We start from the raw sequence: 243,287 nt of genomic DNA, 5'->3' as shown, positions 1-243,287 counted from the left end.
CCTTCCTTCCTTCCTTCCTTCCTTCCTTCCTTCCTTCCTTCCTTCCTTCCCTCCCTCCCTCCCTCCCTCCCTCCCTCCCTCCCTCCCTCCCTCCCTCCCTCCCTCTCTCCCTCTCCCCCTCGCTCCATCCCTCCCTCTCTCTTTCTACCGTTGGAATTCGGTTAGTTTCCAGTACATCTACATGGTTCAATCAGAAAACACTTCATTACTACAATGTTTTCTCTCATTAGAAACTTTCTAGAGGTAAAGGTAACTTGGACGTTTGGGATATTTTAATAAACCATGCCAAATATATGGAGGATATTTTCAAATGCACTTATAAAGGTCAGTAAGTTATTAGTGCACGGTTGTGGTGCATCGTGGGACCTGCTCTTCTGTGCCTGGGACCTATGCTGCCAAGGAACATTGCAGCTCGGTAGGCTGATGTGCAGCAGGACCCTGTGTACTGCTATGTCGTTGGGACACGTTTCATCTGCAATACAAATGCTGCTACAAGAAACCATTTTTATGGATAAAAATAAAGTTATACAAATATTAATGTATTCTTTATTAACATTCAGTAATTATTTAAACTTATAAAAATTAAATATTTTTATGATCCTGAAAATATGTATATAAGTTCATATGTGTATAGGTTTTAGAATGAGGGGAGGGGTTGACTGTAGAATCCCATCTATTTTTTAAAACTGTAGTATGAAGCCGGGCGTGGTGGCGCACGCCTTTAATCCCAGCACTCGGGAGGCAGAGGTAGGAGGATCGCCATGAGTTCAAGGCCACCCTGAGATGACAGAGTTAATTCCAGGTCAGCCTGGACCAGAGTGAGACCCTACCTCGAAAACCCAAAAAAAAAAAAAAAAAAAAAAAAACTGTAGTATGTCATGAGGCCAAAATTATTAGCTTAAAATATCTCTTTCAGGGAAAGTACATTTAAGCTAAAGAAGTCACGTGAATAAACCCTTCAGAAGCATTCGAGTAGAAGCAGCAGGCCTTCCTGTTTTGATTTATAGACGCTCACAGCCCTGTGAAAAGTCATAGTTCAAGTTGGCGCCCTCCACCTCCTTAAGGGATCAAGTAACTAGATTTCTGCACTAGTGACGTAATAGTAAAACATGCCTTACCTACTCTGTGCATTTCTGTAGTCTTTGATGCTTTAAGTATTTATTTGTAGTAATACTCAGATTGCCTGCATTTGTTTTTAAAGAAATAAGTCATCTTGCCAACATACTACAGGTTATGAATTTTTAAAAATTAACTTATTTTGGGTAAATATATCTATAGGACAGATATGGCAATCACAGCAGTGTTGTAAAATGGAAATTAAAATTAAATAATTACAATGTATTTTTTTAACTTTTATACCTACAGAATGTATAATTTTTAAGATAATTAAAACTTGAATTACCGAGTTCAAAGTATAGCAAACAACCATTCAAAAACTGGTTTCTTAATGTTTTTCTAAAATTAAAGTATTTAACCATTTTTATGCCATACATATTGGTAAACAGAACAGCTAGTTATGTGATTTGAAAGCCCACTGATAAAAAAGATGAATAACTATTTTCATATGAAACTTAAATGTTTTTAAAGCTTTGTATAACAATTTAGAAACCGAAAGAGTATGCAACAAGTTTATGCCATGAGTAAACAGTCTTTCTGTTTGCTATGTCACATATATTGTATAAATTGAGTACACTGTTCCAGAAATGTAAATGTTTTATTAAAGGATTATAATATGAGTGCCATGCTATTATCATGATTGATTACGTTAATATTCTTGAATATATTTTCCATAAATATAATGTTTAATTCTTTAAAAATTGAGTTTTCTAGAGTCCGAAATACTTGAAAGACCTTACTTTATTTTGGATGGAAGTAGCTTTTTTGCAGGGGAAGTGGTTGTATGTATGTGTACGTGTGTGTGTTTACAGACATGCACACATGCAGAGGCCAGAGGAGAACATCAGATATCTTCCTCTCATGTGTCTTGTTTCTTTGCCACAGTCTCTCACTAAACCGGAGCTGCTGCTTCTCAATGACCCAGTGGTTGTCCTGGCTCCGCCTCCCTCAGCACTGGGCTTGCAGGCACGTACGGCCATACCTGGCCTTTTAGCCAAGTGCTGTGGATCCAAGCCTGGGGACCTCGTGCTTCTGTAGCGGATACGCTTAACTGCCAAGCCATCACCCATCACTGAGAATAGATTGAGTCTCCACCGTCTGGATGGGAGAAGTGTGCGTGTGTGTGGTGCGGTGTGTGGTATATGCGGTATATGTGTGGTACGTGTATGTGTGTGTGTGTGTGCACATGGCACATCTCTTGTGGATGTCTGTGGAGGCCAGAGGAGAACGTCAGGTGCCCTCCTCATCCTGGAGCTGCTAGCCATCAACGTACTCCAGGAATTCTGCAGTCTGTGCCCCTCCTCAGGCTGGGATTACAGACATGCGCAGCCACACCCAGATTTCTTTTTTTCTTGACATGAGTTCTAGGCAGTTGAATTTAGGGGTCTTTGGCCAAAGAGGCTCTTGTGCTTACGTGGATGAACCATCTCCCTTGTGTCTTTTAAGTGGAGAATTGTCTAAATGATTGTCAAAATTATAGCCGTGTGTGTGTGTGTGTGTGTGTGTGTGTGTGTGTGTGTGTAAGCTATGACAGCACCATGCATGCTTTCACAGCTGCTGATGAACAGTGGCCCCTTGTTCATGACATTTGCTTGTGAAACGAGGTGTAGGTCGCCAGCCTGTCATGTCTTTTCTTGCCAAACTTCTCCCCCCACCCCATAGTCATTGTCAAACCCACTCTAACCTAAGAGCAAGTTTGAATGGTTAGGTAAGTGAAGACTGCTTGTCAGAACTGGCAAATAAGAGATGTCAGCACATAGACTTGTCTTTCCAAGGTTAGGAAGCTACATTGGATCTTGGGTGATTTTTTATTTTCTCCCTGGGGAGACATGAACAAATGTCTGTTTGCCTAAGATACGGCACCCGTGGCAGAACAGAAATACAATTGCAGACACGCACAACTTAATGAGCCAGTAAGCTTATTGAGGGCACTCACAGGAGCGTAGGGGACTCGAAGGCAGCTGTATCACCAAGAAGCCATCCCGAGATGGGTGACGGTTCATGAAAGCTGCATCCCTGGAGCTCAGTTTGCAGGCAGCTCCACTGAAGAGTTTCTTCTTGCCCAGCAGTTGTTTACTGCTTATATAACTAACCCTCAGTGTCGGGTTCTGTGAATCTACCTGTCCAAGCTTCCTGGGGTTAGATTGTAGCTTCTTGAGTCTTATGAGCCTCCCTCCTCCACCCAGGGGGGAGGTTTCTCTAATCCCAACACTCAGGAGGGAGAGGTAAGAGAGTCACTGTGAGTTCAAAGCCAGTCTGAGAGTGAGTTCCAGGTCAACCTGGACTACTTCAAAACAAAGAGTGGGAAAACTGACACAACAAATATGTATTCTCCATCAACTGTCACCTGCAAAGCCAAGCAAACTCTACATAGTTGGGCATGGTGGCTCACATCTTTAATCCCAACACTCAGGAGGCAGGATCATTGTGAAGTCAAGGCCAGCCTGAGACTACATAGTGAACTCTAGGTCAGCCTGAGCTAGAGCGAGACCTTACCTTGAAAAACCAAAAAGGAAAAATAAATAAGAGGGCTGGATAAGGGAGATGGCTCAGTAGTTGCTTGCTTGCAAAAAGTTTGATGGCCTGGGTTCAATTCCCCAAAACCCACATAAAGGCAGATGCACAAAGTGGTGCATGAATCTGGAATTTGTAGTAGCTGGAGGCCATGGTGTGCCTGTTCTCTCTCTGTCTCTCTCTCAAAACTTTCTAAAGAAGCTGTGTTATCATTTGAAAAAAATATTTGTTATTATTTGCAAGAAGAGAGAGAATGGGCATGTACCACTTTGTGCATGTGGCCTTATATGGGTCTCAGGGAATCGAACCTGGGCCCTTAGGCTTTGAAAACAAGCACCTTTAACTGATGAGCCATCTCTCTGGCCCTGTGTTAGCATTTCCCCCTCAACATTTTACTGTTGTTGACACTTTCAAATACAACCTTGGACGCTGTCCAGGGATACCCTTCCCCTACCACCTACAGGAGTGAACATTTTCCTGCATTGGCTTCATCATAGGCCAGTCGTGTGTGTACACATGTGTACATGCAAGTGTACGTATATCAATGCACGTGTGCATGTGGACTCCCCATGTCGACATCAAGCAGCTTCCTCAGTTGCTTGTGGCAGGGTCTCTCAGTCAACCAAGAGCTCAGTGGTTTGTCTAGACTGGCTGGCCAACAAGTGCCAGGATTCCTCCTGCCTCCCTTCCCCAACACTAGGATCACAAACAGGGGCTGCCTGGCATTTTATGCGGGCAATAAGGATTAAATCCAGTTCTTTTTTCTTGTAAGGCAAGCATGTATCCAACTGAGTATCTCCCTCTTAACTCTTGTACCAATCTGTCTTTCCCTCGACACCTCTACTTGTAACATAGGACGTTAGGAGACCAGTTATGGACCTACTTTTCTTTTCTAAACTTAGAAACAGGATGTAGGAGATGGCATCTGAAAAAAAATATATCAAATTTTATACTGATAAAGGTAAACTAGAATATGGTATAGATCATAGCCAGATGGGCCTCTTCATATTCTCCCTGTGATCTGATCATTCACGTTTTCATCATCATCATCATCATTATTATTATTATTATTATTTTGAGAGAAAGAAAGAAGCTGGGGGTGGCGTGCAGAATGGGTGTGCCAGGGCTTCTGGCCACTGCAAAGCAATTCCAGACACATGCACCACCTTGAACATCTGGCTTTTGTGGGTACTGGGCAATCGAACCCGGCTGTTTAGACTTTGCAGACAAGTGCCTTAACTGCTAAGCCATCTCTCCAGCTGCGTCTCACACTTTTCAATGGCAGGGCCTGTCAGTGCTATTAAAAACAATTCACAACTCCAGTAGGCTGACTGGTGAGCTAGTACGGAAGGCACCTGGCCAACTCCAACCCCTCCATTCGCTACCACATGAGTCATTCTTTGTGACTCTGGGTGCACAAAATGAGGGGGACACAGAGAAATCGGAAGCAATCATTTCATACACTTCCTCTTGAGAGGTTATGAATGCTGTCCTTCTAACGGACACAGGAAAAGGACAGGAAGCTGTCTCCTAACAATGGATTTTATTGTTTCCCCCAAGAGTGACTAAGTATTGTAAGATGAACTTCTGTACATGGAGCCAGAAATGGAAGTGATGAGCCAATCCGGCAGCGGGGAACATCACGTGATGACTTTCTACGTATTCGCAGATGTGAAGGACCCCGATTGACTTGCCAAACATGGGGCCATATTCTCACTTCTTGACAACTCTTTCCTTCCCATAGTCCTGTGGTCACATGCCAGCCGTAGCCACTTTGAGCTCAGATAGATCCCTTGACAGTTTATTATTAGGAGCACTTTCAGATAGAAAGTTGAATGCTAAAGTCCAGCGAATACCCTTTATCTACCTCCTCTAAGCGTGAACGTTTTCTTATATTTGCTGATTATATGCCAAGCTATTATCTTAATTTTTGAAGGATTTTTTTTGCATGTGTTGGTACTCACATGTGCATGAGGATGCATGTCCATGCGTGCATGTGTGCATATGGAGACCACGGCTCAACATCAGGGGTCTCTCACTCACCCCAGAGCTCAGCACTCTGGCCAGCAAGCCCCAGGAACCCGCCAGTCTCTACTTCTTCATGTAATCTTTCCTTGCCGTCCTGTGCCCAAGAGCACTGGTCTTCCCACTATCTACTCTGCCTCCAGGGAAAGCTCACCTTTCACTGGATTCTGCAGTCTGGTCTGGAAGAACGTGGCCTTGTTTCCTGATTGAAATCCTAGGGTGTTAATGATGGATAGGGGTTAACACACTTTGCTTAAAAGTTATTGTGAAAGTTCTACCCATTTTTTAAAAATTTTATTTATTTATTTATTTGAGAGCGACAGACACAGAGAAAGACAGATAGAGGGAGAGAGAGAGAGAATGGGCGCGCCAGGGCTTCCAGCCTCTGCAAACGAACTCCAGACGCGTGCGCCCCCTTGTGCATCTGGCTAACGTGGGACCTGGGGAACCGAGCCTCGAACTGGGGTCCTTAGCTTCACAGGCAAGCGCTTAACCGCTAAGTCATCTCTCCAGCCCAAGTTCTACCCATTTTTAAATGTAAAACTTTATTTATGTTTGTGTATGCACATGTGTGTGTGTGAATGCCTGGACATGCATGTGCCATAGAACGCTTGTGGAGATCAGAAGACAATGTCAAGGTGTCTGTGATCTTCCACCTTCTTTGAGACAGGGTTTCTTGTAGATGCCAGTGTCAGACTAGCTGGGCCTGTGAGCGTCTGATTCTCCTGGCTCTGCCTCTCACTGTTGCACGTACGTTGGGATCAGGTACCATGTTGAACATCTGGCTTTATGTGGGTACTTTGATAACTGAACCTGGGCCCTCAGGCTTTGTACGCAAGTGCCTTTAACCACCGAGCCATCTCCCCAGGCCTTTTTACTTTTTAAAAATATTTTTTATGTATGTACTTGCAAGCAGAGAGAAGAATGAGAATGGGTGCTCCAGGGCCCAGTGCCACTGCAAACAAACTCCAGACACATGTGCCACTTTGTGCATTTGTTTTTACAGGGATACTGGGGAACTGAACCCAGGCCTTCAAATTTTCAAGGGCCTTTAACTGCTGAGCCATCTTTCCAGTCCCCATTTTAATTTCTTATTGACAACCCCCATCCTTATACACACTATAACGTGGTCATATTCCCCTCTCGTTACCCTCCCTTTGCCCCCTGCCTTGTCACCTCTCCACTGAATCCCTTTTTCTAACTGGTGCCTGTTCGATTTTGGTGTTATTATTTGCCCGTCCTATTACACAGGTCTTGTGTAGGTAGCATCAGCTATGTGAGGTCTTGAATGCCATGGCCATTTTGTGTCTGGAAGACATCATTGTAAGCACGCCTCCCCTTTCTTTGGCTCTTACATTTTTGCCATCACCTCTTCTGCAATGGCCCCTGAGCCTTAGAGAGTGTGATAGAGATGGGTCATTTAGTGCTGAGCACTCCATGTCACTTCTTCTCAGCACTATACTGAGTTTGGAGTTTCTCCAGTGGTCAATGCCATCTAAAAAAAAGAAGTTTCTCTAACCAAAAGAGAGAGTAACATTAATATGTGGGCATAAATATTTAGAGGGCAGTTTGGTGGGCATAATATATCCATTTAGCCAGACAACAGTAGTGGTTTCCTCCCTAGGGCTTATGTCCACACCAGTCATAGGCTTTTGAAAAATTAGTTGGGAACTTTACTGTAGCACATATGCATATTGATCATATTCCCAGACACAAGACTCTAATCCCTGTCTGGCTTCACCTGGCCTTTTCCCTCCTTCAGTCAAATCTCCTTCTGCCTCCTCATAATTATCTGGATAACCTAGGAAAATCTTTCCAAGTCCTCGATTTTATCTGTTAAATCCTTTAATTCTATATTAAGTAACATTCACAGGCTCCGGGGATTAAAGCATGGCTATCTTTAGGAGCATTGTTCAGCCTACCGCAAACTCCTAAAAATGATTCCAAAGTTAGAGGGAAATGACAGCAAAGACTTTACATATTATGTTTCGTACTTTATCTATATGGAAAAAAAGGATAAGCCAAGGAGTCATAGAAGATGTCTTCCTCCGTAGAAATAGGAGGCATGGCTTAGAAAACAATAAGGAAACAAAATGTTTATTTGTTTAAGACAGGGTCTTACCAGAGGTTGGTCTGGAACTTAACTGTGTAGCCAAGGCAATCTGTTGGCAATCTTCCTGCTTCGGCCTCTCAAGTGTTGGGATTACATATGTGAGCACAACGCCTGGCTGGGGAAAAAAACTTCTTGTATTTGTGGATTGAAGAGTATGCATTGCTCTTCAGAGCAGTGACAGAAGCAGTGCATGGGATGTGTCCAGGGAGGGGCTGAAAAGACTGAAAAGTGTTGACTTCTGATGCTAAAGAGTATGCGTGGGTGCAAAGTCACGTGGAAGGAATCAGCATGGCCGTCCATGGAAAGTATGTTCTGTTTATCGAGAAAGGGACTGTTCGCTCGTATGCTGAGTGGCTCATCCTCACAGGAAAGGAAGGCCATGAATCCTCAAGGGACAGCTCCAGCTCTGTGACCTTGTGTGTCCCATGAGCCCAGTACAAAAGTGTGTGTTCATGTCCGGCGTCAGGCATTCCCATTTCTCTGCAGAGGAGTGTGGAAGAGTCGTCATCGAAAGGCAAGGTAGCAGACTTTCATGCACGAACTAGCACCAATGCTTCTCAAACTTTTCCACAAAATAGAAAAGGAAGGAATACTACTGAACTCCTTCTATGCAGCCAGCATTGTCCTGATACCAAAACTAGACAAAGAAGAGCAACAACAAAAAAGTTACAGACCAATCTCCCTCATGAACATAGAGGCAAAAATTCTCAACAAGATATTGGTGAACAGAATATACAAATATATCAGAAAGATCATTCACCCCAACCAAGTAGGTTTTATTACAGAGATGCAGGGATGGTTCAACATACACAAATTGATAAATGTAATATACCATATAAATGGATTGACAGACAAAAATCACACGATCATCTCAATAGATGCAGAAAAGGCATTTGACAAAAATCCAACATCCCTTCATGACAAAAGCCCTACAGAAACTTGTAAATAGAAGGAACATATCTCACCTTAATAAAGACTATTTATGACAAACCTACAGCCAACATAATACTAATTGGAGAAAACTTGAAGCTTTTCCACTAAAATCAGGAACAAGACAAGGGTGTCCACTGTCTCCACTTTAATTTAATATAGTACTAGAAGTCTTAGCTATAGCAATAAGGCAAGAGACACACATAAAAGGGATACATATTGGAAAGGAAGAGATCAAATTATCATTATTTGCAGATGATATGACTCTATAAATAAAGGACCCTAAATACTTTACCAGCAAACTGTTAGAGCTGATAAACACTTTAGCAACATAGCAGGATACAAAATAAACACACAGAAATGAAAAGCCTTCCTATAGACTAGTAACAAACATGCAGAGGATGAAATCAAGAGAATTATTCCCATTCACAATTGCCTCAAAAAAATAAAGTGCCTTGGAATAAACCTGACTAAGGAAGTGAAGGATCTCTACAATAAAAACTTTAAAACACTTAAGCAAGAAATTGCAGAAGACACTAGGAAATGGAAAGACATCCCTTGCTCTTGGATCGGAAGAATCAATATTGTGAAGATGGCAATCTTGCCAAAAGCAATCTACACACTACATGCAATCCCCATCAAAATGCCAATGACATTCTACACGGAAATAGAAAATATAATCCTAAAATTTGTTTGGAAGTACAAAAAACCTGGAATAGCAAAAACAATTTTGAGCGACAAAAATGAGCCTGGCAGTATCACCATACCTGATTTTAACCTATAATACGGAGCAATAGAAACAAGAACAGCATGGAGTGGCACAAAAACAGACACACAGCTCAATGGAACAGAGTAGAGGACCCGGATGTAAGTCCAGGCAGTTATAGCCACCTGATTCTTGACAAAAATGCCAAAAATACTTACTGGAGAAAAGACAGCCTTTTCAACAAATAGTGCTAGGAAAATGGATATCTATATATAGAAGGATGAAAATAGATCTTTAGCCAGGCATGGTGGTGCACTCCTTTAATCCCAGCACTTGGGAGGCAGAGGTAGGAGGATCACTGTGAGTTTGAGGCCACCCTGAGACTTAATTCCAGGTTAACTGAGACTAGAGTGAAACCCTACTTTGAAAAACCAATACATAAATAAGAAAGAAAATAGATTATTTTCTCCATGTACAAGAATCAAGTCCAACTTGATCAAAGACCTTAATATTAGACCCGAAACCTTGAAAATGCTATAGTAAAAAGTAGAGGAGACCCTTCAACATATTGGCATAGGCAATGACTTTCTGAATATAACTCCAGTTGCTCAGGAAATAAAACCACTAATCAACCACTGGGACCTTATGAAATTACAAAGTTTTTGTACAACAATGGCCACTATGAATAGAGCAAAGAGGCAACCTGCAGAATTGGAGAAAATCTTTGCCAGCTATACATCTGACAGAGGATTAATATCCAGGATACACAAAGAACTCAAGAAACTAAACAATAAGAAATCAAACAACCCAATTAAAAATGGGCTATGGAACTAAATAGAAAGTTCTCAAAAGAAGAAATACAGATAGCATATAAATATCTAAAAAAATATTCTACATCCTTAGCCATCAGGGAAATGCAAAGTAAAACTACTTGAGATTCCATCTCACTCCTGTCAGAATGGCTATCAACAAGAAAACAAATGACAGTAAATGCTGGCGAGGATGTGGAAAAATGGGAACCCTTCTACACTTGGTGGGAATGTAATCTGGAACAGCCATTGTGGAAATCAGTGTGGAGGTTCCTGAGACAGCTGAAAATAGATCTACCGTATGACCCAGCTATAGCACTCCTAGGCATATCTCCTAAGGACTCGTCTCCCTACCTTAGAGATACTTGCTCATCCATGTTTATTGCTACTCTATTCACAATAGCTAGGAAATGGAACCAGCCTATATGTCCCTCAACTGATGAGTGGGTAATGAAGATGTGGCACATTGATACAATGGAGTTCTATTTAGTGGTAAAGAAAAATGAAATTATGAAATTTTCAGAGAGATGGATGGATCTGGAAAGGATTATACTTAGTGAGGTAACCCAGGCCCAGAAAGCCAAGCGCAGCATGTTCTCTCTCATATGTGGATCCTAGCTCCAGATGTTTGGACTTGTATGTGAGTTGGAATAAAACTAAGCAGCAGAGGCCAATAAGCTAAAAGAGGATACAAGGGAGGGAGGACTTAAGGGGATGGCATTGTATATATGTAAGCAGATAAACAGACAACTGGGGGGTGAAAAGGCCTAAGTGAGGTCAGGGGAAGAGATTGAGTAAAGGAAGGGTGGGGGAGGATTAATCAAAATCAAAGAGGGTATGAGTAAGCCATATAGAAACCTACATTTTTGGACAATGGAACACTCAGTGCCAGGGATGAGATACCTTCCAGTGAGTTGTTGGCCAGGGAGGTTCCTGATGCCCCCAAACATTACAGGCCATTGCCGAGGCCCTTGGTTTCCCACCAGGAATAGATAGTAAGACCCTATTGCTGAAGACCCCACATACTTGGGCTGCAAGGTCACTGAGAAGTCCTGCTGGAGCTGAGCTGAAAACCTCCTCCCTATAGACCAGCTGACAGAAATCTGGAAAGAGCTATACTGCATGCAGTTTTCTCAGACAGAGAGAAGTCAACAGTGGAGATAAACATTAATGGACATTGCAAGTCTTAAGTTTGGCCAGCCAGGCCAAAATGAGGCAACAGGTGGGCACAAGATGGCACATGCATCTGGATTTGATGGCAGTGGCTGGAGGCCCTGGTGTGTTGGGCCTTGAGAGGCCCAGGCATGAGGCCTGGTGGAACTTCCTGAGCCTAGCTCAAGTTTGGCGACCTGTCTCTGACCAACTATGACTCAGCAGGATCCCTAATGGCCTCTGATTGCTACTTCCGCGTAGCAGTTAGACTTCCCGCGTGTGCATGCTCAGAACCAATCATCTCAAAAGTTGAGATATGCTATGGGCCCTTACACCTCATCCCCTCCTGAGATCCCCGCCTTCGTCCTCCATACCATATAAACACCTGCCTGTTACAATAAAGCGAGATCCTGCTTTGACGAGACTCCCGGCTCAGTGTGTTCCTGGCCGTTGACACCCACCCTCCTCCTCATCCCCTTGGGAGGAACCAGCGGCCTGGTCCTTCCTCAGGACTACCCACCGGGGGAGCTGACACCAGTGCGCCAGTTTTCTCTTGCTCTCAGTCTCATAAAAAAATAATAAGGTAGGTTAGTCAGCATTGAATTCTGGCTCACCTCCCATTGTCCTAGGCACATTTGGATCACAGATGCATGTACCACTTCACATCCATTTTTATTTTTTAAATATTTTATTTATTTATTTATTTGAAAGAAAGAGAGAGGTAGGTAGATATAGACACACACACACACACACACACACAGAGAGAGAGAGAGAGAGAGAGAGAGAGAGAGAGAGAGAGAGAGAGAGAGAGGGAGAATGGGTGCACCAGAGCCTGTAGCCACTGCAAACAAACTCCAGATGCATGTGCCACCTTGTGCATCTGGCTTACATGGGTACTGAGGATTCGAACTTGGGTTTGTAGACCTCATAGGAAAGCACCTTAACTGTTAAGCCATTTCTCCAGCCCTTTTTCAACTTAACAAAATAATTTTATGTATTTATTGGTAGGCAGAGGGAGATAGAAAAGAGACAGAGAGACAGAGAGTGGGTGTACCAGGGCCTCCAGCCCCTGCAGACAGACTCCAGATGCATGGGCCACTTTGTATACATCTGGCTCTATGTGGGTACTGGGGAACCAAACTTGAGTCATTAGGCTCTGCAGGCTAGTGCCTTAACTGATGATCCATCTCTCCAACCCTTTACAACCTTTGTATTGACAAGTTTTATATATGTACATACTATTACTTTGATCATATATATATATTAACATTTTATTTATTTATTTATTTGAGAGAGAAAAAGGGAGAGAGAGAGAATAGGCATGCCAGGTCCTCCAGACCTGCAAATGAACTCTAAATGCATATACCCCCTTGTGCATCTGGCTCACATGAGTCCTGGAGAATCGAACCCAGGTCCTTAGGCTTTTTAGGCAAATGCCTTAACCACAAAGCCATCTCTCCAGCCCTTGATCATATATATATTTATGTATTTATTTATTCTGCTGCGCTCTCAGCAGCCTCTGATTTTCAGCTTTGATGAGTTTTGAGTCTCTTCAGTGTCTGCCACCATCTCCCTGCAGGGAGTTCTCAAGCTAGTAATGAGAGCAGCACTGATATTTATTTTTAAAATATTTACTTGAAAGACACACACAGAGGAGAGAGAGAGAGAGAGAAAGGGACTTTTGCCACTGCAAATGAACTAAAGATGCATGCACTTTATGCATCTGGCTTTACATGGATACTGAGGCATTGAACCCAGACTAGCCAGGCAGGCCTGCAGCCTTTGCAAGCAAACACCGTCAACAGCTGAGCCATCTCTCCAACCCAGATTTCTGATTTTAATTAATAGTAATGTACATCATTGTGTGTGTGTGTGTGTGTGTGTGTGTGTGCTGTTGAGTGCTTAGGTAGTATACGTAGTATACTGTGTGTACATACATGTGTTTGTGCACAGATGATTGTATCCGTGGAGGGCAGAGGAGAACATGGGTGTTCTGTATTGTCCAGATGCCTGTTTGCTGGAAACAGAATCTCTCGCTCAACCTAAAGCTGCGGTTTTAGGTTAGCAAGTTCCAGTGATGCTCTGGTCTCCACCCCTTGGACTTTGGGGTTTTCAACCTACATGCACCAGGGCATCCATCCAGCTTATGTGGGTGGATTGAGAATTGAACCCGGCCTCGCAGTCTTTCCAAACAAGTGCCTTTAACTGCCGAGCCATCTTGCCAGCCCCCTGCACACAGTCCAACAAGATAAGGCATTCCCGAGTCCCCCGAGTGTATCAGGGTGGGCTTAGCTATGACATCACAAATAGGTAAGTCTTGATAGGTTTATCATAATAAAGAGTAATTCTCTGGTTGTGAAAAGTCTGATACAAGTTGAGAAACTTCTCTCTGTTTTATAAATTATGGCACCTGGAGCACACAGAGAAGTCCAAGTTGGAGGAGGCCATGAGATGAGAGAAAGCCAGGCCTGGAGTGAGCCCTGTCACTTCCACCCACATCCTGTTGGCTAGAATTCCGTCCCAAGGTTCCAGTAAAACTGGAGCTGGCAAGTGCAGAGCACACATGGGTATTGGCACGTACGACTCACTTCTAGCACTTTCCTCCCTGCCCAGGTTTTCTGATCCCCAATGAGTTATAATTCAGATTCTCTGGATGAACTGATGGAGTTTTTGCATTTCAGACTCTCTCCGTGTGTCACCTCGGAGGATTAGGCTAGTCACCAGGGTCCCTCCTTTGGAGCCTAGGCTGCTTTCTACAGTTTGCTTTCTCCTGGTGTTGTGCTAAAACGGCCTGTTGGAGGAATGTCAGAGGAAAAATTCTAATCATCTCAGAATGTGAAATGCAATTGAGTGACGGTTACGTGGGCTCCCTGTTGACGTCCACAGAGGCTGGAGGGATAATCAAAATGTTTTCTTACCTATTGTTGATGATACTGGTATGTGTGTGTGTGTGCACATGCGTGTGCATGTGGGCATGTGTGTGACAACACAGGCATGTAGAAATAAAGAAAACTTTGGAGTGTCTGTCCCCATCACCCACCTTGAGACAAGGTCTCTCTTGTTTGCTGCTGCGGACGCCAGACTAGCTGGCTGAGAGCTTTGGGGCTCTACCAACCCTGCCTCCCATTACAGCTTGTGCGCCACCGGGGATCCGAACAAACTCGTCACGAGCTCTGGTCTTACTTAGGCTTGCATAGCAAGTGCCTTTAACCACTGCACCGTCTCCCCAAACCCTCTTTCTGCCTTTAAACAGGGGGCTGTCTGCTCTATAAGGTAAAGTTTAATTTACCCCCTTTTGTTATTTCAGATTTTAGGACCTATGTGCTTATTACTTTAGACCACATTAGTTGCTTATTAATATCAGTAAATCATTGATGTCCAGTGAAGTATGAGATAGCACATCTTCGTAAGTTGGATATTAAAACCATCAGGAATTGCACTCTGTTAAAAAATATACTAGGGGGCTGGAGAGATGGCTTAGTGGTTAAGCGCTTTCCTGTGAAGCCTAAGGACACCGGTTCGAGGCTCAGTTCCCCAGGTCCCACGTTAGCCAGATGCACAAGGGGGCGCACGCGTCTGGAGTTCATTTGCAGTGGCTGGAAGCCCTGGCGCGCCCATTCTCTCTCTCTCCCTCTATCTGTCTTTCCCTCTATGTCTGTCGCTCTCAAATAAATAAATAAAAAATGAACAAAAAAATTTTTTTTAAAAATATACTAGGTCTGGAGAGATTGCTTAGTGGTTAAGGTGGTTGCCAGCAAAACCAAAGTACCCAGGTTCGATTGCTCAGTACCCATGTTACGACAGATGCACAAGGTGATGCATAGGTCTGGAGTTTGTTTGCAGTGGCTGGAGGCCCTGGCATGCCCATTCTGTCTGCCTGTCTCTCTTCTAGCACTCCCTGCTTGCAAGGAAATAAAAGTATTTGAAAAGTAAAAAGAAAAAGAAATACTAGAAGGCTGGGGAGATGGCTCAGTGGGGAAAGGCTCTTGCTTGGAAAGCCTGCTGGACTGGGTTTGATTGCCCAGTATCACGCAGAGTCAGATGCACGATGTGGTTCATGCATAATGAGTGTGGTGGCTTGATTCAGGTGTCCTCCATAAACTTAGGTGTTCTGGATGCTAGGTTCCCAGCTGATGGAGATTTGGGAATTAAAGCCTCCTGGAGGCAGTGTATTGTTGGGGGTAGGCTTATGGGTGTTATAGCCAGTTTCCCCATGCCATTGTTTGGCAAACTCCCCTGTTGCTATGGTCCACCTGATGTTGGCCAGGGGGTGATGTCCACCTCTGCTCATGCCATCATTTTCCCTGCCATCATAGAGCTTCCCCCTCAGGCCTGTAAGCCAAAATAAAACTCTTTCTTTCCCACAAGCTGCTCTTGGTTCATTGATTTCTACCAGTAATGCAAACCTGACTGCAACAGTAAAGTGGTACTGAGAGTGGGGTTGCTGCTGGACACCTGACTGTGTGGCTTTGGCCTTTTTGGAGCTGATTTTCAAGAGGAATGTGGAAGGATTTGAAACCTCAGCCTAAGCGATGCCTTGCAGTGCTGTAAGTACGGCTTGATGGACTATTCTGGTCAGAGTTGAAATACATGAATGCAGTAAGAACTACAGACTGTGCGGTTTGACTTGTGAGGGTGAGAAAGAGCTTTGCTTGGACGGGGCTTTTGTGTGAGAGGCTTGCTGTTATGCCTGTGTCCTGAGAACTTGTACAGAAATGGATTGGTGTGAGCAGAGTGATATGGCCCAGAAAAAGAAATCTTTGGGCCTAGACTGCTGCCTATTCACCAGCAATTGTTTAGAGATTAAAACCTTTGAGATTGGGCCAGCTGACCTGCATTGGGGCAACAGAAAGAATGTAGACTCTTTTGAAAGGGCCTGAATGCTCCAGAAGTGTCCTGTTCTTAAAAGTCTGCTTTATTCCCCACTAGTTCAAAAAATTGGCACCCTACTTGGTATTATAGAGTATAAGAAATGCAGGAAAGAGAGGGTCATTGAGTTTGCAACATGGTCTTGTGTTTTGGAAATGGCCATGGGCAGTGTTAAGTAGGTTTGCTGGATGCCTGCATGGTGACCACATGGGGCCATGAGATTGAACCATGGATTGCAGCAGAGACACAGTGGAGATGTCGAGACCATGAGATGGTTGCTGAGGACAGCTGCCAGCCCTGGATGAAGTTTTCCAGGACTGTGAGTAGCTCAGCTGGAGGGGTGGAATTGGAACTCCAGAAAATTGTTGTTGGTTAGAATTATTGGACTTGGAGACTTGTCACTGGCTAGAGTTGTTGGACTTAGAGCTACAGAGTTTGGTGTTTGCCCTGTTTAAATTATGTATTTCTTGAGTATTTCTTTGCTATGCCCAATGCCATCATTTGCAGTATGAATGTTTATTCTGTGCCATTATGGTCTTTTTTAGGGATTTTTGGTATTATGGCTCAGTTGAAAGATCTTGGACTATGGGGATGTATGAACATCATTGGACTTGATAAAAACTATGGGGACTTTTAAAGTTGGATGAATGCATTGCATTTTACCTCATGGATGGTTATCAGTTTATGGGTGCCAGGGGCGGAATGTGGTGGTTTGATTCAGGTGTCCCCCATAAACTTAGGAGTTCTGGATGCTAGGTTCCCAGCTGATGGAGATTTGGGAATTAACATCTCCTGGAGGCAGTGCATTGTTGGGGGTATGCTTAAGGGTGTTATAGCCAGTTTCCCCATGCCAGTGTTTGGCACACTCTCCTGTTGCTATGGTCCACCTTATGTTGGCTAGGGGTGATGTCCACCCTCTGCTCATGCCATCATTTTCCTGCCATCGTGGAGCTTCCCCTCAAGCCAAATTAAATCTCTTTTTCCACAAGCTGCTCATGGTTGGGTGATTTCTATCAGCAATGTGAACCATTTCATTGGTGAGTCAGACCACCTCAGAAGTCAAAGTGGTTCCATATTTATCATATTTTTCATATTCTTTATTTGATTTTCATAATTCCATGCAGTGGGAATTGTTATTTCCACTTGCCAGATGAAGGCATTCTTGATCAGAATGGTTACCTGTCAAACACTGTGAGGCTTGAACTCCATTTGGCTGTCTCTCCATTGAGGAAATGCACGTGCGTTGACATGGGAGAATGTGTGAAGCCTTCTGGTTTACACCTTCCTTCTCTCTCTCCTCCTCAAGAGGAAAGAATATGGGGCTGGAGAGATGGCTCGGTGGTTAAAGGCACTTGCTTGCAAAGCTTGATGCCCTAGGTTCAATTCATCAGTGCCCACGTAAAGCCAGATACATAAAGTGCCACATGTGTATGGAATTCAGGTGCCCTGGCAAGAGGATCTGGCACACCCATACTCACTCTGTCTCTCTCTCTCTTTTTTTTTTTTTTTTTTTTTTGGTTTTTCGAGGTAGGGTCTCACTCTGGTCCAGGCTGACCTGGAATTAACTCTGTCATCTCAGGGTGGCCTGGAACTCATGGCAATCCTCCTACCTCTGCCTTCCGAGTGCTGGGATTAAAGGCATGCGCCACCACGCCTGGCTTCACTCTGTCTCTCTCAAATAAACAATACACACACACACACACACACACACACAGACAAGAAAGAATAAAAACATGGACTGACATAAACACAAGTAAAGACATTTGCCTTTCTATCTTTCCGCCTTTGGAACATTAGCTTCATTGCAGGGAAATATGAATAAACTGTATTACTTTTTACTCACTGTGTAGATTTCTTTCTTTCTTTCTTTCTTTTTCTTTTTCTTTTTTTTTTTTTTTTTTGAGGTAGGGTCTCACTCTAGCTCAGGCTGACCTGGAATTCACTATGTAATCTTAGGGTGGCCTCGAACTCACGGCGATCCACCTACCTCTGCCTCCCAAGTGCTGGGATTAAAGGCGTGAGCCACCATGCCCGGTTGTGTAGATTCTTTTTAAAGTCATAGTTGTTAATGAGAAGACATTGGGAAAAAATGACGTGTGATTTTCACCATCTCTTCCTCAATAAACTTTCCAAGTTGCTTTAGTTGGTGTGTGTGTGTGTGTGTGTGTGTGTGTGTGTGTGTGTGTGTGTCTGTTGCTACTCTGACAGTGTGTGGCTGTTTCACATGAGTCTGTGACCCTCAAAGAGCTCCGGAGCCATGCAAAGACTGAATTTATCAGACAGGGTTTAATCTACCCTTTGCAGAGGGACTCAATTTCCTGGGAGAGATCTAGTTGTTATATAGTATCTGCCCTGACAATGGCAGCCTAGCAACAAGGTAGAATGTCACCCACCCTGAGCCACACTCTGGGGTGAGAGGGTGCGGGAGATGTTAATTATTTACAGTAGAGGGTGAGTGAAGACTCCGAGGAGGGCATGGCCACTGCCCTCTGGAGCTGACCGCCTTTTCCCCTCGAGCACACAGGCAATGTGCTTATCTGAGAATCTGAAAACATGCTAGGTTCATGACACATTTATTTTTATCTTTTTGAAGCATAATCTCATTCTAGCCCAGGCTGACCTGGAACTCACTCTGCAGCCCAGGCTGGCTGGTTCCAACTTGCACGATCCTCCCACCTCAGCCTCCAAGAGCAAGGATTAAAGATGTGGACCACTGCAGCCAGCTTGATTACACATTTCTTGGTGAGCAAAAAAGCAAGCTGTAAAGCTCAATGATAATTACACTTAATCTAAATAATCAAATAGTATTCAAATGATTAATTTTTGAGTAGCATGTTAAAGTTCTGCAAAAAAAGAAAAGGAAATTTGTACAACTTTGATATACTATGTCCAACATTTATAATTTCATTTCAGAAGGACCAAAGTCCTCATTTTAGGGCAACGTGTAAGTTGCATTTAAGTCACTGTCCCCTATGGGGATGGTTCCGCTTGCCCAAGGTGACGAACCCTTTGGACTCAGGTCTTGTAGAATCCAAAGCTTCCTTTCTTTTCACTCCACTATAAACCAGTCGAAAGGGCAGAGAAGAAAGCTAGAACTGTCCTATGTTAGGGCTGGGGACAGGGCTGTGGGAATTGGTGGGAGGCACAACAGTTAAGCACGTGCCTGTGAAACCTAAGGACCCCAGTTTGAAGCTCGTTTCCCCAGGACCCACGTTAGACGGATGCACAAGGGGGCGCATGCATCTGAAATTCGTTTGCTGTGGCTGGTGGCCTTGGCGCGCCCATTCTCTCTCTCTGCCTCTTTCTGTCTGTCGCTCTCAAATAAACAAAAATAAACAAAATTAATATTTATTTATTTATTTGAGAGCGACAGACAGACAGAGAGAATGGGTGTGCCATGGCCTCTTGCTGCTGGTAATGAACTCCAGATGCACGCAGCACTTGGTGCATCTGACTTCATGTAGGTACAAGGGACTCAAACCTAGTTCATCAGACTTTGCAAGCAAGTACTTGAATCATCTCTCCAGCCCCGTGTATGGTTTAATGAAGAGAACTATGTCTCACAGAACTCGGGCATGTGTCTAAAAGCATGAAGGTGGGTAAGTGCTCATTTCTGACTTCAAAGCCTTCTTTCCTCCACCAACAGAACCTATAAAGTGTGGCACCATGCTTCGACTCTTCCCTATTTAATTAGCTTTTTATTTCTATTTTCACAGGGAGTTGCACATGCAGGACATTCTAATCTTTCACCTGGAGCCATCACCAAGGCCTTCTAATAGGATTTCCTACCAGGAGACCCTCCCCACTCTAATCCATTCCTTATCATCCCATAAATAATGCTGATTGTGTAACCTTCCGGCTCAGCCGTCTAGTAATTCCCCACAGCAGTGGCGCGTCCTTAGAGAGGATTATGAGAGCCAGCCTTCACAGCGTGGCTCCACGCTGCCGCAGCTCAGGTTCCGACGTCGCCCTGGTGAACCCCAGTATAGGACTGGCTAGAACACATGGCCCTCAGCTTGGGCTCTTGTTCCGCATCTGAGAGAAAAGCATTTTCCTTTCCACCATCAGGCACCATCTTTGGTGCAGGACTATTTAGTTACCCTTCGTCAGATCAAGGAAGTCCTTTCTGGAGTCATTTACTAAGAACTGGCGTTGTCATGAAGTCTTGGATGCTGGATTTCGTTAAATGTTTTTCTCGATCTACCAATTGTCATGCTTTCTCTAGTCAGTAAATCACCAGTTGATTTTTCTACGGTTTTTTTTTTTTTTTTTTTTTTGGTTTTTCGAGGTAGGGTCTCACTCTAGCCCAGGCTGACCTGGAATTCACTATGGAATCTCAGGGTGGCCTCACTCATGGCAATCTTCCTACCTCTGCCTCCCAAGTGCTGGGATTAAAGGCATGCGCCACCACGCCCGGCTTGATTTTTCTACTTTTAAAGGATATTTGTATTTTATTTATTTGCAAGGAGACGGGCGGGGGGGGGGGGGAGGAAGAAGTGGGGGATGGGCATGCCAGGGCCTTTTGCCACTGCAGATGAATTTCAGATTCATGTGCCACTTTGTGCATCTGACTTTACGTGGGTACTAGGGAATTGAATCTGGCCCATCAGACTTTGTAAGCAGTGCCTTTAACCACTGAGAAATCTTTCCAGCCCCAATCATTTTCTATTTTTAATTTTGCTTTCTGGGATAAATTCACTCTCGTCTTCATGCATTCTCCTTTTAAAAATGTATTTCTGGCTGGAGAGATAGCTTAGTGGTTAAGGCACTTACCTAAAAAGCCTAAGGAGCCAGGTTCAATTCTCCAGGTCTCACATAAGCCAGATGTAATGGTGGCACATGTGTCTGGAGCTTGTTTGCAGTGGCTAGAGGCCCTGGAGCACCCATTCTCTCTCTCTCTCTCACACACTCTTTCTCTTCCTCTGTCTCTAATAAATAAATAAAAAGAAAATAAATTTTAAAATATATTTCTGTATTCACTTTGTAAATGTTTTTTCACCAAATTTTTTTATTTATTTATTTGTGAGACAGAGAAAGAGGGGGAGGAAGAGAGTGTGAGAGTGAGTATGGGCAGGCCAGGACCTCTCTCCACTGTCATTGAACTCCAGACACATGTGCCACTGTGTGCATCTGGCTGTATGTGGGTCCTGGAAAAATTGAGTCCAGGTCCTCAGGCTTTGCAATCAAGTGCCTTTAACCACTGAGCCCTAATATTTTGTTTAGAACTACAACTTGGGCCGAGGCTGGGTGGCGGGGGATGGGTGGGGGTAAGCACTTTTAGGAGAGGTGACCAAAAGCAATTACCTGTTGGCTTTCTACTGTCTGCGGTTAGGGCCTTTGCAAAAAGGGCAAAGGCAGGGATATGCAAGGGATATCTGGGGTTCTGGATGACTGTGGAAAAATGAGAATTTTCTCGTTCAAAACCTTTATATCCTGTACAAAATTCATTATATACTCAGCACAAAGTGGAAACAAATCAGACTGTCACAATTCAAATGTTTAATAGCTATGAAATACAAATTTGTCAATAGATCTAGAGATGACAAGTCCTCCTACTTCGGCTTACATGAAACATATGAGTAAAGAGAGCCCAGCAGAGTCCCCCAGTGACAAGCTTTCCTGCTTTACCTTACAGGAAACATAATGAATTACAGAGAAGGACCAGCAGGGGCCCCAAGCCCTCCTTGAGAATTCTTCCCTACAACACATCCATGTATGAAGTCTTCTCGGAGACTTTGCCTAGGCCCAGGCTGTAGAGGACAGACTTTTCTAGTTCCAGGTAATTCTCATACTCCATCCTCAGTTCAGCCTCCATTTGCTCTTTTGTCTTAATATATACTTTCTAGAGAGGAAAAAAGACCAAGATTAACTTGTAGCAGTGGAAAGCAATGAAGATTTCATTTGCTGGTGGTTTTATTTTTTTTTTTTTTGAAGTTTTAATATTTTATTTTTATTCATGTATTTGAGAGAGGGAAAGAGGTGGGGGGAGAGAGAGAGAGAGAGAGAGAGAGAGAGAGAGAGAGAGAGAGAGAGAGAAAGAGAAAGAATGGGCACATCAGGGCTTCCAGCCACTTCAAACAAACTCCAGATGCATGTGCCACCTTGTGCATCTGACTTACATGGTGTGATGGTTTCATTCAGGTGTCCCCCACAAACTTAGGAGTTATGAATGCTAGGTTCCCAGCTGATGGAGATTTGGGAATTAACACCTCCTGGAGGGACCATATTGTTGGGGGCGGACTTATGGGTATTATAGCCAGTTTCCCCAAGCCAATGTTTGGCACACTCTCCTGTTGCTGTGGTCCACCATATTATGTTGGCTAGGGGGTGATGTCCACCCTCTGCTCATGCCATCATTTTCCCCTGCTATTGTGGAGCTTCCCCTTGAGCCTGCAAGTCAAAGTAAACCTCTTTTTCCCAGAAGCTTTTCTTGGTTGGGTTATTTCTACCAGCAGTGAGAACCTGACTGCCACACATGGGTACTGGGGAATCAAACCAAGGTCCTTTGGCTTTGTAGGCAAGCGCCTTAACCAATAAGCCATCTCTCTAGCCCCCACTGGTGCTTTTAATGGAGATCTGGGGTCTCACCTGAATAATTGTATTGGAAGATGTCATGCATTTGGTTGGAAGGAGACCACAGGTGAGATCAATTGTGAAATTATTGTGTCAAAAAGGCACAGAAGGAAATGAGTAAAAGTAAGAATGTAAACAATGGGGCTGGAGAGATGGCTTAGCAGTTAAGGTGCTTGCCTGTGAAGCCTAAGAACTCATGTTTTAATCTCGAGATCCCTCATAGCGAAATACACAGTGATGCAAGCGCACGACGTCGCACGTGTGCGTAAGAGGGGCACGCGTCTGGAGTTTGTTCACAGTGTTAGGCCCTGGAGCACCCATTCTCTCTCTCTCTCTGTCTCTCAAAATAAATAATAAAAAAATAATAAAGCAAAATAATGTAGTGATTTTGAGTGAGAAAGAGAACTGAGTCCACAAATTCTAGTGGGCAAATAAAGCGCAATGGAGGCCTAGAACTCACAGCACACAGAGAAGGGTGGGAAAGGGGATCCTGGGGGAGTTCAGAGCTTCAGGTTTCTTCGTGGTTGAGTTTAAGATGACTGTATCCCAAGGTTCCTGGCGCCAGTGAATTGGATTATAATAAGCACACCTCTGTCATCTATCCATCTATCATCTGTCACGTATGTATCAAACATGCATCTTTTTTTCTTTCTTTCTATCTATCTATCTATCTATCTATCTATCTATCTATCTATCTATATCTATCACCTATCTGTCTACATTTCTATCTATCTTCTATTTAATCTATCATTATAGTTATAACGGCTCCCATTTGATGACAGCAGATTGGCAGAATTTAACTGATTGCCTTACAGCAATCATCAAAGGTAGTTATTGATATTCCCATCTTCCAGATCAGACAACCAAAGCTCGGTGAAGATAACAGCATGGCTCTGATCATGTCCTGATTTCCACACTGAGGTCTTTTTGTACAGCCTGTTCCAATGCCTCACTCATCAGATAAAATTCCACATGACAAAAGCATACAAATTTGGAACCGCTGTAACTAGGCTAAAGGACTTTGAAAACACAAGGAATTACCAAAACTTGAACTGGATAGAATCTTTTTAAGTATCCAGTTGGTAGTTCTCACAGCGAACTAGAAAATCAAAGACATGCTCTCCCGACTCTCATGAGAACAGGGGAAGACTGCCTGTGGAAAGCAAAGCTCTCTGTGGAAGCGAGGTATAAGCCCGGCACACGGGTTTCCACGGGAGGGAGGGGAAAGCCACTTTCCTTCCTGAAGTTCAACTTACAGCTTTTTTCCTCTCCAGCTCACGTTCCATTTCTTTCTTTTCCTGATCACGGATAATTCTGCGCTGCTGCACGTACTCCAGATGCTTGACCTCTCTTTCAAAGTAGTAGTGCACACTTGAGAGCTGTTAGAAACAGGGATCATGATGGGGTGACCCACAGGGCCTTCACAAGGCTCTTACAATTCCTTGATTTTTCTGGCTCATTTCCCTGATCCATCCGATCATAACCTAGTGATCACCTTCCTAATCACGGGGTAGATGAGCCACTTTGGGAACTTCTGATCCTTGAGGTGACAATAACTTGCAATTCTGTGGCAGAAATATTCGGGAATTACTTTGTCCCTTTTTCTTCCTTCTCGCATCTGAGGCTGAGCCAACTCAGTTGAGGATACTAACTAATGGGGACCCTAAAGGGACAAAGCAGAGCTAAGTTCCTGGTCCTCTGGAAGGCTTACCATATAGGCATAAGGGAAGTCAGTAGAGACCTTGGGGAATATACATCCTGTGGAGGGAAAACTTACTTCCTGTCGCTAAGTGGACTAATAGGAATCTATACATTCACTGTTGGAGATATATATATGCACACACACACACACACACACACACACACACACACACACAGATCTCTTCACTGTTGGCATTGCTTGAGACACTTGGGTGGCAGGCATGGGGCTGGGGGATGGGTGGGCAGAGGCAGAGACTTGTCTGCAGTATACTGAGGTAGGGAAGGATGAGGGTGAGATACATGAAAAACCCAAGCGAGCCCTCAGGGAAGGAGATCAGTGAGATGACAGAGCTGAAATTCAATTATGACCTGAGGTAACATTTTATATGTACGGCTGCACAAGTGGGTCAAGTCTTCTCTTAGAGCCCAGGCTTTATTCTTTGGCCTTCTGCCCAGCTCATGATTGACTTTTCACCCCCAGCTTCGAATTATCCAATTCATATACTGCAAACATACACTTTTTTTCTTCTTTTTTTAAAAAAACCTTTTATTGGCAGCTTCTATAAATATAGATAATATGCCATGATCATAACCATCTCCCACCACGCCCCTTTTCCCCGCCCAAACCCCTCCACTGAATCTTTTCTTTTTTTCCAACTAGTGTCTCTTCTATTTTGACGTCACCATTTTTTCCCCTCTTGTTATGCAAGTCTTGTGTAAAAAGTGTCAGCCTCTGTGAGGCCATAAATATCAAGGCCATTTTGTGTCTGGAAGCCAGCATTGTAAGCAGTCCTCCCCCCACCTTTGACTCTTAAATTTTCTATCTTTTTTTCTTTTTTAATACATAAGCCCTTTATTCTCTTCTATGGCAAAAATGCCGGCTGCCATTTGAAACACACAGTTAAGATCTGCGTTAGCATTATCTGGTTCTCAGAAATCTCTGAAGCCAGAAGTTACCGACCTCATTCAGGGAAGGGTGACTCAGTGTCCAAGGAATCTCTAATATATGCAGTGTTCCATAGTAATCAGCTATGGCTATAAACTGCTGCTTAGCTGAAAGAGGAAAAACACAGGGGAAACATTCAACACACAGCAGCCATCTTCAGAGGTTAAACGCGAAACGTGTTTTGTTTTGTGGTTTCCCGGAGGACCTGCTGGGGTTCAGTGCCCCTGGCAACTTCATCAGCTGTTCATGACTGGAGCGTAGAAACACGTACAAGTCATTTTTTCCAGCGCTGAGCCTTTGTCAACCTCCCTGCTGTTTTCCTGGTGGCCATATAAGGAGAGTGGCTGAGGGCCTGGCTCTCTGTGGCTTGGGCTGGCTGGTCAGCCTTAGGAAAGCAGGGCAGATTCTCAGAAAGAAATTAAAAAAAAAAAAAAAAAAAAAAAAGCTGTGTGGAACATTTTCATCCAACACAGAACACAGTAAGAGCTAAGGATTCCAACATCCACAAGGGTTTTAGAGACACAGCCAGATCGGAGGGTTTCCTAAAGCAGATCGTTTACTCCGAAGCATTTAAGATGGGTTAGATAAAGTGTTTGGGAAGTCCAATTCTCTGTCACATCATAGAAAATGATGCTTTTCTCATCCCATTCTCAGACAGTCTGGTTCCAAGCAGCTGGGTCCTGGACTCATCCCTGGAGGTACAAGTTGGTGTTTTGTACCAAAGATGGGAAAGTGTACTTGAGTGACATATGGCTGAGTTAGTCACCAGACTGAGATATTCTAGAGATTACCAAGCCTGAGATTCCAAGTCTAACATTTCTGAGAGAGAAACAGAAAAATTATTATGTCTGTGCACTTTCGGAAACGAAGAAAACACTGGATTTGCACAAGGCAGAATAGAAAAAAAAAATGGGACGAAAGAAACAAATTACTGTTCCATAGACACATCCTTGACTATATGTTTCTGTATATTGCTTTTTAAAGCCTAAACCACTTGATTTCATGAAGAGAACTGCTTTATATGGCCCATGGGAGAATCACAAATGTGTGGAATATTGGAAAATGTGACTTACTGTGAAAAGCTACAGACATAGAACTTACTCTACCTGGAAAAGAAATAGCAAAAAAAAGCAGCAAAGATTTAGAATTGACCTGATGGAGAGATGATGTTTTCCATCGTGGGTTCAAGATCAGCCTCTGTCTGACCCATGAAAGGTCTCAGAAACCATTGCTGATGAGTCAAAACAGTGAGAGAACCTCAAGAGTAATCCACAAGTGGGACAGTAGGAGAGAAGGGGAAAGAAAAATTTTAAAGAGAAGGAAAGAGAGCTGGAGAAATGGCTTAGCTGTTAAGGTACTTGCCTGCAAAGCCAAAAGACCCAGGTTTGATTCCCCAGGACCCAGGTGAAACCAGACGCATAAAGTAGCACATGTGTCTGGAATTTGCTTGCAGCAGCTACAGGCTTTGGCACTCCCAAGGTCTTTCCCTCCATCTGCTTCTTTCTATCTCTCCAATAAACAAATTAAATTAAATTAAAAAAAATTTTTAAAGAGAAGGAGAGAGAGTGAGTGTGGAAAGGGAAGAAAGGACCAGGGAAAGAGAAAAAGCAAGAAGGGGAGAATGGAAAGAAGGAAGGAAAGAAAACGAAGAGGAAGGATGAGAGTGAGAAGAAAAACAAAAACCTGAAAAAAACAAACAAACAAACCCAACAACAACCATTAGAGCTTTTCCAGATGATGTCCCCAGGTTATCCCAAATGAGGCAGCTCATACGATTAGACTGAACACACGAGAAGAGGTCCAGCTCACATGATTAGAATGAACATACGGGAATAGGTCCAGGGCTTGATGTAGGTAATCATGGTGATGCAAATGTTCTGTGACTGGGCTGGCTCGTGGGTTTTCTCCAGAAGGTCCCAGATATCGATGTATCCATCTTCTCGACCAATATAGAAAACGCCAGGTCTTGTCAGGGACCAGTGCCCTGAGGTATACCTTTTCGGTGCACAGCATGTCTGAAGGAGTGGTCCAGTCTTTAAACAAAATTTGAGAAAGACAAATTGAAAGCTTTTGCTTTGATCTGAGAGAAACTCACAATGACTTTCTTTTAAATGTAGCTCAGCTGGTCATGATTACTTACTAGCAAATTAATCCCACCAGAAAGTCCTTTTGTTGCATGCTTACACACACACACACACAGAGAGAGAGAGAAAGAGAGAGAGAGAGAGAGAGAACACTTTTTCTTTCCTATTTATTTTCATAAACCATTTTATTTTGTTTTGGTTTATTGTTTGAGAAAAGTTCAAATCTTCCCATTCATTGAGCTTGTGCTGTTCCTAACCACCCAATTGCTTCTGAGTGGACTGTGAGGATCTGTGGACATTAGCTAAGTGAGGATCATAAGGAAATTGTGTTTATTCCTTTATTTTGCTATCGGAGATCTGTTTCCCATGGAAACAGCTCTGGTATCCATTAAGAGCAAGTGGGATGTCTGTTATTATGGTTTGAATATGAAATGCCTCCCGCGGGCTCCTGTGCTGAATGCTTGGTCCCCGGCTGGGGGCACTATTCTGGGAGGGGGCAGCCTTTTCTAAATCTGCTACCACAAAGCTCTGCCTCACCATGGACCACAGGGAATGGGCCCAAGCAAGCACAGGCCGGTGAGCCAAGGTGCAGCTTTCCTCGCTTGCTTACTCTCCAGGTGTTCTCACCACGGCTGTGCTCAGGAAACGAATGGTTTATGTTCCGGCTGTGCGCTGCATGCTGCAACCCCACAGTGGGGCTGGCAAACGCTCAATCAATAACTGCAGATGGGGGCTGGAGAGATGGCTTAGCGGTTAAGCGCTTGCCTGGGAAGCCTAAGGACCTCGGTTTGAGGCTCGGTTCCCCACGTCCCACGTTAGCCAGATGCACAAGGGGGCGCACGCGTCTGGAGTTCGTTTGCAGAGGCTGGAAGCCCTGGCATGCCCATTCTCTCTCTCTCCCTCTATCTGTCTTTTTCTCTGTGTCTGTCGCTCTCAAATAAATAAATAAAAACAAAAAAAAAATTAAAAAAAAAAGAATAACTGCAGATGGCTTATAAACATGTTTGGAAGAGATTTCAGGCCACCAAAGTGTCACGAAGCCATCTCCTCTTTTTTCTAGCATGGGATAATTTACTAACTTTGGGAGGTTTTCAGAGAAAGGAGATTGGAATATGTGTTGTTAGATGTCAGGCTAGGTGGCATCAGGCCATGCCTACCTGCAGCAGCAGAGCTCCCCCCTGCCCCCCCCCCCCCGTTTCTCTCTCTCTCTCTCTCCAGAGATAGCAAACACCTGCTGTGACAGTGGCCTGAACTCCTTTCCCTTCTCCCTGCCACCAGGGAAATCAGATGACCTGATTGCAAGCACATACTACAGGCTACTTAAAAAAAATATTTTTATTTATTAGAGACAGGGACAGAGAGAGAGACAGGGAGGGAGAGAATGGGCACACCAGGGCCTCTAGCCATTGCAAACGAATTCCAGATGCAGGTACCCCCATGGGCATCTGGCTTACACGGGACCTGGAGAATCAAACCTGGGTCCTTAGGCTTCACAGGCATGTGCCTTAACCGCTAAGCCACCTCTCCAGCCCCTATAGGCTACTTTTAACGATAGCCAGACTTCTCATGAGAAAGGAGGTCCCTTCTCTCAGAACCTTATAAAGGGGGAACCCTGCTTTGTCTGGTGGGGCTGAAAGCTCTCTTCAGAATCTCATCACACTGCCTGTGATGTTGACATTGGTAAGTCTCATGAATAAGCCCTCTGGCCTCAAGGCACAGTTAGCCTCAGTGTCTTCTCTCGAACCTGACTGTACACTTTCTACACATTGCCACGTGCCATCCACCTATCCACCAGGTGTGTTCGAGGGCTCATGTATGTTTTGGATAAGAAGTACTTGCTCCCCAGCTGGTGGCAACTTGGAGCCTTGCTGGAGGAGGTGTGTCACTAGGGAGTGGACCTTGAGGCTCATCAGCGCCCCCCCCCCCCCCGGCTTGCCAGTGCTAGCCAGCTCACTCTTTAGCTCGGCCAGCCCTTCCTGCCATCATGGAGCTTCCCCTCAAGACTGTGAGCCAAGATAAACCCTTGCCTCCCCTCAGCAACGTGAAGGTGAAGGTCACCACACATACCTGCAGGGAATCAACTAAGCCTCACAGCAGCCGGCCACTCACCAGCCCGTCCTAGGAAACTTACCCGGGAGGAAGGAGAGCAACCAATTCCTGACCCCCCACAGGTGACCCTTACAGCCAGTGCCTGCCCATTTCTCCCAGCTTCCTCAGTTTCTATGGGCAACTGGGTTCCTGGCTCCTGCATAGTCATTTGACACTTTTGCCTGAGATTTCCTTTACTTTTTTTATACTGCAACATGTATTGATTGCAGAAAAATGCACGTGCGCACGCGCGCACACACACACACACAAACATAAAGTAAAAGTCTGTCTGTCCATGGACATTTAAGCAGATTCTCATTTTTTTAGTGACAATTTTGCACAAATGTTCACATACAGATTTTTTTCGGGGGGGGGGGGAAGGTAGGCTCTCACTCTAGCCTAGGCTGACCTGGAATTCACTATGTCGTCTCAGGCTGGCCTCCAACTCACAGTGATCTTCCTCTCTTGGCCTCCCTAGTGCTGGATTAAAGGCGTGTGACACCACGCCCAGCCACACTGTGTCGCTGCATGTTTGTGCGCGTGCCTGTCCCGTGTGTGACAGTGCAGGCGTGCTCATGCTGTAGGGCAGGGTCCGTCCTTGCCTTTCCACCTCATATGCTTTGTGGCTCTTGCTGAGGGCTTCTGGGAAATTCTCCTTCCTTCACCTCTCATTGTGCCAAAGCATTCTGGGATTACAGAAGCTGCCAGAGTTTCTGGCTTTTTATGTTTGAGGAGGATAGAATTTGGGTACTCAGGCCTGAGTAGCAAGTTCTCTATATACTGAGCCATATCCCCAGCTCCTCACACAAATTTTAAAAAGCTATTTGTATAAATTAGAGATCCAGAGAGGAGCCATTAGAGAATATGTATATGCCAGATGTGACATACACACACACAGACACATTTAGCTGTTTTGGGGTTTTCTAATTTTTGGTTTTGAGAGGTAGAGTTTCGCTCTAGCCCAGGCTGATCTGGAATTCACCATGTAGTCTCAGGTGGCTTCAAATTCTCAGCGATCCTCCTACCTCTGCCTCCCAAGTGCTGGGATTAAAGGCACGCGCCACCACGCCCAGCACACATTTAGTTTTTGATATCTCCAATTTCTCTTCAAAGGGAAATAACAATTTAGGCTGCCACAAAACATGCTGATTTTAAGCCAGACGTGGTGGTGCACACCTTTAGCCTCAGCACTCCGGAGGCAGAGGTAAGAGAATTACCATGAATTCTAAGCCAGTTTGGGGCTACAGAGTGAGTTTTAGGTCAGCCTGGGCTAGAATGAGACCTTGCCTTGGAACAAACAAACACAAGTCCTAATTTCCCATTCTCTTTCATTACTGAATTTAAATATTTTTTTTTTAAAAGTAGGGTCATACTTTATCCCAGGCTGACCTGGAATTCATTATGTAGTCTCAGGGTGGTCTTGAACTCATGGCGATCTTCCTACCTCTGCCCCCCGAGTGCTGGGATTAAAGACGTACACCACCACGCCTGGCTTTAAACATTATTTCTATGGGTTCTTTGGTGTGGTTGTGTGTGGGCGATGTCTGTGTAGCATGTAGGTGTAGGTGAACGTGTGTCAGGTTGCTCGTGGGGAGGTCAGAGGACAGTGTTCCCTGTCAGTCCTCGCCTTCCTCCTTGTTGGAAGCAGAGCTGATTGGCATTGCTCACCGCTGCTTTTTGCCAGCCTGTAAACTTCTAGAAGATTCTCCTGTCTCTGCTTCCATTCTGGTGTTAGGATTGCAGATGCCTGCTACCACATCAACCTTTACATAGTCTCTGGCTGGCTCCTCACTTTCTCATGGCAAGTGCTTTGTCCACTGAGCCACCCCCCACCTACCGCTGCGTCGTCTTTTCAGATGGTCACGTTTCACTTCCTGTCCTAGGTTTTGGCCTGTCTGTCTGTATTTTGTCCCTCCTCTAATCTCTTTTTACTCTCTCTTTTTACTCTGTACTGACAACTTCCATAAATATACACAATATACATAATCATCTCCCACCACTCTTCTCTTCTTCCCTCCCAATCCCCCCTCCACTGAATTCCCTCTTTTTTTCAGCTGTCTCTTCTATTTTGATGTCATCATTTTTCCCCTCCTATTATGCAGGTCATAGGTAGGTGGCATCAGCACTGGGAGGTCATGAATATCAAGGCTGCTTTGTGTCTGGAAGACAGCATTGTAAGCGCTCCTTCCCTTCTTTTGGCTCTCACATTCTTTCTGCCTCCTCTTCCACAATGTGTTTTCTAACCTTGACCACTCTTTTCTTTTGGTTTTTCGAAGTAGGGTTTCACTCTAGCCAGGCTGACCTGGAATTCACTATGGAGTCTCAGGGTGGCCTCGAACTCACAGTGATCCTCCTACCTCTGCCTCTCAAGTGCTGGGATTAAAGGTGTGCGCCACCACGCCCAGCTTTGACCACTCTTATCTGTGCCTCTCTTTGGTTGATGCATGTGTCTGGGTAGGCTGTGGTCAGCACCCTATGGGCCCTCAGCCTATGGACTCTCACTTTCTGCACTTGTTCTCATGTTCCCAGTACAGGAAAGAAAAAAAAAAAAACAAAAAAAACCCCAGCACGTCTCCTTAGCCCTTGTGGTAATTTGAATGAATGTTCCCCAGTAGATCAACCGGTTTGTTAAAGCTTGTAACCTAGAGCTCAAGCTACCTGGCTGGAGGTGTCACTGGGGGCAGATCCTAGAGTCCAGCCCTAAGGTGTGTTTGGGGGTGGGTCCAGTTTAAGATATGCAGAGCGCTTGAGCTCTGCTGGGGCTCCTGGGGTGCTTGTGGTGCGGATGGTGGTCTTCCTCTCTGTGTGGCCAGTGAAAGGAGGCCGCTTCCTCCGCCATCATGGAACTTCTCCTGGATCTGTCAGCTTTAAATAAATCCCTTCTTTCTCCCATAACTGTGCCTGGTTTGGAAGTTCATCCCAGCAGCATGAAGCTGACTGCAATAGACCTCATCTACTCATCAAAATCCTATCTTAGGGCTGGAGAGATGGCTTAGTGGTTGAGGCACTTGCCTTCGAAGCTTAAGGACTCATGTTCAACTCTCCATGTCCCACATAAGCCAGATGCGCAGTGATGTACGTGCACAAGGTTGCACGTGGGCACAAGGGGGTGTGCGCATCGGGAGTTCCAGTGTAGTGGCTGGAGGCCCTGGCTCACCACTTCTCTCCCTGTCTCTCTCTCTCATAGAAAGATCCCATCTTACATATTTTAAAGGAAGGGAAAATATAAGGTCAACTGTCTACAATATGTATTTCCCAGAAAAAGACTTTTGGGTTTCAAAGAACAGAGGCCTTGCTCTGTTGCTTACTGCCCTCAGGAGAGAAGCAAACCACTGTATTTTCAAAAGGTTTCCAGTGGTTCTGCTGACAAGCTGGAGCCGAGACCATCTGTTCCAGTTTCTCTAAAAAAAAAAATACCCCAAAGGCACCGCTGTGCTGGAACAGGCCATTGTTCCTATTGTCTTTCTTAATAACAAAGAACCACACACCCGATGCTCTATTTTGCAGGCAACTTACCATCACATCTTCCTTCCAGATGGCCACATTCCAACCCCCAATGGTGAGGACGATGTCCTTGTAGAAAGGTGACCTCTGGACAGTGTGGATGGCTCCGTCGTGGACAGTGTAGAGATTCACTGGCTTCTTGGCTATTGGAGTGGAGAAGTGAGGCTGTCATGGCATGGTGGGTCCTGTTTGTGTGGAAGGTCCAGGGGACTTTCCATCAAGGCCATTGTTTTCAGGATCAGAGGAATCAATGCTATGTTCTCATTCAGTAGTTCATTGATTACTAAGTATCTGTGGGTTATCTATATGTGCCAAGGTCTGTGGGTAAACATTGGCTAGTAAACCGACAGGAATCTGCCCTTGTGGAGCTGACAGCCTAGTGGGAAGGAAAGATACTCAGCAAACAAGTCAACAAGTGTATAATCAAAGCAGTGTAAAGAGTGTTGTGTAAGAAAAACTATGACAAGAAAGAGTAACAAGAGACATCATAATGTAGACTGGTCAGAAAATTTCTTGGGAGATGAGTCGTTCAGGTTGGAGTGCCCTTGGTCTTGGGAAGACTAGAGTGGAGGGGCAGTGAGACACAGGAACACACACACACACACACACACACACACACACACGCACACACACACACACACTCCAAAGTCCCGAGGCTGGTGCTTGTGTACACTTGCCCAAGGCAGTGGGGCCAGAGTCTGACCTGAGACAAATGAGGTCTGAGAGGGTGCAGACTATGCAGGCCCTGCAGAAGGAATCCAGACTGTGGTCCAAATGTACTGTGTTCATGAGTCATTTAGGCCTAAAAGGGAGATAATCCAGAAGTTCTCTGACTGCTATGGAGAGAACGGGTCACAGGCCGCTGGAAGCAGAGAGGGGTCCCCAGAGGAGACTGTTGTGGAGGTTCAGGTGTGAGAAGGTGGTGGCTTAGATTAATGGACAGTGGAGGAATGGATAATAGGGAATTATTGTGAGCCAGGAGTTGGGGACGTCTTGGCTAGGTAGAGTAGGAGAGATGAGGAGGTGAGAATGACAGCCAGGTTTCTAAGAAGAGCAACTGGTTTGATGCAATTCCTATTTATTGAAACTGGGAAGACTGAAGTTCAGATGCTTCCCCCCAAGAAAGGATCCCAGGTCCCTTTAGTCTTTGCCCCAGGCCCCAGGGTGTTCCTGCTGCTCTGTTTTTGTTTTTTGTTTTTTACCAGGAGCACAAAAGGCATTGGCATAGCTTCCTGTCTCCAGCTCTGGTGGCAGACAGATGCTCCTCTTTTTTTCTCTGCTCTTCCTAACCTCAAACTCAAGGTATAGTCCTAAAAACACCTCCATCAAAACCAAGTCACAATGTCTAGCTGCTTTATACTAAGACCACAAATCTGTCCTGGATATCATAATATCAATGCTATGTGAGCATTGAACTTCCCTCCCCCCAACACTGATGGGACAGTAAGCAGAAAAAGACTGACATTTTGTAAGAAGATTATAAAGTGGGGTTTTGAAGAGATATTTGCACACCCATACTCATAGCAGCAATATTTTCAATAGTAAAAAGGTGTGGGCTGGAGGGATGGCTTAGCCATTAAAGCATTTGCCTGCAAAGCCAATGTACCCAGGCTCGATTTCCAAGGAGCCATGTTAGCCAGATGTACAAGGGGCACAAGGGTCTGGAGTTTGTTTGCAGTGGCTGGAGGCCCAGGTGCACTCATTCTCTCTCTCACTCTCTTTCTCTCCCTCTCTCTGTTAAAAAAAAAAAAAATGTGTGTAAGGGGCTGGAGAGATGGCTTAGCAGTTAAGGCACTTGCATGTGAAGCCGAAGGATGCATGTTTGACTCTCCAGATCCCACGTAAGCCAGATGCACAAAGGTGGGGCAAGCACAAGGTCACACATGCCCACTAGGTGGTGCCAGCATTAGTGGTTTGATTGCAGTAGCTGGGGCCCTGGCATGCCAATTCTCCCTCCCCCCCAAATAAAAAAGGGTATAAGTGATCCAAGTGTTCATTGGAAGAATGAACAGATAAGCAAAATGTGGTATGGATATGCAACGTGTTATTACTCAGCCTTAAAAAGGAGATTCTAGTTTTAGAGGTGGCATGCAAGCATGCACCTCGGCCCTGATCAGCTGCTGCAGGGCGCATGCAGCCGGTCAGGCAGGTGGGCTGCAGGGCTCATGGAGACGGTCAGGCAGGTGGGCTGCAGGGCGCATGGAGCGGGTCAGGCAGGTGGGCTGCAGGCACACGCGCAGGTCCTTCTGCCAGAAGTTCCGGGACGCGGCCTCCGCGCCTGCCTCAGCTCCTCAGAATCACGTCGTGCAGCCCACGCACACGGAGGAAAATCGGCCTGTGCTCTTCACCGTTGGCCCATCAGAAGTTTACCTCATCAGTCCTGACACCGGCAAAGCAGCACGGGAGAAGAATTTCAAGGAGATGTCCTTTTGCTCCCGGGGCATCCGACCCGCGGACCACTTTGGGTTCATCTGCCTGGAGTCTGGGGCGGCGGCGGTGGTGGCCGCTTGTGGTTGATCTGCCACGTGCTCCAGGGCATCAGGGAGGCTGGGGTGGATGAGATCACGGTGACTCTGGAGCAGGCGCGCTCGGTGGCCGCGGTGCCGCAGACGACCCAGGCCCAGCGGTGTGAGGGCCGCCCAGGGGCTAGACGGTGAGCTGCGCTGCGCCTGGCTGGAGGGAGACCTGTATGAATAATCCCAGCTGCGGAAGTGCTGCTGCTCTGGAAGCATCGTCACACTAGGCTGGCATACCTATTCCGGTGTGCTGCCTATGGAAAATCGTCGGCTGCTTGGTCCTGGAAGCATGCACAAATGTGCAGGCCATGGCATACTTAGCCATGTTTTCAGAATAATCCAAACGGGCCAAAAGAATGTAAATGTTCCCTGAATGGGTGAGTGGGCTTCTTGAGGATTCAAGCTCTTTGCTCTGAGCATGTGGGCACACGGGTAGTGCTGGGTCACCAGGGAAAGGCTGCAGTCGCTGGAGGCCTGTGCATTCGGATGGTTGTCATGCTTCTATGAAAAGTAAAGCTGCCTTGAACGGGCTGGGTAGCCAGAGCGACTTGACCTTCTGAGCCTCTTGCCTCCAACACGCGAGTGGTGGACTCTGAATGTGAGCTGCCACCCCAGGGTTTCTGTTTGGTCATTCATGCTTGGCAAGCACAATACCACCTGACCTACATCGTCAAACTTCAAAGGAATACTTTTACCCAACGTCTAAAAAGGAATGAAGAGTACTAGCGTGCGGGAAGAAATGTTGGACTGCAATATTCAGTCAAATCAGAGCCCCATGACTTCGCGTAGACTCCAGAAAGTACAGGGTAGCCAGTGCCCCTACAGTGGTCCCTGCAAAGGTGGCTCGCTGCAAGACTACACAGACTCGGGAGAGGCCCCTGGAGGGCCGAGTTGCCTGGGCCCTGGGCTCTGAACATGCTGTGCCCTGGCAGGGATCAGGAGCATTACTGGGCATGACTGTGATCCCCACCCTCTACACAGCGGACCTTCTAGTTTCAACACCCGCGGAAGCATCTGAAAGTCAAGAAGCTCTAAAGCACAATGGGCTTCTTTCTCCCTTGTTCACGGGGAGTCACCTCCTTACCCCTCCCCCACCCCCCTTGTGCTCATCACCCACTTCCTGCTCTATCCTTCCCCCCAAGAACACCCTATTGGTCACAGTCCCAGCATGATGTCACAAAGGCCAACTGGTTATAAGAGGCCCTCATGAGCCTCAGTACTTCTCTGGAGACACAGGGTAGAGAAGCCTGAGACTCACTGCTGCAGATCATTGCTCGCTGCAAAACTTAGTATGGGGGCTGGGTTTAGTGGTTAAGCGCTTGCCTGTGAAGCCTAGGGACCCAGGTTTGATTCCCCAGAACCCACACTTTCTCTGTCTCTCATAAATAAATAAAATAAAATATTTGTATTGGGCTGGAGAGATGGCTTAGCGGTTAAGCGCTTGCCTAAGGATCCCGGTTCGAGGCTCGGTTCCCCAGGTCCCACGTTAGCCAGTTGCACAAGGGGGCGCACGCGTCTGGAGTTCGTTTGCAGAGGCTGGAAGCCCTGGCGTGCCCATTCCCTCTCTCTCCGTCTATCTGTCTTTCTCTCTGTGTCTGTCGCTCTCAAATAAATAAATAAAAAATTAAAAAAAAAAAACTTAGTATTGACAGCTTTCTGAGGCGGCGGGTCCATCCACCCTGCCACCAGCCCTCCCTGGATCGTCCCCGTCCAAGTCCCCTGGCTCGTGAGTCTGCCCTGCCTGGAACACATAGCCCAGGGACTCCTGGCAGGGTCAAGCTGGATCGTCACCCTCCGAGTCCCCTTGGTGGTCAGCCCACCCTGCCTGCCGCACACAGCCCTGGTACTCCTGCCAAGGGCAAGCTGGATTGTTCCCCTCCAAGACCCTTGGCTGATCAGGCCAAGCTGCCAGTGTCCAGGCCCGATTTCCATCTTGCACTTCTGCAGCGCATCCTTGACAGTGCCCCCATGATGCCAGCGCAATTCTCAGGGAAGCCAAGGTCAAAACTTGTCATAACCACTAACAGCTCCTCCTTGCACCACAGAAGTGTGTGCATCTGCCCTTCTGTGCAGGACACTTTGTCACCTCCTCTGACAGTGCGCCTGAGACAAGGGGCTGAGGATCCTGTGACAGCGGGACACGGCCCAATCCTTGGGGAGAAGGACACAGAGGCAAGAGCCAGAGGGGCTCCAAATAAAGACGGGAGAAGAGAGGTACATCTGGAAAAGAAGAAGGAAGTAGTGGGGGTAGAAGAAAAGGAGGAGCAAGATAGGAGGAGGAGGATGAACTAAAGGAGGCAGGGAAAGTGGAGGAGGAGAAGGAGGAGGAGTTGTCGTACCAGGTACAAGTGGCAGGTGTCCCAGATAGGAAGAAAAGGGACCTTGGTGCTTTAGTGACATGCAGGCCACAGATTGCCAAGGCAGAACTTGTTTCTGTTAGAGGGTGCGCTGGGCACAGCCCCGCTGGGGCTGTCCAGACTCCTGGGCATTCTGGTGCTCGTGCCCTGGAGCATCCCAACCCAGCGCCACCCTGCCCTTCAGTCCGCGAGGCAGTGGCCAGGGCAGCGCCTCAGCCCGTTCCACAGGCAGGTGGTGAGGTTCCTCATGGGTCATCAAAGGACATTAAAGGCGGGGAATGTCACAGTCGAGCACCAGCGAGGCGTGCTGCACCCACAGACCCCATTCAGAGAACCAGCAAGAGAAAGTGACGCCCTCCAGCAACACCACTGCCGCCGCAGCTGCTCTGGGGTCAAGGGGAGCTGCCGGGGCCACCCCAGCTTCCGTGTTTGGACCTCAGGCAGTACCGGCTCACCTTGCCTAAGAATTCAAGCCAGCCCCAGTGAGATGAGGAAGGCGAAATTATGGGCGATGAGAAAAAAGAAGAAAGAGCGGTTCGGGGCAGCTCTCACTGCCCCTCGGTCAGCCTGGCCTGTCCCCTCTGCTGCTCCCTTTCTGTCCTCCTCCACTGCCACGCTGTCCACCCCAGCTTCCCCTGCTGCACCCCCCATCCTGTCCATCCCTTCCCATTGTGCCAGTTCTGTCCCGCCTCCCGTTTCCCACCTCCCCATCCCCTCTTAACCTTGCCCTTTGCTCTTGGACCTCCCCCCCCCAAACCAATGTCCCAGTCCATGCAAATAGATCCCAATCCTCCTGTTTCCTTTTCCTTTCCCACCTCTCCTCTGGCCTCTTCCCATAGCAACCATAGAAACAGGAGGGCAAGGTGGCCCCCTTACCACTGGAATGTGCCATAAAGACATGCCTGTAGGCACTAGAGCCCTATAAAATGGTTTACCCACTGCCTTCCATGGCCTGATGGCCAGCAAGTTTGTGTCAACGATGAAGGCAGTGGGCTGTACCAAAATAATGTCAAAAGACAATGAATGAACTGAATGGACTACTGCACCCTAATAATAACTCCACGTGTGAGCGATACAAAAAGGATCTAAGTACTTACTGATCATTAGCAATATAAAGAATCAACAAGGACTCCCTTTAATGGCAGGGAGAAATGGGAGGGGATGACTTCCATGGATTCAGTACCATAACAATTATTTTGTATAGTTCAACAAATCTACATTTTTCTTGTTTGTGTAGTTGGTATCACTGTTCTCTTTCTCTCTCTTACTCCATGTATGTATGTATGTATGTATGTATGTATCTCTCTCTCTCTCTCTCTCTCTCTCTTTCTAATGGAAGAAAAAAATTGCAGTGGACTTGCCAGTCTAAAAGCTGTGAGGATGGGGGCAGAGGAGGGATTTTCACCTTAGACACAAATAAGGACCATTTGTTGATTGTATGCTGGGCAGTCACTAGTGCCCTGTCTGCCTGAGCTGAATATTCATGAAAGGAGAAGTCCTTGCGCCAGCCTGTGGGGAAGAGCTATAATGTGGAAAAACACCAAGAAAGACATAAGAAATCCAGCAACTTCACACCTGCCAAGTCATCCTCCATTGGAGGTTAGATAGACATCTCAGACAAAATGTATTTTGGGAAGTAAGGTATTTATAAAGAGAATACACCTACTACAACTTTAGTGGCATTCTGGGTATTATCAATTATAAATGTATGTTAATATATATTGTTTTATATTAGTAAAACAATCTCTTATGGTCTTTTAAAAAATGGTGAAGATGGTAAATTTCAGAAGTGAGGGTGGCCTGGCTGTGACATCTGTCACCCCATTGATCGCCAGGGTGATGCGGCTGATGTGGCTGGCCAGCTTGGTCGAAGCGGACAACCTTCCGTCTTGATCACGGGCACCTGAGCAGCTGTGCTCCTTTGCTAGAACCTCCAAACAAGCTCTCAAGATGGTAAGTTTCATGTGTCTTCTACAATTTAAAACTTTAAAAATCTTAGCTTTTCTGGATTAAGAAAAAGAGAGGTCAGGCTGGAGAGATGGCTTGGTGCTTAAGGCGCTTGCCTGCCGAGTCTAAGGACCCAGGTTCAACTCCCCAGAGCCCACATAAGCCTGATGGACAAAGTGATGCACACACACCAGGAGGCACATGCATCTGTAGTTTGATTTCAGTGGCTGGAGGCCCTGGCACACCAATTCTTTCTCTCTGTTTCTTGCTTTCTCATAAATTTTAAAAATAAAAAGTCAATTTTACTGTGGGCATGTGCAGCATTGCACACTTGCGTCACTTGCATCTGGCTCTATGTGGGACCTGGAGGATTTGAGCAGTAGTTCTTAGGCTTCACAGATAAGCGCCTTAACCGCTAAGTCATCTCTCCAGCCCTACAATGCTCCATCTTGAAAAGATCACAGATTTCATACTTCTTAAGCTTTCTTGAGTGACCTAGAAGATTCCTGGTAAGGCGAAAGACCCTCAGAAGCCATTCCTGTTCCTCAGTGTTGCCTGCCCTTGGGATTAGCAGTTTCTCTAGACATCACCGCCTTGAGCGAGCAGGGCTTTCCTGGGGGTTGGATGTGCTAATAAGCGATAACATTACAAGCGGAAGGCTTGTTTGTTCTTTACAATAACATCCCATAATTTTGTCTTCCTTTTGTCCTTCGGAAGGCCTGCATGTTATTCAGCAATGAATGGAGCCTCCCCGAAGTTATTACACAGAGTGCCAGAGCCTCCAGGCCAGGCTGTTATGAGGAAATTACAATAAACAACAAAACAAAAAAAGCAATTTTCCATTGTCATTATCTGGTACACAGACTGGCGGCAGACTGCCTGGGTTCAAAGGCTGGCAGTGCCACCCACGTAAGCTACCCCGTAGGGCTGCTATGAGGCTATGAGATCACCCACAGAAGACACGTGGAACAGTGCTGGGAGTGCTGGGTTGACCGTTTTAGAGCACAGCACATGAAGGAATTACGCCAACTGTCGTCATTTGAAATCGGCATTTCTTGCCTTGCCTCTGAAATCATACGGAAACATTTGATGTGGCCTTCTTTACCACATACAACTCGGTGTGCATATTCCATCTTCCAGACGTTTCTCCCAAGAAGAAGGAATTCTCCTTCCTGGCTAGCTGTATATTTGAGATAAACAGACCAGGAGGGCCAGGTTGTAGTCATAGCCTCATCTTCACTAAGCTCCTCCGTGTTATGAAAGACCCTGGGTGAGAGCTCCAAAGGAGAATGTCTTCATTCAGACTTCAGAGCATCTGCATACCACATCTATCCGTACCAGCATAATTCAATGGGAATAATGGCGGGGGAGGTCATAAGCCCCAAGGGAGTAACAACTACTATTGTCTGGCTACATATATGGATATGTGTGTGTGTGTGTGTGTGTGTGTGTGTGTGTGTGTGTATGTGTATATATATATATATATGGAGAGAGAATGGGAGAGAAGGGAGACAGAGAGAATGGGTGCATGGGGGCCTCCAACTGCTGCAAACAAATTCCAGATGAATGCACCACTTTGTGCATCTGGCTTCATGTGGGCACTCAGGATTTGAACCCTAAATCTCTTCAGCCCAATAATAATCTTTTTTTTTTATTGAGGTAGGGTCTCGCTCTATCCCAAACTGACCTGGAATTTACTACGTAGTCTCAGGCTGGCCTCAAAGTCACAGTGATCCTCCTACCTCGGCCTTTTAAGTGCTGGGATTAAAGGTGTATGCCACCATGCCCAGCATACATCCATGTTTTTTGTTTTTTGAGTTCAACTTTAAATCATAGACATGGGAAAGCATGGAAAGTAGAAAATCGGTGTGCACTTGAGCCTCCTTGGGCTACATCTAGTCCTCTTTTGATGCCATACTTCTTGGACTCTGACAGGAGATTATAAAAGAAAATCATAAGAGTCTTTGCTTCAAGACTAAAATGGATCCCCTGGAGGTATGACTGGCAAAGAAAGCTTTCCCAGGTGGACCCTGGTCCAGATTTGGTAGGACTGAATGGGACAGGGGTGATGTCTGACATCAACATGCCATCCCTGACAGCTTGTCCCCGGGAGGCTGTGCTCTGACCGCTGACCCTTCAATCACCTGCTGTGCTGACCAGATCCCCCTGAAAACCAATCCAGCCTGCTCCTGCACCACCTTCTGGTACTTTCTGCTGCCTGTCTGCCTGGCATCCTATGAACTACCTCATCCCTTATTTACTTATTCCAAGCTCTGAGTACATTCAAATACATTTTCATACCATAATAAAAATCAAAGCTTTAAAATAAGTGTTTATAGTTATGAAATTCAAGGTTCTGAGCCTATTAAACAGAGAGAGCTTTGCTTTTTAGGGTCCCTGTCCTTCTGGGTAAGACCCAACTACCTTTGCAACTTCTATAAGTATAGATAATGGCTGGGTGTAGCGGCACACACCTTTAATCCCAGCACTTGGGAGGCAGAGGTAGGAGGATCACTGTAAGTTCGAGACCAGTCTGAGGCTATATAGTGAATTCCAGGTCAGCCTGGGCTAGAGAGAAACCCTATCTCGAAAAACCAAAGAAAAATAATTAAACAATCTATCACAATCATAATCCTCTCCCACAACTCCCCTCTTTCTCCTTCCACTCCCCTTTTGCCAAATCTCTTCTATCCAACTAGTTTCTTTTCTATTTTGTTTTTATTTATTTATTTACTGGGGAGAGCGAGAAAGAGAAAAAGAGTGGGGGGGGCAGACAGAGACAGAGAATGGGCATGCTAGGGCCTCTTGCCACTACAAACAAACTCCAGACACATGTGCCACCTTGTGCTTACTTGTGTACTGGGTAATTGAACCTGGGTCCTTAGGCTTCACAGGCAAGCATCTTAACTGCTAAGCCACCTTTCCAGCCCCTCTTTTCTATCTTGATGTCATTGTTTTATGCAGTTTTTTTGTACAGTAGCATCAGCCACTGGGAGGCCGTGAGTATCAAAGTCACTTTGTGTCTGGAAAACAGTATTGTCACACTCCTCCCCTTCTTTGGCTCTTACATTCGTACTGCCGCTTCTTCTGCGGTGGTCCCTGAGCCTTGTCAGGTGTGAAAAAGATATCTTGTCTAGTGCTGAACACTGGGAGGCATTTTTAAATAAATGGTACAAAAATACCTGTGATGTAAGCAGCATTCAAGTCAGGGCTCCTCAAGTTTAGCTATGACGACGCATCACCTGGAAAATCTTATAAAAACCCAGATTCAAGTTCAATAGGCCTGGGTGGCACCCAAGATTTTTTTCTCTCAAGACAAGCTTTCACAAAGTAGCCCTAGCTGACCTTGAACTTGTGGTGATCCTACTGCCTCTGCCTCCCTAGTGCTAGGATTACAGATGTGCACCACTATCCTTGCAAGGATCCAAGATTTCTATCTGTATCTCAAGCAATCTCAGGTAATAATGTCATTTAGTCAAGTCCATCACTTTTAAACAGCATTCATCAGAACTGGCCCTCAACCAGGACAAAGACTTCCCAGAATTCCTTTGCATTGTTAAAAGTAAAAGGGAGATGTTATTTATTTATCATTATTTGAGAGAGAAATAGGCAAGAGTGACAGAGAGAGAGAGAATAGGCATGCCAGGGCCTGTAGCCATTGCAAATGAACTCCAGATGCATGCACCACCTTGTATGTCTGGCTTTATGTGGGTGCTGGGAATCAAACCTGGGTCTTTTGGCTTTGCAAGCAAGCACCTTGTGGTAGTTTGAATAGATGGCCCCCAATATACTCAGTGTTTTATGAGTTTGTAGTTTGCATCTGCAGCCACCTGGCTGGAGGTGGTGTCACTGGGTGGATCTTAAGGTGTGGTGATAAGTTTGAGATTTCTATCTAAAGATAAGCAAAGTGTGCCTAGCTGGAGTTCCTGAAGTGTGCTGTGCTGTGTGGCTTTAGGCTTTTTGGCTTGTGCTTCTCTCTCTCTGAGTTTTGTCCTGTTAAAGCTGGCCAGCTTTTTCTGCCATTATGGAACTTCCCTTGGATCTGTAAGCTTCAGTAAATCCCTTCCTCCATAACTGTGCTGGTCTGGACATTCATCTCAGCGAATGTGAAGCAGCTGTCTGCCACACACCTTAACCACTAAGCCCCAAAGGAAGATCTTATTAATAAAAGTAACCCGTAAGACTTACACACAAACCGGCCAGTCTCAGGATCTCTCTCCATCTTCCAATCTGTGTATATCACTTCACCTTCCTAGAATAATTATGGGTTCAAGGTAAATGTTCCTGTGCTAACATTGATGGTCCCAAGACAAATAAGAAACAGTAACTCAGTTTAATCACATGATAATTCAATATAGTGGAAAGGGGGAGAAAAATCTCAAAATTGTTACTGTACTTGATTTTATATTGAACTAAAAATGAGATTGCTTTTTAAAAATATATTTATTTATTTAAGAGAGGATGGGAGAGGAGAGAGAGAGACAGAATGGGCATGCCAGGACCTCCAGCCAGTGCAAATGAACTCCAGACACATGTGCCCCCTTGTGCATCTGGCTTATGTGAGTCCTGGAGAATTGAACTGGAGTCCTTTGGCTTTGCAGGCAAGTGCCTTAACCACTAAGTCATCTCTCCATCCTGAGATTGCTTTTATAGAGAGGGACAAAGAGAGAATTGGCATGCCAGGGCCTTAGCCATTGCAATTGAACTCCTGATGTGTATACCACCTTGTGTGCATGCACGACTTTGAACATGTGTCACCATGTGTGTCTGGCTTATGTGGGATCTAGGGACTTGAACATGGATCCTTAGGCTTTTTAGGCAAGTGCCTTAAACACTAAGCCATCTCTCAACCTGAGATTGCTTTTATCTATACATGATGTTGCGGAGAACATGGGCAGCTATGGAGATATGTTACCGGGAAGGATTACAACTGCTGGCTTTCCAAAATTTTTGAGGATGAATGAGAGGAGGGATCAAATTTGTCTTATTTAGTGATTTGGCCTCAGCATGGAACAAAGTGAGGACTTAATGAAGACTTGTGGAATCAAAGAGAAAGAGGGAAGGTGCCTGTGTAACATGGTAGTAATTTGAAGCTGAGAACAGGAAATATGAAACTCATTTCAAATAGATAACGAGCAGTCTACATTTCAGTTCCAACTGGTGAGCATTGTAAGGAGAGGGGAAGGCAGAAGGCTCTGAGGGGACATAAAGACGGAAATAGAAGGAAGGAGACAGAACCAGTGAAGGACACAAGGCTAGACAGAGGTAGTGGCCCCACACTGTGTCTTAGAGATTGTGAGCAGCGGGGCTCAGTGGCTGTGTCCAGGTCATCCAGATGTGCTTTTCTAGCTCAACAACCTCCAACTGGCTGACAAGAGGGACGCACGGAGCAGGGTGTATACAAAGAGGAGTCACGAAGAGCGGGCGGGTTAGGGTGTGTAGGCAAGGGACGGGGGATGAGAAAACACTTGTTTATGCCATGGGAAGAGATGGTACCAGGAGATGGGGAAAAGAGCCGAGGCAAACTGGCTGCTTTGTAAGTGCGCAGACCAGTTTGGAATAACGAAACCTAGTTGCATAATAAGAATATACTGAATACTGCTGAACAGTTACAATAGCTACAGTGAACAATTTTGTGTTAGGCATATTTGGCTGTGGCTTAAAACAATTCAAAGATCTTAAAATAAGATAGGCATGGTGAGCCGGGCGTGGTGGCGCATGCCTTTAATCCCAGCACTCGGGAGGCAGAGGTAGGAGGATCGCCATGAGTTCGAGGCCACCCTGAGACTACATAGTGAATTTCAGGTCAGCCTGAGCCAGAGTGAGACCCCACCTCAAAAAACCAAAAAAAAAAAAAAAAAAAAAAAAAAGGCATGGTGGCACATGTCTTTAATTGCAGCACTCAGGAAGCAGAGGTAGGAGGAGCACTGTGAGTTCAAGGCCAGCCTGGGACTACAGAGTGAGTCCCAGGGCAGTCTTGAAACCTTGCTGTGCTATAAAGCACACCTATATTGTAGTGAAATTCTAAATGAATTCTAAATGAAATTCTAGCTACCTAAGATGGCAGAAAAATCCCTTTGGCATTGGCCTTCAACACAGCAAACAGATGCTTCCACTATCCCCAGGCAAACCTTGGATTCCATAAGTCTACAATTCTCTTCAGGCCATGACTTCTGCTTAGAACTGTACTTGAAGGTCTCCTCAACTGAGAATCCAGTGAGCTCATGCGTTACCTTCCCCGACCTTCCCATTTCTGTACTGACGGTCTCTAGACGGATTCCATTTGTCATCCAGTCGCTGTGTCTGCTCCTTAACTGGGCTGGAAGGGCCTTGAGGGCAGAAGGACCATGCCCCTCACCTCTGATGCCACGATCCAATGCTGTACCTGGCAGGTGCAACGCTGTCTAGAGCTTGTGGCTCAGATTCACCTCCAAGTAGCAAAGGGCGGGTGCACAGTGCACTGGTGAGGTCCCGACGGCATCTTCCTGCTGCCCAAGGAGTCATGAAGGACAACGTCTGCCCTATCACTGACTGGGGACAAGTTTCTCAGCCTCCCTTCCTCATGTGTAAAGTGGAAATAACTCTATCAACTTTACAGGATGACTGAGACTAAATGAGATATAATTTTGGAAGATAACCTGGCACAGATTTTGATGCACTGTAGTGCCCAATAACTATGAGCTTGCTCTGGTATTATCATACTTGGCGCTAAAAATGACAGTCATTGCCAAAATTATATCCAATTGTTACTTCTCTTTTGAGTTAGTGAGCTTTTTTTATTTCAATTTTTAAAATTATTGATTTATTTATTTGCAAGGAGAGAGAGTATTGGTGTGCCAAAGCCCTGTGCCACTTCAAATGAACTCTGTGCATGTGCCACTTTGTGCTTCTGGTTTTACACGGGTACTGGGGAATCGAATAGGCCAGAAGGCCTTGCAAACAACTGCCTTTCGCTAGCGAGCTTTATCTCCCGCCCATGAACTAATGAATTTTTCCTACTGGTTTGTATTTGCCTAACAAAACAAGGCATTTTATTACTTACTCTCTAATGCTAAGCGTGTTTCCTTCCCTACAGTGAAGGTGCTTGATGAATAATTGCCCAGTAAATCATTAGGAGACAGGGTCCGTAATTCTATGTGGCTTTCCATATTTGTGAAGGAACTTTTTCATTCATTTATTTATTTATTTGCAAGGGAAGAGATAGAGAGACAGAAAAGAGAGGCAGAGAGGAGAATGAGCATGCCAGAGCTTCCTGCTGCTGCAAACGAACTCCAGATGTGTGTGCCACTGTGCATCTGGCTTTATGTGGTTACTGGGGAATCAAACCTGAGTGATTAGATTTTGCAGGCAAGCACCTTAACTGCTGAGCAATCTCTCCAGTCATTTTTTTAAAAAAAAATATTTTTATTTATTTAAGAGAGAGGGAGAGGGAGGGAGGGAGGAAGAGAGAGAGAGACTGAGAATGGGCACGCCAGGGCCTTCAGCCTCTGTAAACAAACTCCAGATGCATGTGTCACCTTGTGCATCTGGCTTACGTGGGTCCTGGGGAATTGAACCTGAGTCCTTTGGCTTTTCAGGCAAGCGCCTTAACCACTAAGCCATCTCTCCAGCCCTCCCCCACTTTTATTTTCTTTTTTGAGACAGGATCTCATGTAGCTCAAACTGGCCGTGAACTTGCTATGTAGCTAAGGATGACCTTGAACAGCTGATCTTCCTGCCTCCACCACCCTAGTGCTGAGATTACAGGCCTGCTGGGGATGGAACCTAGGGCTCTGTGTGCAATAGGCAAGCTCTCTACCAGCAGAGCCATAGCTGTAGAGCTGTCAAAGAGCTTAGTGTGCATCTATGAAGCAACAGGGTTAAAAATCTTTAATTGGAGCCGGCCGTGGTGGCGCACGCCTTTAATCCCAGCACTCGGGAGGCAGAGGTAGGAGGATTGCCATGAGTTCAAGGCCACCCTGAGATGACAGAGTTAATTCCAGGTCAGCTTGGACCACAGTGAGACCCTACCTCAAAAAACAAACAAACAAAAAATCATTAAAAAAAAAATCTTTAATTGGGACTGGAGAGATAGTTAAGGTACTTGCCTGTGAATCCCAAGGACTCAGGCAACTCCCCAGTACCCATGTAAGCCAGATGTACAAGATGGCACATGCTTCTGGAGTTTGTTTGCAGTGGCTGGAGGACCTGGCGTGCTCATTCTCTCTATCTGCTCTTTCTTTTTCATAAATAAGTACCTTAAAAAAGCTTTAAAAGAAATGAGCACACTAAAACATGAAAATACAAAAGAAAAACATGACTATATTTGATTATAAGCAAACGTGTAATAGATTAATATCATACATTTCAGTGTACTTAAATGCTAATTTCAAAAGCAGATAATTTCAGTTTACCTCTGTTCCCACGAAGAACTTTGTGCAGAAGTCATCTATTGGCTTAAGGATATTGGACATCCCCGCTTCCAGATCGTGGTATGGATTTGTTTCTGTGCTCTTCACTGCCTTGTCCTGGCCTAACATTTTGTCTTTCAGAAGAATATGAAACAAAGAAACATATGTACAGTGAAAGAGATTTTAAAACACACACTATATTTTCTGTGATATGCCACATGCATCTGTCTCCTTCATTCCTTTTCCAATGTGGTAGACCTACCTTAACTGCTAAGGCCTCTCTCTAGCCCTCCAAATTGTTTCTTAATTTTTTTCTTTCTCATTCCTTATCAGTAAATGTTTTATTTGTATACCTATTTTTTTTTTTTTTATGCCTGTGCCTCTAGGATTGTGTAGAAATTTCTTGGGTGAAAAGGACAGAGTACAAGATGAAAAAGTTAAAAGCATCCTACCCTAATGGATACTGATGAGACTGTCTCTCCAGGTACATGAGGTCTAGAGCTTCTTACAGTAAATGCAGAATACTTCCCTAGACTACCAAGTCTAGTCCTAAGTGTCACGTGAAGCACATTCCCTGATTGCAATGGAAATAAATTAAGTATAAATAACATAAAGGTCTCTGGAAAATCTCCAAAGATTTAGAAATTGAATTATGCATTTAAAAACATAAATTTTGTTTATTTTTGTGTGTGTGTGCATTGCAACAGTGTGTCTTGTCAGTGCACATGCAGGCTATACGCATGTACCACTTTCCATCCCTCTGGTTTTATGTGGGTGCTGGGGAATTGAACCTAGGCCAGTAGGCTTTGCTGAACCATCTCTCCAACCCTAAACTATATTTATTTATTTGCAAGCAGAGAGAAATAGAGCAGAGACAGAGAGAGAATTGGCAGGCCAGGGCCTCTTGCCACTGCAAACAAACTCCAGACACGTGGTGCCACTTTGTGCATCTGGCTTTATGTGGCTACTAGAGAACTGAAGTCAGGGCATTGGGTTTTGCAGGCAACTGCCTTAACTGCCAAGCCATCTCTCTAGCCCCACTCCTCATTCTCAAATAATCCATTGCAAAAGAAGAAGCCACAAGAGAACATACAAAGAATTTTGAACTGAGCAGAAATGAAAATGCAACGTACAAAATGCGACAAAGCTGTACGGAGGAGGCAAAATGAGAATATGACGCTTCTCTACTTGAGAAGAAATGTTTCCTCAGTGGCTTCGGTTTTTGCCTTCAGAAACCAGAAAAAGGAAAGCAAATTGAGTCCTACTGGGTGAGACCCTGACTCAAGAAAAAGACACCAGGATATCTGATGCGAGTTACTCTTCACAAGTGACACTAACCTTTGGCTTTGCCAGCAAGTGCCTCAACCACTAGCCAGTCTCTCTAGCCCAGTTTAATGTTTTGTATTTCTGAATTAGACTATTGTAGGAAGTAACATGCTTTAGGCCTCATCAAACATGAATGCTCATGGTGTTAGATGACCTTTCAATGGTCAAAAGCAGTCAGTTACCTTGTGTTTTGAAAATAACGTGTTCTTCATTCAGGCTTAGCTTGGTTGGGCAGTGGTCTAAGCTTGTTTCGCCCTTAGACAGCCTTATCTTTGGGAAGAACAGAAAAGAAAGAAGTATCTTTAAATATCCTCAGGAGATTTATTTTTTTCTGTTTCTTCTGCCCCCAGGTAGTGGGAAGCCTCCCTTCTTCCTGTTCTTCCAATTGCCTAAGTCATGTGTATACAACCTTGCTTCCAACAGGAGTTTGTCTGAGGGCTCGGTTCCTAATCTCAAAGTCCACTGAGCTTTGTTCTTTTCATAAATGTGTTCTGTTCTATTCCAAAACACACCCTTGGGCCAGGGAGATGGCTCAGTGGTTACTTGCTTGCAGGCCTGGGTGCAATTCCCCAGTGCCCACAGAAAGGCAGATGCAGAAAGTGATGTGTGCATCTGGAGTTCATCCACAGCAGCAAGATGATCTGGCATGCCCATTCTTACTCATTTTCTTTGTCTGTCTCTTTCTGTGCTTGTAAATAAAAAAAGTGAAGATAAAAAAACCCAAAATACAGCCTTATTTTTTAAAATATATTATTCCATTGTTTCCTAAATCTCTCGGTGAGATGAAGCTCCAGAAAGTTCTGGAAGGATCTGGTATCCACATGGCTGCTTTAAGGTCCCCTTAGGAACACAAATAGACCTGAATGATAGGTGTGGTCCTGGGCCTATGCCACACTTTGATGGTTGGAATGTCGAAATGTCATTGGTTTTCTTTAAAAAAAAAAAAAATATATATATATATATATATATACATATACATATATACATGTACATATATACATATGAGAGAGAAGGCAGCAGATAAAGAGAATGAAGGCTTCCAGCCACTGCAAACAAACTCTAGACACACGTGCCACCAGTGAATCTGCCTTTACGTGGGTACTGGAGAATCAAACTTGGGTCCTTAGGTTTTGTAGGCAAGCACCTTAACGGCTGAGCCATCTCTTCAGCCTTGTCATTGTTTTCCTTCTGTGACTCTTTTCCACTTTTTTCCTTCCAGGAGATTTTTTACTTGCTGTAAAATTATTCTTGTTTTGCATAGTTATATTCACAAATCAGTAAATCCTACTCCAGGAAACTTCTAATATCCTTTTCATAATCTCCTAGTTACATCAGGAACATTCTCATCCTTCCATGATCTTTCTCTCCCTGAGAGCAAACCCTTAATAATGTTGCTCCTGTGATACTTATAAATCAAAAGAAATAGAAAAATACTAGGCTTGGAATTAAAATAACTAATTTATAAGTGATTTGTTAAGCCTGACAACTGTACCAATGTTGGGGTCACCAGCCCAAGCGTGTGGACACTGATGACCTGGGCAATCTGAAGTGTCCGAATGACCACTGAGAGGCCAAGAATCCACTCTCCATGCCCAGCATGGTTGCTGACGGGTGGCTTGTCCAGAACTATCAGGACCCATATGAAGAAGGGGAATTGGGGACTGGAGAGATGGCTCAGATGCTTGCTAGAAGGGGAGGTTTTGCAAAGCCAACAAGCTCTGCACAAGCTTTGCAGAGAGAGAGAGGCTGTGTGTGTGTGTGTGTGTGTGTGTGTGTGTGTGTGTGTGTGATGAGAATCCCAAGAAGGAAGCTCTATACACATGGCATCTAAGGAAAGATGGAAAAGGTAAGAACAGGATGCCTGTGGAACCCAAATGTGAGCCTGAAACTGAGTCCTTAAATATGCGGACCTGTTCTTCCAGAAAAGAGCTCACCGGACCAGGGCTTCTGCCAGGACCACTTACTCCTTCCAAGCCGTAGGGAACAGTTCCTCGCAGGTAAGGAAAGAAGGAAGCGCCTCGTGCTGAGGAGAGAGCTGGCAAAGACTAGCTTAAAGGCCCTGTGACCACTTCCTGGTGCCAAGAGTGGTAGGAAACCCCAGTCAGGTCTCCTCTGGAGAAGACAGGTGGCTTCTTTGAAAGAAGGCCCAGGAAGGTTTTATTTTTAAATTTTTAAAAATATTTAAAAAACTATTAACACCCTGTATGCATATAGACAATATACCATGATAACAATCCTCTCCCTACACCTTCCCTTCCCCCTTCCTGAATCCCCTTCACCGAATTCATTCTTCCTTCCAACTATTCTCTCTTCTATTTTGATGTCACCATTTACCCTCCTATTGTATGATAGTAGGAAGTATTTCCTGTTATTAAATTGGTTCTCTTATTTAAAAAATATTTATTTATTTCCTAGGAGACAGAAAGGGAGGAAGGAAAGGAGAGAGGGAGAAATACAGAGAGATTGGGTACACCCGGGCTTCTCGCCCCTGCAAAAGAACTCCAGACACATGCGCAAAGCATTTGGTTTTACGTGGGTGCTGGAGGATTGAACCCAAGCTGTTACACGTGCCTCTAACTGCTGAGCCATCTCTCTAGCCTCAGGAAGTATTTCTTAATTCCCACCGACAAGAAGAAGGTACCTTTCCCCCCGCCAGCCCCCGCCAGCAGCTTGTGATGTCTTTGCCTGTTAAAGCGGGGTAGGCGCCCCTCTGCAGGTGTGCAGACAAGGGCGACTGCGCTCCACAAGCTGTCTGACTGTCCTCATGCGTCCCTGAGCAGAGTGACCGCAACTGGACAAGTCACAGTGTATCCTGGGTCTGCTGAGTGGGCTTTCTTCCCCTCCTGCCTAATTTTGAGGCTATTTCTCACAAATAATTAACTTTACCAATACAGTGTATTTTTCCTTACCAAAATATGTTTTAGTTATCTTGAAGTTTTTGACATGAATCACCATATATTTAAATTTTTTATTTAATTTTAATTAAGTTATTTAAGAGACAGAGAAAGAGGGGGAGAGAGAGGGGAAAAAAAAAAGGGCATATCAGGGCCTTTGGCCGCTGCAAACAAACTCTAGATGCATATGCCACCTTGTTCATCAGGCTTATGTGGGTCCTGAGGAATCGAACCTGGGTTCTTTGGCCTTGCAGGCAAGTGCCCTAACAACTAAGCCATGTAACAGGCCTCACCAGATATTTTAGGGTACATGTTATTGCTAAACTTTTTTTCATATGAAAGAAATTAAGCTACTGCAAATTTCGCCTTTATTCTTTTCTCTGTGTTAAGGTATGTGGTGAGTTCTCTGACAAGGAGTCTATTGGGGGAATACTTTCAGGGCAGTCACAGCTTCAGCTCTCCTACAGACCTCCGGGCTTTAAAGAGCCACAGGCTGACCCAGAGCAAAGGGAAAGATGTGTAAGAAATGCAGTGTACTTGGACCACTCACTGTCCTAGGGGTCACTGGTGCATCCTGTGTGAACCGAAGCTGAGCTTGACCCCCGGCGCTCTTAACTAGGGGTAAAGTCAATGTCCCGTCCCTCGGGCACAGGGTCCTTGTCCCGTCGGAAGTATAATGCAGTGTCACCTCGGCGAATGTCCTATTTAATGCTGTGCCTTGAGGCAGTTATTGAAACTTCACAAACTCCTGATATCTTTAGGCATAATGTCCATGTTTTAGGAAGTTTCTCTGTAGAGGACAGAGTAGGATTTATAATGCTGTCGAGTTCACCAGAACAAGATCTTAGCTAGTTTCCAGGCTTGGAAACTATTAAACCTCTTAACTGCCTGTGTTACTGGAAATACCCCTGGGCAAACGTCATGGTCCTACACTGTCACTGACATGCCGCTTCACTAGACCATTTTGAACCACACTGGAAAAGACAGTCTTCTTAGGCTCCCATCCCCCAACGCCAGAGAGGAGGACTATAAAAGAGTGGAGGGCAAAAGCTTTACGGAGACTTTCCAACATGTTAGGGTTGCAGAAAAGTTTGCACTTTCTTTTTTTTGAGGTCTAACAGATTGTATTTTACATGATCATTAAAATATTTACACGCCTTTAATCTCAGCCCTTGGGAGGCAGAGGTAGGAGGATCGCAGTGACTTTGTGGCCACCCTGAGATTTAGTCAATTCCAGGTCAGTCCGGGCCAGAGTGAGAGCCTACCTTGAAAAAACAAAACAAAATATAATTTATATTAGTCACGATGCTAATATTCTATAAAACATCCTCCTGCAGTGATGTGTTTTATACCTTCATTAAACACACAATGAACACAAACAAGTAACAATACACATTCTAAAGAAAAGGCCTGAGGATAGAGAAATGGCTCAATGGTTAAAGGGTTTGGGTTGCAAAGCCTCAAGGCCTGAGTTCGATCCCTCAGTACCCACATAAAGCCAGATGCAAACTGGTGCACACACCTGGAGTCCATTCGCAGTGGCAGAAGGCCCTGTGGCGCCCATCCTCACTCTGTCTCTGCCTAACTCACTCTCACTGTCTCTCTCTTTCTCAAATAAATAAAAACTATTTAAAGAAAAGAGAGGGCTGGAGAGATGGCTTAGTGGTTAAGCGTTCGCCTGTGAAGCCTAAGAACCCTGGTTTGAGGCTTGGTTCCCCAGGTCCCACGTTAGCCAGATGCACAAGGGGGCGCACGCGTCTGGAGTTCGTTTGCAGTGGCTGGAAGCCCTGGCGCGCCCATTGTCTCTCTCTCCCTCTATCTGTCTTTCTCTCTGTGTCTGTCGCTCTCAAATAAATAAATAAAAAAAAAATGAACAAAAAAAATATTTAAAAAAAAAAAGAGAAAGACAAGGGCTGGAGAGATTGCTTAGTGGTCAAGACACATGCCTACAAAGCCTAAGGACCCAGGTTCAATTCCCCAGTAGCCATGTACGCCAGATGCATAAGGTGCACGTGCATCTGGAGTTCATTTGCAGTGACCAGAGGCCCTGGAGTGCCCATTCTCTCTCTATTGGCCCCTCTCTTTCTAATAAATAAATAAATAAACTTTTTTTTTTTTTTTTAAAAGACAAGTTGGGCATGGTGGTGCATGCCCTTAATCTCAGCACTTAGCAAGCAGAGGTAGAGAGATCACTGTGAGTTTGAGGCCAGCTTGGGACTACAGAGTGAGTCCTGGGTCAGCCTGGGCTATAGTGAGACAAAATATACATTGAAAATACCCCTCCCAAATACCCATTCTCTTTCCTTACCTATCCCATTATTAACTATACTGTTCTCAGAAAAACTGTTTTTCTTCAAGCTCTAGGTTTCAAGATAAATACAAATCACTTTGGCTGGGGGAATGCCACAGAAGGTCAGGAGTTTGCTTTCGAAGCCTGCCAGCCTGTGCTGGGCCCCAGTAGCTATACAAAGCCATATGCACAAAATGGCACGTGTGTATGGGGTTGTTTGTAGTAGCAAGAATGTCCATTCTCTTTCTTTCTTCCTCCCCTTTGCATGTGCAAATAAATTAAAATTTAAAAAATATAAGTAACTTCTTATTCAATTACTATTTAGTTGAAGACAATATCATTTCCTATGACCAATATGGAAAATGCACAGAATTTTTGCTATCCAATGGGAAAAAAAATCAACTTTTCTGTGCCAACCTGAGAACTTATCTGTTTTCAAGAGACTGATATTGATTTGAAGAGTTGTTATTCAAACAGTTAGTCAATTGTGGCTGGTTTACCATAAAATATCAATCCCAAGTTCACAATAATTTGGATTTCTAGGTTGGTCTGGGCAAGTATCCAAAATCACCCCAGGGCTGGGAAAATGGTTTAGCTATTAAAGGAACTTGCTTGCAAAGCCTGACAGCCTGGGTCTGATTCCCCACTAACCATGTAAAGCCACATGAACAAAGTGGCACATGCATCTGGAATTTATTTGCAATGGCAGGAGGCCCTGCTACATCTGTTCTTTTTTAAAAAAATTAATTAATCTATTTCTTTATTTATTTATTTGACAGAGAAACAGGGGGAGAGAGTGAGAGAATGGACACTCCATGGCCTCCAGCCACTGCAAACGAATTCCAGACGTGTGCATCTGGCTAACGTGGGTCCTGGAAAATTGAACCTGGGTCCTTTTGTCTTGCTGGCAAACGCCTTAACCGCTAAGCCACCCCTCCAGTCCGTATCTGTTCTTTTTAAAAAAATATATTTTTATTTATTTTCAAACAGGGAGAGGTAGAAAATGGGCATGCGAGGGCCTCCAGCTGCTACAGACTCCAGATGTATGCAACACTTTATGCATCTGGTTTTATGTGGGTACTTGGGAATCAAAGTCAGGGCATTCATTAGGCTTTGCAGGCAAGCACCTGAACCATTGAGCCATCTCTCTAGCTCAGCATCTTTATTTCTCTCTCTCTCTCTCTCTTAAATAAATATTTAAAAAATTACCCTAAATCAAGGAATTTATTGGTTGAATGAATTCATGAATTTTAAGGTTGTATGTTCATTTGAGTCCCTCTACATTTAGAGGGTGTATATATATGTGTATCTCTGTGTGTGTGTGTGTGTGTGTGTGTCTTAATGCAAAACATACAGTGTAAAGGATGGTGCTAATTCCATGTTCCCTACCTTGGAGAGAGGTTTCCAGGAGAGATCTAGATGCAAAAAAGTAGGTGGTACATCAAAAGGAATTTCAATAGTTTCTTCTTTCTTTTTCTCTGTTGGCTGGGTTATTGCAGTTTTCTGTGGTCTAATGTCCCAGAAACATATTGTGCTAAAAGAAAGTTTGTATTGTTTCTTTAAATTAAAAACAAACAAGAGGTGAGACCCCAGCACCATCCCTGGCCACCCTGAGACTACATAGTGATTTCCAGGTCAGCCTGGACATGAACTTGGCTACATTCCAATGTTTCTGAAACTAAGCTTTTATGAATAGGACCATTCTACCTTTTTATTTTAAAGAATCACACCATTTATAAGGTTGTTTAATGACTTGAGATTCATATTACCATGCATGAGAATCCAGTTTGAAAATTGATGAAGTTTTTAATATATATGGAGCTTTGTTAGGTAGGCTAAAATTCGCACCAAAAAGTTCATTTGCTTCGAATCTGTAATTCAGTGGATTGATCGGGTTTCTTGGTTGCACTTGCGCCCTCTCCTGCCGTCCCATATCTGTCGCTGCTGGGCCTCCAGAGCTGAAGGTGCCAGCGTTTGAACTGGGGTCAAAGATTTTGTTTTTGAGACAGAGTCTTACTACATAGCCCACACTGCACTTGAACCAACAATCTTCCAGCCTCAGCATTCTGGGGTTACAGGCAGGATCTACAAAGTTATGCTTTCTCAAAAATATTTATTTATTTATGAGAGGTGGAGACAGAGTGGGTATGGGCTTCCTCCTCCTGCAAACGAACTCCAGACGCATGCTCCACTTTGTGCCTTTGGCTTTTTGTGGGTGCTGGGGATTCAAACCAAAACCATCAGGCTTTGCAAGTAAGTGAGCTGTCTCTCCAGCTGCCAAAGCCATTCTTAATAGTCAAGTTTGTCTAGTATGCGGAGGCTAGAAAACCAATATTACTTTTCTTGTTTCCTACATTGTAATGAATTCCGAGCTCTATAAAATGGGTGATATAAATTTTATTTAAAGAAATAGCCTCCACCAAATTGCTTATAAAAAAAAATGCTGCTGGGGCCTGGAGGGATGGCTTAGCGGGTAAGGTGTTTGCTCGCAAAGTCAAAGGACCCAGGTTCAATTCCCCAGGACCCATGTTAGCCACATGCACAAGGGGGCATACGCATCTGGAGCATTTGCAGTGGCTGGAGGCCCTGGTGCACCCATTCTCTCTCTGTGTCTCTCTTTCTCCCTCTTTCTCTGTTAAACAAATAAAATAAATAAAAATATTTTTTTAAAAAGCTGCCAGGCGTTGTGGCACATGCCTTTAATCCCAGCACTTGGGAGGCAGAAGGATTCCTGTGAGTTTGAGGCCAGCCCAAGACTACATAGTGAGTTCTAGGTCAGCCTGGGCTAGAGTGAGACCCTATCTCGTAAAAACAAGCAAATGCTCTGTGCGGGGCTGGGAAGGTGGCTCCGCGGCTGGTGACTGTGCAAGCGTGAGTATCTAATTCAGATTCCCAGGACCCAAGTGAAAGCTGCACACTGTCACGGGTTTCTGTAGTCACAGAAGGAAATATATGCCAGCAACCTGCAGGCCAGCTAGCCTGGCACAGAGAGTGGTGACCTACGAGACCTGCCTCAAGTGACGTGGAAGGGGAGGAAAGTTGTCTTCCGAACCACGCTCACACTCATGACACAAACATGCACACAGTCCCACATGCGCACATACACACACGGAGACACACATACGCTCTTTCAAAATACACAATCCGAATGTAAAACATCTACCACTTAAAAGACGCCTTCCTCACTAAATGGTACAATCTTCATAATTGTAAGCAAATAAAAAAAATTTTGTTACCATGGGATATATTTTATAATCATGGAAAATGTTAATAAAAATTAAAAAAAAACATTTTGTAAGTTACAAATATGAGGACATAGAAAAGCAGATATGGATAGTGCCATACAGCAGCAGCAGCTATAAAGCCTAGTTAATTATTTGGCTTTTGTTTTTAAAAGTTATCTATAGAATTTTTATACTATCAACAGTCTATCAGCAGTAACCCATAATAGTCTCCTTTACTTGTATTAATTCAATCACAGTAATAAAGATTACTTAAGGCCTAGAGAGATAGCTTAGCAGTTAAGGCACTTGTTTGCAAAGCCAAAGGACCTAGGTTCAGTTCTCCAGAACCCACAAAAGGCATATGTACAAGATGGTGCATGTGTCTGGAGTCTGTTTGCAGCGGCTGGATGCCCTGGTGCACCCATTCTCTCTCTCTCTCTCTGCCTCTTTGTTTCTCTCAGATCAATAGATAAAAATAAAATGTTAAAAAAATTACTTAAGGAGCTCAAGGGGCACTGGTTTTAGGAACATCCAGGAGAAAAAGAACACAGTGTATTTTCTCTGTGTGTGTGTCACAGCACCCCATATGTTTGCCTGTGGTTTTGATTACAGGAGCCCCAGAATAACACCAAGGGCTGAACTCCATTGCTCTCCCACTTGATATTTGTTTCAGCCTGAGTCTCTTTACTAATCCCAGAGTTTGTGGGGCTCCAACATTCTCAGCTCTCTGCTCCCTGCAGGACTGGAATTACGGGGAAGTGGGGCCACACTCAGCTGTTTATTTGGGATCTGGAGATTTGAACTCTGGAACTTTGGGGGTCTTAGGACCCCTCAGGCCTTCATGCTTGCACGTAACCACTGAGCCATCTCTCCAGCCCCACAAGGTATTTTCATACAGACATTTTATTTTATTGTTTTAGAGAGAGAGAGGGAGAAAAGGAGAGAGAGAAAGAGAATTGGCATGCCAGGGTCTCCACCACTGCAATCGAACCCCAGACGCTTCCGCCACCTAGTGGGCATGTGAGACCTTGCGCTTGCCTCACCTTTGTGCATCTGGCTAATGTGGGATCTGGAGAGTAGAATATGGGTCCTTAGGCTTTGCAAGCAAGGGCCTTAACTGCTAAGCCATCTCGTCAGCCCTCATACAGACATTTTAAAGGTATTTTAAATAAGACATACCAGTCTGCTGAGCACGTCACAAGCTGACAGCATATTCCATTCCGGTTCTCAAAGACAGAGCCCATCCGGTTAATCTATTTTCAGAAATTTAAGAAAAGTAATTTTTTTCTCATAGTTGCAGCCATTGTTTTCAAGTTTTAAAAAATTTATTTTATTTATTTGAGAGAAAGAGAGAGAGCAAAATAGGCAGGGAGAGAGAGAGAGAGAGAGAGAAAGAGAGAGACAGAGAGACAGAGAGAGAGAGAGAGAGAGAGAGAGAATGGGCAAGCCAGGGCCTCCAGCCACTGCAAACGAACTCCAGATGTATGCGCCCCCTTGTGTATCTGGCTTACGTGCGTCCTGGGGAATCGAGCCTGGGACCTTTGGCTTTGCAGGCAAGTGTCTTAACCACTAAATCTCTCCATTCCAGCTGTTAGCCTTTTTAATTTTCTTCTTCTCTACGTTAAACATTAATTTTAAAAGCAGAACACTAATACAGAAGTTTGGAACATCGGCCCAAATCAATATAATTCAGCTATGTGTTCTTGTCCAGACTTTTGTCATGGGAACATTTTTATTACATATTTTCAGTTAGAATGCATGTAAATGTTTTTCTGAGTTTTTTTTTTTTTTTTTTGCATCATGCAATTTGGACTTCACCTGAAAATTTATACATTTCTTAGTAGCTTTGTAATAGATGGTATGCCATTCTCTCATTGACACCCTTGATGGAAATGCTCTTTCTCTTTTTATGACCAACAGGTCAGGCAAACCTTGGACATTTTTATGAAATTATTAGGAAGGTAATCTCAACAAAAAAGATGCTTGATCACCTGTGATTCCAGAACTCCTCAAGAAGTTGAGGCAGGAAGATCAGGAATTCAAGGTCATCTTTGGCTACATAGTGAGTTCAAGAACAACGTCAGACATGTGAGATCCTATCTCAAAGGAAATAAATAAATCCATAAATACATATGTCCTTTATTTTGTTTTTCAATTATTCTCTTTAAATTTGTGTGTCTGTATGTGTGTCTGTGTATGTCTGTATGTGTATGTGTGTGTGTGTCTGTGTGTGTGTCTGTGTGTGTGTGTGTGTGTCTGTATGTGTGTCTGTGTGTGTCTGTGTGTGTGTGTGTGTGTCTGTATGTGTGTCTGTGTATGTGTCTGTGCATATGTGTCTCTCTCTGTGTATGTGTTTGCCACCATGAGCGTACACAGGTCAACCTCAGGTGTCGGTCCTCACCTTCCAACTTATTTGAGGCAGGGCCTCTTGCTTTTCACTGCTGTGTGCAGCAGGCCAGTTGGCCCAGACACTTTCAGGAATTCTCCATCTCTTCCTTCTATCTGGCCATAGGAACCCTGGGATGTAGACGTGGGCCACTACACCTGGCTTCACGTGGATCCTGGGGATCTGAACTCAGGTCATCCCATCTGCACAGCAAGTGATTTTCCCACTGAGCCACCTCTCCTACCCCTACCAATCCTTCTTCACAAAGCTTGTGGTTTTTAAAATTGTACATATGTATTTTTACCTTGAGATTTAAATGGTACCATTGCTTAAGTAAGAATGTCCCAAGCTGGAATGACTGGTCAAAGTTTGGAAGACTTAAGCATCACCATGCTTACGCTCCTGCATCCTGGCGGTTTTACAGGGCACTGCGTGATGTGATCTCTGCCACGCCCACCCCCTTTAACACAGCACTTGCAATTTTCACTTAAGAATTAAGTAAGACCCACATGGTCCAAGATTACTGGTTACTAATTGGCTTGATATTAAGAAGGATGGATGACTTTTATGCTGATTTACTGTTTTGTTTAGCATAAAGCTTTGCTTATTTATTTGAAATTTGTATATTTACAACATATTTGGCATAAATACTTTCCTCTGTTTTCTTACTTGTTCATTACTTATTTATGTATTTTATTGAGGTAGGGTCTTGCTCTAGTCCAGACTAACATGGAATTCACTATGTAGTCTCAGGGTGGCCTTGAACTCACAGTGATCCTCCTACCCCTGCCTCCTGAGTGCTGGGGTGAAGGTGTGTGCCATCATGCCTGGATTCATTATTTTTATTATTTTGTGTATTTTAAGAATTAGGGCTTTTTTTTTTTTTTTTCAAGGTAGGGTCTTGCTCTAGCCCAGGCTGACCTGGAATTCACTATGTAGTCTCAGGGTGGCCTCAAACTCATGGTGATCCTTCCTACCTCTGCTTCCTGAGTGCTGGGATTAAAGGTGTGCACCACCACGCCCGGCAAGAATTATTTTTTTTTTAAAAAATTTTATTTATTTGCAACTAGAAAGAGACGTGTGTGTTGTGTGTGTGTGTATATACACCAAGGCCTCATGTCACTGCAAATGAACTCCAGACACATGCACCACTTTGTGCATCTGGCTTTACATGGGTACTGGGGAATCAAACCCAGAGCTGTAGACTTTGGAAGCAAATGCCTCTAATCACTGAGCTGTCTTTCCAGCCCTTGTTTAAATTTATAATAACCTGACATTTTTTTTGTGTGTTTTCTTAAGCTGTATTTTCCATGGTTATATGATACATTTTTATATTTAACATATACTACTTATTTTGGTCCATTATAACTTCTTAAAAGATTTTTTTTTTTGTTTCACAAAATCCATTTGAGGGACTGGAGAGATGGCTTAGTGGTTAAGGCATTTGCCTGTAAAGCCAAAGGACCTTGGTTCGATAACCCAGAACCTACCTAAGCCAGATGCACACGGTGGCACATGCATCTGGAGTTCTGGAGTTTGTTTGCAGTACCTAGAGGCCCTGGAATGCCCATTCACTCTCTCTCTCTGAACTAACTAAATAAATTAATTACATATATTTTTTAAAAAATTCCATCTTAATATCTGATTATCAACTCTCCTAAGTACTTCCTCAAAATGGTTGATACTTGTGCCTATTAGTTCTTTGAAGCACATGGTGAGCCTTCGTGGGGAGCTTGCAGTTTCAAACCTATATGACCATGCTCTGTGAGGACAGAGTCAGGCACAGGACCACTGTGAACCCAGCTGGGCTCAGGACCTCACAGCTCATTTTTAACCCAGCAGATTCTTGGCACACTAAGTTCAAAACTGCAGACAATACTGTCACAGACACTTAGGGATAACTTCTCCTACACAGCTGAGATCTTAAGTTTCAGATCCACAAATGTCAAGGGAGTTAATTAAATACTTGCAGTTCATTTTTGCATATCAAACCATCTTCACTGATATATTAAGTCAGTGCTGACATCCCTACAGTTTCTAGTAGTTATCCTAGTTGAAAGGTTGCCGTATTCTTTGTGTGTTGGGGGTGGGGAGGGTTGAGACAAAGTCTTATTCTATAGCTCGAGCTAACCCTTAACTCACAATCCTCAAATTCCCAAGTGCTGGGACTACAGGTGTGCACATCCACATTTCGTTGAATTATTCCCAGTTCACCACTTTTTAAAAAAATATTTTACTTTATTTATTTATTTGAGAGTGACAGACAGAGAGAGAAAGAGGGAGAGTGAGAGAGAGAGAGAGAATGGGTGCGCCAGGGCCTCCAGCCACTGCAAACGAACTCCAGACGCGTGCGCCCCCTTGTGCATCTGGCTAACGTGGGTCCTGGGGAATCAAGCCTCGAACCAGGGTCCTTAGGCTTCACAGGCAAGTGCTCAACGGCTAAGCCATCTCTTTAGCCCTCACCACTTTTTAAAAATACTTTATTTTTATTTATTTATTTGACAGAGAACAAGGGAGAGGGGGAGGGAAAGAGAGAGAGATAGAGAGAGAGAGAGAGAGAATGGGCATGCCAGGGCCTCCAGCCACTGCAAAAGAACTCCAGATGCATGTGCCCCCTTGTGCATATGGCTAACGTGGGTCCTGGGGAATTGAACCTGGGTTCGTTGGCTTTGCAGGCAAATGCCTTAACTGCTAAGCCATCCCTCCAGCCCCCAGGTCACCACTTTTTAAAAAATATTTTTTTATTTACTGGAGAGAGGAGGAAGAGGCAGATAGAACTAGCCTGCCGGACCTCCAGCCACCGCAAATGAACTCCAGACACATGTGCCACCTTATGCATCGGGCTTACGTGAGTACTGGGGAATCGAATCTGGGTCCTTAGGCTTCGCAGACAAGTGCCTTAACCACTAAGCCATCTCTTCTGCCCCAGTTCATCACTTTTACCCCCAGCGTTGGGGATCAAACCCAGGAACCTGCAGCCTCACACACTGAGCTACACCCCCAGCCTTGGCTCATTCTTATCTGATATTGATCTCAACAGTGACCTGGGATTTTGGTGATACTCACTTCCTGCCTGTCACGATTTAAATATGAATGAGTTATTGACTTGAAACACCTTAGATGAAATCTGAAAATCAATAGCCTAGCACGAGAAAGGCCCAAAGTCTTAGAAACTCACCTCAAAAGTGTCAGATAGCCAGTGAATGTCCGTGATTACTTTCTTATGTCCACTTTCTATTGAAGAAACTGCACAATGTCTGATATACATTGCTTCTTTATTACTCTCTGGTTCAAGGAGAAACATAGGCTGAAAAAATGTTCAAAGACATTTTAAGAGAGCTGCTGAATGAATTCATTAGTTCAAAGAAAATTATTAGTGCTTCTACATACCATGTACTAAGGCAATAAGATTAGCAAACTTCTCTTTCAATTTAGTCCAAGTTTTTTTGTTTTGTTTTGTTTTGAGGCAAGGTCTCACTCTAGCCAGGCTGACCTGAGCTCACTCAGTAGTTCAAGTTGGCTGGAACTAATTGGGCACCTCCTGCCCGAGTTGTGGGATTAAAGGCATGTGCCACCATGCCTTGTTTAATGCATTTTGTTTGTTTGTTTGTTTTGAGGCAGGGTCTCACTCTAGCCCAAACTGACCTGAGCTTACTCCATAGCTCAGGCTCACCTGGAAGTCACAGCAATCCTCCTGTCCCATCCTCTCAAATGCTGTGACTAAAGGTATGAGCCGCCACACTTGTCTCAGAATTTTATCCCTTAATCTCTAAATTTCATAAGTCTTACTGGCCTAGTCGCTGAAGAGTCAGCCACCGTGGCATCACACTGTTGAAGAAGCTCTCCTGTGGGCATACAGAAGTGCATAGAGGACAGCTCCTTGGGGAACAAGGCTGGATAGCTGGGGCTGGAAGATGTGTGATGTGGTAGGTAAGTGGTGAGCCAGAGTGGAGGAATCATTGTCAAGTACTTTTCATGGAATCCACAGCCTCAGAAAATTATAGCATATTTTTCATGAGAAAGATCTTCACACCTTCATTTTGTATGTGGGAATGGTTCCTGATGAGGTGAGACAGAGGTCTAAAATCAGCCTCGTCCTTCTGCTCTCGGTTCCTTCAACCCTACCATTTCTCATGAGTTACTTGGTTCCTTGACTTTATTTAGCAATCATGACAGCTACAAAGCAACTTCTAACATCTTGGACAGAGGCTGAAGCTTGTTTTGTTGTTTCCCATGAATGCCTCACAAAAAAGTGATTCAGGAATGTGTCTACAAGCAGATGAGAGGGAGTGGAAAGTAACCATTGTTTCATTGTTTCTTTTCTAAATACCAAAGTCATCTTTAAAAATTGTTGAATCTGTCATATATGTTTTGATAAGCCCCTCAATGGAAAACAAAAATCTCTGGAGGTAAAAAGCTATTGATAGCCAACCTTGAGAGTGGCCTTTTTACTTCGACCACCACCTGCCTTAATGTTTTCTATGCGGTCTGCATGTGCAGTGATATCCCACAGGACAATCTGAAACAGAAATCAATGTTAGGATAATATTTTCAGGCAACAGTTAAATAGATATTAATTATTTTGTTTTTGTTTGTTTGTTTTAGAAAGCAAATGCTGGTGAAATGGCTTAGTGGTTAAGGCCTAAGGAACTGAGGAACTGAGTATCACCAAAAACTCAGGTCACTGTTGAGATCAATTCAGATAAGAATGAGCCAAGGCTGGGGATGTAGCTCAGTGTTTGAGCACTTGTTGTATGTGTGTGAAGCTCTAGGTTCCTGGGTTTGATCCTGATGAACTGGGGCAGAAGTGATAGCTTAGTGGTTAAGGCACTTGCCTGTGAAGACTAAGGACCCCGGTTTGGTTCCCCAGGACCCACATAAGCCAGATGCACAAGGGGGAGCATGCGTCTGGAGTTCGTTACGGAGGCTAAAAGCCCTGGCGCACCCATTCTCTCTTTCTCTCTATCTGCCTCTCTCTCTCAAATAAACAAATAAATATTAAAAAAAAAAAAAAAAGAAAGAGAATGCTTTGTGACCTGGTAAAGCAATACCTGAGCATGTAATCCTGATTATGTTCTTACAGCGCAAGTAACTGGCAACTTTGAGAGCCAGTAGTATAAAGGCTATTTTGAAGCATTTTTATAAGACTTAATTAAAATTTTACTGGAACTTGTTCTAAGCTTAATGAAAGTTGAAAAGTTAACAAATTGCATGTAATTTTATTTGAAAAAAAAAGAGACAATATTTTCTTCTTTATAAAAGTCCCTCCTGTATTTTGGTTTCTATACTTTTGCTAGTAAGTGCTAGTACTATTTTTTTAAAAAAATTAAAGATATTTTTGTTTATTTGCTAGAGAGAGAGAGAGAGAGAGAGAGAGAAGAAGAAGAAGAAGGAGGAGGAGGAGGAGGAGGAGGATGGCTGTATCGGGGCCTCTTGTCCCATCTGGTTTTACTTGGATACGGGGAATTGAACCCTGGCTCACGGGATTTGCAAGCAAGTAGCTTTAAGCACTGAGCAGTGTTCCAGCTGAAGTGCTAGCATTTTGTATTATTATTATTATTATGTTTTTTTGAGTTAGCGTCTTGCTGTAGTCCAGGCTGACCTGGAATTAAGTCTCAGGCTGGCCTCAAACTCACAGTGATCCTCCTACCTCAGCTTCCTGAGTGCTGGGATTAAAGGTGTGCACTACCATGACTGGCTAAGTGCTAGTATTTTTTTTAAATAGTTTATGTATTTTTTTGCAACCAGAAAGAGAAAGAAAGAGGGAGAGAGAAAATGGGCGTGCCCCGGCCTCTAGCCATTACAAACCCCAGATGCATGTGCCACCCTGTGCACCTGACTTACCTGGGTCCTGGGGAGTCAAACCTAGGTCCTTAGGCTTTGCAGGCAAGTGGCTTAACTGCTCAGCCACCTCTCCAGCCCTAAGTGCTAGCATTTTTAAAATGTCGAGACAAATCATGTGCATTTTCTATACTTTGGGAAGATATATTTCTCTGACCTGAGGCATGTGCTGTGATTGCATGTGTATCTGCTTCAGACCCAGGAGAATTCTCTAGAATTAAGTACAAATACCAAATTATAGGTGGAAGGGGTGGGAAAGGTTGGCTGGTGACATCAATGGACGATCACAGCCAACTCTGAATTGGTATATACCTGGGCAGTCATTCGTTTAAAATCAGAACTGGAGAGCACATTATACCAGGTTAATTTCCAATTAGTGAACAAAGTGCCAAAGTTGCACAATTTTGAGTGGTTTCACTTTCATCATGTGCTTTTAAAAATATCCTCAAACAAAGCCATATTGCTTTTGTCATGCACAAAGCAGCACTTGAGGACTTGCAGTGCTTGCAGAATGAGCCCGCATCATCATTAGGACTCAGTTATTGTTGAACAAAACTGGGGAGAAATTTGTGTCCCTGATTGTGTTTCTGTTGTTGTTTTTCTGAGGTTTAAATTTTAACCACAAAGAAATTTTTTCTAGTCACACACAGAAAGATCACCCCTTCTTCATTCACCAAGTATATTGGATCGAAATGAATTTAACCTTAGCTCATATAACAGCTTTTAGGCTTCTGATTTGCTTCTCTATTTAAGCCATGTTGGACAATAGGATCTGAATTTCAAAAACGTAGATTAAAATGAAAAAAGTATAGTGGCATATACATATATCTTCAAATGTATATACATGACAATGAATTTCGATTCCGATTCCATGTCGTCTCCTAACTCCTAATTGCAGAGAAATCTCGGCAAAGCTCTCCTTTCTAAAAGGTGGTAATGATTGTAGCCTGTATTCTTCCATGTAGTCTCATACAATATGTGGTTCTCAAATAGCTTTAACTGAGTTTTGTCATAGCCAAGTTACCTTGTGGGTACTTCAAGTGGCAGCACCATGTCTAACACATCTCGGTACCCAAGTTCCTGGCAGGGTGACTGGCACACGGTCAGCACCCCTTGCTCATGCCAAACAGTGATCTTCAGTTCAAAGAACCACGCATCCAAACTCCATACCGCATTCTACTGAAATTAATACATGTCTAAGAAGCTTCATAAGTGCCCATTTATAGTCCCCTGACATTAACACATGACTAAAGCAATTAATATATACCTGTCCATTTATACAGCCTCCAGCAATGATATTGGGGTCACTCGGACAGAACGCGAAGCAGAAGATATCATCAGGGCTCTCCAGCATCAACTAAAGAAGGGTGAGAGAAAGTCTACTGAGAGCATGACTACAGGAGAATATCAATATGAGAGAAGTCTATTTAAAAAGTTTAAATTTTTTATTTATTTATTATTTTTATTTATCTGACAGAGACAGAGGGGGAGAGAGAGAGAGAGAAAATGGGCACACCAGGGCTTCCAGCCACTGCAGACGAACTCCAGAGGTGTGCGCCCCCTTGTGCATCAGCTAATGTGGGTCCTGGGGAATCCAGTCTGGGTCATTTGGCTTTGCAGGCAAATGCCATAACTGCTAAGCAATTCCTCCGGCCCCTATTTATTTATTAGAGAGAGAGAGAGAGAGAGAGAGAGGCAGATAAAGAGAGAGAATGGGCACACCAGGGCCTCTAGACACTGTCAACAAACTCCAGATGCGTGCGCTGCTTTGTGCTTCCAGTTTTACCTGGGTACTGGGGAATCGAACCTGGGTCCTTTGGCTTTACTGGAAAGCACCTTCACCACTAAGCCATCTCTCCAACCTGAGAAGTCTAATTCTGCAGCTATCTGTAGCAATGCATACTTGAGTCCACTTCTGGATTGAAGAGCACTTTTTTTTAATATATATATATATATATATATATTTTAATATCTGAGAGCGACAGACACAGAAAGACAGATAGAGGAAGAGGGAGAGAATGGGTGTGCCAGGGCTTCCAGCCTCTGCAAACGAACTCCAGACGCGTGCGCCCCCTTGTGCATCTGGCTAACGTGGGACCTGGGGAACCGAGCCTCGAACCGGGGTCCTTAGGCTTCACAGGCAAGCGCTTAACTGCTAAGCCATCTCTCCAGCCCTGAAGGGCACTTTTGTTACATTGCATTGGCCATGCCTATGAGAACGATCATGTTTTCCCGGGATCCAATTCCCATCCACCACCTAACCAAAGGGTATTATGATGCAATGAGTGTTCCTACAAAGTATGGCAAGTAAGCTTTGTGAGGACAGGGTTGGTGTCATTCTTCCCTGCCTTACGCCTAGACTGGAATAATAAATGTGGCGGTTTAAATGTGAAGTGTCTCCCATTGCCTCATGTGTTTGTGATTAAGCTCCATATTCAGTCCCCAGCTGCTGGAACCTTGGGGAGGTGGAGCCTTGCTGGAGGAGGTGTGTCACTGGGGGTGGACCTTGAGGTTTCTTGGTCAAACCCACTGTTCAGAACTTGCTCACTCTTGCTGCTGCTTGCAGCTTACATGATGAGATGTGATGCCCAGTCTCTGCTCTGGGATGCTTTCCCTGCCATGACAAGACTGTAGGTTGAAATAAACCCTTTCCTCCCATCAGGTACTTTTGCCAAGTGTTTTGTTCCAGTCATGAGAAGGCAACTGCTATGGTGGACATTCAAGAATAAAATTTGGACTGGCTCTTTCAGCAGTTGAAGGCACTTGCTTGCAAAACCTGACGGCCCAGGCTTGATTCCCTAGTACCCATGTAAGGTGGTGCGTGCATCTGGAGTTTATTTGCAGTGGCTCAAGGCCCTGGCACATCCATTCTCTCTCTCTCTCTCTCTTGCTCTCTATCTGTTGGCCCAGGCTTGATTCCCCAGTACCCAAGTAAAGCCAGGTGCATGAAATGGCTCATGTGTCTGGAGTTTGTTTGCAGTATTAAGAGGCCCTGGTGTATCCATACTCTGTCTCTTAACCAAATAAATAAAAATATATTTTAAAAAAGAACAAAATACCAACACTTGAGAGGCAGAAGTAAGAGGGTCACTGTGAGTTCAAGGCCCACCTAGGACTATAGAATGAGTGCTAGGTCAGTCAGGGCTAGCATGAGACCCTACCTTAAAAAAAGTAAAATCAAATAAAGACCAAAATTCTCTGAAAGAGATAAGGTGTTCATGCTGGTGAATATTCCCAGTTTCAAAATAATACAGAATCTCAATGTGAAAAACGTGTGTGAAGAGTGGCTTCGCTGACAACCATGCTACTATCTCACCGCCCAGCAAAGCACTTCCATGGCCACTGGTTTTCAACCACAGCAAGCAAGAAATAGCAGCCCCTTCCCCGTGAAATGTTTCTAATGGAATTTGGGGGTAAATTATCTTGGTCTATCACACTTTGTGGATTGTATAGAAACTTCTAGTTTTGAAAATAAAAATGATTAATGCTCTCATAGTTTTTTTAAAAGTATTTTATTTTTATTTATTTGACAGAGAACGAGGGAGAGATAGTGAGAGAATGGGCGCTCCAGGGCCTCCAGCCACTGCAAATGAACTCCAGGCACATGCGCCCACTTGTGCATCTGGCTAACATGAGTCCTGGGGAATCGAACCTGAGTCCTTTGGCCTTGCAGGAAATGCCTTAACCACTAAGCCATCCCTCCAGCTCCGTTTGATCAAAGAAAAAATAAATCACTTGTATGGTTTCTTGAACATAATCTGCCTGTCTTTTGAGAACTTTTCTTTAAAAGAGAGGAGAGGGAAATCTTTTTCTTCCCCTCCTGTCTGGAAGTCCATCCACTTTCATGGCAGAGTAGAGAGAGGATAGCTTGGTTGGGAACATCAGAGAGCTCTCATTGGAGAGAGGCACTATGTTTGTGATAAGCAGGCAAAGAGCTAGAGATCTTCCATTTTAATCTGTGATGAAATATTTACAGCCTATTATCAGAAAACTGTTCTAGATGAACTGAGGAGGAGGACGGCGCTATAGCTTATTAGGGAAAGTCTTATGATGCAGTATTTAAGAATCTTAAAGGAACAAAATGCTTATGAAATAACTTAACACTCTAGACCCCTAGCTAAGCAGAACTCTCACTGAGTGCAGAGCGAGACAAGAACCCGACGCGCATCAGATCCAGCCTTCAGCCTCGGTTTTTGTGGGTTGTTAGGCACTTTGGCTTAGTTTAAATGGGTTAGTGTATGTGGGTATGTGTTGGTTTGGGTTAAGTCAAACTGTTTAAAACTTGGAGATTTCATACAAAATTCAAATTTTCTTATTCTGATGATAGGTCTCCATCATAGCACAAGAGCTGAAGAGTGGCTGTCCCCACAATTCCCACCAATTTTCACCGGTTTCCCACTTAGTTATCTTTACTCACTTTTGCCATCTACTGGCGACCTGAGGACTTGAGGAAATTGTTGTAAATCTAAAATTTATTTGCATTTGAGTATTTAGTGTATAAATAAAGCCCATTAAATAGTTTGCTTTAAAAAGTAGGTTAAAGGCTGGAGAGATGGCTTAGCGGTTAAGTGCTTGTCTGTGAAGCTTAAGAACCCTGGTTCGAGGCTTGATTCCCCAGGACCCATGTTAGCCAGATGCACAAGGGGGCTCACACATCTGGAGTTCGATTGCAGTGGATGGAGACCCTGGCACACCCATTCTATCTATCTATCTATCTATCTATCTATCTATCTATCTATCTATCTATCCATCCATCTATCTATCTATCTATCTGCCTCTTTCTCTGTTTGTCTCTGTCAAACAAATAAATAAAACTGAACAAAAAAGTTTTTAAAAAAGGAAAATGTCTCTAAAAAGTAGGTTAAGGGGCTGAAGAGATGGCTTAGCAGTTAAAACATTTGCCTGCGAAGCCTAAGGACTCAGGTTTAATTCCCTGGTACCCATGTAAGGTAGTACGTGCAGCTGGAGCTTGTTGGCAGTGGCTCGAGGTCCTGGCATGCCCATATTCTCTCTCTCTCTTCTGGCCCAGGCTTGATTCCCCAGTACCCATGTGAAGTCAGGTGCACAAAACTGGCTCATACATCTGGAGTTTGCCCTGGTATATCCATATACATATATCCATATATCATACATCTGGAGAGGCCCTGGTATATCCATACTCTGTCTCTTAACCGAATAAATAAAAATATATTTTAGAAAAGAACAAAATTCCAACACGTGAGAGGCAGAAGTAAGAGGATCGCTATGAGTGCGAGGCGTGCTTGGGGCTACAGGATGAGTGCCAGGCCAGCCAGGACCGGTGGGAGGCCCTGCCTCAAAAATATAAACAAACAAACAAGCAAGTAAAATATTTTTAAAAAAAATACATGAAAAGTAGGCTAATCCTTCTGCCTACTATCTTTTTTTTTTTTTTTTTTGGTTTTTTTGAGGTACAGTCTTGCTCTAGACCAGGCTGACCTGGAATTCACTGTGTAGTCTCAGGATGACCTCAGATTCACAGCCATCCTCCTGCCCTTGTCTCCCGAGTGTGAATGCTGGATTAAAGGTGTGCACCACCACACTCAGCCCGCCTATTATCTATCTTTTTTTTGGTTTTTTGAGGCAGGGTCTCACTCTAGCTCAGGCTGACCTGGAATTCACTATGGAGTCTCAGGGTGGCCTCGAACTCACGGAAATCCTCCTACCTCTGCCTCCCGAGTGCTGGGATTAAAGGCGTGTGCCACCGCCTATTATCTTTTTTAAAGTGGTGCTGACTTGTCACCTGTGCTTTTAATCAACTAAGTGTAAACTTTAGTTTGCGTCAAGTTGAATTGACAACCACCCGTATGGAAGATAGCGTGACTTCAGAAGGGTTCACCATATTGACTATAAAGTACTTTGTCGTTCAATAAACTTCTAAAGACATATGACAAGCAGTCTTAGAAAAATTTAAATTATGCAGGTAAAATTTTGACAGTCACCTGAGGATGTATGGGATCCGCGAAACTCCAGAAAAGAATCAGTGATGGTTGTAGCAATAATTTACCAGAAAAATGAACTCTCTCTTCATAGGAGAGACGTACAGCCACCGACACGATTATCAGTCCTGGTTGAAACAAGAAGAAATTAAACCCGGTATCTGCTTTTCTGCATAGGGTTAACGTGGCAGACATGAGTCACGTGATTCTTAGTATTGGAAATGTGCTGGTCCAAACTGAGATGTGCTGTTAATATAAACACTGGGCCTAAAATATTTAGTAAGGAAAAAAATTATATGTGTAAAAGTCCAGGGCTGGAGAGATAGCAGCTCAGCAGTTAGGGGTGCTTACTTGCAAAACCTCATGGCTGTGGGGGTTCAATTCCCCAGTACCCATGTAAAGCCAGATGCACAAGGTGTGCATGCATCTGACATATTCACTTTCTGTGTCTTCCCCACTCTCTCAGATAAAATAAATAAAAGCATTTTTTTTTTTTTGTTTTCGAGGTGGGGTCTCACTCTAGCCCAGGCTGACATGGAGCTCACTCTATTGTCCCAGGCTGGCTTTGAACTCACAGCGATCTTCCCACCTCTGCCTCCTGAGTGCTGGGATTAAAAGCATGTGCCACCACGCCTATCTAAATAAAAGTACTTTTAAAAAGAAAAAACCAAAGCCGGGCATGGTGGCGCACGCCTTTAATCCTAGCACTTGGGAGGCAGAGGTAGGAGGACTGTCATGAGTTCAAGGCCACCCTGAGACTCCACAGTGAATTCCAGGTCAGCCTGGGCTAGAGTGAGACCCTACCTTGAAAACTCCCCCCGCCCAAAAAAAAGAAAAAGAAAAGACAAGACCAGTCAGGCATGGTGGTGCATGCCTTTAATCCCAGCACTCGGGAGGCAGAGGTAGGAGGATTGCTGTGAGTTCGAGACCACCCTGAGACTACATAGTGAATTCTAGGTCAGCCTGGGGTAGAGTGAGACCCTACTTCTAAAAGAAAAATAAAGAAAAAAAAGAAGAAGAAAAGACCAGAAGGGAGAAAGAAAGAAGGAAGGGACCTCTTGTTTCATACTTTGGCCTCTATCTCATTTCTGTCACTTAAGCTGCTGAGCTCTTAAACATGTCTACCCAGAGAGCTAGCGGGAGTTAACTTAGCTTAAGGAGTCCAGCAGTCCCCAGGAAAGCACAGATTCTACACTCGCTGCACCAGCAGGATGACCGCAGCACATCCCTTCCCCAGGCTGGGGCTTGATCCTCTCCTGGTACAAACAATCATCTGTATGCCCACGTGCCACAGGCTTGCCGGGGCACCTGACGCTGAACGTGCGCAGCATGCTTGTTGGGTGTCGGGCACTCAGCAGGTGTAACTGATCTGACTTTCAACTTTCGATATAAAGTTGACTGCTGTCTGACTGTATGAGCAAGACTGTTTTAAAGTCAACATGAACGGGGAGCCCTGGCGTTTGCTCCTTACCGTAGATCGTGGGATGCCACGCAATGCAGGTGATCATTTTCTCCATGGGGGAATGGAGGTCGGTAAATGACTGGTACTCTTTCAAGTGGGTGTCACTCTTGTCCCCAAAAGTGCCTTCTTCTTCTGCCAGGCCCTTCCAGTCATCCACAAACGTGTTCATGATTTCATTTTGCTGCAGGGCTATTTCGACGCTATATCATAGAAAGAGAGAAAGGGAGACAGAAAGAAAGGAAGAAAGAAAGGAAGAAGGAAAGAAGGAAAGAAAGAAGGAAGGAAAGAAAGAAAGAGAGTGTAAAAGGAAGGAAGAAAGAAGGAAGGAAAGAGAAATAAAGAGGGATAGAGAGAGGAAGGAAGGAAGGAAGGAAGAGAGAGAGAGGGAAAGAAAATAAGAGAAAGGAAAGAAAACAAAAGTAAAAGAAATTGGTTCAGTGAGTAAAGATGAGTGTATGCAAACTTGCTAGCCTGGGTTCAGTTCCCCAGTACCCTGTAAAGCCAGACAAAGTGGTGCAAGCATCTGGTTTTGTTTACAGTGGCAAGAGGCTCTGGCATTCCCATACTCACCCTCTCTCCGAAATAAATAATAAAAATATCAACATGAAGCAATTAAGATGTTGGCTTTTAGTATTCACTGATAAAACCCTTTCAGAAGGTCCTCCATTTGTATTGACCAACAATAACGACTTTTAGGTTGGAGAGACGGCTCAGTGGTTAAAGGGGCTTGCTTGCAGAGTCTGATGACCCAGGTTTAATTGGCCAGCACCCACATAAAGAACAGATGCACAAGGTGGGACATGCATCTGGAGTTCATCTGCAGTGGCAAGAGGCCCTGGTATGCCCATTCCTTGCAAACAAATAAAAAATATTTAAAAAACATAATGACTTTCAATGATATTTGGCAATAATGCTTAGTCCTCAGGCGAAAGAAGTGACTTAGGAGAAAAAAAAAAAATCCACAGCAGCGTGCTACCCAGAATTCCTTTCAAGACCTTGCTACTTAGCTGTCAAGACAGCTGCCTGTAGAGCTCCGCCGGCAAGGCCTCCATCACATCGCAGAGCTGGGCCAGGGCTGGGCAGCGCCGAGGACGAGAGGCCAGGGCCTGGCCGGCCTCCGCCATCCTGCTTCGCCCTGCAGATCCTGTTGGGGTGCCTGAAGTATGGAGGAAGCCCTGTGGTCCCAAGCCCACCACTTCCTCCTCTTTTTTTTCCTCATGATGTAATTCTCAGGAACCCTCTACTGCTAACTTGCTCCCAGATGCTTCCGGGAAAACATAATCTGACATAAGAGGCAGTTTTCTGTCATATTCGGCACTAACTGCTCATTTATACTGAGGATGGCCCCAAACGACATGTTAGAGTCTCAACAAGGGGCAGTTGTGAATTATTAAAGTGTGTGTGCACGTACACTCACACACTCTTGTTCACTCTTGGTACTAGTTAATCACTAGTACCAGGGAGTTCGTAGCACACCAAGCTTCGAGCTAGTCTGCCTGTAGGGAGTGAGTTCTCACATCTGGGGATTCGACTCCATTTCAAGCAGGCAGCAGGTTTCCAGTTGTATTTCCTGCTCCTTCTTCTCCATGAGAAAGGCAGTCTCTTCTCTTGCTCTGCTTCTGAGGGAGGTTTTTTTTTTAATTACTTATTTACTTATTTATTTGAGAGAAAGAGAGGGAGAAGAGAGAGAATGAGTGGATGCACCAGGGCCTCCAGCCACTGCAAACAAACTCCAGATGCGTGCACCACCTTGTGCATCTGCCTTATGTGGATCCTGAGGAATCAAACCTGGGTCCTTTGGCTTTGCAGGCAAGCGCATCAACTGCTGAGCCATCTCTTCAGCCCCTCGAGGCAGGTTTTTGCCTCTCAGCCTGAATGTGAAAGTCATCCACAAGGGACAAAGTGGGGAAGTGGAAACAAGACGCCCTCTGGGCTCTTCCTGAGAGGAATGAACTGGAGGCGGGAAAATCTGTTGTCTCAGCAAGCATGTGAATCGTGCCAGCCTGCAGCACCAAGATCGAAACGGGCCTCAAAGGAGGGAGTGGGAATGAACCTGAGACGAGAGCACAAGGAATGGAGCCAAGACAAGATCTGATCAAGGCTCGGCTTTATTTGGGCAGACATCACTTATATATAGAAGGTAGAACTTTTTTGACAATGCTTATATGCCTAAAGTCAGTGTCACCAGGGTTAATCCAGGTTAATCCCTCTATCAGGCGCCCACTCCGCCTAGGCTGTATGCTGAACAATGCTTAGGATCAGGCACGTACTCTATCTAGGCTGTATACTAAACAACGGTTAGGATTAGGAGATTAGGGATCACCCCTAGCTCTCAAGGTCAAAAGAGCAGCTGCGGCTCCCAACAGTGAATAATATTGCTTTTAAAGAAAACCTTCTGTGTGTGCGAATGTAGATGATGTGTATGCGGGCTTGATGTACGCGCGTGTGTTATCGCCTGTGTCACAGCGGGCGTGTGGCGATGCAGGTCAACTTCTGGTGCGGGTCCTCATCTGACGCCTGACTTGAGACAGGGCATCTCCACCTGACAGTGTTCACCACGGCAGATACCAAGCTAGTTGACCCACGAGCTTCTGCGGTTCTCTTGTCTTCTCCCACAGGATTCCAGATGTCTGCTACTGTGTCTGACTTTACGTGGGTTCTGGAGACCCAAACTCTGGTTGTCATGCTTGCAAAGCAGACACTTTTGTCCACTGAGCTATCTCCCCAGACTGCCATGACTTTTCTAACTGCAGACTGTTGCAGCAAAAGTCCCTTTGAAGTGTCTCTTTTGTTCTCATCCTTCTTTGGCAAATAATGCTCTTGTTAGGTTTCCTTTAGATAAAATTCCATTTCTAAAGGGGCTTTCTGGAGCTGGAGAGACGGATGGCTCAGCAGGTAAGGCACTTGCCTGCAAAGCCTAATGACCTGGGTTCTATTCCCCAGTATTGACATATAGCCAGAGGCACAAAGTGGTGCATGCTTCTGGAGTTCATTTGCAGTGGCTAGATGCCCTGATGTGTCCATTTTCTCACCCGCTCTTTCTCTCTCTGTCTTTCTTCTGTCTCTCTCTTATTGCAAATAAATAAAATAAAATAAAATAAAATAAAATAAAATAAAATAAAATAAAATAAAATAAAATAAAATAAAATAAAATAAAATAAAATAAAGGGGCTTTCTTCCAGAACAAACTAAACTTGCAAGAAAAGCAGTGATCTAAATGTGAGTTGCTTATTCATTCTGACCAGAGTCATTGAAACTCCTATGCAGCATTCTTCTTGCTTGTGGGTCTTACTTCTCCCTACACATCAGAGAGGCAATTAAGAAACCTGCCTGTGGGGCTGAAGATGGATTAGTGGCCAAGGCATTTGCCTGTGAAGCCTAAGGACCCTGGTTCAATTCCCCAGTACCCACGTAAGCCAGATGCACAAAGGGGTGCATGCATCTAGAGTTTGTTTCCAGTAGCTAGAGACACTGGCATACCCATTCTCTCTCTCTCAAAATAAATAAATAAATAATAATTTTGTAAAAGGATTTAAAAAATAAAAACCTGCCTGGGCTTGCTTGCCCTTTCTCCTTCCTTTCTTCCTTCCCACTTTCTTGTTTTCCTTTTTATTTTGTTTCATCAATTCACATCTTGTTTTGTTTTGTTTGAGATAGGTTCTCATGGAGCCCAGGCTGGCCTCCAACTTTCTCCGTAGCCTAGGAGGGCCTCCTGCCTCCACCTCCCAAGCGCTGGGATTCCAGGTGAGTGCCCGCTACTACTTCCTCTCTAGGCACGGCGACGATGGAAAGGGAAGAACACAGTCCTGGTCTCCACATAGGACGCAGTGCTGGTCACTGAGACCGGACTTCAGGCCATTCATTTTGAACTGAATGAACAAGGTCCCACTTTCTGCAGAAATTGATCATATGAAAAGAAAAATTGAAGTGACTAATCTTAATATGAAGTGCCGTGATGTGTGTTCTGCTGGGTTGCAATTCTTCCAAAATCAAGTGAATTACAATGACGATGTGTTTTCTTACCGCACAGGCTGTGGCTGAGCCAAGAGTGACCCCTGTGAACCCGTAACCACAGGAACCTGTGGGCACCTTTGACACACGTCTTGCTGTAATTCCACCTGGGGACTGGCAGACTGAAGCTCCGCCTGAGACAAAAGTCCTCTGCTTGATTGTCGCCAACTTGGTGACAGCCCTATGTGGTGGGCGTCACCTTGAAACCTGTGGCTTGTCATTAGTACTCTACTGGAGTTGGTTCCTTTGACCCATTTAGCCTTACATTGTCACTAGTTCCCTTTTCATAACCTTGTTTATTCTGCTGCTGTGTCCACGCGGTTAACAGAGTGACTTGGAAACTGTCTTTGTTTCACTTGACTGGAGACTTAGGAGCCTGCCCCGCTTACAGGAATTCTGATTCTTGAGACTGAAATCGTTATCCAGGTATTGGAGAACCAGGGCACCCTTCTCACTTGCATGTGACAAATTTTCTTTTTGTTTTTTTTTTTTTGGTTTTTCAAGGTAGGGTCTCATTCTGGTCCAGGCTGACCTAGAATTAACTCTGTAGTCTCAGGGTGGCCTCAAACTCATGGCGATCCTCCTACCTCGGCCCCCCGAGTGCTGGGGTTAAAGGCGTGCGCCACCGCGCCCGGCTCAAATTTTCTTTTTTCTCTTTTCATTGCAATGTGCTTCCAGTGAGCGCGTAATAGCTGATTCACTCTCTGAAACATTAATCTTTGAACCACATTTTCTCTAGGCACAGGAAAGAACTTTTGAGAACTGTTGGAATTGTCAGGACATTTACTTTAGTCTGAAAGAATGCCTTTTTTAAAAAAAAAAACAAAACGATTTACTTATTTATTTTCACTTTTTGGTGGACTGGATGCGCCTGCAGGTGGCACGGCGTACGTTGGGGGTTAGGCAACCACAAGTCTCCGGGGAGCCTCCCGTCTCTCCTCCCGTCTTGCCACTGGCATGCTGGGATTTCAAAAGCCCACCAGGGCTCCTGGCTTTTGCATGGGGTCTGGGGATCAAACTCCAGCTTGAGCAGGAAGTGGTTTATCCACTGAGCCATCGCTCCGGCTTTAGAATGGATATTTCCTTAAAGATCAAAATCGAAAAGTTTAACCTGGGCCGCTTAAGCACCACATTTTTAATTTTGAGAAGAAATGGAAACTAACTTGTTCCTTCCTCCTCCTCCTGTTCTTTTTCTTTTACTTAAGACATTGTACTTTGAGATCCAGAAACAGTAGCAACACAGGAATTAGTGATACCAATGACATCCAAAGTATATCAGGCTGAATTCAGGTTCCCATTCACAAAGATGATCTCAGTGTTTTTATCACGAGAGTGACCAGCAGCCACAGCATTCTCACTAGCCTATAAAAGCTGATTTAGCCGGGCGTGGTGGCGCACGCCTTTAATCCCAGCACTCGGGAGGCAGAGGTAGGAGGATCGCCAAGAGTTCGAGGCCACCCTGAGATTACATAGTAAATTCCAGGTCAGCCTGAGCCAGAGTGAGACCCTACCTCGAAAAACCAAAAAAAAAAAAAAAAAAAAAAAAAAAAAGCTGATTTAGCAAAGAGGGAAAAGGAGCAAGTGGAAAAGCAGCTTTAAACAAAAGAAACCATAATAAATTCAAATACAGGTTCAACATTCCTAATCCAAAAATTTAAAACCTCAAGTGCATCAAACTAACTTATTTTGAGTATGGGTCACAAATTTTAAAAAATAAATCACATTACAGGGCTGGGAAATGGCTTAGCGGTTAAGGCGTTTGCCTGTGAAGGCTAAGGACCATGGTTGGATTCCCCAGAACTCATGTAAACCAGATGCACAATGGGGAGCATGCATCTGGAGTTGGTTTCCAGGGGCTGGAGGCCCTGGCATGCCCATTCTCTCTTTCTCTCTATCTGCCAATCTCTCCCTCTCTCAGATAAATAAAAAACATACATTAAAAAATCACATTACATAAAATCTTGTTTCATGTACAAGATTACTATAAGCATTATAAAGTTAGGCATGATGACACACACCTCTAATCCCAACACTCGGGAGGTTAAGGCAAGAGTTCAAGGCCAGCCACACATTGAGCGGTCTTGTCTTAAAACAAACAAGAATTGTATGAAACTACCTGTGGCCTCTGTGTGTAAAGTGTATATGAAACATAAATTCACCCTGTGTGTAGATTTGGGTCCCGAGACACATCACATACATGTAAATACTCTATGGAAAGAATCTGACATCTGAGACAATTCTGGCCTCATGTTAATTTTCTTTTTTTTTTTAAGGGTACATTTTATTTATTTATTTAATTTTCTTTTTACAATTTTTATTAACATTTTCCATGATTATAAAAAATATCCCATGGTAATACCCTCCCTCCCCCACCCCACCTCATGTTAATTTTCAACGAGAAAAATAAACTTCACATGCTCAGTTGTTCGCACTGCGTTTGGTCTTGTTTGGCAATCGAAGACCAAGAAATCTGAGACCCGCACACTCTGCCTCTCTGACCACTGTCCTCATACTTCCTGCCTAAGTGCTGCATACAGATGGACTATGAAGACCTCCTAATATGCACGTTCTACCTTCATCTCTGAAACTTAATATACAATTTCTCACCTTGTGGAAACACTGTTGAGAAAGTCAGCCAACTCCTTTGATTGTGCCAGCTTTCCTTTCTCCTTTTCTGAGAATTCTCTTGGATAATATTGTGTGGAAGCATTTTTAGGAAATGCCCTAATATAAAAAGAAAATTGAATACCAAATATCAGACCAAAGAAAAGCAAGCATAGGTTATAACAGGTTTAAAGTTTGTTTCACTGGTTGGGGACATGGCTCAGTAGTTAAAAGTGTTTACTTGCAACATCTGCTGGACTAGGTTCGATTTCTAGTACCTACAATCCATGTAAAGCTAGATGCACAAAGTGGCACATGCATCTGGAGGTGGTTTGTGCAGGTAATCGTCCCTGGTATGTCCATTCTCTCTCTCTCAAATAAAAATACTAAAGAAGCCAGGCATGGTGGCGCACGCCTTTGATCCCAGCATGTGAGAGGCAAAGGTAGGAGGATTGCCATGAGTTCGAGGCCACCCTGAGACTCCATAGTGAATTCCAGGTCAGCCTGGGCTAGAGTGAGACCCTACCTCGAAAACGACAACAACAAAAAAGTATTAAAGAAAAGTTTGCTTCTGTGGCAATAGTACCAGGATATTTTATTCCTTTATTTGTGTGTGGGGGGGGGGGCGGTGAGAGAGAGAGAGAATGGGCATGCCAGGGACTCCAGTCACTGCAAATGAACTCCCGACACATGCACCACCTTGTACATCTGCCTTCACGTGGGTACTTGGGAATCAAACTCAGGTCCTTAAATTTTGCAGGCCAATGCCTTAACTACTGAGCCATTATCTCCAGCCCATACCAGGATACTTATAGTTAATTTCTACACCTTGAGAACTTTCATTATCATAGAAAAGTGAGATTGATTACCAAGTCTAAATATACTTCTCTCCGACATAATAAAAACAGTCTTGGGAATGAGTACAAAAAAAACGTCATGGGAAAAATGCATTATGTACTTACATGAAAATGTCCATATGAAGCCCAGTACTACGTACAATAAAGATATGTCAACCGGGCTGGAGAGATGGCTTAGCGGTTAAGCGCTTGCCTGTGAAGCCTAAGGACCCCGGTTCGAGGCTCGGTTCCCCAGGTCCCACGTTAGCCAGATGCACAAGGGGGCGCACGCGTCTGGAGTTCGTTTGCAGTGGCTGGAGGCCCTGGCGCGCCCATTCTCTCTCTCTCCCTCTATCTGTCTTTCTCTCTGTGTCTGTCGCTCTCAAATAAATAAATAAATAAAAATAAAAAAAAAAAAGATATGTCAACTAAACTAGAAACTGAAGTTAATAAAAAGTCTTACTGGATTGGGAGGTATCACAGTTGGTAAAGTACTTGCTGTGCAAGCCTGAAGACCTAATCCACAGGCCCCTACAAAAAATGCTGAGCGTTGGGCTGGAGAGATGGCTTAGCGGTTAAGCACTTGCCCATGAAGGCTAAGGACCCCAGTTCGAGGCTCAACTCCCCAGGACCCATGTTAGCCAGATGCACAAGGGGGTGCACGCATCTGGAGTTCTGGGGTTCATTTGCAATGGCTAGAAACCCTGGCGCGCCCATTCTCTCTCTATTTCTATCTTTCTCTCTCTCTCTCTCTCTCTCTCTCTCTCTCTCTCTCTCTACGTCACTCTCAAATAAATAAAATTTTAAAAAAGAGCTCTCTCTCTCTCTCTCTCTCTGCCTCTTTCTCTCTCTCTCTTAAAGAAATAGAAATTTAAAAAAAAATGTTGAGCAATGCCAGGCGTGATGGCGTACGCCTTTAATCCCAGCAACTCAGGAGGCAGAGGTAGGAGGATCATGGTGAGTTTGAGGCCACCCTGAGACTACATCGTGAATTCCGGGTCAGCCTGAACCACAGTGAGACCGTACCTCAAAAAACAAAAACAACCCCCCCACAAAAAAACCAATGTTGAGCACAGTGGTGTGGCACCCCTCAGGAGTGGAGTCAAGGGGACACGTGCGGGCTTCCTAGCCTAACTGCTGAGCTCTGGGGCAGTGAGAGACTGTGTCTCAAAACAAGAAGGACAGTGCCTGAGGGTAGTGCCTGGCTACCCTCTGCCCTGCACATGAGCATGCACTTACATGTACACGGCCCCTGAACAGACACATGCACCCCCCACGCTTACCTGAAATGACCCTGTTTTTATAAGGTTTCTCGTTAGATATCACTTAGAAGCACAGAGAAGCCGGGAGGGGCTGTCACTCTTCTGAGGCCCCTGCACATTCTCCGTCCAGGTTCCACGGTTAATATTTGTGAGGTCGTTCTCTCTCATGGTGTGCTTTTACTCTAGATCATGCTCTTACTAAATTACTATTTTCCTTCCTTTCTCCCCTTTCTTTCTTTCTTTCTTTTTTTTGATGGGGGGAGGGAGGTTTGAGGTAGGGTCTCTCTTTTAGACCAGGCTGATCTGAACAAACTCTGTAGCTCCAGGCTGGCCTCTGTCCACCTCTCTGCTTCTTGAGTGTTGGGATTAAAGACATGTGCCGCCACGCCCAACATAAATTAATGTTTCTTAGCAAGCACAAGCCACCCCATTCCCTGAAGGAATATTGGGAAATGTCTGGAAACAGTTTTGGATGTCACAACTGGGCAATGTCATGGGAATCTAGTGGGTAGAGCCCAGAGGGGCTAATAAAGCACCCTACATAGCCCAGCAAGACCCTACCGCTGCAAAGAATCGCCCAACTCCCAACCTCAGGTGTGTGGAGGTGAGGAACGCCGCTCTAAGTGCACGAGGTTAGGGTCACTTACATTTTGGTAGCAAGGCCAGCACGATCTCTGGGAGAAATCCGTTCTATCCAGTCCCCTCCCAGGGCTTGTCCTAACTGTGAACCAGTCACACTGGACCTCTGCCTTCATTGTTGGTCTCACACACTAGACTGGGGGAACCTTGGCTCCTAGGTGGTGGCACTGAGAGCTAGCTGGCAGATGGCACAGTCATTGTCAGTGTAAAATGAGGACAGAGTGCCTGGCTCAGAAGCCCGATCCTGCCACCGACTACCCATGTGATCCTGAACTAATTACTTAACATCCTTGAGACTGCTTTGTCCTCTCTAAATGAAATCCTTAAAGCACCATTGGGCTATTGTAAGGATACAATGTGTTAATAACACATGTAAAGCTTTCCAAAAAATACCCGGCACATTTGAAGTCTCAGCAAACTATTAGGCATTTAATCCATGCTTGTTAAGCAGACACCAGTGAATTGTCTCTATGAGTGGCAAATATATTAAATGGAGATCAATCAGGCAGGGAAGTAAGAGCAGTTTGATTATATTTAATAGAGTAGCTTTTTCCCCTTGCCTTTATTGGTATCCATAGCAGAGGCAGAATGGTGCTAAGAAAGGATATTGGAACCTGAGAGACCAGGGTTCCAATCTTATTTTCACTGTTTAATTGCCACCCTCCAGTCAGGAAGAAGAAATTTATGAGGCTTCTGGCTATGAAAGTCCCCTGTTGTCACTGGTTTACTGTCTTCTGAGCGTGGACTGGTGGATTTAGTTGTTATTTATTTGTTAGTTATTTTATTTCTTTGCAACAGAGAGAGAAAGGGGCAGATAGAGAGAATGGGTGTACCAGAGCCTTCAACAGCTGCAAACAAACTCCTGGTGCATGCGCCACCTTGTGCATCTGGGTGAATCAACCCTGGGTCCTTGGGCTTTGCAGGCAAGTGACTTCACTGCTAAACCATTACTACAGCCCGATTTAGTCTTTTTTTTAAAAAAAATATTTATTTGTTTGCAAGAAGAGAGAGAAAGAGAGAGAGAAGGAGAGAATGGTCACACCAGGGCCTTCAGTCACCGCAAACGAACTCCAGATGCATGCACGACCATATGCATCTTTACATGGGTATAAGGAATCAAACCCAGGTCGTTAGGCTGTGTATGCAAACACCTTAACAACCAAGCCATCTTTCCAGCATGGATTTAGTCTTAAGGATTATCTGCATCCAGGCAGTCTAGACTTAGATATCACCTCTCTCCTTGGCTTGCTCTGACTTTTACGTGTTCCTGTGTCTGCAACCCTTATTCTGTCTATAATTTGATTAGAAGTCCTTGCCTTTCTCCTTTCCTCCTATGGTCTTAGCCTGTCAGCTTACCCACCAGTCTGGTTTTCCATCATTTTTTGGCCTTACCGTTAGCGTCTGAGTACTTGTACCCAGACATTAACATCAAGCTTCCGTGGTCTCAGCCTTGTTGCTTTGCAGACTTGCAGCACTTTCCGCTCAGTATGGACCTTACGCTCCTGGCCTCAGCTAGATCGGGTTGTGCGCTCCCTCCCCGTGAAGCTCATGCTGTTCACTGAACCTGAGTGCACCACCACACTGCACATTCCTCCTCCTTCTCTTTTTTTTTTTTTTTGTTTTTTCAAGGTAGAGTCTCACTCAGCTCAGGCTGACCTGGAATTCACTATGGAGTCTCAGGGTGGCCTCGAACTCATGGCGATCCTCCTACCTCTGCCTCCCGAGTGCTGGGATTAAAGGCGTGCGCCACCACGACTGGCTGTGCACATTCGTCCTTAACTCCCTGCCTCTTCTTGTACATGCCTGACAAAATTACTACAAGCTCCCTCTTGACCAGCCTTCTCAACTCCAGGCTTTCTCTTGCTGTACTCCAGTGAATCCTGCGTGGATAATCTTATCTTTTACTCATTCATTCATTCATTCATTTGAGAGATGGGGGAGAGAGTGTGTGTTTGGGTGTGCTGGGGCTTCTGCCACTGCAAATGAAGTCCAGATACATGCATCACTTTGTGCATCTGGCTTTATGTGGGTACTGGGCGATCAAACCCTGTCAGTCAGGCTTTGCAAGTAAGTGCCTTTAACCACTGAGCAATCTCTGTAGCCTCGGTCACAATATCTTAACAGCCTCTCCTTTGCTTCAGAACTTGCTGCCATTTCCCACTATCTACCATGTCGTGAGGAAAGAAGACTTTAGATGCATCTCAAGGGCTCTGGTTTGCAAGCAACAACGAACCAAATATGAAACCCAGAAGCAAGACAATCTGATTTGAGGTGTAAAAATGGTCACTTAGAGCTGGTGTGGTGGTGTGTAACTATAATCCCAACACTCAGGAAGCGAAGGCAGGAGAAGCGCTACAAGTTAAGGCCAGCCTGGGCAAGACAGCAATTTCCAGTCCAGCCTAGGGTAAATAGTGAGACCTTCAAACAAACAAATGAAGTCACTTAGGTCGTAGAATACAAGCCATTAGGAGGTAATGGTCATATTCCAGCTGAGAGGCGACCAGCACTGTAACTATTAATAGCATTTCTCATTTCCCTACTTCACAGCCTGTAAGTATATAATGGTAAATCAGTTTTCTATGGTGTTTTTTTTTTTTTTTTTTTTTGAGGTAGGGTCTCACTCTAGCCCAGGCTGACCTAGAAAATCCACCATGTTTTCTCAGGGTGGCCTTGAACTCACAGCATTCCTCCTATCTCTGCCCCTAGAGTGCTGGGACTAAAGCCATGAACCACCACACTCAGGTTTACTAAGATTTTCAAAGGGCACTATTGAGCAAAATTAGATCTATCCAAATTGAATTCTCTGTGGAGATCCATGTCATCATTATACACCCATTTGTATTTTTTACAAAGATCTCTTCAAATTACCCTGGAAGTTGCTAGATTTTATAGCAATGGTCTGAAAAAAGAAGAAGAAGAAGAAGAAACGCAGCTCGCACCCACCATTTTGTCTGAGTGCTTACGCCCTTGATTTCAGGGATAACTTGTGTGCCAACGTCTTGCTCAAGCTGCGTCAGGGTGAAGTTTTTATCGGGGTAGGATGTGCATTCGATGTAGGAGTCCCTTACACTGGAAGCATTCCGGTCACTGAATAGAATTGGTGCGCCAAATTTACTTCGCTTCCGAGAAATCATGTAGGTCACCTGCAAGCACAACGTGAGCAGCGAAGGGACTGGCATGAGGTCCCTGGGGAAAAGTGGGTGCGCAGTGCACAGTGCTGGCATCCCCGAGCCCGCTCAGACCCCTCTGGGCATGGGCTGTCCCCCTCTTGGCCCGTGGGTCTTGAGTTCTGCTGTGGAGGACTCTCTAGTGCACCTGAGATCCCTTTGCCTACAGGCGCAAAGGACAGGAAGTGACAAGTCGCTTCTATCTTCGCTGGCCGGGGACTAGTCCATGGTACCTGCATGGCTTGTTTGGCACAAAACCCCCTGGGGAGTAAGTCCCACTCCTGAGCTCCTCTGTGATGGCTGGAGGAGGTGCCACTGGGCGGGTGCTAGGGTCCAGCCCTAGGTGTGAGGGGGGTTTGGAAGGCCAGGCTGAAGAGATGCACACTGCTTGAGCTCTGCCTGCACTTAAGTGTGCCTGCTTACGGTGTGGGTGTCCTGTCATGTCCTGGTGGTGGCCTTAGGCATTTGCTCTCTTGGCATGGGCCTGCGAAAGTGGGCTGGCTTCTTCTACCATTGTGGAACCTCCACTCTGTCTGTGAGCTTCAATAAATCCCCTTCCTCCATAACTGTGCCTGGTTCGGAAGCTCCTCCCAGCAACTGGGGCTGCCTGCTACGTCCTCTTTGGATTGGACGACCTCCTTCTGGGGACTTTGGCCTGAGAAGGCCCCTGCACAGCTTTCTTCACACCTGCCATCCTCCCGCTGCCCGAAGCCACCATCCTCCTCTCAGCGTCAGAGGGACATCAGTACATTCGTTTCCTGGAGCTGCCATAGCCAAGGACCACAACCTGGGTGGCTTAAGGGAATGTATTCTCTCACAATGGTGATGGCTAAAAGTCTGAAATCGGGCTGGAAAGATGGCTTAGCAGTTAAGGCGTTTGCCTGCAAAGCCAAAGGACCCAGGTTCGATTTCCCAAGACCCACGTTAGCCAGATGCACAAGGGAACACACGTGTCCGGAGTTTGTTAGCAGTGGCTGGAGGCCCTGGCACACCCATTTTCTCTCTCTCTCTCTGCCAAATAAATAAATAAAAATAAATCTCAAAGTCTGAAATCAAGGTGCTGGTGGGGTTGCTGAGGGCTGCGAACCTATTCTCGCTTCTTTTCCCATTTTCAGGGTCAGCCAGCCATGCAGGTTTTTTGCAGATACTCCCTTCAGCTCCTCCCTGCCTCCTTTGTGTAGATACTAGGTCTTTCTCATTGCTGGGGCAAAATAGCTGATGAGAAGCAACTTCAGGGAGGGAGGGGGTTATTCTGGCTTACCGTTTCAAGGGGAAGTTTCATGGTGGGGAAGGCATGACCAGCTTGCCATGTTTGAGCCAGGAATGTGCAGCTGGCCTCCCTCCTCCCTCCTCCACAAGGCTCCACCTCCAACCATCTCATGCAGTGCTTGCCAGCTGGGGACCAAGGGCTCAAACTCATGAACCTACTGGGGACATTCACACTCTAACCGTAACAGTCTGCACGTGCGCGTGGGAGCAGAGGCTGCGGGATTGAACTCGGGGCCTCTGGCCTGTGAGGCAAATGCTTTACGACTGAGTCACACGCCAGCCTCCGGCTTTCTTCCCTACACACAGCATTTTATGACTGTATGTGGTGATCTTCTGAAAAGGACACCAGTCAAGTTGGCTTAAGGACTTAACCTATTCTAGTGTGACCTCATGGTAACTTATTTTATCTGCAACAGCCCTGCTTCCAAATAGGGTTACATTCTGAGTACTGGCGTAGAACTGTGACATATCTTTATGGGAAACAGATTCAATGCATAACACCTACTAAAGAAAGGGACCGTTCTATTTTTTCTCAACCACACCTCATAGCACAGACAGCATATTTCAGGACTCTCTTGGGAACAGATGTTTAGACGTAAGGAGGGAAGGACTGGGGATCATGTCCAAGCCCCTGACCTGCTTTGTAGACTGTTTAACGGATTCTTCTTCAATCTCCTTCTCACTGCCCAGAGAAACCCACGGCTTAGAGACGGGAGGCTTGTAAGTGTACATGTCCTCAGAGACAGCTTCTTTGGCCTCCTCCTGCTCCTCCTGGGCTTCGGGAGGCTACGAGGAAACAGACAGCATGACAGGGACATACGAAATGCAGGCTGATAGGCACGTACGTGTATTTTACAATAGACCTGACTTACGGAAGTTTGTGAACCTCTTGGTTTTATCAGTTTATGCTTTTGAATTTTAAGAAGTCAACTGGGCAAAAATAAACAAACAAACAAATAAATAAATAAATAAATACAAGGGAAGAATGATGAAGAAAGTGACATCAAGGATACAGGAAGAAAATAGGAGAGAAAGCATTTACTGTACATCTTTATGAAAACAGATTGTTAAACTAGGTGAAAATATAAAACTCATTTGCGATGAATTTATGAAAGGCTCTTTGATAAGAGTAATATAAGCCAGACAAGGTGGCCCATGCCTTTAATTCCAGCACCCGGGAGGCAGAGGCAGGAGGATCGCTGTGAGTCTGAGGCCAGCCTGTGAATTCCAGGTCAGCCTGCCTCAACAAAACAAAACAAACAAAACAAAAATAAGTAAAGGAGAGAGGAAAGGAAGAAAGAAGTTTTGAGGGAAATATGATAACATGTTCATTTGGTTGGTAACTGTGTGAGAAGTTGCTGTATTAGTCTTTGTTCCTTTTTTTTTTTTTTTTTTTTTTGAGGTAGGGTCTCACTCTAGCTCAGGCCCACCTGGAATTCACTATGTAGTCCAGGGAGGCCTGGAACTCACTGCGATCCTCCTACCTCTGCCATCCCAGTGCTGGGACTAAAGGCGTGCACCACCACACCTGGCCTTTGTGCCTTTTTAAAATAAAGATTAAAATTTTTTTTTGTTGTTTACTTTTATCTATTTGAGAGCGACAGACAGAGAGAGAAAGAGGCAGAGAGAGAATGGTGCACCAGGGTCTCCAACCACTGCAGATGAATTGCAGATGCATGCACCACACTGTGTATCTGGTTTACATGGGTACTGGGGAATCGAGCCTTGAACCAGGGTGCTTAGGTTTCGCAGGCAAGCACTTAACCACTAAACCATCTCTCCTGTGGGTTGAAGAGATGGCTTAGTGGTTAAATGCTTGATCGTGAAGCTTAAGGACCCTGGTTCAAGGCTTGATTCCCCAGGACCCACGTTAGCCAGAAGCACAAGGGGGCACAAGCGTCTGGAGTTCATTTGCAGTGGCTGGAGGCCCTGGCGTGCCATCTCTATCTGCCATTCTCTCTCTGTCACTCTCAAACAAATAAATAAAAATGAACAAAAAGCATGGGCTGGAGAGATGGCACTTGCCTGCAAAGCCAAAGGACCCAGGTTTGATTCCCCAGAACCCACATAAGCCATAAGGTGGTGCACACATCTGGAGTTCGTTTGAAATGGCTGGATGCCCTGGCATGCCCATTCTCTCTATACCTCTCTCTGTCTCTTAAATAAATAAATAATAAAACTATTTAAAAAATTAAAAGCATAAAATCGATGTTAAGTCAAAATGAGAGATAAACTTTTAGTTAGAAACTGTTGGCTATTTTTAAACTCTATGGTTTTCTCTTATTTTCTATGGTTTTTCTAGTATGTCTTTCATTTGTTCTTGCTTATTGGACAGTTGTGCAAACTTCTCAGCTTCCCTCAAATGAGTTAATTATACCCCCCAAAGTGTTTCCACCCATTCACCATGTGGGGTTCCCAGATCAGCAGGCTAGTGGCCAGGGGTGGCCAGTGGCTCACACTCGTAATTCTAGCACTTTCAAGGCTGACGTGGAGGAGTGTCATTGAGCCCAGGCTAGCCTGGGCTACGGAGCAAGACCCTGTCTCAAAAAAAAAAGAAAGAAAGAAAGAAAGAAAGAAAGAAAGAAAGAAAGGAAGGAAGGAAGGAAGGAAGGAAGGAAGGAAGGAAGGAAGGAAGGAAGGAAGGAAGAAAGAAAGAAAGAAAGAAAGAAAGAAAGAAAGAAAGAAAGAAAGAAAGAAAGAAAACCTAGAGGCCGGTGTGGTAGCGCATGCCTTTAATCCCAGCAGAGGCAGAGGAAGGAGGATGACTATGTGTGAGTTCAAGGACACTTTGAGACTACATAGTGAATTCCAAGTCAGCCTGGACTAGAGTGTAACCTTACCTTGAAACACAAAACAAAACAATAAAAAAAAAAAAACTAAAACAAACAAAGGGAAGAGATTGACATGTGGCATGTGAGTCTTATTACATGTGTCACCCCTCTTGCTCACTTTGACTACGTCCGGTTAGTCTTCATGTTGGTCACTGGTGCCACTGGTTAACAGTGACTGCCCACCTCTCCCCGGTTTGGACCTGAGCTGGGCCCAGCAATGGAGCCGAGCAGGACATCTCATACGGTGCACAGGGGGTTCCCCACAAGGCACTGCTTCCTTTCAACAATCAAATTGCAAAGGCTTGGGACTGGCTTACATTTAAGTAGTTTTCCTTGCCCTCTTCAGTTCCAATAATATAAAAGTTGAGTCCATATTTGAAATCTTTGTCATATACGAGCAGAATCTCATCTCCTGGATACTCCTATGGGAATACAGCCAAAAGAGAATGTTAATGTTCAGCACTAGTTCACTTGATTCAGATACAGACATAAAATTGACTTTTATCAAAAGATAATCATACTAATGATCTGGGGCCACTACCCTAATTCACACACACACACACACACACACACACACACACACACACACAATTGAATTTACAAAGCTCTTAAAAGCTCCATGGTGAGTGGGGAGATAGCTCAGTGGTGCTTGCTTGCAAAGCCTGATGGCCCAGGTTTGATTATTCATGTACCCCCAAAAGCCAGATGTACAAAGTGGCACGTGCATCCGGGGTTCGTTTGCAAAATGCCCTGACATGTCCATATCCACATTCTCTCTCTCTCATAAATAATATTAAAAAAATCTCCATATATCCAAGGGACTATACCACATAATTTTAATTCCTACAGAAAGAAAGAAGCAAGAATTTTATTTGATGGTATACTCTACAACATGTTGGGAGATAAACCAGGGCTAAAAAATATAAGCAAAATAGTATGAGAAAATAAGGCAAATTTTTTTTTTTCTTTTTCTTTTTGAGGCAGGGCCTTGCTCTGTAGCTGAGGCTGAGCTGGAAGCTGTTATGTATCCCCGGCTGGTCTTGGACTTGCAAGGTCTTCCTGCCTCAGTTTCTCAAGTGCTGAGATTACAGGTATGTGCCACCACGCCCAGCTAGATTCCTATTTGAATTAAAAGGGTTAGTGGAGCTGGGGAGATGGATTAGTGGTTAAGGTGCTTGCCTGGGAAACCTAGGAACCAAGGTTCAAGTCCTCAGAACCCACATAAGGCAGATGCACATGGTGGTGCATGTGCCTGGAGTTCATTTGCAGTGGCTAGAGGCCCTGGCATGCCCATTCCCTTTCTCTCTTCCTCTCCTTCTCTCATAAATAAATAAAAATACAACATTGAACCAGGAGTGGCGACTCAAGCCTTTAATCCTAGCACTAGGGAGATGGAGGTAGGAGGATAACCATGAGTTCGAGGCTACCCTGACACTACATAGTTAATTCCAGGTCAGCCTGGACCAGAGTGATACCTTACCTCAAAAAAAAAAAAGACACAACATTGAGAAGGTGTGTGCTGACGCACTCCTTTAGTTCCAGCTCTGGGGAGGCCATGGGAGGATTGCTTTGATTGGAGGCCAGCCTGGAGCTACAGAGCGAGTTCAAGGTTGGCCTGAGCTAGAGTGAAACCTTGCTTCCAAAAAGAGAAGTGTGTTGGGGAGGGGGTGGTAAGGATGAGGCTTTCTGGAGTTCAGGGATTATTAACATTTGCTCAAAGAGACATGAATGCCAGATGTGAGTTCAGTAACCGTTGAAGCCTGTGCTGTATTCCAGGAACTTCTCCAGGAGGGACCACAAAGAAAGAGCAATATTACCCACCCGGACAAGTTTTTTGACTGGGTAGAAATCAGATACTGCAGCTCTGTTTCTGAAGTCCTCCAAAATATCTTCCTTTTTAATAAGCTTATAGCACTGTTCTTCTGTGACATCTTCATCAATTCGGCAGTTGAATATTTCCTGGGTCTTGGTAGTTAATACTAGTGGATAAATTTCTGGGTGACCTGTGAAAAATAAAGTGTCATTTGGACATTAAATATAACCATTTAAAGTATTGGCAATAGGAAATATGATATAGTTTTCTTTTCTCCCTTTCTTTTTTGTTTTGTTTTTGCTTTTCGAGGTAGGGTCTCACTCTAGCTCAGGATAGCCTGGAATTCACTATGTAGTCTCAGGTTGGCCTCAAACTCATGGCGATCCTCCTACTTCTGCCTCCCAAGTGCTGGAAACGCATGCTCCACCATGCCTGGCTTTGGTTTTCTTTTTCTTTTTTCTTTTTAAACATATTTTATTTATTTATTTATTTATTTATTTGAAAGAGAGAGAGAAAGACAGAAAGAATGGGTGTGCCAGGGTCTCCAGCCACTGCAAACGAACTCCAGATGCACGTGCCCCCTTGTGCATCTGGCTTATGCGGGTCCTGGAGAATCAAACCAGGATCCTTTGGCTTTGTGGGCAAAGCACCTTAACCACTAAGTCATATCTCCAACCTGGTACGGTTTTCTTTTAATAATACACTTGATTAAAATTCTGAGACTTAAAATTTATTATTCTTATGTTTAAGGTAATTATAGACATTATAAAAATCCTGAACAAAATTGAAGATAAAAATAATAATGGTCCATTAATACCCTTTAACAAAGAAGTTGTATAAATATTTTGCTCTGTTTTCTTTTAGTTGTCTCATATAGACCTTATAATAAATTCTAATCCTGCTTTTAAACAATATTATGTTACTGTATTTTTTTTTACTATGAATTAAGTAATTTTTCTTGATTTTATTTATTTGTGAGGAGTGTGGGAGAATGGATGTGCCAGGTCTTCCTGCCACTGTATACAAAATCCAGACACATGCATCACCTCATGTGCCTGGCTTTCCATGCTGGGGAATTGAACCCTGGCCAGCAGGCTGTGCAAGAAATCACCTTTAACCTTCTAGCACATCATTTCCACTTATTTCTGCAGTGTAATTCCTAGACATTGTCTTATTGGAAAATGTTACAATTTTGTTTCCAGTTATTGCAAATAGTACCACAAAAGGGAAATAGCTTAGATGTTTTTTTACCATATTTCAAATTATGTTCTTGGGATCGCTTTTAAGAGTGAAATTAGGGCTGGAGAGATGGCTTAGTGGTTAAGCGCTTGCCTGTGAAGCCTGAGGACCCGGGTTCGAGGCTCGGTTCCCCAGGGCCCACGTTAGCCAGATGCACAAGGGGGCGCATGCATCTGGAGTTCGTTTGCAGAGGCTGGAAGCCCTGGCGCGCCCATTCTCTCTCTCTCCCTCTATCTGTCTTGCTCTCTGTGTCTGTCACTCTCAAATAAATAAATAAAAAATTAAAAAAAATATATTTAAAAGAAGAGTGAAATTAGTGGTCTAAAAATATAATGTTCTTTCTGGGTTCTTCAGACCTCCATTGTTTCCCCCAAACACCTGCGATCTCCCCACACCTGCTCCCTCCCACTGGTCTATAAAATCTGCTCTCCAGCAGTCAACACGGCTGTCCCTGCACCCAGCTTGCCTGCACTCTCACGCCTTCTCCGACCCAGCCCCTCATCAACCACTCTTTTGCCTTCAACTTCTTCTATTTCGGTGCTGTTAGCCCGCAGTATACTATTGTACTCAATGACCTCCCATTTCCGTCTTGTTTGTCCACTTGGAGAGAGAAAGTGAGTGACAGAGAGACAGAAAACGGTCGTGCCAGGGCCTCCAGCCACTGCAAACAAATGCCAGACCCATGCAACCCGTTACGTGGGTACTGGGGGGAATTAAACTTTGATCCTTAGCCATCTCTCCAGCCCTGACCTCCCATTTTAAAGAAACCTTCCCTTGACAGGTTGGATCCAGAACTCCACTTTGTCAGGCTCTCTCTCTTTACCGCCAAGCCTGTATTCAATTCTTCATATTTTTCAATTACTGATCCCTCAATTTGGTTACTTGGACAAGCAAAGAAGGGGACAGGGAACCTCTTTCTCTTGGGCTCAACTAGCCCCAGGATTATTCTCAGTAGCAAAAGAAGGACAGGTTCTAGAAGCTTCTATCCCCGATCTTCCTCCCAGTCCTTAGCAGTGGCATATCCTGGGTCAGAAGTGCAAGAAAACAACAGCATTTTGCCTGCTGCCATCCTTTGGCTCAAACTTTCCTCCAGTTTCTTATCCTCCTCCTACTCCTCCGCTTCTGCCAAGCCAGTCTCAGATCTCTCTGCTCCTAGGATGTTCTCTCCCATCTTCCCATTGACCCTTCCCATCTTCTCCAGCGTCCACACTCCTCCATTTGGGATCATCTCTCTCCACCTCGCAAGAGAGTAACCAGCCAGGGCAGGAGGCGTGTGGACTCATAGTAGAGTTCATAGCTTCTTTTCCTGTAGAGCGATCCTCCTGGCTCCACCCCAGTGGCTGTATGGCACAATTATTTAGGTGTTTTGGGGGGAGATATGAATGATTACCTTGGTAACCCTAACTATGTATGGAAATATATTCTAAATTGAAATCAGCTGGTGTAGCAAGCATTTGAAATTCAAATGAATCATAAACTCAGGGCAAACCAGTTTCATCTCCCCGAGAAACGCTAACCATAAAGGTTTCAGCTACTGACTTCTTGGTTAGTCAAGATACAAAATGAACGAACAGACCCTAGGCAGATGGTTATTTTACACAGGGAAATAGTGAAGGCTCTGCTAATTTGCTTTAGGAAACCGCTAGGTGGCGCTGTTTATTTTTGAGACAGAGTTCCACGCTGTGACAGCCAAAACCATCTTGGAATTCACTGTGCAGAACAGGCTGCCTTCGAACTTGCGGTGATCCTCCTACCTGGAGATTATGTGCTATATAACCTACATGAAAAACACACTTTAGAATCTTGAGCTTAATTCTTTTCACAAAAATGACTCATTTACCCTAATTGAGCATCTTAGTATTTATTTATTTATTTATTTATTTATTTATTTATTTATTTATTTTTTGTGTGTGTGTCTGCGCACACTGCAAACAAACCCTCGACGCTGTGCCACACGTGGGTGGCTTGGGAATTGAACCTGGGGCTGGCAAGCTTTGTGGAGAAAATATGCATTAGATAAGGTTCCTGCAGCCAAGAGTCACAGGGCTATTGGTCATGAGCCCAGTGAAAAATGAACTGGCAACATTTATTACATAAGGAATCTTTAGACAGAAACACAGGTAAAACAGGTTATGTATTTGGTGGTTAGTAAAAATGTGAACAGAAGCTTGAAGGAAACTAATCCTATATTTTGGATAGGAACAACAGCTTGGAATCCAGTAGTTCAGTATTGAAGCAACTTTCTACAGCCTTCCTGAATAATGAGAATGAACTTATTATTATTATTATTATTATTTTCTTTGAGAGACAGAGAGAGATAATGGGCATGCCAGGGCCTCCAGTCACTGCAAATGAACTCCAGGCGCATGCACCCTCTTGTGCATCTGGTTTATGTGGGCCCTGGGGAATCGAACCCCGGGTCCTTTGGCTTTGCAGATGGTTTTTTTGAGATAGGGTTTCACTCTAGCTCAGGCTCACCTAGAATTCACTATGTAGTCTCAGGCTGGCCTCCTACCTCTGCCTCCCAAGTGCTGGGATTAATAATGTTGTGTACCACCACACCCGGCTTTTTTTTTTTTTAAATGAGAGAGAGAGAAAGAGTGTGTGTGTGTGTGTGTGTGTGTGTGTGAGAGAGAGAGAGAGAGAGAGAGAGAGAGAGAGAGAGAGAGAGAGAGAGAAGGAGCGAGAATTGGCATGCCAGGGCCTCTAGCCACTGCAACTGAACTCCAGACACAAGTGCCACCATATGCGAATGCCTGACCCTGTACACGCATGTCATCTTGTGCATCTGGTTTATGTGGGTTTTGGGGAGTCGAACGTGGATCCTCAGGTTTGGCAGGCAAGCGCCTTAACCACTAAGCCATCTCGACCCTTATTATGACTAGTTGGCATCTCCATTTCTTATAAGTTTGGGAGCCATCCTGGGGTGCTATTGGAAGGTGGTGGGACCTTTAAGAGGTCTAGAGGGAGGAGGTCAGGTCATTGGGGGCATTAGAGACCTAGGCCAACTACCTTTTCTCTCTTCCACTTCACCCCTTTCCCTCTTTCTTCAGGCGAGACGCGTGGTTTTATTCCACTGCACACACCTGCCATGCTGTCCCAGACACAGAGCAGCAACGCTAACCAGCGATGGCTGCAGCCTTTAAAACCGTGAGGCCAAGTAAGCCTTCATCTGTATAAATTATCTCTGCTTTGTGTCACAGTGTCAGATAGCCAATGAACATACCACTGTACATAAGCTTCAGAACTGCAAGTGCTATGAGAAAGGAAGGCTTCTTCACATGGGAATGGGGCTGGAGAGATGGCTTAGCAGTTAAGGCACATGCCTGCAAAGCCTAAGGACCCTGGTTCGATTCTCCAGGTCCCGTGTAAGCCAGATGCACATGGTGGCACATGTGTCTGGAGTTCATTTGCAGTGGTTAGAGGCCCTGGCATGCTCATTCTCACTCTCTCTCTTCTCTCTCTCTCTCCCTCTCTCTGTCTCCAATTAAAAAAAAAAAAACAAGCTGGGCATGGTGGTGCATGCCTTTAATCCCAGCACTCAGGAGGCAGAGGTAGGAGGATAACCTTGAATTCAAGGTGACTACATAGCGAGACTACAGAGTGAATTCCAGGCCAGCCTGGGGCAGAGTGAGACCCTACCTCAAAAAAACAAACAAACAAAAAAATCTTTGACATGGGAATGGAGTCTAGATTCCATGGTAAAGGGAGAGATGCATAAAGATATGAGAGCCATTCCAATCTGATATAACAAAAGCTTGAATCTTCAACTAAGTGAACTTGGGGGAAGAGAGAGAGGGGGAGAGAGAGAGAGAGAGAGAGAGAGAGAGACAGAGAGAGAGAGAACGCAAATGAGAGAAAGTGCTGTTCCTTCCTTTCCCTAAAAAGATTCCTGTCTGTTAGAATAAGATTATTTAGGCTTAAAGAAAGAATATAAGCTTGGCTGTCCCCTTTTCATTTTATTTTCTTGAAAATCAACCCATTTCCTTCAAATACTGGAATTTGACCAGGAGCACACATAAATTCAGGCTATGAACCAGAGCTTGAAATATACTATTGTAATAAAACTAATAACTTTCAAAAATCTCAGAATAGAGGTTTTTTAAAAAATATTTTTGTTCATTTTTTTATTTATTTGAGAGTGACAGACAGAGAGAAAGATACACACACACACACACACACACACACACACACACACACACACACACACAGAATGGGCGCGCCAGGGCCTCCAGCCACTGCGCCCCCTTGTGCATCTGGCTAACATGGGTCCTAGGGAATTGAGCCTTGAACGGGGGTCCTTAGGCTTCACAGGCAAGCACTTAACCGCTAAGCCATCTCTCCAGCCCATCAGAATAGAGTTTTGTAAAAAAAAAAATTTAAATTTGTGTGTGAGACAGTTTGCCAGGGCCTCTTGCCACTGTAAATGAACTCCATATGCATGTGCCATTTTGGGCATCTGGCATTTTGTGGGCACTGCAGAGTTGAACCTGGGCTAGCAGACTTTGCAAACAAGTACTTTTAATCACTGAGAATTCTCAACTCCCATGATAGATTTTTACAACTATTTTAATCTTTTTATTTTATTTATTTGAGAGAGGAAGAGACACAGAGGAAGAGAGAATGGGCGCACCAGAGCCTCCAGCCACTGCAAATGAACTCCGGACGAACGCGCCCCCTCGTGCATCTGGCTTATGTGGGTCCTGGGGAATCGAACTGGGATCCTTAGACTTCACAGGCAAATGCCTTAAACACTAAGCCATTTCCCCAGCCCTTGTTTTTGTTTTCTGAGGTAGGGTCTCACTCTAGTTCAGGCTGACCTGGAATTCACTCTGTAGTCTCAGGGTGGCCTTGAACTCTCAGCAATCCTCCTACATCTGCCTCTCGAGTGCTGGGATTAAAGGCGTGCGCCACCACAGCAGACCCATGATAGATTTTTAAGAGACTGTTTCATTCAAGTCTATTTCTCAGCTCAAAATTTATTTTCCATTTGTATTTTTTAATCTTTTATTTCAAAAATTTCAGGTCAGGTATGTTGAGGTATACCAGTAGCTACATAGTGAGATATTGTTTCAAGATAATTAAATTTATTTTCTTTCTTTTTTTTTTTTTTAAGACGGGAGCCTTTTAAAATATTTTATATTTTTGGGCTGGAGGAATGGCTTAGCAGTTAAGGTGTTTGCCTGCAAGGCCAAAGGACCCTGGTTCGATTCTCCAGGACCCACATTAGCCAGATGCACAAGGGGGCATATGCTTCTGGAGTTCATTTGCAGTGGCTGGAGGCCCTGGCACACCCATTCGCTCTCTCTTTCTCTGTCAACTAAATAAATAAACAAATAATAAAAATATATTTTAAAATATTTTATATTTTTTACTTGAGAGAGGCAGAGAGGGAGAGAGAGAATATGGGCATGCTGGGGCCTCTAGCTACTGCAAACGAACTCCAGACACATGCACCGCCTTGTCCATCTGGCTTGTATGGGTTCTGGGGAGATAAACCAGGGTCCTTAGGCTTTGCAGGCAAGTGTCTTAACCATTACGCCCTCGTTTTACTTTCTAAATCACATGGTAGAATTGCAGTCCTCGTACATACTGACAGATCCCTTGGGCTTGTCGCTTGCTGATTACAGATTGAAATATAAACCTGGGAACCAACTTCTAAACAATCTTTCCACTCACCCATACTCTCCATATTCACTGGCTCCTCCTCTTCAGCAACTAAAATGCAATAAAATGATGTTAAATTTGTAGTTTTGAAGCAAATTATCTCAGTTTATTACAATCTTTTATCAAACCTCAACATATAAACAAGTGAAAATATACCCTGAAGGCTAAGATGATTTGAAAAGCTGTCTTTCTCGCAGTTTTCTCAGTAATATGTTTGCCATGGCATTTAATTGACATTGTGGTGAAACCAATTGAAAAGTTAACCTCTGTACATTCAGCACTGCATATGTTTGGCTTTATGATAGCAAAACTATTTCATTGTACTCAGTACATAAATCCACCATCATTTAGGCTGCTAACATATGTCTAAGAGATAAATCCACAAAAATCCCCAATAAATAAAACACTATCCTACCAGGAATAACTTGTTTTTGTCTTTTTTTGCCTCGTGCTTTTTTCTGGCCACCCGCCGCCTTTGCTGGGGATTTTTCAGCCATGTTTCCGGCTTAGTCTGTATAAAGAGATAACCTTGTTAATAAATTCTGGTTTACAATGTCAGATACTTAGCATTCACATCTAGTGAGCATATTGTGTTTTCTAGGGGTTTTGCCTTAGACTAAATCAGCATGCAGTTTTCAATAGAGATATGTGCTTGGTGACCAAAGGTTTAATGCGATGACATAATTGATAAAATCGCGTTCCAGTGGAATCATTCAGCTGAAGCATAAGATGGTGACCTGCCAAATGTCAAGGTCTCAGGATCGTCCCTACCCTGGAAACATAGCTGAGGGTGCTGCGCCCCTCCCCCCACTGCTGGTCCCATTCCAGGGGTTGCTCTGGGCTGCCCTGTGGTTAATGTCCTCACACGTCCCTCAACTGTGGAGAAGAGCTTAAAATCCACTGGGAAGACAGGTGCACATATGCGCGTGCGCACACACACACACACACACGCACACACACACACACACACACCTTTATCTGATCCTAATTCAAGTCTGCTTTTGTCTTAGCCCATGAGCACACAACCACCAAGGCCTTATTTGTACCTCTGAAAGTTTGCTCGTCGATTTTGACAGGTTGTTACACTGATAAGGTCATCGTTGTGACATCAAGCCACTGCCATTTTGAAGATACCCACTTCAATCCCATCCTGTTCAATGGTTCAAAGTGTCATTTCAGAGCCAGGCACAGTGGCTCACGCCTCTAATCCCAGGGTTTGGGAGACCGAGGCAAGAGGAGGGCTATGAGACGGAGGCCAGTGAGCTACAGAGGGAGAGACGGGAGGCCAGCAGTCTGGCCCGTAGAGTGCAAAGCCCGTTTGTGGCCCTCCGAGATGACTCCGGGGACAGAAAGCCTGCAGCACAAGCTGGAGGACCGGAGTTGGATGCCCCAGGACACGCGCAGTAGGTGTGATGGCCCGTGTGCAATGCCAGCGTTTGGGAGGTGGACGTGAGTGACCCCTGGGCACGGAGGCTAGCTAGACTGGCAGAATCGGCGATTTCTGGGTTCAAGTGAGAGAACTTGCCTCAGTAAAGTGGAGAGTGATGGAAGAAATCACCCAGTATTAACCTCTGGCCCCCACAGTCACATGTACACACACATATACACATCCGTGTGCACACATGCCCATACTCATGCACACGTGCGTGAACATGCAAAAGTAATAAATAAGATAAAACCAGTCTCTGATTTTCAGCTGTATTGCCTCGGTCAAATTATGACCTTCTCTCCATGTCAGTTTATTCATCTGTTTAGTGGGAATAATAAAGTCTACTTCACAAGGTGGCTGTGCAGACAGGAACATTAATAAGCATTTCATCATTACTAATTCAGCGATCTCAGACTGGTTTGCCTCGCTGTGACAAATCAACACAGATTCAGTATTGCTTCATAGCTCATGACTGAAATACCACCAGTTTTATTTTATTTTTATCTATTCTCTTGATTACAAAATCTCAACCAAGCACAGTGTGTGTTTGCCTATGATTAGTTTTCTTTTCAACTTCTTCCACATTTGTCCCTTAGGTGCTAATCATTATAGCTTACAGTTGTGAGGTGCTTACTACATGCCAGGAACAGTTTGACACACTTTGTGCTCATGAAAAATCATTTATTTATGTGTATGTGTGTGCATGTATGTGTGGGTGTGCCAGGGTCTCTTGCTGCTAAAAATGAATGCCTGTCTGGCTTGACATGCATGGCCTGGCAATTGAACCCAGGGTAGCTGTTTTGCAAACAAGTGACTTTAACTGCTGAACCATTTCCCGAGCCTTGCTCATTTTAAAATTAATTATTATTCAGTGGGTGTGGAGGGGGGAGAGAGCATCCCTCCATGAAGTCCAGGCTGAAGTTGAACTCAAGATCTCCTGCCATAGACTTTCAGTGAACTTAGCATGTTATTACTACTATTAACCTCACCCCTATGTTTTGAAGAGAAAACAGAGCCCCCAGGGAGGTGAGATCACTGTTGAGGGGACACAGAGAGCAGGGATGGGGAGCCAGCTGTTTGCTGTGTTTTATCACACATGAAACTATCTAATTGTGGTCTTCACAGACGCACAATTTATAATTTAATCCACATTTATGATTCTGACATTTTAGAAATTTCTACTCTTTAAGTAGTCTACAATAAATGACTCGGTTTCATTTTTTGTATATGTGTGTGATTGTTTTTTTTTTTTTTTGCATGTGTGGAGGTGTACAAAAATGTACGCGAGTGTGAAAGAGGGTCTGATGAGGGATATCTTCCTCTCGCACTCCTCACTCTGCTGACTGAGGCAGGGTCTCGCACTTGAACCCAGAGCTCACTGATAATGCTGCTCTAGCCGGCCAGCGTGCTCCAGGGACCCTCTACTGCTGCCTCCCTCCCCGACAGCTGGCATTGCAGGTGGGCTGCCATGCCCACTGGGCATCTAATGTGTGCTGGGGACCAGAACTGCAGTCCTCAAGCTTGGGTGGCAGATACTTAACGCACTGAGCTATCTCTCTACCCGTCCACGTCTCACATTAAGCGTCCTCCACTTCATGTCCCACGCTTGGCATGATTCCAAACCCTGGACCTTGCTTACTTTTAAATGATTTCTTATCAATGTGTCACGCTCCATTCCTGTTTCATTTGGCTTAAACTACTTAACAACATAGTGAACACTATCTAGCTTCACCCAGCACATGTATGCATGTTCTTGTGTGTGTGCCTGAGCTAGAGCGAGTCCTTACCTTGGAACCCCCCCAAATATATTGCTTTAAATTCCAGAAGTGTTAACTGAAAAATTATCATAATATGTATTGAATATTTTATACACCAAATATGCCATATTCCTCACATTTTATTTTTTTGCCATTAAATGGGGGTATTAAAAGGCCTAAAATGCAAAAATTTGCATTTTACGAAATTGAAAAAAGTGCAAAACATGTAATTTTCTTATACATAGACTTAAAAAATTTTGTTGGGAACTTTGATATATGAACATATGGCACATTGGTCATATTCCCACTGAGTTATACTCTACATCCCTCTGCCCAGTCCCCGTTTCACTGAGGCCCTCCTCAGTGGGGTTATCAGCAATCGCTGTGGGGTCATGAATGCACCAGTGAGTCCCTGAGGGGGGTCCGTAGAGTACGCCTTCCCGCAAATTTTATGTTATTTCCTATTCCAGCATTCTTTCAGATGTTTCCCGAACCCCTTCTAATTCTGAACTTTGGATTTAGCATTCTATTTTTCTTAAATATATATTTTTTTAATTTACTTGCAATGAGAGAGAGAGAGAAAAGGGAGACAGACAGAGAATGGGGTTTCCAGTCACTGCAGACTCCAGATGCATGAGCCACCTTGTGCATCTGGCTTGACGTGGGTACTGGGGAATCAAATTCTGGTTGCAGACAAGCACTTTGACCACTGAGCCATCTCTCCCCTGTGATCTTGCATTTTAAAAAGCATTAGAAGGGAATCTTGCACTGGTGGTCTGTTGACACCAAAACAAGACAGTCTTAAGCTTGCACAACAGTCTGCCCCATGGCACACGCCTTTCCAGCTGTAGTCCAGCCTCACAAGACCACCACCCATTCTCTATGACAACCTTCTCTTTGAAGCACCTCTCGACTTCTCTGAATCAGCCTTGTTCTCTGGACATATTCCAATGGCACTGTGGGTAGCTAATGATGCCAAGCCCCTGGGAAAGGCAGAGAGCCTCACAGTCACATGAGTCCCTACAGCATCACTATATACTTGGTAATCACTAGAGGAATTAATACAAGGTTCCCACTTTCAAAGACTTCATGCGTCTCTTCTCCCCCCAACTTTGTCTTCCTGTTTCTTTTACAGTAGCCCTGAAGTGGCCTAATGGCCCCAGCCCACATTAACCACTCCATTGACTCCCCTGTGAGGATGCACGGACAGACTCGGGTCACTCACGTGCACTTGCATGCATGATTTAACGAAGCCTACTGTGTGCCAGCCAGTGAAACGGAAGACGTGCCACCCGAGAGCAGCACAGTATCCGCTCTTCCATCTCAAAGTTCTTGTCGTTAACCGCCCGCTCTTTCGTCTTTCTATCTCCCTGGCTTGAATTGAATTGGAAGGTATTTTCTTTCCCTCCCTCCCTCTCTCCCTCCCTCTTCCTTCTTTCTTTCTTTCTTCCTTCCTTCCTTCCTTCCTTCCTTCCTTCCTTCCTTCCTTCCTTCCTTCCTTCCTTCCTTCCTTCCTTCCTTCCTTCCTTCCTTCCTTCCTTCCCTCCCTCCCTCCCTCCCTCCCTCCCTCCCTCCCTCCCTCCCTCCCTCCCTCCCTCCCTCCCGCCCTCTCCCCCCCCCCTCTTTCTTTCTTTCTTTCATTTCGAGGTAGTGTCTCACTCTAGCCCAGGCTGACCTGGAATTCACTATGGAGTCTCAGGGTGGCCTCGAACTCACGGCGATCCTCCTACCTCTGCCTCCTGAGTGCTGGGATTAAAGGCCGTGCGCCACCACGCCCGGCATTTTTTTTGAGCGCAGTGAGAATTTTGTTTATTAATGTATAGATTTCACTGCAATTATCCCAATTCAGCGACGGTTCCGAACTGCCTGGAAGGAAACCATGAAGTATCCCATTTCCCCACGCCTCCCTTCCCATCCCGACCAGCCCTTACCCGACGCTGCAATGGGGAGGGAGCGCAGACTGGGCGGTACCCGGAGGAAGGCTCCTTGAAGCGCTGGGCACCCTCTCTCCCCTCCGCGGAAACCCTTCCAAGCGAGCACGCACCTGGCGCTCAGGCGCGGCGTTGCTAGGACGCTTCCGTTGCTAAGAGAAAAGAGGCGAGTCCTCTGCGGAGATTGACAAGCGCCGTCACCAATGGAGCGTCGGCGTCCCTCACCGGCTCATTTCAGCAGACTCGTCATTGGCTGCCATGACGTGACGTCACCTCGTTAACAGTTTCCCAGTAGCAGGAAAGTGCCCTGCGGTGTGGGACAGCTAATGGCAGTGTTCCTAGGCCCTCTGTGGGACTGAGTGAAGCTCGTCTGTCTGGAACCTTCCCTCGTTTCTTTCTTTTTTTTCTTTTTCTTTTTCTTTCTTTTTTTTTTTTTTTGAGGTAGGGTCTCACTCTGGCCCAGGCTGACCTGGAATTCACTATGTAGTCTCAGGGTGGCCTCGAACTAACGGCGATCCATCTACCTCTGCCTCCCTAGTGCTGGGATTAAAGGCATGCGCCACCACACTTGGCTCCTCATTTCTTTTTTTTTTTTTTAAGACATATTTTTTAAATTTTTTATTTATTTATTTGAGAGCGACAGACACAGAGAGCAAGACAGATAGAGGGAGAGAGAATGGGCGCGCCAGGGCTTCCAGCCTCTGCAGACGAACTCCAGACGCGTGCGCCCCCTTGTGCATCTGGCTAACGTGGGACCTGGGGAACCGAGCCTCGAACCAGGGTCCTTAGGCTTCACAGGCAAGCGCTTAACCGCTAAGCCATCTCTCCAGCCCTCCTCATTTCTTTTAATTTTTAATTTTTAATTTTGTTTTTTCGAGGTAGGGTCTCACTCTGGCCCAGGCTGACCTGGAATTCACTATATAGTTTCAGGCTGGCTTCGAACTCACGGCGATCCTCCTACCTCTGCCTCCCAAGTGCTGGGATTAAAGGCGTGCACCACCACGCCCGGCTCCTCGTTTCTTTTCAAACAGTGATTATAACTTCTGTCATGCAAAACGCACAGCTCTCACGTCAAAAAGAATAAAAGATTGCCCACAACCCACGTAAACTAAGATGCACAAGGTGGCACATGCATCTGGAGTTCGTTTGCAGTGGCTGGAGGCCCTGGCACGCCCATTCTCTCTCCCTCTTTCTTTCTCGTTCTCTCAAATAAATTTAAGAAAATAGAATAAAGAAAGGGAGGGCTGGAGAGATGGATCAGCGGTTAAGGCACTTGTTGGCAAAGCCAAGGGACTCTGAATTGATTCCCCAGTACCCAAGTAAAGACACATGGAAAAATTGGTGCATGCATCTGGAATTCATTTGCAGAGGCTGAAGCCCTGACACCCATTTTTTCTGAATCTCTTCTCTCTCTCTATTTCTCTGCTTGCAAATAAATACATATTTTTTTTTAAAAAAAGAATAAGAGATAGTTTATTCTGGAGTAAAAAAAGAATAAGAGTTTATTCTGGAGCCAAATTGAGTGACCATGGGCCCGGAACACAGATTTAGGTTACCCTAAATATCACATTCCCATGTTAACAATTTTTAAAAATATATTTTATGTATTTGTTTATGAGAAGGAGAGAGAGAGAATATGGGCCCACCAGAGCCTTCATCCACTGCAAACGAACTACCGACATGTGCGCCCCCTTGTGCATTTGGCTTACGTGGGTCCTGGAGAATGGAACCGGAATCCTTTAGCTTTGCAGGCAAACGCCTTAACCGCTAAGCCATCTCTCCATCCCCCACGTCAACAATTTTATGTGTTGGGCAAACGCCTTAACCGCTAAGCCATCTCTCCATCCCCCACGTCAACAATTTTATGTGTTTATCGTTAAAGAACAACAACCAAAAAAGTCATAAACCAAGGCATTTTTCAAATACATTGGTAGAAACATCAGGTAGGAGGGTTACAGCAAAACAGGGAAATGTCTGCTACAGGATTCAGATGCTATCTGCTGACATTCTTAGCCTTTGGGTAGGTGGAAGCTGGCGGTCTGTTGTTACATTCCGAAAAGGTTTCACCTGATAGACACAGGATGTTGGGTCAGACACAATGGTGGGCACTAGATGGATACGTAGGGGCTAAAGATACTTCAGACAATCTATCTCTGAATGTGCAGCATTCCATCTCTGCACCAGCCCAGATGTTCTGTGTGTCAGCCTTGTGGGGTGCTGGAGACAGGTGCAACTGCTTTTGGGGAGTTTTAGTTTGCATAGCTTAACTTGTGAGTTGGCAGAATTTAGTAAAGCAATGCTGCTCATTGCTGTAATTGGTCTAAAAGAAGTACACCCAACTTAAATGAAATGCTTGAGACTTACAAAGTATTTTTTTAACGCAGGTATAAGACTTAATCCTAAGTGGAGATGACACCTTACATAGTCTATAGGTGATCAGGCAAGGTGGTTGACACTTGTAATTCTAGCGCTCTGGAGATGGACTCCACAGGATCAGGAGTTCAAGATCAGCCAGGCTATATGTGACTATCTATCTATCTATCTATGCATACACATTATTTATTTGTTTGGCAGAGAGAGAATGGGCATGCCAGGACATCTAGCCACTGCAAATGAAATCCAGATGCGTGTGCCACCTTGTGCATCTGGCTTACATGGGTATTGAGGAATCAAACCTGGGTCCTTTGGCTTTGCAGACAAGTGCCTTAACCGCTAAGCCATTTCTCCAGTCCAACCCTGTCTTAATAAAGCAAAAAACAAAAACAAAATGAATCAAACAAACAAAAAACCCCAAAACACCATAATAGATAATGCTGACTCAAATTCTTAAGATATTTTTTTGTTTGTTTGCAAAATCCAAATAAGTTTTATTGGAAGAAGAACCCAGGAAGAAGTCTTATCTAAACATGTGGCAAAGTTTCCTAGGAGTTTCCACTTCTTGCTGTAAACTAGTTTCCCCTAGCTCAGTCCCAAGGCCCCTACACCCATCCTTTCCCAGGGGCATGACATCTGCCCCCTTAGCAGCAGCAGCCCCTCCTTTAAACATCAGTGGCCTGCATTTTTAAATTCTCAGCCTAATGCATCTCTTAAATACCAGATTTGAATTTCCACTAACTACTAGATACTCCTAAATACTTCAACTACCTGCTGGGTTTCTGGTTGAGTAGTTACAATGCTGAGTAAAGGAATGAATGAATGAATGAATGTGCCACAGACATCACAACCTAGCAGAATGAAAGTCAACTCATCATGTTTCAGATGTCTTGGAGAAATCTTTTTTCCTTCTTTATTTCCTGTCTGTCTTTGGGTAATAGTATTACTGACCCTGAGTTGGCAAAACTAGAAATCTGAGTTGACTGTCCAATAGCCAATATATTACTAAGGCCTGTCATCCATTTATCTATCTACCTACCTACCTACCTATCAACCTGCCTATCATCTCTCTATCATCTTCCTTCCTTCCTCTCCTTTTCTCCTCCTCCTCCTTCTTTTCTTTTCTTTCTTTCTTTCTTTCTTTCCTTCTTTCTTTTTTGGTAGGGTTGCACTCTAGCCCAGGCTGACCTGGAATTCACTATGTAGTCTCAGGGTGGCCTCAAACTCAGGCAATTCTCCTACCTTTGCCTCCCAAGTGCTGGGATTAAGGAATGCACCATCTCGCCTGGAACTCTTGTCATTTTTCCCCTAGGTCTCTGACAATCCATCGCCTCTAAGCCACAGTCTACCTTGCTCCACTTCAGATATGCCATCTCTCTCATGTAGAAAGTAGCAATGATGTCTCGACTTATTCTATCTTCTTTCCTCTAATTTATTTACCAAGTTGCTGTGGGGTTTTCTAAACCAGGGATTCAGTCCTGAAATTGTCCTGTTTAAAGCCTTTCCTGTGGTACCTGAAACCTTCATCAGATCTCTGAAAGAGGGCTGGCAGGTAGTGAGTGCTCCCTACCCCACTTCCTGCATCTTCCAGCACAAACCAGGTTTAGTCCAGTCCTGCTCAACTGCCAATCTCTAAGATTCTAGAAATACTAAACCTCAGAGGTCCTTGGCTGGTCACAGTCTAAAGGTAAGGAAAGTTATAGCTTAGAATGTTGACTTCTGCAATTGAGATGAATTTGTTTCACACAAAGAATCTGACATATTTAGATTTCTGTCCCACAATGTATTATTCATGTGTATTTTAAAATATGGCTGGGCCTAGAGAGATGGCTCAGAGATGGCACTTGTTTGCAAAACCTAATGGCCTGGGATTGATCCCCAGTACACACACGAAGCCAGGTGAATCAAGTAATATATTCATCTGGAGTTGATTTGCGGTGGCAAGGGGCCGTGATGTGCCCGCTCTTTCTTTTCCCCCTCTCTGCTTGCAAATAAATAATAAATTCTAAAAAATTCTTTTTCAAAAGATAAATTAAAAATATGGCTACATGTGGTGCCTCACATCTGTAAGCCCAGCCCTTGGAAGATGGAGGTAAGAGGATCACGTGAGTTGGAGCATAGTCTAGGCTACAGTGTAAATTCCAAGATAGCCTTGGCCTACCTCAAAAGGAAATGTGTGAACTCACTCTTGATTGAAATTGACACAAAACTGAATAAGCACAAAGAGGCATCAAGCAGCTGTGACATGCTCATCTTATGTTTTTCCACTGCCCCAACATCCCACCACACAGCTCAGGACGTCCCTTGCTGAGAGGGTGCTCTGGTTCCATAAGGCTCCTAATGGCTGGTCTCACAATGAGTGTCTGCTTATCCTGTCACCTCTACCTCTACCTGTAATGCCTTTCTTCACCTTCATTACTTCCTAATCGCTCAGGTCACCATTAAAAAGAATATTTTATCTCTTTGCAAGCAGAAATAGGGAAACATACACAGAGAGAGAGAGAGAGAGAATGAGAATGGGTGCACCAGGGCCTCTAGCCACTGCAAATCAACTCCAGATGCATGCACCACTTTGTGCACCTGGCTTTACATGGATACTGGGGAATTGAACCCAGACCATTAGGTTTTTGCAGGTAAGTGCCTTAACTGCTTAGCCATCTCTCCAGCTCCACATGTCACCTTCTTGGTAAAGCCACACAAGCACCTGGTAGAATTTGTCATTTTCCCTCATTTTTCTTCCATTAGAGTGAGACATCATGTAGCAATGGTACTTTACATGCAGTCTCCCCTCTTCATTGTAGAGCTGGAATACTGCCTCATTACTTCAAACCTCCACTGTCTAACACAGCCCCTGACATGTTTAAGAAAGTATGTAAACTGGGCATGGTAGCACACGACTTTAATCCCAGCACTTGGGAGGCAGAGGTAGGAGGATTGCTGTGAGTTCGAGGCCACCCTGTATAGTGAATTCAAGGTCAGTCTGGGCTAGAGTGAGACCCTACCTCAAAAAAAAAAAAAAAAAAAAAAAAAAAAAAAGAAAAAGAAAAAACAAAAAGAAAGTATGAATTCAGTTGTTGTGGTGGTTTGATTTGATGTCCCCCATAAACTTAGGTGTTCTGAATGGTAAGGTCCCAGCTGATGGAGATTTGGGAATTGTTGTTGGGTGCTGGCTTATGGGTGTTATAGCCAGTGTGCCCTTGCCAGTGTTTGGCCCACTTTCCCGTTGCTACTTATGTTGGCTTGGCCAGGGAGTGACGTCCACCCTCTGCTCATGCCATCATTTTCCCCTGCCATCATGGAGCTTTCCCTCAAGCCTGTAAACCAAAATAAACCTCTTCTCCCACAAGCTGCTCTTAGTTGGGTGATTTCTACCAGCAATGTCAACCGGACTGCAACAGTTGTCTAATTGACTCTTCTTGGGGAGAGAGCTCAGTTGCTAAAGTGCTCAGCATGCAAACATGCGGACCCAAGATCCATGCCCAGAACCAAGTAAAGTGCTGGGCACATGGTGAGGGCCTACAATTCCAGCTTTGCGAGGGTGACAAGAGAATCTCTGTGGCTTGCTGGCTAGCTTGTGTAATCTATTTGGTGAACTTTGGGCCAAAGAGAGAGCTTGTCTCCAAAGAGACGGGCGGTGTTCCTGAGGATGCACCGGAAGCTGTCTTCTTTCTTCCACATGCTCACACACACGTGCACCCACACACATATGAACATGCATGCAGGCATACCATAGACACACACAAATGCAAACAACAAGGCAAATGTCTAACAACAATCACTTCTCTGTATTCTTCCATAGCATTTGCATTTAAAAAGTTTTTTAAAAAAATTTTGGTTAGAGAATCTTCTCTTTTCAGATGGCAGTGACCTTGGGATGACTCAGAAGGCATCATGGTGCTGAGAAGAAGTGACAGAGGAGTGCTCAGCACTGCATTATCTCTATCACACCTTCCAAGGCTCAGGGTTTATTGTGGAAGAGGTGGTGGAAAGAATGTAAGAGCCAAAGGAAGGGTAGGACTCCTTACAATGTGCTCCCTCCAGACACAAAATGGCCTGGATATCCATGACCTCACAGTGCCTGATACTACCTACACAAGACCATCATAATAGGAGGAAAAGATCATGGCATCAAAATAAAAGAGAGACTGATTGAGAGGGGGAGGAGATATGATGGAGATTGGAGTTGCAAAGGGGAAAGTGAGGGGAAGGAGGGCATTACCATGGGATAGTTTTTATAATCATGGAAGTTGTTAATAAAAAAATTGAACTTCTGTAATCCTCTGCAGTCAGATTTAAGGAAGTAAAGATTTTAACCTTGTGATTTGGATGAAACACGGGCTCTGCTGTCATCTTTTCTTAACTTCCCCAAGGGCATGCATGTTTGCAGAAATGAATCATAATTGCAAGAATGTTAGAAATTAAATGGGAAATGTTCAGTGATTTCTTTATGTCATGAATTCATGATTGGCTGGCATTTTGGGTCTTTTTTGGGGGGAGAGAGGTTAGAAGTGAAGAGAAACAGTGCCAGGGTAACTAGTGAACACCAATGTGCTCTTTCAGGGGACACAGGATTAAATTCTGAAACTGGAAGATTTTAACATTAGTTTGAATTTTAAAAAAATTATAATTTGCATGTGGGTGTGTGTAGCACACCTGGATCTGGCCACAGAAAATGAGCCCCAGATGCATTTGCCACTTTATGTCCAACTTTTATGTGGATGAGCTAGCATCTCCACTCCCTCCTCCCAGAAATGTCTGGAGATGGACGGTCTCTGTGTGATGGTGATATCCCTGTACTACCCACAGCCACCAAGAGCCAGGGGTCACGCAGTAGATCCATGTGCCTGTTTGTTTGTTTTTTTTTGTGACTAAGGTACTTCAAATATTTTCAAAGTCATAATATTATATCTAAAGAACATTGGGCTGGAGAGATATGTCAGTTGGCAAAGTGCTTGCTTCACAAGCATGAGGACCTGAGTTTAATTCCAAGAACCCACATTAAAAACAACAAAAAAGCTGGGTGTGGTGGAGTTAGCTTGTAATCGCAGCACTGGGGAGGCAGAGAAAGAATCCCGAGGCTCCCTGGCTTACTCTATCCAGGCCAATGAATCCCTGTCTCAAAAAGAAGCAGATGAGGTACCTAAGGATGATATATGAGGTTGTCCTCTGTCCTCCAAGAGCAAGCATACAAGTGTGCAGGTACACCTGTACACATGTGTGCCTGTACACATATGAACACACACACATACACACACCATGTCAGAAACTTGTCACTCCTTAAATAAGTGGCACCAGATCAACTGTTAAACTCTCCAAAGCTCAGTGTGGCTGTGATAATGCTTTCTTCCCAGCAAGGCAGGTAAAGGAGCATGGCTGTTATAGAGTTTTATTCAAAAGGAAGACTTTCGTGTAGTGTGTGTGCGTGTGTGTGTGTGTGCATGTGTGTGTGCATGTGTCAGAGAGAGAGAACCTATGAACTGACTCTCCTTCCAGCCAATAACACAGCTTCAGATTTAAAATGAAGTCTTTGTTGAACATTTTTGTCATGTGAGGGTTCCAGTCATGAGGTCCAATCAAAAGACAATACTCCCATCCCTGAGGCTAGCCAGCTTTCATATTCCAACTTTGAGCAGTTCAGTGTGCTTCCCCCAAAGTTGTCTAGGTTGGAAAATTTTCAATGCAAAGAATAAGCAAGCATATCTGTCAGTGGAAATCAGTTTCTCCCTTTCCAATTAGATATGCAGTAAACAAGAAGAGATGCTGAGCTATTCACTTTTCCAGATCACTGATAGGTCTTAGTGTGTCCCTTCTTACATGACATGGCCACTGACTGGCCTCGTGACACATAGCAGTGCATCTGAATCCATAACAATGCCATAGAACGGTCAGCACAATGACTCAAATCTGGAATATACTCAATGGATAGCTCTTCAATCAGAATCTTTTTAAAAATTTTAAAAATATTATATATTCTTATTTACTTGAGCAAGAGAGAGAGAGAGAGGTAGAGGAAAAGAGAGGGAGGGAGGGAGGGAGAGAATGGGCACGCCAGGGCCTCTAGCCACTGCAAATGAATTCCAGACACATGTGCCACCTGTGCATCTGGCTTACATGGGCACTAGTGAATCAAACTTGGGTCCTTAAATTTTGCAGGCAAGTGCCTTAAACACTCAGCCATCTCTCCAGCCCTTAAACTTTTTAATTGACAACTTCCATACATATAAACAACATGCCATAATCATAACCCCCCCCCGTCACTCTTCTTTTCCCCTCCCAAATCCCCCTCCACTGAATCTTTTCCTCTTTTCAACTCGTCTGTCTTCTGTTTTTGATGTCATCATTTCCCCCTCCTATTACGTAGGTGGCATCAGCCATTGGGAGGTTATGAATATCAAGATATCTGTGTCTGGAAGACAGTATTGTAAGCACTCCTTCCCTTCTTTGGGACCTTGTATTCTTTCTGCCTCCTCTTCCACAGTGCTTTTTCTCACCTTGACCACGCTTGCCTATACTTCTCCTTGGTTCATGCATGCATCGGGACAGACTGTGGTCAGCCTACAATGGACCCTCAGCCTATGGACTCTCACGTTCTGAACCTACTCTCGTGTTCCTGGTACAGAAAAAAAAAATGCGGACTTGGCACAACTCCTTAGACCTTGAAAGTAGTGACAGTCATTAAGAGAAAACCTTAGCCCTGTGGGGAGCAGAGGCTGGAGAATTGCTGGGGCTCATAAAATCGATGGCTCTGCATTCAGAGAGCCTGATCTTGGGGACATACACTGGTGAGAAGGACATTAATGTTCTCTTCTGACCTCCATATGCCTAAACATCCATGTGCATGTTCAACACACACACACACACACACACACACACACACACACTACATGTGGTAGCTTGAATGTGGCAGTGTGAATGTATGGCCCCATAGGCTCGGGTGTTTTTATGAAAATTAAATTGTAGGTTGGGTCTCCAGCCACCTGGTTGGAGGAGGTGTCACTTGGGGCGGACCCTGGAGTCCAGCCCTGAGGTGGGCTTGGGGGTGGATCTGGATTTCAGCCCAAGGGTGTGGCAGAGAAGTTTCAGTTCTGGAGCGTTCCTGCTTGCTGGCTGCTGGTATTTGCTTGGTGCAGCTTCTCTCTGCTTGGATGTATCTTCTTCCACCATTGAGGGAATTTCCTCTGCATTTGTAAGCTTAAAATAAACCTGCTCCTCCCATAAACTGTGTCTGGTTGGATATTCATCCCAGCCACATGGAATTGACTACAACACTACCCATACTAAAATAAAAAATAATATATATATATATATATATAGGAATGGGAGAGTAAATTTATGTTTGAAACAACTGAGGTTTGTACTCCAAATGCCTTTAATCCAGTTTCCTAGCAGTCTCTGTCTATAATACTTTATAGAATAATCGTCCTGTGAAAGAAATGAGAACACACCAACGCCAGCTAGCCCTCTAGCAGATTGCCTGAGAAACACCTTCTAGACACTTCCAACACACTCGTGGAGCGCTCCTCATCCACCTGCTTATCCTGCCGTTCTCAGCTCAGTGGAAGGCGATTTTATCTCCTCTACCGTGCAGCAGGAACGCCATGCCCATTTATTTATTTATTTATTTATTTATTTATTTATTTATTTATTTATTTATTTATTTATTTATTTGAGAGCGACAGACACAGAGAGAAAGACAGATAGAGGGAGAGAGAGAGAATGGGCGCGCCAGGGCTTCCAGCCTCTGCAAACGAACTCCAGACACGTGCACCCCCTTGTGCATCTGGCTAACGTGGGACCTGGGGAACTGAGCCTCGAACCGGGGTCCTTAGGCTTCACAGGCAAGCGCTTAACCGCTAAGCCATCTCTCCAGCCCACGCCATGCCTCTTTTGCCATTCTCCACATTTGGGGGGTACACTTTCAACTGCACGCTGCTGTCATCTGCATTTGTGTACACACTTCACCGCGTTGTGAGGCCACTTCTGGCTGCGAAGCCCAGGACGGGCCGCGGTGTCTGGGGACCGGCGGGTGTGTGCCACCGCGTCCAGCCCTTGCACGGCTGCTAGGTGCTCTCAGGGCTGCTTCTCGTCCCCTTAGATCCATCCACGCAGCCACACAGACATGTCTCGGAAAGTCAGCTCTTCCAGCACTTTTGTTGAATTCAGTCACAGCAGCAACCAGAGCGTGCGCATTTGCAGAGGCCCCTTGAGCTCAGGATGTCACCAAGGAACACGAGGCCCATCAGAGAGCCTGGTTCCTGAGGGTTCAGCCCTCACGGCGGCAGGGAGGGCGCGAGGGAGCCGAGCAGCTCGTATCAGGCAGGCCAGAAAGCCGAGGTGCAGTAGTCATTTAATTTTGTTTATCTGAGAGAGAGGAATGGAGGGGGAGAGAGAATGGGTGGCTCCACCCGGGCCTCTTGCCACTGCAAACGAACTGCATACGCATGTGCCACTTTGTGCATCTGGCTTTACAGGAGCGCTGGGGACTCCAACCCTGGCCAGCAGGTTTAACAAGCAAGTGCCTTAGCCGCTGAGTCCACTTTCCCAGCCTGAGATGCATCAGCCACTGTGAGGTCATGAATTTCAAGGCTCATTTGTGTCTGGAAGACAGTATTGTAAGCGCTCCTCCCCTTCTTTGGCTCTTACAGTCTTTCTGTCACCTCTTCTGAAATGGTCCCTGTGCTTTGGAGGACATGTGTGATACACATGTCTCACTTGAGCATATTTATTTACTTACTTTGAGGTAGGGTCTCACGCTCAGGCTGACCTGGAAACCACTCTGTAGTCTCAGGCTGGCCTTGAACTCATAGTGATCTTCCTACCTCTGCTTCCTGAGTACTGGGATTAAAGGTGTGGGCTACTATGCCTGGCTTTTTATTTTTATTTTATTTTATTTTTTTTTTTACTTTTTAAAAAATTTATTAGAGAGAAAGAGAATGGACGCTCCAGGGCCTTCAGCTGCTGCAAGCGAACTCCAGACATGTGCTCTCTCTTGTGGGCATGTGTGACATTGTGTGCTTGCGTCACTATGGGCCTGGGTTATGAGCGACCTGGAGGTTCAAACATGTGTTCTTAGGCTTTGCAGGCAATTGCCTTAACTGCTAAGCCATCATTCCAGCTCGTTAAAAACATTTTAACGAACTAATTAATTTGCCAGGAGAGAGAGAGAATGGGTGTGCATCAGGGTCTCTAGTTGGTGCAAACAAACTCCAGATACATGCACTACTTTGTGTATCTGGCTTTCCCTGGGTACTGGGGAATCAAACTTGGGTGGTTAGGCTTTGCAGCAAGCACCTAAATGGCTGAGCCATCTCTCTAGCACTTCTCTTACCATCGTGATAACTTCAATGAGGCAGTGAGAAAGAAGCCAGTATTAGGCTGCATGGTGACATAGGCATCAGAGACTAAATTATATTTTCCAAATTGCTCCTGAGAATTGAGTATGCCAATTATACCCTTTGGGTATCCCTCCTGTCCAGAACACTTGGGATTCATGTTAATGAATAGTATAAATTTTTTGTCCCTCATTGTGAAAAAAAAAAGAGATAACTCTATTTATAAATTGTCTTTGCAAACTGATCTAGAAGTTGAAAAACAAAACTTTAAAAGCTCTGACAGATTTTGATGGGACTTGTGGAATACCTTGTAAGGGGAATTTACTCTTACAAGTTTACTTGTGCCTCCGAGAAAATACAAATAAAACAATAAATTGAAACAAGTTCAAAGTAATTATAATTAGCTAAATTCCTGACCTATTCCTGATAAGAGGTAGAGGAAGGCTTAATTTTTTTTTTTTTTAAGAGGAACTCGCGAAGAAAAGGTTTGCAGGGTCAAAGTCTGCCCAGGGTTCTTCATGTGCTTATGCCCACGGTGGGTGAAGAACAGCCGAGTCTACCGTCAGCTCTTTGGCCAGCTACTGTCTGACTCGAGATGGGGAGGGTCCAAGGCTCAGGATCTGTGCCTTCCACTTCCTGCGGTCACCTTATCTTGCCAACCTGTCAGGTGAGCTTTCATGGTGGAGGTGGGTGGGGGCGGTGGGGGGAGATAAGTCCAATGCCACCTTCAGATAGGGCAGGCATAGGGGCGCCCTGGGCCCCCTGGAAACCCTTAGCAGTGGTGGCAGCTCACCAGGCGGTGGCAGCTGCCTTGCAAAGAGAGAAACCAGGGGAGGACGACGTTGCTGGTGGGGGTAGAAGCCCTAGAAGGCGGGGCGTGTCCTCCTCCCGGCTCCGCTCCACCTGTCCCCTCCCTGAAGGCGGCCCCAGACAGGGCGGGGCAGGGAACCCGAGCCCGGGGGCCGGGGAGGGTCACGCGGTGGGGACCTCGAGGAGGAAGGATGGCCGGCGCCCTGCGGAGCCGAGATGAGCTCCGGGGGCCGAGGACCCTGCGCTGACATGCCGCGTCCCTGGGCCCGGGACCAGACCTGAGGTTCCCCCCGGTCCCCGCGCCCCAGTCCGCTGCCTCCTCCGCGCGCCCGGGGGCCGCAGGTGAGCCTCGCCGGGCGCCGCCCGGGCATCAGGTGTCGTGGGAACGGCGCCCGCGGCGCTGGGGTAGTGACCGCGCTGTCGTGAGCCGTCGGTGACACCGAGCGAGCGGGAGGGTCTGAGCCCAGGGCGTCAGCGCCATGCAGGGCACAGGGAGGGAAGCGGGGTGCGAGATGCGTGGGTTTGGCACAGCGCAGGCTGCCCAGGTCGCCAAAGGTCAGTAGGGCTGCCAGGGGGTGTGTGTTGGGGGCGGGGGGCTCCCTGGGGATCCGGCGCCCCAGCCTGGCTCAGCCGCGGCAGTGGGGTCCGCTGCCTTGGCCCTTGTGAGAGCTGGAGAGATCCAGAGGCGGTCATCACCCGCTGCCCAGGGTGTCTGCCCTGGGCAGCCTGGGAAGCGGGCCGATCGCTGGATGCCAGGCCAGGGCGCAGACACCAGGTCCTGAAGTGGCCCTGTTTCCTGCTCTAAGCTCTGTCCTCCCCTTCCTTGGAGACCTGTGGGGGAGTGGTGGGGACCGGGACAACAGCCAGGGTCCCTGCCCTGGGGGAAGCACCCCCAGAGGCCCAAAGAACCCAGGGAGCAGTGCCTGGGGTGGCAGCAAGCCAGCAAGACAGAACTGCCGAGGTTGTCCCATGTCTTGGAAGAAGAAAGAAGGAAGAGAGAGAAGAAAGGGAGGGGTAAAGAGGGAGGAGGGGGAGCGAAGGAGGGAGGGAGGGAGGAAGAGAGGAATTAAATTTTGTGTCTGGTGAGGTGAGGATATGCTAAAGAAACAAGTCACCTAGCTAAGTGTGACACACCCACATTCCGTGTCTGTCAGTAGTTCAATCCAGTTGGATCTCTGATCACTGTGAATTAGTTAAAGTCTGTGTTGTCAGTTCTAAGACCAACACCCTGATACCTCAAAGACTCCTGCGGGACCCCTGGACACATCTTGCCCTAGACTGCCTCTTCCTGAGTATGAAAAGCAGCTGTCACCTGCTGTGGGTTTCCACGGATGGCACAGTGCTTTTTCAGAAGGGCTTAGGAGACAGTAATGTTTGGTGACTGTAGGGTAAGAATAATGTTTGCAGCATGTTCAGTGGTGATCCCCCAATGAAATGCCGGCTTCCAGAACAATTAGGTTCCGTGTGCTGAATAAATTAATGGCGGTTGGCTCATTTTTCTCGTTGAAGTTTCTGCAGGTTACTGTTACATGGTGTGTGTCTAGTCTGTTTAAAGTTTCATTTTCTCTGTATAATAATGGAAAGGGCTTGATGTGACTCAAAATATTGTAGTTCAGAAGCACGTTATGATCAATAACTACAATTACAGCTATTTATATGCAATTATCAACTGAAGTTGTTTTTTTTAAAGGGTTCTTGGCTCAAGGAAGTATGTGAGCCCACCCTTGCTGCTTCTTTTTTCGTTGTTGTTTGTTTGTTTGTTTTTATTTATTTATTTGAGAGCAACAGACAAAGAGGCAGAGAGAGAGGGAGAGAGCGAATGGGCGCGCCAGGGCCTCCAGCCACTGCAAACGAACTCCAGACGAGTGCGTCCCCTTGTGCATCTGGCTCATGTGGGTCCTGGGGAATAGAGCCTCGAACCGAGGTCCTTAGGCTTCACAGGCAAGCGCTCTGCTCAGCCATCTCTCCAGCCCCCTCAACAGAAATTGTTTTAAGTCTCACAGACAAAAGTCTCTTTAAATACTGGCTAAAATATTCTACTCTCTTTTGGTTTTGTTATGCTGGACATTGAAAGCAGGACCTTGCGCATGGAAGGCAAGCCCTCTACCACTGAGCTATACTCCTCACTTAGTATTCAACTTTGTTTTGCTTGTGCATGTGAGTAGTGTGTGTGGTGTGTGCGTGTGTGTATGTAGTCCTTGCACATACATGCGGAGGGCATTGGAGGACATGGGCTGCTCCTGTACCTCCATCACACAGCCACCTGTTTCTTTGAGGCAGGGTCTCTGCTTCCAGAGTTTGCTGTTTGTCAGGAACCCCATTGTTTCTCTAATCTCTGCTCCCCAGCCAACTGGGGCTACTGACATGCATGGCCACACCCAGCTCTTTTTGTGGGTGTTCGGTGGGGGGGGGATTCAAATTCAGGTAGTTTTGGTTCTTTTGGGCCCTAATGTTTGTTTGGAAAGTGCTTTTCCCTGTTGAACCAACTCTTCAGCCCCAATATTATGTTATTTTATTTTTAAACTTTTTGATTTGTTTTGTTTTGTTTTGAGGTAGGTCTTGCTTTAGCCCAGGCTGACTTGGAATTCAGTAGGTAGTCTCAGGCTGGCCTCTCTCCTTCATGCCTTTACCCAAGACTCAGAGTACGTACCTGGGCATGCATTTTAACACTGAAACAGAGCCACACGTTAATGATTCTGTCATAATTGTTTCATGTTGAAAGTATAGCATGTGCCATCTGGCAAAGATGCTGTCGACACTATTCACTGAGCAACTGCCTTATTAATCTTTTCACTAATCAAGAGTCTAAAACTTTACCCATGGTTAGTTTTTATAGCCCAAATCTACATTTTAGGAATGTTGAATTTGCTAGGAATGTTAGGATCTAAACTAAACATCAAATGTGGGTTTCTAGATATGAAGGCCATGTGGAAAAGCAGTTAATGTATCAGATATTGTATAAATGTAAGTTAAAATTTTTTTTTTTCCTGACTGAGTATAAGTTATTCTAAAGATATTAAGTTCAGTCATCTTTCTATTCTGTATGGAAGGACCCAACTGTCTTGGTAGTTTGGGTATTTAATTTAATTAATTAATTTATTTTTGGTTTTCTGAGGTAGGGTCTCACTCTAGCTCAGGCTGACCTGGAATTCACTATGGAGTCTCAAGGTGGCCTCTAACTCATGGCCATTCTCCTACCTCTGCCTCCCAGATGCTGGGATTAAAGGCATGAGGCACCACACCTGGATTGGGGTATTTTATTTTGAAGAGGGTTTCCATAGTATCTATATTAGTTTGAGGGAAAATTTAAGTGAGGTCCCAGTCTTTGGAGACACTTTTCCCACACTTTGCAAGAGCTACCCCGCCCTCTTGAACCTGACAAGGTAGAAAGTGTGTTGAGAAGTAAAATGTGCTGTATAAATCCAAAGCCTTTAGCCAAGTGTGGTGGATGCACACCTTTAATTGCAGCACAGAGACTGAGGTAGGAGGATCCCTGTGAGTTTGAGGCCAGCCTGAGACTCCATAGTGAATTCCAGGTCAGCCTTGAAAAACCAAATAAATATATCCTTCCATCAAGGGTAAAGACAAGTGGTGGCCTGATGGGAACTGGCTTCAGTTGAGTGTCTGCTCCTCGCTTGGCGGAGATGCTCAGCTCCCAAGGCTCAAGCTGTCTCCCTGGGAGTCTCGACTTGCCGCATGTTTAGGCAGCAGCCCTGTCTCCTGGCCCCAGAGGGTGAGAGAGGCTGCGGCTCAGCGCCGGACTCTAGGCAAGCGCTTTCTTTTCGTTTCCTTTCTGACCTGTTTGCTACGACCCTAGAGGGACCTCTCCTCTTCTCATTTTGCAGGGGAGGAAATAGGCTCAGGGTGGCTGTGTGAGTTGCATCAAGTTGTAGAAATGACAAATTGCACATCAGAATTATCAATTAAATTGCATCTTTGTTCTTTTTCCTCTTTGCTGGACACATGCACCATTTGTTTATTTGCAAGCAGAGAGATAGGGAGATAATGAGAGAGGCGGAACACCGCATGAGGGCTCCTGCCAGTGCAAAGAAACCGGTCTTTATTCTTCATAAAATGGATTTGATTGGTTATAATCAGATGCAAAGCTTTAGCTTCTCCCCATGGGAAAGGCTTACCATACTACATACACACAATTTAAGAAAAAGTCGAGCACAAAGAGCAGGACGTGGTGGCACACGCCTTTAATCCAAGCACTTGGGAGGATCGCCGTGAGTTCAAGGCCACCCTGAGGCTATATATAGTGAATTCCAGGTCACTGGGCTAGAATGAGACCCTACCTCGAAAAGCAAAAAAAAAAGAAAGAAAGAAAGAAAGAAAGAATTGCGCACACTTTAATATATGTACACAATATAATTTGATTGTATTCCCATCACAGTCTCCCTTCTGTCCCCTCTTCTCCCCCCATTACACTGAGGACCCCCCTTTTTCCAAGTAGTCCTTCCTCTGTTTTGTTGTCTCATTCCTTGTGTTCTCTTCTGTCCTCCATATCAAAATGTTTCTGTTTTCAGAACTGTGCAGGTTTTCTAGGGTCACCGGCAACCACTATGAGCTTATGAATGCCCCAGTCGGTTCACATAGGAAGGACAGTGTTCTAAAGTGTCCCTTCCCACCCTGTGGCTCTGACATTCTTTCCACTCCTCTTCTGCAGTGTTTCCTGAGCCTTGGAGGGTGTGGCTGGTAACTGGCTTAGGGTAGAGCTCCCAACAGCCTCTTATTTCCTGCTTTGAAGAGTTTTGAATCTCCTTGACGTCTACTGCCATCTCTGTAGAGAAGGTTCTCTGGCTCGGAGTGAGAACAGCGCTTATATTCCATGTGCCACTTCCCCTGGCAAGTGTGGCAGAGCTGACTGGTTCAGTGCTGAGCATATCGTTTCAAGGCCCACCTTGCACAGGCTGTCAGGTCTCTAATGTCTGTCTTAATTATATCTGTTTCTTAATGATCACATAGCATACCCATAGACATACCATGCATATGTTTTATTTTATTTTTTTACTTTTTAATATTTTTTTTCCTCAATTTTTATTAACATTTTCCATGATTATTAAAAATATCCCATGGTAATGCCCTCCTTCCTCTCCCCACTTTCCCCTTTGAAATTCCATTCTCCATCATATGCATATGTTTTACTAATAGGAGAATTCCTTGAATGTGATAACTTTCAACCAAGTTAGAGTTCACTTAGTAACTGAAATAAATTGGAAAATGACATGCTCTGTCATTTAATGTCTAATAGATATGGATCTGACATGGTCAAAGATTGCAGGTCAATCTCTGTAGCCCCACAGGCTTTCTTGAGCCCTGCAAAGATAGTCCTGTTTTATTGAGGAGAATATTTTTATTTTTATTTATTTTAAAATATATTTTATTTATTTATTTGAGAGAGAAGGGCGGGGAGAGAGAGAATGGACATGACAGGAGCTCCAGATGCATGCGCCCCTTTGTGCATCTGCCTTATGTGGATCCTGGAGAGCTGAACCAGGATCCTTTGGCTTTGCAGACAAGTGCCTTAACCACTAAGTCATCTCTCCAGCTCTATTTTCTATTTATTTATTTATTTTTCGAGGTAGGGCCTTGCTCTAGCTCAGGCTGACCTGGAATTCACTATGTATTCTCAGGGTGGCCTTGAACTCATAGTGATCCTCCTACCTCTGCCTCCCAAGTGCTGGGATTCAAGGCATGCACCACCATGCCCGGCTTCTATTTTTTTATTTTTAAGTATATTTTTTATTAGTTATGGACAGTATGTAAACAGCACACGTTGGTAGCATCTTCGCCCTCATCCCTTCCACCACCAAAGGGACCCTGAGGAGGAGTTGAGTCAGATGTGAAGTGCGGTGCAGATCTTTCTGCAGCTCTCTTCCTACATGACCTCAGAATAGCAAACAACGTAGGCTTGTGGCTCCCTTTCCTCACTGAGTGGAGACATGTCTTCTTTCCCTCCCTAGAGATGGCCAGGCCTGAGGTGGTTGTAGGCAGCTGCAGCTCTCGGGAAGACACCAGCCACTGCACTTTCGGCCAGCACGCATCCCCCTCTGAGCAGCTGCTGGTAGAAGACCAGATGAGGCGGAAGCTCAAATTTTTCTTCATGAATCCTTGTGAGAAGTTCTGGGCTCGAGGTAGAAAGCCGTGGAAACTTGGCATACAAATTCTCAAAATCGCCACGGTGACTATCCAGGTGAGCATCCCAGGCTGTGATTGCGGGCCAAGTCTTATTACACCACAAAGAGAACAATGGATTTGTTTCTTTTTAATATTTTTTTTATTTTAACATTTCATACATGTATAATGTATATTGATCTTATTCTCACCAATTACCCTCTTGTATTTTCATTTTTTTAAAAACAGTGTTTTCTCTTTCATTTTTAAAAATATTATTTATTTATTTATTTATTTGACAAAGAAAGAGGGAGAGAGAGAGAATGGGTGCACCAGGGCTTCCAGCCAGTGCAAATGAACTCCAGAGCCCCCTTGTGCATCTGGCTAATGTGGGTCCTAGGGAATTGAACCTGGGTCCTTTGGCTTTGCAGGCAAATGCATCTCTCCAGCCCTTTATTTTCCTTTTTAAAAATGCCTTATTTACTTATTTATTTGTGTGTATGAGAGAGAAAAAGAGAGAATGGGCACATCAGGAGCTCTAGCCACTGCAAAGGATCTCCAGAATCATGTACCACCATGTGCATCTGGCTTATGTGGCTTCTGGGGAGTCGAACCTGGTTCCTTAGGCTTCGTAGGCAAGCACCTTAACTGATAAGCTGTCTCTCCATCTTTTTAAAATATTTATTTACTTAAATTTAAATAATAAATTTACTTAAATTTATGAGTGCACAAGAGAGCAATTACCCTCTTATTCCCCCCTCTCCCATTAACACTCATCTTGCCCATTAATCCCCATCTTACGTTCATGTTTTTATTTTTCTTTTAAACCCATATATGAATCTTACCTTGTAGCTCTAAGTTGGAGAGTCTGTAAAGGTCAAGAAGCTGGAAAGAAGCCCTGGGAGGAGATTTTATGGAAGGACAGTGGATATATTTTTAAATAAACTTTAAACAGAGGGCACAAGGAAAACAATAAATAAAGAAACATAATCTTAAACCCTTCTCTCTTGAACATTTGTGAAAGACTTAGGCTTCTTTTCTTACTTTCTCCCCCCTTTTCATCTTTCATTAAGTTATAATTTTAGCAGTCTTAAAGAATAGAACATGTTAGTGTCTGGATTCTAATTGATAGGTTTAATGGAAGACCCTCAATCCCTGGAAGCTGTTCCTTGCCTACCCCACAGTGAGGACTTCTTCCCCTTCTTAACTTTCTGGGCGTTTCTTTCTTCAGAAACTCCACAGGTTTCTGCTACAAGCAACTCTTTGATTCTCCCAGAACTGTGGGAAAGGTACAGTGTGAGAATGCAAAGTTAGGAAAAAAAGAACTGGCATTGGCTTGTGAAACATGGGACTCCATTTTAATTAAAAGGGCATATGTGAACCTGCTTTTCTTGGCGCCTTTAAAAATATTTATGCGGGAGAGAGCTGGAGCGATGCCTGCAAAGCCAAAGGACCTTGGTTCAATTCCCCAGGACCCACGTTAGCCAGCTGCACAGGGGGGCACACGCGTCTGCAGCTTGTTTGTAGTGGCTGGAGGCCCTGGTGCACCCATTCTCTGTCTCTATCTCTCTCTCCCCCTTTCTCTCTGTCAAATAAATAACTAAATTAAAATAAAGTTTTGAAAAATATTTGCGGGGATCATATTTTGTAATAGTTGCCTATTCTGGTTGTAATGTTATGAAAGTATGCTTTCCTGTTGCTGAGAATAATTACCTCTTGAATAATTGCCTCTTGTTAAAAGCAGAAGGACAAAAGTGTAAGTAAAATTTCAAGGTGAAAATGGATGTGACAGCTATATTTAAGTTTCCTGTTCTTTGTGAACAATGGAAACTGAAGGAGAGATTTTTTAATTTATAAAAGATACCTTATTATTTTTATTTTAATCTTTCTATTAAAATAATTTACATAACCTTTAAACTTTGGGGTGACTGATCTTGGTTCGTTATTGATAACACATGTTTGTTATTCTCAGATGCAAAAGCAATCTCTAGACTTGCATTACGTTGGTGAGATTCTTTTTTTGTTAGTGGGTATGGTGTGTGGGGTATGTGCATGTATGTGTGCGTGTGTATGCGAGCGCCCATGTCCACCCATGTGCACCTGTGTAGAGGCCAGAGGTTGATATCAGGTATCTTCCTACATTGCTGCCCTCTATTCACTTTGGCAGGGTCTCTTACTGAGTCCAGAGCTCTCTGGATCAGCTAGGGTAACTAGCCAGCTTGCCCTAGGGAATCCCCTGTTTCTGGGCTCATGCTGACATGTGGGAGGTACCGGGTGTATTTGAATCAATTGGCAACAATATCTTTGGGAAATTTATGGAGATCTTTAGGCTGTCAGCTTTGATAAGTGTCAGGTACTTGTACTGTCAAGCTATCATCTACCCGAGTTTAAATGAGATCACTTAGTTTAAGTTGGGTGGAGGGTGACGATGTGTCCTGTGCGCTGGTCACCCATCGCGAGGAAACGGAAGAGCACTCTGTATTGCTTTCCTTACGAGGCTCTGGAAGACTTTTCCTAGTGTGACAGGTTGGCCACAGCTTAGATTTAGTCTTTCAGACTTGCGCGACAATTTTTTTTTGTTGTTGTTTTTCGAGGTAGGGTCTCACTCTGGCCTGGGCTGACCTGGAATTCACTATATAGTCTCAGGGTGGCCTTGAACTCACAGCAATCCTCCTACCTCTGCCGCCCGAGTGCTGGGATTAAAGGCGTGCGCCACCATGCCAGCTGACAATTTTGACTATATGCTTTGGAGTGACATCCTGATGTGCCTTTAAAAGTTCCTTAACTTCTTCTGAGACTTTATGTACTCATCTGCAAAACTCGTTAGGAACAACGCCATGGGATTAACACAGACAAGGACGGGTCTGGCAATAGTGTGCGGCACATCGGTGCTCCATATCGCTTCCTCTCATCCAAAATATACCTGGCGCTGGAGGGATGGCTTAGCGGCTAAGGCATTTGCCTACAAAGCCAAAGGCCCCAGGTTCGATCCCCCAGGACCCACATTAGCCAGATGCACAAGGGGGCACAAGCGTCTCGAGCTTGTTTGGAGTGGCTGGAGGCACTGGCACACCCATTCTCTCTCTCCCTCATTCTCTGTCAAACAAATAAATAAAGTATTTTTAAAAATTGGGCTGGAGAGATGGCTTAGCGGTTAAGCGCTTGTCTATGAAGCCTAAGGACCCCTGTTCGAGGCTCGGTTCCCCAGGTCCCACGTTAGCCAGATGCACAAGGGGGCACACGTATCTGGAGTTTGTTTGCAGAGGCTGGAAGCCCTGGCACGCCCATTCTCTCTATATATATATCTGTCTTTCTCTCTGTGTCTGTCGCTCTCAAATAAATAAATAAATAAAAATTAAAAAAACATTTTTTAAAAAAAAAATAAAATATCCCTGGCCTCACCCTTAGCTTTAAGTCAGAGTGAGCATGCAAGAGTGGGAAGGAGAATGCATGAGAGAGAGCGGGAGAATAAATGAGAGGGGAAAAGAAAGAGTAGAGGATGAGGAGGAATGAGAGGAGAGACAGAACGAGAGAACAGAAGGTGGGGAAGAAGAGTCGTAGGACTGGGTCTTTCTTGTAGTTTGTATGCAGGGGTCACAGCTTTTCTGATGTCCTGTGGAATTAACTGCATGCTCTTCTGCTGGTCCAGGTCCTGCACCTCCTGCCTCCACTTTTTCTCTTCAGATTTTTTACCCTCTTGCTATTTCTTTCTTTCTTTCTTTCTTTTTTTTTTTTCTTGAAGCTTGTCCTTTTTGGACTAAGTAACCAGATGGTGGTAGCTTTCAAAGAAGAGAACACTATAGCCTTCAAACACCTCTTTCTAAAAGGATACATGGACCGAATGGATGACACCTATGCAGTATACACACAAAACGAAGTGTATGATCAGATCATCTTTGCAGTGAACCAGGTAAACCAAGTGTGGATTTTTATTTTTTTTTTTTTTGGGGGGGGTAGGGTCTTACTCTGGCCCAGGCTGACCTGGAATTCACTATGTAGTCTCAGGGTGGCCTTGAACTCACAGCGATCCTCCTACTTCTGCCTCCAGAGTGCTGGGATTAAAGGTGTGCGCCACCACGCCCGGCTAAGTGTGTGTGTTTTTAAAATACCATGGATTGAACTGAGGGCCACTACTCTCCCACTGAGCTACATCTCCATCCAGTGTGTACATTGTTTCAGTTTTAATATTTCTGTTTAGTTGAGAAAGAGAGAGAGAGAGAGGGAGGGAGGGAGGGGGAGAGAGAGAGAGAGAGAGAGAGAGAGAGAGAGAGGGAGGGAGGGAGGGAGGGAGGGAGGGAGGGAGGGAGAATGTGTGTGTATGGGTGTCCCAGGGTCTCCTGTCACTGCAAGCAAATTCCAGATACACACACCATTTTGTGCATCTGGCTTTACATGGGTAATGGCTTTTTTTTTTTTCCTTTTCGACTGGGAAACTGAACCTGAATTTTCAAGCTTTGCAAGCAAGCACCTTTAGTGGCTAAGCCATCTCTCCAGCCTCAGTGTGTCCATATTTTACTTGGAAGAAAAGAATCTGCTGGAAAACTGGTAGCAATGGATGCTGTAGAAACTGATATTCAAGTGTTTAGGGATGATCAGCTCTACTTGCTGACTTAGAACTCACTATGTAGTCCCCGGGCTGGCCTCAAAATCAGGATGACCCTCCTACTTCCGCTTCCCTAGTGCTCGGATTAAAGGTATGCGCTTCCACGCCTGGCTGCCATCCCTGGCTTTTTATTTATTTATTTATTTGCAAGGAGAGAGAGAAGAAGGGAGGGAAGGAGAGAGGAAGGGGGGAGAGAGAGAACTCCAGGGCTTCTAGCTACTGCAAATGAACTCCAGGTGTATGCACCACTTTGTGCATCTGGCTTTACATGACTACTTAGCAATCAAACCTGGGTCATTTGTTAGGTTTTGCAGGCAAGCACCTTTAACCACTGAGCCATCTCTCCAGCCCCCATGCCTGGCTTTTTAAATGTGGCTCTGAAGGTCAAACTAAGGTCCCCATGCTTACACAGCAAACTCTTTGCTGAGTGAGCTATCTTCCCCAGTACCACCAATGAACGTTTATAAAACTAGTATTTGAATAAAGCTTTTGTTTAGTACCAACAGACAACTCAAAACTTACTGACATAATTAAGAGAACCAAGGCTAGGGCTTGACATGGCAGCTTCATCAGTGAAAATTACTAAGATGAAAACCCTGGATATAAGTAGTCATTATGTCTCCAGAGCTCATACTTTTCGAGGTCTGCAGTGAATAACGAGAATATTAACTTTGCAAGGGTTGTGTGGCAGCCAGGACCTGCAGGTTCATTCAAAAATAAGTGATGCTTTTATGTCACACATGACAATGATCTTACTGTAATACTGACTAGCTACCAAATTAAAAGTAAGCTTGTTTTTCATACAGATGAGTCCGTTTTTATTCTGGACTATTTCTGCTATAAATAGCACTTTCTCGAGATCCCAAATAGCTTATCATTGAAGATGCTTATGACGTCACTATTTCCAACCTAGATTAGTGACAAATCATATTTCATAATTACTCTTCAAACATTGTAATGCAGTCATGCCTCTTCATGTTAGTCTACATCAAACCTGGATGAACTGTGAGGGTAAAATACATCTTTATGGAGCCCAGGCTTCCAGCTAACATTGGGAGTCGGAAAGCTAGTCATGGATAGAAGCCGCATGAACTGCTAGACAGAGTTATGTCCTATAACTCATAGGGGGAAGTTAGCTCAATGCAAAAGATAAGCTTTGAAGATTTTGTTCTAAGTCTGTTAGGTCTTTTTCCTTCATCTGCCTCTTAAATTTAGCCAATTCTTTTAAAAAAAATTATTTTTGTTTATTTTTATTTATTTGAGAGCGACAGACAGAGAAAGAGGCAGATAGAGAGAGAGGGAGAGAATGGGCGTGCTGAGGCTGCCAGCCACTGCAAACGATCTCCAGACGCGTGCGCCCCCTTGTGCATCTGGCTAACGTGGGTCCTGGGGAATCGAGCCTTGAACCGGGGTCCTCAGGCTTCACAGGCAAGCACTTAACTGCTAAGCCATCTCTCCAGCTCAAATTTGGCCAATTCTTTAAAAGATGCATCTGTCCATGTCAAGCAGCTCCAGCCCCTCTTCCCACTGACTCCCCAGACCAGTTCCTGCTCTGGTCAGTTGCTTGGATTTGGCAGACCGGGTGCTCATTGGAATCCTCCGCCTTGTTGCTCAACCACAGCGTGTCAACTCCTGGGTCTGGTTGGCCTCCAGTTAAGTGAGCTGAGAACTGAGAACTGAGCATCAGACTCAGTAACATGCTGCTCATCTTACCTTGGCCCGGAGACCCAAATTATTAACCATTTCCTTCATTCTCCATAGTGTGTTTTAAAGATTTTGTATTTATTTATTTATTAGAGATAAAGGGTGGGAGGGAGAGAGAGTGAAAATGTGTATGTCATGGCCTCTAGCCACTGCAAAAAATGACCTATGTGCCACCATGTGCATCTGGCTTATGTGGGACCTGGAGACTCGAACCTGGGTTTTTAGGCTTCGCAGGCATGTGCCTTAACCACTAAACCATCTCTCCAGCCCCATAGCATGTTTCACATGTATCATTAATAGAATTATTTTTCTGTGCCCAAATTATTACTTTGAAGAGAGTTAGATATCATACCTTTATTTTCATGTGAGCAATTGTGCTAAACATAGCTCACAATAAGTTCTGGAAACCTCTTCAGAAATTTATTGAGTTTATATCCCAAAGTATCTATTATAAGATTTTCATTTGTAAAGTTGATATTTTGTTTATTAGAATACTTTCTTGGACAAGGATACTATTTTTGTTATTTTGTTTGAGGTAGGCTCTCACTCTAGCCCAGGTTGACCTGGAATTCACTATGTATTCTCACAGTGATCTTCCTACTTCTGCCTCCTAAATGCTGGGATTAAAGGCATGTGCCACCATGCGGGTTGAAGGAAACTATTTATATAAAAGTTATTAAAGTATATTCTTGCCAAGAAAAATATATAGAATTGAAATTTCTCAGGAAAGGTTTTAATGGGGCTGGAGAGATGGCTCAGAAGTTAAGGCATTTGTTTGCAAAGCCTAACAACCCTAGTTCAAATCCCCAATACCTACCTAAAGCTAGATGCACAAAGTGGCACATGCATCTGGAGTTTGTTTACAGTGGCTAGAGGCCCTGGCACATGCATTCTCTCTGTTTCTCTTCTCTCTTTGCTCACAAATAAATAAATAAAATATATACTTTTAAACAAGAAAAGGTCTTAATGGTTAGACTGGAGCAAATCAGTTTTTATTTTTCATTGGTAAATTAGAACTCAGATTTTGTAAGAATTGGCTCAAAGGTAAACTAAGTTTGTGTTTACATGAAATGTAAAGATCAGTCTCTGGATATCATTGTGTGTGTGTGTGTGTGTGTGTGTGTGTGTGTGTGTGTGTGTGCGCGTGCGCGTGCTTGTGCGTGCTCTGTGTGTTTATTTTGCCTGGTCATAATTCTTTGAAAAAGGAAGGAACTTCAAAGATTATGTGGCTTCAGAGTTCACTGTTTTCAAATAAGGAATCAGACACTGTGAACTTTGTTTTGCATGTGTGTATGTATGTGTACAGACATGTGGTTGCACACACACATGTGTGCACATGGATGTGAAGTCCAGAGGTTGACCTTAGGTGTGTTTCTCAACCTTTCTCCATCTTATTTTTTAAATAACCTTTTAATTAATTAATTTGTCTATGGGAGTGTATGGTTGTTTCAGGGCCTCTTGTCCCTGTAAATACACTTCAGACACACACACCACCTTGTGCTTCTGGCTTTATGTGGGTGCTGGAACACTGGCTGTCAGGCTTTGCAAGGAGGTGCCTTTAACTGCTAAGCCATCTCTCCAGCCCCTCAGAAAGTTTTTTGACAGAGATGAGCCTTGAACTCAGGACTATAATTGAGAGATCAGTTTCCCCTGATTTTCCTGGTACTCAACAAATCATCCACTCTTTATATCAGCACCCAGAGAGGGCCATGGGAACTTGCCAGGTCCAGAGGGGGCAAGGCAGGGGTATCATGATTTCACTTTCTGCCTCTCGTCTGGTTGAAGTATTTGCAGCTCCGCAACATCTCTGCTGGGAATCACGCTTATGAGAACAAGGGCATGAAGCAGTCCGCCATGGCCATCTGTCAGCATTTCTACAAGAGCGGGAACATCTGTCCTGGGAATGACACTTTCGATATTGATCCGGAAATTGAGACAGGTGATATTTCTCTATAACTTAGAAGTTTTTGTTTTCAATATATTTATTCATTTGGGAGAGAGAGAGTATGGGTGCACCAGGGTCTCTTGCCACTGCCAATGAACTCCAGATGCACAATGTGGCACATTTATATAGGTTATGGGGAATCGAACCTGGGTGACAGGCATCATAAGCAAGTGCCTTTAACTGTTGAGCCGTCTCCCCAGCCTGTAACTTGGAAGTTTTTAACTCCTTGATTTGGCCCATTCATTTCATTTCTGAACACACTGTTGTGGTCGGTGTTATTACTGGCATAGGAAGAATTATGTAGAAGTACCATTTGCAGCTCCTGTCTTAAACCCTTTACTAGAAATCATGAATCCTCAAAAAAATTAAAAATTAAAAACAGATGAGGCAAGGCTCATTATCATCTCCATTTAACAGGACTGAAGTATGGCTCAGAGAGTTGTATCTGCTGCGCATTGAGCTAGCCCAGGTGGGTTTTGGGCTGTCATTTCCCCCAGTGCCATGCTGGATGTCCAGTTAACAAATGGACATCCAAATATAACAAATATATATCCAAAACATAACAAATCCAGTTTATCAAACACTATGTCTACTAACTCCTGATATACGGTATCGAGGAAAGGTAAAGGATAATGGTGCCAACCAGTGAAATTTTTAAATGTTCTGTTTATTCTTTTCTTTTCTTTTTTTATTTGAGAGAGACAGAATTGGCACACCAGGGCCTCAGCTACTGCAATCGAACTCCAGATACTTGCACTACCTAGTGGGCATGTGTGACCTTGCACTTGCCTCACCTTTGTGTGCCTGGCTTATGTGGGATCTGGAGAGTTGAACATGGGTCCTTAGGTTTCACAGGCAAGCGCCTTAACCACTAAACCATCTCTCCAGCCCTGTGTTCATTTTTTTTTTTAAAAAAAGTGTTTACTGAGGAAAACCTGTCAATACACAATAGTTTAAATGTACATCTTTAAATTGTTTAGATGATCTGAGGTACCGCAAGTGCTTCAAACCCTATGTTAGGAAAGGAGGAGTGACCCAGTGTCTGGGCTTACAGAGAAAGTCTTTCTTTCTGTAGGCTCTGAGACCAAGAATCCAGCTTCTGCAACCCTGACTACAAAAAGAACAGTCTGGATAACTGATCTAACTATGTTAGCTTTTTTAAAAAAATAATTTTTATTCATTTATTTGCGAGCATAGAGAAATAGAAGAGACACAGACAGAGTGAATGGGCTGCAGGGCCTCTAGCCACGGCAAACAAACTCCAGATGCGTCACCATGCTGTGCATCTGGTTTTGTGTGGGTATTGGGGGAATTGAACCTGGGTTCTCAGGCAAGCACCTTAACCACCGAGCCAACTCTCCAGCCCTGCATTAGTTTTTCAAAATGCAGGTTTCTTTATTAATTTATTGGAGAGGAGAGAGAGAGAGAGAGAAATGGTTAGGTGTGCCAGGGCCTCTTGCCTCTACAAACGAATCAATCTTCAGCTGCATGCGTATGTTGTGCATCGGGCTTTATGTGGGTACCAGGAATCAAACCCAGGTAAACCCAGGCTTGCCGGCTTTGTAAATATGTGCCTTTAACCACTGAACCATCTTCCCAGATTTCTTTATTTTAGGTACTCTATCATGTTGTTGTTGTTGTTTTTCTTCCTGTGGCAGAATGTTTCTTTATAGAGCCAGATGAACATTCTCATATTGGAACACTGGAAGCAAATAATCTCAACTTGACCCTGGACTTCCACAGGTGAGGAGACCTGAAGGGAGCAGCTCGGGTTAGAGCGTGTTCCCCCTGAGCCAACGGCTCCTCTCGTTCCCAGACTCCTCACGGTGGAGCTGCAGTTTAAGCTGAAGGCCATCAATCTTCAGACGGTTCGCCACCAGGAGCTCCCGGACTGCTACGACTTCACCCTGACAGTGAGTGCGGCACGGGGACCTTGACTTGGGTCTACAGAAAACTTGTGTCATCCATGATTCACATGCTTGTGCTCAGGAGCGGTTAGAATATAGGGAGTGTGCTCATGGGGGACATAGATGCTGCTAGCTCTTTTTATTTTTGTTTTTGTTTATTTTTATTTTTTATTGGGTTTTCGAGGTAGGGTCTCCCTCTAGCTCAGGCGGACCTGGAATTCCATGTTGGGTGGCTGTCTGCTCACCATCATTGACAAGGGTTCTTGTATGCAGTTTTCTCATCATGGTTGCTTGCAGCCTCTGGGCTATTCTCACAGCGACTTCCTCTGAATGCTCTGGTTGGTCCTCTCCCCTTCAGCTCCTCCCCCCCCCCCACTTCGATGTTCTGTACATTTTAGCTGCAGATGGAGCTGCCGAGCTCTCAGAACAGGAGGTGAGTTCACCATCTTACAGGAGAAGGGTCAGCAACCCACTGTTGCTTGAGCTCAGGTAGAGGAGCATCTCGCAGCAGCTCCCCTTCCTGTGACCCTGATTCCTATTACTTCAACAGTGGCTGCTTGGTTGGTTTTTTGAGGTAGGGTCTCACTGTAGCCCAGGCTGACCTGGAGTTCACTATGTAGTCTCAGGCTGGTCTCAAACTCACGGCAATCCTCCTATCTCTGCCTCCCAAGTGCTAGGATTAAAGGCGTGTGCCACCACACCTGGCAGTTTTACTCTTTTTAAAATATTTAGTTGTTTTCTATTTTCTTTTTAAAATTTACTTTGATTTATTTATTAGAGATGGGGAGAGAGAGAGTGAGAATGGGTGTACCAGGGCTCCTAGACACTGCAAACGAACTCCAGACATATGCGTCACCATGTGCATCTGGCTTACATGGGACCTGAAGAATTGACCTTAACCGCTAAGCCATCTCTCCAGGCCAGTTTTACTCTTTTAAAGTATTCTTTGCACTAAAATCTACTTCATTTGGTATCAATATAGCCAGTCCAGCTTCCTTTCTTATTTATTTATTTATTTTTAGAGAGAGTGATAGACAGAGGGAGAGAGAGAATTGGAGAACCAGGGCCTCAGCCATTGCAATCCAACTCTGACATTTGTGCTACTTAGTGGGCATGTGTGACCTTGTGCTTGCCTCACTTTTGTGGGATCTGGTGAGTTAAACATGGGTCCTTAGGCTTCACAGGCAAGTGCCCAACTGCTAAGCCATCTCTCCAGCCCCCAGCTTTCTTTTGATTAATGTTAGCATGCTATATTTGTGGAGTGTGTGTGTGTGTGGGGGGGCTAGGGATGGAATCCAGAGCCTGTGTGTGCTAGACAGATGTTTTAGCATTCAGCTATAGTTTCAGCTCCTTGGGACTTGTATTTAATGTAAATTTCTTCTTACGCAGTATATTCTTTGCCCTTACTTTTCTTTCCTCAATTTTTACTTTAATTTTTAAAAAATATTGTTTATTTATTTATTTTCATGCAGAAAGAGAGAAAGAGATAGAGAGAATTGGAGCACCAGGGCTTCTAACCACTGCAAACAAGCTCCAGGTGCGTGCACCACTTTGTGCATTTGGCTTTATGTTGGTACTGGGGAATTGAACCCAAGATGTCAGTCTAAAATGTTGAGACATCTCTTCAGCCCACAGATTACTTTTTATAGTACAGGTGTGCTGGTGACAAATTCTTCCATCTTTTGTATGTCTGGAAAAACTATTTTACCTTCATTTAAAAAATAAACAACAAAACAGGGCAGGAGAGATGGCTTAGCAGTTTAGGCACTTGCCTGCAAGGCCTAGGGACCCATGTTCAACTCTCTGGGTCCCATGTAAGCCAGATGCACAAGGTGACACAAGTGTGCAAGGTTGCACGTGTGCCCAAGGTGGCACATATGTCTGGTGTTTGATTGTAGTGGCTGGAGTCCTGGCATGCCAGTTCTCTCTCCCTTGCTCTCACTCTTGATCTCTCATAAAAATATTACCCCTCCCCCCAAAAAAAATCAGTTCTGGGAGTAGAATTCTAGGTTGTTTTCCTCCTGAATACTCTACAGATGTTGGCCTCCCAGCTTAATCATTTCTGGAAAGTTTTGCTGTTATAGTTGTCTTTGTACCTCTGTATAAGATGTGTTCTTCCTCCCCCACACACCCCCTCACTCTGGCTGCTTTAAAATGTCTTCCTTTTCCTTGTGATTTTAAGCAGATTGGTTGGAGATGGCTTGATAAGCATTGCCTTGTGGTGAGCTGCAGACTGTGTCCTTCAGCCACGGGCAGGAAGGACAGACGGACCATGACAGTGGCCTCAGCTGGTTGTTAGGGAAAGATTACCATCTACCTTAAGGAGGAATATAGAAAGAAGCATGCTTAAAGTCACTTGCCATCTCATTACCCTATGTACTGAAGCTTCAATGGACTTTATTTAAATGACAGACTTTAAAAAAAATTCTATTTATTTGCAAGGAGAGAAAAAGTGAGAGAGAGAAAAAAAATAGGGATGCCAGGCCTCTTACCACTGCAAATGCTGCATATGTTACTTTGTGTATCTGGCTTTACATGGGTCCTGAGGACTCAAAGCTAGGCTTTGCAAGCAAGTGCCTTTAACTGCTAAGCCATCTCTCCAGCCCCAGATGACAGACTTATAATCTTTTTCCTTCCAAATTAGGAAAGGCAGGAAAAAAAAGTGGGTGGGTTTTCTGCATGGGGAAAATGAGGGAGTAAGGAGAAGGCATGAGGACTATGGCGGTCATTATGCCTGAGCTTTTGCTGGGCTCCTGGCATCTTGAACCGGTTATCTGAGAAGGAAGACATGCTGGACTCTCCCCAACACTGAGCCATAGTGACCAAAAAATTGAGGCCCGCGATGAAAATAGAAAACCTCCCCCTGAAGCATCCCAGGACAGAAACAACAAGTCTCTCTGTTCCCCATGTGTGCAGGAGCACAGAAAGCCACCCTTAGCCAGAAGGTGGGGCAAAGCCCTGCTGGGCCAGCTTGCCAAGTCAAGAGGGCATACGAAGTTACTCAGAATGTGAAAGAAGAGGAGGCACTCTTGTTACATAAGCTGTCCACGGCTGGAGTGCTGTCCTAGAACCACAGGGTTTTAGACACTAAAAATATCTCTAGAAGGTCTAATTCAACCTTATCAACTGAGAGAAGAGATGGGGAGCTTCCCAGAGTTGAATGGAGTTAGCCACAGGTCTGGAGGTGAGGGTTTGGAGCGCCTTTTCCCCCTTGAAATGACTGCTTCCTACTCAGTGCATATGGGCATCTTGCTTTCAAAACTATATACGCAGAGCTGGAGAGATGACTTAGTGGTTAAGGCGCTTGCCTGTGAAGTCTAAGGACCCAGGTTCAATTTCCCCGGTACCCATGTTTGCTTGCAGTGCCTGGAGGTCCTGGCATGACCATTCTCTCTATCTGCCTCTCTCTCTCAAATAAGTAAATAAATAATTTTTTAAAAAAATTTCAAAAAAATAAACATGCATCTGTGACCCCTTTTATGTCTTCTCAGATAACATTTGACAACAAGGCTCATAGTGGAAGAATTAAAATAAGCTTAGATAATGACATCTCTATCAGAGAGTGCAAAGACTGGCACATATCTGGATCAAGTAAGTAATACACCACTCATGTTCACAATGGCTACTAGGTCATGTAAAATGGTTATTAAATTATAGGCCTCCAGGACATAAGGAGCATCAAATGGAAGATTGGACCATTCTCAAGGCCGTACTTCTGTAAATCAATTTATCAAAGGTCTCTGATATTTCAGACAGTACATAAGTCATTAAAGCACATTTCCAACGGCCATGGATGATTAAGGCCATAGGATCTCCAGCTGCCAGAGCATCCTAGAGTCAAGTCAGTGCAATATTGGCAACTGCACTTGCCTTTCTTCTAATGTATTGGTACTTGGTCTGGAAGCCTTCCACCTGAGTAGGTGTGTTCTGTCAGCTTCCAGGGGAGATGAGTATACTGGATCAGCCTCAGCTTAGAGCTTTCACACTAATAAAATGTACACATATTGCTAGTATTGAAACGAATTTTTACTTTCTTAACAAGTCTTCTCTTGCCTGCTCTTTGCCAACAACATACTCATAGTTTCCTACCAAACCAAGTGTATATTATATACTTCCAGTTTCATTTTCTCCATTTTAGTAGGTTTTAAATATTTTTATTTGTTTGCAGGCAGAGAGAGATAGAGACAGAGAGAGAATGGGCACGATAGGGCTTCCAACTGCTGCAAATGAACTCCAGATGCATACACCACTTTGTGCATCTGGCTTTACATGGGTACTGGGGAATTGAACCCAGATTGTCAGGATTTGCGGGCAAGTGCCTTAACTGTGGAGCCATCTCTCTATCCCCATTTTAGTAGTTTTAAATATCATTGAGAGTGGCAGAATTCTTATTTTTTTAACTTATTTTAATATCATTTATTTACTGATTTGCAAGGAGAAAGATACAGAGAGAGAGGAAAGACAGACAGAGAGAATGGGTGTATCATGGCCTCCAGTCACTGCCAACGATCTCCAGATGCATGTGCACCTTGTGCATCTGGGCTTACATGGCCACTAGGGAAATGAACTGGGTCATTAGGCTTGGTGAGCAAACACACCTTAACCACTGAGTCATCTCACCAGCTCCAAAATTATTTTTGTTTGTTTTGTTTTATGAGGCAGGGTCTCACTCTAGCCCAGGCGGACCTGGAATTCACTCTGTATTCTCAGGGTGTTCTCGAACTCATAGAGATCCTCCTACCTCTGACTCCTGAGTTCTGGGATTAAAGGCATCAGCCACCACACCCCGCCCAAGATTCTTATTTTTACAGATGATGAAACCAAAGCTCAGGAGTAATGCTGACTGCCCAAGGCTACACAGCTAGGGTGAAGTCGGGCAGGATTTAACTTTGAAGCACGGCACCTAAACACTGTAGTTATCCTCTATCTGACAAGTGAGGAAAGGGTTTACTTTCCTTTCTTCTTTTTAAGAAATAAGGACATTCTTTCTGAGTTTTTCTAAAGTAATCATTGGAAGGCTCTTGGCTAATTTAATAAGATCCTTTAGTACAGAGCTAGTCTTTTTTAAAACTTTTTATTGACAGCTTTCATAAGCATAGACAATAAACCATGCTAATTTCCACTCCGTCTGCATTCTCCCCCAATCTAATTCACCCTCCATTGAATCCCTTCTTTACAATTAATGCCTCTCAATTTTAATGCCATTCTCTTTTCCTCCATTTATGAAGAACTTGTGTAGTTAGGTAGTGTCAGGCACTGTGAGGCCATGAATATGAAGGCCATTTTGCATCTGGAAGATTGCATCGTAAGCAGTCCTACTGATGGTTGACTGACGATCATGGTGATTTTAAGTCCTCTTTAAACATTAACAGGAAGAATGGAATACTTATCAGGGTTTTCTCTGTGGCCCTCTTGGAATGCTTGAGTGACCTAACCTGTTGTAGATGGCACTGCATTAATGTCTCACTGCATCTGCACATGCAATTGTGTTTGCTTGCAGTTCAGAAGAATACTCACTACATGATGATCTTTGACGCCTTCGTCATCCTGACCTGCCTGACCTCCTTGGTCCTCTGCGCCCGCTCTGTGGTTAGAGGACTTAAGCTTCAGCAGGTATGGGCTGCTGTCTTCTGAGCAGGCTGCTGTCATTTTCGTCCACGGGGAACTCACTGTGCCTCTCCTCTTTCCCCGGAAGGAATTCGTCAACTTCTTCCTTCTTCATTATAAGAAGGAAGTCTCCATATCTGACCAGATGGAATTTGTCAATGGATGGTATATTGTGATTATTATTAGTGACATACTGACAATCATTGGCTCAATTCTGAAGATGGAAATTCAAGCTAAGGTAAAAAGAAACTATCAGATTAATAACGTATTTTTCTAACATCTGAGAATTTTCGTAGTGAATGATTTCTTCCTAACTTTATCTTGAGTAAACTTGAAATTCACTGTGGTCAGGAAATTTCTTAAGCAGAATTTTAAAATTATAGCTCACAAAGTAGTGTTTGAAAATGACCCACATTAGAGCTACTGAATCCAAACATTTTGTGTGCCATGTGAATTCTTACACAGGCCAAAATTCATACACACACCAAGATAATTAAAGTAAGATCTTCGAAAATTTTTCACAAGCAATGTTAAAATATTCAACAATAACAAAACATAATGGATTGGGTAAAATAATGGGAAGAGATACTGTGTAAGTTCCTGCATTTGTTTCCTCTGTCCAAAATGATGAGAATAAATCGTATTTTCATACATTTTCATTGATGTAGTCCAAGTTATTCTTTTAAAATTAAGATCAACCTCTCCAACAAAAAAAAAAAAAAACAGATTAAAATACTTCTATATTTTAAAAAATATGTATTAGAGAAAGAGAGAATGAAGGAGAGGGAAGGAGCAAGGAGGGAGAGAGAAAGAGAATGAATGGCCATGCTAGAGTCTTTTGCCTCTGCAAATGAACTCCAGATACTGTGCCACTTTGTGCATCTGGCTTTACATGGGTACTGGGGAATTGAACCTGGGCTGACAGGTTTTTGCCAGCAAGAGGCTTTAACCGCTGAACACATCTCCCCAGCCCATTACATGCTAATGTTTTTCAAACAAATATCACTCAATCTTACATTCTCCTAGCCAGATGCAGCTAATAGGATGAGCTCCTGAAGCAGATGCCATCTTGTTGCTGGGACGAACACCCAATCAGAAGCAGAGCAGATAGATACCATCTCCTTGCTGGAACAGCACTCAACCAGAAGCAGCTGGTAGAAAGTGCTGATTTCAGCTGACAGTTGTGAGGGGGAAGGCCCATCATCACAGGGAAAGGCATGGCACGAGCAGAGACTGGATGTCACATCTTGTCTTATCAGCTGAGAGGCAGCAGCAAGAGTGAGCACCCTCAAACAACCCAGTAGGCAGGACTAATAAGCCTTCAAGCACATCCTTGATCTCCCAGCAAGGCTCAAACTCCCAAGGGATTTATTGTCTAGGGCTTGAGTATGAGGTTTTAATTTATTTATTAAGGCTGTGAGAGACTTTCCACTTTCAAACTACCACAGCCCCCTAGAGAGCTGGGCAGAGACCCCAAACGCAATGGCTCCGGTCAGAGAGGAGCTTGTTTTTCTGGGTTTCTAGGTTGGCCAGTCCTGCAGCTACATGCAGTCATTCAGGGACCTGCATTCCTTTCATTTTAGTCCTTTGTGAGCTTTGAGGGTTCATCTTGACTGCATGATTGACACTGGGTTGCCTCACAAAGAGGGTGCAGCCTGTGGGAAATAAAAGCATGTCATGTGTCCTTGGCTCAAGAGTTTATTTCTGTTCACAGCCCTCTAGAGTGAATTTGTCAAACCTACTTACAAGGGCAGCTGGGAAATACAGCCCAGACATTTGTCTGCAAAGGAGAGAATGAGTTTAGCTCATATGAAGAAGTGGCCACCACATATGGCTGTAGTTTGTCATATAACTTTAGGGACTAAAAAAAATAAAATGGAGTTAAGGGGCCAGGGAGATGTTTCAGAGGTTATGAGTGTTTGAAATTCAAACATGAGAGCTTCTTGGACTAGAGACTATGGGGTTTCCCTTTCTAGAACTCCTGAGGTCTTATGCCACCCTACCCCTACCTCCATACACTTACCTGTTCCTCTCTCTAGCTAGGCTCTCTCCTGTCTCAGAACCATGTCATTGGTGGGTCCCTATGTCTGGATGCTCACTCCCTAGATTTTTGTTTTCCCCTTGGCTTTTTCTGAGGTAGGGTCTCACTCTAGCCCAAGCTGACCTGGAATTCACTATGGAGTCTCAGGGTGGCCTCGAACTCATGGTGATCCTCCTACCTCTACCTCCTGAGTGCTGGGATAAAAGGCATGCACCACCATACCTGCTTTCCCTCTAGGTTTTTGCTTGACTTAGCCTCTCATTCCTTTTAGACCTTTGCTTATATGGCACTGTTTCATTGAAATCTCTCCAGACCATCCTATTTCTCCTTTGCTTTTACTTTTCATTGACAACTTCTCTCTCTGTGTGTATTACATATATATATATATATATATATATATATATATATATATATATATATATATATATATACAGTATATGTATATATAAAACATACCCTAATCATAATTCCCTCCCACCCTATTTTTTCCTCCTCATCTATCCCCCTGCACTGAATCCCTTCTTCTTTCCAATTAGTCCTTGCTGTATTTTGATGTCATTATTCCCCCCCACACACACACAGCCTCCTTGAGGTCATGACCACCACAACTACTAAGCGTCTGTAAGACAGTGTTGCAAAGCACTCCTCCTCTTCCTGTTGTTCTTGCCTTCTTTCTGCATCCTCTTCGGCAATGGCCTGACTATCCTATTTCTAATTACGACCCTCCTGTCTATTCAATTAGTCCTTGCTGTATTTTGATGTCATTATTCCCACCCCCCCACACAGCCTCCTTGAGGTCATGACCACCACAACTACTAAGCGTCTGTAAGACAGTGTTGCAAAGCACTCCTCCTCTTCCTGTTGTTCTTGCCTTCTTTCTGCATCCTCTTCGGCAATGGCCTGACTATCCTATTTCTAATTACGAACTTATACCCCTTCCTTAGCTTCCCCCCCCCCGACCCCTCACGGGCGTTCCTCCTCAGCACTTACCATCAGCTGATGCATCAGAGTCTATTAATCTCTTGCTGCTGTCTTGGTCTTTAGCCCCAGTAGAATGTGGGACTCAATGAGGCCAAAGACCTGGGTTGACTGCTTCCATAAGTACCAATAAATATTTCTTATGTCAATGACTTACTGCCATTTAAGCTTTTTGTTTAATATTCTTATTTATTTATTTGAGAGAGAGAGGATGGACATGCAGGGGCTTTCATCCCACTGCAAATGAACTCCAGATGCATGCGCCACCTTGTACATCTGGCTTACATGGGTCCTAGGGAATTGAACCTGGGTCCTTTGGCTTTGCAGGCAAGCGCCTTAACCACTAAGCCATCTCTCCAGTCCTAATTTGTGTTTTATTTCTACTCCATCTTAGAGCCTCACAAGTTATGATGTCTGTAGCATATTTCTGGGGACTTCCACAATGCTCGTGTGGCTCGGTGTGATCCGGTACCTGGGTTTCTTTGAGAAGTACAATGTAAGCAATTCCACAGAACTTCCTTCAAGTTGCTCTGCTGATTTGCCTTAAGGACAGATACCCCAGTGACCTCTTTTTCATCCACAGCTCCTGATCCTGACGCTCCAGGCGGCGCTGCCCAATGTCATGAGGTTCTGCTGCTGCGCTGCTATGATCTATTTAGGGTACTGCTTCTGCGGATGGATAGTTCTGGGGCCTTACCATGATAAGGTAGTGGTGCCAGCTTTCTTCCTGCTGTTAGTAAGTTCCCAGAACAAGGGAAAATGCTTGTTTACCCTCTTTATTTGTATTATTATTACCAGTTAATTATTTATTTTAAGACTGGATCTCAGGTAGCCCACACTAGCCTTGAATTCCGTATGCAGCCAAAAGTGACTTTTCTTTATTTTTTCCAGTTCCGTTCTCTGAACAGGGTCTCCGAGTGCCTTTTCTCTCTGATCAATGGAGATGACATGTTTGCCACTTTTGCAAGAATGCAGCAGAAGAGTTACCTGGTCTGGCTCTTCAGTAGAATTTACCTCTATTCATTCATCAGCCTCTTCATCTACATGATTCTCAGCCTGTTCATCGCGCTGATCACTGACACGTATGAGACGATCAAGGTGGGTTTCCCAAGGGCTGCAGGCAGCTCTGCTCCCCCAGGACTAGTATTGGGCCAGCAGTATTTGTTCTAAGCATGGAGAATGGTTGAAAAGAGAGGCAACTCAATGTTAGAAATTAGGAAAAAGAAGTGAGGTGGAAATAGAATTTCTTTTTTTTTTTTTTGGTTTTTCAAGGTAGGGTCTCGCTCTAGCTCAGGCTGACCTGGAATTTACTGTGTATTCTCAGGGTGACTTAGAATTCACGGTGATCCTCCTACCTCTGCCTCCTGACTGCTGGGATTAAAGGCATGTGCCAACACACCCGGCTGGAAACAGAATTTCTTGAACATTAAAAATGTTGTCTCGGGCTGGAGAGATGGCTTAGCGGTTAAGCGCTTGCCTGTGAAGCCTAAGGACCCTGGTTCGAGGCTCAGTTCCCCAGGTCCCACGTTAGCCAGATGCACAAGGGGGCGCACGTGTCTGGAGTTCGTTTGCAGTGGCTGGAGGCCCTGGCGCGCCCATTCTCTCTGTCTCCCTCTATCTGTCTTTCTCTCTATGTCTGTCGCTCTCAAATAATAAATAAAAAATGAACAAAAAATATTAAAAAAAAATGTTGTCTCTAAATAATTGTAATATTTTTCAAACAAGATTCCTTCTCTCTCCCTCCTTCTCTCTCCCTCCCTCTTTTCTTCCCTCCCTTTCTGTTTTGTTATTTCTTTGCTTCCTCCCTCCCTCCCTTCTTTCTTTCCTTTCTTTCCTTCCCCTTTCTTCTTTCTCTTCCTTCCTCCCTTACTCCCTTTTTCCCTCCCTTCCTCCCTCCCTCCCTCTTTCTTTCTTGTTTTTTTTTCTTTCTTTCCCGATTTCTCTGTGACAATATTAAGGGTCACACCCAGGGTATGGCATAAGCTAGACAAGTGTTGTACCACCGAGCTACACCCCAGCCTTGAAGAGAGATGCAGACCCAGTCCTCATATGCCCCTGGCGTCGATGAGTGCACGTGGTCTTCTGCCTATTCCAAACCTTATTTTAGATGTGTAAGATAGTAGGTGAATGTCTGTAGGTGACTATCAATAGGTCCTAGATGAATAAAAAAATGGCTTTTGAGAAAGCTAACATTTTGGTGGAAACTTTAAAGAATCCAGTTTTCATAGCTAAAAATTTCTGCTGCATTTTGAAGTGTATAACTATAACTACATCTATTACACTTTGCAAGGCCCTGTTTGGCACAACCACAGGAGTCCAGCCACAAGAAAAGCAGAGAAGTGACATGTCAAATGCTAGTCCTGTGTACATTACACAATCAGAAATGTTATTTTAAAATTATGTATTTAAGAGAGAGAGAAAGAAAGAGACAGAGATAAAAAGAAAGAGAGAGAGAGAATGGACACATCAGGGCCACTAGCCACTGCAAGGAAACACCAGACATATGGACTTATGTGGGTCCTGGGGAATCAAACCTGGGTCCTTAGGCTTTGCAGACAAGCATCTTTACCACTAGGCCATCTCTCCATCCACAGAAATCTGATTTTAAAAGTGGTTTTTATTCCTATGGGATATTTAAAAGGTCCATTTGAGCCTCATACAATATGCAAAGGTAGAATAAATATTTTGATATATTTACTTTTTATTTTTCTTATTTGTTTATTTAAGAGAGAGAGAATTGGCGTGCCAGGGCCTCAGCCACTGCAATTGAACTCCAGACACCGCACCACCTAGTGGGCATGTGTGATGTTGCACTTGCCTCACCTTTGTGTGTCTGGCTTGCATGGGATCTGGAGAGTCAAACATGGGTCCTTAGGCTTCACAGGCAAGCTCCTTAATTGCTAAGCCAATGCTGAAGCCCTGATATATTTAAATTTTGAATATCTTTTTGGATTTGGGCATATCACTAGCATGGACACTCCCAAGTGGGGTCTTTACCATGTGATGTGCCCCACGATGAAAAAAAGGCCATGGTTTGGAATTGATCATTGTGAAGGGCTTGCTCATGAAGCCTGGGTGATGATGTCATTCTTACCAAACCAGATGTCATGGTCTGACCACCTCCTTGCTGTCTTCAGTGATTGCTCAGTAGATGTGTGCTTTGGCCCTCATGGTTACTGGGATAATATTTCCGTATGGCTGTCCAAGGTCCTCCCTATAACACTCTTAAAGTTTATCATGGTTACACTTACCTTTTCATGGATGGGACAAAACACCTTATCAGAAACAATTTATGGAAAGGAAAGGTTCATTCCAGGCCTATTGTTCAAGGAGAAGTGGTACAGGAACAGACATTGGGTGTCACATGTCCACAGCAGCAGGGACTAAGGAGAGAGAGTAAACCATCAGCACCCATTGAGGCTGGACTAATAAAACCACAAGGAGGTCTCCTCTGACACACCTCCTCTAGCAAGGCTGCACTGGCCAAGGGCTCCACACACTTTCCAAACAGAGCCATCATTTTGGGATTAAGTGTTAGGCTTACTCACAAACACATGAACTATGGGGCCAATTTTACATTCAAACCACCATAGCCATTTTCAGCTTTGTGCAGAGAACTCTGTCATTCAAGGGTGACATCTGAGTTCTCTAAGAGTAACTCTTTTTAAAAATTTATTTTTTTAAGAGAGAGAGAGAGAGAGAGATAAAGAGGCAGATGGAGAGAGATGAGAGCATGCCAGGGCCGCCAGCCACTGCAAACTAACTCCAGATGCTTGTGCTACCTTCTGTACCTGGCTTATGTGAGTCCTGCGGAATTGAACCTGGATAGTTTGGCTTTGCCAGCAAGTGCTGTAACTGCTAAGCCATCTCTCCAGCCCTGTAAGAGTAACTCTTGATGCCAAATGTTAAACTCTTATCTTGACTCAAAACACAAGCCAGGCTATTTCTGGTATTTCCCTTCCACCCCAACCCACCTACCTACATACATCTCTGAAACCAATCTGCCCACCCAAAGGAGTGACTCCAACAGGATAGGTGCAGGCTGAAAGGGGTCTTCTAGTGTTCTGACCTTTGTCCCAACACCAGGACCAGCTCAGGAGCAGCCTGAGAGTTACGTGGCAGAGACAAGGGATGTCCAGTGTTCAGCCTACAACCAGACTCCATTAGCCGAACAGTTGGGATCCTGGTGGGCTGAACTGGATCCCATTCCAGAAGCTTCCTTCAACAGACACAGGGCTTGTGGGGCTGTAGAGAACACGGCGTGGTAAATTCAGAATGGAGCTGACTTTATTCTTTCCAAGAGATGGGTGCAGACCCAGGCTCCACGTGCTCCCGTGGGCAGGAGTGGGCCTGGAAAAGCAAATGCAGGTGAGTACCTGGTACACTTCACCTCCCCCGCTGCCAATAACGACTGCAGGGGCTACAGTTCCTGAAAATACCCAAGTGTGCGCCACTGTCCCTGTAGGAGAATCCCTTCGCTGGCCACATGTTCCATTTTGAATTCGGGGCTTACAAGGGGACTTTGAAAAAAAATGTCTATTTTTATGTATTTGAGTTGCAGAGAGAGAGTATGGACATGCCAGGCCTTCTTGCCACTGTAGACGAACTCCAGACTCATGTACCACATGGTGTACCTGGCTTTATGTGGGTACTGGGGATTTGAACCCAGGCCAGAAGGCTTTGCGAGCAAGTGCTTTTAACCACTGCGCCATCTCCCCAGCCCCAGGGGAGCTTTTTTATGAACTTCTGCTTTCTTACATCTAGCACTACCAACGGAATGGCTTCCCAGAGACTGAACTTCGAAAGTTTATATCAGAATGCAAAGATCTACCCAATTCTGGAAAATACCGATTAGAAGATGACCCTTCGGGATCTTTATTCTGCTGCTGCAAAAAATAGCTGTAAGGTTCCCCTGGAGGGGAAACTAGAGCCGCTGAGTTGGAAGCTTTGTGGGTATTTGGGTATCAGGCCTAGTATGTTCACAGGCTAATAATTTGAGTGAATGGATGGCTATGATGCATCAAGAACTGTCTCCATTTTGATAAACCATACTTAAATGTTGTTGCTGCTTATCTGAATGCATTTTTACGTAACCAGTCTTGATGAGAGAAGCTACTGGGTCATCTCTCTGTCTTGTTTGTAATAGCTGTCGTCAGTGTTCTCTCTGTCCCTTCCACATGTGTGGGCTGAGCACACGCTGGAAAGCAGTCTCTGGTCACACAGTGACTTTGCACAAACATCTCGGAGAGAGTGAGGGTATGTACGAAATAATCGCTGCATTAAAAAGTCTTCCCTTAAAGGACGGAACAATAAAACCAAGCATCACCTGCTGGCACTGTAGTAATGCTCACTCTGAAAGGCCATTGTGATTCAGTTCTGCCTTTAGACCTGGAGAAGATAGGGTATTCTCATATCTCCTTACACGCTTTCTCTCCATCAGTGTTAAGGTACAAAGCTGCAAGAGCCTCTACACATAAGTGAAAGCTACAGCACCTACCAAATGTATGTTTGACGAGACTGTAGCTACTTTATCGGTACCTGAGAAACTTTGTGAAAATCGGTGAGGCACTGTGCCTTTCGTAGACACATCCAGTCTCACAGGAAAGTTATTTGGGGTCAGGAGCTGTGGTTTCGTGGACCGAAGTTCTATAACTCGTACTCGATATTTCAAAATGAGTGAGAAATATGTGCCCTAAAAAAAAAGGGGCCGTCTTGGGAGGCAGAGGTAGGAGGATCATCGTGAGTTCAAGGCCACCCTGAGACTACATAGTGAGTACCAGGTCAGCCTGGGTTACAGGGAGACCCTACCTTGAAAAACAAAAAAAAAGGGGGGGGGCGGGCATGGTGGTGTACTCTTTTAATCCCAGCACTTGGGTGGCAGAGGTAGGAGGATCACTGTGAGTTCAAGGCCACCCTGGTACTACTAAGTTCTAGGTCCTCCTGGGCTAGAGTGAGACCCTAGCTCAAAAAAACAAAACAAACAACCAACAGCAACAAAAAGACACAAAGGGCAGGGGCTAGAGAGATGGCTTGGTGGTTAAGAGCACTTCCTGTGCAAACATGAAGTCCTGAAGGGGCCAGAGAGGGCCTGACATAGCCTGAGTTTGAATCTCTAGCAACCCGCATAAACAGCTGGGCACCGCCACATGTGTCTGTAACCCAGGCCCACAGACAGACAGAGAGATGAGCTCGTGGAAATAAAAGTGCAAGTCAGGATAAATAAGAGACCTGGGCTCAAGACGAAGGTCTCAGCTCTATCTGCCCACTATAGGCAAGTGCGTGGGACATCTCATGGCCACATACACTTGCAAACACCACGTACATGCATGCATGTGCACACGATCCTCCCCCCCCCAAACACATTACACTTATGCAAAAACAACAACAAAAATCCTAAAAAGGTTCCAGGGGCTGGAGAGATGGCTCAGCTATTAAAGGCACTTGCTTGTCAAGCTTACTAACTCAGGTTCAGTCTTCATCCATGTAAGTCCAGACACAAAGTGATGCACCCTGAAACTCGCCAGCCAGCTAGCCTGGCCATGTCAACCACAAAACAAGCAAGCAAACAGAAAACATGAAAGACCCAGTTTCAAACCAGGTAAAAGGAGAAAAACCAAAGCCTGACGTTGTCCTCTGACCTCCACACATGAGCCTACACACACACACACACACACACACACACACACACACACACTGCATAAAGGCTTAAAAGACTCAAAAATAGACTCTACCCTTTACAATCACTGATGGGTAATTGTAGAGATTTTATAATGTGATATTTGTTTTATGTACTTCTTGCCCATATAGAAATGAATTCAATGATGTATAATAAAGTTTTTCCTCGAAGAAAACATTATCTTTAATTTATTTTTAATTTATCTTTATCAAGGTCATAGGTAAAGGGTTCAAATAGCAGTAGCTAAACTTAAAGAGAGTACATCCCAGGAAAGGTGTGTCTGTCTACTGTCAAGGTAGTAGGCAAGAGGTAGGTAAATTCTTAGGGAGTTTAAAGAGAGTATATTTGATGATGGTTTCTAAACATTAAAAGAGTTTATACTTGAGAGTATGAACATCCCCAATATAAAAAGCAAACAGGGAAGAATTAAAAATTAGGGTTGCTGGTCCCATGTGCAGTGGGCGGCTGGAAGCTAATATGGCCAACATGTCAGCCTTGTTAAACAGAACAGAACAGCAGAGAATATATGAAGATAGCCTATATAATACTGACGTATGCTGATTGCACCAGGCCACCAAGGTAGGTGCAGAGTGGGTTAAAAGTTCAACGTGGAATCTCAATGTTTTCAGATGCAGAAATAGTAACTCACTGGGAAGGTTGCAGTAGTAAATGTATGTGGTATACCTAAACTTGATCATCTCAATATCCACCTTCAGAAACTAGGGAGACAAGAGCAAGTGGAAATCTATGGGGAGCAGAAAAAAATAATAAAAATCAGAGCAGACAATGGAATTGAATAGGAAATCAAGCACGCCTTTAATCCCAGCACACAGGAGACAGAGGGAGAAGATGGCTGTGAGTTCGAGGCCAGCCTGAGACTGCATAGGGAATGGGAAATGAAGACCATCAACATTTTGACACAGAGCTGGGAGGACGACTGAAAGAATGAGACATCAAAACCAAAGAAGGGCTGCTGGGAAACAGGAGGCTGTTTGGTGGAGCAGGGGCGGGCGGGGGCATGGTCCCCAAGAGGGTAATGGGAGGGGATAAGATCGAATCACAGTATGTTCATGTATTAACATTGTAAAAAATGTTAACTATCAGAATATCTTTCCAGGGGGAAAGGGGACCAGATGATGGTAATAGAATGTGATCATGATCAAAATACATTATGTATATGTATGAAAATGGTTAATAAAAATGTATTTTAAAAGAGAAAACAAGAAATCAAGACAGCAATTCAATAAAAACCCCAAAATGCATTGAAAAGAGAGAGAGAGGGAGAGAACGGGTATGCAAGGCCCTCCACCCACTGCAAATGAACTCCAGAGGCATGTACCCTCTTGTCCATCTGGCTTATGTGGGTCCTGGGGAATCAAACCTGGGTCCTTAGGCTTTGCAGGCAAACACCTTAACCACTTAGCCATCCTTCCAGCCCCAAAATGTATTTTTTGAAGATCAATAAAATGAACAAACCTGTCGTCAAACTTAGAAAAATGAGAGAAGACACAAATCACCAGTGTGCAGAAATGAAAGGAAAATCACAACGGATCCTCAGTGGCTGATGCAACCTACACAGGACCTGCCTAATAAGAGGGGGAAATGATGACATCGCAATAGAACAGGGAGAAGTTGGAAAGAAGAGAACCTCTGGAAGGGAAGAGGAAAAGGAAAGGAGGGAGGGGATTAGGATCATGGTATATTGTGTATATGTATAGAAGCTGTCAATAAAAAGTTAAAAAAAAAAAAACAACCCTGGTGTGGTGGCGCACGCCTTTAATCCCAGCACTCGGGAGGCAGAGGTAGGAGGATTGCTATGATTTTGAGGCCAGCCTGAGACCACATAGTGAATTTCAGGTCGGACTGGACTAGAGTGAAACCCTACCTTGAACAAAAAGCCAACACAAAACAATACAAAAGGTTTTTTTTTTTTTTTTTTAAAAGAGCCTTTAGACTGGAGGAATGGCTTGGTGGTTAAGGCATGTGCCTGCAAAACCAAAGGACCCAGGTTCAATTCTCCAGGATACACAGAAGCCAGATAGACAAAGTGGTGCATGCATCTGGAGTTTGTTTGCAGCAGATGAAGGCCCCAGAGCAGCCATTCTCTCTAGTCTGTCTGCAAACTTCTCTCTCTCTCAAATAAATAAAAATAAAAAAATATTTTTTTGAAAAGGCATCACTTTTTTGTTTTTGAGGGAGGGTCTTGCTCTTGACCAGGCTGACCTCGAATTCACTCTGTAGTCTCAGGGTGACCTCGAACTCATGGCAATCCTACTACCTCTGCCTCCTCAGTGCTGAGATTAAAGGTGTGCACCACTATGTCTGGCTATCTTTTTGTTTGTTTGTTGTTGTTGTTTTTAGGTAGAACTTCTCTCCACTCCAGGCTGACCTGGAATTCACTATATGTAGTCTCAGGGTGACCTTGAACTCATGGTGATCCTCCTACCTCTGCCTCCCGAGTGCTGGAATTAAAGGCATGTGCCACCATGCCAGCTAGTATTTTATTTTACTTATTTATTTATTTGACAGAGAAAGAGGGAGCAAGATAGAACAAGAGAGCGAGAGAGAGAGAATAGGCCTCCAGCTACTGCAAATGAACTCCAGATGCATGTGCCCACTTGTGCATCTGGCCAACATGGGTCCTGAAGAATCAAACCTGGGTCCTTTGGCTTTGCAGACAAAAACCTTGACCACTAAACCATCCCTCTAGCTCAGCATCACTTTAAAAAAAAAAAATCTTTCCATTTGGGCCTAGCCAGTAGCTGGGATCGTTGAAGAACATGGGCTGTGGAATTTGCAACTAGGACGAATATTGACATCATGGCAGACACAGAATCTGATGCCCAATTCCAGTTCACTGGTGTTAAAAGAGTCCAACTCCTGCACTCACATAGGTAGAATGAATTGTGTACTGGCCACATAAGGAGTGATGGTCTTATACTTCAAGGTAAGGTAAAAAACAAAAAAAAAACCCTAAACTCCAGCAGTGAAAGCAACATAAATGGTTATGAACATGTCTGATTTCATCTGTTCAGTTCCCCTGCCTGGAGAAGCTAATAATTCATCATGCAATACTCAGTTTGCACAATAAATTATGAACCTCGAAAAAAAAGTTAAAAAAAAATCACAATGGATCTCATGGGCACTAAAAGGATAAAAAGAATATTGTGAAAATCTCTTTGCCCACAAATTTGAAAACCTAGAAGAAATAGACCAATTCCTTTAAGGCTATGGCTATGGTTTGAGTGTGCAGCGCAAAGGCTCATTTCCCATGTGACCACATTGAGTGCCGGTCCTGGGGAGTACGTCCTCTCTCAGAACATGTCAGCTGTCACAGGACTCGGCCTTGTGTATGTGCTCAGCTCTCTTGCGTTCTGCCACGTCTCTCGCCTTTTCCAATCATGACCCCAGCCATGAAGGGGAGTTTTGTGATCCTGTATGTCAGAATAAAGACACTCCTTCAAAACAAACAAGCAAACAAACACACAAAAGCTTTATGACCTGGCGTGGTGGCGCACACCTTTAATCCCAGCCCTCGGGAGGCAGAGGTAGAAGGATCGCCAGGAGTTCGAGGCCACCCTGGGACTACATAGTGAATTCCAGGTCAGCCTGGGCTAGAGCAAGACCCTATCTCAAAAAAACAAACAAAAAAAACGTGGGCTGGAAAAATGGCTTAGTGGTTAAGGCATTTGCCTGTGAAGCTTAAGGACCCCGGTTCAATTTCCCAGGACTCACCTAAGCCAGCTGCATAAAAGGGCACATGCATCTGGAGTTTCTTTGCAGCGGCTGGAGGCTCTGGCACCCCCATTGTCTCTTTCTCTCTGCCGCTTCCTCTCTCTCAAATAAATAAAAAAAATTTTTTTTTAAAAGACACTCTTAAAGAACAAACCTGTTTTATGCGCAGTCCCAAAACCAAAGGACCTGAGCGACTTTCTCATGCTACTGGACAGACAGCGGCATGGCTGGGCTTCTTGCGGAGCACTTGCGGAGCTTTTCCAACTAAAACAAAAATAAATAAATAAATAAATAAATAAATAAAGAAAGAAAGAAAGAAAGAAAGAAAGAAAGAAAGAAAGGTCAAGGTCAAAAAGCCCGGCAATCCCAGCTCTCGGGAGGTCGAGGCAGGAGGATGGCCCTGAGTGCGAGTTTCAAAAGAAGAAAAGAGGAGGAAGCAGGAGGAGTGAGTGAAGGGATGGAGAACCCGGGCGGCGGAGGATGGCCTGTGGGTGCTGGGGGTGGGGTGTCCTCGCTGCGGTCCGGCCCCTTTACAAAGACTGCTTCCCGGCCCGCCTCCCGCAGACACCCCTAGGCGGAGCTGGTGGCCGGGGCGCGGGAGCCGAGCGCCCCATTCCGGCATCCTCCGGCCGCAGCCCGCCATGCCCGCAGCGGAGGAGGCGCTGGACCTGCCGCTGTGCAACAGCGCCCCAGGCCTGGCCGGGGGTCCCCGCCACAGGTCGGTACCCCTGGGGCGCTTCCCAGCTCCTCTTCCTCCCAGCGTGTGTCCCGGGGCTCCGGGGTCACCTCCGGCCTCGCGGCTCTGGGCTCCATCCCCTGCGTCCCCGAGCTGCCGCCGTGGAGAAAGTCCTCGGGGACGCGCGTGGGCTCGCCCAGCTCCCGCGGGAGGCGGACCCAGGTGGGGACTTGGGCGGGGGTGTGGGGGAGGGAGCTGCTGGCCACACGCCGGTCCCCGGAGCCCCGATCCGACAGCTCTCCGGCTGGAAAGGTAAGAGGAGGTGCCGGGGCTTAGAAGCGCTTCCACGGGGGAATGCGATCCCGCGGGGCCGGGATGGGTGTGCAGTGGATGATTTCCCGCTGCTGCGCATCCCGGGGAGCGGTGGAAAGTTCTGGCAGGATGTTTGAGCCTGCATCCTGATGGTTCTCCCAGGGAATCCCCAGAGAGGGAGAAGGTGGGTGTTTTCAGGTTAACTTCCAGGTGAGACAGCTGGGATGTCATCATCATTATTATTATAATTATGATTACTTTTTTTCCCCAGTAGTTCAGACTCTATCTGGACAGACCCTGCTTGGCTTTTCCTGCTGTAGACCAGAGCTGTCTGGCTGCTGTCTCGGGCCTGCTAAAGCCAACTGCTTGTGGTTAGTTTTATAAGCCTGGGCTTTGGCTTCCGGAACAAATTGACCTTTCCTCAGGTGGGAGGGATCTGGTGTGGTCAGCCTGGGTTTTTCTGACTCAATGAAAAGATGTACAGTTCGGTTGGGTGGTGCTGCCCAGGCCCCTCCTCCTGGTCAAAGCTGCCGTCCAGCGCAGTTGCGTGCAGCGTGTGCGGACAAAGTGGCCTTTTGGCTTCGCTGCCCTCAAAGCAAACAGTGGTGGGCCATTCAACTTCTCCTAAACAGCAGCGTGCCAGACGCTCCTGTCCTCGAACTGCTAACTCAATGCCAGCAAGAAAAGCAGACTTCTCCGTGGGAGTGGACTTGGTCTGTACAGATAGCTATCCACATTACCCTGTGAATTTTCAGCAGACAAGTGGTGTGTGTTTCTCAGACCTTCAAAAGACCATGTTTGAATTAGAAAAAAAAAAAAAATTGGCGTAACTTTGACAATGTTCAGAGAGCTGTGTATGTCACACCAAAATGTCTAATGTCCTGTCACAAATGGCCTCTCTTAAAGCTACAGGGTCTGTTTTTCTAAGTATTTTATTTGAAAGAGAGAGAGAGAAGGAGGGAGGGAGAGAACAGGCATGCCAGGGCCTCTAACCACTGAAAACGAGCTCCAGAGGCACGTATCACCTTGTACATCTGTCTTACATGGGTACTGGAGAATAGAACCTGGGTCCTTAGGCTTCACAGGCAAGCGCTTTAACCACTAAGCCACTTCTCCAGCCTCAACGGGGTTTACTTTTAATGACCAGCTGGGTAGAAGTTATACAGTACTTCCATTGCCTTATCCCTCAATATACTGTTTTAAAAAAATGTAATTCATAAGTGGCTCTGGATTTATGCACCCATCTTCTTGGACTGGAGACACCCTTCTCCCTACCTTATCCAGCCAGCGTGGGCATGTGTATGAGCTCTGGAGACACCCCTCTCCCCTTCCTATCCAGACAGGGTGGGTGTGTGTATGAGCTCTCTGTCTTGATTCCGTTATCTTTCCTTGCACCTTTCCTTCAGGGCTTCACAGGTTTTGGACGTAGCCTGTATCCTCAGAAGCAGCACCCGTTGTGAGGGACTGAGACTTGGTTGAGCATGGAAATATTTTTGAAGGCTGCTAGATGTGAGATATGCCGTAGGCAGGTGTATCAGCGACTTTCTCAGTGCTGGGAGAAAACACCCGACCAGAAGCAGTTCAGGGAAGGAAAGAGTTTACTTTGGCTTACAGGTCTAAAGGATGGTAAATCCACTGTGGTGGGAAAGGTGTGGCCAGAGCAGAAAGCCAACATCTTGTCATCATATTAGGGAAGAAGGATGCACATTTGAGAGAGGTGGGTAGGGGGAGAGGGAAGGAGAGAGAGAGAGAGGGAGGGAGGGAGAGAGAGGGACAAGGCCAGGCTTTACCTCCTAAATCTCCACAATCTTCCCAAATAGCACCACTTTGCTGAGGATCATGTGTTCAAACGTGGAAGCTTATGGTGGGTGTTATATTCAAGCCACCACAGTAGGTGTCTGTGAGAAACAGGAATACTGCCATTGTAAATTGAGAATGGAAGGAAGGTGTGGTAAGAGAGGGAGAGAGATTTGTGTATAAATTGTAGAAATGAGGATGCAAATTGTGATATTTTATGTCCCAGGGAAGGAGTATGTAGCTCTCTTTAGCAGTGGGATACGAACTCCACTGTGTCAGGAAGCGCTTGGGATGTCTAAGGTGAGGTGCTAAGCCAACTATAACTGGTAGCCTTTTCTGTGCAGCCAGAGGTCGAATTTTTAACCTATCTTCCTCTTTCAATCTTAAGAGGAGTTAGACTCCCACTGTTGGTGAACTTTCCCCCGGACAACGCCCTTTGCGGGTGGCAGACCTTCCATAAACCAGGTTCTGCAGCCGGGCCTACCTTATGTAAGCCACATTTTATTTAACCTGCCATATTTGCAGGCTGTTGCCTAGCCCTGATGACAAAGACCGTGAGTTCCAGCATGGCGGGGCAGAGGAGCGGGGGACACTGTTGAGCAGAGCTGTGTGGAATGCGGACTGAGAGTCGGGGTGCAGATGTGAGCTCCTCCTGCCAGTGAAATGACCCCCAGATTGATGCTAATTTTGAAACAGTGGTGGTGGTGGTGGGGGAACCAAAACCAAAAAGCAGGTGGCTTCTTATGATCAGTTTGCAAAGTAAAATCAGTAACCAAAGAAAACCCTCTGGGCTGTAAAATCCAAAGTGGACTCTTCTATTCATGTGAAGCCTGCAGTTTAAGCTGCCGTTGTCATTTCTGAAGTGCTAAGTGACTCTGTAGTGCGCTATTGCGTCTCACGTGAAGGACTTCGAAGAGAAAAGCAACTTCATTTCAAGGTATTTTAATTTTTTGTTAGACTGTAATATTTCATTCAGTTCTCAAGCCATATTTTTACACACGCCAACAAAAAAAAAAAAAAAAAAAAAAAGGAAATGAAATCACCCATTCTAACCGGAGGGGTTTTCTAGAAACGGGGTGGATCTAGGAATTCATCAACGTGGCACTGGGTAGCTTATCCAAATTTAGGTAAACTCAATGCCGTGAAAGAAAACCGCTATTTGTAACTGTTTTAGGGAGAGCTGACAGCATGACCCTGAGAAACCACATACTTGACACCACTCAGGGGAATCAGCCATCCTCCTCAGGGTGCCTGCTTCTGGAACCCCGCCTTGCTCACCAGCGCGAGTCCCGGTCTCAGCCCCAGGAGGCTGATTCCGCAGGTGGCTTCCAGGGAGCGTGTGGCCTTTTCACATGCGCAGCCCCGGTTCCGCTTTCTCCGAATCTGACACAGCAAAGCAGTGAGGGGTGGATTTGCAGGAAGTGGGTGGCATGATTGACTTTAGGGAAATTCCTGAACCTTTCACATGGTCGTCTTTCATGGCTCCAATGGGAAGGGAAAAGCCCCCGTGGACTTCTGAGAATCATAATGACCATGCGCCTTGTGTTCTGAGAGAGACACAGCAAAGGGAACCAAAGTTTACTTGGCCTTCCTCTTCTGGATTCCCTTAGTTGGGGACCAGCTACCCCAGAGTCATAACTAACTGCATGTTTCTCTCTCTCATACAGAGAGAGAGAGAGACAGAGAGAGAGAGAGAGAGAGACAGAGACTCACATCTCATTCTGCAATTCTCTATCTCTGGCTGGCCTGGAACCCACTCTAAAGCCCAGACTGGCATCAAACCCATAGCAATCCTCCTGCCTCAACTTTCCAGGTGTTAGGAGTACAGGTGCCAGCCACGATGCCGAGCTGTTATCTATCTTTCTCTCTTAGGGGATGGGCAAATCACAAGGAGGTGAATTCGTGGCAGGAAGCAGAGTGGGAAGAATCACGAGGGAGTTGTCAGGATTGATCCAGTCTTCTGTCGGCTGGAGTGACCCCAACACTCGTGGTGGGGCCCACATGGCCACTGTTGCCGAAACCTGGATTCACCCACTTACGCTAACAACTCTCACTCTACCCCACTCACCACTCATGAACAAGGAAATGCCTGACTGCCAGTACCTATTAGATTCTTCATTTGTGATATGCTATTTTAACTCCTGACCGTAACTCAAGAATTGATGCACATTAGTCAACAGCAATGAAGTAAACAGAGAAAACATGAAGACAGGTGAAATTATCTAAAATGTACTTCACAGATGATAGCAGGGTGTATCTTTTGTTATTGCAAGTTTACACACTTCTAGATGTTGTAAAAAGTCTAAGTATAGACATATATACTCATTCTTTTTTTTTTTTTTAAGGTATAGCCCAAGGTAGTAAACTTCTGCCTACTTAAATATAGTCCAAACTTTTTCAGCCAATCTGCTCTTCTTGATTTTCTTGAAGTGCTAAATTTGTATGTTAAATTTTGTCATGACTTCTAAGTTTTGCTGCATTTAGGGAGAGAAGTTAAATTACTTTAAAATTTTTATATGCTCTATTTCTATTGATTCTACTTATTTATTAACTTATTTGAAGCACTCTGGTCCCACTCTGGTCCAGGTGACCTGAAAGTCACTCAGTAGCTCAGGCTTTCCTCAAACTCACAGTGATCCTCCTACCTCAGCCTACTGAGTGCTGGGATGAAGGCACGTGCCACCATGTCCAGTTGATTTTATTTTGTTTTTATTTATGTATGAGAGAGAGAGAGAGAGAGAGGGAGGGAGAGAGAGAGGGAGAGAAAGAGAATGAGAAAGAGAGGGAGAGAGAGAGAGAGAAAATGGGAGTTGCAGGCCTCCAGCCACTGCAAACAAACTCCAGATGCATGCACCACCTTGTGCCTCTGGCTTACATGGGTCCTGGGGAATCAAACCTGGGTCCTATGGCTTTGCAGACAAATGCCTTAACCATTAGGCTACCTATCCAGCCCTGATTTTATTTTATTTTTTTGTTTATTTTTATTTATTTATTTGAGAGTGACAGACACAGAGAGAGAGGGAGAGAGGGAGAGAAAGAATGGGTGCGCCAGGGCCTCCAGCCACTGCAATCAAACTCCAGACACAAGCACCCCCTGTGCATTTGGTTAACATGGGTCCTGGGGAAATGAGCCTCTAACCAGGGTCCTTAGGCTTCACAAGCAAGCGCTTAACAACTAAGCCATCTTTCCAGCCTGTGATTTTTGTTTTCTCAAGGTAGGGTCTCACTCTAGCCCTGGCTGACCTGGAATTCACTATGGAGTCTCAGGGTGGCCTTGAACTCACGGTGATCCTCCTATCTCTGCCTCCCAAGTGCTGGGATTAAAGGCATGTGCCACCACGCCCAGCTGATTTTATTTTTTCGTGCAACTAAATTTTGTTTATTAATTTTTGACTTGTTTATTTATTTATTTGAGAGAGAGAGGGAGAGAGAGAATGGGCATACCAGGGCCTCCACCTGCTGCATATAAACTTTAGATGCATGTGCCACCATGTGTATCTGGTTAACATGGGTTCTGGAGGATCAAACTTGGGTCCTTTGGCTTTGCAGACAAGTGACTTAACTACGAAACCATCTTTCTAGCCCTTAATTTTTTTTTTATTAATTACTTTTGTACTCAGTGAATACAGTCAAGTTGGTACCATTATTTTTAAAGACAGGATCTCATATTTTTAAAGACAGGATCCTGAAACTTGCTGTATAACCGAGGATGACCTTGAATTCCTAATCCTCCTGCCTCTGCCTCCTGAGTGCTAGAATTACCTGTGTGTGCCACCACATTCACTTTAGGCAGTGGGGAAATCCAACTGAGCTACTTTCTCAGCCCTAGGTTTTATTTTTTGCATTCAAGTTGAGGGTGAACTCTCTCTCCCAGGTAGCTAGTGAACCACTATAACAACTCATTGGCTTCATTCTTTAGGAAGACAGAGATAGTGACCATAACAAAGTAATGTTTCTGTTAGCAAACTAGGCACTTAAGTGACTCAGAACTCTCTAATGCATCTTGGCTAAGCAAAGCTTGAATACATTTAAAGTTCAGGCTTTCATACAAATATCTTAGCTTTTCTATTATCATGTTATCATTATTACCATTGCCATTATTTGTCCTTTTGTCTTTTAATTTATTTGAGAGAGAGAAAGAGTGAGGAAAGAGAGAGAGTGAGTGAGAAAGAGAGAGAACTGGCATGTTAGGACCTCTAGCCACTGCAAAAGAACTCCAGATACATGGCCACCTGTGCATCTGTTTTACATGGGTACTTGGGAATTGAACCAGAGTCCTTAGGCTTTGCAGGCAAGCACCTTAATCACTGATTGTTATCTGTAGCCCTATTATTTGCTCTTTAAGGGCACTGGCTGAGGAAAAATTCATAGAGTGAGGGTTACTGTCTCAGTCATTGATTCATATTTGTTTTTTCCAAGAAATACTCATTGCACATTCACTATAAGTTAGGCAGTCTGCTATACGATGGCATGTTTAAGCAAGACAAAGACCCCATGAAGCTTTCTTACAGGAAGACCAGGTGTGATCTTGACTGTGAAGGAAATACAGGGTACAAGTGGCAGTAGAGAAGGGCACATGTGTGGTCAAGAGGTGCCCTATCGCAGGGTCTGGTGGTGCAGAGGCCAGAGCTAAAGGAGTGACATCTAGCGGAGAAGTAACCGAGGACAAGAAGGAGCCAGATCTACAGAGTTGGGAAGTGGCAGGACAGTAATCTGGGGAATGTTCCAGAGCCAGGACTGAAGCTTTCGTGTAGTGAGAAAGTAGAGGAGAGGGTATGGGTAAGAGTGGGCCGGAGGCTTATATGCAAGACAGGAAAAGGTAGGAGGGACAGGAGAGTAGGAGAAAGTCCCAGAACTGTTTGAAGAAGATGGGAAGTGATGCCTAACATTAATTTAAAGGTTGCCAAATTAAGCTTCCCCCTGTAGCTATGATATAGAGGGTTGGGAAGCTATTGCTGTCGTGAGCTGAGACAGGGCAGCTTGGATCAGGGAGGCGAGGGTAGAAACAGAACAGGAGGGTACCAGTGATGTGGGGAGGGGAAAGACCTGAGAGAGCAGATGAAGGAGTTCATGCTCCCTTCCAGCATCACCTGGGCATCCGATTGAAACTCCAATGCCCACTTCACACCTTGTATCAACTAGAAGCTGAGACCTAGACACTGGGATCAGTGAAATTTCCCAGGTGACTCTACTGTGCAGCAGAGGCGAGGAGCCACGCAGGGGCCTGTGTACCAGCTGAGGCATGTGGATGGCTGCATTCCTGGGCAGCAGAAGCAGATGGAGGCCAGGCTTGAGAATTCTATTAGACAGGAAGATGAAGTTTCCAGAAAGAGGTAGAATAAGGGAACACATTGATGAAAGGCTTATCAGGGGGTTGGAGAGATGGCGTAACAGTTAAGACCCTTGCCTGTGAAGCCAAAGGACCCATGTTCTACTCTCCGGCTCCCACAGTAAACCAGATGCACAAAGGCAAAGCAACTGCAAGGTCACACATGCCCACTAGGTGGTGCAAGCATCTGGCGTTCCATTGCAGTGGCTGAGGCCCTGACCTGCCAATTCTCTCTCTGTCTCTCTTTCTCTCACTCTCTCTCTAAAATAATAAATAAATAAATAAAAGAGAGGCTTGTCAGAAGATGCAAATGTGAAAACCCCCACCTAGAGTATTTGAAATTATGGGACTGAGCAAGCTCTTCTTGGACAGACGATGAGGGATAGATGAGAAATAAAAGAGCATGCTCTGAAATCGAGAGGTCAGGTGGAGGAGGAACCAGCAAAGGCGACTGAGGGGGAGGGCAGAGATGAGAAAGGTAGGAAGAAAGCCTGAGGAGCAGAATGTCCTGGAAGCTGAGAAGGGCTTGTGTGAAGGAGAGGGCGGTCAGCTGTACCAGAGGCTGCTGGGCCAGCCGGCCTAGGAAGCGTTGGCAGATTTCTCAGCTGGGCCAGTTTACTCTGACAGTCGCAGTAAAGGAATAGAAATGGTGGCTTGCGCTGCTCTCTTGGATCAGAAACACAGGTTCCTGAAGAAGATAAATGCTGGGTTAATTCCTTCAGGTGGCTTCACTTGGGCACACAGTTTCTTTTTCTTCTCATTTTGCTAACATGACAAGGTAGAAGTCTCCAGAAACAATGCATGAGAACAGCTGTTTCTCAACATGTCAACATTCTCAAATGAAATTGTATTTGAACTTGGTCTTCTCCTTCGTTCAGGATCATGTGTGGGGTCATTATTCACCAAGAAATAAAAATCCAGGGACTGGTTAAGGCATTTGCCTGAGAAACCTAAGGTCTCAGGTTCAGTTCCCCAGCACCCACACATAAGCCAGATGCACAAGCGGGCGCATGCATCTGGAGTTTGTTTGCAGTGGCTGGAGGTCCTGATATGCCCATTCTCTCTCTCTCTCTCTCTGCCTGCTCTCTCCCTTAAATAAATAAATACACAGAAATAAAGAAGAAAGAAAGAAGGAGAGAGAGTGTGTGAGAAAGACTCAGGAGTCCAGAGAAAACAAACAAACAAACAAAAAAGCAATGGTTAAGATTGGATTCCTGTCATTGGAATTCTGTGGGGCAAGTTATGGCTTCTGGGTCCCTGAATTGCTTCATTGATTATCGAGGAAATATGGACAGGTAACCTCTCACCGGTGCTGTTCTCTCCAATCACCTGAGGAGACCTCACTCTTACCCAGCGGGGTAAGGGTCATGCAGGTGCCAGCCAAAAACAATAGCGATGGGACTGGCTAACGTATTTGCTGTCAAGAGGACATTAACGCACCTAGTGTGGGCACTTTTTCTGGGGCAAAGGTCACAAGCCCATTCACTTTGCTCTTTGTTAAAACTCCAGGCTCCCATAGATGCTAAGACCTTGCTCTTAGACAGCTGAACTCACTCCTGGTCATATGATAGCCTGACACCCAGCCAGTATCACAAGGTTCTGATTAAGTAGGGAAGAGAGGATTTTCTGGGTAGCTGGCTTAGCCCCGATGAGCCTCCCTTCTCATTGCTCCACAATCCAGTTCCAGGCGCCTTGCTACAGCCAGTTTACTGTCCACTCCAGCATCTCCACCTTTTGATTAGCCCACTGAAGGGTGAGTTTCCACCTGATGCTATGTGTTAATTTTATGCTTATAAATACTGGTTGATTGGCCTTTGGCAATACTACTTATTAAACCTATAAAAACCATGCATTTCCTATAGTTAAACCGTAATTCATAATAAATTCACTGCTGTGGTTCATTTCATGCAAAATCAATGGCATGGCTACCCTACAATGGATGGTCAGCATTAGTTAGAGCATCATTGATTTTTGTTCCTTAGTGTTACAGTCATTTTTACTTCCTTGCCTTCATTTTTTTTTTTTAATCTTTATTCCTGTGCATAGTGGCTCACACCTTCATTTTTATTTTTTATTATTTATTTGAGAGAGAGAAAGAGGCAGAGAGAGGGGGAGATAGAGAGAGAGAGAAAATAAGCACACCAGGGCCTCCAGCCATGGCAAATGAATTCCAGAAGTATGCGCCCCCTTGTGCATCTGGCTTACGTGGGTCCTGGAGAATCGAACCAGGATCCTTTGCTTTTGTAAACATATGCCTTAACCGCTAAGCCATCTCTCCAGCCCTTCAGGGTTTTTTTTTTTTTTTTGGTCTTTTTCTGAACCTGTTGGTGAGTTTCATTATTTGTGATGGAATGGAAGCGTTTCTCCTGTCCTGTGACTTGATGCTTGCTAATGAAGCCATAACTGCAGATTTCAAACTTCTTATGCCAAACACCCAACTGGTGCTCAGCCCCTGAGAATATTGGAAAAGTGTGTCAAATGAATACATGTTTTTACTCTACTATTTGGTCCTCTTTCTCTTTTTGTTTTCAGTATCTTTACTTTGTACCATTTTAATTTTATTATAGCCACAAGCTGTGTATGTGTGTTTTTAATACCTTTATCTATCAGGGAACCTGCAAATGGGGAGAGAGCAAGCAGGAAAGAGTTGAGAAAAATTAAGGTAACATACATTTTGATTTTCCATTGAGATACTGGAATTTTTGAAGCAAACTATCATTGCCATTTTCACCAAAGTTAGGTGTTATTACTATTTTTTTTTTGTTGTTGTTTTTTTGGAAGTAGGGTCTCACTCTAGTCCAGGCTGACCTGGAATTCACTATGTAGTCTCAGGCTGGCCTCAAACTGATGGTGATCCTCCTATCTCTGCCTCCTGAGTGCTGGAATTAAAGGCGTGCGTGGTGACGCCCAGCTTGTGACTTGCCATTTGTATTGCTTTGTTGCGTGTTGTAAGGGGTACTTCATGGCCTGTTTGTCAAGTGCACACCTCTCTACCTTTGTTAAATGAAGCCGTATTGGGCACTACCAGGGTGACTCCTGTGGCACTAAAGGGATGGTGGTCAACACTAAAGTCAGAAGTGTTCAAACAGTCCCCAGGGCCTCTCACGGGTGTGTCTTCTGAAGTCCATGCAGGACGGTGTTACAATGTCACCTTCTTGGAAACAGGTCCTTCTACCTGCACTCTCAGGGTGCTTACACCTAGGAGTTATGACTGTGACGGTGTCCCTCGCTCTTTGCACCTGTGACTCCAATCAGAAATTAATATCTAAAACCATGTCTTGTGCTACGACACAGCCCTTGATCACCTGTTTGATAATGAAGCATTCATGAATCTCTTCTTACTGGACTCTGAGTGTCCTCAGCCTCATGTCCCAAGAACCCTGCCAGCGCTTTCTCAGCAAAATAAGTGACATCGTTAGTCAGACTGACCTAGAAGATGACTACTGCAGGCTCAGGACAAACACTTATGTACAGTGAATGTATGGATGTATGTACTTCCTTACACATCTGCAGCTCAAGTTGACTTGGAACTCACTGTGTAGCTCAGCTTGGCCTTGAACTGGCAAACCTTTTGTCTTAGCCTGTGGAGTGCTTGTATTATAGACAAAAATCACTACCATTCCCAGCTTTATCATGTCATATATATATCATATATATATATATATATATATATATATATATATATATATATATAAAATGGCTTTCCAAGGTAGGGTCTCACTCTAGCTCAGGCTGACCTGGAATTCACTGTGTCGTCTCAGGGTGGCCTCAAACTCACAGCAATCCTCCTACCTCTGCCTCCCAAGTGCTGGGATTAAAGGTGTGTGCCACCACAGCCAGCTTTTTTTTCCCAATATTTTAATTTTATTTATTTATTTGAGAGAGCAAAAGAAGGAGAGGGAGAGATTGGGTTTGCCAGGGCCTCCAGCCACTGCAAATGAACTCCAGATGCCTGAGTCCTCTTGTACATCTGAATTATGTGCATCCTGGGGAATTGAACCAAGGTCCTTTGGCTTTGCAGGCAAGTACCTTAACGGCTAAGCCATCTCTCCAGCTCCCAGCTTTATTTTTTGAAAAGACTCATAGCTGCTTGTTCGTTGCTAGAAGCATTTGTCTTTCAAACTTTTTCTTGTAGATATTTCTACCCAAGCAATATGGTAGTCAAGGTGTTCTTGTGTGCGTAATCTACCCAGTCCACGGTGTATTGCTAAGTAACCATTTCATGCAGCAATCAAAAACTTGAAATGGTTACATTTAACTGTTTATGTTTAACTAGGTGTTGGCCATATCTTTGAGGGTATGCACTTGGATATGCATGTGCATATAGTGGCCAGAGGACACCCTTGGGTGCTGTTCCTCTCAGGCACTGTCTTCCTTCTTTGAGACAGGGTTCCCTCATTGGCGGGGAGCTCAAAGACTGCTTAGTCAGTGAGCCCCTGGAATCTTTGTTGCCTCTGCTTCTCCCGTGCTGGAATTCCACGTGTGCACCACCGTTCCTGGGGTGTGTGCTCACTGTGGGTTCTGGAGATGGAACTTAGGTTTTCCAGACAAACTATCTCCCCAGACCCCACTGGCCATAGCTTATACACGTGTGTGCGTGGGCTGTGGTGAGTATGGGCGATGCAGGGTGTATGCACAGGTGCGCGGATCCAGAGACAATAAAGGACATGCGCACTACTGCTCCTACGCGTGCTTCCTTCTGCTGACCAGTAAGCTCCAGCCACCCTCCAGTCTCTGCTTTCCACGGGACCGGGTGACAGGGGTGAGTGGCCATGTGCAGTTGTGTACATGAGTGGTGAAGAATCAAAGTCAGGCTGAGGCGGGCCGTGTCCTGGGTGGAGGGCTCACACACACACAGCAAGCACTCTTACCTGTGGAGCCAATTCCGTGGTCCCTACTGCTCACCTTAGAAGGGATTTGTCCAGCGCTTCAAGCTCTCTGCAGAGCTCCTGAGCGTCCTAAGACACGAAGGGCAACTCTTGTCTGGAGCCCACAGATTCAAGCCGTCTCGGTTAGAAGTCCCCTGCTCAGGAGGTCTGAGGCTGCCAGGGCTGGCTTATGGCTGTCACCCCTCAGGTGGCTGTCACCCCTCAGGATGGCTCTGCTCTTTGGTTTCCTCTTCGGGAAAGAGGATTTAGAAACACCGTGGCCTCCTATGTCACCCTAGAGCATGGAATGAAGACAGCGGTTAGGGTGATGGCCAGTTAGTTTGTGGGAGGCACACGCTTCCAACGAGAGGAGGATCTCCTCTTGGCTCTTCGTGGGTTCTGGCCTGAGCCCTGGCTCCCTTGGTCCCCTCCCCAGAGGTCATGCGCCCGAAGTCCTGGAGTGGGTGAGTGGCAGTGGGCTCTGACTTCTCTGGGTAACCACCGACATCCTGCCAGGGGCTCGCTGCTCTCTCGGGAGCCTTCATTCCCTTACAGGGACTTCCCTGTCAGCCCCTTAAGAAGCATGGGTTTTACCCAGGACTCCCTTTTCTCCCTTTCACTCTTTTTTTTCCTCTCTTTCTCTTCCTCCTTTCCTTTTCCCTCCTTCCTTCCATTTGTCCTCTTTCTTCATTTTTAGCAGGGTAGTCAGTCCGCATAGTTCACCAATCTTGGAAATAAGATCTGAAAAAAAAAAATTAGACATATAAACTTATTAGCAACTAAATATAACCTTTAAAATGGTCATTCCGGGCTGGAGAGATGGCTTAGTGGTTAAGTGCTTGCCTGTAAAGCAAGCAAATCATCCAAGTTCACATGGGGGGTTAGTTTAAACTGAGGGTTATTTCTGGAGATCTTTTGACCTTTTTTATCTACTTTGACAGGCCCCAAGGGAGCTCAAAAGGGAATGATCATTTAAATTTTTTTGTTATTTTTATGTATTTATTTGAGAGCGACAGACAGAGAGAGAAAGAGGTAGGGAGAAAGAGAGAGAGAGTCACAGAGGGAGAGAGGGAGGGAGAGAATGGGCGTACCAGGGCCTCCAGCCACTGCAAACAAACTCCAGACACGTGCACCCCCTTGTGCATCTGGCTTATGTGGGTCCTGGGGAATCAAGCCTTGAACCGGGATCCTTAGGCTTCACAGGCAAGTGCTTAACTGCTAAACCATCTCTCCAGTCCCCCAGGACATTTTTTTGCATATCTTAATTTGGGGACTTAGTGAAAAATTTACACATGTCCCATTAGTTTTAGTTACAGTCCTATGAACACATTTCATTGGTGCTTTTTGGTCTAGGTGAATCATATGCCCACCATCAGTTTAGAATCCTTGAGATTAAAAAAAAAAAAGAATCTAAACAAAATCTGACTAGGTATGCACAGATAATGGTCCTCTGTGTGTGTGTGTGTGTGTGTGTGTGTGTGTGTGTGTGTGTGTTAGAGAGATGGCCCAGCAGTTACCAGTGTGTGTTGCAAAGCCTGACAGCTCGTGTTCTGTTCCTCAGCCCTACATAAAGCCAGATGCACCAAGTACAGCATGTATCTGGAGTTGTTTGCAGTGGCTAGAGGCCCTGGGACGCCCATTCCTTCTCTTTCTGTCTCTCTTTCTCTCCTTGCAAAATAAATAAGTAAAAGTGTTCAGAAGTGTACATCTTGCTTTTTTACATAGGTTCTGGGGTGGAAAGTCAAGTTCCATGCTTGCATGGCAAGCACTTTTACTGAGTGAGCTATTTCCCTAGCCCTTGAAATATGATATCCTAACTTTAAAAAAAGTGTGTGTTTTACGTATGTACGAGGGCATGTGCAGATATGCATGAACATGTATGCACATGCCTATGGAGGGCAAAGGTCAACATTGTTTGGTTTTGTTTTTTATCCCCTCAATTCCTCTCCAAGTCACTTTTTGAGATAGGATCTCTCCCTGACCCGGAGTTCACTGATTCAACTCCACTAGCTGGCCAGCAAGCCAGGGATGCCCCGGTGTCTGCCTGCCCAGCACTGGGGGTCCAGGCATGCGCCACTGTGCCCGGCCTTTGCACGGGTTCCGCAGACAGGAAGTCCGATCTTCATGCTCTCACAGCAAGCGCACCCACTGAGCCTCCCCCAGTGCCTGTTCTCTCACTCTTTGAAGTTATTTATGTTCGGGAGACTTTTGAACATTGGTATGTTGTCCAAAAACAGGTGACATAATCCTGCTCACAGCAAAGAAAGAAGATTCTCTACTATCATAGCAATCTCATTGCATCAGTCTGTACCATTTTTGTCATTTCATATCTGAAATACAATGAAAGCGTCCCACTTAATTTTTGTTTATACACACAAAAAGCAAACACACAGTCCTACTTTCATATTCACCCATTCCCCCCCTTTACAACACACACACACACACACACACACACACACACACGCACTTCCAATAATCTAATAACAGGAGAATGCAGGAATTGATAAATAGAATCCCTAATTCTTGAGAACAGTGGTTTTGAACAACATGGGCAGCCATGTAGAAAGGTGGCTGAGAGAGCATGGAGCACTCTTCAGGTTTCCGGAGACAAAAGCAGATCACCGGTGGGAGAGAGCTGAGCTTGCAGAGACAGGGGCGACGCGTGGAACAGGAAGCATCTCTCAGGAGCGAGGGGCGGCCCAGGCTGTTCACGTGTTTAAAAACTCTCTTCTGTGGCAGAAGTGCAATGGTGCCTCTCGATTCTGAGGTGGAGGAGGAGTGTCTGAGGGAAGACCTGAAGTTTTACTTCATGAACCCCTGTGAAAAGTACCGAGCCAGACACCAGATTCCGTGGAAGCTGGGTTTGCAGATTTTGAAGATAGCTGTGGTCACCATGCAGGTAACTTACACAATTGCTCTCTTCCTCCCCCAGAGCAAACTGCTTCGTGCGTTCTGTACTCAGCTCTGAGCTCTAGTAGGCCCACACTGGAGTTCATAAAGCTGTGGGTTAAGGACAGTGGTTAAAGGCGCTTGCTTGCAAAGCCTGCAGCCCAGGTTCGATTCCCCAGGACCCATGAAAGCCAGGTGTACAAGGTGGCACATGCTTCTAGAGTTTATTTGTGGTTGCAAGAGGCCCCGGAACATCCATATTCTCTCTCTCTCCTAAAAAATTAATTAATTAATTAATTTAAAAACAAACCCTATAGATTAAGTTGACTGCAGAAGGCAGATGGTAGGCTAAAGCTCAGCTGAGAAGATAAACTTGTTCTAATGAGAGATCATGAGGTGTCTCCCCACAGGTTCTGTGAATATTGGATAAATATAGATCCATATTGTGAAGAATTTCCAAATCCTTGTGAGGGGCACCAACTGCTCAGTCCAGAGTGATCTGTGTTCTTGAAATCCCTCATCTTCATGCAAATATGGCTGATTTAAAGTCTTTGGGCTACCGAATGCTGTTTTCCCTTTTCTCAGTCTCCACGTGCTCTAAGTAAATATTAATAACTGGGTTCCATCACGACTGTCCAAAAGCTACATTCAGACCTTTGGTTTAAGCTCACGAAGCTGAGCAGTGTGACAAGCAAAACTGGGTGAAGGTGATTTTCCTGGAGCAGAAGAATAGAGGATTGAAAATACCTGCAGCTGAGAGTGGAGGGGCTCGTGCCGTGCCTGCTGTTACATCGTCACTCGAGGTCGCAAGGAAGGCTCTCTGCTGTGCCACGCTGTGCCCATTCACCCAGCTTTGAGGAAAGCAAGTCACCTCAGGAGAAGCCTTTTGCCTCTTTCCACTCTTGGTTTTCAAGTTTCTTTTTAATTTTTTTGTTTATTTTTATTTATTTATTTGAGAGCCACAGACAGAGAGAGAAAGAGGCAGACAGGTTGAGTTTTTCCAGAGGAAAACTGTGACTTTGTGGCCTGGGATTCACGGATGACCAGAGCCCCCTCCAACTTACCCAGCCAGCAAGGTGTTATATATATTTTTAAATTTTTTTTGTTTATTTTTATTTATTTATTTGAAAGTGATAGACAGAGAAAGAGGCAGATAGATAGATAGATAGATAGATAGATAGATAGATAGATAATGAGTAGGCACGCCAGGGCCTCCAGCCACTGCAAATGAACTCCAGACATGTGCACCCTCTTGTGCATCTGGCTAAGGTGGGTCCTGGGGAATCGAGCCTCAAACTGGGGTCCTTAGGCTTCATAGGCAAGCGCTCAACCTCTAAGCCGTTTCTCCAGCCCAAGGTGTTATATTTTTATTTATTTATTTATTTGTAAGCAGAGAGAGATAGAAGACAGACAGACAGAAATAATGGGCACACTATGGCCTCCAACTACTGCAAACGCACTCCAGATGCATGCACCACTTTGTACATCTGGCTCCATGTGGGTACTAGAAAATTGAACCCGGGTTCTTTGGCTCTGAAGGCAAGAGCCTTAACCTCTGAGCCATCTCTCCAGCCCCAGCAAGGTTTTATCCACTGCTTTTCCCCTGGATGTCAGCCAGACCAACTTGATGATGACCCTCTATGCTGGCTGTTCATCCAAGCCCAAAGTGGTCCTTTGTACTTTCAGGTGTAATTTGGAGATCTGTCTTCCTGTCAGCCTTGCCTGACCACTTAGTATGTGGTTTTATTTAATACTCTTTGCTATCTACATCACTGATTTGATTTTTTGAAATTATTTTTTTATTTGTATATATGTGAGATACATGCGTGTGTGTGTGTGTGTGTGTGTGTGTGTGTGTGCAGCGGAGGTCAGAGGACTTTCCCGAGTCGGTCTTGCCTTCCATTTCCTTTGATGCAGATGTTAAAGCTTCTGAGCTTCTGGAAAATTCTCCTATCTCTTCACCTCTCACCATCAGTGTGCTGTGATTACAGAAGTCCACCAAGCCTTCTGGCCATTTGCGTGGGGTCTGGGACTCAAACTTAAGTGCTCAGGCTTAAGCAGCAAGCACTTTATCTACTGGGCCCGCTGCCTAGGCCCTAATGAAATTTTGTTCCGTGTGTGTGTGTGTGTGTGTATGTGTGTGTGTGTGTGTGTGTGTGTGTGTGTGTGTGTGTGGAGTATCTGTGTGGTGTGTGATGTGTGGTGTATGCACATGTGTGTGCAGGTGCATGCTGGGTACCTACGTGGGGGTCAGAGGAGAAGTCAAGTGTCTCTCTTATTGCTCATCCGTGTGTTTCCTGAGGGAGAGGCTCTACCTCAACCCAGAACTGTGTCAGTCATGAGCTCCAGCAGTTCTCCCTCCTTCCCCCACTTGGACTGGGGGTAGAGAAGTGAGAGTCGAAGTCTGCAGTCTCTAGTCAGAAAAGCCCTCATGCTTAAGCAGCAAGCGGTCGTAATGACTGAGCCATCTCCCCAGCCCTTATTTTACTTTTAAAAAATATTGTTATTTATTATGAATTTTCAAGCAGAGAGAGAAAGAGAGAGAGAGCAAGTGAACGAGCGTGGGCACACCAAGGCCTCTTGTTATTGCGAAAGACCTCTAGTCACATGTGCCACTTTGTACATCTGGCTTTACATGGGTATTGGGGAATTAAAGCCAGGCCATTAGGCTTTGCAAGCAATTGCCTTTAACTGCTAAGCCATCTCCCTTAATATATATATAATATATATATAATATATGTTTATATATATATGTTTTGTTTTGTTGTTTTTTGAGATAGGGTCTCACTCTAGCCCAGGCTGACCTGGAATTCACTATGCATTCTCAGGGTGGCCTCAAACTCACGGAGATCCTCCTACCTCTGCCTCCCAAGTCCTGGGATTAAAGGCGTGTGACACCACATCCAGAAATTTTATTTTTTTAAGGCTGTATCTGTCTCCCCTGGTATAATTAGGAGAGATTACATTTTGTTTCTCTATAGCATTGGTCAATGGATTTGCTTCTTGGATATCCAAACAGCCACCTTTCTACGATCAAATCTCATTTTTTCTTCCTTCTTTTCTGTCTCTTAGCATTCCTTCACGTCTAAAGGGATAGGTAGCACTTTGCCAGAGTTGCTGAGTAGGTAACTTTTTGCAAACAAAAATGCCTACTCCGCATTCCACACTAATTTATAATCTCAGGGGAGCTGTCTGCATTCTTTCCCTAGTTCCACACTTCCCCTCCCATACCCTTGTACATGATTAGAATAGTGTCTTGTTTTTACTTGGTACAGAATATTTTCCCCTACTTACATTTCATAATGAGGTCTTTAGTTCACAATCTGTACTAGATTCCAGCTAATGAGTGATTTTTCATGCGTCTTTTACCATACTCTCAGCAAATCTTGAGATCTACTTAGTGGGATGGGGGTACTTTCTTGGGGGGAGGGTCACATGGTTTTCGAAAATAAAGTTATTTGGTTAACACCATCTGCTCTTGCTCTTGCTGGGTAGGGAGGGTTTGGTTTTGCCACAGGGAGAGAGTGGGCAGTGACCTCTTCAGGATAGTCTCCTCTAACAGATGCTTTCATACTCTCGACTGTTCCCTGAGGCTGGGCTGCACAAGGGCGTGGCTCGTTCTATCTATAAGTGAATCAAGAAGATTTCTTGGGCTGGAGAGATTTAGCAGTTAAAGCATTTGCCTGCAAAGCCAAAGGATCCCGGTTTGACTTTCCAGGACCCACGTAAGCCAGATGCACAAGGGGGTGCATGCGGCTGGAGTTTGTTTGCAGTGGCAGGAGGCCCTGGCGTGCCCATTCTCTCTCTCTTTCTCTCAAATAAATAAATAAATCATATATATATATATATATATATATATATATATATATATATATAAGAAAATTTCTTGTTCTTCCTACCATATCGGGTGGTTTCCAGCAGAAATGACCATTCTACATTCTCATCACCTCAAAATTATTTTGGTGCCTTTATGTTTACGTGAGGAGGTGGCTTTAACTACTAACAGGCGGTATCTCCTTTCTTGGTCAGTTTACCCATTTCCTATTCAGATGTTTCTGTTTCTTTATCTTCAGTGTGAGTCTGAAAGGGAAGGATCTAATATCCCCGCACCTAGAGTTAATCCGGTCGCAGTTTGGTTTAAGAGGCAGTGTGGTGAACTGGTAGATGACCCTCCGCCACGCTCACACAGGCAACTCCAATTAAACTTAATGGTCACACATACAATCGTGCACATGTAAGACATGGGTATAGGAAGGAACCTAATTGAGAAAAAGGGATTCAGTGGAAGAGGAGATGCTAGAAGGTAATGGGAGAGCATGAAGCTCAAGATACATAATATGCGTGTACCAATTGTCAATAAAATATTAAAAAGAAGGTAGTGTGGTGAAATGGTTGAGAGACAGAACGGACTCTTGGATACTTCCTAGATGCTCAGCTGGGATAAATTGCTTGACTCCAGGTTATATGTATATGCCATGGGATTCTATTCACTTTACTGAATATTTGATGGTGACGTTGGGTACTATTTCACTTCCTGACCTTCTAGTACTGTGAAAAGTAGAAAAAAAGTGAATCCTCATCTTATGGTGTACTAGCTGCCTCTCCAGTATGAGGGAATTAAATGGAAAGTAAAAATTATACACTTCAGCACATCATCATCCTGTGCTAAGAGTGGCTGTGGGATTCCATGCAATGTTGACCTTGCTAATGCGGTGCCCAAGCTTATTCTGTGCAGTGACTGAGAAGCTCTCCTGGTCAGGGCTGGAGGATGCTGTGTCCTCCTTTAAAACTTCAGGACAGGGCTGGAGAGATGGCTTAGTGGTTAAGCGCTTGCCTGTGAAGCCTAAGGACCCCGGTTCGAGGCTCGGTTCCCCAGGTCCCACGTTAGCCAGATGCACAAGGGGTCGCACGCGTCTGGAGTTCGTTTGCAGAGGCTGGAAGCCCTGGCGCGCCCATTCTCTCTCTCTCCCTCTATCTGTCTTTCTCTCTGTGTCTGTCACTCTCAAATAAATAAATAAATAAATAATTTTAAAAAAAAAACTTCAGGACAGTGCAGGGTTTACTGCTCCAGCTTGTCCTTTAGTGGTATCTCCCATGGCACCATTGGCAGATATCATTTACTTGGAGAAATTTTTAAACTTCAGTTGATTTTCAGCACAGATTCGATGACATGGACTGCATTATCTGGTGTTTTTCCTAGAATAAGGAAAGCTTATTCAGTAGTTTTTAGCAACTGCTCAGCTGTTGCCATTGATATTTCAGGAATGGGGCATGCTGAGATTGAGTTGTTAAAGACGACCATCTGGGCTGGGGAGATGGCTCAGCAGTTACAGGTGCTTGCTCTGCAAACCTGGTGACCTAAAAAGTGTGATTTCTAGTCAAAGTGACCCATGTGTCTATAATTCCACCACACCTATGACAATGGAAGGTGGGGACAGGGGAATTCTGAAGCTCACAGACCATCTAGGCTGACCTTCCCAGTAGCAAAAGAAGGGAGACCCAGTCTCAGAGGAGGAGGAAGGAGAGAACTGACATTCCAAGCTTGTCTTCTGACCTCCATGTGTGCACCATGGCATGAACACACCTATACACACATACCCACAGACCCCCACAGAGACCAATACAAAATGTAAGAGTATCATGTAGGGCTGGTGAGATGCTCAGTAGTTAAAGATACTTGATTGCAAAACCTAGTGACTCAGGTTCAATTTCCCAGTACCCACATAAAGCCAAGGGGAAGAGTCATGATGGCAGGGAAAACATGGCATGAGCAGAGGCCGGACATCACCTCTCCCGCAGCCAGTGGAAAATAGTAATAAGAAAATGAGCCAAGCCGGGCGTGGTGGCTCACGCCTTTAATCCCAGCTCTCGGGAGGCAGAGGTGGGAGGATTGCCGTGAGTTCAAGGCCACCTGCTCCAAATGTGGGTTGCACTGCCCAATAGGCTAGAGGCCTGCATGGAATAAGAAAGGAGGAGAGGGCAGGCTGGAGAGATGGCTTAGTAGTCAAGGCTCTTGCCTGTGAAGCCTAAGGACCCATGTTCAACTCCCCAGATCCCACATAAGCCAGACACACAGGTTGCACATGTACACAAGGTGGTGCACGTGTCTGGAGTTTGATCACAGTCCTCTCCTGACCTCCTACAACAACAGTTGCTGCTGGGATGTGTGGACACCAGACTCGAAGTTGACCGGTCCTGTACCGTTGGGCCCAGGGGTCTCTCCAGAGGACTTTCAGGCACTTGGCCTCCCACTGAAACCGCAGGGATCTGTTTCCTTCCCTGAGGCTGCTGGTTTCATGGACTGAGCAGCTCCCTGTTCCTGGCTTTCCAGCCTCAGACAGACCCTGATCATGTGAGCCAGTGCAGTAAACCCTCTCCTAATTATATAATCGGTTCTGTTTCTCAAGAAAAATCTTAATACAGGAAGTGGGTGATTTCAGGGCTGGGTTGGCACAGGGTCTCACTGTGTAGCCCCGGTTGGCCTAGAACACTCACGGCAGTCCTCTGCTCCCCAAATGCTGGGATCACAGGAGTGCATCTCCTCAGCTGGCGGTGCATAGTTTTTAAGGGAAAGAACTGGGCCTGAAGAAGAGACCAAATCATGGAGCAACGTTCCTGGGTGTGGCGTCCACTCTGCACTTCTTTTCTGAGTCGTTTTTTCCTCCCTGCATGAGATAGAGACAGGGCACACGACAATTCCATCACTCTAGATAAGGGGACCACAGAGAAAGCAGCTTCCTGTGTCTCTGGAGAGACAGGGTGGGAGAAGGCCACGGAGACCTTGGCTCTCAGGCTTCATCTTCTGCCCACGGTACCGAGCACATCAAATCGCCATTCTGTGGGGGTCTCTGAGCCCAGACGCCGTTTCATGCCGCTTAGAACGACTGATGTAATGCTGTAGAGCTATTCTCTTTTGGGGGCTTGTGTTTTCACTATTGTTGCTATTAATGTAAAGCCAGGAGTTTGGTACTTTTCTTCAGATGTTTAGAGGCAATAAGAAGACATTTTCCTCCCCTAGTAAATGGTGAAGTTCACATTCTCATCCTGTTTTCTTTTCTAGCTTGTTCGATTTGGTTTAGGGAACCAGATGGTGGTGGCTTTCAAAGAAGACAGCACTGTTGCTTTTAAGCACTTGTTTTTGAAGGGTTATGCTGGTGTGGATGAAGATGGCCACAGCTGCAGCATATATACAAAACAGGAAACCTATGACTGCATCTTTTACGCTATAAACCAGGTAAGAGTTTTGTTTTCAATGACCTACTTCTTTTTTTTTTTTTTTAAGAAATTATTTATTTATTTACTCAGAGACAGAGAGAGAAAGAGTGAGAATGGACACTCCAGGAACTCTTGCCAGAAATGTGCCGCTTTGTGCAGCTGACTTAATGTAGGTACTGGGGAATCAAACCCTGGCCACTAGGCTTTGCAAGCAAGTCTTTTTTTTAACTGCTGAGCCATTTCCCCAGCACTAAATGACCTTCTTCTTCCTCTTTTTATTTATTTATTTTTTCATTTTTCGAGGTAGGGTCTTACTCTAGCTCAGGCTGACCTGGAATTCACTATGTAATCTCAGGGTAGCCTTGAACTCACGGCGATCCTCCTACCTCTGCCTCCTGTGTGCTGGGATTAAAGGCTTGCACCACCACACCTGGCTTAAATGACCTACTTCTTAGGAGTCTATTGGCCCTGGCATGATGGTGTAGGCCTTTAATCCCAGTACTCGGGAGGCAGAGGTAGGAGGATCACTGTGAATTCAAGGCCACCCTGAGGCTACATAGTGAATTCCAGGTCAGCCTGAGCTAGAGTGAGATCCTACCTGGAAAGAAAAAAAAAAAGTCTATTGGTACATGGCCATGTTTTATTACTAACTATACTTATTATGTATATATCTATACATACCTATGTATCTCTCTATATAATATTCTAGTGTAGAATTTACGTAGCCTACTGAAATATTTGTTGCTATTTGTGGAACTAATCGAATTTGCTCATGTTCACTTTCTTTATTTTTTTACGTGTATGATGTGGTGTGGTATGGTAGCCCCATATGCACACCTGTGGTGGGGGAGCAGAATGCAAGGTGTCCTTCTCTTTTGCTTGTTCACCTAGTTTTGTTTTGTCCCATAATCTCTTCACTGATTCTAGAGCTTACAGGGCTCTGAAGACACTGGGGCCTCTGCTCCCCTGTGGGCCTGTGGTCACAGGTGTGTGCGGCTATGGTTGAACTGTTTTCATGCGATCTGGGGATTTGAATTCTTAACCACTTAACCCATCTGCCATCTTTCCAGCCCTCTTTTGGCTCTTATTTTCTTAGTGTACCCCATTATACCTTCTACTATTTGGGATATTATCCAAGAACAAATAACCAAGAGATATAATCTTAGATTTTGTGAAGATTTGAAACCCAATGTGAGAGCATATCAGTCTCAATTTTGATGTCATTGCATTAATAATCCTAGCCGAATCTTAATAATGTGGAATATAATATGGTTGTTTTCAAACAAGTATCAGAAAGTAGATTGTAAGTCCTGAAGAAAGCATTTAAGGGGGAGACAATATGCTTTTTTCCCCCATTAATTTAATAAATATTTGTATCTCTGATGTGTAGCAAGTAACACATGATGAGAATATAGGAACTAATAAAGCAACCAAAATCCCTTCCCTGGATAAAATTTGTTGTCCAGACACAAAGAAAAGAACTGAGATGCGTAGTATCAAAGTGTAGTTCTTTAAAAGCACTACCCCAAACATGCTGATAAGCAAAGCTGAGTTTCTTGCTGGCAGTGGTAAGGAAAGAGCTCCTTGACCAGTTTCAATGGTGCCTTGGAAGGAATGGGGGTCCTTTGATGTGAAGAAACCTTGACTAAAGTTGGATAAAGAGGGCTGGAGGGATGGCTTAGTAGCTAAGGCATTTGCCTGCAAAGCCAAAGGATTCAAGTCCTGTTCACCATGACTCACATTAACCAGCTGCACAAGGGAGCGCACATGGCTGGAGTTCATTTGCAGTAGCTGGAGGCCCTGCTGCACCCATTCTCTCCCTCTCTTCCTCTTTCTCTGTCAAATAAATAAATAAATAAATAAAAATACTTAAACATTATTTAAAAAACAGGATAAATCATATTATATTAGCCATTAGATCATATTATGATAGTTTAAGATTAGTGGACATAGCATGTGAGGGTCTTGGAGTTATTACGACTACATTTTCACACTGATAGGCATTTAGGTGAGCTCTGTTTCTTTCTCTTTTCAGATGGTAATAGTCCCTTCATTGTCTGCAGCTTTATGGTCTTGGGTGAATGTTGAGACAGCCAGGCAGTGAGGCTGTGTTTGCTTCAGCCAGTGGGGGTTGCGTTACTGTAAGTCTTCCGAGAGTGATTACTACCAAACAAGGAAGCTGATGAGGACATCTGGGCATGGAATGGATATTTGCAACTTCATTTAAAATATTTTTATATTAATTGTAATTGATAGACATAATTCCGTTACAGATTAGTGAGGTACAATGTGGGGTTTTGACATATGCTTACAGTTTTCTTTGGAAGCCAAGGGATCATAGCAGGTGAGAAGGTCTGAGAGAGGAGGCAAGACTTTGGCTTTGGCTCCAAGAGAGATGGGAGCCATCCTTTGGGATATTTGTTTCAGTGTAGAGTCCTGTGAGGCAATATATTTCTGTACACTTGGAGAAAATTAACTGTGTCCTGTCATAAACTAGAAATTGCTACTGAGGGGATGATATGAATTATCAAAAAAACCTAAAAGTATGTTTCATGTGCTATGATTTGTGATCAAGGCTATGGAATTTTTTTGTCTTTTTTTCCAAAGTAGGGTCTCACTCAAGCTCAGAGTAACTTGGAATTCACTATGTAGCCTCAGGGCAGATTTGAACTCATGGCAGTTCACCTACCTTTGCCTTCCAAGTGCTGGAATTAAAGGCATGTGCCACCATGCCTGGCTCAAGGCTATATGTTTTTTATTTAACTGTTCTTTTCTTTAAAAAAAAATATTTATTTATTTATTTATTTGAGGGCAAGAGAAAGAGGCAGTGGGGTGGGTGGGTGGGGGGAGAATGGGGACACCAGAGCCTCTGGCCACTGCAAACAGACTCCACATACATGTGTCACCTTGTGCATCTGGTTTACATGGGTACTGGGGAATCAAACTTGGGTCTTTAGTCTTTGCAGGCATATGCCTTAATTGTTAAGCCATCTCTCCAGGCCCTAACTGTCCTTTTTAATAGTATCATCATCTAAAGAATATTTCCCTGGCAACCCTTGATTATGCTGAAAGTGACGACCATGGAATTGGCATCAGAGTCTGTAAGCAACATTATAAGAAGGGGACCATGTTTTCTTCTAATGAGACCCTGAATATTGACAGCAACATTGAGTCAGGTAATATGATGATCATGATATAGCTTTGTCATATTCTGTGATGAGCACAATGGCCCCCATCTGCTCAAGACTCAAAGCTTTGCCTGGGTAAGGGGGAACCTATGCCAGGATGCCACTTCCACAGTTGCCTCCAAAGGATATGGATCAGGAAGCCATGTGGCTCTGGTGATGGGAAAGGGATGCCAATTTTGTGGATTTCTTTGGTGCAACATAAAAGTTCTTGTTTTGTGCATAAATGTGCAGGTTTTCAATTTAGTTTTTTTCTTCTCTACATGAGGAAGGGCTTAGGTTTTTTTTAAAGGGTATTTATGCACTCAATAAATAACTTACATAAACATGCCATGTACACTTATCTTTATGACAAGGCATCATGTGGTTTAGGCTGACCTTGAATTCACTAACTAGTTGAGGATGACTTTGAACTCAAATCCCCTGCTCACGGTGGATGTTGGAGGAAGCTCTCAGATGATGAGCATGTGAATTTAAGTATGGGACTTAGCAGAAGCTGTCTTAGCTTAGCTACTCATAAGCTTTGCATTTTCTTTACTACGAATGCAGGGAGCTACCTCTACCTCTATGCACAGCTTTTCCAGTGGGCTAATGTTTGGGTTCATTTGCATAATGTGTAGATTTCTTTTCATTACTGCTGATAAGCCACTTGTGCCTCTGAAGGTGCAGTTTAAGAATTCAGCTTCATTCAAAGGACTGCTGTGAATCCTGTTTTTGTTCTTTTGTAAGCCCTGCTGTGAATCCTGGTTTTTCTTTTAAGCCCCAACAATTAAGTGGTTATCATTTTAATACAGGTTGAGTGTTCCTTATCCAAAATGTTCTGGAGAAGTCTTTCAGACTTTGGATTTGTTTTGTTTTGCGGGGTGGGGTGGTGCTGGAATATGTGAACGTACACAATGTGAGAGGTGTCTTGGGGCTGGGACCATATCTAGGCATGAAATTCATTTGTTTCATTTCAATCTTATGTCCAGAGCTAGAAAGTAATTTTTTTTTTTTTTTTTTTTTTTGAGGTAGGGACTCACTCTAGTCCAGGCTGACCTGGAATTCACTCTGTAGACTCAGGGTGGCCTCGAACTCACGGCGATCCTCCTACGTCTGCCTCCTCCTGAGTGCTGGGATTAAAGGCATGTGCCACCACGCCCGACCAGAAAGTAATTTTATATAATTCTTTTCAGTGTACCTCCACTGTGACCCAGCTCATGAGGTCGCAGGGGAATGTTCCACTTGCGACGTCAGCTCAGGATGTCTAAGTTTTTGGAGCATTTCAGATTCTGAGCTTTTGCATGAGAGGCACTTATTTTCTTTTCTGCCGTGTAATCAGTTGTTAGCTTCTTGTGTTCCTTCCACACGATCTTAGCCTGAGATGTCATGGCGACATCGTCACCGTCTTCCCGGTTTGTTCAGTAACCCTCGAGGAGGGGCATCGTCTCACTGCCAGCCTTCTGCTCAGTAGGGAGACCCCTTTGAATGCCCAGACTGCTGTTCTAAGTATCAGCTTATTCCTCTGGAAGTTTGGTAGTTCACTTAGGGCTCTGCCTTCCTTTGTAGAAATCTTTTTTTTTTTTTTTTTTTCTGCCAACAGGCGCTGAGTGGCCTCAGTAGCATTGACTGCAGTGTAAGGTCAGCCAGACAGTAGAGATGCATATATAACGAGCTAACGTGTAGCTGTGTAATTCCAAAGTAATAGATAGTTTGAGCCACTGAACAGACTTTATTTTTGGATGGGAAAAATTCCAAGAATTTTAATTTACAAAAAAAAGATTTATCACTCGACATATACGCTGTTTACTTTGCTTGACGTTTGAAGTGCATCGGGAAACCCAAAGGAGTCACACGCTACAAACTTCTGTTGATTCTGACGTGAGTCAGACTTTTCACCAATCGTGTCAAAGTAACTGACGAACTTCTGTTACATTTCTGTGAATTGAGGGGCCTGTCTCCACTGACAGCGTGCCATTCTTCCTCTGGAAATTAGCAAATACTCTCTGGGGTACCCCCGGAGGTTCTTGAAGGCTGCTGCTTCCCGTCACAGTGTGGCCCCCCAGCTTTAGCCTCGGGTTCTTGCTGGCAGTAAGCGCCCCTTGTCCTTCTGCCGTGCCAGAGTGCATCCGCTTAGACCTGCCGGAGCTCGCCCAGAAGCCCGAGGACTGGATGCAGAACTCCTTCTTCAGGCTGGAATTTTATCGGTAAATACATCTTCATGTCTCACTTTCCAAGGGACCAGAACTGGGGGTTAGAGAGCAGAAAAACTGTGACAATTTACACCTCTTAATATATTTTATTTAGGCTTCTCCAAGTCGAGCTCTTCTTTTCCCTCAAAGGCATTGACCTACAGGCCATTCACTCCCGCGAGTTACCGGACTGTTACATATTTCAGAATAAGGCAAGTGTCCTCGTTGACTTAGGCCTCTTTCTATGCTGTTCCCAACGAGGGGAGTCTCTAGTTGAAGCAGAGGATAGGCCATCCAAGCCTAGAGATGTTAGATGCACTTGGGTTTAAAGCACTTCTTTTTTTTAAATTTTAATTTTTTTAAATTTTTGACACTTTCATACGTTTATGCAATGCATTTTTTTTGGGGGGGTATTTCAAAGTAGAGTCTCACTCTGGTCCAGGCTGACCTGGAATTAACTATGTAATCTCAGGGTGGCCTTGAATTCAATGCAATCCTCCTACCTCTGCCTCCCGAGTGCTGGGATACAAGGCGTGCACCACCACACCCAGCTGCAATGCATTTTGACTCTACTCTCCCAATTGCCCTCCCTCTCCCCCCTCTCCCTCCCACTAAAACCCTTCTTATTAGACCCCTGTCCTGTTTTCTTTTTTTAATCTACTTTTTCTTTTTTCTATTGGTTTTTCGAGGTAGGGTCTCACTCTAGCCAAGGCTGACCTGGAATTCACTATGTAGTCTCAGGGTGGCCTTGATCTCACAGCTATACTCCTACCTCTGCCTCCCCAGTGCTGGGATTAAAGGCATGCACCACAACCCCGGCTTAATCTGCTTTTTACATTTTAATTCATTTATTTTCAAGCAGGGAAGGAGGAGGGAGGGAAGGAGAGAGAAGGAGAGAATGGGCCCACAAGGGCCTCTAGCCGCTGCAAATGAACTCCAGATGCACGTGCCGTTTTCTGCATCTGGCCTCACTTGGATACTGGGGAATTGAACCCAGGTCATTAGGCTTTGCAGGCAAGCACCCTAACTGCTGAGGCATGTCTCCAGCTCCCATTTTACTTTCATGCATTATTTTTATTTTTTATTTTTGACCCACTAAGTTAATATAGGGTTGCTTGCATGGTCATGGGTGGGAGGTTAAGTGGAAAATAGCTCAAAACTAAATTTATGAGCATAAAGAGGGACTTTGGCAGTCGGCTTTGACCTCTGCTGCTCCTGATATAGTAATTGATGGGTATACAACCATACCACCAAAGGATAAGACACGACTCCCCCCTCACCAGGCAATCACCCCTTGACACTTTTTATTCTGAGAGGTGTGGGGGTCGTCCGAGGAGATGTTTTCTTCAGTGAGACCCTCTGGGTCAGGGCTCTGTTAGGGTACTGCTGATATGGGAAGCAGTTGATCAAACAAGTCCCACGCCTCCTGTTGGACTGTAACCTCTCTCTCCTCTTGTGTCTCCAGATTACCTTTGACAACAAAGCCCACAGTGGCAAAGTCAAAATCTATTTTGACAGCGAGGCCAACATTGAAGAATGTAAAGCCGTGAACATATCGGGGTCTAGTAAGTGAGCTGTTTATGCCCTTTGTGGGTTAGGGAGGAGGTGGGGGTTTGGAGTACTTGTAAGTGACTGGCTTGGCTGGTGCTGGGAAGAAAGGTTCGGAACAGCCATGGATGAGTATTAGACTGTGAGAGCATACTCTGCAGCCTTGTAGCTTTGTCTAAGGCCACAAGTGTCTATCACACATCTGTTTGGGAGGCAGTGTGAGTCAGTGGCTAGAAGTTCAGGCTCTGGGGCCAGATGGTTTTGGTTTGGATCCTAGTCCTGATTACCTTGCCTGTGGTCGTGGACCTTTTTCTTTCTCTCTCTCTCTCTCTCTCTCTCTCTCTCTCTCTCTCTCTCTCTCTCTGAGCATACCCCAGGCATACCAGGGCTCCAGCCCCTGAAATCAAACTCCAGGCACTTGCTCCACCTAGTGGGCATGTGTGACTATTGCGCCTGCCTCACGTTTGTGCGTCTGGCTCATGTGTGATCTGGAGAGTTGCACGTGGTTCCTTAAGCTTCACAGGCAAGTGCCTTAACCGCTAAGCCTAATCTCTGGCCCACCTTTTTCTTTTCTGCGTGTGCATAGTGTGTGTGGGGGTGTGTGTGATGTATGCACATGTATGTGCTATATGCCTGCAGTGGCCAGAGAAGAGCTTCGGGTACCCCATCCATCGCCCACCAGCCTGTTTCTCTTTGCCATGGAGTCTCTCCCTAATTCCAGAGCTTGCCATTCCCCAGCACTGGTGACTCCCCCTTGTCCACTCTCCAGAGCACTGGGTTTACAGACACCTGCAGCCACACCCAGCTGTCTGTGAAGATTCTGGAAATGCAAACTCCGGCCAGCTGAGGCCCACTTAGGACCTGGTGCTTGCGTAGGAAGCACACTTACCCACTGGGCCTTATTTCTGGTCAGGTCAGACTTCGTAACTTCTCTTAGGATCTTTCTCTGCAACATGCACCTACCTTCAAGGACGCTGGGGATTAAATGTTAGCATAAAACGAAGCGCCAGGAGCAGGGTTTAGCGCACATGAACTTGTGGGTCCCCCGGGGTCCTGACTGAGGCAGACTGACATGGGACCTCATCTCTAATGTGACCTGCGCAGGAGGAGATGGGGGCGTACAGAAGATCTGAGGGAGAAGAAAACGAAAGAGAACTTTGACTGGGGCTAGTGGGAAATCGAGAAGCGATTCCTGGGGAAGGAAAGCGTTGGATCTGAGCCTGGGACAGGGGAGAAGGGTGAAGTCAGAGCCCAGAGGGCAGCCTGCACGCGAGTGCAAGGCTATGAACTCACCTGGGAAGGCACAGGGCTCAGGTGGCCAGCGGTGCTTGTGTCGGGGTGCACATCTGCCACCCCAGGACTCGGGGGGCTGAGGCAACGTAGCGGGACGCGTGATCCTGTTCTGTTCGCTCAGGGGTCGGGGTGATGTGCTCACAGCACGTTTTTCCCCGTCAACTGGGTTCGGATGTGCTTCCCTTTGACCGGATTGCTATCGTGAGGTAAATGTCAAATGCCTCAGATTTCTTTTTAAAATATCTGTTAATTTGCAAGGGGGGGGGAGGGAGGGAGAGAGGGAGGGAGGGAGAGAGGGAGAGAGAAAGAGAGAGAGAATGAGAACGGGTACACAGGGCCTCATGCTACTACTGCAAATGAACTTTAGAGATGAAAAGTTCCCATGTGTAACAGACACCGTTTAAAAAACACATATGGGGGCTGGAGAGATGGCGTAGCGGTTAAGGGCTTGCCTGTGAAGCCTAAGGACCCCGGTTCGAGGCTCGGTTCCCCAGGTCCCACGTTAGCCAGATGCACAAGGGGCGCACGCGTCTGGAGTTCATTTGCAGTGGCTGGAGGCCCTGGCGCGCCCATTCTCTCTCTCTCTCTCTATCTGTCTTTCTCTCTGTGTCTGTCGCTCTCAAATAAATAAATTTTAAAAAATATTTAAAAAAATACATATGGGAGCCGGGCGTGGTGGCGCACGCCTTTAATCCCAGCATTCGGGAGGCAGAGGCAGGAGGATTGCCATGGGTTCGAGGCCACCCTGAGACTCCATAGTGAATTCCAGGTCAGCCTGGGCTAGAGTGAGACCCTATCTCGAAAAACCAAACAATAAAAATAAAAAATACATATGGTGTGTGTGGGGCGCGCGCACCAGGGTCTCTTGTCGCTGCAAACTAAATGCTGCAAGCGGAAGCCATGGGTAGCTGGGCCACCGACTCCAGGCCAGAAGGTTTGGGAGCAAGCACCCTTCATCACTGCCGCATCTCCCCAGCCCCGCCCCTCCCAGCCGCCGCTTTCTTTCCCCAACAAATGCATATTCTCTAAAGTATGGGATACTATTATTTTCCTGTGAAAAGAAATAACATTTGTCGCATATGAAATGTGTCTTGCTAAGTAGTCATTGAGAACACCAAACTGAGGAGGGGTGCTGGTGGATCACAGGGGTCCCCAGAGCAGCAGTTCCTTCTTAGGACCCCGCATGCGCCGCCCACTTGTGCTCAGAAGAGAGGAACTCTGGCTCCCCTGGTGGCCGATAAGGAGAAGTACCGCCGCACACACTCTCCCGGATAGGAAACAAAAAACAACCCCCCAAACGCTAAAATAACCCTACCCTTACAAGTATGTCCTAAAAAACTAGACTCTCCTCACTAGAAGAATTTAAAATATTTATTTATTTAATTATTTATTTATTTATTTATTTATTTATTTATTTATTTATTTATTTATTTATTTAGAGAGGGACAGCTAGAGAGAGAGACAGAAAGAGAATGGGCACACCAGGGCGTCCAGCCACTGCAAACGACCTCTAGACACGTGCACCACCTGCATCTGGCTTATGAGGGTTCTGGGGAACTGAGCCTTGGTCCTTAGGCTTCCCAGGCAAGCGCCTTAATTGCTAAGCCATCACTTTAACTCAAGAATAAGAATTAAAATAAAATTAAATTTAAAAAGACGTGGCTTTCTGGTACCGCACTGGTCTTCTGAAATAGAATGAAAACTTGTGAAAGCTTTAAAAAGCTGAGGTTTGGAAACCGGTTTGGAAGGTGCATGATCACCGCTCTTTTTTTTTGTTCTTTTATTTATTTGAGAGCGACAGACATAGAGAGAAAGACAGATAGAGGGAGAGAGAGAGAATGGGCGCGCCAGGGCTTCCAGCCTCTGCAAACGAACTCCAGACGCGTGCGCCCCCTTGTGCATCTGGCTAACGTGGGACCTGGGGAAGCGAGCCTCGAACCGGGGTCCTTAGGCTTCACAGGCAAGCGCTTAACCACTAAGCCACCTCTCCAGCCCTGATCACTGCCTCTTATATGAAGCTATCTGATGGATTCAGACAGCCCTCATTTTGGGGAAAGCGGGACTCGGGCATAGGCGCCATCTAGTGGGAACTTGGTGCTATTTCCTAAATGTTCTGCCCTTTCTTCCTATCCATAAATTCACTTCTAGGCTGGTTGCTCCAGTCTGTCATTTCCCACGTGATCTAGTCTCTGGCTGCCCTTGAAAACACAGTGATCCTACCTCTGCCTCCCTAGGATTAAAACGTGATGTGATTAAAAGCACGCACCACCATGCCCAGTTTTTCACTGGAATTTCTTTCCAGACTGCCAGTTGCTTGGAATAAACTGCTCTCTTCTAGGTAGTGTGATGAGCTTGGAATAAACTGCTCTCTTCTAGTTAGTGTGATGAGCTTGGAATAAACTGCTCACATTTGCCTTCTGTTTTTTCTTCAGTTCAGAGAAGCGCTCAGCGCGTCCTGGTGTTTGATGCACTTGTCATTGTGACTTGCCTGGCATCTCTAATCCTGTGCACAAGATCCATTGTGCTTGCTTTAAGGTTAAGAAAGGTAAGTGTGAGCCCACCTTTCTCCCTTCCCTTAGTCAGCAGCCTGAGCTTGTCCAAACACTGGACCACTGATGTTGGGCCTTTCTGGAGGCCCTTTACTCAGTCGAATTCCTTTGAGTGATGGCCCCCTGTTAGGAGTTCACCAGACTGAAGTACAGAAAGAAAGAAAACATTCTGGCATGGCTGGAAAGATGGCTTACCAATTAAGGCTCTTGCATGTGAAGCCTAAGGACCTAGGTTCAATTCCCCAGAACCCACATAAACCAGATGCACGTGGTGGCTCATGCATCTGGAGTTCATCTGCAGTGGCTAGAGGCCCTGGCGTGCCCATTCTCCCCCCACCCAATAAACAAATAAATTATACATAAAAAAAGAAAAGGTTCAGGCCATATCAGGGGGTCAGATAATCATCCTGCTTAATGTAGCTAGTAAGTACAGCTGCACTATGGTAAGCTTTAAAGCTTTTGAAAGTCTCTAGAACAAATTTCTAAACATAGAAATGATCTTAACTCAGAGTAATATCATAAGTGGGTCCCAAATTTTGTCTTCAAATCAGAGTTCATTTTGATAAGGAGATATGGTGATATGGTAGAGTGAGGTACTAAATGCTTTTATTCTAATTTTTTTAACTTTTATTTTATTTATTTATTTGAGAGAGAAAGAGGCAGAGAGAGGGAGAGAGAGAGAATGGGCACACCATGGCCTTCTTCCACTGCAAACGAACTCCAGATGCATGCGCCCCCTTGCACATATAGTTTACATGGATCCTGGGGAATCGAACCAAGGTCCTTTGGCTTTGCAGGCAAATGCCTAACCACTAAGCCATCTCTCCAGCCCTTATTCTATTTTTAAAATAGTTTCATTTTACCTTTATACCTCAGGGCTGTTAGGAATATATGTCACAGTTCCCCACAAATCCAACCTTTAGTGCATTTGTATAAGATCCTACTGGGTTTGGGGAAATAGGAAGTCACTGGGATGCCATCTATAGAAAAGGGAAATAGTCTATACTCTGGTTCCTACAATGTTGACTTTTGTCAAGTTCCTTTGTAAGTCGCTACCTCTGATCTGCCCTTCAACCCTCTTGATACTCTTTTTTTTTTTTTCTGTTTGTTTCTTTTTTTGTTTGTTTGTTTTTTGTTTTTGAGGTAGGGTTTCACTCTAGCTCAGGTTGACCTGGAATTCACTATGTGGTCTCAGGGTGGCCTCAAACTCTTGGCGATCCTCTTACCTCTGCCTCCTGAATGCTGGGATTAAAGGCATGTGCCACCACTCCTGGCCCCTCTGGATATTCTTAAGTCAAGGTCAAAGCCTTGTCTCTGCCCAAGTGCACGGGACAGCACTGGGAGTCTGCTCTGCAACTCACATGCCTGGGCTCAGATCTGGGTTTGGCTCAGTCTCCACATCTGGACAGCAGAGGGAACAATACCCCAGTTCCTAAGGTTGTTGGCAGCTTGAACAAGTTGATGACATGCAAAGTGGTCAAGATGTGCTGTGGGTCAGCTCTGCTGAAACGTGAGCTTATGCAGTTAGTGTTGTGGATCCTCAACTGCTTCCTTCTGGGGGAGACAATGGGAGATAGTATGTGCCCGTGTGTCCCCTGTGAAGGGGATCTGCCACACTGGAAGAGGTCTTGCCATGTCATTCTCCAGGTCAGAGCGCTGGTGGCTCTTGTCTTCTCCTTGCAGAGAGCAGTGTGATTTGTAAGAAATGCCTTTTAAATGTTTGCTGTAGAGATTTCTAAACTTCTTCCTGGACAAGTACAAGCGCCGTGTGTGTGACGCGGACCAGTGGGAGTTCGTCAATGGGTGGTACATCCTGGTGATTGTCAGCGACCTCATGACAATAATCGGATCCATATTAAAAATGGAAATCAAGGCAAAGGTAAGAGAACCCCATTTAAAACCTTTCCTCCTCTGTCCTTCTGACGACCTCAGGCATCATAAGATACGTACTCCTGCTGGAGGTCAATTTGACTCCCATGTTGGCTCTTTTCTCTCACTTGTAAGATGAGGCTTTCTTTATTCCATGCTCAGAAAGGGAGGTAGAGGAGGTTAGCTGGTGCACTGTACTGTGGAAAATGACATGCAGTGGCTGTCCTGTAGGGAATATGGTAAGACCTTCAGAATAGTACTGGAACTTCGAGAAGGTTAGGTGGGCTATGTAAGAGTTATCGTCCAATTGCTGGGACAAAAATCCTGACTAACCACAGCCTATGGAAGGAAAGGGTTTGTTGTTAGCTTGCAGTGTTGAGGGGAAGTGTCATCACGTGAGGAAAGCACGGCAGGAGCAGACAGCAGGACATCACATCTTGTCACATCAGCAGGCAGGAAGTCGTCTGAGGTGAGCTAGCTCTGAACACCCAGTGGGTTGGACTAATAAACCTCCAGTTGTCCCCAGTGACACACCTCCTCCAGCAAGCCTCCACCTCCCAAAGGCTCCACAATTTTCCCAAACTGCTGCCAGCTGGGGATGAGGTATTCAAAACACATGAGCCTATGGGGGCGGGGGCATTTCACTCAAACCACCACAGGCTATTGATGTGTTGATTTATTATTTATTTGTTAAGTTTCAAAAGGAGTAGCTGACACCCAAACCAGTCACTTCCCCTGAACATCCCTGAGGAGGGATCTGTGAGGTTGGGTCCTGCGATGAATGGGGAGGGGCCAGAATACTTGACTATCTACCAAAGCCTGACATGTTATATAAATGAGTTTATTTGTTCTCACCTTTACCAAGCTGTTCTCTACCCAGGCTACCTATGGTTTCCATCAGGCCCATGTATTCTCAGGCCTGACTGGTTCAGCAGCCCCCTGGAGCTCCTGTTTTTAGCTTTCTGTCCCACACATCCACTTATAAAGCTGGTGGTAGGTTTTTGGAAGTGTCCATCTTGCTGTTATAATTTTTTCTACCACTGAGGACCTACCAAAGATGATGTGGCCTTCCCTCAGCATGGCTTCCAAGGTTCCCTCACCAGGCTCCATTTCTCTCCCTTCCAGAACACAGCGTGTCTTTCTCAGCTTTGAGCCCCTGCTCAGCACGTGTCCATGAGCCTGCCGTCTGTGCTACAGGTGTGGCTTGGCTCTGAATCACCCCCTTGGGAAGCCTGTGTGACAAGTTGCCTATATCTTTCATTGCATGAAGCATGTTGCATTAGAATAGAGTTTATTGTTTGAGAGCTAGAATTTGGGGAGAGCGGGAATTGTGTCAACAAACCACGTTGGCGATCATTTCTACCAGTGCTGAACGGTGTTGTTTATCATGTAACAAACACCATCACCCATGCTGTGCATGGTCAATGGTAAAGACAATGACTACTCCAAGATGTTGTTTAGAAATAAATCAGTTCAACCCATTGGAGTAGTAAAAGGAAATAAAATTTTTTTTTTCAAACTGCCCTTTCTTGCTGGACAGATTGCCCAGTGGTTAAGTGCACTTCCTGTCAAGTTTGAGGGCCTGAGGGGGCCTGAGACTGCCTGGGTTCAAGTCTCCAGATCCCATGTAAACAGTTGGGTATAGCCACACATTTCTGTAACCTCAGTCCTATAAGGAGCCTGAACAGTTGCTGGGGCTCAGCAAGCTTCAGGATCAGTAAGAGCCTCTGTCTCAAGGGCAGGGAACAGGTGGACGAGTGATGGAGTGGGCACTGGTGTTGTCCTCTGGCAAGTGAGTCCATGAAGCGCTGTGTTAGCATATACATGTGTGTGTGTTACACACACACACACACACACACACACACACACACACACACACACCCCTGCCTCTTCCTTCTCCTTTCCTGTTCTTTTGTTTTGTTTTTTCAAAGTAGGGTCTTACTCTAGCTTAGGCTGACATGGAATTCACTATATAGTCTCAGGGTGGCCTCGAGCTCATAGTGATCCTCCTACCTCTGCCTCCCGAGTGCTGGAATTAAAGGCGTGCACCACCATGCCCGGCTTCTTTCCTGTTCCTTTATGATAGCCCTGTAGCCCAGGCTGGCCTGGAACTCACTATGTAGTACAGGCTGGCCTTGAATTCAGCCTCCTTTCCTCTTTCAGCCTCCCTTGTACCACAATATCTGGCTTTTCTTTTTCTTATACAAAACCTCTCAGCAGCAGGGACAGAGTATGTTCTTCTCATCCATTTAAAATGTGGTAAATAATCCAAGTGGACTGGAGCAGTGTCCACACCGTGTTTGTGGATTTTTTTTCTTTCTTAGAACCTCACCAGCTATGATCTGTGCAGCATCCTGCTCGGGACATCCACGCTGTTTGTCTGGGTTGGAGTCATCAGATATCTGGGCTACTTTCAAACTTACAACGTAAGTACCGTTGTGATGGAGGCGTCTCGTTTCTTTAGTTCCATCTGCCCGCTCCATCCCCTCTTCCATTGTTTTGCAGGTGCTCATCTTAACCATGCAGGCCTCGCTGCCCAAAGTGCTGAGGTTCTGTGCCTGTGCTGGCATGGCCTACCTGGGCTACACCTTTTGCGGCTGGATCGTCTTAGGACCGTACCACAAGAAGGTGGGTAGCACGCGCTCTGACTTCCGCGCTGCAGGCGATGAGGGTCTCTGGTTCGGACCTTGCCTCTCTTCCTGCAGCGTGCACACATGATGTCAGCAATCAGCTTTCTCTCCATTTCTTTTTGTCTTTCCCCTTTTGCCTTTAGGATATTGCAACAAGAGCTTTGTTTCCTGGGTCTCGCTTATGGGGGTCACACATTCACTCAGCTGTTGGCAAATGAGTGTTTGACACGTGACTACTTGCGGTAGAGATGAGAATTAAGGAAATAATCACAGAAATTTTCTCATTTGCAGCATTAGGGGTTTCATCCCCATTGGTTGAGGTGAATGGAGGTGGGTAAAGACTAGGATTGGAATGATCATTTTATTTCTGCTTATTTTTATTTATTTATTTGAGAGCCACAGACAGACAGAGAGAGGCAGATAGATAGAGAGAGAATGGGCGCGCCAGGGCCTCCAGCCACTGCAAATGAACTCCAGATGCATGAACCCCCTTGGGCATCTGGCTTACATGGGTCCTGGGGAATCGAACCTTGAACCTGAACCAGGGTCCTTAGGCTTCACAGGCAAGCACTTAACCGTGAAGCCATCTATCCAGCCCTGATCATTTTATTTCTGATTAAAATGAAGACAGGTCCCACGGCAGCAAGGGCAGCACTCTGGGCTCTGAAGTGAAGACACGTCTTTGCAGTGGTTTTGATCACAACGTCATCTTTGCAGCATTTTCTAAATTTTATTTGTTCATTTGCATATGTGTGTGTGAGAGAGAAAGAGAGAGAGGAAGAGAGAGCACATAGATACAACAAAGGCTTCTTGCTGTTGCAAACACACCACTTTTTGCATCCAGATTACAGGGATGGCTGGGGAGTTGAACCTCAAGAGGGCAGGCTTTGCAAGCAAGTGACTTTAACCGCTGAGCCATTTCCAAGCCCTGTCCTTGTGTCTCCTTAAAGATCAAAATATGAGTTTAATTCGAGCGTGTGGCGCACGCCTTTAATCCCAGCGTTTGGGAGGTAGAGGTAGGAGGATCACCATGAGTTCAAGGCCACCCTGAGACTACGTAGTGAATTCGAGGTTGGCCTGTGCTAGAGGGAGACCCTACCTCAAAAAAACAAACAAAAAATTCTGAGTTGGAGTACCACTCAATTTCAGGCAGTATCATAATGCCAGGATTGTCAAAGTTATGGAAATATGTTGTACAATGATAAAATTAGCTGGGTGTGGCGGTACATGGCTATAATCCCAGGAGGCTGGGGCAGAAGAATCGCTGTGTGGTCAAGACCAGCCTGGACTACATAGTGAGTTCTAGGCCATCTTCAGAAACACAGGGTGACTTGGCAGATGGTGGTGTGTGTGAAGATATAGACATAGTTGGTTGGTAGACACATCATGAAATAAAACTGGTAGGTGATATTTTCAGACCACAAGGAAAAAGGCCATCGCATCTTTGGGTGTTTTCCGCCACGTCTCTGTGGCTGCAGAACAACAGCAGGGACAAAAGTAGCAGCTGCCAGGCTGGAGAGATGGCTTAGCGGTTAAGCGCTTGCCTGTGAAGCCTAAGGACCCCGGTTCGAGGCTCGGTTCCCCAGGACCCACGTTAGCCAGATGCACAAGGGGGCGCACGCGTCTGGAGTTCGTTTGCAGAGGCTGGAAGCCCTGGCGCGCCCATTCTCTCTCTCTCTCCCTCTATCTGTCTTTCTCTCTGTGTCTGTCGCTCTCAAATAAATAAATAAAAAATAAAAAAAAAAAATAGCAGCTGCCATTGCTGCACATGAGGCACATTTTCCATGTCATCTTCACCTGCTCTCTCCGCCCCACCCCACACTGCCGTCCTCAGCGCATAGAAAGGGAGAAAAGAGGCAAAAAAAATTTTAAATATTTAACCATGGCTTCCACATTTGTGTAATATCTTAGCTTTAAGTTTGACCTGATCATTTCATTAACCAAAATTCGTGATGAGATGGGGTTGTAAGCATTCCACAAACAGCAAATTATGCACAGAACTCAAAAGCTCTATGTTGTCCCACCAAAATAAAACCTGGTGGCCTGTATGCCCAACCTTTCCTCTCTAAGTATCACATTTAATATGCCCCCCCCAAGGACTAGTTTTCTTACATGAAACATGGCACAATTAACAAAATGTCAACCTCTGATCAATAATAAATTTTTTTCTGTGGTTTTTCGAGGTGGGGGGGGGTGTTCAGCCTAGCTCAGGCTGACCTGGAATTCACTATGTAGTCTCAGGGTGGCCTCAAACTCACGGTGGTCCTCCTTCCTCTGCCTCCCTGGGATTAAAGGGGTGTGCCACCACTCCCGGCTTAATAAAAAATCTTGATGCTGTTATTGCTTTACCAAGTCTAGGTTTGGTCATTAAAGGGGACTTGTGAGTAAAAACTGTCCTTTGATATGATATCTCGCTCCTGGGAAATTCCTTCGTCTTTTCATAACTAGGAAGCTGCCTGTCTTTTCCGAGCTTCGCCCCTCCGGCTCTGAGTGCGATTCCACGTCACTGACGCTGGAGGGCAGTGTTGCACTGTGTGGAAAAAATACGGGGCCCAAAGCTCTGACTTTAATTCCTTGTTTGTCTCCAAGACCTCAGGACAACTGATTTTTTTTTTTTTTTTTAAATCTCCTCCTACCCTGCTCCTTGCCGGTCTTCCCGCCCTTATTGTTATTCTGGAAGGTGCTCAGTTAACGTTGCTTTAATTTACTACATGGCGCCAGTGCCCCGTCTTTTGTTAAGCCTGGTGGTCAATTTCTTCCTCTCCCTTGGTATGTGAACCCACCTCTTGGCTTCCTGTCAGTGTGAGAAAATGCCTGACAGAACCGCCTCTAGGGGAGGAAAGATTTATTTTATCTTATGGTGTCAGTTCATGGTTCTTGTTACCTTTGGGGCTGTATGAGGCTGGTACGTCCAGGGTGGAGCCCATGGCAGAGGAAGCCCGGCACAGGGCGCTCCTTATCCCGATGCCTCCTTCAAGGGCACACCCCTGACGGCCAAGCTTCTTTCCATGCAGCCCCACCTCTCAAAGGTACCCAAACAGCGTCACGGGTTGGAGACCAACCCTTTAACACATGTGCTTTCGGGGGTCATTTGAGATCTGAACTACAACACCTCCCCTTCTCTTCCCAGTGGGAAGATGTCATTAACCTTTACAGAACATAAGAACGCCTGTGTTGAGTCATTTTCTGAGGTTCTTCACAGACAGCAGAGATGGCATTGAGACCCAGGGGTGGCTGGTTGCAGTGTACTGGCTTCAATCAGCACTCTGAAAGGGGTTTCTTGGTATTGGCTAGAGCGCGGGGCTCTGGCTCACCTGTGAGTGAGAAGCTTTTGCTTCAGTCTCATCCTCTTCATGTGAAGGTCAAGATCACGCAGGGAAGATGAGGTCATTTGTTCGGTGACCTTGACTGCATTACTACGTGTGCCTCGTTGTCCTTCCAAAAGATCTAGGTGACACTGGGAAGCTGCCAGCCAGTATTTCCTCCACAAATGTCACATAAGTCATAAATGGAGTCACATGCATGCTTTAGAGTACTCTGGTAGCCACACTAAAAAAAATGAGGAAGAAATCGATGAAATGGACTTTAATTATCAAATCTAGCATAGTCCAAATATTACTTCGGCATGTGAGCAGTAGAAACTACCTTAATGTCTTATTCCTTCTTTTGTACCAAGTCTTTGAAATCTGGTGAAATGTGGTATATCCTCACCACAGCCTCAGACTCACAATGTAGCAGAGGATGACCTTGAACTCCCGATCCTCCTGTCTCTGCCTCCCAACTGCTAGGTTTCAGGCATGTACCCCCACACCCAGTTTATGTTGTTGTGGGGGTTGAACCCAGAACCTCATGCCTGTTAGGCTAACACTCTACCAACTGAGTTACATCCCCAGGCCCACACATCTCAGTTTGAACAAACTGTATGCCAGGTACTCAAAAGTCACATTAGGTGAGTGACCACTGTTTTGGACGCTGTTCCCTTATACAAGTTTCCCCCTTAATGCTATCTTTCCTTTGTCTCCTTGGACATCAGAAGGATGAGGGGTGTGTGATGGCTTATACTGATTGTCAACCTGCCAGGACCTAGAGTCACCTGTGAGGTGTAATCCTCACAGGTGTATGTAATCCTCAGTGCTCCTCTGAGAGGGATTATCATAATTAGCATAATTAAGGTGGGAAGATCCACCCCATCTGTGGTAACACTCCTGATCTGGAATCGGGGACCACAGTCAAAGAAAAGATGTAGCTGAGTGCTTAGCATTCATTGTGTAGCTTCCACCACGCAGGGCTGAGAGCGACCAGCTCCGGTCACAATGACTTCGCTGCCACGAACCATAACCTGGAACTATAAACTTAAGCTGATCTTCATCCACTTTGTTTACTTTTTATTTTTATTGGGCAAGCCCAACAGATTGGCCTTTTTTTTTTTTTTATGCAAGCGAGAGAGAACTGAGAATCGGTGCACCAGGACCTCCAGCCCCTGCAATTGAACTCCAGAAGCGTGCGCCGCCCTGTGCGCATGTGCGACCTTGCACGCTTGTGTCCCTGATGCATCGGGCTTATGTGGGAACTGGAGAGTTGAATGTGGGTCCGTAGGCTTTGCAGGCAAGCACTAACCACTAAGCAATCTTTCCAGCCCAGCTTTATTTATTTATTTACTTGCAAGTAGAGAGAGAGAGAGAGAGAGGGAGGGAGGGAGAGAGAGGGGGAGAAAATGGGTGCTCCAGGGCCTGGTGCCACTGCAGATGAACTCCCGATGTGTGCATCCCTTTATGCATCCAGTTTAACATATTGCTGGGGAATTGAACGCCAGTTGTTAGCTCATTAGGCTTTGCAGGCGAGCGACTTAACTGCTGGACCATTTCACCACCCTTTTATCAGGTATTTTGTCTCAGCAACAAGACTCGATGACACCTGTGACATTTACCCAGCAGGCGTGGTTTTGGCCGCTGACCCCCATCTCCAGCCCAGCTGATAGGCGGGAGGGGAACGCATAGTTGGGTTATTGAATAGATGCACAACTCAGCGGAGTGGAGGAATTTCATGCTTTTCTGCTCTGAATCTCAAGTCCGAAAACGTTACTGCCCCTAGCAGCGCCACTTTCCGGGTGTCGCAAACCGTCAGAACATTCGTGCTGTGAAGGCGTCCATTCACTCAGAACCTTCACCGTTACTCAAGTTCTACAAAGGCTGAGCACGGCTGCAAGCATCTCCCGCTTTTGTTAGCACCCGTGAGTGTGAGTGGTGTCCTTTCTTTAAAGCAAGCACAAGAACTCCATGGAGGAGGAGGTGTCGGGAAAATTCTAATTCGAGGCTACAGTTTCTTGATCGGCATCCAGAGCCCCCAGCGCTTTCGCTTTCTTCCTTCTGTTACACGTGTAACTTCAGCGGAACGACTCAAGGGAGCCGAGCCGGGTCACACGGGTGCTCGCTCCCCGCGCTAATGGATTTTGGCACCGTGCCCATTGAAGATGTGAGGGGCGTGGAGGGCTAGACTGCTGACGCTCTACCAAACCTCATCCTGAATTATTGAACACTCCTCTAATGTGGCTTTCATGTTTGCCACTTCCGGAGGACTTTTCTTTACTATGGTGCATAAATAATAGTGCTGCACTTACCCTCATTTACAAATAAGACCGAGGCACTGAAAAATTACTGGCCTTTTTTTTTTTTTTTTTTTTTTTTGCTGATGCCATGGGTAAAACCCCAAAATTTCCGAGGCTACTGGTTTTAACCAAATACCTCTCTTATTTCAAGTAACTATGAGGCAGCTAAAACCTTTTACCTAAATATTGCATGAGATTCTTAAGAAGCAAACATTGCATCATTCTCTGACATAAACAACTTCAGGTTATGTTTGCATTCAAATGAAAGTTCTTTTTTTAAATATTTTTAATTTTTTGTTTACTTTTATTTATTTACTTGAGAGTGACATACAGAGAGAAGAAGAGAGAGAGGGAGAGAATGGGCACACCAGGGCCTCCAGCCGCTGCAAATGAACTCAAGATGCGCACGCTCCCTTGTGCATCTGGCTAACGTGGGTCCTGGGGAATCGAGCCTCAAACCGGGGTCCTTAGGCCTCACAAGCAAGTGCTTAACCACTAAGCCATCTCTACAGCCCTGAAAGTTCTTTCTGGCTCACAAAATTATCATTTATGAAATGAATGTTTGTTCCCCTGCTCCCATAGTCCCATAGCCAACATGGCTTTCCTATGGGAATATCCATGTATATTACTGTCTTCTCCTCACCGTGCGTCTGGGAAGTCAGACTGGTTTCTTCTTCATCACCACATTCCCAATGCTCAGGTTGAGGCATAGAATGGGGCAGATGCTCCTGACGTTTACTGAAGAGAGAGCAGAACCTGTCCTGGGTGTGATGGGTGACTTATCCTTATCAACTTGACTGGACTTGGAGACTCACCTCTGGGCATGTCTGGGAGGCCGTTTCTAGAGAAGTCTCACTGGGTAGAGAAGACTCGCCCTGGATGTGCATAGCATCAGTCTATGGGTTGGAGTCCTGGAATGAATAAAAAGAAGCAAACCAGCAGGGGCCTGGTGTTCCTTTTCCTCTGCTGCCCGGTCCACCGAGATGTGAGCCGGCGGCTGCCATATCTGCTGCCACACAGCCACCAGCTGTCACCCCTTCCCTGCCATGACGGGCTGTATCCCCTCAAACCAAGAGCTAAAGAAACCCGTCCTGCTGCAGTTCCTCCCTGTCATGTACTTACTGGCAACAACCAGAAAAGTAATTAACTCAGGGCTGGGCGTGATGGCCCACACCTTCAATCCCAGCACTTGGGCGGCAGAAATAAGAGGAAATCCATGAGTTCGAGGCCACACTGAGACTGCATAGGGAATTCCAGGTCAGCCTGGAAACTGTTTGAAAAAACAAACAAAAAAGAAAAAAGGAAAAAGGAAAAGTACTTAACACATAAATAGGCTTATGATTCTTGAGAGCCAAGGCAATATCTATCACTGTGCTCTTCTAACTGGAGACACCTAAAGACCTTACCATGGGTATATATGTATGAGTATTTTGGGTTTTATTTTTTTATTTTTTTGGTTTTCCAAGTTAGGGTTTCACTCTAGCTCAGGCTGACCTGGAATTCACTATTTAGTCTCAGGGTGGCCTTGAACTCACGGTGATCCTCCTACCTCTGCCTCCTGAGTGCTGGGATTAAAGATGTGCACCACGCCCAATTTGATTATTTTGGTTTTTCAAGTTAGGGTCTTCCTGTAGCCCAGACTGACCTGGAATTCACTATGTAGTCTTAGGCTGGCCTTGAACTCATAGCTGTCCTTCTACCTCTACCTCCTGAGTGCTGGCATTAAAGGTATGTGCCACCATTCCTGGAAAAATATAAATATATATTGGTCTTTTGGAGGTAGGGTCTCACTGTAGCCCAGGCTGACCTGGGTATCACTCTGTAGTTTCTATAGTTCCAGGCTGGCCTTGAACTCACAGTGATCCTCCTCTCTTTGCCTCTTGAGTGTTGTAATGAAAGGTGTGCACCACCATGCTCGGCCCTTGGGTATATTTAAGTTTACTTCTTGCCCATTGAAACTGATTCTGGTTTATAAGCAAGTTTTGTAATTTTAAAATGATACAACATGCATCAGTCAATTTATTGAGCATCTTATTTTAACTTGGTGGTAGGTTCAAAGAATTTTTGTGTGCACAAAGAAGGGAGAAGTATAATGGTTATAAATAACACTGTTGAGACAAGCATTGTGCCTACACTGAAAGTATCAACACTGACAAGTGAGACGTGAAATTGATAGGTACTGAGCAGCCAGCTATTTGCAGTTCTGAAACTGGCAGCAACACGTGTGTGTGTGTGTGTGTGTGTGTGTGTGTGTGTGTGTCTGTGTGTTCTTGAAATTGAAGAAAGAAACTGACTCACTTGCAAAAGAAGAGATGAGAACTGAGATGACGTCAGAGTTGTAATTGATGTCCACAGAAGCTAGCTTTACCTGTCTTAAGGCTAGTGGAGAAGATGGGGGGCATATTGGTAACTGGCTATCTTACTGTTAAATAACCTGTATATTCAGTGATTTGCCAACTGGGCATTCCCTGAAGGTCTCCATGGAGAGTGGCTTCACTGAAGCTCCATAGTCATTGGTTTTGCAAAGGCATGGGGCAATCTTTGTTTAGGGCACATTTGAGTACCCTCTTCTTTGGCCACAAATTTTAGATCACACAGCCTACCCGTGGGACAAGCAGTGTCAAGAGGTGGTGATTGCTGTGTAACTGGAGTAGGATAGCGATGAGAAGATGAATTCATGGTTTACTCGGTGGTTCTTGCTGATAACAGAGAAGGGGTTGGAGTGGCCAGGGCAGTGTGCCGTGAAGTAGACTTTGGGTCACCCTTAAATGTTGACTTCGAATGGACAGACTGAGGAGGCTGGATCCCATGAGGACAAGGCACGGTGCTTTGGGAGAGGACAAGGAGACCTTGATGTTGACAAGAAGGGCAGCATGAAGGACGAACTTACTCCAACCTTCTGGGTTTGCTTTTTGCTGTACACAGCCATGAGTAAAATGACCGGAGAGCAACCTTTTATGAAGTTCAGGTGCAGCTTGGAGCAGAGGGTGAGGAGGTTGGCCTGAAAGAGACTTGTTGGAAGTTTCTGTCTTAACACAGTTGCATACGGAGGTCTCCGGTGGGACTGGACAGTAGACTCAGAGAAACCCGGCACCTAATACACAGGCTTCGAGGTTAGCAAGACCGGTACAGCTTTAAGTACCTGACTATTCCATAGTAAATGTTGCTTTGCGTAGGAAGTTGGGATCAATGGCAAAGAAAATGTGGGATTTGAAAGGAAAGACCTTTTCCTGGTAAGAGTAATAAGAGGCCTTGAGTATCTCCAGGCCTATGCTGACTTAGTGGACAGATACACAGGCCCCGACACTTAAGGTGCAAGTTTGATCAAAATCTCTACAGTAACCTGTTTCATCTATGCTTCTGAAAGCCTTTTTCTTTTGCCTGTTAGATCATTATTATTCTTTATGAGCTTTTTATATTAATTTAATGTCTAACTCACTTTCTGCAAAGACATGTTTTTAAGAAGTATTTGTTTGGCCGGGCGTGGTGGTGCACGCCTTTAATCCCAGCACTCGAGAGGTAGAAGTAGGAGGATCACTGTGAGTTCGAGGCCATCCTGAAACTACATAGTGAATTCCAGGTCAGCCTGGGCTAGAGTGAGACCCTACCTTGCAAACCAAAATCAAAAACAAAAAATATATATACATCTGTTTGGTTGTGATAGAGAGGCAAGGGGGAGAGAGAGGGATGGAAAGAGGGAGAGAAAGAGAACTCCAGATGCTTGCACCACTCTGTGCATCTGGCTTTACATGGCTACTGGGGAATTGAACTCTTGCCCACAGCCTTTGCAAACAAGTACCTTTCACCACTGAACCATCTTTCCAGCCCACAACGTGTTTATTAAGCATAATGGTGTTTGGTTTTAGTGGTTATGGTAGCTGTTTGCCAGGCTCTCCAAGCCAGAATGGCTGACTCTGGGATTCCTGTGGGATCTTGTGTTTGCCTCGGACCAGCTCCTGAATTCTGGGCGCACACCTTCAATACTGGGCGCACACCTTCGGCTGAACCACCTAGCGTCTTTGCTCCTGCCTGGTGTCTCAGACTCACCTTGTTTAAAACTGAGCCTCTGTTTGAGTTAGGCCCTGTTGAATGTAATAGGAGTGAACTAGCACAGACCCAGCCCCTTCTCCTATCCCTGTGCCACTTTCTACAGAGTCCCCTCCTTTCCAGTAAGGACTTTCCTGTGTCAGCTGGACTCTTACCATCACTGGGGACCTGCATCCATCCTTGGGAGTTACCCACTCTGGGTCTGCTACACGCCATTAGTGACTCTGAGAAACACCTCCAGTCATATCAGTCCACTAGACAGAATTTCTTTAAATTTGTTTTTGTTTTTGTTTTTATTTATTTGAGAGCAATACAGAGAGAAAGAGGCAGAGACAGAGAGAGAGAGAATGGTGCATTAGGGCCTCCAGCCACTGCTAACGAACTCCAGATGCATATACCACCTTGTGCATCTGGCTTACGTGGATCCTGGGGAATCAAACCTAGAACCTGGGTTTTTAGGCTTCATAGGTGCTTAACCACTAAACCATCTCTCCAGCCCTAAATAGAATTTCTTTTACTTCAGTCTAGTCATGGGTTGGTTATGTCTGAAGCTTGCAGAAGCCCCAATAAGGGCAGGGGCATTGTGACCCAGGTGCCTCCTGTAGCCACTGCTCCTGGGAATTCAGTACATAAGGCCTCTGAGCACAGTCTTCCTCTCCTCAGTATACACCTGTGAGTCCAGCCTTTGGAGACTGAGGCCAGAGGATCATGAGGTTGAGGCCAACCTAAGCCAAATAACCCTGTCCTACCTAAAACAAACAAACAAACAAACAAACAAAAGATTCCTGGGATGGAGAGATGGCTTAGCAGTTAAGGCACCTACCTGCAAGGCCAAAGGACCCAGGTTCAATTCTCCAGGACACATAAGCTAGATGCACCAGGTGGCACATGCTTCTGGAGTTTGTTTTCAGTGGCTGAAGCCCTTGTGTGTCCATTATGTCTCTCTCTCTTCTCAAATAAATAAAATACATCATTTTAAAGGTTCCAAATTGCTGGGCATTGTGGCTCATGCCTTTAATCCCAGCACTTGGGAGGCAGAGGTAGGAGGATCCCTGTGAGTTCAAGGCCACCCTGAGGCTACATAGTGAATTTCAGGTCAGCCTAGGCTAGAGTGAGACCCTATCTCAAAAAAAAAAAAAAGAAAGGTTCCAAAGGCTGGAGATGTGACTCAATGGTAGAGTGATTGCCTTACATTCATAAGGCCCTGAGTTCAGTTTGTGGCATTGATTTAAAAAGAATCCAAACATGAAAAAAAAATGCATAGAGATGTTCATTCCTCTTTCTATTTTTAAAAAATTATTTATTTATGTGGGGAGAAAGAGAGAGAGAATGCCCAGGTGTAGCAGGGCCTCTTGCCATTGCAAATGAACTCCAGCTGCACACACCACTCTGCCTCTGGCTTTTCATGGCTACTGGGGAATTGAACTCTTGCCCACAGCCTTTGCAAACAAGTGCCTTTAACCACTGAGCCATCTCTCCAGGACTCATTCCTACTTCTTTATAATAGCAAACACGGCACATCTAGTGGCAGGGATATGGTTAAACTTGACATTTCCCAGAGATGACCTATTAGACAGCAAGCATTCCCTATGTGTAAAAGAATAGGACGTGAAACAAAACTGCTAGTTGTGATCACTCACGTTCCAAAAGTACACTAGAGAAAGCTGAGAGAAGCAGGAAGAGATTATTAGTGAAGGAGTTTAGTGTGTGTGTGCACATGTGCATGTGTGCGTGTGTATGTGCGTGCATGTGTATGTGCACATGTGTGGTGTTACATAATGTTTTCTGTCCTTATGGTATTCTAAGATGAATAATTCTACTAATAAAACTTCCAGGTTGATACTGCATATATGTGAGAACAAGGATTGTAATGGGGAGGTGATATGCTGGAGAATGTAATTTCAAAGGGGAAAGTGTGGGGGTGGGGAGGGAGGGAATTACCATGGGATTTTTTTTTTTATAATCATGGAAAATGTTAATAAAAATTTAAAAATTAAAAAAATAAAACTTCCATCATGCCAGGCATGGTGGTGCACTCCTTTAATCCCAGCACTCTGGAGGCAGAGGTAGGAGGATCGCCATGAGTTTGAGGCCACCCTGAGAATACATACTGAATTCCAGGTCAGCCTGAGCTAGAGTGAGACCCTACCTCGAAAAACCAAAAAAAAAACAAAAACAAAAACAAAAACAAAAAACAACAACAAAAAAAAAAACCTATCACAAAAAAAAAACAGCTTTAAGTAAACAAGCTAAAAGGTGGGTGGTGTGGGAAGGGATTATGATCACAATGTATTGTCTATAAGTACAAAAATTGTCAATTAAAGGTTTAACAAAAACAGAAAGCAATCTAAGTACAGCTTCCTGCGCATGGAGTACGCATGTCAGCGTCTACTTTCTGTTTCCCACGCTGTAGTTTGAGAACCTGAACCTCGTGGCCGAGTGCTTGTTTTCTCTGGTCAACGGCGACGACATGTTTGCAACCTTTGCTCAAATCCAGCAGAAGAGCGTCTTGGTGTGGCTGTTCAGCCGCCTGTACTTATATTCCTTCATCAGCCTGTTCATATACATGATCCTCAGCCTTTTTATTGCACTTATTACAGATTCTTATGACACCATTAAGGTAAGTGATCACCAACATTTGCAGCCAGAAGTCTTGCAAATTCCATATAGATCGCAGCATAAGAAAATGCTATACTTTTTCTAATCAATGCCATAATTTTATTTAGCTTTTGAGGTTTCCTAGAAAATAAACCTCTTTGATGCTGGAGCCCAGTTTTATTTTCTGTTATTTATTTATTTTTTCTTGAGAATTTTCACACATGAACATACTAAAATCGGGTCATAATTCCCCTCCATTACCCTCTCTGGCCTCCTCTCTCCGGCCCCTGCTTCGCCGAACCCCTTCTCCGTCCAACTACTCCTTCTATTTTGGTGCTGGAGAACAAGTTTAAGAATGCACTTAACACATGGTTTCTGTGACCCTGTAGCTTGGGTCGGGGTGGATTGGGGAGTGCTGGGAGGGACAGGAAGTGAACGTGGTGAGTCCAGCTGCAGGCTCCTGCCCTTGGCACTGACCACTGCACTATCTGTGTAGCGTCCTGGGACTTAGTAACTTTCAGTGATGAGAAGTGACTGCCACTCTGACACCTGGCCAGATATTCACACCTTATATACTGGGTGAGATGGACTCTTGCACGTAAGTCTCCTTTAAATGAGGAAGAGAAGGTTCCATGCCTCCCGTGCGTCCCACACCCTTTCAGATGGCCCCGTTGGGTTGATGTGCAGCTTGAAGGAAGTTTACTGCCTCCAGAGCTGGCATCCCCAGAGCACATAATTGTGTTGAAAACTACTTCAGGGCCTGGGCTGGAGCCACATGGGTGCCATGTCTGGGTGCTGGCGGCCTCTGCTCCCAGACCAACTGAGGAGGAAGCCAGTCCTACACAAACACTTCCAGTGTGTGGGGTCAGTTGTACCGAGGTTGGTCCTCACAGCAGGGCATGGCAGAAGAGAGAACTTGAGGCCCCATGACAAATACCATGACAAGGGTTCATGTCGTTGACATTAGTGTCCCTGGATGGAGGCAGAACAATGACTTGGGTGACCTTGTTGAGAATGAAGGGGTCCTAGAGTCTTCTTGTCTCCTGGGAAAAATCTGCCTTTTGCCCCACTCAGTGGTCACCAATAAAAAGGTGAAGCAGGTTAGTCCCCGGCAGGTGTTAGGGGGACAGTGTGAGCCGTGGAAGAACGTCTCTGGTCTCTGTTAGGATTCTAACAACTTTTGACTATGCCCTTCCATCTTCTTCTTCTTCTTCTTCTTCTTTTTTTTTTTTTTTTTCCGAGGTAGGGTCTCACTCTGGCTCAGGCTGACCTGGAATTCATTATATAGCCTCAGGGTGGCCTCGAACTCTCTGCAATCCTCCTACCTCTGCCTCCCGAGTGCTGGGATTAAAGGCGTGCGCCACCACGTCCAGCTCTTCCTTCTTCTTTTCCACACGCGTCTCCCCTGCTCCCTCTGGCCTTCGCTCTGTAGTTTTCCTCTTGACTGTTCCCTGCCCGGCACGGCTAGTCCCGGGCCTGACCGACTGACCCACCGCGGCTCCTATCACTTCTCAGCCCTGAGCGATAACTCTGCCAGATCTGAGCGGAGCTGTGTTTGGTTTGTTGACAAAGGCAGTGAGTTCCCAAGCTCTGCGAAGAAGGTAACCGTGCTGGGTGCTTTTCCAAAGAAATACCAGCAGAATGGATTTCCTGAGACGGACCTGCAAGAATTCCTGAAGGAATGCAGTAGCCGAGATGGGTACCAGCAGGAGCCCTCTGCCTCGCTGCCCTGCGCCTGCTGTCTGAGGAGGTCAGTACTGTGCTTCATCTCTGTGCTCCTGACACAGCCGCCTGGCGGCCACGAGAAAGTCATTCCAAGGTGAACATTATGCTCTGCCATCAGCATGTGGAAGGAAACCGTTCGTGTTTTTCTCCCTGTCCCCGCAACCAAAATTGGCTTTAGAAATGGGCTGTGTGTTATAAAACAAGGGTGAATAGAAAGTGTCATGATGTGATTGAAATTCTTTTGTTTAAATTTTTTAAAAATTTTATTTATTTATTTGAGAGAGCGATATAGGGAAAGAGGCAGACATACATACAGAGAGAGAGAGGGAGAACGGGCACACCAGGGCCTCCAGCCACTGCAAACGAACTCCAGACGCATGTGCCACTTCGTGCATCTGGCTTACATGAGTCCTGGGGAATCAAACCAAGGTCCTTTGGCTTTGCAGGCAAACACCTTAACTGCTAAGCCATCTCTCCAGCCCCATGATTGAAATTCTTAGTGATATTATGAGAGAACCTTGTGAGAAGGATGAATTATGTCTATGAAGCTGAGAGGCTGAGCTCTTAAGGGACACAAGGATGAGGTCAGAGCTGTTGTTCTTGGAGGAAGTCCTCTGGGAACATCAAAGTGTTTTTTCTTTTTTTTAATTCTCACAGAATGTAGTACAAATAAACTCCCAGAGCAGGACAGGGGATGCGATGGACAGGAAGCTGTTGACATCCTTGGTTAGAAACACAGCACACACTAGTAGCTCTTCACTGCCTACCTGGCCACTGCTGACTACTGGCCTAGGCTCTCAGGAAAATGGCCTGGGCCTCCGTGGCCAAAATATCCCATACAGTGGTTTGGGAACTAGAATGGGGATCAAGTAGAAACAGTTTTCTTAAACGTGTTTTCACTTGGGGCCAGGGGTAAGGTTGTTTTAAAGTATACTTTGGCTAAAGAAACAAAACCAATAGAATGGATATGGATTATAAAGAAATTTATTAAATTGGCTTATAGAATACGGGCTTGGGGGCTGGAGAGATGGCTTAGCGGTTAAGCACTTGCCTGTGAAGCCTAAGGACCCCGGTTCGAGGCTCGGTTCCCCAGGTCCCACGTTAGCCAGATGCACAAGGGGGCGCACGCGTCTGGAGTTCGTTTGCAGAGGCTGGAAGCCCTGGCGCGCCCATTCTCTCTCTCTCTCTCTATCTGTCTTTCTCTCTGTGTCTGTCACTCTCAAATAAATAAATAAAAATTAAAAAAAAAAAAAAAGAATACGGGCTTGGGAGTCTAACGTTGGCTGCTGGTAGCTGCTCAATCCATGAGGCTGGATGCCTCAAGGGTCCCAATCTGGTGCTGAAGGCCTGGAAGGATCCTGGAGAGCTCCTGGTCCTCAGTCCATGTGAGAAGGCTGAAGAATCTGGGTCTTGCTGAGTCGCTGAAGGATGGCAGCAGTGGCAGGCTAGAGAGACACACATCACAAGTAGCATGGGCAGCCAAGCAGGTTCTAGGTTCTCCCAGAGCGCCTTCATATCATATAGTCTACCTGCAGAAGGGCCACCCAATCTGGGGGAAGGGCTTCCTCCCTGGGTTACTCCTGGTGGGAAACACCTTCCCAGACCTGCTCCTGATGTGATCAGTTGGCAGTAAAGATTAACAGTCACATCTTCCCTCCTCATGGATCCTCTAAACAAAATGTTAAGAGAGTAGAACATCATTGCTACTTAAAACCACAGGTTGTATTTTTCTGTTAATTAATTCATACTGCATCTGGGGATTTGCAACGATAAGATTTGCATAGCTGAACAGTGTGTGTGGTAAGTACGAAGTGAGATCTTCTGAGAAGTTTCCCAAATTACATTCATAAACTCAAAGCATTATGTCATTGCTGTGGAAGCTGGGATAAAGGAAAATTAATTTTCTTAATTGGCATTTGCCTCCTCTGAGCAACAATAAGGAGTCTCTGTGAGTTGGTTTGCTATTATAATTGGATGAATTACTTGTCTGGTGGCTGTGACAAACATCTGATTCAGAGGCTGGAGAGATGGCTTAGCAGTTAAGGCGCTTGGTTGCAAAGCCAAAGGACCCAGGTTCAATTCCCCAGGACCCATGTAAGCCAGATGCACAAGGAGGTGCATGCATCTGGAGTTTGTTTGCAGTGGCTGGAAGCCTTGGTGCACCCATTCTCTCTCTCTCTCTCTCTCTCTCTTCCTGACTATTTCTATATATATCTCTCAAATAAATAAATAATTAATAAAATATTTTAAAAAGTATTTGACTCAAAACAAATTAAGGAAGGAACGCGTTATTTTGGCTCATGGTGTGAAGGTTTAGTCCATGCATCGTAGGAAGCATAACGGAGCTGCTCACGTTGCATCTACAGTCAGGAAGCAGAGAGAGGAATGCTGACACTCCACTGTTTTCCTCCCTTCCCCACATTTATTCATTCTGAAAAACCCCAGCCCATGGAATGGTGCTGCCCACACTCAGGATGTGCCTACCCTCCTCAGCGAAACCTCTCTGGAAACGCCCTCACAGACATGCCTGGAAGCATGTCTCCTGGGTAATTCTAAGTCCCATCAGATTGACAGTAATGACTAAGTACCACAGTCATAAACTGTAAGAAGGAAGGAGTTTCATTTAAGAATGTAAGTGTGAATTCTGTTAGATAACGGTTGCAGGTACCTTCTTGCTGCTGGAACAAACTCTCGGCCAGAAGCAGCTCATGGGAGGAAAGGGTTTATTTCAGGCTTACAGAGTCCAGGGGAAGCTTCATCATGCCAGAAGACGCTGGCTCACTTCATCACACACTCACAGCAGAGAGGCAGCAGCTATAGAACTCAAGCCCAGTGGGACTTTCAACACACACCTTAGGCTGGACACAAGGTCTGCCCACCCAGTGACTCACCTCCTCGAGCAGGGCTCCATCTGCAGAAGACTCAGTAGGAAGCTTAATCAAAAATACCCGAGTGTACAGGAACATTTACTTTCAGACCACTATGATAACCAGCAAGTCAGCTGGCTAGAACACTATCCTCTTCTAGGTTTGGACCTTGTCTGCTTTACCACGTGCCCTAGGTGATAGTGAACTATTTTCTTGGGCAGCTCTGTGGAATAATGAGATTCAGGGGTAGAATGGGAACCTTGCTGCCAAGCCTAGGTATGAGAGGGGAGAAGAAGGGAGTGCCATCAGCAGAAAGTAGCCCTGGGGTGCACCACGTTTGTTGTGTGCATGGTGCCAAGTATGGGGTGCCCAGAAAGGACTGAAGGGATGAAGAGAAAGAAGAAAGCCCACCGCAGAAGTAAGCTGCAGAACTGTGGTGATGAAAGACGAGAGACATAGACACAGAAGCGGCAGTTACCATGTCTCACTAAAAGTTAGTCACTGGCTGGGTGTGGTGGCGCACGCCTTTAATCCCAGCACTCGGGAGGGAGGCAGAGGTAAGAGGATTGCCATGAGTTCGAGGCCACCCTGTGACTGCATAGTGAATTCCAGGTCAACCTGGGCCACAGTGAGACCCTAACCTTAGAAAAAGAAAGGAAAAAAAAAAAAAGACTGAAGCGATGGCTTAGTGGTTAAGATGTTTGTCCTGCAAAGCCAAAGGACCCAGGTTCGATTCCCCAGGACTCACATTAGCTAGATGCACAAAGGGGTGCACTCTGGAGGCCCTGGCACATCCATTCTCTCTCTCTCTTTTCCCCCTCTTTCTCTGTCAAAGAAATAAATAATAAATTTTTTTTTTTTTAAAAAAAAGGTGGTCACTGGTGGAGTCAACTAGAACAGTGTCCCTAGGAATGTCAGACAATGGCTTGGTGGACCCTGCAGAGAATAAGTGAGGGTCACCTGGCCTGCAGGGAGTGGTGTGTCACTGTGGTGCAACTTAGGACTAAGGGACAACTTAGGACCCACCAAAAATTAACCCTTGATAAGCTGAACAGCTGGGAAGAGAAGAACGAAATCAAATTGAATGGAAAATCAATGTCAGGGAGGGACATCATGGAGGCAGCCCGGAGAAATCGGGCACCGCCAAGACTGGTGTCTGGTCTTCATGTTTAATGACGAGGACAGGTAGCATTTACCCATCACCATTCTTCCTCACACAGGCCATGGGGGGATCATTCTTTTTCAGGAAAGCCATCTAGCAGCACCATACATCGATCCCCTGTGAGTTATTGACAGAACCCCTGGCCTGAGCCTCAGAACAACTGGATTCCTGTTTGAGACCCTGCTAGTAACCAAGTGGGTCCTAAGTGTCCTGTGGCCTCTCCTAACCCTCATGGTTCTTCTGATATCATCACCATGAGCCAGATGCCCTGTGAAATGTTTTCTAGGTCCAACATGATGCGGTTCTTTGCAGGAAAATGTTTGGTTGAACAGATGTGAGTTAAACTTTATAGTTTTCTCTTGAAGTGAAGGAGGGAAGCGGGTTTTTGTAGCCATGGACAAGGCTCTGTTAGGAACAGAGGGTCCTAAGAGATGATGGGTGCTCACAAGTTATTTATGGGAGTATCTTCTCAAACCTCAAATAATATAAATTTTCTTCCTTAATTTTTTCTCATTTTTCACACAAACTATGCATGATTAGAATATAGAGTATTCCAGTTTTTTGTTGTTCTTAAATCATTTGTTTTCTTTCTTCTTCTTCCCTCTTTCTGTTGCAGGAAAGGGAGTGATGACCCTTTGATACTCATTAACTAAAGTCCTTTACCAGAGGTAAAGACCATTACATCTAGAAACCTGCTCCAGTAGCAATGCAGACAGACCCCTGATGGACCAGCAGTTCTCAAAAGGATTGTTTTACTAATTGTGGATCCAGAAAGAGGCGTGCCTGTCAGATGGCTGACTTATAGTTCCAGAATTACTCTTTATAAACTCAGAGGATGAAGACTAGAGCTTGGGCTACTGCTGGGCACGAGGCAGTGGACAGTGACAGTGAAATTCTCCAGCAGTCTGTTCATTTGTGGAGATGAACAAAATCTCATTGCAGAGTGTGCAAACAATGACAGTGAAATCCAAATAGAGACGAGTGCCTATTGCCAGATAAGAGCTTGTTTGAAAAGGTGACTCATGGGTTTGAAGACACTTGTTAATGCATGATCTGTAGAGGGATGAGTTTGGCTTTAACCAACCTAAACTTCCTTGGTTGGAGAACTATTAAGCCATGTTAAAAAAAATCACACTCAGACAAAAAGACCTCTGGAAGCACACTTTTCCTGGTCAGTTGTCCTTTGAGCCCTCTCCCTCAGCATAATATGAAATTCACATCAGTATAGCCAAGGGGATCAGAAATGGAACATTTGGATGGGTCATTAGTTGTGCTGATCCTGGACTGTCCACACATGACTTGTGTTACTACACTAACAGTGGTCACTTATCTTAACGACAGAGCTTCACTGTGGTGGGGATTTATTTTTGTCAAGCAAGGAAATATGGTGCATTGGTCCTTAAATAAATTTATTTTCATCATACTGTAGAGCCCCATTACTATATGTTACGATTTGTTTCTCTGAACATTCACCTAGTGAAAGTTTCATATGATACCTCGATTCACTAGCTCGTATGAATGGATTTCTCAGTTTCAAAAAGGCAGTGGAGGAGGGCTGGAGGGATGGCTCGGTGGTTAAGTGTGCTTCCTGCACAAGCAAGAAGGCCTAAGGGGTGGGGGTGCTGGAACTGCCTGGATTTGAGTCTCTCACATCAACAGCTGGGCATGATCAGGAACACCTGTAACCCCAATCTCTGCAAGGGGAGCAGAGACCAGGGAACCACCTGGGCTGGAGAAAGAAACAAGCTCCAGTCTCAGCAGAAGCATAATGGAGATGGACACCTGGCATTCTACTCCAACCACCATAGGCAAACACACAGGACACTGCAAGTCACATATGCATACATACACTTTCTCCCTACACAAAGGTACACACCGTAGTACACACACACACACACACACACACACACACACACACACGTAAAACAGCAGTGAAGGAGATAGGGCAGCCTATCAATGTTATTCAATAGACATTTACGATGAGCATAGATTGATGTCATGCTTGAGCCATCTCAGACATTGTAGTAGACAACTTCAGTCACTGGGATGACCTTCCAAACCAGTCACAGTCTATGGGAGGAATGGCATTTATCTGAAGCTTACAGATCCAGGAGAAGTTCCATAATGGCAGAAGTGGGCCAATTTATTTTATTTTATTCTTTTAAAAATATTTTAAATTTAATTTATTTATCTATTTATTTGAGAGAGAGAAAGAGGGAGAGAGAGAGAATGGGTATTCCCAGGGCCTCCAGCCACTGCAAACAAACTCCAGAAGCATGTGCCCCCTTATGCATCTGGCTTATGTGGGTCTTGGAGAGTCAAACCGGGATCCTTTGGCTTTACAGGAAAATGCCTTAACTACTAAGCTCTCCAGCCCTATTTCATTTTATTCTTTATTTTTAGAGAGAGAGAGATTGGTACACTAGGGCCTCAGCCACTGCAGACAAACTTCAGATGCTTGCACCACCTAGTGGGCACATGCAACGTTGACCTTGCCTCACCTTTGTGAGTCTGGCTTATTTGGGATATGGAGAGTTGAACATGGGTCCTTTGGCTTTGTAGGGAAGTGCCTTAACCACTAAACTATCTCTCCTGCCCCTGGCCCACTTTCAAAGGTCCACGCAGAGAGAGAAAAACACCACTAATATGAAGCAAGCACACTTCAGGAACTCAGACAGAAATCAAGCACTTTGCATATCTCTAGATTAGAATTTAGATCCTCCCCCAGTAACAAATACCTTAGAGCTAGGCCCCAGGATCCACCCAGGGACACCTGTGGCAGGCATCTTCAGTTGCAAGTACCAAGTCCATGCCTGTTCCTCCAAAGCAAAAGTTCCAAAAGACCAAAATCCCCATGGCCATATTCATCTCATCAACTCCCACTTCTTGGTACCAATTCTGCACTAATCAACCTCACATTCCTGAGATGAACTTCCACACCAGGAAAAAGTTATGGGAGGAAGGAAATTATTTGAAGCTTACAGATCCAGGGGAAGTTCCATAATGGCAGAAGTGGCTGGCTCACTTTCATAGTTCCACTCAGAAGCACACTTCAGGAACTCAGGCATTTTGCCTATGTTTAGATTGGAATTTATATACTCCCCCAGTAACAAAGACTTCAGGACTGGACCCCAGGATCCACCTCTTCCAGCCAGGCAGCTGGAAATCTAAATTACAAGCTTTAATAAACTCCTGAATCAACTGGAGACATCCATTCAAACCACCACAGAGGTCCAGCAAGTTTATTGGTAAAAAAGTGGAATTTGAATTGAACAGGACCTTCATCCCAGGGCTGTCCCTACATTTCCCTGACCTCAGCTGTACCCTTTCCCCTAAACTCCTGACTGCTTTTCTTTCTGCCTCCCTCTTTTTCTTACCTCTATCTTTCTTCATGTGTCCACACTAAGTCTAGGCAGAGAAAAATCATACAGCTAATAACATGGAAATCTTCAAGAGAGAAATGATTCATACCTACATATAGAATACTTTGTTAAAATTGTCATTTTAATTTTGTTTGTATGGGTGTGATGTGCATGCATGTGTATATGCATGTGCATGTGCATACTCATGGAGGTTAGAGATAACAACAGGTGTCTTCCTTTCTCTCTTCTCCACTTTGTCGTTGTGAAACAAGGTCTCTCATTGAACCCGAAACCTGCTAACTACCTAGACTAGCTCTCCACCTCCATAGCTCTAGAATTACAGCATGCACCAACATGTCTGGCATCTTATGTGGATTCCGGAGATCTGAACTCAGGTCCTCATGTTTGCGAGGCAAACACTTTATCTTCTAGATATCTCCCCAGCCCAATTAAAAAATAAATCAAGAATTATGTTTGATTTTAAACTGAAGACCAGAGGTCTAACTCACTAATGCTCTGGGCATTTCATCATACAATGAGATTGAGAAAACCTCCCCTCACAAGCTCCTCATGCGATTCCAGTCACTGCCCCCAACTTCTGGGAGACACTGATCCAGTGGGAACCGAGGCTTGGAGTCTTGGGTTACACAAAACACAGTAGCTCAGCCCAGCTTTCTATCCAGGGGAAAATAGGCAGTCACCCTCTAGTGCCCACGTCCCTTCATGTAAAAATAGCCCAGAACTGGAGCTGAGGATGAAGGTCCTGAGCTCACTAGTAAGGCACGTTCAGGAAGCTGTTCCCATGTTTGTGGTTTCAGAGTTCTTTCTAGATGCTAGGAAGTGCTGTAATGGTTACGGTAAGATAAGATTCCAGCCCCACTTTGACAGCTGCACATTGCAACAATACGGGGAGAACAGATTTCGTTTTACTGTTAATCAGTTCCATCTTTATTTTCATATGATGTGGGCAAATTTCATTTTGCTTTGCCTGGCGCCAGCGTTGAACATTATTCCAATGCCTCTGAGTCCTTCTCTACCAACTATCTAGAACCTCACATGATTTTTTGTTTGTTTGTTTATTCAATTTTTCAAGGTAGGGTCTCACTCTGGCCTAGGCTGATCTGGAATTCCTCAGTGGGGGGGGTGGGGGGGTTCGAACTCACAGTGATTCTCCTACCTCTGCCTCCTGAGCACTGAGATTAAAGGAGTACGCCACCACACCTGGCTTCTCTCACATGATTTTTGAGAGCACAAATGAAAGAGCTCTTGCCCGACAGGGCTAGGAGGATCCCCCAGTCTAACCCTTACACAGCAGTCTGGGTGCTGACCCTTCAGGGAAGGCTGGGAGCCGCTGGCCCAAGAGCAGAAGGCTGGTGAGCCTGTGTGAGAGCCTGGGCTGAGCACCTTGCGTTCGCCCACTTGAGACATCCCGGGCTCTTGGTAGGAATGGTCTACAGGACCAGTTCTGCGCCTTTGTGACCTGTGCATTGTCAAAGGACCCGTCACCTGGCTAAGAGGTCTATCATCAGTCTTGACATTCTTAGTGTATTTTGGATAAAGGGCTCCACATCCATTTTTTCCCCCAGTGGGTAGCCAATCCTGATGATTGGACTGTATAACCTGGTGATTAAAACATGTCTTTTTAAGGGAAAGGCTAGGAATCAAATCTTGTAAAATCTTTTTAAAGATAAAATCTCATATTAGCTCAAGCTGACCTGAAGCTCATGACTATCTTCATGCTTCAGCTTCTAGGGTACTGGGATGATAGCATACTTTGTAGTTTGATGGAATTAATAAAAAGAGGGCTGGAGAGATGGCTTTGTGGTTAAAGTGCTTCCAGGCAAAGCTTAAGGACCCAGGTTTGATTTCCCATTACCACATAAGCCACATGTAGTGAATGCATCTGGAGTTTGTTTGCAATGGCTTGAGGCCCTAGTATGCCCATTCTCTTTCTCTATACCTCTTTTTCTTTCTCAAGTGAATAAACAAAGTATTCAAAAAAGAATTAACAAAAAGAAAAGATTGGATCAGAGTTGGAATTGCTTTTAAAAAATGTAAAAAATCGGGCTGGAGAGATGGCTTAGCAGTTAAGGCACTTGCTTGCATTAAGGCACTTGTCTGCAAAGTCAAAGGACCCAAGTTAGATTCCCCAGGACCCACGTGGGCCAGATGCATAAGGGGTCGCATATGTCTGGAGTTTGTTTGCAGTGGCTGGAAGCCCTTGCATACCCATTCTCTCTCTCCCTCTCTCCCTCTTTCTCTCCCCCTGCCTATTTCTGTCTCTTTCTCTCTCTCAAATAATAAATAAAAATAAAATCTTTAGAAAACTGTAAAAATATCACTTTTTTTCCAAACAGTTTTAGGTTCACAGTAAAATTGAAAGTACAGAGAGTTCCAGTGTCTCCTCTCCTCCCTCAAGTGCCTGGCCTCTCTTATCACTGTCCCACAGCAGAACGGTACAATTGTTACAACCCCCTGGATGTCTGCACGGGTGCACCATCACTCCGAGTCCATAGTCAACAGCAGGTTTCTCTCTTGGTCAGGTACATTCTATGGGCTTACATCACGATATCACAGCACCCACCATTAGTGATCCATAAAGGATAGCTCTGCTGCCCTAAACTCCTGCCCTGCTTAAGCATCTCTCCCTCCTTCTTTCCCAGCTCATGACAACAGCTGCTCTTTATACCATCTCCATGCTTTTCATTTCTCCAGAATTACAAGTTGGACTGTCAGTAATACAGTGTATTTCCCTTTCTGATTAGCCCCGCTCACTCACTTGCTAGTATGAACACATTTTCCTTCATGGCTTTTTTTTTTTTTTTTTTTTTTTTTTTTGGAATTGCTTGTTACTTGGACTTTTCAGGAGGCCATGGACTAGAGATGTAGTTCAGTTGGTAGAGTGCTAGCTATCCTTCACAAAGCCCTGAGTTTGATTCCCTGCACACCATAAAACCAGGTGTGGTAATGCATGCCTGTAATCCCAGCACCTGGGAAGTAGAGGCAGCAAGATCAGGAGTTCAAGGTCATCCTCAGCTACATAGCAAGGCCAGCCTGGGCTACATGAGTGCCTGGAGTTCAATTGCAGTGGCTGAGGCCCTGGATTGCCAATTCTCTCTCTTTCTTTCTCTCTCTCTCTCCTGCTCTCTCTAAAACAAAAAAGAAGAAGAAGAAAGAAAATCAGAATAAAAACCTCAAATAGGCCGTGAGAACACCATTTCTCATGTCCTCACAAACACATGGCTGTGGAGCTACTATCTAATCACAATGGAGACTATCTGTGATGGTTGATGTCTGGACACATAGATGCTTCAGTGCTCTCCTCTGCCCTGTCCCTATCCTGCTTCAACTCAGAGCCCCCTTTTCAGGTCTCCTTTTTAATGTTGTTTTTTTTTTTTTTTTTCCCCTTGCCAAAGAATCAACTTAGATTTGACTTATAAACTTGAACCCACATGCCCATTTCCCATGGGACCTCAGAGCACTTGCCGAGAAGTCTCCTGGAACCTACCCCCACACAGTACCTACAAAGGTTGCTCTTAAGTACTCTATAGTCATTTTTTGGCCTGAGGGATCTGTGAGAGGGAACCAGTAGGACTGTCAAACATGCCATGTCTTGGAGAAAAGAGCACATTAGCACTGGGAAGAGTTAAATCAAATCTCAAAACAGACCCTCAAGTTGCTAGGGAAGCAATGCAACAGACGTCTGTTCTGCTAGGGGCTCATTTATAGTGAATACTGCCCCGAACCATTGCATGAAGATGATGGCAAATGTTTCTCTTGCCATATGTCTCTGTCACGGAACCAGGGAGCGAATGAGAACACAGGCCATTCCACAACCTTGCATAACAAGGACAGCAAAACTCTGACTTCTTAAAGACCCCTGGGAGCCGTTGGCTATGTTGAATAGGAGAGACAATTTATTAGTGTGATGTATGTTTCTTAGTTTCTAATGACACGTAAATTATCCCATGAGCCATGATACATATGCTTTAAAGAGAATTTTAAATGAAAGCGTTTTTTCCCTAGCAACACTAATTACCTACCAGCAGTAAATTACTCATCCCCTGCTCCTGTGTGCTGTGGTCATTACTTTCTCCTCGAGGCTGAGCAGATGTCCCCCAAGAGGGATGTTTGCTCTGACAAAGTGGATTTATGTCCTCCCAGTGAGGCTGCCATGCTGGGCCTAAGGAGAGGGCATTAATAAGGCCTTTTGGACTCCACATCCTGCCTGTGTTATACAAAATGACAGGGCAATGCCTTCAGTCTTTACCTCTTGTTTTTGCCTTTAGAGGGAAATCAGAGCATTGCTTTCAATATTTAATTTTCTCCAGCCAGGGGATTTAAAGGTAGATGCAGCTATGAAGCATGGTAGTTTCCTAAGTGACAAGCAAGGAGAGGGGTGGGCACGGTTAATTTTGGAAAATACTAGATAATTACACGGTATGGGGGGGGGGAGAAATATGATGATGCTATTAAGAACCACTAATCAACAAAAATTGGTAAATTTCTAGGACTGTGCTAGGTCCTAAGATTGCAAGAAATAAGTCCTTACAAGATCCCTGTCCTCAACAAGTTGGGTTGCCATTTAGAGAGAAATAACCATGTTAGAAACAAAGATAGGTTACAGCTCCAAGGTCTGCCCAAGGTGGTGTGTGAGAATAGAAAGATGTTTATTCTTCCCTCTGAAGTGCAAACCGAGGCCCCTGGAGAGGATTGGGAAATGCTAGAGCTCAGACTTCAAGGATATTCAAGGTCGTGGGGTGGTGTTGGGAGGGCTCTGGAGAGGATGAGGATAAGCAACAAAGGCTTGGCCCTCTGAGATCTAACCTAGCTCATTAGTCAACATATGCTTTAGAGTTAGAATATAGATCATACACTGGGGAAAGTGACGTAAGACAAGGCAAGAGAAGTGATAAGGTAGGGTCGTAAGAACTGTATGTGCCCTGTAGACCTAGGAGCTATGTGACCCAAAAGGGTAGAGGGTAGATTGAGGTATAATAAGAGAAGGAAGGAAAAAAGTCATAGTGTTTTGAGAGAGAGAGAGAAGAGAAGAGAATAAATGGGCCTGAAAATTTTCTGTAAAGAAACATCCTAGGGCTGGGGTGTAGTCAGTAAAGTGACTTGAAAACATGAGGATTTGAGAGTCTGGATCCAAAACATCTATAATCTCAGTGCTGGAGGTGGAGACAGATCCTGGTGCTGGCTGGCTAGATAGTATAGCTGAATGGGTGAATTCTAGGTTCAGTGAGAGACCCTGTCTCAAAAAATAAGGTGGAATGGCCAGGCTGAGAACCTTCTCCAGGGAGATGGTGGTAGACACTGAAGAGACTCAAAACTCATCAAGGGAGAAAATAAGAGGCTGCTGAGAGCTCAACACTAAAGAAGACTGTTAACATGCCTTCTGGGGCTCAGGGAACAATGCAGAAGAGGGGTCAGAAAGAGCGATAGGGAGGCAAGGTGTACTGTTTAGAATTGCTCCCTTAGGGACTGACTGGTACATTCGTGACTCCACAGTGATTTTAATGGGGGCTAGGAGAGGGGTTAAGAGAGGATAACCTGATGGGAATTTGAACAATTTGCAATATGTTCATACAGTAATTATTTCAAAAACATGTAGCAGGTTGGAGAGATGGCTTAGAGGTTAAGGTGCTTGCCTACAAAGCCTAATGACCCGTGTTCGACTCTCCAGATCCCACATAAGCCAGACGTACAAAGTGATACAAGCATGCATGGTCGTACATATGCACAAGTGGGCATACATGTCTGGAATTTGGTTACAGTAGCTGGAGGCCCTGGTGTGCCAATTCTCCCCCCTCTCCTCTCTCTCACACATTTTTAAAAAAAAGACCAGTTTGTTGGACTTGCCTCAAAAATAAAAAAAATTTAAAAACATTTAAAATCAGGAAACAGAACCTTTCATCAATGTAGTGAGCTTTCCTGGAACAGACAGTATTGGAGATAGAATGTCTTGCTCTGTAAGGAAGTTCAAACAATGCTTCTGGAAGGAGACATATGCAGGTTGTAACTCAAATTTATGTAAAGAATATAGACATCAATAAAGAATAAATATAGACCAAATGTTATAAAAATAAGGCGAAAGCTGGGCTTGTGGCACACACCTTTAGTCCTAGCACTCAGGAAGCTGAGGTAGGGGGATCACTGTAAGTTTGAAGTCAGCTTGGACCTAAGAGTGAGTTCCAGGTCAGCCTGGCAGAGTGAGAACTTGCTTTAAAAAAAAAAAAAAAAAAGGTAGAGGGCTGGAGAGATAGCTTAGCAGTTAAGTCACTTGCCTGTGAAGCCTAAAGACCCATGTTTGACTTCCCGGATCCCATGTAAGCCGGATGCACAAGGAGACTCAAGCACAAGGTGACACACGTGTCTGGCATTCAACTGCAGTGGCTGGAGATCCTGGAAGTCCTGGTGCACCAATTCTCTCTCTTTCTCATAAAAAAAAGTACAAAAATATTTTTAAAAGGTGGTAAGCAATTGAACCAAATATCTGAGGTCAACCTCGAGACTCCACGTTCACATATATACATGAACACCCGTATACATAAATGCACTTACAAACATACCTAGGGACATGCCTACACATCCATGCAGCCCACCCAGCAGAACCACACCACCACATTGCCTACGTATGTTTTCTCTGTCTGTACATATATTATTCTTTCCCCAAAGACTTTTCAGCTGTCATTTTCTTTAGCCTTCCTGATTTTTGACTACTACTCGGAAAGCATGGTCTCCTTTTATAATTCCTCTTACTTGGAAATAGGTGTGTCTAGAGGAATGGGTGATGCACCCATTTCTAGCCCATGGGTAGTTCTCCTTCCTGTGGTTTTTTAAAAAAGCATTACCTTCAGGACTTCCTGTTTCTGGGTTACCTCTTCCTCCCACAGTCCTGGTATCCATCCTCTCTGAAGCCCCCTGACCTTGGGGGACAGCAGTTCTGTGGCTACAAAAGTGATAAGATTTGTGAGAGTGACAACTAACAGGGTGGTCTGAAGCCTGCCACTGGCTAGGCTCTCTATGAAGAGGTCACTGTGCCTCTGCTTCCTGTCTGTGACGGCCATGCAGATTTGAGAGTGCGGTTGCCAAGGTTCAGAACTGACTGTGGCTGCCTGGGAAGGGATGTTCCAAGCAGTTGTCAGAAAGTGCTTGCCTTGGGGCTGGAGAGATGGCTTAGTCGTTAAGCGCTGTGAAGCCTAAGGACCCCGGTTCGAGGCTCGATTCCCCAGGACTCACGTTAGCCAGATGCACAAGGGGGCGCACGCATCTGGGGTTCGTTTGCAGTGGCTGGAGACCCTGGCGTGCCCATTCTCTGTCTCTCTCTATCTGCCTCTTTCTCTTTCTGTCTGTCACTCTCAAATAAATAAATAAATAAAAATTTAAAAAATATTTAAAATTAAAAAAAAAAACACTTAAAAAGAAAGTGCTTGCCTTTAACCTCCCTGAGGCTAGGGAAGGGTGTGTGGGAATGTGGGGGAAGGAGCGAGGGTTAGGGGGAAATAAGGGAGGAAGGAGGTCTCTGTGCCTTCCTTTAGAAAGCCAAAGTGAACACAGTCGTGTTAAGTCTGTGCTCCTGGGCTGGAGTAGGCTGCGACTGGGCAGTGGGGCAGGGGAAGCCGGCCTCGGCGAGCCAGTGCGGACCTACATGCTTCATCAGCCGCCTGTACAGACAGACACGAGTTCCTGCTGAGAGCAACCCCCGAGGTGCCTCCTCTGACCTCCGCAGACTTCGGGGCGCATAGCATCAGGAAAGGAAGTGGCAGGTGCCTAGAGCGTCCCTAATGTGTGGGAGAGTTGGGTCCGGGGCAGAAAGGAACCCATGATGGGTTTCCTCTTTAAGCAAGAGGTCAGAGAAGCCAGACCATCCTTCCAGAGACTTTGACCCGGGGGAGCAGGTGGCTGGCACAAACTGTTGGAGCTCAATTCTGCACCATGCTCCCAGTACCAGACTGTGTCTTTCAGGTGATGCGCACTCCCACAGTGACTCTGGAGGACACGGGGGACACAAAGGGGGAAGCTATCATTGTCCACCTTCATTCCTGGACAATAAGACCAGGGCTGGCCCCGTCTCTAGGGGGAAAAATGTTTCTTTCAACCAGATTAACATGCTGACTGCTTCCCTTAGCTTTTCTCTTGAAGGCCAAATTCTGGAACAACTTTGAAGGCATCATTATGGTGGACTGAGGAAGGGATGGGTGGACCTGTGATGATTCCACTGGTTTATCGCCCTCTTGCCGAGCTGCCCCTTTGGTAAAGATGAGAAGAAGGAGAAGGGACATCAGGTTGATAAGGGATTTGGGGGGTGGGGTGGCTAATAGAGGATGACATGACTTCATCTCTCTGGCCCTTCTTACCTCTCAGGGAGGCCCCAACCTTTCACTGCAAGACACTTCAAGTGTTTCCGTACTTCTATGATCAAGAAAAAAGAATTGCATTTATCTTCTGCATTAAAAATGAAACGACTTCGGCCGAGGGTGGTGGCACATGCCTTTAATTCCAGCACTCAGTAGGCAGAGATAGGAAGATCACAGTGAGTTCAAGGCCAGCCTGAGACTACATAGTGAATTCCAGGTCAACTTGGGCTAAAGCAAGAGCCTACCTGGAAAAAACCAAAACAAAAATAACAACAACAAAAAAGAAGCAACTATTTTAGTCAAAGCCCACACTTTTCATCCTCTTTGACTATTTCAAAGAGTGACAGTTCATCTGCACAGTTCACAGAAGGTGAATCGCTGAGATGGAACTGGGTACAAGCCAAATGAGCCAGGGTGTCGCGGACCACAATCATCAGGAATGTGTGCTAAGAAGAAAGCGATTCAGCACCTCAAACACATGTAACCAGATCAAATCCAGGTGGCTGACAGACTTGAAAATGAAAGAAGAAAAACTCCAAGTGAACAGTGATCTGATCGCAGAAGTCAAGGGCTTTCTGAATCCAAAGATACAAAAAAAAAAAAAAAAAAAAAAAACAAGCAGATTTTATTGTATAAAACAAAAGCATTCAGAAAATTAGGAATGCAAACAAAATTTTCAAAGTACACTGGGGGACTGGAGAAGTGGTCAAGGTGCTTGCCTGGGAAGCCTAATGACCCTGGTTCGATGCACCCAGTACTCACATAAAGCCAAATGTGCCAAATGGTACAGACGTTAATTTGTAGTGGCAAGAGGCCCTACGGCCATTCTCATTCTCTCTCTTTCTTCTCACAAATAAATAAAAACGAAAAACATTTTAAAAATAGTACAGTGGGGGAAAGAAATTGTAGCATATACGACTAGGTTGGTATCATCGCTGTATAAAGAACCACCACCCGTTTCTGGAATCACAGCGAGCCCTCTTCTCTGGTTCTATGTGCTTGAAAAGATATCTGGAGAGTATCGGTCCTTCAACAAACTACATATTTTGCTATTTTATATGGAGACAGGATCTCCCTCTGTAGCCCAGGATGGCCTGCAAGTCATTATGTAGCCCTAGCTAGTCTGTTTTATTTCTTTTTTTTTTTTTTTTTTTTGAGGTAGGGTCTCACTCTAGCCCAGGCTGTCCTGGAATTCACTATGCATTCTCAGGGTGGCCTCGAACTCATGGCGATCCTCCTACCTCTGCCTGCCAAGTGCTGGGACTAAAGGCGCACACCACCATGCCCGGCTCTAACCCTGGCTAGTCTGGAACTCCCAGCAGCCCTCCTGCTTCCGCCCCTAAGTGCTAGGATTGCAGGGGCAGCCTCCACACCCAGCCAATATCTTCTTCAAAAGCTGCATATGGAATTAAGTAATATAAATAGCCCATAATAAGGCAGGATAAATAATCAGGTTAAGCGGTTTCCTTTTTATCTGTCCAAAGTTGATAGTGCACATGTGGTTTTTCAAATTAAAGCTCACACTACCAAAAAAGAGAATGAATGATGGTTCTTTCAAAGTTGTCATGGCAGCACTTAGGAAGAACTCAGTAACATGTACCCCATTGTGCCCGTGACTTTTAGGGACTGGTGCCATTTTGAAGACCTTAGAGTGAAGACTTGGCCCTAGTACCTGATGTCCCAATATAAAGTGTAGAACTCTTTTAATGTAAGGTGATGTTAATTATAAGCACCTTTTTCAAAAACTTTGAAAGGTATTGGTAGCTTGCTGAAATGCTTCCAGAAATGTTTTATCACATCTCTATCTCTGGAAATACATGAGCGGATTGGCTAAAGCTTATTTTGAACTGTAGGTATTTAGTGACCATGTGGGTTTATTTAGTTTAAAGTTATGAACATGTCACTCTGAAGGTTTCATATAGAAAACGTGTAAGTCTATCATGCACATGAATTATTTATAAACGAACTATTGAAAACCACAGTGCACTCTGAAATATGGAGCCCCCAGCTCCCCAGTAAGTGGGGGGTTTGGCTGCACAACTTTTCCTGAGCCATTGCTGCTCTCTGTCGACTCTTGAAATAGCTACAGCAAGATGTTGACAGAGGTTATTTTAAAAGTAAAAACTCTGGAATAAATGGAAAACTGATTCCCTTCTGTATTTTTGTTACTAATAAATGATGCTTTTGTAAGTTTCGATGGAAAACTTCTGTGTACTTACACTGAGTGGTACTTATGTCCTTGAGTTTAATTTGAAACATGCACTACTTTAAAATTTCCACAAAGATGCATTTCAGTAATCAAAAAATAAAGACATTGCCAAGCTAAAAAAAAGCTGCATATGGTTGACTGTCTGCCATCTATACATATTATTGCTGCTTATCCCAACAAACTTAGGAGTAAGTATAGAAATTTCCATTCCGCAGCAGCTAGCTTCAAACCCAAAGCTTGTGCCATCAAAACGACCTCCTTGCTTCCCTTTCTGCTGCCTGCCCTATCTAAATGGATGTTTCTGTATTTTTTTTTTCAAATTTTTATTGACAACTTCCATGATTATAAAAAATATCCCATGGTAATACCCCCCCCCCCACTTTCGCCTTTGAAACTCCATTCTCCATCATATCCCCTCCCCATCTCAATCAGTCTCTCTTTTATTTTGATGACATGATTTTTTCCTCCTATTATGATGGTCTTGTGTAGGTAGTGTCAGGAATGGTGAGGTTATGGATATGCAGGCCATTTTGTGTCTGCAGGGAGCACGTTGTAAAGAGTCCTACCCTTTGGCTCTTACATTCTTTCCGCCACCTCTTCCTCATTAGACCCTGAGCCTTGGAAGGTGTGATAGAGGTATTACAGTACTGAGCACTCCGGTCACTTCTTTTCAGCACCATGATAACTTCTGAGTCATCCCAAGGTCACTGCCATCTGAAAATAGAAGAGTCTCTACCAAAAGTGAGAGTATGGATGCTTCTGTATTTGAACTGGATGGCATAAAAGTGCTAAGCCTGCTTTATGAAGAATATGACATTTCTTTTCGAATTACATCTTGTTAAGCAACAAGCCTTAAATTCAACAAATTCAACCACTGCTGGTATTGATGGAAGCTTATTTTCTTCTTCTTTATTTTTTGCATGTGTCTGTGTATGTTGGGTGTGTGTGATATATGATGCATGCGTGTATGTGTGTGTGTTTGTGTATGCCCCTGAACGTGTGTACGAAGACAAGAGGAGAACATGGGGTATCCTTCTCTTATTGCTCATGTAAGGAATTTCCTTGGGACGGGTTAATCCCTTGCCCCGGAGCTGCTGTCTGCCCATCATCAAGTCCCAGTAATTCTCTGGTCTCCCAGCTTTTGAACACAGGTTCTGGGGAACGGACCCAAGTGGCCCCCATGCTTAAACAGCAAGTGCACTTAACCCTGGAGCCATCTCCCTAACCCACTGAAGCTCATTTTTACCTTCGTAGTGGGAGACGAAAGGCCCTTCAAAGTTCTCAGGCCTGCCACTAAATTGCTTAGTCATTTAGACAAGTTGGTAAGTGGCTCCAAGCCTCAGAACTCTTATCTGCAGAACCCAGATAATATAATCGAGAGTACAGAGTACAAGGTCACACAGAAGTTAACTGCCAGGGCAGGGGTGAGACTCAGCTCTCTTCAAGAGCTGAACCATTCCCAGGCTTAAGGAATGCCTAAGAAATAGTGGATACGAACAATCATTGAAAACAGTGAACCGGGTGTGTTGGATGAAGGGAGACAAAAACTTTGAGGGACAAAGCCTGATTTTGGAGCAAGAATAATGAAAATTAGAGCTTGAAAAGGACAACTCAGGTGTCTCGGGGTATCCATAGTAACTTAATATCTATATTCAAACATAGATTAAAATGTATGCCTGCAAACATACCATCCCCTCCTTCCCAACCCGCTAGAGTAAACTGATACGGACTTTTGGGTTGATGGACAAAAATCAGCAAGTCTACAATTAGAACATTACCCAAGTAGCTACTACTGTGGTTTAGCTAAATGTATGTGTTGAGACCACCAAGTTATCCCTTAAATGTTACTCTTTTTCTTTTTTAATAAATGAGGCATCTTTATCACTTCCTGTAAGACTCAGGGAACACTTTGGAAGAGGGGATGGGGAGAGTGTAAGAGGGGATGGGGAGAGCGTAAGAGAGGATGGGGAGGAATGCTTTGAAATGCTGCCTTTTGGGCAGGAAATAGCTACTCCATTTGTGACCTCATAGTGGCTGCCCTTACCTACACAAGATCTGCACAACATTGGCCCATCAGTATGCCATCACGAGTGATGGAGAAGGGGAAAAATGACATCAGAATAGAAGAGGGACCTCTTGGATAGAAAAAGGGGTTAGTTCAGTGGTAGGGAATGGGGGTACAAAATGGGATAATGGAAGGGGACTAAGATCAAAATACATTATGCACATATATAAAATTGTTAATACCGGGCGTGGTGGTGCACGCCTTTAATTCCAGCACTCAAGAGGCAGAGGTAGGAGGATCGCTGTGGAGTTCAAGGCCACCCTGAGAACACAGAGTGAATTCCAGGTCAGCCTGGGCTGGAGTGAGACCCTACTTCGAAAAACCAAAATAAATAAATAAAGAAATAAACATAATAAATAATAATTGTTAATAAAAAGGTTAAGTAGAGAATTCAGGGTTACCTAAGTAAGAGTTATGTACCAAATGTAATGACACGTGACAAAGATTGTCTAGTCATGTTGATCAGAGCTACAAAACCTATTTTTTTCCTCAGATCATCCTGTTTCTCCCTTTCTTTGGAGCTAGATACAGCTGTCGTTGTGTGCATGAGCAGTAATAGGAAGGGCCCGGGGCCATGGGATGCTCATGTTTGTGTGAGTGTATAAGTGACAGCAGTCAGACTCTTAAAGGTGAAGCGAGGCACACGATAAACAACAATGGAGAGGTTACAGACGTGGCCAAGAAACGCTGAGCAAGGCTCTCTAATGCTCCGGCCCATCACAGGGCCATGCGACTCACAGTGAGAATAATGCCCTCCCCGCCCACAGTGCTGAAAGGGCTGCAAAGTGCTCTTGCGGGGGCTGCCTTGCCTTTATCCTCTCAGTAACCCCATGCTAGGGCGTGGATCATGTTCTATACGTGGGGAAGTGGAATTCATTTGCCAGCAGGAGAAAGCTAACTGAAATGACCACAGGTCATAAGAAATGCATCTGAGGGCTGGAGAGATGGCTTAGCGGTTAAGCGCTTGCCTGTGAAGCTTTAGGACCCTGGTTCAAGGCTCGATTCCCCAGGACCCACGTTAGCCAGATGCACAAGGGGGCGCACGCATCTGGAGTTCGTTTGCAGTAGCTGGAGGTCTTGGTGCCCCCATCCTCTCTCTCTCTCTCTCTCTCTCTCTCTCTCTCTCTCTCTCTCTCTATCTCTCTATCTCTCTATCTATCTACCTCTTTCTCTCTGTCTGATGCTCTTAAATAAATAAATAAATAAAAATAAAACAAAAAAATTTTAAAAACTGAAATGCATCTGAAAGCTGACCCGAGGGATTTAATTTCTGAAGCTGCCTGCTGGTGTGCCTGGAGACTCTCATTTCTTTTACAATAGATACTATTTAGCATAAGAGCTAAAACAATGTACTTTCAGCTCCCAACCTGCAGAGAGCTCTCACTGAAACCTATCATTATTTTTGCTGTCTTTTTGCAACTAGGATATAGTAAATAAAATAATACAAGTACTGGATATGATTCTGTTTTCCTTGGTATTGCTGAAAATTTCAAGTAGCTTTATACTTTTAGATTGCCATGGGTGGGAAGAGAGAGAGAGAGTTGTTGGATTTTGTAATCTTAGATCTCATTTATCTGGGAGCTGGTACAGAATGGTGTGTTTTCCTCCCCCAGTAGAAAAACTTTCTAAAGGCTAAATACAATACAAGAGGTCCAAGAGGTCCCTCTTCTATTCTGATGTCATTTTTCCCCTTCTCCATCACTCATGATGGCATACTGATGGGCCAATGTTGTTATGAGCTAATCGTTTTCTAGGTAAAATGTTGCTGTTTAGCACTGTAGAGATGGTTTAGTGGCTAAAGCCCTGCAAGTGTGAGAACCCAAATTTAGACCCCCCCCCCAACCTGTATAAGGCCTGGTGCGGCTGGCATTTGTAACTCCGCCCCCAACTACGGCCAAGAAGACAGGAGAAGCCACTGGAAGCTGAGTATGGGGCGTGGGGGGTAAGGCAGCAGTGAGTGACATAAAACCCTGCCTCAGACTTGAATGTTGTCCTCTGATTTCCATGTGCAAGGCACCTGGACACACACACACACACACACACACACACACACACACACACACACCACAATAATGATACTTTCAGGTAAAGTAACTCCTTGGCAAATTACTTCTGTTATACATGTGGGGTTTCTCTACCCCAAACAACACCACCTTAAAGACTCTTCACTTCGATATTAATAATAGTGCCACACAGTCTTCCTTCCATTAGTATTTGCTAATTATTTCTCTCATCATAATCTTCATATATCTCATTCAAATAACATGGAGATCTATCTGTTGGTTTAACTTCAGAATACTTATTTGAATGCAGTGGATTGTTTTGTCTACATTTATGTAATTACTTTTACACTCGGACTTATTTGTGCAATCCTGATTTGTGTTTTCAATAAATCATGGTGTTTTTTTTCCCCTTGTTTCTTCCTCCTTTCTTTTCCCGTTATTGGATTAATGTAGTTTTTCTGTATTACTGTTGATTTCATTTCTTTTATCAATGGCTCAATCTTGTAGCTTTTTCCTAGACTCAGAACACTGTAAAGTTAATGAGACTCTACACTCCTCTTGAACGACAGAAGAACCTTAGACCTTAGACCACTTACTCTTGCTCTCACAGTTTTTGTTGTTGTTGTTTGTTTTGAGGTAGGCTCTCACTCTAGCCTAGGCTGACCTGGAATTCACTATGTGGTCTCAGGGTGTCCTCAAACTCACTGCAATCCTACCTCTACCTCCCGAGTGCCAGAATTAAAGGTGTGTACCACCATGCCCGGCTCTCACAGTTTTTATTGTTCAATATTTCAGTTCTGTTTTCTTCCTTCTCTTATGGTTATTTTTACTTATTGTTGTATGCAGACAATGTCTTTTTAAATTTACTCATATTTTTATCACTTGCCACAGGAAAATGATTTTTGCAGGTCACTTCTTCTTTTGGGGGTTCAATTTCCTCCTTTCTAGGGTAACACTTTCAAATTGAGTTTCAGTCTTCATCTGAAAAAAGAATCATTAACTTTAAGTTTACAGTAATTCTTCAAGTGGAAATGAAATTCTGGGCTATTCAGCATTTTTCTTAAACTCTTTAGAAATGACATTCAGTCTTCTCCTGGCCTCTGCCATTGCTGAGAAGTCTACGCCCAGGCAACTACCCTGCCTTTACTCATGAACAGCTAATTTTGAGGTTTATTCATCTTTAACACTCAGGTCTGTGAGTAGGAATGTAGGTGTTTAATTTATTTGACTGGCAGTTTTACTTCTTTCTTTGCCAGGTAGGATATAAGCTCTAGCCAAGGCTTACATGGAATTCACCAGATAGTCTCAGGTTGGCCTCAAACTCACAGCCATCTTCCCACTTCAGCCTCCCAAGTTCTGAGATTAAAAGATGTGCACTACCATGCCATTACTTGTTAAATATGGAAATTCATGTCTTTCCTCAACTCTGAAAAATAATCATGAGGTTTTTGTAAACTATTTCTCTGTGTTCTTTCTTGTATGGCTTTTTGAAACTTTGATTAAGAATATGTTAACTTCTCTCATTCTCTTTTTCATATCTATTAATCTCATTTTCATATTTTCATCCCCTGTTCTTTCCTTTGTATCAGAATGAATTTCTCTAGATTATATTTCAGTTCCTTAATCCTTAGCTGTTGTTAAATACTTTTATTTTATTTATTTTCCAGCAGAGAGAGAAGGAGAGGGGAGGAAGGGAGAGAGAAAAGAGAGAGAGAGAGAGAGAGAGAGAGAGAGAGAGAGAAAATGGACACACTATAGCATCTAGCAAACAAACTCCAGCTGCATGTGCTACTTTGTGCATCTGGCTTTATGTGGGCACTGAGGAATTGAGCTTGGTCCTTTTTTGCAGGCAAGTAACTTAACCTCTGAGCTATCTTTCTAGACCCTTTTGCTATTTTAAAATGGTAAGTGGTTCACTGAATACTTTTTCAATGCCTCAAATTTTCACTTCTAAAACTTAAAAAAAAAATCACGTCTTTTCTCTTAAAGCATCTTGGTAAAATTTCACTTTCTAAGCAGATAAACTTAATAAGATGTGAACAGAAGATAAATTTTAAATTGCCCATAGACATTTGATAAAGAGCTGGTCTTTTCTCTGCTTTTTTGAATAAAAGAACTCACATCAAAATGTAAATGACTGATTCGAAGTGTCTGGGCTGGGAGCTGAGAATCTCCATGGTGATTCTCTCCACACCCCCCTTTCCCCTTTGACACTCCACTCTCCATCATACCCCACCCCCTCTCAATCAGTCTCTCTTTTATTTTGATGTCATCATCACTTCCTCCTATTATGATAGGAGGTCTTGTGTAGGTAGTGTCAGGCATGGTGAGGTCATGGATATCCAGGCCATTTTGTGTCTAAAGGTGTGTATTGTAAGGAGTCCTACTATTCCTTTGGCTCTTACATTCTTTTTGCCACCTCTTCCACAGTGGACCCTGAGCCATGGAAAGTGTGATAGAGATATTGCAGTACTGAGCACTCCTCTGTCACTTCTCAGCACCATGGTGCCTTCTGAATCATCCCAAGGTCACCGCCATCTGAAAAGAGAAGGTTCTTTAACCAAAAGTGAAAGTAGCATTAATATATGGGTATGAACATTAAGAGAAGTGCTTACCAGGCAGTTTGGTGAGCAGAGTGTATACATTTAGCCAGACACCAGCAGACGTTACACCCCCAGGGCTCATCATCATCATCTAGATAGATGCAGAAAAGGTACTTGACAAAAATGCAACATCCCTTCATGATAAAAGTCCTACAGAGACCGGGAATGGAAGGAACATATCTCAACATAATAAAGGCTATTTATGACAAACCTACAGCCAAAATAATACCAAATGGAGAAAAACTTGAAGCTTGTCCACTAAAATCAGGAATGAGACAAGGGTGTCCACTGTCCCCACTTGTATTTAATGTAGAGCCTCCAGTTCTAACAGGCTAGCAGATGAGGTCTGTACTGCTGCTGCATGGACCGTACTTGGAGAGGAAAGGCTCTAGGGCATTGGATGATGCACTTGGTACAAGAAACACCTTTCTGGGCTGGAGAGATGGCTTAGCAGTTAAGGCAAGGAGCCAGGTTCTATTCCCCAGAACCCATGTAAGCCAGATGCATAAGGTGGCGCGTGATCCTGGAGTTCCTTTGCAGTGGCTGGAGGTTCTGGTGTACTCATTCTCTCTTTATCTTCTTCCTCTTCTTCTTCTTCTCCTCCTCCTCCTCCTTCTTCTTTTCTCTCTCTCTTTCTCTTCATCCCTCTTTTAAGTAAATAAATACATAAAATATTTAAAAAGAAGCACTTTCTTTTCTACCGTGGCCAGGAGAGAGAATGCATGCCAGGATTTCAGCCACACTTCCCAAAGCGCTGCCCTTGCTTGACCCCTTCCTGCGGCACACTTTTGCAGGTTGGAGGGAGCAGATTGATGCGGGAAGACAAGTTTTACAATTTCTTATCACACTTGCACATGTGGGGTCGAGCAATTCCTTTCGAATATGAGCTCCTGGTTTCTTTTTGTAGTGTATGTCTTTGGGATTTTAACCCAAACTGAAAAGATGAGAGCTGTTAAATCAGTTAGGAGTCATCTTACTTTTGGTAACCTAAATGTTATTATGGAAATGGACAAAAATATACTCAAAAGTAAAGAGGATCGTAATAAATATCAATTCTCAATGTGTGGGTCAATGCTTTTTGAGAAAAAAATCATATTTATATCACCTCTAAAAGTTGTGTTATACCTTTTTTCCAGTGAGTTTCTAGCACGTGGACACCTATCCTCTTACAGAACTTTACGTAAATGAGAATGAACTGTATACTCTGTATACACTCATGTCTAGCTTCTTGTTTTTTCTTTTCTTCTTTTTTTTTTTTTGAGATAGCATCTCACTCTAGCCCAGGCTGACCTGGAATTCACTATGGAGTCTCAGGGTGGCCTCAAACTCAGAGCAATCCTCCTACCTCTTCTTCCTGAGTGCTGGGATTAAAGGCGTGCACCACCACACCCAACTAAAAGAACTCTTTTTCTTATATATATTTTTAAAATTTTTAAATATTTTCTATTTACTTCTTTGCAAGCAGAGAGAGTGAGAGAATGAGTGCACCAGGGACTCCAGCCACTGCAAATGAACTCCAGACACATCTGCCATCTTTTGCATCTGACTCACGTGGGTCCTGGGGAATCGAAGTCCTTTGGCTTTTGAGTCCTTTGAGTCCTTTGGCTTGGCAGGAAAATGCCTTAACCGCTAAGCCATCTCTCCAGTCCTAGCTTCTTTTTTAAAACATATTTTAACATATATTCCCATCTGGCTATACTCTCTTTTTTTTAAATTTATTTATTTATTTATTTGAGAGCAACAGACAGAGAGAGAAAGAGGCAGATAGAGAGAGAGGGAGAATGGGCACGCCAGGGCCTCCAGCCACTGCAAATGAACTCCAGACGTATGCATCCCTTGTGCATCTGGCTAACGTGGGTCCTGGGGAATGGAGCCTCGAACTGAGGTTCTTAGGCTTCACAGGCAAGCGCTTAACTGCTAAGCCATCTTTCCAGCCCTGGTTATACTCTTAAGTCCCCTCCCCTCACTCCCATTCCACTGGAGGCTTCCTTAGAAGGGTTATTGGTAAACACATGGGGTCATGGATGTACCAGTCTCTCTGTATGTGTGTGGTGGGGCAGGGGGGAGGGGAGGAAGTAAGGTCTCAGAATGTTCCTTCCCACCCTGTGGCTCTTACGTTCTTTCTACTCCCTTTTCTGCAATGCTCTCTGAGCCTTGGAGGCCATGTTGTATGTTTCCTTTAGTGTTGAGCTCTCAGCAGCGCCTCTGATTTTCTGCCTTGATGAGTTTTTAAAAAATATTTTATTTTTAATTATTTAGCGGAGAAAGAGGGGAGAGAGACAGAGAGTGAGAGAATAGGCATACCAGGGCCTCCAGCCACTGCATACAAACTCCAGACATGTGTGGCCCCTTGTGCAGCTGGCTAAAGTGGGTCTTGGGGAATTGAACCTGGGTCCTTTGGCTTTGCAGGCAAATGCCTTAACCGCTAAGCCATCCCTCCAGCCCATGCCTTGATGAGTTTTTAGTCTCCTCCATGTCTACCGCCATCTCCCAGAGGAGGTTCTCAGGCTAGCAGCGAGCATAGCACTTATATGTAGTCCACCACATCCTCTGATGTTTCCTGGGCCATGGGCATGTGTGACAGATACGGCTCCTCTCGTGTTAGACAGTCAGCTTTCTTTGTTTGTCATACAGATGATCTCGTGTCTCCCCAGTATTTGCTACCATCTGTAAAAAGCAGAGTCTCTGGTCAAGAGAAGCATGGATCAAAGGGGATTGACATGGATTTAGAAGCTATTTTGAGGGGCACGCCCTCTCCTTCTAGGCAAAGGACAGTTTCTTTTTGAGCCCTGTGTGGTCCAGGCTCATGACCCCTGAGTGCTGAGATACAAGGGTAGACTCTCACACCTAGCTCAGCTTTTGGAGCTAGAGTTAATTCTTTTCCTCTTGCAATCTGCACTTCATGATTTAGATGCACAACAATTTGCTTACCCATTCATTTGTTAATGGCTGTTTGTCTTGTTCCCTGGTTTTTAGCTATTAAAAACAAAGCTACCACAAATACCACTGAACAAGTATTTTTGGAGACCTGTGTTTTCATTTCTCTTGAGTAATCTACTGTGAGGGAAATCACTGAGTCATGCAGTAGGACTGTGGTTAAGTTTATCAGAAACTACCAAATAGGTTATTACAATGGTTGTACCACACTGCCCTTTCATTGGCCGTGTATGAAATGCCAAGTGTATTGCTTTGTGTCAACACTTGACATTCCTGGTGTTTTCAATTTTATGTGTGGCATGGAACAACATAGCAATTTTAGCTTATTTGGCCATGCAGTAATATATTTATGAATCCTTCAAGTATTTTGTTCACTTTAAAATTAGCCTCTTATTATTATTTATCTGTAAGACATCTTGTGTATTATAGAATAAGTTTTGTCAAACATTTGTATAACACATCCCCCTTCCCCATAATGTTATATTTTTTTTTATTATTTTCCAGTATAAAGACCTTTGTGAGTTTGAAATCCAATTTAAATATTCTTCAAATTTCTGTGAACACTTTTTGTTCCTTATGTAAGAAATTTTGTGCCCTCATTTAAGCTTCCTATTTTGTCTAGAAGCGTTACATCTCAGCCTCTGTTTGCAGGTCTGCAATGCATCTGAAAACTGGTATGAGGTTGAAGGGGAGGTTCATATTGGTCTCCAGTTGTTCTGTGATATCATTTGTTAAAAGACTGCTGCAGCCACCTTCTCATTGCTGCAACAAAATACCCGACCACGGACAGCTTATGGGAAAACAGGCTTTATTTCAGGCTTATAGCTTCAAGTGGAAAGTTCATCATGGCAGAGGAGAAAACTGACTCACTTCAGCAGGGAGAGAACAAGACAGCCAGAAGCTCAAGATGGCCCTGAACATACCTTACTGTAGGGCTGGGCTCAAGATCCATCCTAGTGACACACCTTCTTCAGCAGGGATCCAGCTCCCCAAGGCTCCCCCAGGTGGGGATCAGGCAGAAAGCTCAATTACAAACCCCAGAGGGTATGGGGACATTTATATTCAAACCACCACAAAGACTATATACTTTCTTTATTGAAGGACCTTGACTCCACTATTGAAAAAAACCTGATTCTGTGTGTGGAGGCTTATCTCTGGACTGTACACTGTCCCATTCATCTACTTATGTAACTTGGCATGAACATCACAGTGTCATGATTACTGTAACTTCATTGCCTTGAAGCCTTAAAATCAGATAAGACTTCTGACTTTTGGTTTTCTTTTTCTTTCTGTTTTTGTTTTTTTATTAGCATATAAAACTCAAAATAATGAGTTTTATTGTGACATTTACATGAATACATACTCATTGTTTTCAAAACAATTATGAACATTTTAAGTCCTTTGCTTTCTCTTTTTAAATTTAGAACTAGCTTGTCATTTTCTCCTAAAATAGCCAGTAGAATTTTGACTGATTCTAGAAATTTAACTGTGGAAAATCTAAAATTTTAAATCTTAACACTTTGTTAACACAATATTGTTCTCTGTTTCCAGTCTGGAGTGCTTTTTATCTCATTTGGCCTCTTTATACAGCCAGAATTTTCTATGGCAAGTCAAATAGGAGTGGTGAAAATGATCATTTTTGCCTTGATCCTGATCTCAGGGGTAGAGTACTCAGTGTTTTTTTATTAGGTATGATGTCAGCAGCTAAGTTTTTCACAGATGGCATTTATGTGAATGAGGAAATTCTCTTCTATTTCTATCTAGTTTGTTAAGAGTCTTTTAATCTTGTAATGGGTATTAACTTTGTTAAATTCATTTTATCCATTAATTGAAGTGTTCATATATTGTTCCTATTCTGTTAATATACTGGTTTTGATTTTTTCCCCCACTGTTCTGCATTCATAAGACAAATCTCACTTGGTCATGCTGTATTATCTATTTTCATTACTACATTTGTTTTTATTTTTTTTTTCTCTCTCTCTCTTTTTTTCCCCCCAGGTCTTAGGATTGAACCTATGGCTTCTTGCATGCTAGACAAGCACTTTACTACTGAGCCATAAGCCCAAGCCCTATTAACTTTTTAAATTTTTTTGTTTGTTTTTGTTTTTTGAGGTAGGGTCTCACTCTGGCCCAGGCTGACCTGGAACTCATTATGTAGTCTCAGGATGGCCTCCAACTCATGGCGATCCTCCTACCTCTGCCTCCCAAGTGCTGAGATTAAAGGCGTGCACCACCAGGCCTGGCTCTTTTTAACTTTTTAAACATAATTTTCAAACACATGCACAATGTATTTTGATCATAATCCCTTCCCTTTTCCTTCTTTTGTACCTCTTCCCTCATTCCCCTTCAACTGAATCCCTTCTTTGTAAGCAGTCTTTCTTCCATTTTGAAGCCCCCCCCCTTTTTTCTTTGCCCTCATCCAACATCCATGATGAACTGTTGATGGGTCCAATATCCTGCAGGTCTTGTGCAGGTGAGGACAGCTCCTGTGAGGTCATGAATGCAATGGTTACTTCAAGTTTGGGAGACAATGCTTCAAAGCACTCCTCATCCTTGGGCTTATATTCTTTTTGCCCCTCTTCTGCAATATTCTCCCAAGCTTTTATCCTTTTAATAAATTTTTTTTTCAAAGTATGGTCTCACTCTAGCCCAGGCTGACCTGAAATTCTCTATGTAGTCCTAGGGTGGCCTCAAACTCATGGAAGCCCACTTATCTCTACCTCCTGAGTGCTGGGATTAAAGGCGTGTGCCACCATGTCTGGCTTAATAAAAATCTTAAATAGAGTCTCACTAGGTTGTTCAAGCTGGCTTTAGACTAACTCTGTACCCAGGTAGGTCTTGAGCAGACAATCCTGCTCCAGCGTCCCAAATATCCAGGGTTATAGATTATATGATCAGGCCTGGTTTGTTTTGTTAATGTCTTGAGGATTGCATTGCTCACAAAGGATATTGGTCTATAAATTTTTTATTCTGTGGCCTTGTAGATTTTGCTGTGAAGACCATGTGGGCCTTATAAAAATAGACAGGTTTCTCTCCTAAGCTAAGAATCTCCATAGAATGGACACTTTATCTTCCTTCAGTATTTGATAGAGTCAGCAATGGGGGTTCATGCTGGAGGCTAAGGCACGGGGTTCATTTCAGCCTACAAATCTGAGGCTTATTTGGGCAATATAGTAAAATCTCATCTCAAAAATAAATCAAAACTCCTGAAAAATAACATTTGATAGAATTCAACAGTGAAGATATAGGGACTAGGAGTTTTGTTTATGGAAAGATTTTAATTATGTATTTAATTTTTTGGTTTTTTTTTTTTTTTTTTTTTTTTTTTTGGTTTTTCGAGGTAGGGTCTCACTCTGGTCCAGGTTGACCTGGACCTGGAATTAACTCTGTAGTCTCAGGGTGGCCTCGAACTTGTGGTGATCCTATCCTCTTACCTCTGCCTCCCAAGTGCTGGGATTAAAGGTGTGCACCACCACGCCCAGCTTATTTAATTTTTTGGATAGGCACGGTATTAGTAAAAAAAAAAAATCTGTAGTATTTTTTAGACTTTGTTTGTTAACAGATTTTCTAGATTTTTTTTGAGAGTGGAGAATGACATTTCTAGATTGTTTTTGCTCTAATTAACTGCCACTTTGGCCAGAAAATAAGTTTAGTTCCGAGACTTAGGAGAGCTTGTTTTGAGATTCAGAATATGGTCTAGTTTGGTGACTATTGCATGCACATATATTTGTAGTTGAGGGATATAATACTTCATAAATGCTAATGAGGTCAAATTGGTAGATAGAAATGGCGAAATATCCTATTACCTGATTTTTTTTATCTGCCTACATTGTCAACTACTAAACATGCTAAAATCATTAGTCATGTTTATGAATGTTCATTTCGCCCTTTAGTTACTTTTAATTTTTTTTAAATTTATTTGGGAGGAAAAGAGAGAGAGGGAGAGAGAGGAGAGAGAGAATGGGCCCACCAGGGCCTCTAGATGCTGCAAATGAACTCCAGACACTTATGCCATCTTGTATATATGGTTTAATGGGTCCCAAGAAATTGAACCTGGGTCCTTTGGCTTGTCAGGCAAGTGCCTTAACTACTAAGCCATCTCTCCAGCCCAATTACTTCTAATTCATGCATTTTGAAGACCAGTTACTTGAGGAGTTGATTCTTTTGTCACCATGAAATAACAATGCTTTTCTCTGCTAGTAACCTTGTTTTAAATACTGTTATTGCATCTAATTTATTTTTAATTATTGCTGTACTTGAATATAGGCACCATTATTCTATTTGTAGTTGAAGAGACTAAGTAAATTTGGCTAAGGTTGTTTAATCAGTAATCATTGTAGAGATCCCTAAAGTTTTTTTTTTTTAACTTAACAGTAAGTTTTAGAAGTCATAAATACTTTCAGTAACATAATATTCTGTAAAGAAGCCCTACAATCTGTCTCATTTTTATCCTTTTGACTTTCTTTTTTTAGAGAAAGCGAGAGTGAGAGCAAGAACGAGAGAGAGAGAGAGAGAAATAATTGGCATGCCAGGGCTCAGCTGCTACAACTGAACTCCAGATGCTTGCGCCACCTAGTGCACATGTGCGGCCTTGAGCTTGTCTCACCTTTGTGTGTCTGGCTCACGTGGGATCTAGAGAGAGATGGAACATGGGTCCTTGGGCTTCGCAGACAAGTGCCTTAACCACTAAGCCACTTCTCCAGCCCTGATTTTCATTTTTTTTTTTTGTTACATGTTCATTCCTATACACACGGGTCATAATATTACTTCCAAATTTGTGGGGTTGGGATTTAGCTCCGTGGATGAGTGCTTACTTAGCTAGCCCAAAGCCCTGCATTCAGTCCTCAGCACTGGCAAAAACAACAACAACACAAAACACAATGAGAGAACTAATTTGTTCTACTTACCTTCTAGTTGCTAGGATAAATACCCAACCAGCAGCAGCTTATGGGATGAAAGGGTTTATTTTGGCTTATGGTCTTGAGGAGAAGTTCCTTGATGGCAGGGGAAAGTGGGCATGAGCAGAGGGTGGACATCACCCCTGCACAGCAGGTGGAAATAGCAACAGGAGAGTGAGCCCACCTAACACTTGCAAGCCGAGAGCTGGTAGGTCTAACCCTCCCCTCCCCCCAACACGGCTGCTCTAGCAAGGTTCCACTTCCCAACCTGCCATCAGCTGGGAACCAAGAATTCAAGACACCCAAGGTTCCTGGAGGCACATGGTCTAAATCACCACATGACTGCCTTACTCTTCTCCTCATTGTTTTTTTGCCCCCTTTGTATTTGATCTAATCACAGCACAATATAATCAGAGTAAGCCATGTATGGTGGTTTGGATCGAATGCGCCCACTCCACTCCCCCCATCAAGTCACGTGTTCTGAATGCTTTGTCTCCAGCTGATGGCAATTTGCGAGGTAGAGCTTTGCCAGAGGAGGTGTGTTGTCGAGGGGTGAGACTAGAGGTGTTACAGCCAGCTCTGCCTTGCTAGAGTTCAGCTCGCTCTCCTGCTGCTGTTTTCCGCCTGCTGTGGCAGATTGTGATGTTTGGCCTTTGCTTATGGCCTGCTGTCCCCTGCCGTCATGGAGCTTCCCCTCCAGACTGCAATCAGGATAAACAACTTTCCTCCCATCAGCTGCTTCTGGATGGGTGCTTGGTCCCAGCAATGACAAGGTAACTACAACACCATCTGAGTAATTAAAATGAAGCTAAGATTTGAATCTCCAAGAAAATCTTCCATTATAGCAAAATAATTTCTAATGGCATGTGTTTTATGGGTGGTAAGTAAAATATTAATGATAGGGAAGCATAAAATCATATGTTGTCATTTTTATAGTGTGCATACTTTGTAATAGTGCAGAGTTCTATTTCATTTTATGTTGTCTTTATGATTTCAAACTTTATTACATTAATGAAAACTGCTTAGCTCTTGTCTTCCATTTTAAGTGAATCAATCCCATATTCTAAATGGACTAAAGATTAACAGCTCAGACTGTTTTATGGTGTGCAGATCAGTCTTCTATGTTATTATTCAAATTATACAAAACATTAAATATTAATTTGGCTGTGATCCATCAAATAAACTGAAAAAAATCAATCTGGGAGATCCTATTACAGCTTTCTTTTTCAAAACAAGGAAAGAAAAATGCTCAGTGCATACAATGCAGAAAATTCTAGCAGGATTTATTGACAAGTATTTCCTTTTCTTTTTCAGAATTACCAGAATAAATATTTGTGCAGCTGAAAGTGTTGCTAGTAGCAGGTTCTTGTTGGCCACCTCAGGCATGACAAATATCCAGGTTTGAGAGAAGACGGCCCATTATGTAAGGTATTGCCATTGTGTGCACAGGAATTCACCTTTGCATGGAGGTTCCAAAGGGCGTAGTTATGGAATATTTGTATGTATGTATATATATGTGTGTGTGTGTATATATATGTATGTATGTATGTATGTATGTATGTATGTATGTGTATGTACGTGTGAGTCAGGACAGATAGACTGCTGGACTATTGAATGCTTTCCAAATCTCAGCGTCTTAGAAGGCTGAAGGTTGAGATCACACTTGCCTGGACTTCTTGGATGAGTCCCGGTGTGGTTACATGGCGTTTTTTACTCCTAGATTTAGATGGATGGGGCTGACATAGCTGCTACCCAGGTTAATAGCGCTCACACGCTATTGGCCACAGCAAGTCAAATGGGAAAGCTTGATAGTAATACATGGACAATTTTAATGCTCTCCTATAAAAACACAGCATGTGTTTTAAAATATCTTCTACCCATCTGGCTAAACTTAGGGTTAGTTTCTCTGATAACCCAAGGAGAGGTGAGGTGTTCAAAACCCCACATCCATAGTCCTCAGTGTTTCTTTTCCACCTCCATCTTGATCCTCAGGTCAGGAAACTCTGTTGGGTTTCCAGACACGATGGCCTGAGTCTCCTTCTAGTCCCTTCTCACGATGAAGGTTATGGAGAAAAAACACACCGAAAGGGACCATTTGTTTGCATTGAGCCCTTGTAAGGAAAGTTGAGAGACCATCTCTGGCAGAGCACACACCTCCATGTTTTTAAGACTATTTCTTTCTGTCAATGTTTGAGGAAACCTAGCAGCTATAAATCAACCTTGTTTGCTCTTTCTTTGTTCTTTTAAAGATTCGTTGTTCATTTTTCGTTTTGTGTCCTCCCTTGATGAATGCTCCCAGAAATAACAAATGCTCTTGGCACCATGGACTAAGGAGTCACAGGGGGGTAACAAAGAAGGTTAATCAAAGGAAACCTCCAGATGTGAGCTTGTCACCATTGAAAAGTAAGGAGCTGATTGCCAAGATAAAGCCTGATTCGGGTACTGTTGTTACCCAGAGTGAATTTTTAATTTTTGTTATATTTTATATTTTATTTATGACAGAGAGAGAGAGATAGAAAGAGAGAGAGAATATGGGGGCACCAGGGCCTCTAGGCACTGCAAACAAACTCCAGATGCATGTACCACCATGTGCATCTGTCTCATGTGGGTTCTGGGGAGTTGAACTGGGGTCCTTAGGCTTCACAGGGAAGTGCCTTAACCACTAAGCAATCTCTCCAGCCCTTATATTATTTATCTATCTATCTATCTATCTATCTATCTATCTATCTATCTATCTATTTTCAAGGAGGGAGAGAGGAGAGAGAGAGAATGAGCATGCCAGGGCCTGTAGCAACTGCAAACAAACTCAGGATGCATGCACCACTTTGTGCATCTGTCTTTCTGTGGGTACCAGGTCATTGAACCCTGGTCATTAGGCTTTGCTGGCAAGCACCTTAACTATTTCCTCATCTCTCCAGCCTCCTTAGGTGAATTTTTGAAGCATGCTTATCTCAGTGGCAGTGGGTAATCACCTCTCATCCAAGGGTGGCCAAGGCTCCTTGTAAAGGACTTATTGATGCTAAGTTCCTATTGTCTGTTTCAGATTTTTTCCCTTTGGGGATTACAGGGCAGCATGCAAGCTCGTAGGTGTGCTTTATTAGTACTCAGGGGATATAAGAGTAAACTAGCAAATGAGTAAAACAGGAAGCTCAACTAGACAATCGGGTTATGTGAACTACTTAAAATGGAATAAGCCATCATACCTCCATTTGGCTGCATACCTGTTTTTCTTTGTGCAAGTAAGTAATAATTGTATAAAGTAATGGGTTTATGATGACATTTTATAATACTATATTTTTCTTTATAAATATGTACGTTTGACAGGGCATGATGGCATTTACTTGGAGGAGGTCACCATTGTCATAGGGCTTTTCCTGAGGGGGCATAAGAAACAGATCGAAGAAGAGATCCCATCTGTGGTGGTTTGAATGTGAAATATCCCACTGGGTCTTACATGTTTGTGATTAAGCCTCATTCCCAATTTCCAGCTAGCGGAGCCTTTGGGAGGTTGGGCCTCGATGAAGGATGTTTGTCACTGTGGATGGGCACTATTAGCGGCTCACCAGCTCGCTCACACTTGCTGCCACCTCCCAGCTGATGTGACAAGGTGTGATGCCCACCCTCTACCCCAAAATGCTTTCTTCCCCAAGATCAAACTTTCCCTTGAAACTGCAAGCCTGAAATAAACCCTTTCCTTCCCCATACTGCTTTAAAAAATGATTGATCTGCAACAGAGAGGGAAGAGGGGGAGGAAGAATGAGCTCACCAGGGCCTCCTTCCACTGAAAATAAACTTCAAATGCATGGGCCTCCCTGTGCATCTGGCTTTACACGGGTACTGGGGAACTGAACCCAAGCCATCGGCCTTTGCAAACAAGTTCCTCTAATTGCTGAGCCATCTCTCCAGCCCATCAGATACTGCCATTGGTCAGGTGTTATGTCTCAGCAATGAGAAAGTAACTGTGCATCTTGCTGAACGAGTGAGTTTATTAGAGTTACTTACAAGTGATCCAAAGGCAACTACAACCCCTGGGATGATGTCTTGGGCAACTACCAGGCAGCCGACCACAGAAAAGCGCCCCCAGCAAGCGGTTTAGTCCTTACATAACCTCACCTACCCTTTGTCCCAACTAATCCCTTTTCTACTTTCATGCCTTATTTATTTATTTATTTTTTTTAGGACCCACTGAGTTAAGTTAGGGTGGCTTTGCATGAGCGTGGGTGGAAGGCTGTTCATTGGCATTGTAGGCAACTCACCAGTGAAGAACATGCCTCCTCCTCTCCCGCCGATAGCTAGGCTGGCAGCAGTGGGGTAGTCCCCCCTTGGTGGAAAGCTGACAGGCTCAGTTTTGTGCGGATAACCACAGCTGTTGTGAGCTCATGAGTGTAACGACCATGTTGTGTCCAGAAGACCGCCTTCCACAGCACTCTGCCCCAGCCTCTGGCTCTTAAAGTTGTATTTCTGCACCCCTCTTCCACAATGTTCCTGAGGCTTGTAGCAAGGGCTACAATATACCCCATTTAGGGCTAAACACACAAGATTCACTTATAATCTCAGTTCTTTCAAGTTATGAATCTCTGTATTAACTTCTGCCCACTACTGTTTCTGACTTAGCAGAAATAACTACCAAATTTAAATAAACATTAGTTAAATTGAAAAAAAAGGGGGTGGTTAGAGGGATGACTTAGTCATTAAGACATTTGTCTGCAAAGCCAAAGGACCCAGGTTCAATTCCCCAGGACCCACGTTAGCCAGATTCACAAAAGGGTGTACCCATCTGGAATTCATTTGCACTGGCTGGAGGCCCTGGCATGCTCATTCTCTCACTCTCTCAGATGTCTTTCCCTGTTAAATAAATAAATAAATAAATAATTTTTTTTTAAAGAAGAGACATCTGTGCTCAAGGCAGAGAGCATCACTAACCTATGGGCATAAACATAAATACTTTAGGAGGCAGTATGACAACCAGTCCATTTAGCATAACAATAATAGTAGGTTCCCCTCTAGGACCCATAGCCTCCCTTCCTCTTGTGATGCAGGTCTCAATCCAATCACAAAGTAATTGGTCGCCCCCAAAGCAGTCATGCCACTATTGCAGTAGTGGACACATCTTGCCTGGCACTGACTTCCAGTCTTGAAATTTGGTGTGCATGTACAGGCAGTGACAGCTGAGCCACACTCCTGCTTGGGTGTTGGTGGTCATAAGCGCACACATCTCAGTTTAAAGAAAAAAGGGGGAATGTGTGTGGGGAGATTACCATGGCTTATTGTCCATAATTATGAAAGTTGTCAATAAAATTTTTTTAGGGCTGAAGAGATGGCTTCGAGGTTAAGGCGTTTGCTGCCAAAGCCAAAGGATGCCAGTTCAATTCCCCAGGATCCATGTAAGCCAGATGCACAAGATGGTGCATAGGTCTGGAGTTCATTTGCAGTGACTGGAGGCCCTGGCATGCACATTCTCCCTCTCTCTCTCTCAAATAAAAAATATTTTTAATTTTTTAAAAAACAGTATATATATATATATATATATATATATATATATATATATATATATATGCCACACACACACACACACACACACACATACACATGCAATGAAACTAGACAGGGAACCATGAAGGGAGAAAGATATTGTAAGGTGGGAGATAGTCATAAAATTCATGTGACTGTGAGTTCAGAGCCTCACATCTCTCACTTCATTCCATTCTAGTGCCTCACACTGTTCACCTGGGAGCACTTTTCTACAGCTTCTCAGTTGAGATAGTTCCCAAAGTGAACACATGAGAATTGCTGCCCATACGATTGAAGATTCAAGCTGAGGAGCATGGGCCTTTTTCCATAAACCAGGCTGAAAAGCATCTATCTTCCTGGGGTCTTCTATTGCTTCTCCCCATAGCAGGATGCATTTAGTCTGAAGTTTTACTTAATAGCTTGTATTGCGACACTTAAGCTGTATCATGGATGTGCTGGTCCACAGCTCCTCCGAGGATACGGTTCCTGTAGTCATTGTCCTTCTGTCAACATTGTGGAATGCCCCCTTCTCCTATGGAATGATGTTCTCGTTCTTGGCTTCCCTAAGAACATGACAACACCAGGAAGCTGATTAGTGAGTGATTATTAAAAAGGTTTTGAAGGACTCATCAGCCAGTGACCTTTGTGGCGAAGCAGAGACCATCAGGATTCATGCTTGCTATATGTGGTATTAATTTAATTTGATTTTGCTAATAACACTTGGTAAGGGAATGAGACATCCCATATCCAACAAGAACTTAGACAAGATTGTGGTAGATAATCCTTGAATTTCATTCTAAAAGTCAGATTTTTGGGGACCTCCATCTTATCTTTTTCTCACCTCTCCCATCCCACTAGTGTCCCTAGATTGTGTGTGTGTGTGTGTGTGTGTGTGTGTGTGTGTATCTGGTGTGCAATATGGGTGAGTGCATGTGCGTGGGGGGCTCATGCATGTGTGTTAGAGGGCAAAGTCAGTGTTATCCTCAGGAACTCCATCC

General features: G+C 44.6%; 3 protein-coding genes and 1 long non-coding RNA gene across 11 annotated transcripts; 2 read left to right on the top strand and 2 right to left on the bottom strand.

Annotated features, from left to right (window-relative positions):
• Positions 1–21,788: 21,788 nt before the first annotated feature.
• Positions 21,789–104,255, bottom strand: Dnai3 (dynein axonemal intermediate chain 3). Its single transcript, XM_045138588.1, has 23 exons — positions 104,176–104,255; positions 99,474–99,569; positions 99,071–99,109; positions 92,161–92,342; positions 90,657–90,761; positions 88,145–88,294; positions 86,016–86,215; positions 80,339–80,455; positions 73,730–73,920; positions 72,262–72,386; positions 67,569–67,658; positions 64,893–64,979; positions 63,639–63,767; positions 59,254–59,327; positions 56,240–56,384; positions 49,849–49,936; positions 48,344–48,474; positions 44,139–44,202; positions 33,143–33,273; positions 27,283–27,487; positions 25,470–25,561; positions 24,064–24,186; positions 21,789–22,076 (listed from the first exon to the last, which is right to left on the bottom strand). Exons 2-23 carry the CDS (start codon positions 99,553–99,555, stop codon positions 21,933–21,935), a joined length of 2,694 nt encoding a protein of 897 aa, XP_044994523.1. The 5' UTR covers positions 99,556–99,569; positions 104,176–104,255; the 3' UTR covers positions 21,789–21,932.
• A 12,170-nt stretch (positions 104,256–116,425) lies between these two features.
• Positions 116,426–146,653, top strand: Mcoln3 (mucolipin TRP cation channel 3). 5 transcript variants are annotated; one of them, XM_045138105.1, is made up of 13 exons: positions 116,426–116,547; positions 122,657–122,886; positions 126,550–126,717; positions 130,900–131,053; positions 132,718–132,802; positions 132,876–132,972; positions 136,458–136,557; positions 138,467–138,579; positions 138,662–138,811; positions 141,987–142,088; positions 142,176–142,298; positions 142,484–142,690; positions 146,357–146,653. In XM_045138105.1, the coding sequence occupies exons 2-13, from the start codon at positions 122,659–122,661 to the stop codon at positions 146,489–146,491; spliced, it is 1,662 nt and encodes a 553-aa protein (XP_044994040.1). In that variant the 5' UTR covers positions 116,426–116,547; positions 122,657–122,658; the 3' UTR covers positions 146,492–146,653. The 5 variants fall into 5 exon arrangements, with proteins under 5 accessions (XP_044994040.1, XP_044994039.1, XP_044994041.1 ...); XM_045138104.1 differs by lacking the exon at positions 116,426–116,547 and adding an exon at positions 116,852–117,032; XM_045138106.1 differs by lacking the exons at positions 116,426–116,547; positions 146,357–146,653 and adding exons at positions 116,852–117,032; positions 142,917–143,088.
• LOC123456000 lies at positions 141,869–152,853 on the bottom strand. Of its 2 annotated transcripts, none has more exons than XR_006634264.1 (5): positions 152,790–152,853; positions 152,158–152,267; positions 145,662–145,942; positions 144,844–144,975; positions 141,869–142,758 (listed from the first exon to the last, which is right to left on the bottom strand). It is a non-coding gene; the product is annotated as an uncharacterized LOC123456000 (long non-coding RNA). The 2 variants fall into 2 exon arrangements; XR_006634265.1 differs by having other exon boundaries at positions 145,662–145,837.
• On the top strand, positions 152,692–209,761 carry Mcoln2 (mucolipin TRP cation channel 2). Of its 3 annotated transcripts, none has more exons than XM_004653653.2 (14): positions 152,692–152,721; positions 167,725–167,884; positions 174,935–175,108; positions 178,112–178,265; positions 180,376–180,460; positions 180,561–180,657; positions 181,911–182,010; positions 185,719–185,831; positions 187,565–187,714; positions 190,029–190,130; positions 190,210–190,332; positions 202,400–202,606; positions 204,213–204,334; positions 208,955–209,761. In XM_004653653.2, the coding sequence occupies exons 2-14, from the start codon at positions 167,732–167,734 to the stop codon at positions 208,989–208,991; spliced, it is 1,617 nt and encodes a 538-aa protein (XP_004653710.1). In that variant the 5' UTR covers positions 152,692–152,721; positions 167,725–167,731; the 3' UTR covers positions 208,992–209,761. The 3 variants fall into 3 exon arrangements, with proteins under 3 accessions (XP_004653710.1, XP_044994036.1, XP_044994038.1); XM_045138101.1 differs by having other exon boundaries at positions 180,307–180,460; XM_045138103.1 differs by lacking the exon at positions 208,955–209,761 and having other exon boundaries at positions 180,307–180,460; positions 204,157–204,245.
• The last annotated feature ends 33,526 nt before the right edge of the window (positions 209,762–243,287 follow it).

This window comes from Jaculus jaculus, chromosome 19, assembly GCF_020740685.1.
Source record: "Jaculus jaculus isolate mJacJac1 chromosome 19, mJacJac1.mat.Y.cur, whole genome shotgun sequence".
Lineage (NCBI taxonomy): Eukaryota > Metazoa > Chordata > Mammalia > Rodentia > Dipodidae > Jaculus > Jaculus jaculus.
Note: the sequence above shows the minus strand (reverse complement) of the source record. Positions and strands in the feature narration are given on the sequence as shown.

Coding starts and splice junctions, on each gene's coding strand:
- Mcoln2 (XM_045138101.1), top strand. CDS start 167,732: ATGGTGCCTCTCGATTCTGAGGTGGAGGAGGAGTGTCTGAGGGAAGAC. Junction 180,461..180,560: donor TTCAGGCTGGAATTTTATCG/GTAAATACATCT, acceptor TATTTTATTTAG/GCTTCTCCAAGTCGAGCTCT. Junction 190,333..202,399: donor TAGGACCGTACCACAAGAAG/GTGGGTAGCACG, acceptor CCCACGCTGTAG/TTTGAGAACCTGAACCTCGT.
- Mcoln3 (XM_045138105.1), top strand. CDS start 122,659: ATGGCCAGGCCTGAGGTGGTTGTAGGCAGCTGCAGCTCTCGGGAAGAC. Junction 126,718..130,899: donor TCATCTTTGCAGTGAACCAG/GTAAACCAAGTG, acceptor GTCTGGTTGAAG/TATTTGCAGCTCCGCAACAT. Junction 138,580..138,661: donor GAGGACTTAAGCTTCAGCAG/GTATGGGCTGCT, acceptor TTTCCCCGGAAG/GAATTCGTCAACTTCTTCCT.
- Dnai3 (XM_045138588.1), bottom strand. CDS start 99,555: ATGGCTGAAAAATCCCCAGCAAAGGCGGCGGGTGGCCAGAAAAAAGCA. Junction 99,110..99,473: donor ACAAAAACAAGTTATTCCTG/GTAGGATAGTGT, acceptor ATTGCATTTTAG/TTGCTGAAGAGGAGGAGCCA. Junction 44,203..48,343: donor AGTTCTTCGTGGGAACAGAG/GTAAACTGAAAT, acceptor TAATTATTCTAG/GAAGGTGAAGTGATATACAC.